This window comes from Somniosus microcephalus, chromosome 1 (assembly GCF_052327205.1).
Source record: "Somniosus microcephalus isolate GS21.2 chromosome 1, FLI_Smic_1.0, whole genome shotgun sequence".
Lineage (NCBI taxonomy): Eukaryota > Metazoa > Chordata > Chondrichthyes > Squaliformes > Somniosidae > Somniosus > Somniosus microcephalus.
The window spans coordinates 456,121,172-456,409,529 of NC_140987.1; the positions used below are offsets into that span (position 1 = coordinate 456,121,172).

Consider the following 288,358-nt stretch of genomic DNA (forward strand, 5'->3'; position numbering starts at 1 on the left):
TATGTCACGTGGACAAATATGAACTGATCAGAGAGAGCCAGCATGGATTTGTAAAGGGTAAGTCTTGTCTAACTTACCGAGTTGAATTTTTTGGGAGCTGGCTAACGTGATAGGTCAGGGAGTCCCTATGGGTGTTATTTAGGCCATTAAGTACTGAACTAGGCCATTCAGGGGTGATGTCAGGAAGCACTTCTTCACACAAAGGGTAGTGGAAATCTGGAACTCACTCCCCCAAAAAGCTGTTGAGGTTGGGGAGGTCAATTGAAAATTTCAAAACTGAGATTGAGAGATTTTTGCCAGGCAAGGTTATTAAGGGCTACTGAACCAAGGCGGTAGATGGAGTTCAGATACAGATCAGCCATGATCTCAATGAATGGCGGAACAGGCTTGAGGGGCTGAATGGCCTCCTCCTGTACTTAAGTAACAATCCTGACCAACTGGGCTGTGGGAAGTTGGAGCCTTGGTGCTTCCCTGAGGGATTTGGAAAGGGGCAGTTGGGTAGTGTTCCAGGGTCCTACCATCTTTCTTTCACCAGCGGCTCTGTCAGTTTTGAATCTGCCTCAATTTCCCTTCACATTCAATATTCATTTGAATCCATCAGCCATGGCTCAGTGGGCAGCACTCTTGCCTCTGACTCAGAAGGTTGTGGATTCATAGTCCCACTCCAAAAGACTTAGAGCACAGAAGCCAGGCTGACACTCCCAGTAATCCTTGATTAACCCGAGTTCCAATCACCTTTTAATGCACAAAACACAAAGCCAGATCACACAATACATCTTTCAGCTCTTCAACTTCCAGCCTCTCTCAACCTTTAACTTCCCCTGAACCATAAAACACGGTGTAATGGCAGGTGTGTTTCACTTGATGTCATTTTTACGAAGGCAGATGTTTCTTACTTTTATGTGCTTCTTTACGAAGTGTAAATTAGAACACCTTGTACAGGGTGAACCATTGTCTTGTTCCCAAAGGTCAGCCTTTCGGGAGCCTTTAACCTTCTGTTTCAATAAGGTTATTGATTCAGTGTCAACAACTATCTTATCTCTATAGCCAAAATGCTTTCACAGCTTTTTTCATAGTTAGGTTTCTATGGGGGAAAAATTCAGTTGTTTGCGCCTCCTGTTAGCGCCTTAAGAGGGCACTAATGGGACGCAAAGCAACTAGCGCCCGGGCACGGCGATGTTTGCGCCGCTCGCGAAATTAACTAGACATTTTGCGGCGGCGCTAAACACTACCACCACGATCTCCTGCGCCGGCAGATCGTGATGTCAGTCAGTGCGCAACGTCCCGGTATCGCCCCGGACCAGATATTGAGTGGCGCCCCCTGCCTTACCGCCTGCCGCTTGCAACGACAGGTTGAGGGGAGCGTTATGCTGTCAGAAAGGGACTGGGGGAGTGCTATTTAAAGGCGACCACTTCCTGCCTTTTTTTGGTCGGTGACGTTTTTGCACCACGCATTCTGAGAGAGAGAGACTTCTGGAGAGATTCAATGCTGTGTGAAGGAGTTTTGGGGACTGAGCAGCACTTTGCAGGTTCATTTTGATTTGCCCTTCCTTGCTTCGCCAGCGCTCTGAGGTAGCGCCTCACTCCTCGGCCTTTGCACCTTAAGACAGGTGTGAAGTGCCTGATTTAGCGCTCCAATCACCTTCAGGGTCAATAAAAGCCAAGTTTGCCATCGGAGGCGATAATTAGCGCAAGGCGCTAAACTTTGCGCCCAGCCGATAATGGCACCAAACGGGGCGAGACTGAATTTTTCCCCCTAGGTTTCCAGACCCAGTTTGTCATGTTTTAATAAGACCAGAATTCTTTCATAGACTGGTGTATTTTTCTGAATCGGTTAGAGGCGTATTCCTTCACAGGTGCAGCCAGCAGGTATGTGGTCTACATCTTCTAACTGGCCAAGGTGGCAAAGTGCGGGGGTAGTAATGTAGGCCCCACATCTGATCAATGAGACAGGTCTGATAGAGAGGGAAGATAGGGAAGATGCGGAGAGACTATTTCCTCTGGTGAGGGGAGTCCGGAACAAGGGGGCAGAACCTTAAAATTAGAGCCAGGCCGTTCAGGGGTGATGTCAGGAAGCACTTCTTCACACAAAGGGTGGGGGAAATCGGGAACTCTCTTCCCCAAAAAGCTGTTGAGGCTGGGGGTCAATTGAAAATTTCAAAACTGAGAGTGTTAGATTTTTGTTGGGGAAGGGTATCAAGTGTTACGGAACCAAGGCGGGTAGATGGAGTTATGATACAAATAAGCCATGATGTAATTGAATGGCAGGACAGTCTCGAGGGCTAATTGGCCTATGTTCCCAGGTCTGCAGTTGACACGGGGAAAGTATCTTTACTTTTCAGGGTGTGACTCAGGTTGAACTTTCTAATGACTTTGTAGTTCTGAGAGCAGCATTATGACCGAGGATGCCGATTCATAATTGCTGTGCTGGGTAGCCAGCCAACAACCCATCCATTGAAACACATTATCGCAATAGAGCCTTTCCAGTAGAACAGTTTTCAACAAATGGTGAAATTTTCTCTCAATGACAATGTATTTTAATTTTTCCAATCGTTCCTGGGTTTTAAAGCAATCCATCACTCCATAATGTTCTCCTTTAAGATGCTCAGTGAAAGAACTAATACACTTTAGCACTGAATGAATTGTAGCTCCGCAGCAGTAAAGGTTTTGCACAATAGAGGATTAACAGGTGTCACGGAGCTTGCTATGCTGTGGAAGCAATGAGTAGGGTAAACACTTGGGAATGAATTAGGTTTCACAGAATGATGCAGCACAGAAATTGGCCATTCAGCCCATCGTGCCTATGCCGGCTCTTTGAAAGCTCTCCAATTAGTCCCACTCCCCCTGCTCTTTCCCCACAGCCCTGCAAATTTTTCCTTTTCAAGTATTTATCCAATTCCCTTTTGAAAGTTACTATTGAATCTGCTTCCACCGCCCTTTCAGGCAGCGCATTCCAGATCACAAAAACTCGCTGCGCAAAAAATTCTTCTTATGTCGCCTCTGGTTCTTTTGCCATTTACCTTAAATCTGTGTCCTCTGGTTACCGACCCTTCTGCCAGTGGAAACAGTTTCTCCTTATTTACTCTAACAAAACCCTTGATGATTTTGAACACCTCCATTAAATCTCCCCTTAACCTTCTCTGCTCTAAGGAGAAAAATCCCAGCTTCTTCAATCTCTCCACGAACTGTTATAATTCTACTGAATCTCCTCTGCACCCTCTCCAAGGCCTTGACATCCTTCCTAAAGTGTGGTGTCCAGAATTGAACACAATACTCCAGCTGGGGCCTAACTAGTGATTTCTAAATGTTTAGCAGAACTTCTTTGCTTTTGTACTCTATGCCACTGTTTACGACACAAAGCTGGGTGGGCGCGTGTGCTGTGAGGAGGGTGCCGAGAAACTCCAGGATGATTTGGACAGGTTGGGTGATTGGGCAGAAGCATGGCAGATGAAATATAACGTGGATAAATGCAAGGTTATCCACTTTGGTGTCAAAAACAGGAAGGCAGATTATTATCTGAATGGCAATAGATTGGGAGAAGGGGAAGTGCAATGAGACCTGGGTGTCCTTGTGCACCAGTCGCTGAAGGTAAGCATGCAGGTGCAGCAGGTGGTTAAGAAGGCAAATGGTATGTTGGCCTTCGTAGCGAGAGGGTTTGAGTACAGGAACAAGGATGTCTTGCTGCAGTTGTGCAGGGCCTTGATGAGACCACATCTTGAGTATTGTGTGCAGTTTATTGTAAGGGGGATAGGCGTTTCTGTGGCCGCAAACGAGACTCCAGGATGGTGTGTTGCCTCCCTGGTGCAAGGGTCAAGGATGTCTCTGAGCCGCTGCAGAACATCTTGGAAGGGGAGGGTGAACAGCCAGTTGTCGTGGTGCATATAGGCACCAACAATATAGGTAAAAAGCGGGATGAGGTCCTAAAAGCGGAATATAGGGAGTTAGGAGATAAATTAAAAAACAGGACCTCAAAGGTAGTAATCTCAGGATTGCTACCAGTGCCACGTGTTAGTCAGAGTAGAAATAGAAGGATACTTCAGATGAATACGTGGCTAGAGGAATGGTGCCGGGGGAGGGATTCAAGTTCCTGGGACATTGGAGCCGGTTCTGGGGGAGGTGGGACCAGTTCAAACCGGACGGTCTGCATCTGGGCAGGCCTGGAACCGATGTCCTAGGGGTAGTGTTTGCTGGTGCTGTGGGGGAGGGTTTAAACTAAAATGGCAGGGGGTTGGGAACCTGATCAGGGAGACAGAGGAAAGGGAAACAAGGATAAAAGCAAAAGATAGGAAGGAGAAAAACAAAAGTGGCAGTCAGAGAAATCAACGGTTTAAATCAAACATGGCCACAGTAAATAATAATTCTAATGGGTCTAAGAGCGTTAAAAAAATAAGCCTGAAGGCTTTGCGTCTTAATGCGAGGAGCATTTGTAATAAGGTGGATGAATTGGCTGCGCAAATAGAGGTAAACGAATATGATTTGGTTGGGATTACAGAAACGTGGCTCAAGGATAGCCAAGACTGGGAACTCAACATCCAGGGGTATTTGATAGTCAGGAAAGATAGGCAAAAAGGAAAGGGAGGTGGGATAGCATTACTGGTTAAAGAAGGGATTAACACAATTGTAATGAAGGATATTAGCTCTGATGATGTGGAATCTGTATGGGTAGAATTGAGAAATACTAAGGGGAAAAAAACATTAGTGGGAGTGGTATATAGACCTCCAAACAGTAAGGCGGAGGTTGGGGATGGCATTAAAAGGGAAATTAAAGAAGCGTGCAATAAGGGCACAGCAGTCATCATGGGTGACTTTAATCTACATATAGATTGGGCCAACCAAATTAGTAACAATACTGTGGAGGAGGAATTCCTGGAGTGTTTACGGGATGGTTTCCTGGACCAATATGTTGAGGAACCAACCAGAGATCAGGCCATCTTAGACTGGGTATTATGTAATGAGAAAGGATTAATTAGTAATCTTGTTGTACGAGGCCCCTTGGGTTGGAGCGATCATAATACGATCGAATTCTTCATTAAGATGGAGAATGAAGTAGTTGACTCAGAGACTAGGGTCCTCAATTTAAATAAAGGAAACTACGATGGTCTGAGGAGCGAGTTGGGTAGGTTTGATTGGGGAATGGCACTCAAAGGGTTGATGGTGGATAGGCAATGGCAAACATTCAAAGACCGAATGGATGAGCTACAGAATTTGTTCATCCCAGTTTGGCATAAAAATAAAACAAAAAAGGTGACTCAACCGTGGCTAACAAGGGAACTTAGGGATAGCATAAGATCCAAGGAGAGGACATATAAATTGGCCAGAAAAAGCAATAATCCTGAGGATTGGGAGCAGTTTAGGATTCAACAAAGGAGGACAAAGGGATTAATTAAGAAAGGGAAAATAGAATATGAGAGTAAGCTTTCAGGGAACATAAAAACTGACTGTAAAAGCTTTTATAGATATGTGAAGAGAAAAAGATTGGTGAAGTCAAGCGTAGGTCCCTTGCAGTCAGAATCAGGGGAATTTATAATGGGGAACAAAAAAATGGCAGACCAACTAAATACATATTTTGGTTCTGTCTTCACAAAGGATGACACAAATAACCTCCCAGAGATGCCGGGGAACATAGGATCTGATGAAAGGGTGGAACTGAAAGAAATCAGTATTTGTAGGGAAATGGTGTTTGGAAAATTGATGGGACTGAAGGCCGATAAATCCCCAGGGCCTGATAATCTACATCCCAGGGTACTTAAGGAAGTGGCCCTAGAAATAGTAGATGCATTGCTGGTCATCTTCCAGAACTCGATAGACTCTGGAACAGTACCCATGGATTGGAGGGTAGCTAATGTTACCCCACTATTCAAAAAGGGTGGCAGAGAAAAAGCGGGGAATTATAGACCAGTAAGCCTGACATCGGTAGTGGGGAAAATGCTAGAGTCCATTATAAAAGATGTAATGACAGGGCACTTGGAAAGCAGTGACAGGATCGGACAAAGTCAACATGGATTTACAAAAGGTAAATCATGCTTGACTAATCTACTGGAATTTTTTTTGAGGATGTAACTAGTAAAATAGATAAGGGACAACCAGTGGATGTGGTGTATTTGGACTTTCAGAAGGCTTTCGATAAGGTCCCGGCATAAGAGATTAGCATGCAAAATTAAGGCACATGGGATTGGGGGCAAGGTATTGACTTGGATAGAGAACTGGTTGGCGGACAGAAAGCAAAGAGTTGGAATAAACGGGTCGTTTTCCGGGTGGCAGGCGGTGACTAGTGGGGTACCGCAAGGATCGGTCCTAGGACCCCAGCTGTTCACAATATATATTAATGTTCTGGATGAGGGAATTAGATGTAATATCTCCAAATTTGCAGACTACACAAAGCTGGGTGGGAGGGTATGCTGTGAGGAGGATGTCGTGAAACTCCAGTACAATTTAGACAGGTTGGGCGATTGGGCAGAAACATGGCAAATGCACTATAATGTGGATAAATGTGAGGTTATCCACTTTGGTGTCAAAAACAGGAAGGCAGATTATTATTTGAATGGCAATAGATTGGGAGAAGGGGAAGTGCAGAGAGACCTGGGTGTTCTTGTGCACCAGTCGCTGAAGGTAAGCATGCAGGTGCAGCAGGCGGTTAAGGCGGCAAATGGAATCTTGGCCTTTGTAGCAAGAGGGTTCGAGTGCAGGAACAAGGATGTCTTGCTACAGTTGTACAGGGCCTTGGTGAGACCGCACCTTGAATATTGTGTGCAGTTTTGGTCGCCTTACCTGAGGAAGGACGTTCTTGCCATGGAAGGAGTGCAGCGAAGATTCACCAGGCTGATAGCTGGGATGGCAGGAATGACGTATGAGGAGAGATTGTGTCGATTGGGCTTATACTCACTGGAGTTTAGGTGGTTGAGAGGGGATCTCATCGAAACCTATAAAATTCTGTCAGGCCTGGACAGACTAGATGAAGGAAGGATGTTTCTGATGGCCGGGGAGTCCCGAAGCAGGGGTCATAGTCAAAGGATAGTGGGTAAGCCATTTAGGACTGAAATGAGGAGGAATTTCTTCACCCAGAGAGTGGTGAACCTGTGGAATTCTCTGCCACAGAGGGCGGTGGAGGCCAGTTCATTAAATATATTCAAGAAAGAGTTGGATATATTTCTTAAGGCTAAAGGGATCAAGGGATATGGGGAGAAGGCAGGGACAGGGCACTGAATTTGGATGATCAGCCATGATCTCATTGAATGGCGGGGTAGGCTCGAAGGGCCGAATGGCCTACTCCTGCTCCTATCTTCTATGTTTTGGTCGCCTTATCTGAGGAAGGATGTTCTTGCCATGGAAGGAGTTCAGCGAAGATTCACCAGGCTGATACGTGGGATGGCAGGAATGACGTCTGAGGAGAGATTGGGTCGATTGGGCTTGTACTCACTGGAGTTTAGATGAATGAGAGGGGATCTCATTGAAACTTATAAAATTCTGACAGGACTGGACAGACTAGATGCAGGAAGGATGTTCCCGATGGTAGGGGAGTCCAGAACCAGGGGTCACAATCTAAGGATAAGGGGTAGGCTATTTAGGACAGAAATGAGGAGGAATTTCTTCACCCAGAGAGTGGTGAACCTGTGAAATTCTCTACCACAGAAGGCAGTAGAGGCCAATTCATTAAATATATTCAAGAAGGAGTTGGAAATATTTCTTAAGGCTAAAAGGATCAAGGGGTATGGGGAGAAAGCAGGGACCAGGTACTGAATTTGGATGATCAGCCATGATCACATTGAATGGCGGAGCAGGCTCGAAGGGCCGAATGGCCTACTCCTGCTCCTATCTTCTATGTTTCTACAACCAAGTATTCTGTGTGCTTTTTAACAGCTTTACCACCGTGACCGGCCACCTTCAAAGATTTGTGTATGGTTTGATCCAAGCTGTGAATTCTGAAATATTAACACTGCAGGACCAGCTCCAAATTAAAGAAAAATAAAATTGGATTTAAATTAAAACCTGCAGGATTATGGATACTTTGCTCGATCTCAATGGAACGCTGAATTCACTGGTGTGGGATGGGCTTGGCTATCCTGATGTCAAGCCAGCTGAGCTTCACACTGAAAGTTCGATAGGTTTAGAAGCTTCAGTTAGGCCATAATCTCATGACAGCACCCAGGGCTAGAGTGGGAGTGGGAGGGGAGGGGGGACGGGGGAGTGAGGAAGGGGAGAGCAAGAGATGCGGGGGGTCAACATTGTGGCAGATGAAATGTAACACAGAAGTGCGAAGTGATACATTTTGGCAGGAAGAGGAGAGGCAATATTAATTAAATGGTACAATTTAAAACAGGGGATACAGGAACAGAGAAACCTGGGGGTGTATGTACACAAGTCTTTGAAGGTGACAGGACAAGTTGAGAAGGCTATTAAAAAGGCATATGGGATCCATGGCTTTATTAATAGAGGAATAGAGTACAAAAGCAAGGAAATTATGCTAAACCTGCATAAATCACTGGTTAGTCCTCAGCTGGAGTATTGTGTCTAATTCTGGCCACCACACTTTAGGAAGGATGTTCAGGCCTTAGCGAGGGTGCAGAGGAGATTTACTAGCATGGTACCAGGGATGAGGGACTTCAGTTACATGGAGACTGGAGAAACTTAGGTTGTTCTCTTTTAAGCAGAGAAGATTAAGGGGAGATTTGATAGAGGTATTCAAAATCATGAGCGGTTTTGATACGAGTAAATAAGGAGAAACTGTTAGTAACAGGAGGGTCGGTAACCAGAGGACACAGATTTAAGGTAATTGGCAAAAGATTCAGAGGCAACATGAGGAAGATTTTTTACGCAGCGAGTTATTGTGATCTGGAATGCGCTGCCTGAAAGGGCGGTGGAAGCAGATTCAATAATAACTTTCAAAAGGGAACTGGGTAAATACTTGAAAAGGGGAACATTGCAGGGCTCTGGGGAAAGAGCAGGGGGAGTGGGACTAATTGGAGAGCTCTTTCACAGAGCCGGCACAGGCACGATGGGCCGAATGGCCTCCTGCTGTGCTGTATCATTCTATGATCTGGTATCCTGCAAATATGCTGGGAGGATGTTTCCCCTGGCTGGGGGGTCTAGAACCAGGGGTCACAGTCTCAGAATAAGGGGTTGGCCATTTAGGACTGAGATGAGGAGAAATTTTTTCACAGAGGGTGGAGAATCTTTGGAATTCTTGACCCCACAGGGCTGTGGAAGCTCAGTCATTGAGTATATTCAAGACAGAGAGCGATAGATTTTTGGACTCTAGGGGAATCAAGGGATATGGGGACAGTGCGGGAAAGTGGAGTTGAGGTAGAAGATCAGCCGTGATCTTATTGAATGGCGGAGCAGAATCACGAGGTCGCATGAAAGACTTGCATTTCTACAGCACCTTTCACGACCACCGGACATCCCAAAGCCCTTTACAGCTAATTAAGTACTTTTGAAGTGGAGTCACTGTTGTAATGTGGGAAACGCGGCAGCCAATTTGTGCACAGCAAGCTCCCACAAACAGCAATGTGAAAATAACCAGATCATCTGTTTTTGTTATGTTGGTTGAGGGAGAAATATTGGCCCCAGGACACCAGGGAGAACTCCCCTGCTCTTTTTCGAAATAGCACCATGGGATCTTTTACATCCACCTGAGAGAGCAGACGGGGCCTCGGTTTAACGTCTCATCTGAAAGATGGCCTACTTCTGCTCCTAATTCTTACATTCTTAAATGTTTTTACAGATCATCATCAGTTACATACATTCTTTTGTCCAACAGTTGATGATTTATTTGTTTTGAATATTTTTTTATATCACCTTTGCTCAGACAGTGTACATGAAGCAGCGATCTTTCCTTACAATGTCACGAGGTCGAGACATTTCCTCCACCGACAGGAACTGAAAACTGCCGACCGTTAACCGGAAATACCGATCCTTAATTGCTGAACACTGATACGCATCTACTAAAGGCCACTCCATATCAGAAGGCACAAAGGTGATTACTCTTTATTCCATAATGCCACTGCAGTATTATAAAGAATATATTTGTCTTATCCTGAAATAATGGTCACATAGAATGCAAAAAAAAAATTAAAAATCGCAGGCCCAGACATAAAAACAGCATTTAAATACACAACAGCTGAAATGATTTTCACATTAAAACCTGTATTCCATAACAATGACAACTTATAAAATATTTATCCAATTCCCTTGCAGGACTGCTGTTTAGATTCCAGCTTCGCTGACTCATGGGTGGGCTCTTGGGGTCAGTTGGCTGCTCGGTCTCGAGTCCTGTTTGATCTCGATTGGGCTGCTTCCGTTGGTGCCCGAGGGAGAGTTGACGCGTTCGAAAATCCCGGACTCCTCCAGCTCGAAGGAAGGTGGATGAGAGGGGACCTTGCAGGCAAGGCACGAGGTTGACCAGGAAAGGTTAATCCCGAGCGTTACTTCGAGCTGAAGCGTGGCCACAGCACAAGGAGGCACGGGAACATTCTGATCAGGACTGATGTCAGGAAGCACTCCTTCACACAATTAAACAGCTATTTTTTTTTTTGGTCTTGATTCTGTGGATGTTGGCGTTGTTGGCAAGGCCAGCATTTACTGCCCGAGAAGTTGGTGATACAAATGAGGGGCTTGCTGGGCACATCAAAGGGCTGTTAGGAGTCAACCATGTTGGTGTGGGACTGGAATCACATATAGGCCCAGACTGAGTAAGGCTTCCTTCCCTAAAGGGACATTCGTGAACCAGTTGGGTTTTTACACCAATCCGACAGCTTCCCTTGGCTGGGGAGTCTAGAACCAGGGGCCACAGCCTCAAGATAAAGGGTAGGCCATTTAGGACTGAGATGAGGAGAAATTTCTTCACACAGAGGGTGGTGAATCGTTGGAATTCTCTACCCCAGAGGGCTGTGGAGGCTCAGTCATTGGGTATATTCAAAACAGAAGTCGATAGATTTCTGACTAGTAAGGGCATCAAGGGATATGGCGATAGGGCCGGTGAATGGAGTTGAGGCAGAAGATCAGCCATGATCTCATTGAATGGTGGAGCAGGCTCGAGGGCCGAATGGCCGACTCCTGCTCCTATTTCTTATGTTATGTTCATGGTCACTTTTACGAAGACCAGAGTCTTATTTTGAGATTTTTTTAAACTGCCTGCGGTGGGATTTGAACTCACGTTCTACTGGATCACTAGTCCAAGCCTCTGGAACACTGGTCCAGTAACGTAACCGCTACACTATCGTAGCCCCTTGCAGCCAGCAGCTTTGGGGTCTAAATCTTCTAGGTTGGGGGTGAGGAGGGGGAAGTCACGAAGGCCCCACATCTGATCAATGAGATAAGGCAGATAGAGAGAAACTATTTCCTCTGGTGGGGGGAGTCCAGAACAAGGGGGCAGAACCTTAAAATTAGAGCCAGGCCGTTCAGGGGTGATGTCAGGAAGCACTTCTTCACACAAAGGGTGGTGGAAACCTGGAACTCTCTCCCCCAAAAAGCTGTTGAGGCTGGGGGGGTCAATTGTAAATCTCAAAGCTGAGATTGATATTTTGTTGGGTAAGGGTATTAAGGGTTACGGTACCAAGGCGGGTAGATGGAGTTAAGTTACAGATGGGCCATGATCTCATTGAATGGCGGAACAGGCTCGAGGGGCTGAACAGCCTCCACCTGCCCCTATGCTCCTTCCTACATCTCACCCCTGGTCTGCTGTCACCTTTCCTGCAGCTCCTCTTCTCTCTGGCACCAAGGTGAGAGCCGAGTCGCAGCACTTTATGGCAGAGAAGCGCCCCAGCGTAAGGGGACACGAGGCTGGTTGCTGTGTTGGAAGGATCGTATCTTTGGACAAATTAAAATGGGGCGGTGTGACACACAGAAGAGTCCGCTGCCTTCAACTCAGCTGGAAGGAGAAGCAATGCTGGGAGAAATCTATGGAGCTTGAAGGTAGAATCCCATGGGAGGGTCGTGAGATTCTATGGGAAGGATGAATTAGGCGGGCCACAAGGAGTGCCTCATTTTTGTCAGGAACAGAATGCAAAACACACAGCTCAGGCTGAGGCTGTGATGCTGCATGGGAATGCACAAGAACTGGAAAAAGAAACCCGAAGACCTTAATAATAAAGCAGATCTGAAAAGTTGTATTTCTGTCGGATCCCTCAGCAATCTTGCCAATGTTTATAAAACAAAAGACAAGCAAGAGTGGACCAAACACAAAGCCCAACGCATTGTTACACTGATAAGAGTTAGATGAGGAAAGACGGGAGGAGGCTCGAGTGGAGCATAAACACCGGCATGGACTGGTTGGGCCGAATGGCCTGTTTCTGTGCCGTATATCCTCTGTAATCATCAGGAAGGCCCTTCCTGTATCAATCCCGATTAAACATGCACACATATATATTCTTTATTCTATTGGCAAAAGTTAGAATGGGACGTGATCTGGGGGATACATCACTGGGAGGGAGTTCTCGTAGAAAGAGGCACAGTGCTTCCACCCAAGGGACTTCATCAACTGTAAAAGAAAAAGAGATCATCACGGTTAACAACAATATCTCGCAATTCAGCACCAACATTTCTAATAAAGCCGTAATCAACAAATAAAAAAACTAAATACTAAAGCCTTTAAACTGGCATCATAAAAAATATAAATGTTTTCGGAAATCTGACAGTATTGTCTCGAGTGAAATCGCAGCCTGTCATCACTTGAGCCCATGTACTGAGGGCTAGAAATTCTGAACAAAGATGAAAGCAAATAAAGATGTGCGTCTGTACAGCACCTCCTCACATCTCAGAAACGTCGCACCGTGTTTCACAGGCCGTGAAATTACTGCGAAGGGCAGCCACGGTCATTAGTTCAGCAAATGCAGCAGCTGATCAGCACACACCGAATGTGATGGAGAGACAGTAAGTCACCTCACCCTGCGCCCCAGGCACCCTCCCCTCCTCCCGCCCGGCCCCACACATCTCTACCCTTCTCCCACACTGCTCTCCTCACACCCACACTGCTCTTCCCCAACACCCCCTCCCCCACACCCCTCCCCTCACACCCCCTCCCCTCTCCCCCCACACCCATCCCCTCTCCCCCCACACCCCCTCCCCTCCCCACACCCTCCCCTCACACCCCCTCCCCCACCCCCCTCACACCCCCTCCCCTCCTCCCCCCCCACACACCCCCTCCCCCCCCTCCCCCCCCCCTCTCCCCCACACCCCTCTCCCCCCACACCCCCTCCCCCCCACACCCCCTCCCCTCTCCCCCTCCCCACACCCCTCCCCCCCACACCCCTCTCCCCCCACACCCCCCTCCCCCCACACCCCCCTCCCCCACCACACCCCCTCCCCTCCCCCCCCCCACCACACCCCCTCCCCTCCCCCCCACACCCCTCCCACACCCCCTCCCCCCACACCCCCTCCCCCCCACACCCCCCCCTCCCCCCACACCCCCTCCCCTCCCACACCCCCCCCTCCCCTCCCACACCCCCTCCCCCCTCCCCTCCCACACCCCCTCCCCCCCTCCCCTCCCACACCCCCTCCCCCCCCACACCCCCTCCCCTCCCACACCCCCTCCCCCCCCACACCCCCTCCCCCCCCACACCCCCTCCCCTCTCACACACCCCCTCCCCTCTCACACACCCCCTCTCCCCACACCCCCTCCCCCCTCCTCTCTCCCCCCACACCCCTCTCCCCCCACTCCTCTCCCCCCACACTCCTCTCCCCCCACACCCCTCTCCCCCCACCCCTCCCCTCCCCCCCCCACCCCTCTCCCCCCCTACCCCTCTCCCCCCCACCCCTCTCTCCCAGACTGCTCTCACCCCACACCCTCTCACCCCACATTCCCTCCCTTCCCCTCCCATTCCCCCCCCTCCCCTCCCATTACCCCACCACCCAAGAGTGGGGTGGGAGGGGGAAAACACCTTTAAAATGTGGCAATCGCAGTTGGGTCAAGTTAGGGCGGCCTGGCCTGGATCTCATTGTCTTTGTTCGTGTGTGAGAAAGGGAAGTTTCCACCAACCTGAATACAGTTGTTCCAGTTTTCTTGACTCTGCTTATTATCGACAATTTTTGTAGCAAACTTCAAAGCACGTCCAAAATGTTGCTGGGCCAAGGCATGCTTGTATGCGAAGGTCAACGCCTAATGACAGCAAGAGACACACACGCACAAAGTGAGTACCGGAAAAACAGCAACACTATTTCACAAAGCTCACATAACTGGGATGTCCTCCCCATTAAAATATCAGATTGTAAGAGCTTCTACAAGTATGTAAAAAGGAAGAGAGTAGCAAAAGTAAGCGTTGGTCCCTTAGCGGCTGAGACAGGTGAAATTATATTGGGGGAAATAAGGAAATGGCAGAGACTTTAAACAAATATTTTGTATCTGTCTTCAAAATAGAAGACACAAAAAGCATCCCAAAAATAGTGGGGAACCAAGGGGCTAATAAGAGTGAGGAAGAAAAGTAATTAATATCAGTAGAGAAAAAGTACTTGAGAAACTAATGGGACTAAAAGCCAACAAATCCTCTGGACCTGACGGCCTATATCCTAGGGTTTTAAAACAGGTGGCTGCAGAGATAGTGGATGCCTTGGTTGTGATCTTCCAGAATTCCCTAGATTCTAGAATGGTCCCAGCGGATTGGAAGGCAGCAAATGTAACCCTGCTATTCAAGAAAGCAGGGAGAGAGAAAACAGGGAACTACAGACCAGTTAGCCTGACATCAGTCGTCAGGAAAATGCTGGAATCCATTATTGAGGAAGTGGAAACAGGGCACTTAGAAAATCATAATATGATTAGGCAGAGTCAACATGGTTTTATGAAAGGGAAATCATGTTCGACAAATTTATTAGAGTTTTTTGAGGATGTAACTAGCAGGGTAGATAAAGGGGAACCAGTGGATGTAGTATATTTGGATTTCCAAAAGGCATTCGAAAAGGTGCCACATAAAAGGTTGCTACGCAAGATAAGGGCTCATACGGAACTTGAGGGTAATATATTAGCATAAATAAAGGACTGGTTAACGGACAGAAAACAGAGAGTAGGGATAAACGGGTCTTTTTCCGATTGGACGGCTATACATAAGAATATAAGAAATAGGAGCAGGAATAGGCCACTTGGCCCCTCGAGCCTTCTCCGCCATTCAATAAGATCATGGCTGATCTTGGGCTCAAAGCCACTTCCCCGCCCGCTCCCCATAACCCTTCACTCCCTTATCTTGCAAAAATCTGTCTATCTGCACCTTAAATGTATTTAATGACCCAGCCTCCACAGCTCTCTGGGGCAGAGAATTCCACAGATTTACGACCCTCTGAGAGAAGAAATTCCTCCTCATCTCAGTTCTAAAAGGGCGACCCTTTATTCTAAAACTGTGCCCCCGCATTCTAGATTTCCCCACGAGGGGAAACATCCTCTCTGCATCTACCTTGTCGAGCCCCCTCAGTATCTTATATGTTTCAATAAGATCCCCTCTCATTCTTCTAAATTCCAATGAGTATAGGCCCAGCCTGCTCAACCTTTCCTCATACGTCAACCCCCTCATCTTTGGAATTAACCTAGTGAATCATCTCTGAGCTGCCTTCAATGCAAGTATATCCTTTCTTAAATAAGGAGATCAAAACTGTACACAGTACTCAAGGTGTGGTCTCACCAACACCCTGTACAGTTGTAGCAGGACTTCCCTGTTTTTATACTCCAACCCCTTTGAAATAAAGGCCAACATTCCATTTGCCTTTTTGATTACTTGCTGTACCTGCATGCTAACTTTTTGTGTTTCATGCACAAGGACCCCCAGGTCCCTCTGAACTGTAGCATTTTGTAATCTCTCTCCATTTAAATAATAATTTGCTTTTCTATTTTTCCTGCCAAAGTGTATAACCTTGCACTTTCCCATATTATACCCCATCTGCCAAATGTTTGCCCACTCACTTAGCCTGTCCATATCCCTTTGCGTCTTTGAGTCCTCTGCACAACTTGCTTTCCCATCCACCTTTGTATCATCTGCAAACTTGGCTACATTACACTTCATCCAAGTTATTAATGTAGATTGTAAATAGTTGAGGCCCGAGCACCGATCCCTGTGGCACCCCACTAGTTACCGTTTGCCAACTGGAAAATGACCCATTTATCCCGACTCTCTGCTTTCTGCTAGTTAGCCAATTCTCTATCCATGCTAATATATTACCCCCAACTCCGTGAGCTCTTATCTTATGCAGTAACCTTTTATGTGGCACCTTATCGAATGCCTTCTGGAAATCCAAATACACCACATCTGCTGGTTCACCTTTGTCCACTCTGCTCATTACATCCTCAAAGAACTCCAGCAAATTTGTTAAATATGATTTCCCTTCCATAAAACTATGCTGACTTGGTTTGGCTGCAGTATGATTTTCCAAATGCCGTGCTATTGCTTCCTTAATGAAGGACTCCAGCATTTTCCCAATGACAGATGTTAGGCTAACTGGTCTATAGTTTCCTGCTTTCTGTCTCCCTCCTTTCTTAAATAGGGGTGTTAATTTGCAGTTTTCCAATCCGCTGGGACCTCTCCAGAGTCCAGGGAATTTTGGTATATTGCAACTAATGCATCCACTATCTCTGCAGCCACTTCTTTTAAGACCCTGGGATGCAGGCCATCTGGTCCAGGGGACTTGTCATCTTTTAGTCCCATTATTTTACCGAGTACTATTTCCTTAGTGATAGTGATTGTCTTTAGTTCCCCACTCCCTGTGGCCCCTTGATTAACCATTATTGGGATGTTGTTAGTGTCTTCTACAGTGAAGACAGATACAAAATATTTGTTCAGAGTATCTGCCATTTCCCCGCTCCCCATTATTAATTCCCCAGTCTCATCCTCTAAGGGACCAACGTTTACTTTAACGACCCTCTTCCTTTTTATATACCTGTAGAAGCTCTTACTATCTGTTTTAATGTTTCTTGCCAGTTTGCTCTCATAATTCATCTTCTCTCTCTTTATTTTTTTTTTATCATCCTGTGCAGGTTTTTAAAAATTTCCCAATCCTCTGACCTCCTACCAATCTTGGCAATATTGTATGCCTTCGTTTTCAATTTGATACCATCCTTTACTTCCTTAGTTAGCCACGGATGGTGCTCCCTTCTCTTAAAACCTTTCTTTCTTACTGGAATATATTTTTGTTGAGAGTTATGAAATATCTCCTTAAATTTCCGCCATTGCGTTTCAACTGTCTTACATGTTAATTTATTTATCCAGTCCACTTTAGCCAGTTCTGCCCGCATGCCATTGTAATTGCCTTTGTTTAAGATCAGGACACTAGTTTGAGATACAGCTTTCTCACCCTCCAACTGAATTTGAAATTCAACCATGCTATGATCACTCTTTCCTAGAGGATCCTTTACTAGAGATCATTTATTAACTCTGTCTCATTATACAGTACCAGATCCAAGATAGCCTGCTCCCTGGTTGGTTCCATTACATACTGTTCTAGGAAAACATCCCGGATGCACTCTATGAACTCCTCCTCAAGACTACATGGCCAATTTGATTTGTCCAATTAATATGGAGATTAAAATCATCCATGATTATAACCGTACCTTTTTTATAGGCCTCCATTATTTGTTGATTTATACTCTGTCCAACAGCATTGCTACTGTTCGGGGGCCTGTAGACTACGCCCACCAGAGACTTTTTCCCTTTATTATTTTTTATCTCCACCCAAACCGATTCTACTAGTGGGGGGCTGCTTGGGCTCAGCTGTTTACAATCGATATTAATGACTCAGATGAAGGGACCGAGTGCAATGTATCCAAGCTTGCTGGCGATACAAAGCTAGGTGGGAAAGTAAGCTGTGAGGAGGACACAAAGAGCCTGCAAAGGGATGTCAACAGGTTAAGTGAGTGGGCAATAAGGTGGCAGATGGAGTATATTGTGGGGAAACGTGAGGTTATTCACTTTGGAAGGAAGAATAGATAAAACAGAATATTTTTTAAATGGTGAAAAACGATTAAATGCCCAAGTTTTCATCAGTTTCCATGAGTTGACAGATTACACCGCTTGCCGACTGTGGGTGGGGGGAGGGGAGAGCACAACACAACCAGTGTCGAAGCAGTGAATGACTGACCGCAACTTCAGGATTTCTACGTTAGGATGCGCATGCGCTAAATCCTGAAGGTCCGGTCAGTTTCAAAAGTGTTCGTTGTGATTACCCACCTCAAATTCGGGCCTAAGATACTTAAAGAGGAAACTCCACCCTGCATAAAATAGAAAGCTGCATTCATAAAAGCACCACATCAGAAACATCCCAAAGTGCTTCACATACAATGGGTTGGTTACATTGAAATGGAGTGCGAGTGGCTACATAGGTAAATGCAGCAGCCATTTTGTAGGGCTACGGGGAAAGGGCAGGGGAAGTGGGGCTGGCTGAAGTGCTCTTGCAGAGAGCCGGCATGGGCTCGATGGGCCGAATGGCCTCCTGTGTAGATTCTATGTAACTTCCATGTAATAAGTGTGAGATGATGCATTTTGGTAGGAAGAATAAGGAGGCCACATACTGCTTGGATAATAAGATTCTAAATGGGCTAGAGAAGCAAAGGGTACACATTCACAAGTCATTACAAGTAACAACACAGGATAATAAGGCCATAAAAAAAGCAAACCAAGCATTGGGGTACATTTCTAGAGACAGAATTGAAAAGCAGAGACGTTGGGCTGGATTTTGCTACGGGGGCAGGTTGGGGTCGTGTTCCCCACACGAATCCGGAACGATGTGGGAAATTGATGCAATTTTGATTTTATAGCCCAATTGATTCCCCACGTGTGGGAACCCCTAGCCAGTGAGCTTTTCAGGTGGGAAGCTCGCCTCCGATGACATCATCACTGCTGCTTCATTTAAGGGCTTCCACAAGCCTTGCTCACTTCAGCAGACTGCCAAGCTTCTGGCCCTGGCAGCTGCTGCTACCATCATCAATCATGGCGACACATCGGAGTAAGGCATCCCCCAGATTTGACGAGGCAGCCCTCCAGGCATTGGTGGAGGGAGCGACAGAGAGCAGGGAGGTGCTCTTCCCCTCCTCGGGGAGGAAGAAGCCACCCCAGCAAACCAAGGCTGTGTGGCTGAGGGTGGCAGAGCAGGTGAACGCCAGCTCAAATACCAGCAGAACATGGATCCAGTGTCAGAAACGCTTCCATGACCTTCTGCGCACTGGAAAAGTGAGTATGATGTTCCCATCACTCTTAATCTGCTCCCCATTGCCTTTCCTCACCAGCTCTCAGCTTTACCAATCTCTTCCTCCACATCCCACTTGACACTGACATCCATGCACCCTTTCCCACTCCCTCTCTCTCTATGGTCACATTCACCTAACTAATGGACTATGCAGCCCTCACACTCCCTATCACTGTCATGCTATGAAAACAACTTACATCGCATAGGGAGGGCCCTTGGTCTTGCCATCTCACTCCATCTTTCTCTCCTTCTAAGCATCTATGCCATCAATTCTCTACACTCACTCCTTCATTCTCGCTCAAACTCCACTTGTCTCCCCCATTGCAGGAAAAGAGAGCTCACAACCAAAGAGAGCGAGCCAGGACAGGGGGAGGGGCAGCCTCCTTAGCCCAGCTGACCCCATGGGAGGAGGCGATCCTGGAGATCGTCGGCATCCAGGACGACACACAAGTGGGGGACGGAGAGACCGGCGCAGCAGAGCAAGCTGGTGACAGAAGAGTTTTCCAACTCTCTCAATTGCATTGCATGACTCGCTGATAATGACTTGGAAGCTCTAGCAGATGGACCTCTGATCATCTGCAATAAGCACTGTGCAGGTAACCCTGGCCTCTCATTTCTGACACTTTCCTTTACTCCCCCACAGGACCATCGCAAGCTCCCGTCTCCAGGACGCAGGAGGAGGTTCAGCCTCAGCATCCAGACTCCTCAGAGGAAGCTGCAACCTCTGAGGGCGCAGCGTCAGCAGAAGGCAACGCACCCAGCACCAGCGCAGACACTCACACCTCGGTGGGACCTTCGGGACATAGAGTAGTGTTGTCACCTGGTGTATCACAGCTCACAAGTGAGTCTCAGCAGATGGTGGAGACAGGGACAGCAGTGGAGAGTCCTAGTCGGAGGGCGCAGCACTCTCCCAGCTCGGCTCAGCTGCATGTCGACCCTCTGCCTCTGGGTCCATCCACAGTATCAGCGGTGATGGCACTCCAGGAAAATATGCAGGAGTCTCTGGCAGGTTTTGTCTCCAGGGTTGCTGCGAGTGTGGAGCGAATGGAGGAGTCCGTCGCTAACATGAGCAGAGCCTTCGTGGAGTCATTGGCGCATCAACGCATTACCACGGAAAGGATGGCAACCTCCGTGGAAAGGCTGGCTACGGCCATGGAGGAGATAAGTCACGCGAGTGTTGAAAACATGGTGAGTGTTCAGACTAGACTGACATCTCTGGAGGAGCGATGGGCAGCTATTGAACAGAGAAACCAGACCTTCATGGCAGTCCCTCTGAGAAGGACTGCCAGTCCCGACACGGGTCCCCATGGCTCCCCTGATGTGCAGCAAGGTGCTCTCTCGCCACTTGCAAGCGCTGAGGGGGACCTGACCCATGAGAGGGATGATGGTGGCAGAGAACAAGGAGGTGGGGGCTCCTCTCCAAGCGCTCAGTGAAGGTGGCGAGAGGGGTTTCCCAGGAGGTCACACTGGAGATGGTTGTCAGGCTGCAAACTTCCAGAGCTGTGGGTATGCCTTCTGAAAGATCCCCCAGACCTGAGAGAGCAAAGTTATGCCACCTGCAATTAAAGCCTGTTCAAATCTGCCATTTAATGGTTGAGCTGCAGCTGCTACTCCGCAAGCCAGTTGTGCTCCCGCCACGTTTCAGATGTGTGTTTCCCACCAGGCGTGTTTCACGTGGGAAAACGAGTAAACTTGCAAGTGGTTAGGAAAATGGGATTATAGAGCCAATTGAGGGCTTGTTAAGGGCCTTAAGGGCCTATCCTGCCTCCTGGAGGCGGGACGGAGTCGGGACCAGCAGACACGAATTTAGGAAAATTGCGTGGAGGCGGGTTTGGGCCTGCACGCCAGTTTTGCGATTTTTATCCCCCATACACCTCCAATCCCGCCTCCCCGGCCCGAGCAAAATCCAGCCCATTATGTTAAACCTTGGTTTTCTGGTCTCCATATTATAAAAAAAGATGCAGTGGTATTGGAGAAGATGCAAAAAAGATTTGCAAAGATGATACTAGAACTGTGAGGTTATCACTACCAGGAAAGATTGAACAGGCTGAGGCACTTTTCTCTAGAAAAGAGAAGGCTGAGGGGTGGCCTGATGGAGGTCTTTAAGGTAATGAAAGTGTTTGATAGGGTAAATGTAGAGAAAATGTTTCCACTTGTGGGGGAGTCCAAAACTAGAGGCCATAAATATCACAGTCACTAATAAATCCAATAGGGAATTCAGGAGAAACTTCTTTACCCATCGCTGGGTCAAAATCCTGGAACTCCCTCCCTAACAGCACTGTGGGAGCACCTTCACCACACGGACTGCAGCGGGTCAAGGCGGCGGCTCACCACCACCTTCTCCAGGGCAACTAGGGATCGGCAATAAATGCCGGCCTTGCCAGCAACGCCCACATCCCATAAACAAATTTAAAAAAAAACCCAGAGAGTGGTTAGAATGTGGACCTCACTACCACAGGGAGTAGGTGAGGTGAATAGCATAGATGCATTTAAGAGGAAGCGAGATAAACACGAGGGGGAAAGGAATCGAAGGGTATGCTGGGCCGAATGGCCTGTTTCTGTGCTGTAGACGCGATGTTTTCAGCACATAGAAACATAGAAGATAGGAGCAGGAGTAGGCCATTCGGCCCCTTGAGCCTGCTCCGCCATTCAATGAGATCATGGCTGATCATCCAAACTCAGTACCCGGTCCCTGCTTTCTCCCCATACCCCTTGATCCCTTTAGCCTTAAGAAATATATCCAACTCCTTCTTGAATATATTTAATGAATTGGCCTCAACTGCCTTCTGTGGCAGAGAATTCCACAGGTTCACCACTCTCTGGGTGAAGAAATTCCTCCTCATCTCTGTCCTAAATGGCTTACCACTTATCTTTAGACTGTGACCCCTGGTTCTGGACTCCCCCGCCATCGGGAACATCCTTCCTGCATCTAGTCTGTCTAGTCCTGTTAGAATTTTACAAGTTTCAATGAGATCCCCTCTCATTCTTCTAAACTCCAGTGAGTATAAGCCCAATCGACCCAATCTTTCCTCATACGTCATTCCTGCCGTCCCAGGTATCAGCCTGGTATGATACATCAATCATTAGCTGTGTCTGCAAAATAAGTGAGCAACACTGACGCTACAGGAGACACGTATTACTGCACTCGGGGCAGACTGATGTACGAGGACCTGTATAACAGGAAGCTACATGAACACTTAACTGAGATCAGCAGCATTAAATTGCCTCAGGATTATAAACCAAAATGCAGTCAGAGCCTGTGCTCCTCATCCTGAGCAGTTATCCCAATTCCACATCGTCCCATCAGATGTGCGCGGAAATGATCCCAATAAACTGCTTGTGATGTAGTGCCGACACAAAACGTTCCTGGCATCCAAAACGGCAATGTGTTGCTAGGGTAACCCAGTGCATGCATACACACAAAAATAATCAGCAGGGTGTTGCTATGGTAACCCAGAATACGCTTGCAGATGAAGAAATGGCCCAACAGTACCTCGGCAACATTCAAAGTGCCAATGTTCCTTCACCGCTTCCTCACTGAATGTGAGCAGGCTGCAGGATAGTGGAAATCTGAAACTCCCTCCCCCAGAAAAGGCTGCGGATGTTGGGTGTCAATTGAAATTTAAGACTGAGATTGATTTGTTGGGTGAGATTACTGAGGGATATGGAGCAAAGACGGGTGAATGGTGTTGGGACACAGATCAGCCATGATCTGAGAGAATGGCAGAAGAGGTTCGATGGGCTGAATGGTCTACTCCTGTTCCGAATGTTCAATTCGAAATTGCCATTTTAAACTCTTAGGGGGAAAAATTTGATTGCTTTGCGCCTCCCATTAGGGTGCAAACGGGGCGCAAAGCACCTAGTGCCCGGGCGCGGCGCTGCTAACACCTCCCGCGAAATTCAGGAGGTTAGCGGCACCGGTAGCCTCCCGCGGTGCTGCGCCTCGGGCGATGACGCCATCGCCGTGCGTGGCGCCCCGCTCGTGCCCCCTGACCTACCACCGGACGCCATGTCCGACAGGGTCAGGGTGGCGTTTTTGTGGGCGGGTCGGCGTAAATTGAAGGGCAGATGCCAGCCGGCCATTTGTTTTAGGGCCGCCTGCCAGCACCTGCCACCTTTTGCCTCCCCCTGCAGGGTGCCGGCCGCGATCGGTCAGCCCGGCACTCCTCTCGAGTGCCGGGCTCTTTTGCCGGCACCCTGCTCCCCGGTGGTCCAGCAGGGCCCCGGTGCGCGCTGCGCTAGGCCCCTCCCTTTAATCAGAGGAGGGAGGCCTGGAATACTGCGGTGCTGTGTGCTGGCCCGCGTAGCGCTGCTGCACGTAGCGCCGCGATATTGAACAGGAGCGCCCCAAGAGGGAGGGGGAGCGCTTCCAGTAGCCCCGCCTCTTGCTTGGGGCGCTACCATTCAATTCCGGACGCAGGGGCGCTAACTATTTCAGGGCGCAAGCGCCCCAAAGGGGGTGCACCCCAATTTTTCCCCCTTAAAGCCCTACCAGTATTAAATCAGGCATTATGAGAAAGATAGATTTCACCAGTGGTTTGAAATACACACGTCTTTGCACAATATTTGTAATTTACCTTGCTGTCCGTGAGATCGATCCACTTCTGGACATCATAGAAAGTATCTGTCAGGCTCTTGTAGATGTCGTCGGACTCACCCTCATCCTGACTGACTGGTTTGCTTGATGCTACTTCATCTTGTGACTGGGGCTGGAGAAGTTTATCAGCCAGTGCACATCCCTTCTGACAGAGGGCGTCGATCAGGGCAGACTTCTGCTTTTCCATCTCGCTGAAAATGGGAGAATCGGTATAAACTGAGTCGCAGAGCTGTTTATCAGAGTGAATAGTTTCAAGAGGAACTTGACTATTAACCAGGATGGACAGTGTTTTTTTTTTTGCCGTCACGTTTTTGTGTCCAAAACTCTGCTGCCCGTAGCCTAACTCGCCCCGTTCACCCATCACCCCCTGTGCTCACTGACTGCCTTGGCTCCCGGTCTGGCAACACCTTGGGGGAGAAATTGAGTATAGTCCCGTTTGGGGTGCCAGCCTCGCCAGGGCGCTAAAAGTAGCGCCCCGGAAACATTCGCGCCCCTGCACCGAAAACTGAGTGGTTGCGCCCCAAAGGGGAGCGCGGCGCTACTGGAGGCGCCCTGCATCCCTCTTGGGGCGCTGCGAGTGAATATCGTGGCGCAACGTGCCACAGCGCCACACACTGCGGCACGTCGCGCTGCGGCATTGCAGGCCTTCCTCCCCTTCTTAAAGGGGAGGGGCCTTGTGCAGCGCGATTTGGGGCCCAGCTGGGCCCCCGAGGATCGGGAGTGCAGGCAAAAGAGCCCGGCACCGAGAAGTGCTGGGCTCTTGGAGCGCAGCCGGCACTCCGCGGGGGGGGGGGGGGGGGGTCAGGAGGCCGGGGATGGGAGCGCAGGCAGGTGGCCAACAACAAAAATGGCCGCCCAGCACCTCGCCTTCAATTTGCGCCTCCCCGGCCGCAGGTACGCCACTCTGACCCTGTCGGACATAGCGTCTGGCGGTAAATCAGGGGGCGCTCCCGAATATCACGGCCGGGCGTGAGCGGGGCGCTGCGCACACCGATGACGTCATCGGCAGCGGTGCAGCGCTAACGGTTAGCGCTACCACTAACGTCCCGCGGAATTTAGCGGGAGGCGTGGGCAGTGCCGCGCCCGGGCGCGAGTTGGCTTGCGACCCACTTAGTGCCCTCTTAAGGCGCAACCAACTGAATTTCTCCCCCCTTGACTTTAACATTCTCATCCTTGTTTTACAGAGAAACATAGAAGATAGGAGCAGGAGTAGGCCATTCGGCCCCACGAGCCTGCTCCGCCATTTAATGAGATCATGGCTGATCATCCAAATTCAGTACACTGTCCCTGCTTTCTCCCCATATCCCTTGATCCCTTTAGCCTTAAGAAATATATCTAACTCCTTCTTGAATATATTTAATGAATTGACCTCAACTGCCTTCTGTGGTAGAGAATTGCACAGGTTCACCACTCTCTGGGTGAAGAAATTCCACCTCATCTCAGTCCTAAATGGCTTACCCCTTATCCTTGGACTGTGACCTCTGGTTCTGGACTCCCCCGCCATCAGGAACATCCTTCCTGCATCTAGTCTGTCTAGTCCTGTTAGAATTTTACAAGTTTCAATGAGATCCCCTCTCATTCTTCTAGACTCTAGCGAGTATAAGCCTAATCGACCCAATCTCTATCCATACGTCATTCCTGCCATCCCAGGTATCAGTCTGGTGAATCTTCGCTGCACTCCCTCCATGACAAGAACATCCTTCCTCAGATAAGGCGACCAAAACTGCACACAATACTCAAGGTATGGTCTCACCAAGGCCCTGTACAACTGCAGCGAGACATCCTTGCTCCTGTACTCGAATCCTCTCGCTATGAAGGCCAACATACCATTTACCTTCTTAACCGCCTGCTGCACCTGCATGCTTACCTTCAGCGACTGGTGCACAAGTACACCTAGGTCTCGTTGCACTTCCCCTTTTCCCAATCTATTGCCGTTCAGATAATAATCTGTCTTCCTGTTTTTGCCACCAAAGTGGATAACCTCGCATTTATCCACATTATACTGCATCTGCCATGCATCTGCCCAATCACCCAACCTGTCCAAATCATACTGGAGTTTCTCTGCATCCTCCTCACAGCACACACGCCCACCCAGCTTTGTGTCGTCTGCAAACTTGGAGATATTACATCTAGTTCCCTCATCTAGATCATCATTAATATATATTGTGAATAGCTGGGGTCCTAGCACCGATCCCTGCGGTACCCCGCTAGTCACTGCCTGCCACTCGGAAAAAGACCCGTTTATTCAAATCTCTCAATGGCCTCGCCCCTCCCTATCTTTGTAACCTCGTCCAGCCCTACAACTAAGGGAATCAAGGAATATGGTGATAGCACAGGAAGGTAGAGTTGAGGTAGAAGTTCAGCCATGATCTTACTGAACCCTACTTACCGAATAGCCTACTCCTGCTCCTATTTCTCATGTAACTCTCCGAGATCTCTGTGCTCCTCCAATTCTGGCCTCTTGCACATCCCCCATTTTAATTGCTCCACCATTGGCGGCTGTGCCTAAGCTCTGGAATTCCCTCCCTAAACCTCTCCGACGCCTCCTTTAAGAAGTTCCTTAAAACCTACCTCTTTGACCACCTGTCTGAATATCTCCTTATGTGGCTCGGTGTCAAATTCTGTGCGATAATTGCTCCGGTGAAGTACCTTGGGACGTTTTACTACGTTAAAGATGCTATATAAATGCAATTAATAATTGTTGTTGTAAGAGGTTACTCCTGTCACAAGCTGTGATCAGAACACTAGGTGGGCAGCACCTACACTGACTGCTTTGGACATCTGCAAAGGACACTTGCAACAGTGTCAATCACCGGGAAGGCAATATCCTCCACAATTCCACAAGTTGAAGCGACAGACTGACTGGATTGAAAAGGCTAAGAAATATCTACATCGGCAGGCTTTAGTGAATTTACTACCGGAGACTAGAAGTGCTAAAAAAAAAAGTATATACACTGGAAGTTACAAAGGGACATAGACAAATTGAGTGGGGAAAAACTGTGGCAAATGGAGTACAATGGAAGAAGTGTGGGGTCATCTACTCTGGATCCAAGAAAGACAAATCAAAATATTTTCTTAATGGTGAGAGACTAGGAGCTGTGGAGGAGCGAAGGAATTTGGGTGTCTGTGTACGGAAATCACTAAAGGCTAGTGCACATGTACAAAATGTAATCAGAAAGGCTAATGGAATGTTGGCCTTTATGTCGAGGGGGCTGGACTACAAAGGGGAGGAGGTTATGCTTCAACTGTACAGAGCCTCGGTCAGGGCAAATCTGGAGTCACTGCGTTCAGTTCTGGGCCCCGCACCTCAGGACGGATATATTGGCCTTGGAGGGGGTGCAGCGCAGATTCACCAGAATGATAACGGGGCTAAAAGGATTAAATTATGAGGACTGGTTGCATAAGCATGGCTTTGAGTTTAGAAGGTTGAGGGGTGATGTGTGTGTGTCTGTCTGTGTGTCTGTCTGTGTGTGCATACACATGCATACGGATGGATGTCAGCGGCAACATTACTCGCAGGGGCTGCACTACAAGTGCGGCACAGTAATGCTTAGCCTGTGTAAAAATAACAAGGAGTTGTTCTGTTAAAGGTAATAAATACAGAAGAGACAGAGGAAGACTCCACATTGGAGACCCTCAACGAGACAAGAGTGCGACTCCTGATAATGGCATGTCTGAGATCCGCTATATAAAAAATTCCATTTGATGCAGGATATGTAATACATTTACGAGACAAATATATGCGATTGTGAACAAGGCAAATACTTTAAAAGTCAAGGGCTGGTAAAAGATTTATGAAAGTATTTCTTGCCTGCAGCAATTCCCTGCAGATGTCACTGTTGCAATAATAACTGGAGCACATCTGTTTGCTCAGACACAAGAAGTTAATGGCTTCTAACATTATGTGGAGTTTTAAGCGCTGTAGTTGTCAGATAGGCTTAAAGGGCTGGGTCTATTTACTCTAGAGCAGTATAGACTTAGGGAGCGACATGATAGGGGCTTATAAAAAATAATGAAAGGGCTGGAGAGCGTGTCTATTGATAGATTATTCCAATTTGACAGATTGGAGAGGGCGAGGGAACACGAGTTTAAACAACTCTTTACCTGTCCTATTACCATCTCGTCTCGCCTTGAATATCTTAATGTCTCCTTACCTCTCACAGAACTTCCCCTTTGTTCTTTCATCCCCTCCCCCATTTCCCAGCCCCCAAACTTGCTTTGTAATCTGTTTCATTTCCTGCTTTTTTCTCAGTTCTGAAGAAGGGTTTCGACCTGAAACATTGGCCCAGAAATTCGGGTCGGGGGCTTCCCGCGGGTGCAAGCCCCCGACCTGCCCTTAGCTAGCGCGCCGGCCGTTGAGCTGTGGGCCCGCGTGGGATTCCGATCCTGGGCCTCCTCCAACTGCCGGCGCGCAGTGCTTGTGTATCCCAGGGGCGCAGTTAGTTCGATGCGTCCCCTGGGATCACGTGGGCCATGGAGAGCCAATGGTAGCAGGGAATGCTTCATTCATAAGTTTGACAGGAAGAGCTGTCAAACCTATAAATACTATAAGCCCCAAAACATCACTAAAACTTCAAATAAATTTCTTTTTAAAAATCACATTTTTAAAATAACTATAAATTACATGAAATAACTATTTTAAACAATAATTTAAATTTTTGAAAAAATTAATTACATTTTCTAATGGGGCTAAAAATAAACTTACCTTTCTTTAAAGTATTTAAAAATAATAAACCTGTGGAAAAAATGTTTTAATTTTAATTAATTCACCACTTACCTTGTTAAAAGCAGGCCTTGCGACTGCTGTTTAAAAGTGTAACTCCTGGAGACTTACGTTTTTTTGCAAGGTTCTCCGGGAGGGTAAGTTCGATGCGCACGCGCTGCCGCTCCGGCGCACGCGTTCCACCTCTCAACCCCTTCTTTCAGGGGAACGGAAGTACCGGTTTCCCACGCATGCGCAGTGCATGCACGAAACCGGCAGTTTCGTTGGGCCTACGCGTGACTACCCCGTGCGTACTCACCCGTTGGGACCCGAATTTCTGGGCCATGAACTCGGTTTCTCTCTCCACGGATGTTGCCTGGCCTGCTGAGTTTTTCCAGCGTTTTCTGTTGTTAGTTCGGATTTCCAGCATCCGCAGTATTTTGCTATCGTACAAGTTTAAACAATGTGAGAGTAGGAATAGACTGGATGTTGGGCGGTTCTTCTTCTCCCAGAGAGCAGCGAGCCTCTGGAATGTGTTGCCGGGCTGGTGCGGTGGGTGCTGACTCTCGGCCTTCAAGAGGGAGCTGGACCGGTTCCTGACTGAGGGCCAAGATCGCATCATAGAGAAGGTCAGTGTCTTCATAGAGAACACTGGGTGATCCCCTGGACTGGTTTCCATCGCCTGAGGGGGTCGGAGAGGAATTTTCCTGGGGTTTTTCCCCACTTATTGGCCCTGGGTATTTCTCGGTTTGTTTGCCTCTCCCAGGAGATGACAAGGGGGGAGGGCAGGACGTGTCTAGTCACAATGCTCCGGCCATCATGGGGCGTGGGGCAGGCTTGATGGACCAGCTGGTCTTTATCGGCCAGCCATTTTCGTATATTTATGCTCTATTTTCCCTGACTGGGGTTAGTGCACACGCACAGGTGCAGCCGCTTACCTTTTGACAGCTGCAGCATCTGGTCTTGGGTCAGTCTTCATGGCCAAGTAGGTCACCAGGGCACTTTGATCGATGTGCGAGATAACTACATCGGCTGCTCGAACAATTTCATCCAGTCTCTTCATCCTTTCCTGGGAAAGGAAAGCAAAACGTTAACAGTGCGAGTTCAAAACCCACTGTGGCAGCTGGAGAACTTGAATGCAGTTTAAAAATATCTGGAATTTAAAACAAAAACTAGCACCAGTAAAGCCTTAACTGGTTCACTGGTGTCCCTTTAGGAAAGGGAGCCTGCCGGCCTTACCCGGTCTGGGCCTATATGTGACTCCAGTCCCACACCAACCCTGCCCTCTGAAGTGGCCTAGCAAGCCACTCAGTTGTGTTCAACCATTTCAAGGCGGCGGCCCACCACCACCTTCTCTGGGCAACAAATACCGGCCTTGCCAGCGACGCACACATTCCAACAATGAATCATACAGCACAGGAGGCCATTCGGCCCATCATGTCTGTGCTGGCTCTTTGAACGAGCTCTCCAATTGGTCCCACTCCCCTGCTTTTTCCCCATAGCCCTCCAAATTTTTCCTCGTCAAGTATTTATCCAATTCCCTTTTGAAAATTACTATTGAATCTGCTTCCACCGCCCTTTCAGTTAATGCAGTCCAGACCAGTCAGTAATCCAGGTTAACAACAGAGAATGCTGGAAAAACTCAGCAGGTCAGGCAACATCCGTGGAGAGAAATTTGAGTTGACGTTTCGGGTCGAACCCTTCTTCAAAACTGGAAAGAAAAGAAAATAGGTCGAAGGCAGGGCTGCGATCGGACAAAAGAAGTGAAAGAAACAAAAGAAGTAAAAGAGACAATAAAAGGTATTAAAAGCTAGACGAGATAAACGTCAACTCAAATTTCTCTCCACGGATGTTGCCTGACCTGCTGAGTTTTTCCAGCATTTTCTGTTGTTATTTTGGATTTCCAACATCTGCAGTATTTTGCTATCGTACCAGTAATCCAGGTTACTGGCCCTTATGCCACTGGAAACAGTTTCTCCTTATATACTCTATCAAAACTCTTCATAATTCTGAACACCTCTATTAAATCTCCCCTTAATCATCTCTGCTCTAAGGAGAACAATCCCAGTTTCTCCAGTATCTCCACATAACTGAAGTCCCTCATCCCTGATACTGCTCTGGTAAATCTCTTCTGCACCCTCGCCAAGGCCTTGACATCCTTCCTAAAGTGGGGTGCCCAGAATTGGCCACAATACTCCAGCTGAGGCCTAACCAGTGATTTATAAAGGGTTAGCATAATTGAAAAAAATTAACAAATGCACAACGTTAAATGGATACAGTAACCTCTGGGTTATAGCACTGGGGGTAGCAACCCAGAGTTCAAATCCCACAACAGCACACTGTGAAACTGAAGGCAATAAAACGGTAAAAGAAAATGACGGATCAGCGTAAAAACCCAACAGCTTCACTAATGTCCTTCAGGGAAAAGAACTTGTCACCTGTACCTGGCCTCGCCTACACATAACTCCAGTCACAAACTATGTGGTTGATTCTTAGCAAGCCAATCAGTTGTAAATAAATAAATGGGTGCAGCTTTGCCAGTGTTGTGCTAAATATCACACAACCCATTACTTCCGCAAAGAAACATTTGCAAGTATGGCCTCTTAAATTCCCGTTGAAAGATTTTCTCCTGAAGGAATATCCTCCCTTCACCCAGGCCCCTGCCAGTGGCAATGCTGATACTACTTTGAACCATATGGTTGGACAACAGTCGAGAGACAACGCTGCCTCCAATGGTCTCTCTGCTCAGCATCCTCCAACCGCAGTGTGACTGAGATTGGTGCCTCAGTTGAACATGGAGTCTGGTTTGAACCACTGCCTCACGCTGGTCTCTCAACATAGAAAAATAGGAGCAGGAGTCGGCCGTTCGGCCCTTCGAGCCTGCTCCACCATTCAATATGATCATGGCTGATCCTCAATCTCAATGCCATATCCCCGCTCTCTCCCCATACCCCTCAATCCACTCTACGACCAACATCAACAACACTCGGTTTTCCAAATAGCATAAGAACATAAGAAGCAGGAGCAGGACATACGGCCCCTCGGGCCTGCTCCGCCATTCAATAGGATCATGGCTGATCCGAACCTAGACTCACGCCCACTTCCCTGCCCGCTCCCCGTAACCCCTAATTCCCTTATCAGCTAGGAAACTGTCTATCTCCGTTTTAAATTTATTTAATGTCGCAGCTTCCACAGCTCTCTGAGGTAGCAAATTCCATAGATTTACTACCCTCTGAGTGAAGAAGTTTCTCCTCATCTCAGTTTTGAAAGGGCAGCCCCTTATTCTAAGACTATGCCCCCTAGTTCTAGTCTCACCCATCAGTGGAAACATCTTCACCGCATCCACCCGATCAAGCCCCCTCACAATCTTATATGTTTCGATAAGATCGCCTCTCATTCTTCTGAACTCCAATGAGTAGAGGCCCAGCCTACTCAACCTTTCCTCATAAGTCAACCCCCTCATCTCCGGAATCAACCGAGTGAACCTTCTCTGAACTGCCTCGACAGCAAGTATATCTTCTCTTAAATATGGAAACCAAAACTGTACGCAGTATTCCAGGGGTGGCCTCACCAGTACCCTGTATAACTGAAGCAAGACTTCCCTGCTTTTATACTCCATCCCCCTTGCAATAAAAGCCAAGATTCCATTGGCCTTCCTGATCACCTGCTGTACCTGCATACTAACCTTCTGTGTTTCATGCACCAGGACTCCCAGATCCCTTTGTACTGTAGCACTTTCTCTCCATTTAGATAATAAATTGCTCTTTGATTTTTTCTGCCAAAGTGCATAACCTCACACTTTCCAACATTATATTCCATCTGCAAAATTTCTGCCCACTCACTTAGCCTGTCTATGTCCTTTTGCAGGTTTTTTATGTCCTCCTCACTCACTGCTTTCCCTCCCATCTTTGCATTGTCGGCAAACTTGGATACGTTGCACTCGGTCCCTTCCTCCAAATCATTAATATAGATTGTAAAGAGTTGGGGTCCCAGCACTGACCCCTGCGGAACACCACTAGTTACTGATTGCCAACCCAAGAATGAACCATTTATCCCAACTCTCTGTTTTCTGTTAGATAGCCAATCTTCCACCTATGCCAGTATATTACCCCCAATCCCGTGATTTTTTTATCTTGTGCAGTAATCTTTTGTGTGGCACCTTGTCAAATGCCTTTTGGAAGTCCAAATACACCACATCCACTGGTTCCCCTTTATCCACCCTGTTTGTTACGTCCTCAAAGAATTCGAGCAAATTTGTCAAACATGACTTCCCCTTCATAAAACCATGCTGACTCTGTCCGATTAAATTATGTTTATCCAAATGTCCTGTTATTGCTTCTTTAATAATGGACTCCAACATTTTACCAACCACAGATGTTAGGCTAACTGGTCTATAGTTTCCAGCCTTGTCTCTACTTCCCTTTTTATATAAGGGCGTTACATTAGCAGTTTTCCAATCTGCTGGGACCTTTCCTGAATCCAGGGAGTTTTGGAAAATTACCACCAATGCATCCACAATCCCTACCGCTACTTCTCTCAAGACCCTAGGATGTAAGCCATCAGGTCCAGGGGATTTATCCGCCTTAAGTCCCATTATCTTACCGAGTACCATCTCCTTAGTGATTTTAATCGTGTTTAGCTCCTCCCCCCCCATAGCCCCGTTTGTCCAGTGTTGGGATATTTTTAGTGTCCTCTACTGTAAAGACTGATACAAAATATTTGTTCAGCGTTTTTGCCATCTCCATGTTCCCCACCACTAATTTCCCGGTCTCGTCCTCTAAGGGACCAACATTCACTTTAGCCACCCTTTTTCTTTTTATATAACTGTAGAAACTCTTGCTATCTGTTTTTATATTTTTTATACTTTGAATGATCATTCCCAGAGACATGGGAACAATTGCCTCGGTAAGAGTTAGTCTTGTAACAGAGCAGCAGCACCCGGTCTCATTGACAACACAAACTTCGCCCTTTTGCTGCTGATAATACAGGAGCAGGAGAAGATTCCTCATCGGGCCAGCTCCACTAATAAGAAGTGCTTAATAATTACATTATGGAAAATACGTTATGATATACATCACAAGAGTCAATCTCAGGGGGATCAGTAGAACAGGCTAGCATCGAAGGTGGAACGACAACTCTTGGTAGATACAGTGGAAAAATAAGCCAGGCAGGGTCATTAAAAAACGAATCATTCTTAGGATGTGGGCGTCGCAGGCAAGGCCCGGCATTTATCGCCCATCCCTAATGCCCGTGAGAAGGTGGTGGTGAGCCGCCTTCTTGAACCGCTGCAGTCCGTGTGGTGAAGGTGCTCCCACAGTGCTGTTAGGGAGTGCCAGGATTTTGACTCAGCGACAATGAAGGAACGGCCGATATAGGTCGAGATGGTGTATGACTGGGAGGGGGAACGTGGAGGTGGAGGAGTTCTCGTGCGCCTGCTGCCCTTGTCCTTCTCGGTGGTGGAGGTCGCGGGTTTGGGAGGCCGTTTCATTTGTTACATCATCTTAATTATATCCGGGACTACAACTGCTCGAAGTGAACAGGACAGGGTATGGGGCATGTAGGAATTAAGAAAACCTTTGGGACCATTACTGCTAGTACAGCCGGAGAGCAATATTAAGTACGAAGCACAACACACCTTCTCTGAATCGAGGCTGGTCAGATAAGCGATATGTACAGGCAAGTGTTCAGGGTACATCGATACCAATTCCTCGTGCAGATCCAATCTGTAAGAGAATAAAGTATTCACAGTTAATCTGGACACACATGAATCTGTTTGAAAACACAGCTAACCCAGGCTAGGCTGGACTAAGCTTTGGGTTCAATGGAAATGATGGAATGCGTGTGGAATCATTACCTAAGGAAGGATATACTTGCCATAGAGGGAGTGCAACGAAGGCTCACAAGATTGATTCCTGGGATGGCGGGACTGTCGTATGAGAAGAGATTGAGTAAACTAGGCCTGTATTCTCTTGAATTCAGAAGAATGAGAGGGGATCTCACTGAAGCATACAAAATTATTACAGGGCTTGATAGGGTGGATGCTGAGAGAATGTTTCCCTTGGCTGGGGAGTCTAGAACCAGGGGCCACAGCCTCAGGATAAAGGGAAGACCATTCAGGACTGAGATGAGAAGAAATTTCTTCACACAGAGGGTGGTGAATCTTTGGAATTCTCTACCCCAGAGGGCTGTGGAGGCTCAGTCATTGGGTATATTCAAAACAGAAGTCGATAGATTTCTGACTAGTAAGGGCATCAAGGGGTATGGCGATAGGGCCGGTGAATGGAGTTGAGGCAGATGATCAGCCATGATCTCATTGAATGGCGGAGCAGGCTCGAAGGGCCGAATGGCCGACTCCTGCTCCTATTTCTTATGTTCTTATTAAGGGGAGCCCTGAAGGAAAGGTGAAAATGTGGGAAGGAAAGGGAGTGTCAGGAGGGTTACTTAAATTTGAATATCAATTTTCAGAGGTTTGAAGACCAAATAAAACTGGAAAGAGAGAAAGTAATGGAGGATGAAAGTAAACCTTTAACTAAACTTCACCCCAAATGTTGTGTACGGATTAAACCACAGGTCCATGGAGTGGCCGGGACTATGAAAAAATACACCGGAGCACTTCTACCTTAGTGCAGGAGTTAAGAATGGTTAAGGCCGTATTTACACTGCAGCGACTGGTCTCAAAAAGGGTATGGGGAAAAGGGCAGCGGAATGGGACAAAGTGGATAGCTCTTTCAGAGAGCTGGCACAGGCGTGAGGGGCCGAACGGCCTCCTTCTATGCTCCAGTGTCAGATCTATCCCTACAACAACTCGCATTTCTATAACCCCTTTCGCGACCTCAGGACTAAAGCGCTTTACAGCCAATGAAATACTTTTTGAAATGTAGTCACTGTTGTAATGTAGGAAACGTGGCAGCCAATTTGTGCACAGCAAGCTCCCACAAACAGCAATGTGATAATGACCAGATAATCTGTTATTTTTAATGTGATGCTTGTTGAAGGATAAATATTGGCCAGGACACCGGGGATAACTCCCCTGCTCTTCTTCAAAGTAGTGTCATAGGATCTTTCACATCCACCTGAGAGAGCAGACGGGGCCTCGGTTTAACATCTCATCCAAAAGACGGCACCTCAGACAGTGCGGCACTCCCTCACTAATGCCCCTCCGACAGTGCAGCAATCCCTCAGTACTGCCCCTCCGACAGTGCAGCGCTCCCTCAGTACTGCCCCTCCGACAGTGCAGCGCTCCCTCACTAATGCCCCTCCGACAGTGCAGCACTCCCTCAGTACTGCCTCTCCGAGAGCGCGGCGCTCCCTCAGTACAGCCCCTCCGACAGTGCAGCGCTCCCTCACTAATGCCCCTCCGACAGTGCGGCACTCCCTCAGTACTGCCGCTTCGACAGTGCAGCGCTCCCTCAGTACTGCCCCTCCGAGAGCACGGTGCTCCCTCAGTACTGCCCCTCCGACAGTGCAGCACTCCCTCAGCACTGCCCCTCCGACAGTGCGGCGCTCCCTCAGTACTGCCCCTCCGACAGTGCGGCACTCCCTCAGTACTGCCCCTCCGACAGTGCAGCGCTCCCTCAGTACTGCCCCTCCGACAGTGCGGCGCTCCCTCAGTACTGCCCCCCCGAGAGCGCGACGCTCCCTCAGTACTGCCCCTCCGAGAGCGCAGCGCTCCCTCAGTACTGCCCCTCCGACAGTGCGGCGCTCCCTCAGTACTGCCCCTCCGACAGTGCAGCGCTCCCTCAGTACTGCCCCTCCGACAGTGCGGTGTTCCCTCAGTACTGCCCCTCCGAGAGCGTGGCGCTCCCTCAGTACTGCCCCTCCGACAGTGCAGCACTCCCTCAGTACTGCCCCTCCGAGAGCGCAGCACTCCCTCAGTACTGCCCCTCCGAGAGCGCAGCGCTCCCTCAGTACTGCCCCTCCGAGAGCGCAGCGCTCCCTCAGTACTGCCCCTCCGAGAGCGCGGCGCTCCCTCAGTACTGCCCCTCCGAGAGCGCGGCGCTCCCTCAGTACTGCCCCTCCGAGAGCGCGGCGCTCCCTCAGTACTGCCCCTCCGAGAGCGCAGCGCTCCCTCAGTACTGCCCCTCCGAGAGCGCGGCGCTCCCTCAGTACTGCCCCTCCGAGAGCGCGGCGCTCCCTCAGTACTGCCCCTCCGAGAGCGCGGCGCTCCCTCAGTACTGCCCCTCTGACAGTGCGGCACTTCCTCAGTACTGCCCCTCCGAGAGCGCAGCGCTCCCTCAGTACTGCCCCTCCGACAGTGCAGCGCTCCCTCAGTACTGCACTGGGAGTGTCAGCCTGGATTTTGTGCTCACATCTCCGGAGCAGGGCTTGAACTCACGACCTCTGACTCAGAGGCGTGAGAATGCTACCCACTGAGCCACAGCTGACAAGGAAGAAAACTGCTTTGGACGAGTTTGCAAAAGTTATGAATTCACTCTTCGATGTTTATGATGTTCTTGTAGGGAAATAAAAGCCCAGCTCTGGTCTTTAACGAGCGGGAATGCTGATTTTCAATGAGGTACAAGAATGTGATCCAATTCTAGATCGTTGCAATGGCTCTGTGCTGCAACACCAGAGGGCTGGTTTGGCGAGTTTGCATTGCTGGCGGGATACCTAACCTGCCAACAACACGCATCGACAAACCACGGGCAGCATCTCCGCGAGGATTATCGGCAGCAACGCGAACTTGGAACACTGCGCCTCCCCTACCCCGCCCCCAGACCTACAACTGCAACAGAAGTCACCAGCGCCGTCCTGCGGGAGGATTACTGCAGCAGTGAGCTAGCGTTCCAGCTCCCGTCTTCGTTATCTTAGCTATCAATCTGTGGTTAATGGATTTGTTTGGATTGGCTGGATTTGTGTTACATACTTGGGCAGCCACTGTATCTTGAGGTCTCTCAAAGCCTCCTCAAACGCCTCTCTTGAGTCCTTCTCTTTGTCTTTGCTTGGCTTTTCTTTGCTTCCGTTCTTGGTCTTGTTTGGAGGTGATATCAGATGGTAGCACACAGTGTGCACATCCTGAAAACAATGACACAAGAGTTACTCACGGGCTTGGTAGGTAATCAGTCACCTTTGCTGTGGCAAATCTGCTAATAATGTTTAGGTGTCAGCCATGGCTCAGTGGGTCGCATTCCCGCCTCGGAGTCAGGACGTGGGTTCAAGCCGCTGTCCGGAGACATGAAGCAGCCCACCCGACGAGGAGTTTCCACTGAACTCCACAAATAAACTCTAAAGCCTGCACATCTGCCAATGCACTTTATTATGGTTATGTTTATGTTAATGTATTACAAGCCGAATGTATGTTGAATGTTTAAATGTCTTAATCTAAATGTACACTCTCGGGAGCTGCAAGCCTACATTTCGTTGTACTGCACTTGTGCACTAACAATGACAATAAAAGTTGATTTGATTTGACGTCAAGAATTCGAGCGCAGAGGTTAGCTGAGCCCGAATGGATTCCCGGCGACCCCCCGCACTTGAATTTCTGATGCGTGCTCCCGCCACGTGGAGCTCTGCGCTGGGAGCGCACATTCACGAAATTCACCTCGACATCCGCTTAACTCTGGGACACGAGGTTTAGGGGCAGCAAGGACTGAATGTCTAATACCCTCTTACAGCTAAAATCAAAGGTTTTCAAACGAGGGTGGTAGGGGGCTCACGAGGGGATCAGAAGGGGCCGGGGTCTGTTTATCAGGGTGCTTTCCTATATTTGTTTATTTACCAACGCATTAGTACTGTTGCTCAACACCAATAAAAAACGGTTTGTCTAGTGGTAATATGGGTTTCCTTTGGGTATCTTTGAAATTTAGGATGGTAAGGGGTGCCAGGAGGTTGGGGGGTGGGGAATTGAGGTCCCATGCAGCATGTTGCTCTACTTTAAGAGGACACCCGGAAGCCCAGCAAGCCAAGTGACCCAGCTCCCTGTCAAGATGCACAGAGCCTGTAATCCGGCACGAAGAACAATCGCGTAAGGACGGATCATTGATAGCTGGGGTTCCACATTACAACGGGCCTTTGCACTGCACGCCTGGGAATGCGCTGTGCTCCACCATTGGCGGCCGTGCCTTCAGCTGCCTGGGCCCTAAGCGCAGGAATTCCCTCCATAAACCACTCCGCCCCTCTCTCCTCCTTTAAGACGTCCCTTAAAACCACCTTTCCCCTGTCCTAATGGCCAGTAATTTCCAATAGGAGGCTTCCTGCGTGCGGAGGCCTCCTATTGGGAAAAGTCTACGCTCTTACCCGAGGGCTCCCGAGGTCCGAACACTTCCGATGCTGGGCCTCTCCACAGTCGAAATGCGCAGGGCCCACGAATCCCGGGGGGGCGCAGGCGGTTCACAAACGTCCCTGGGATCACGTGGGCCAGGCCAGCCAATAGAAGGTTAATCCCCCTTCACACACTTGACAGATAGGCCTGTCAAATATATGAACGGAGATCACCCCAAAAACACATCAAAACATTAAATAATTTTTTTTTTTTTTAAATCACATTTTTAAAATGAGTTTAAATTAAATTAAATATTTTGAACAAAAATTAAATTTTTTGAAAAAATAATTAAAGTTTTTTACAGGGCTAAAAATAAACTTACCTTTCTTAAAAGTATTTTTAAATAATAAATGAGTGAAATTTTTTTTATTACTTATTTATACTCTTATGCTGGTAAAAGCAGGCCTTACCAGGCATAAGATTTCTAAGGGTTTTCCACAAGCGGAGGTTCTGCAGAAAGCGGAACTCTCCCCCCGCAGAGGCCCTTCTCCAGGGCAGGCGTCCGATCTGTCAAGAGAATTGTTGTCAGATCAGAAATGCCAGTTTTCAGCACATGTGCTTGGCATTCCTGAAACCGACATTTCCGATGTCCCTATGGGTGTGTACACAGCGCGTACTCACCCGTAGGCATCAGAAAATACGGGCCAATATCTCTTTATGTGGCTCAGTGTCAAATTTCTGTTTGACAACACGCCTGTGAAGCGCCTTGGGACGTTTTGCTATGCTAAAGGAGCTATATAAATACAAGTTGTCGTTATGTCATGTCAAAAAGAGGAAAAATGCTCCTGTTTCTCAGTAAAGTATTCCTTCACCTCAGCGAGGTATAAAAATGAGCAAAAAACTGAGGCATGTTTCCAGGTGCAGACAGTACGGTTGATTTATCCACTCTGTGAACAGAACCATGAAGTCTGTCTCCGAATGGAGCAATCACCTGCAGCCATGAAAGCTCTAACCAGCCAGAATTAATCATAAACACAAACAGAATGCAATCTGAACTCAACATCTGTGCCTACAAAACAATTTGCACAGTTTAGTTTGTCGAATGATTCAGCTGCTCTGGGGAGGTTCCATTATGACACAAATATCACTTCAGCCCTCTTAAAAGGCCACTCGCCGCTCCGTTCCGCCAACAGGACAGCCCGCTACCCGGGTCGCAAGCAGCACGGTGATGTCTAGTCTTAAAGTGGACGCGTTACTGACAGCAGCCAGCAGTGGCTGGTTAACAGCAAGGAGCCCGGTTTGCAGTATTCACAGAAAAATGAACAGAACCACAGAATGCTAGCCCCAAAAGAATGAACAAACTTGCATTTCTATAGCGCCTTTCACGAACTTGGGACGTCTCAAAGTGCTTTACAGCCAATGAAGAACTTTTTTTTGAAGTGTAGTCACTATCGTAATGTAGGAAATGCGGCAGCCAATCTGCGAACAGCCAATAATGGCCAGATAATGTTTTTTAGTGATATTGGCTGAGGGATAAATATTGGCCAGGACACCAGGGTAACTCCCCTGCTCTTCTTCGAAATAGTGGCCTTGGGATCTTTTTTGTCCACCTGAGCGAGCAGACGGGGCCTCGGTTTAACATCTCAGCCGAAAGACGGCACCGCTGACAGTGCAGCACTCCCTCAGCACTGTTCTGGAGTGTCAGCCTAGCTTTATGTGCTCAAGTCTCTGGAGTGGGACTTGAACCCACAACCTTCTGACTCACAGGCGAGGGTGCTACCCACTGAGCCACAGCTGACACTGCAAATTGTGAGACACTGAGGGGGCCGTTTTCTTGGGCTCGGCACCAATTTAGTTTGATCAGGCCTCTGTAAAGGACCTTGGGGCGTTTTTGTACATTAAAGGCGGTATACAAATGCAAGTTGTCGGTGTGTGTACGTGTAGGAGTGGAGTGTTGGGTGAGGACAAGGCTGGGCGTTGACTGCAGTTCACACTCCACAATCAAATAGTCCATTGACACTCACTTGAAAATATGATACAAGGTTATACATGAAAAATGTCCCCTCTGGCCAGGTTCTGTAAGCCTGCATCATGTTTGGAATTGTACCCCACCCTCACCTCCTCTGGGGAAGGGAGGGGAACCATAGATAAACCAAATATATAATCAATGGCAATGACACTCTTTAATTGGCTGTGGCAAAACTAGAGGCCATCAATATGAGATAGTCACCACAAAATCCAATAGGGAATTCAGAAGAAACGTCTTTACCCAGAGAGTGGTGAGAATGTGGAACTCGCTACCGCAGGGAGTGGTTGAGGCAAATAGCACAGATACATTTAAGGGAAAGCTAGATAAATCTACATGAGGGAGAAGGGAATAGAGGGTTATGCTGATAGATTTAGATGAGGAAAGACGGGAGGAGGCTCGAGTGGAGCATAAACGCTGGCATGGACTGGTTGGGCCGCATGGCCTGTTTCTGTGCTGTACATTCTACGTAACTCAATGAACGTTATTTCTAAATGCAACTGCAAGCAGCTTTCGACATTGACAAGTACAAGTTGAGGAGAGCATAGAACCAATGTGATTTGTGGTATTGTATCCTATGTGGAGCCAGCCTTTGGTTCAGTGGGAGCACTCCCGCCTCGGAGTCAGAAGGCGCAGGGTTAGAACCCCACTCCAGATAGTCCCAGCGAGTGGAGACCGGGGCTCTGGATCGGAATTCCAGATTGACATCCAGCAGGATTCTCGCGCCCGGTGGGTGTAGGTGACCCCCCCTCCCCCCCATTGTATGGGTTGTGAGAGCCCATAAAACTCCCCTCCCCCCACTGCCTATTGGACTGACCGCACCGCCCCCCCTCCCCCCACTCCCCCTCTCGACGGGGAGAAATTTGGTTACAGGCCATGGAAGGAGCGTTCATGTCGCAGCCTGTCATCAGCCCGTGAATCCTCCCACTGCTTCACGCAAAACAATATAGCCTGCACCGAGTCGAGAGTAGAAGCGACTGAAGAATTCCTGAGCTGCACTGGCACAGTAAGGCAGGCAGCAGCTCTCAGTCTACACAGTTACGGCTTGTCACTGCATTATTTCCCCCGGTAGAGGGAAATCGGGCGGGGAAGATGATGGGCAGGAAGGATATATATCGGCCTTGGAAGAGGTACAGCGCAGATTCACCAGAATGATAGCGGGGGTTAAAGGATTGAATTATGAGGACAGGGTGCATAACCTGGGCTTGAGTTTAGAAGGTTGAGGGGTGATCTGACCGAGGTGTTTAAGATTATAAAGGGATTTGACAGAATATTTCCTCTGGTGAGGGAGTCCAGAACAAGGGACAAAGTTAGAGCTAGGTCAGTTAGGAGTGAAATCAGGAATCATTTCTTCACACAAAGGGTAATGGAAATCTGGAACTCTCTCCCTCAAAAGGCTGTGGATGCTGGGGGCCAATTGAAAATTGAGAGAGATAGATTTTTGTTGGGTAAGGGTATAGAGCGATATGGAACAAAGGTGAATAAATGATCTAATAGAATGACGGAACAGGCTGGAGGGGCTGAATGTCCTACCCCGATGCTCTTATACATTCGCAGCAGGACACAGCTAAACCTGCCAGCAGTCTGTGTGAATGCGTAACAGATGTCAACTCTTATTAAGGAACAGTCACGATCAGCAGGTCGAAGGAGGGTAGGTTGGGCAGTGCCCGTGCGACTGGAATGAATAACAAGACTTACAGCTTTTTTGCCCATTTCCGTTTTCGAAAGCGTGAGCGTTCCCATAAGCTGGCAGCCAATTTCAATTCCTTTGGGAACTCTGGGGGAGAAAACAGCAAATTAATTCCACCAGTCTAATGCAGCATTCTCAGACAGAGACACTGTTGGAAACAGAAAACGCTGGGAATACACAGGTCAGTCAGCCTCTGTAGAGACAAGAGTCAGGAACATAAGAAATAGGAGCAGGAGTAGACCATTCGGCCCCTCGAGCCTGCTCTGCCAGTCAATAAGATCATGGCTGATCTTTGAGCTCAACTCCACTTTCCCGCCTGATCCCCATATCCCTTGGTTCCGTTAGTGCCCCCAAAAAATGAACCAAAAGCCAAGCCAGCTCCTCAGAAAGGTTGGGGAGAAAGGAGGAATGGAAGAATCACAGAGGCTCCAATTACAGGGTGCAGACTAAATCATAGAAATTTACGGCACAGGAGGAGGCCATTCGGCCCATCGTGTCCGTGCCGGCCGACAAAGAGCTCTCCAGCCTAATCCCACTTTCCAGCTCTTGGTCCGTAGCCCTGTAGGTTACGGCACTTCAAGTGTACATCCAAGTATTTTTTAAATGTGATGAGGGTTTCTGCCTCTACCATCCTTTCAGGCAGTGAGTTCCAGACCCCCACCACCCTCTGGGTGAAAAAAGTTCTCCTCAACTCCCCTCTAATCCTTCTACCAAATACTTTAAATCTATGCCCCCTGGTTATTGCTAAGGGAAATAGGTCCTTCCTATCCACTCCATCTAGGCCCCTCATAATTTTATACACCTCAATTAGGTCTCCCCTCAGCCTCCTCTGTTCCAAAGAAAACAACCCCAGCCTATCCAGTCTTTCCTCATAGCTAAAATTCTCCAGTCCCGGCAACATCCTGGTAAATCTCCTCTGTACCCTCTCTAGTGCGATCACATCCTTCCTGTAATGTGGTGACCAGAACTGCACGCAGTACTCTAGCTGTGTTTTATACAATTTAAGCATAACCTCACTGCTCTTATATTCTATGCTTCGGCTAATAAAGGAAAGTATTCCATATCCCTTCTTAACCGCCTTATCTACCTGCCCTGCTACCTTCAGGGATATGTGGACATGCACTCCAAGGTGTCTCTGTTCCTCTACACTTCTCAGTATCCTACCATTTATTGTATATTCCCTTGCCTTGTTAGCCCTCCCCAAATGTATTACCTCACACTTCTTGGGATTGAATTCCATTTGCCACTTTTCTGTCCACCTGACTCGTCCGTTGATATCTTCCTGCAGTCTACAGCTTTCTTCCTCATTATCAACCGCACGACCAATTTTTGTATCATCTGCAAACTTGATAATCATGCCCCCTACACTGAAGTCTAAATCACTGATATATACCACAGAAAGCAAGGGACCTAGTACGGAGCCCTGCGGAACCCCACTGGAAACAGCCTTCCGGTCACAAAAACACCGTTGACCATTACCTTTTGCTTCCTGCCAATGAGCCACTTTTGGATCCAACTTGACACTTTCCCTTGATGTTACTTGCCAATATTTTATCATGCCCTCCTCTCTTTGCTTGCCGAATTTCCTTTTCAATTTCACCCCTGCACTTTCCAAACTCCTCTAGGCTTTTTGCAGTATTTAGCTCTCGGTATCTGATATAAGCTTCCCTCTTTTATACCTCATCTTACCCTATATGCCTCTTGACATCCAGGGGGCTCTAGATTTGGGAGACCCACCATTTTTTCTTTGTGGGAACATATTTGCTCTGAACCCTCACTATCTCCTCCTTGAATGCCTCCCACTGCTCCAACACTGGTTTACCTTCAAGTAGCTGTTTCCAGTCCACTTTTGCTGAATCACATCCTGTGCCTTGTGGGAAGCCCAGGATGTTTCCCGAGTCCTGGACAACCACATGTGCAGGAAGTGTCGTCAGCTGGAGGAGCTTGAGCTCCGCTTTTCAGAGCTCAGGCAGCAGCTGGCATCCGCGTCCCCGCGGTGCATCCGCGAGGCTGAGAGATACATGGATAGCACGTTTCAGGAGGTGGTCACCCCGCAGCTTAATAAATTTGCAGGCAGAGCGACAAGGAGGGCCAGGCAAGTTAGTGCAGGAGTCCCCAGAGTGCATCTTGCTCTCTAACCGGTATTCAGTTCAGCACAGAAGGGGGCCATTCGACCCATCGTGCCTGTGCCGGCTCTTTGAACGAGCTCTCCAATTAGTCCCACTCTCCTGCTCTTTCCCCACAGCCCTGCAAATTTCTCCCCTTCAAGTATTTATCCAATTCCCTTTTGAAAGTTACTATTGAATCTGCTTCCACCGCCCTTTCAGGCAGCGCATTCCAGATCACAACAACTCGCTGCGTAAAAAACTATTTTCCTCATCTCCCATGACAATGGTTGGCAATTATTTTAAAACTGTGTCCTCTGGTTACTGATCCTACTGCCAATGGAAACAGTTTCTCCTTATTTACTCTATCAACACCCTGCTAATTAAGCTGCCTTTTCTCTTTGTACATGCTGATGGACCCGTTGTGTTATTTCCAGCGTTTTTTATTTCAGAATTACAGGGCTGTGGGGAAAGAGCGGGGGAGTGGGACTAATTGGAGAGCTCGACCAAAGAGCCGGCACAGGCACGATGGGCCGAATGGCCTTCTTCAGTGCTGTAAGATTCTACGATTTCCAGGTTTTTTTTCCGCACAGCGTGTTTTTAAACTGGTTAAACTTGACAGTCCCAAAGACATCCCTCGCCGACACCATCAAGAGCAGATTAACTGATCACTCAATCTCATTTGCTACCCGTGGCAGCTTGCTGTGGACTAATTGGCTGCTGCATCTGGCTACATGACAGCGACGACATTTCAAAAGCAATTCACTGGTGCGAAGTACTTTAAGAGGTGGCGAGGGCACGATGAAGTAAATGCAAGTTCTTTCTTTCTGTATCATGTGCAGGTAAAGGTTCTAGTATGCATTAATGCAATTTCAAAATATGAGGAATGAACAAAATCTAACAATAGAACCAATATGGAGTGAAATTCCACTGAGAAATGGTTATTACTGTAAATTATGCAGCATTTCATGTTTAATGCATGCGTATGATGGCATGCCAGCACTATTAAATTATTAAACATGCCGATTACATAAACCTTTTCTTCACTGCGTACGGATATGAAGTCAGCAGTTAACAGCAAACGATGTTAACAATCTGTAAGGTTTTTTTTTATAATTGAAACTTGGAATATAATCAAAAAACATGATCGAAAATTAAGCGTGCTCCAAAAATACGTACAACTACATCGCTGAAGCCGCCAGGTTTTTTTCTCCCAGAATGGGGGACTCGCCCAACGGGAGCACACATCGGAGAATCAGGAGCAGAGGTCAGCATGCCGGATTCCATCGAATCTTACAGCACAGGAGGCGGCCATTCGGCCCATCGTGCCTGTGCCGACTCTTTGAAAGAGCTCTCCAATTAGTCCCACTCCCCCTGCTCTTTCCCCACAGCCCTGCAAATTCTTCCCCTTCCAACTATTTATCCAATTCTCTTTTGAAAGTTACTATTGAATCTGCTTCCACCGCCCTTTCAGGCAGCGCATTCCAGATCACAACAACTCACTGCGTTAAAAAAATTCTCCTCATCTCCCCTCTGGTTCTTTTGCCAACCACCTTTAAACTGTGTCCTCTGGTTACCGACCCTCCCGCCAATGGAAACAGTTTCTCCTTATTTATTCTATCAAAATCCCTCATGATTTTGAACACCTGTTAAATCTCCCCTTAAATTTCTCTAAGAGAACAACCCCAGCTTCTCCAGTAACTTCACCTAACTGAAGTCCCTCATCCCTGTACCATTCTAGTAAATCTCCCCTGCACCCTCTCAAGGTATTTTTTTACTAAAAGAGATTTCTCCCTTGCAGCAACTTGCGTAGTGTAAATCTGGATTTAAGGCCAGAGTTGAATCCTGAGAGATGTGGATTGAGATTCCCTCTGCTAGGGAATCTTCTGGTGTCAATCTGAGCCCTGACTCTGGACTCAGTCCTTATTCACACTGTTACTGCAGTGTTGATGCAAAGCAAAGTCAGCTCTCACTGACGCTGCAGCTGTACTGTAAATGCAACCTGGAAACAACAGAAAAGTGCAACGTGGATTCATTATGATGATAGCTGGGTTGAGAGGATATAGTTCGGAGAAAACTGAAAAACTAGGGCTATATTCATTACAGTAGGGAAGATTAAGGGGGAATCAAAGAAAGAAAGACAGACAAGATAGAAACTTTTACGACCTCAGGACGTCCCAAAGCATTTCACAGCCAATTAAATACTTTCACTGTCACTGTAGTAATGTAGAGAAATGAGGCAGCCAATTTGCGCACAGCGAAGACCCACAAAGGGTAATGAGATAATGACCAGATAATCTATTTTTTTAAGTGATGCTTTCGTAAGGATAAATATTGGCCAGAACTCCCCTGCTCTTCTTCGAATAGTGGCCGTGGGATCTTTTACGCCCACCTGAGAGAGCAGACAGGGTCTCAGTTCAGCGTCTCATCCGAAAGACGGCACCTCTGACAGTGCAGCACTCCACTGGGAGTGCCAGCTTGCATTCTGTGCTCAAGTCCCTGGAGTGGGACTTGAACCCACAACCTTCTGACTCAGAAGCAAGAGTGCGACCCACTGAGTCACAGAACGAGGGCACAACTCTACCATCAGCAAGACATCGTACACCTACTTTCCCAACCTTCAGCTGGTCTGATTCTGTAAAGTCCACTTTGTACTAATCACTTACTTGTCATCTGGCAATGAAGTGATGTGGAATGGAATGGTATATTTTGGAGGCAGCGTAAGGGAGCCAAACTTGTTCCTGTGGAGTATGGCGTTGACGTGGGTCCGGTAGATGTCCAGGTTCAGCATGGTCGGGAGCTTGCGAATGATCTGGAACGGCAAGTCCTTTAAGTGCTCCAACTCGCTCAGCATCTCGTGGCGAATCTGCAGGCGTATCACATAGTCCCCTTCATCCAGTTCCAGTGAATACTGTGAAGAAATGAAAAAGCATTTAGCAAATGGGTCATTTTGACAAAGAGACACACCTTCCGTACACTTCAAAATGAGTGCTTAGAATTGGGCTCAGCTTCACATCAGGACGTCCCAAAGCACTTTACACCCAATGATGTACTTTTGAAGTGTAGTCACTGTTGCAATGTAGGAAACACGGCAGCCAATTTGCACACAGCAAACTCCCACAAACAGCAATGTGATAGTGACCAGATAATGTTTTTTAGTGAAATTGGTTGAGGGATAAATATTGGCCAGGATACCAGGGAGAACTGTTCCCTGTTCTTCTTCAAAATAGTGCCATGGGATCTTTTACTGGCAGACGGGGCCTCGGTTTAACGTCTCACCCGAAAGACGGCACCTCCGACAGTGCAAAGCTCCCTCAGCACAGCATTGGACTGTCAGCCTAGATTTTGTGCTCAAGTCTCTGGAATGGGACTCACAACTCCAACACAAACCTACAACCTTCTGACTCAGAGACAAGAGTGCTACCCACTGAGCCATGGCCGACAAAGGAAAGATGTATGGTGGAAGGTCTAGCACAAGGGAAGATGGTTGTGGAGGTTGAAGGTCAATCATCACAGCCCCAGGACATCGCTGCAGGAGTTCCTCGGGGCAGTATCCTAGGCACAACCATCTTCAGCTGCTTCATTAAATGACCTTCCCTTCAACATCAGGTCAGAAATGGGGATGTTCGCCGATGACTGCACAGTGTTCATTGCCATTCACAACTCCTCAGATAATGAAGCAGTCCATGCCCGCATGCAGCAAGACCTGGATGATGTTCAGACTTGGGCTGGTAAGTGGCAGGTAACATTCGCGCCACACAAGTGCCAGGCAATGACTATCTTCAACAATTGAGCATTTTGCACACAGCAAGATCCAGGTAATGACTATCTCCAACAAGTGTGAGTCTAACCACCGCCCCTTGACATTCAACGGCATTACCATCACCGAATCCCCCACCAGCAACAGCCTGGGGGGGTCACCATTGACCAGAAACTTAACTGGACTAGCCACATAAATACTGTGGCAACAAGAGCAGGTCAGAGGCTAGGTATTCTGAGGTGAGTGTCTCGCCTCCTGACTCTCCAAAGCCTTTCTACCATCTACAAGGCACAAGTAAGGAGTGTGACGGAATACTCTCCACTTGCCTGGATGAGTGCAGCTCCAACAACACTCAAGAAGCTCGACACTATCCAGGACATAGCAGCCCGCTTGATTGGCACCCCATCCACCACCTTAAACATTCACTCCCTCCACCACCGGCGCACCGTGGCTGCAGTGTGTACCATCTACAAGATGCCCTGCAGCAACTCGCCAAGGCTTCTTTGGCAGCACCTACCAAACCCGCGACCTCTACCACCTAGGACAGGGGCAGCAGGCGCATGGGAACACCACCACCTCCAAGTTCCCCTCCAAGTCACACACCATCCTGACTTGGAAAGATATCACCGATCCTTCATCGTCGCTGGGTCAAAATCCTGGAACTCCCTCCCTAACAGCACTGTGGGAGCACCTTCACCACACGGACTGCAGTGGTTCAAGAAGGTGGCTCATCACCCACCTTCTCAAGGGGTAATTAGGGATGGGCAATAAATGCTGGTCTTGCCAGCGACGCCCACATTCCATAAACGAATAAAAAGAGTCCCACAGAGAGTTGAGGACCCTCATCTGGAGTCCGGAGGAGCTTAACAACTTCTGCGCTCGCTTTGACAGGGACAACAGGGAGCCGGCTACCAAAGCCTTGCCACCCCCAGACCAGGTGCTCACTCTGTCGACCTCCGACGTAAGGGGTGTTCTACGTGGAGTGAACACACGTAAGGCTGCTGGACCTGATAGCATCCCTGGACGGGTACTCAAGGAATGTGCTGATCAGCTGGCTGATGTCTTCACCGCCATCTTCAATCTGTCATTGGCCCAGGCAGTAGTCCCTACATGCTTCAAGACCGCCACCATCATTCCTGTGCCTAAACAAGCGGCTGTGACGTGTCTGAACGACTATCGACCTGTCGCACTCACACCCATCATAATGAAGTGTTTCGAGAGACTGGTCCTGGCTCACATCAAAGCCAGTGTTCCCGCCTCTCTTGACCAACACCAGTTTGCCTATCGTGCAAACAGATCAACGGAGGATGCAATCACAACTGCTCTACATTCTGCATTGAAACACTTAAGACGGTAAAGAGACCTACATCAGAATGCTGTTCATAGACTACAGCTCAGCATTCAACACTATCGTCCCCAACAAGCTGGCCACAAACTCCACACTCTTGGCCTGAACACTTCCCTTTGCAACTGGACCCTGGACTTCCAAACTAACAGACCCCAGTCTGTCAAATTAGGTAACCACACCTCCCCCCTCCCCCCCCCCTGACCTTGAACACGGGGGCCCCACAAGGATGTGTGCTGAGCCCCCTCCTCTACTCCCTCTTCACCCACGACTGTGTGGCTGTTCATGGTTCCAACACCATCATCAAGTTTGCGGATGATACCACGGTGGTAGGCCAGATCACCAACAACGATGAGTCAGCCTACAGGGAGGAGGTCCAGCACCTCGTGAAGTGGTGCGCCGATAACAACCTGGCCCTTAACATCAAGAAAACCAAGGAAATCATTGTGGACTTCAGGAAGTCTAAAGGCGGAAGACACACCCCCATCCACATCCATGGGGCTGTGGTGGAAAGGGTGGACAGCTTTAAGTTCCTCGGAGTCCACATCACGGAAGACCTCTCCTGGTCCCTCAATACCTCCTCTTTGGTGAAGAAGGCCCAGCAGCGCCTATATTTCCTAAGGAGGCTGAAGGGATGTAACCTGTCACCCCTGATCCTCTCTAGCTTTTACCGCTGCACAATAGAGAGCATCCTGACGAACTGTATCACAGTATGGTATGGCAGCTGTAGCTCCTATGACCGGAAAGCCCTGCAGTGGGTAGTCAAAACTGCCCAACGCATTACCGGCACCCAGCTACCGACCATTGAGAACATCTACCAGAAACGCTGTTTATGGAGGTCACTGACCATCATCAAAGACCCTACCCACCCCAGCCACAGTTTGTTTGCCCCCCTGCCATCTGGGAGACGCTACAGATGCATTCGCACCCAAACGACCAGATTTAGGAACAGCTTCTTTCCCAGGGCTGTCATCCTACTGAACTCTGCAAATAAACTCTAAGCCTGCACATCTGCCAATGCACTTTATTATGTTTATGTTTATGTTACAAGCCAAATGTATGTTAAATGTCTAATCAAAATGTACACTCTCGGGAGCCGCAAGCTTACATTTCGTTGTACTGCACTTGTGCACTAACAATGACAATAAAGTTGATTATTATTATTATTATGATGGGATATTTTGGTATCAGGTGCAAGTGATAGTTCAGCTTAAATCCTTATTTTGTACAAGTGCAATTGGAATGGGGTTAAGATCGTGTCCTAGTTCTGTTAGAGGACTTGTAATCCAGTGGCCTGGACTAATAATCCAGAGAAGACGAGTTCAAATCCCATCATGGCAGTTTGAGAATTTGTATTCAGTTTAAAAAAATTCTGGAAATAAAAATCTGGTCTCAGTATTGGCATAAAAACCCAACGGGTTCACTGATGTCCCTTTAGGGAAGGGAACCTGCCGTCCTTACCCGGTCTGGGCCTATAGGTGACTCCAGTCCCACACCAACGTGGTTGACTCTTAACTCCCCTCTGAAGTGGCCCAGCGAGGCACTCAGTTGTATCAAACCGCTACCCGAGGTTCAAGGCGGTGGCTCTCACCACCACTTAATCAGGGCGTCGAAGGATATACAATAAATGCTGGCCTTGCCAGCGACGCCCACATCCTCGAGAATGAATTTTTAAAAAATCAGTTATCATGGTGGGTTCCATTTTCTCCAATTTATGCATCATCCGCCTACAGTGAACACCCCTTTCTGGAAATCCAGCAACCAAAATCACTCAACCTGGGCTCATGCACAACAACAACAATTTGCATTTATATAGCGCCTTTAACGTAGTAAAACGTCCCGAGCTTTGTGAAAGCACTGCGTTCCGCCATTGCGGGCGAGTGGCCTTGGCTCACATTTTCTTGGACATCTGCCGTTTCTTTCAGTTTGGGGCGAGTGACTGAAAGTGGCACCTCACATCCTCGCCGAACTGGAAGGGGTTCGCTTCCATTCCAACTTGACCGGCAGTACTGTGAAATCCTGAATCCGTGACACTCTAGGAACGGAAGATCGGCGTACGGAGGTGGTGAATAAAGCAGCATTTCTGCAAGGGACTCGGCGGGGTAAAGTGCTCTTTTAATAATCCATTTATGCAGCACCTTTCACATCCTCAAGACGTCCCAGTGCACTTCACAGCCAAACAAAATACTTTAGAAGTGGAGTCCCTGGTCTTTTGTAGACAAACGCGGGAGCTGATTTACGCACAGCAAGGTCCCACAAAAGAGCAAATAAGATAACTAACAAATGAATCTGCTTTGGTGCTGTTGGTTGAGGGATGAATGCTGGTCAGAACACCGGGAATACTCCGCTGCTCTTCTTCCAAAAGTGCCTTGGGATCTTTTAACATCCACCCGAGAGGGAGGACAGGTTTAATGTCTCATCCAAAAGACAATTTTAAGTCTTGCAGTACTGCACGGAAGTGCTAGCCTGGATTATGAATAGGTGTCTAAGTATAGGGAATGCAGACCAGAAAATTGGGATGCGAATGTTGTAGCCTTAATTCCCACCCATGCTCCCTTTGAGCACAGCTTCTCCACTGAGAGCGTGGAACTGCTGAATTAGCTCGTAGGTGCGAGTGCGGCTCAGTGATTGCACTCTTGTCTCTGAGTTAGGAGGTTGTAGGTTCAATGCCCACTATGTATTAACCACACAGTCTACTTCGGTGCAGTACTAAGGGAGTGCTGCATTGTCAGAGGTGCCGCCCATTGGATGAGGAGTTACGCCAAGGCTCTGCCTACCTGCTGGTTCAAGAGGATGCTAAAGGTCCCATGGCACTATTTGAAGACAGGCAAGGAGCAACGTTCCCTCTAATTTTTTTTGGGGCCGCGCAGGCCCCCTTTAACAGGCTGCGCGGCCCATTCAAATTCCACGCCTTTTTTTCCAGTTTAATAGCCGTTTCACCATCTGCACGGGAATCCTGGAGCGCTGCACGGCCGCACAGCCTAAAGGGAACATTGGCAGGGAGTTCTCCCAGTGTCCTGGACAATATTCACCCCACAACACACACCCGGAAAAAAAACAGATTAACTGGTCAAGTCCCATTCCAGAGACTTGAGCACAAAAACCTAGACTGACACTCCCAGTGCAGTGCTGAGGGAGCGGAGGGGCCGTCTTTCGGATCAGACATTAAACTGAGGCCCCGTCTGCTCTCTCAGGTAGACATAAAAGATCCCACGCCACTATTTCGAAGAAGAGCAGGGGAGTTATCTCCGGAGTCCTGGCCAATATTTAGCCCTCAATCAACATCACTAAAACAGATTATCTGGTAATTATCACATTGCTGTTTGTGGGAGCTTGCTGTGCGCAAATTGACTGCCGCGTTTCCTACATTACAATAGTGACTACACTTCAAAAGTACTTCGTTGGTTGTAAAGCGCTTTGGATTGTCCGGTGGTCGTGAAAGGCACTATAGAAATGCAAGTCTTTCTTTTTTCATTCTTACTGAGGGAGTGCTGCATTGTCCGAGGTGCCGCCCATTGGATGAGGAGTTACACCAAGGCTCTAGCTACCTGCTGGTTCAAGTGGATGTTAAAGATCCCATGGCACTATTTGAAGAAGGACAGGGAGTTCTCCCAGTATGCTGGACAATATTCACCCCACATTTAAGACCCGGAAAATAAATACAGATCAACTGGTCAGTCACACGATGGCTATTTGTGGGTTTAAAAAAAAATGTTTTATTCGTTCATGAGATGTGAACGTCGCTGGCAAGGCCAGCATTTATTGCCCATCCTTAATTGCTCGAGAAGGTGGTGGTGAGCCGCCTTCTTGAACCGCTGCAGTCCGTGTGGTGAAGGTATTCCCACAGTGCTGTTAGGGAGGGAGTTCCAGGATTTTGACGATATACTTCCAAGTCAGGATAGTGTGTGACTTGGAGGGGAACTTGGAGGTGGTGGTGTTCCAATGCGCCTGCTGCCCTTGTCCTTCTAGGTGGAAGAGGTCGTGTGGTTGGGAGGTGCTGCCAAAGAAGCCTTGGTGAGTTGCTGCAGTGTATCTTGTAGATGGTACACACTGCAGCCACGGTACGCCGGCGGTGGAGGGAGTGAATGTTTAAGGTGGTGGATGGGGTGCCAATCAAGTGGGCGGCTTTGTCCTGGATGGTGTGGAGCTTCTTGAGTGTTGTTGGAGCTGCACTCATCCAGGCAAGTGGAGAGTATTCCATCACACTCCTGACTTGTGCCTTGTAGATGGTGGAAAGGCTTTGGGGAGTCAGGAGGTGAGACACTTGCCACAGAATACCCAGCCTCTGACCTGCTCTTGTTGCCACAGTATTTATGTGGCTGGTCCAGTTAAGTTTCTGGTCAATGGTGACCCCCCAGGATGTTGATGGTGGGGGATTCGGCAATGGTAATGCCGTTGAATGTCAAGGGGCAGTGGTTAGACTCTCGCTTGTTGGAGATCGTCATTGCCTGGATTTTGCTGTGTGCAAAATGCTCCAATTCCTACATAACAGGAGCCTCAGACATTTAAGACACATGAGGAGGCACTCTAGCCTTTCCCAACGACAATACATTTCAGTGGATTGTGTCAGGATCCTGAATCTATTGATGACAGTATTAGCACTAAATAAAAACTTACACATCTCTTTCAGAGAATCTGGGCTCTAACTGAGCCTCCAGGCTTCCAGTTTTCTGTAATTCTACTTTACAGTCCGTGGAAGCTCACACACCTACAGAATTGCTCTTCTCTTTTCAGTTTCCCCCCCACCCCTATCTGTTCCCCTGGTGCTACAAAACACTCCCTGCTGAGAGGGCAGTGGATCCTCTCCGTCAGTGTGTGAAATGCAGACTGATGGTATGACTGACTTTCCCTCCTTTCCTGCAGTGGAGCGCTCCCCTTTCCGAGATCAGAACCACTTGCGTCTGCCTTCAATAGTGCATTCGTTAACAAGCGTCTTCTGCGGCAATGGCCAAGGTGTCACTTCACTATCATTTTGCATTTTTGCGGTCGGATTCTTTCCGTCAGCTGAATGCACGAGACTGCATTATTCCATCCTTAACCTCCGCTCTTACCCTGTCAGGATAAGCGTCACCCGATCCCACCAGCTTCTTGTTCAGATCGTAGAGCATCCAAAGCTGACTGTCGTACTCCGATTCGTACAGCAAGTCAGACAGTAAGGGGCAGCTGGGGGTCACCTCACCACTCTTCGCCTGCAGCAACACATTAAAAAAAACAATTAACACTGAACAAAAGGTACAAGTTGTAAAGGAAGAACGTTCGACTGGACTCAATACACATCCCTTTTACTGCCAGCGCACTGTGATCTCATTAAATGGCAGAACAGGCTCGACGGGCCAAAAGGCCTACTCCTGCTCCTATCTTCTATGTTTCTATAAAGTACAATCTTCAGGAGGCACTGCAGCAACTCACCAAGACTTCAATGGCAACTCCCTCCTGTGTGACCTCTAGAAACATGGAAAAATAGGAGCAGGAGTAGGCCATTCGGCCCTTCGAGCCTGCTCCGCCATTCAATATGATCATGGCTGACCCTCTATCTCAATACCATATTCCCGCTCTCTCCCCATACCCCTTGACGCCTTTTGTTTCTAGAAATCTATCTATCTCCTTCTTAAATATATTAATTGACTTGGCCTCCACAGCTTTCTGTGGTAGAGAATTCCACAGGTTCACCACCCTCTGAGTGAAGAAATTTCTTCTGCTCTCAGTCCTAAATATCCTACCCCGTATCCTTAGACTGTGACCCCTGGTTCTAGACCCCCCCACCAGGGGAAACATCCTCCCTGCATCCAGTCTGTCTAGCCCTGTCAGAATTTTATACGTTTCAATGAGATCCCCTCTCATTCTTCTAAACTCTAGTGAATTCAGGCCTAGTCAACCCAATCTCTCCTCATAAGACAGTCCTGCCATCCCAGGAATCAGTCTGGTGAACCTTCGCTGCACTCCCGCTATGGCAAGTATATTCTTTCTTAGGTAAGGAGACCAAAACAGCACACAGTACTCCAGGTGTGGTCTCACCAAGACCCTGTATAACTGTAGTAAGACATCCTTGCTCCTGTACTCAAATCCTCTTGCAATGAAGACCAACATACCATTTGCCTTCCTAACTGCTTGCTGCATCTGCATGTTTGCTTTCAGTGACTGGTGTACAAGGACACCCAGGTCCCTTTGTACATCAACATTTCCCAATCTAGCACCATTTAAATAATACTTTGCCTTTCTGTTTTTTCTACCGAAGTGGATAACTTCACATTTATCCACGTTATACTGCATCTGCCATGTATTTTCCCACTCACTCAACGGGCCAGATTTTCACTGTGCCGTGAGGCGGGCTTTCAGGCGTGCGGAGGGCAAAAATCCCGAATTCGGGGGTCCCGACACCATCCCCCCCCAAAACCCGCCTCCACGTAAGTTTCAAGGGAGGCGGGCCCCGCACTGGGACCCGCCAACCCGAGGCGGGAAGGGATTAGTGCCAATTAACTAACTGCCTGTTAACAGGCAGTTTTTAGCCTAATCCCTATTTTGAGGGGTGTCGTGTGGGATTCCCGACGGCTCCAAACCACGCCAGGTTAGAGCAGGCGGGCCGTCGGGTTGAAGAAATTGGAGGGGTCGCGATGTCGGTGTTCAGGTGAGTGATGGGTGCATGAGTGCAAAGGTAAGTGTGTTTGGTGTGTCTAAAGTGTGTAAAGTATTACTTACCTGTACTTACCTTAACAGCCTTCCTTCCTCTAGGCGTCAGGAGTCCATCACTCAGCCGGAACTGAAAGTTGAACGGCTGCGATCTGTGAAAAGTGACAGCGTTCAGCGCCGGTGACAGTTCTAACTGAGTCTGCGTAGAAGGACTCAGGTTAGAAGTCATACTGTCAGTGTTTGACAGCTTCAAACAGCTGTGAAGCACTGATATTTCATCTGTCAAAAACCCTTGACAGATGAAATTGCAGTCTGTGACGTCACCTGTTGCCGGGTGGCCTTTAATTGATAGAATTCTTCATTAAGATGGAGAATGAAGTAGTTGACTCAGAGACTAGGGTCCTGAATTTAAATAAAGGAAACTATGATGGTCTGAGGCGCGAGTTGGGTAGGATTGATTGGGGAATGTCACTCAAAGGGTTGACGGTGGATAGGCACTGGCAAGCATTCAAAGACCGCATGGATGAACTACAGAATTTGTTCATCCCAGTATGGCATAAAAATAAAACAAAAAAGGTGACTCAACCGTGGCTAACAAGGGAAATTAGGGATAGCATAAGATCCAAGGAGAGGATATATAAATTGGCCAGAAAAAGCAGCAAACCTGAGGATTGGGAGCAGTTTAGGATTCAACAAAGGAGGACAAAGGGATTAATTAAGAAGGGGAAAATAGAATATGAGAGTAAGCTTGCAGGGAGCATAAAAACTGACTGTAAAAGCTTTTATAGATATGTGAAGAGAAAAAGATTGGTGAAGTCAAACGTAGGTCCCTTGCAGTCAGAATCAGGGGAATTTATAATGGGTAACAAAGAAATGGCAGACCAATTAAATACATATTTTGGTTCTGTCTTCACAAAGGAGGATACAAATAACCTCCCAGAGATGTCAGGGAACATAGGGTCTGATGAAGGGGAGGAACTGAAAGAAATCAGTATTTGTAAGGAAATGGTGTTAAGGAAATTGATGGGACTGAAGGCCGATAAATCCCCAGGGCCTGGTAATCTACATCCTAGGGTACTCAAGGAAGTGGCATTGCTGATCATCTTCCAACATTTGATGGAATCTGGAACAGTACCCATGGATTGGAGGGTAGCTAATGTTTCCCCACTATTCAAAAAAGGTGGTAGGGAGAAAACGGGGAATTACAGACCGGTAAGCCTGACATCGGTAGTGGGGAAAAAGCTAGAGTCCATTATAAAGGATGTAATAGCTGAGCACTTGGAAAACAGTGACAGGATCGGACAAAGTCAACATGGATTTACAAAAGGTAAATCGTGCTTGACTAACCTACTGGAATTTTTTGAGGATGTAACTGGTAAAATAGATAAGGGAGAACCAGTGGATGTGGTATATTTGGACTTTCAGAAGGCTTTCGATAAGGTCCCGCATAAGAGGTTAGCGTGTAAAGTTAAGGCACATGGGATTGGGGGCAAGGTATTGACTTGGATAGAAAACTGGTTAGCAGACAGAAAGCAAAGAGTTGGAATAAACGGGTCTTTTTCAGAGTGGCAGGCAGTGACTGGTGGGGTATCGCAGGGATCGGTCCTTGGACCCCAGCTATTCACAATATATATTAATGATCTAGACGAGGGAACTAGATGTAATATCTCCAAATTTGCAGACAACACAAAGCTAGGTGGGCGTGTGTGCTGTGAGGAGGATGCTGAGAAACTCCAGGACGATTTGGACAGGTTGGGTGATTGGGCAGAAGCATGGCAGATGCAATATAACGTGGATAAATGTGAGGTTATCCACTTTGGTGGCAAAAACAGGAAGGCAGATTATTATCTGAATGGCAATAGATTGGGTGAAGGGGAAGTGCAACGAGACCTGGGTGTCCTTGTGCACCAGTCGCTGAAGGTAAGCATGCAGGTGCAGCAGGCGGTTAAGAAAGCAAATGGTATGTTGGCCTTCGTAGCAAGAGGCTTTGAGTACAGGAACAAGGATGTCTTGCTGCAGTTGTACAGGGCCTTGGTGAGACCACACCTTGAGTATTGTGTGCCGTTTTGGTCGCCTTATTTGAGGAAGGATGTTCTTGCCATGGAAGGAGTTCAGCGAAGATTCACCAGGCTGATACCTGGGATGGCAGGAATAACGTATGAGGAGAGGTTGGGTCCAATGGGCTTGTACTCGCTGGAGTTTAGAAGAATGAGAGGGGATCTCATTGAAACTTATAAAATTCTGGCAGGACGGGACAGACTAGATGCAGGAAGGATGCTCCCGATGGTCAGGGAGTCCAGAACCAGGGGTCACAGTCTGATAAAGGGTATGCCATTTAGGACAGAAATGAGGAGGAATTTCTTCACCCAGAGAGTGGTGAACCTGTGGAATTCTCTACCACAGAAGGCAGTAGAGGCCAATTAATTAAATATATTCAAGAAGGAGTTGGATATATTTCTTAAGGCTAAAGGGATCAAGGGGTATGGGGAGAAAGCAGGGACCGGGTACTGAATTTGGATGATCAGCCATGATCACATTGAATGGCGGAGCAGGCTCGAGGGGCCGAATGGCCTACTCCTGTTCCTATCTTCTATGTTTCTATGTTAGGTACATCTCCAGCTACAGAACATTTCTGGTTTTATCACAACACAGGGTAGATTTTAGGGTTACGGTGCGTGGCGCTCCGCTCATTGAGCGCGCAGTCAGGAACGCCAGTGTGGAGATCAGCATGCTCGCTCTATTCAAATTGGAGACTGTGCTTCAGGAAGCAATTCACGTGAAGCATCCTGAGGCGTTTCCGAGAAAGGAGACAAGGTGCTGTAGAAACACAAGCCTTCCCTTTTATTTTCAGAAGCAGTATTTCCTGCAGATGCTTAAATCGAGTTGCCAGTATTGTAAGAAAACTGGCGGATGGACAGTGCTGAAAACAAAGAGCTCTGCCAGGACTTTATCACAAAGAGAACAACAACTTGAATTTATATAGCACCTTTCATAAGGAGATATTAGGACAGGAGACCCAAAGTGTGGTCAAAGACAAAGGCCACGATTGTGCTGACCTCGGCGAGTGGCATCGGTGGTGGGTCCCGACCCCGCTGCGGTCTCCATCCCGGCCTCTGAAATGACTTTCCGCTGACAGCGCATTTGCTGGCCAATTAGAGGAAGCGGGTCTGATGACATCACTTGATGACGTGTCATCCGCCGGTTTCCTTAAAGGGACCATGCCCAAATTTAGTCTGACATTTGTGCTGTCAGTGTTCTACAGCGTTGAGGTGTTCCAAACACGGACAATCACTGCATAGAGGTGCACGGCTGCACCCAGGCTCTCCCATGACTCCCTCCATATGCTTATGGAGGGAGTCACAGCACACAGGGAGGTCCCTCTTCCCTTCCTATGGGCAGAAGAGACTTCCCCAGGAGATCAACACAGCTTTGGTTGCACATTGCAGAGGACACAAGCAGGGATGTGGTCAGGAGGACCTGGGTGCAGTGCCGCAAACGTTTCAATTATCTCAGTAGATCACGAAACCTGAGTGCACTCAACCTCATCCTGCTGTGCCTCTCATCACATCCACATCACTCTGCCTTCCCTACCCTACTCCTGCACATCCTTACTCACACTAACTTAACTTGGACCTTCACCCATCCCTCCCTATCTACATTATCACATCCCAATCTCACTAGCCACCCCTCACACTCACCCTCATCCTAGTGCAATCATACCAACTAACAACACACAAGGGTAGGCACTTGGGTGTTTTATCCAATGTTCATGTAAAGTTTCTGTTAATGTGGTGTCAAACATTGACACTTTTATTTTCAACACCTTGGACAGATTTGTGTGCACCTTTGGAAGTGGCTTAGTGAGTTGCAGTGAATGGTGAGACATAGTGGAAGCCCCCCGCAATGGTTAGGCATTGTAGGGATGCTTTATGGTGTTGGAGTGGGGTCGTGCCAATCTGGCGCATCATGTGGCAGCCAGGGTGTACAGCGTCAAGTGAAGTAACTCTGGCCATGGTGAGGCCATCCCTGGCAGCAATGTGGTCAGGTGCTGATGCCCTGTGCAGCATCAGTTGATTGCAGAGAAGGTTGGTAGTGTTGTTGTTGGTGCTGCTGCTGATCGTAGTGGGATTCTGACGACCATGGTGAGAGTTTCAAGGGCACCCATGGCGATGGAATAGATGGCAGGTGAAGTAGAGATGACAGAAGTGATCTGTCAATGGTGGGAGAGGTAATGAGGTCAGACTGCATGGAGACTTGTGTAAAGACTTGCAGCATCCTGAATCTGTAGTGGAAATGCAGTTTAGAGAAGCTAGGGGGAGAAATTGGGTATGTAGTGCCACCTGTTCGCGCCTAAAGAGGGCAGTCAGTGGCTGTAGCGCCACTGGCTGCGCCTCCCGCGATATTCAGCAGGGGCGCTAATGGTGGCGTTAGCCTGTTGCGCTGCGCCGCCACCGATGACGTCATCGGTGTGCGCAGCACCCCATTAGCACCCCGATCGCGATATTTGGTAGCGAACGGCGCTGTAGCGTCGTTCGCTACCCGCGCCCGGTTCACGGGGCCTTGCTGTGCTGGCAGTGGCGCAAGTTAAGGTGGAGGTGCGAGGCGGCCGCTTTTTTCGGCAGCCACCTGCCAGCACTCCGTCCCCGGCCTCCTGATCCCCCCCCCCCGCGGCATTGCCGGCTGTTTCCCGAGAGCCCGGCACTTCTCCTCGGGGCCGGGCTCTTTTGCCGGCACTCGCGATCGGGGATCGCACTGTTGCAGGCCCCTCCCCCTTAACAATGGGAGGAAGGCCTGCAGTACCGCAGCGTGCCGTGCCGCAGCGTGTGGCGCTGCGGCATGTTGCGCTGTGATATTCAGTTTCAACGCCCTAAGAGGGACGCAGAGCGCCTCGAGCCTCGCCCCATCTTCCTCTAGGGGCGCTGAAACTGAATTTCTGGCGATCGGTATTACTCCGAACTCTGCGCAAAAATCAGCGCCCAGGCGAACTTGGTGCCACTTTGTCGCCTCAACCGAATTTCTAGGCCCTAGTGTTTAAGGGAACATTTCTCAATCAGCTGGGAGCTTTGATTTGACATCTGAAGCTGTCAACTCATCAGCTGATTCAATGGCCACTGACCTCCCGCCTCAGCTTCACAGATGAGGTCTAGGCACAGCGGGAAACAAGTGGGCGACCTGTCAAATCCAAAAAGCTGGGAAAAAAACATTGATATGCGGTTGTAAACAAGCCACTAATGATTTTAATTGCCTCCCCCGCCGCTGCGTGTCGGGTCTGATCAGCGCTGACAGACCCGACGTTTGGTATAGGCGCGTGGCGGCGGGTTCCCGACCCGCTGGGGGAAATAAAACAATTTCCCACCCGAACCCCCACAAAATCCAGCCTGTAGGTTTTAAGGAGCGTCTTGAAGGGGGAAGAGGTAGAGAGGTTTAGGGAGGCAATTCCAGAGTTTCGAGCCTAGATAGCTGAAGGCACGGCTGCCACTGGTGGAGCAATTAAAATCGGGGATGCGCAAGAGGCCAGAATTGGGGAGCGCAGAGATCTGGGAGGGTTGTGGGGCTGGAGGAGGTTATCACAGCGCGATTTGAAAAGAAGGATGAGGATTTTAAAATTGAGCCATTGTCAGACCGGGTGGCAGTGCAGGTCAGCAACCACAGGGGCAATGGGTGAACGGGACTTGGTGCGAGTTAAGATACGGGCAGCAGAGTTTTGGATGAGCACAAGTTTATGCGGGGTGGAAGATGGGAGGCCGACCAGGAGAGCATAAAGAGAATTTGCGAAGTACAGATGAGGGGAGGGCCAGCTAGCTCATCCTTCCTGAGAAACGTACAGCACATTCACAGTATGTCTTGGATCACTCCAGAGCTATTCCCTTCACTCCACTATGCAGGGACCATGTTCGGTATTAGCTGCTCTAAAGAAGCCTGACGTAAGAAAACTACTAGGCACTTGGTCTAAGCGTTAAACAAAGCTTTAATCAACTGTTTTACAACATGGAGATTTAGTTGTGTCCTTCACTAGTTCCTGTTAAAGAATGTCCTGAGCAAGCTGGGCCCATGCCCGAGTATTTATACTCTCCCTGGGCAGCGCCACCAGCAGGCCGCCCAGTATCATTTCAGAAGTCATTTCCACATGAATGACAAGATTCATGTCATTGCCCTTCCTCACATCAGTCCTCAACTTGCTCATTATCAGTTCATACGCATGTCCCTTAGTTGCGATTTAATTGAAAAGTACTCAAGATTAACTTTGCTCTATTCCACTTAGCATTTATATATCTCTGTAATGTCCTCCCTAGGGATCAACACTATTATAAGGAAGGATATTAGCTCTGATGATGTGGAATCTGTATGGGTAGAACTGAGAAATACCATGGGGCAGAAAACATTATTGGGAGTGGTATATAGACCTCCAAACAGTAATGCGGAGGTTGGGGATGGCATTAAAAGGGAAATTAGAGAAGCGTGCAATAAGGGCACAGCAGTCATCATGGGTGACTTTAATCTACATATAGATTGGGCTAACCAAATTAGTAACAATACTGTGGAGGAGGAATTCCTGGAGTGTTTACGGGATGGTTTCCTGGACCAATATGTCGAGGAGCCAACCAGAGGTCAGGTCATCTTAGACTGGGTACTATGTAACGAGAAAGGATTAATTAGCAATCTTGTTGTACGAGGCCCCTTGGGTCGGAGCGATCATAATATGATCGAATTCTTAATTAAGATGGAGAATGAAGCAGTTAACTCAGAGACTAGGGTCCTGAATTTAAATAAAGGAAACTATGATGGTCTGAGGTGCGAGTTGGGTAGGATTGATTGGGGAATGTCACTCAAAGGGTTGACGGTGGATAAGCAATGGCAAGCATTCAAAGACCGAATGGATGAACTACAGAATTTGTTCATCCCAGTTTGGCATAAAAATAAAACAAAAAAGGTGACTCAACCGTAGCTAACAAGGGAAATTAGGGATAGCATAAGATCCAAGGAGAGGACATATAAATTGGCCAGAAAAAGCAGTAAACCAGAGGATTGGGAGCAGTTTAGGATTCAACAAAGGAGGACAAAGGAATTAATTAAGAAAGGGAAAATAGAATATGAGAGTAAGCTTGCAGGGAACATAAAAACTGACTGTAAAAGCTTTTATAGATATGTGAAGAGAAAAAGATTGGTGAAGTCAAGCGTAGGTCCCTTGCAGTCAGAATCAGGGGAAATTAAAATGGGGAACAAAGAAATGGCAGACCAATTAAATACATATTTTGGTTCTGTCTTCACAAAGGAGGACACAAATAACCTCCCAGAGATGTCGGGGAACATAGGGTCTGATGAAAGGGAGGAACTGAAAGAAATCAGTATTTGTAGGGAAATGGTGTTAGGGAAATTGATGGGATTGAAGGCCGATAAATCCCCAGGGCCTGATAATCTACATCCTAGGGTACTTAAGGAAGTGGCCCTAGAAATAGTAGATGCATTGCTGATCATTTTCCAACATTCGATGGAATCGGGAACAGTACCCATGGATTGGAGGGTAGCTAATGTTACCCCACTATTCAAAAAAGGTGGTAGAGAGAAAACGGGGAATTACAGACCGGTAAGCCTGACATCGGTAGTGGGGAAAATGCTCGCGTCCATTATAAAAGATGTAATAGCAGAGCACTTGGAAAACAGTGACAGGATCGGACAAAGTCAACATGGATTTACAAAAGGTAAATTGTGCTCGACTAATCTGGAATTTTTTGAGGATGTAACTGGTAGAATAGATAAGGGACAACCAGTGGATGTGGTGTATTTGGACTTTCAGAAGGCTTTCGATAAGGTCCCGCATAAGAGATTAGCGTGTAAAGTTAAGGCACATGGGATTGGGGGCAAGGTGTTGACTTGGATAGAGAACTGGTTGGCAGACAGAAGGCAAAGAGTTGGAATAAACGGGCCTTTTTCCGAGTGGCAGGCAGAGACTAGTGGGGTACCGCAGGGATCGGTCCTTGGACCCCAGCTATTCACAATATATATTAATGATCTAGACGAGGGAACTAGATGTAATATCTCCAAATTTGCAGACGACACAAAGCTGGGTGGGCGTGTGTGCTGTGAGGAGGATGCCGAGAAACTCCAGGATGATTTGGACAGGTTGGGTGATTGGGCAGAAGCATGGCAGATGCAATATAACGTGGATAAATGCGAGGTTATCCACTTTGATGACAAAAACAGGAAGGTAGATTATTATCTGAATGGCAATAGATTGGGAGAAGGGGAAATGCAACGAGACCTGGGTGTCCTTGTGCACCAGTTGCTGAAGGTAAGCATGCAGGTGCAGCAGGCGGTTAAGAAGGCAAATGGTATGTTGGCCTTTGTAGCGAGAGGGTTTGAGTACAGGAACAAGGGTGTCTTGCTGCAGTTATACAGGGCCCTGGTGAGACCACATCTTGAGTATTGTGTGCAGTTTTGGTCACCTTATCTGAGGAAGGATGTTCTTGCCATGGAAGGAGTTCAGTGAAGATTCACCAGGCTGATACCTGGGATGGCAGGAATGATGTATGAGGAGAGATTGGGTCGATTGGGCTTGTACTCGCTGGAGTTTAGAAGAATGAGAGGGGATCGCATTGAAACTTATAAAATTCTGACAGGACTGGACAGACTAGATGCAGGAAGGATGTTCCCGATGGTCGGGGAGTCCAGAACCAGGGGTCACAGTCTAAGGATAAGAGGTAGGCCATTTAGGACAGAAATGAGGAGGGATTTCTTCACATAGAGAGTGGTGAACCTGTGGAATTCTCTACCACAGAAGGCAGTTGAGGCCAATTCATTAAATATATTCAAGAAGGAGTTGGATATATTTCTTAAGGCTAAAGGGATCAAGGGATATGGAGAGAAAGCAGGGACAGGATACTGAATTTGGATGATCAGCCATGATCTCATTGAATGGCGGAGCAGGCTCGAGGGGCCGAATGGCCTACTCCTGCTCCTATCTTCTATGTTTCTATGTTTCCCTCACTCGCCTCCTTTCAAAGTTGGAGACCGAGGGGGTATAAATTCCACTTGGACGGTGGCGCAAAATGGGCGACCGCGACACGGCAGCCCCATTTCACACCCACCGCCTGATTTCCTTCCCCACTGAAGTCAATGTATGCAAATGCAGGTTGCTGTTGTTGCAGCAGATTTCAAAGAGTAGATCCTTCCTTAAAGGAGAACACCAAATGCAACTGGGGCCAGTCCATATCAAAGTTGGTAAACTTAATCTTCATAAACAACTTCTGAGGAGGCACGTTCAACTAGGACTGCACTGTGATTAGTTACCTGGCTGAAATTGTAGGTTAGAACAAGTTCGTAAAGTTGTCTGTTACTGGGTAGGACATCACGCGAGCCTAAGGGTCTTGTTTTGGCATCCACAGGCCTGCAGAAAGAGGTAGACCCTTTTATTTTTGGTCAAAAGTTTTAAATAATCACACCCGCGCACTGAAATACAGAGGCATTCGTCCTTAAGTATCACTGAAAAGCACGAATGGGTTCATCTCTGCGTTAAATCAAGTCAACTCCGACTTTGATTTGGAAAAGGAATGTCTTATTTCTCAGAAATGGATTTCATTCATCAGATATAAAACATTGCCAGAACAGCTTAGAAGATAAGCTGATCTGTCTTACATATTGATGCATGTGCTACTGACTGGACACCTGACGACATTTTTTAAAAATTCGTTCATGGGATCTGAGTGTCGCTGGCAAGGCCAGCATTTATTGCCCATCCCTAATTGCCCGCGAGAAATTCATTACATACATAGAACTACCGAGATTAAAAATAAAGAAAACGTTGCATTTATATAACGCTTTTCACCACCTCAGGACGTCCTAAAGTGCTTTACGGCCAATGTAGTACTTCTGAAGTGCAGTCACCGTTGTCATGTGGGAAATGCGGCAGACAATTTGTGCACAGCAAGCTCCCACAAACAGCTATGAGATAATGACCAGATAATCTGTTCTGGTGAGGTTTGTTGAGGGGTAAATATTAGCCGGGAGAACTCCCTTATTCTTCTTCAAAATAGTGCCGTGGGATCTTTTACATCCACTTGAGGGGGCAGACAGGGTGCCTCGGTTTAATGTCTCATCCGAAAGACGGCACCTCCGACCGTGCAGCACTCCCTCAGTATTGCACTGGAGTGTCGGCCTGGATTTTGTGCTAAAGTCTCTGGAGTGGGACTTGAACCCACAACCTTCTGACTCAGAGATGAGAGCGCTACCCACTGAGCTACAGCTGAAAAAAATAAGTTGTGCTGGATAAAGCCCTCGGGTAGTGTTGCATCATGCAACATGCCGTGTAACAATAACTAATTAGACTAATGTACCATTAAGGTGCAGCTGGCTTGTGGCATTTTCACACAGGTATCTATATTGAATAAAAGGTTTACATTACCGAAGGGTCTGGACCCAGGTTTTCAGGGTCAGGACAGGAGAGATCTCCTCGTATTTCAGTGAAGTTGTGGTATCGAACCGTACAACACCTTCCGACGCGTGCTAGAAGGAAACAATTGCACATGCGGTTAACACTTCTGCTTCTCCGACAAGGCAACTCAGCGCCTGTTAACTTTACAGCCTATTTACGTCACAGTTAGGTTTCCTGTGGAACAGCAATCATTACTCATCACCACTTCCATTTATAATCACCTTCAATACCTCAGAGTGCAAACCTCGGCCTCTACACACTCATTTAGAAATTAAATTCACTCTCGGGGTGTGGGCGTCGCTGGCAAGGCCGGCATTTATTACCTATCCCTAGTTACCCTGAGAAAGTAGTGGTGGGCTTTCATCTTGAATGCACTGCCTCTTTCTGAAGCTCCTCTGCTGATGATAGCCGTGACGTTCACAAGCAAGACAAGCCAAACACTGGAGGGCACTCTTTCAGCCCCTCCCTTCTGGGAATCCCTTTGCCTTACCTCCTCCTTCCGTCCTTTCATAGGCTACTGAAGTTTTTTCTTTTCAACCGCTCTTTGAACTCTGCCCTGTAATCCCTTTCTACTCAGTACTTTCCCTCCTTCATTTTGTTCTCTGCTCTGTAAGGTGCCCTGGGACGTCTGTCCAACAGGAGGAACGTTAGGAAGGAAAAAATCTTACATTTCCACAGCGCCTTTCACGGCCTCAGGATGTCCCAAAGGGCTTTACAGCCACTGAAGTATTTTTGAAGTGTAGCCAGTGCTGTAATGTAGGAAACACGGCAGCCAATTTGCGCACAGCAAGATCCCACATACAGCAAGGTGATAATGCCAGGCAATCTGTTTTAGTGATGCTGGTTGAGGGATAAATCTTTACTAGGACAACGGGGAGAACTCCCCTGCTCTTCTTCAAAATAGTCCCATGCAATGTTCCCTGTTATTTCTTTTGGTGCGCGGTCCCTTTCGGCGGCTGCGCGGCCCATTCAAATTTTCACGCATGCGCAGTTGAGCGGCCTGTGCGGGACCTCCAGACCACTATGCGGCCACGCAGCTTAGCGGGAACGTTGGTGCCATGAGATCTTTACGTCCACCTGAGAGGGCAGCCAGGGCCTCAGTCTAACGTCTCATCCGAAAGACGGCACCTCTGACAGTGCAGCCCTTGGTGTGTCGGCCTGGATTTTATGCTCGAGTCTCTGGAGTGGGACTTGAACTCATAAGCTTCTGACTCAGAGGCGAGAGAGCGCTGCCCACTGAGCGTTACATAGGTGCAGGATGCTGTTGGTTGGTTTGTGTTACGAGTAGGGATGCGTAGTAACCAGGAATTAAAGATTAATCTCCTGGACACTGAGCAATTTAAGAGACAAATCATAGGGGTATTAAAAAAGTGTTCATTAGCTATAAAAATATTGGCGGTGGCTGTTTGACCAGGTGGGGCGGTGGGAGGCAAGAGGTCAGGTGACAAAACCTCCAGGGATACATCCAACCAGAGTTGGGAACCCTAATTACAAGGGAACACATTAAGGGGTTCAGATAGAGAAGCTTGAGCCATTTATCAATAGCACCTCGGCCTGGAAATGTGTTCTGTCCTGAAGATTGTGCGAGTCGCCACAATATATCGGTGTGGAGATTGCGTGGGCGGGTTTCATCCGTTCTGTATCTGTCGGGGAGGCGATACAACTGCTGCCGACGGATGACATGCTCCCACACGCATCGGCTGAAGGGCCATTCGACTGTCTTGTGAAGTGATAGAGTTGGATTTCACAGCACAACATACATGTATGGATTACAGATCGTGTCACACTCGAGGGGCTGGATTTTCATTTGGAAGTCGGGAAGGAGGCGGGACTACAACTTTCGGGTTGTAGTCCCGCCTCCACTGAGATGCGGCCAAGCCACGCGATTTTCCCACCCAGTGGGCTCAGCAGGCCAATTAAGGGCCACCCGGCAACAGGTGACGTCACAGACTGAAATTTCATGTCAAGACGTCTTGACAAATGAAATATCAGTGTTTCACAGCTGTTTGAAGCTGTCAAACACGGACAGTCTTACTTCTAACCTGAGTCCTTCTACGCAGACTCAGTTAGAAATCTCGCCGGCACTGAAAGCTGCAGGCTGTCACTTTTGACAGATCGCAGCCATTCTGCTTTCTGTGCCGGCTAAATGATGGACTCCCGAAACCTAGAGGAAGAAAGGCTGTAAAGGTAAGTACAGGTAATTTAAACTTCTTTACACAGACACACCAAACACACTTACCTTTGCACTCATGCACCCATCACACACCTGAACACCGACAACTCGACCCCTCCAAGTTCTTCAACCCGACGGCCCGACTCCTCTAACCTGGCGTGGTTTGGAGCCGTCGGGAATCCCACACGACACCCTTCAAAATAGGGATTAGGCTAAAAACTGCCTGTTAACTACCTGTTAACAGGCAGTTAATTGGCACTAATCCCTTCCCGCCTCGGGTTGGCAGGTCCCAGTGCGGGGCGGGTACCCGCCTCCTTTGAAACTTACATGGAGGTGGGTTTTGGGCGGGATGGTGTCGGGACCCCCGAATTCTGGATTTTAGCCCCCCGCACGCCTAAAAGCCCGCCTCACTGAAAATTGACCCCGAGGAGTTCATCTGACACCATAAACAAACACTCTGTTTCCCATCCACTTAAACCCAAGTGTCTAACAGCCTCCAGGTCGCTTTCCACAGCCGTCGGCAAGCTGTTACTTTCAAAGTGTGGCGTCCTGCTGCAAGTCTGTTCTTAAATGAAATATCAAATCTATCGTATGTCAACTTCACGGACTGGCATTTTATATTGTTTTTCTCATATAAAGGAGATAGAAATATGGAATTAATTTGATATTATTAGGTAGATGTAAAAGATCCCATGGCACTGTTGTGAAGAAGAGCAGGGGAGTTCACCCCGGTGTTCTGGATAATATTTATCCCTCAACCAACACCACTAAAAAACAGATTATCTGGTCATTCAACTTAATGATAACATTTAGGAAGGACAGACAAAAAGGAAAAGGAGGTGGTGTAGCGCTGTTAATAAGGGATAAGATCGGTACGGTAGAGATAAAAGATCTTGGCTCGGCAGATCGTGATGGAGAACTGTAATCAGTTTGGGTGGAGCTAAGAAACAGCAAAGGGCGGAAAACATTGGTGGGAGTTGTGTATAGGCCACCAAACAGTACTGGTAATGTAGGGCACAGTATCAATCAAGAAATTAGAAGTGCATGTAACAAGGGCAATACGGTAATCATGGGGGACTTTAATCTACATATTGACTGGGCAAATCAAATTACCACTAATGGTGTGGAGCATGAATTCTTGGAATGCATGCGAGATGATTTCCTGGATCAGTATGTGGAGGAACCAACCAGGGAACAGGCTATTTTGGATCTGGTACTGTGTAATGAGAAAGGGCTAATCAATAATCTTGTGATAAAGGGGCCTTTAGAGACAAGTGACCATAATATGATTGAATTTTACATTAAGTTTGAGAGTGATGTGGTCTTCAATCTGAAACTAAGGTCTTCAATCTAAACAGAGGAAACTACAAGGGTATGAGGGACAAGTTGGCCATGGTAGATTGGGAGACTACACTAAAAGGTATGAAGGTGGACATACAATGGCTAACATTCAAGGAACGAATGCATAATTTGCAACAAACATATATTCCCCTAGGGCATAAAAACCCAAAAGGAAAAGTGATCCAACCATGGCTAATAAAAGAAATTAAAGCTAGTATTAAGTCAAAGGAGGAAGCTTATGAAGTTGCCAGAAAAAGCAGTCAGCCTGAGGATTGGGATCTTTTTAGAAATCAGCAAAGGGGGACCAAGAAATTGATAAAGAAAGGGAAAATGGAATGTGAGCACAAACTCGCAAAAAATATAAAAACGGATTGTAAAAGCTTCTGTAGGTATGTGAAAAGGAAAAGACTGGCGAAGGTAAATGTAGGTCCTTTACAGTCAGAGACGGGAGAATTTATAATGGGGAATGAGGGAATGGCAGGGAAATTAAATAAATACTTTGGGCAGGATTTTCATTGGGCTGTGGAGGCGGGATTGGAGGTGTGTGGGGGGTTAAAATCCCAAAATCGGGGGGCACAAACCCATCCCGCCCCCAACCTGCCTCCATGCCAGTTTCAACCCGACCTGCACTGGGACCGGCCTCCCCGAGGCGGGGAGGGGATTAGTGCCAATGAACTGCCTGTTAACAGGTAGTTAACAGGCAGTTTTTAGCCTAATCCCTATTTTCATTGGTGAAATGTGGGATTCCCGACGGCTCCAAACTACGCCAAGTTAGCGAGGCGGACCGTCGGGATGAAGGGCTTGGAGGGGTCGAGATGTCCGGTGTTCAGGTGAGTGATGGGTGCATGAGTGCAAAGGTAAGTGTGTTTGGTCTGTGTAAAGTGTTTAAAGAAGTTTTACTTACATGTACTTACCTTTACAGCCTTCCTTCCTTCAGGTCTCGGGAGTCCCTCATCTCACTGGCACAGAATGGCCGCGAGCTGTCAAAAGTTTCAGCATTCAGCTTTCTGTTCCAGGGAGATCTCAATCATCCGGAGAGGAAGGAATTAACCTGGAGTACAGATTGTCAGTGTTGTGAAACGCTGATATTTCATCTCTGACGTCACCTGTTGCCGGGTGGCCCTTAATTGCCCTGCTGAGCCCGCTGGGTGGGCTCAACAAGGTCAATCAAGTCAAAATCGCGTGGGTTGGCTAGAACTCGATAGAAGCGGGACTACAACCCCGAAAGTTGTAGTCCCGCCTCCTACCCGCCTCGTCAATGAAAATCCAGCCCTTTGTTTCTGTCTGCACGGAGGAAGACACAAAAAACCTCCCAGAAATATGAGAAAACCAAGGGTGTGGCGAGAATGAGGAACTTAAAGAAATTATTAGTAAAAAAAGCATTGTACTAGCAAAATTAATGGGACTAAAAGTCGATAAATCCCAAGGACCGGATGACCTACATCCTAGGGTTTTGAAAGAGGTGGCCATTGGGATAGTGGACGCTTTGGTTGTCATCTTCCAAAATTCTATAGATTCTGGAACGGTTCCTGCAGATTGGAGGATAGCAAATGTAACCCCGCTATTTAAGAAAGGAGGGAGAGAGAAAACAGGGAACTACAGACCTGTTAGCCTCACATCAGTAGTTGGGAAAATGCTGGAATCTATTATAAAGGATGCAATAACTGGGCACTTAGAAACTAATAGTGAGATTGGGCAGAGTCAACATGGATTTATGAAAGGGAAGTCCTGTTTAACAAACCTATTGGAGTTCTTTGAGGATGTAACTGGTGGAGTAGACAAAGGGGAACCGGTAGACGTGATGTATTTGGATTTTCAGAAGGCCTTCGATAAGGTCCCACACAAGAGGTTGGTGAACAAAATTAGGGCACATGGAATTGGGGTAATATACTAGCAAGGATTGAGAATTGGTTAACAGACAGAAAACAAAGAGTAGGGATAAACGGGTCTTTTTCAGGATGGCAGGCTGTGAGTAGTGGGGTACCGCAAGGATCGGTGCTTGGGCCCCAGCTATTCACAATCTATATCAATGATTTGGTTGAGGGGACTAAATGCAACATTTCCAAATTTGCTGATGATACAAAGCTAGGTGGCAGTGTCAGTTGTGAAGAGGATGTGAAGAGGCTTCAAGGGGATCTCGACAGGCTCAGTGAGTGGGCGAGAACATGGCAGATGGAATATAATGTGGAGAAATGTGAAGTTATCCACTTTGGTAGAAAAAGCAGAAAGGCAGAGTATTTCCTAAATGGTGAAAGATTGGGGAATGCAGATGCTCAAAGGGACTTGGGTGTCCTTGTACATGAGTCACTGAAAGTGAATGTGCAGGTGCAGCAAGCCATTAGGAAGGCAAATGGTATGCTGGCCTTCATTACAAGAGGATTTGAGTACAGGAGTAAAGAAGTCTTACTCCAATTATATAGGGCCTTGGTGAGACCACACCTGGAGTACTGTGTACAATTTTGGTCTCCTAAGGAAGGATATACTTGCCATAGATGGAGTGCAATGAAAGTTCACGAGATTGATTCCTGGGATGGCGGGACTGTCATATGAGAAGCGATTGAGTAAACTGGCCCTGTATTCTCTTGAATTCAGAAGAATGAGAGGGGATCTCATTGAAGCATACAAAATTATTACAGGGCTTGATAGGGTGGATGCTGGGAGAATGTTTCCCTTGGCTGGGGAGTTTAGAACCAGGGGCCACAGCCTCAGGATAAAGGGTAGGCCATTCAGGACTGAGATGAGAAGAAATCTCTTCACACAGAGGGTGGTGAATCTTTGGAATTCTCTACCCCAGAGGGCTGTGGAGACTCAGTCATTGGGTATATTCAAAACAGAAGGCGATAGATTTCTGACTAGTAAGGGCATCAAGGGATATGGCGATAGGGCCGGTGAATGGAGTTGAGGCAGATGATCAGCCTTGATCTCATTGAATGGCGGAGCAGGCTCGAAGGGCCGAATGGCCGACTCCTGCTCCTATTTCTTACGTTATGTAATGATGTTTGTGGGAGCTTGCTGTGCGCAGACTGGCTGCTGCATTTCGTACAATACAACAGAGACTACACTTCAAAAGTACTTCATTGGCGGTAAAATGCTTTCGGATGTCCCGAGGTTGCGAAAGGCGCTATTTCAATGCAAGTTCTTTCATCCTTTCTTTAATTGATTACTACAGCAGGCAGTAGGTCACAGGATCACACCAAGTCTAGATTCTACACTCCACAGAACCAGACGTTTACAGCTCAGGAGGCCGTTTAACTCTCGTATCTGCGCTGGCTCTTTCCCAGAGCATTCCAAAACAAATCCCGCTATCTCACGCTCTTTCTCCCATAGCCTTGTACGTATCTTCCTCTGCTTCAAATATTTACCCAATTTTCCCTTAAAAGATGCAAAGATCTCCACCTCAACCACTCCCTGTGACAAAGCATTCCGTGCTCCAAGTCTCCGAGCAGAGAGAATTCCACACTGCCCTTACGAAATGTACAAGAGACAGTTTAAGATTCAATAAAGGGATTTTAAATAGACAATGAACTAGATGGCTCTCTTTTCTTGGATTTTTGAACTTTTGCTTTGCCTGTCAAGCAGTGACTAGAACATAAACTCACGATGCTGCAGGCTAAATGCTCTTTAACAATCACACTTGTTGTCTAGTGACGGACATACGCTAAAAGTGACTGGTTTCCATCTTGTGTCAGCTGTGGCTCAGTGGGTAGCAGACTCGTCTTCAAGTCAGAAGGTTGTGGGGGTTCCACTCCAGAGATTTTGAGCACAAAATCCAGGCCGACTCATTCCAGTGCACTGCTGAGGGAGCGCTGCACTGTCGGAGGTGCTGTCTTTTGGATGGAATTTTAAACCAGGTATTCGTTCAGGTGGACGTAAACAATTCCATGGCACTATTTTGAAGAGCAGGGGAGTTTTCCCCGGTACCCTGGTCATATTTAGTCCTCTACCAACATAAAAAAAAAACAGATTATCTGCCCATTATCTCATTGTTATTTGTGGGAGCTTGCTGTGCGCAAATTGGCTGCTGCATTTCCCACATTACAACAGTGACTACACTTCAAAAGTACTTCATTGGCTGTAAAGTGCTTTGGGACGTCCTGAGGTCGTGAAAGGTGCTATAGAAATGCAAGTCTGTCTCTCTTTTTTATCAAAACTCAGCTTTTGTTCAGATTTTCCATTAACTCAAATCTTTCTCAAACAGTTACTCAACACAATCCACATCGAGCACAATGCTGATTGTTAACAAGGTAAATAAAATGTGCAAAGGGGACAATACTCACAATGTGTAACGTGTCACTGTTACACTTCAGCCCATGGAAAGTAACGATGTAGTCGATGTCAGTATGTCCCAGGCTAGACCACCAGTGTGCAATGCAAATCTCAATGGTGTTTTCTTCCTACAAAGAATGAACAGGTTATAGAAATACTCGGCAGTGACTCCAACCAAGGCACATGCCCTTTGCTCAATAACTGAATGCAGTGAGGTGAGAATCAGACAGAGGCTTCCAACAAATCCCACTGTTCCACATTCTCACCACTCTCTGAGTAAAGAAGTTTCTCCTGAATTCCCTATTGGATTTATTAGTGACGATCTTATATTGATGGCCCCTAGTTTTGATCTCCCCCACAAGTGGAAGCATTATTTCCACGTCTACCCTATCAAACCCTTTCATTATCATAAAGACCTCTATCCTCAGCCTTCTCTTTTCTACAGAGCCCCTACCTGTTCAGTCTTTCCTGATAAGTATACCCTCTCAGTTCTGGTATCATTCTTGTGAATTTTTTTAGCACCTTCTCCAGTGCCTCTATATCCTTTTGGTAATATGGAGACCAGAACTGTTCACAGTGCTCCAGGTGTGGTCTCACCAAGGTTTGATACAAGTTCAATGTAACTTCTCTGCTTTTCAATTCTATTTCCTTCCTGGAATTCGCTCTCCCTCCAGTTCTGGCAATCGGTTGTCCACCAACAGAATCATGTTGCAACACAGAAAGGGGCTTTTAGACCCATCGGCCTAGATTTTCAGTGTGCCGTGAGGCGGGCTAAAATCCCGAATTCGGGGGGTCCCGACACCATCCCGCCCCCATCCCGCCTCCACATAAGTTTCAAAGGAGGCAGGTACCCGCCCCGCACTGGGACCCGCCGACCCGAGGCGGGAAGGGATTAGTGCCAATTAACTGCCTGTTAACAGGTAGTTAACAGGCAGTTTTTAGCCTAATCCCTATTTTGAGGGGTGTCGTGTGGGATTCCCGACGGCGCCAGGTTAGAGCAGGCGGGCCGTCGGGTTGAAGGACTTGGCGGGGTCGCGATGTCGGTGTTCAGGTGAGTGATGGGTGCATGAGTGCAAAGGTAAGTGTGTTTGGTGTGTCTAAAGTGTGTAAAGAAGTTTAAATTACCTGTACTTACCTTAACAGCCTTTCTTCCTCGAGGTCGAGGCGTCGGGAGTCCATCACTCAGCCGGCACTGAAAGCAGAGTGGCTGCGATCTGTAAAAAGTGACAGCCTGCAGCTTTCAGTGCCGGTGAGAGTTCTAACTGAGTCTGTGTAGAAGGACTCAGGTTAGAAGTCAGATTGTCAGTGTTTGACAACTTCAAACAGCTGTGAAACACTGATATTTCATCTGTCAACACCTCTTGACAGATGAAATTTCAGTCTGTGACGTCACCTGTTGCCGGGTGGCCCTTAATTGGCCTGCTGAGCCCGCTGGGTGGGCTTAACAAGGTCAATCAAGGGAAAATCGCGTGGATTGGCCGGACGTCGATGGAGGCGGGACTAAAACCCGAAAGTTGTAGGCCCGCCTCCTTCCCGACTGCTGAATGAAAATCCAGCCCATCAAGTCCGTGCCGGTAGTTTCCCCCCCACCTCCAGCCCCCCGCCCCAAGAGTTTCCTCCTCTAATCCCACTCTCCGGCTCACTTCCTATAACTTTCAATATTCCTTTTTAAAGCAACTATCTCATGTCCTTTCAAAAGAATTTACAGACTCTGTTTCAAAATCACTTTGTTGCAGGGAATTTTACATCCTGACCACCCTCTCTGTAAAGACATTTTTTTGTAACATCTCTCCTTTAATGTTTTTTGTGATTATCTTAAATTTGTCCTCTCTTGCAGACCAGTGGAACCAATCCTATCATAACCCTTCAGAATCTGGAAGACCTCTATCAGGCTACCCTTAACTTTCTCAGTTCTTGTGAGGAACAGGGGAACATACGTAATACTAAAATTAGAGCTAGGCTGTTCAGGGGTGATGTCAGGAAGCACTTTTTCCACACAAAGGGTAGCAGAAATCTGGAACTCGCTCCCGCAAAAAGGTTGTGGATTCTGGGGTTCAATAGAAATTTCCAAGACTGAGATCGATAAGAGTTTTGTTGGGTAAGGGTCTGAAGGGATTTGGATCAAAGGCGGGTAAATGGAGTTGAGGTACAGACCAGCCAAAATCTGGTGGAACAGGCTCAAGGGGCTGAATGGCCTGCTCCTGTTCTTATGTTCCTAAAAAAAAGCCCGAATTTCCCAAGTCTCTGTCCATAATTGTAACCCATTCATCCCTGGTAAATACTGAAGGGTATGGGGAATGAGGGGAGTGGGATCAGGCTAGATGGTTCATATGGAGAAAAACACGACACAAAGCCGACGGGCTGATCAGCCAGGATTATTGGGTGATTGGGCAGAAGCATGGCAGATGCAATATAACGTGGATAAATGCGAGGTTATCCACTATGGTGGCAAAAACAGGAAGGCAGATTATTATCTGAATGGCAATAGATTGGGAGAAGGGGAAGTGCAACGAGACCTGGGTGTCCTTGTGCACCAGTCGCTGAAGGTAAGCATGCAGGTGCAGCAGGCGGTTAAGAAGGCAAATGGTATGTTGGCCTTTGTAGCGAGAGGGTTTGAGTACAGGAACAAGGATGTCTTGCTGCAGTTGTACAGGGCCTTGGTGAGACCACATCTTGAGTATTGTGTGCAGTTTTGGTCGCCTTGTCTGAGGAAGGATGTTCTTGCCATGGAGGGAGTGCAGCGAAGATTCACCAGGCTGATACCTGAGGAGAGATTGGGTCGATTGGGCTTGTACTCGCTGGAGTTTAGAAGAATGAGAGGGGATCTCATTGAAACTTATAAAATTCTGACAGGACTGGACAGACTAAATGCAGGAAGAATGTTCCCGATGGCGGGGGAGTCCAGAACCAGGGGTCACAGTCTAAGGATAAGGGGTAGGCCATTTAGGACAGAAATGAGGAGGAATTTCTTCACCCAGAGAGTGGTGAACCTGTGGAATTCTCTACCACAGAAGGCAGTAGAGGCCAATTCATTAAATATATTCAAGAAGGAGTTGGATATATTTCTCAAGGCTAAAGGGATCAAGGGGTATGGGGAGAAAGCAGGGACCGGGTACTGAATTTGGATGATCAGCCATGATCGCATTGAATGGCGGATCAGGCCCGAGGGGCCGAATGGCCTACTCCTGCTCCTATCTTCTATGTTTCTATTATACGGTTCAGAGTCCTTGTGCGAGCTTTGCTGCCCGATTTTCCCGGTTAGTCGCAGGTGGAGCAGTACTCACGTGGACTGGGAAAGCATCGACCGCAGATGCCTTTTCTGACAGGTATAGGTGCCGGTAGAACTCGTGTACCCGGAAGGCCTTTTGTTTCTGCAGCTGCACAGCATGCACCACAAACTCAGATGTTGTATCTTCCGATCTCGAAGTCAGGCTTATCTCTGGAATAAAGTAAGTCCCCAGTGAGGCTCGACAAGTTAACTCTTACTCTGCTATGTTGAGTAGGGTAATCCGGGGCCGGTTACACTGTCGAAACGTTACGCTGCTTTCATCCTTACACGGAGTGCAGCCTCACTCTCTTTGGCAGAGGGTTTCTAACTGGGAAACCCCCTGAAAATATTTATGCACGTCCAGGGGTACCTTACCCCCCAATACGGATACATTCCCAGGAGCAACCCTCAAATACTGACACACTACCCGGGGATCCACTGTAAATAATGAGGAACTCACAAGGACCCCCTGTAAATATTGACACAGTCCCGGGGACCCCCTGTAAATATTGACACACTCCCGGGGACACCGTGTAAATATTGACACACTCCCGGGGACCCCCTGTAAGTATTGACACACTCCCGGGGACCCCGTGTAAATATTGACACACTCCCGGGGACCCCCTGTAAATACTGACACACTCCCGGGGACCCCCTGTAAATACTGACACACTCACGGGGATCCCCTGTAAACACTGAGGCACTCCCAGGGACCCCCTGTAAATACTGACACACTCCCAGGGGCACTCTGTAAATACTGACACACTCCCAGGGACCCTCTGTAAATACTGACACACTCCCAGAGACCCCGTGTAAATACGGACACACTCCCGGGCCCCCACCTCCCACGCAAATACTGACAAACCCCTGGGGGCCCATATATATAGTGACAAATTCCCAGAGATCCCTCCCATAAGTGGAAACATTGGGCTAGATTTTTGGGGAGCCGTCAGGCGGGGTTTCAGGCGTGTTGGGGGGGGGGAAATCCTGACTTTGGGGGTCCCGACACCATCCCGCCCAAAACCCCACCCCACGTAAGTTTCAGGGGTGGCGGTTACCCGCCCCGCACTGGGACCCGCCGAAACCAGGCACGAAGGGATTAGTGCCAATTAACTGCCTGTTAACAGGTAGTTAACAGGCAGTTTTTAGCCTAATCCCCATTTTGAGGGGTTTCGTGTGGGTTTCCCGACGGCTCCAAACCACGCCAGGTTAGCGAGGCGGGCCGTCGGGTTGAAGGAGTTGGAGGGGTCGCGATGTCGGCGCTCAGGTGAGTGATGGGTGCATGAGTGTAAAGGTAAGTGTGTTTGGTGTGTCTAAAGTGTGTAAAGAACTTTTACTTACCTGTACTTACCTTAACAGCCTTTCTTCCTGTAGCCGTCGGGAGCGCATCACTCAGCCGGAACTGAAAGCTGAACGGCTGCGATCTGTCAAAAGTGACAGCCTTCAGCTTTTAGTGCTGCTGAGATTTCTAAATGAGTCTGCGCAGAAGGACTCATCTTAGAAATCAGACTGTCAGTGTTTCACAGCTTCAAACAACTGTGAGACACTGATATTTCTTCTGTCAAGAAATCTTGACAGATGAAATTTCAGTCTGTGACGTCACCTGTTGCCGGGTGGCCCTCAATTGGCCTGCTGAGCCCGCTGGGCGGGCTCAACAAGGTCAATCAAGGGAAAATCGCACGGATTGGCCGGACGTCGAAGTAGGCGGGTCAAAAACCCGAAAGGGGAAGTCCCACCTTCTTCCCGACAGGTTCGACAAAATCGACCGCATTTTCTCTACATTTACTCTTTCAAACACTTTCATTATCTTAAAGACCTCTATGAGTTCACCCCTCAGCCTTCACTCTTTTAGAGGCTTGATAACGTAATCAAGGCCTACACTCCCAGTGCAGTGGTGACGGAGCGCTGGATTGCGGAGGATGTCGTCTTTCAGTGGAGCTTGTTTGCCTGAAAAGGTGGGCGTAAAAGATTCCATGGCACTATTTAAAGAAATGCAAGGGAGTTCTTCCAGTGTCTTGCCCAGTATTCATTCTTCATCCCATACCACCAAACTGGGCATATCTTATCGCGGTTTGTGGGACCTTGCTGTGCGCAAATTGACTGCCGCGTTTCCCTATAAAACAACAGTGACCACACTTGGGTGTAAAGCGCTTTGGGGCATTGAGGCTGTGCTATACGAACGGGAGTTCTTTCTTTGAAGAAACATTGTTGGTTCTTCACGGGAGCACGGTGGCATAGTGGTTAGCACTGTTGCCTCACAGCGCCAGGGACCCGGGTTCGAATCCGGCCTCGGGCGACTGTCTGTGTGGAGTTTGCACATTCTCCCCGTGTTTGCGTGGGTTTCCTCCGGGTGCTCCGGTTTCCTCCCACAGTCCAAAGATCTGCAGGTTAGGTTGATTGGCTATGATAAATTGACCCTTAGTGTTAGGGGGATTAAATACATGGGGTTACAGGATAGGGTGGGATATGTGTTGGTGTAGGGGTTACGGGGATCGGGTGGGATATGTGTCGGTGCAGGCTCGATGGGCCGAAATGGCCTCTATCTGCACTGTGGGGTTTCTGTGATTCTGAGTGCAGAATAGACCAACAGTTGCTGCAAAGGCTAAGTTAAAAGACATTTACCGACTGTCTTCGTAGCCGCACCAACAGTAGTGCCACAGTATTCCTTCTGCAAGTATGCCAAGCACAGGCCCAGAGTGGACGGGCATAAACACTTGCTGCCTGGAGTGACAGGGCTCCCCTTCACATCACCACTCATCCGAGGACAGAATGTTCTTTCCCATGTTCATTAATTCTAATCTTGTGTCTACCCTACAGCTTCAAAACAATTCTCTCCAACTTCAAATCATTTCACATTTTGTGAGCAAGCCTGGATGTGAATGGTAAGAAAGATTACAAACATTTGTTCATCTTTCTTCTTCTTGTCTTTTCCTGCCTTTATGTCCCAACTTTCACCCATGCAATCATGGGAGGACGGGACAGGATGGTTATTCTGGGCCAGTAAACCATAGAGTCATGGAATGATGCAGCACAGGAGGAGGCCATTCGGCCCTCCGAGCTTGTGCCGGCTCTTTGAACGAGCTCTCCAATTAGTCCCACTCTCCTGCTCTTTCCCCAGAGCCCTGCAAATTTCTCCTTTTCAAGTATTTATCCAATTCCCTTTTGAAAGTTACTATTGAATCTGCTCCCAGTGCCCTTTCAGGCAGCGCGTTCCAGATCACAACAACTGGAATGAGTAGGTCCGCTTGTCTAACCACCAGTAATTATTTTTTTGTTACATATAAACATTTTTAAGCTTGCTGAAGCATACAGGAAAAGCCAAGTTACGTTACCAATCAGTTTAGGTATTAAAGTGCACATTCACATCCTTCCAAGGCAGAGCTCGCCCAATCAGCGTTGCCGCAAAACAAGCATTTTCCTTCCCCTCGCTGCCCTTTACATGTAACAAAATCAGGCACAACGACACAGACGCTGCGAAAGCACTGCGGGAGCACCTTCATCACGCGGACTGCAGCGGTTCAAGGCGACAGCTCACCACTGCCTTCTCAAGGGCAAATAGGGATGGGCAATAAATGCTGGCCTTGCCAGTGACACCCACACCCCAGCAATGAATTAAAAACACATGCATCAATATGTTCCTAAGTTTTTAATCTATCTGTTGCTCTTTTATTTGTCGATATATGTTCGTTATCGAGTTCATTATTAATACAAAATCTCAAAATTCCCAGAAATGCGAAACCTACCGGCCCATGTAGCTCCTCGGGGCACTTCAATGAAGTGTCTTCTGATCTCTCCAGGCTTGAAGTACACATTTTTTTGTTCAAGTTTGTAGTCACAAGCTGCATTTACACTTCATCCAGACACAAAAAAAAATTAGTACAGTTCCATTATTTACAACTGCAAAACTGCAGCGAGCACAGGCTGACCAACACATCACTAAACTTCCTTTCTTGGGGAATTCTGATAGCTGTGCTCCCCCCATGACCTTAGTTATAATAATTAATATTAACCATGACATTCTGACTGAATAAAGGCTAAACACAGTGGGGGAAAAAATTCAGTATCGCCCCGTTTGGGCGCCATTATCGGCCGTGCGCAAAGTTTAGCGCCTGGCGCTAATTATCGCCTCCGATGGCAAACTTGGCTTTTATCGCCCCTGGAGGTGATTGCAGCGCTAACTCAGGCGCTTCACACCTGTCTTAAGGCGCAAAGGCCGAGGAGCGAGGCGCTACCTCAGAGCGCTGGCGAAGCAAGGAAGGGGAAATCAAAATGAACCTGCAAAGTGCTGCTCAGTACTCAAAACTCCTTCAACACAGCATTGAATCTCTCCAGAAGTCTCTCTCTCTCTCTCTCAGAATGCATGGTGCAAAAATGGCACCGACAAAAAAAGGCAGGAAGCGCTCCCCCGTCCCTTTCTGACAGCAAAACGCTCCCCTCAACCTGTCGTTGCTAGCGGCAGGCAGTAAGGCAGGGGGCGCCACTCAATATCCGGTCCGGGGCACTAACGGGATGTTGCGCACTCGACTGACGTCACGATCTGCCGGCACAGGAGATTGTGGCGGTAGTGTTTAGCGCCGCCGCAAAATGTCTAGTTAATTTTGCGAGCGGCGCAAACATCGCCGCGCCCGGGCGCTGGTTGCTATGCGCCCCAATTAGCGCCCTCTTAAGGCGCTAACGGGAGGCGCAAACAACTGAATTTTTCCCCCAGTTTCTACAGTCCAGATAGCTATGCATTCTTTTTTAGAAAATAACATTTTGGGACACAGTATCTGAGTAATTTGAGACATGATGTGTGGTGAGTGATCGGGAGGAACAGGAGACTTTGGACCTGTGGTTCCCAAAGCTCTCCCCCACTGGGGGTTCTCCTCACCTCATGTCAGGGTCTGTTGTAGACTCATTGATAGAGATTGATCGCTGTGATTAGGCAAAAACTCCATTATCATTGGATCATGCGACTACCAGGATGGTAGAAGGCGAACTAAGATATTGTAAATGAAAATAAGGAAATGTCGGACATGTTGAATAATTACTTTGCATTAGTATTTACAGTAGGGGAAGAGGATAGCATGCTGGACATCCCAAAGAAACTAATACTGAATCAGGGATGGGGATTCACTAAAATTAACGTAAGTAAATTAACAGTAAGGAAGAAAATAATGCCACTAAATAGTGACAAATCCCCAGGACCAGATGGTTTTCATCCCAGGGTTTTAAAGGAAGTGGGTGAGCACATTGCAGATGCCCTAACTATAATCTTCCAAAGTTCTCTCGATTCAGGAACCATTCCTTTAGATTGGAAAATTGCACGTCACTCTGCTCTTTCAGAATGGTGGGAGCGGGAAACCAGGAAATTATAGACCAGTTAGCTTAACATCTGTTTTTGGGAAATTACTAGAGTCTATTATTAAGGATAGGGCGACTGAACACCTTGAAAATTTTCAACTGATCAGAGAGACATGGATTTGTAAAGTGTAGGTCATGCCTGACGAACCTGATTGAATTTTTTGAAGAGGTGACTTAAGTAATGGACAGGGGAATGTCTATGGATGTTATATTTATGGACTTCCAGAAGGCATTCGATAAATTCCCTCATAACAGACCGCGAGCTAAAGTTGAAGCCCATGGAATTGAGGGTAAATTATTGGCCTGGTTAGGAGATTGGCTGAGCGGCAGGAGACAGAGAGTAGGGATAATGGGCAGGTACTCTATTTGGCAGAATGTGACTAGTGGTGTCCTACAGGAATCTGTGCTGAGGCCTCAACTATTCAACGTATTTATTAACGACTTAGATGATGGGATAGAGAGCCACATATCCAATTTTGCCGATGACACAAAGATAGGCGGCATTGTAAGCAGTGTAGATGGATGCATAAAATTACAAAGAGATTATTAATAGATTAAATGAATGAGTAAAACATAGAAGATAGGAGCAGGAGTCGGCCATTCGGCCCCTTGAGCCTGCTCCGCCATTCAATGCGATCATGGCTGATCATCCAAATTCAGTACCCTGTTGATCCCCTTAGTCTTAAGAAATATATCTAACTCCTTCTTGAATATATTTAATGAATTGGCCTCAACTGTCTTCTGTGGTAGAGAATTCCACAGGTTCACCACTCTCTGGGTGAAGAAATTCCTCATCTCAGTCCTAAATGGCTTACCCCTTATCCTTAGACTGTGACCCCTGGTTCTGGACTCCCCCGCCATCGGGAACATCCTTCCTGCATCTAGTCTGTCTAGTCCTGTTAGAATTTTATACGTTTCAATGAGATCCCCTCTCCACAAAACTGTGGCAAATGGATTTTAATGTAGGCAAATGTGAGGCCATCCACTTTTGACCTAAAAAGGATAGAACAGGTTACGTTCTATATGGTGAAAAGCTAAAAACAATGGAGGTCCAAAGAGACTTAGAGGGTCCATGTACATAGATCATTAAAATGTCATGGACAGGTACAGAAAATAATCAAAAAGGCTAATGGAATGCTGGCCTTCAACATTCCCACTAAGTTGCATAGCCGTGCAGTGGTCTGGAGGTCCCGCGCAAGGCGCTCACCAGCTTTTATATGGGGAAAAGCCGTGCATGCGTGAACATTTGAATGGGGTGCGCAACCAGTTAAAGGGGACACACACACACACACAAAAAAAAATAAGAGGCAACATTGCTGGCCTTTATATTTGGAGGACTAGAGTACAAAGGGGCAGAAGTTATGCTGCAGCTGTACAAAGCCCTGGTTAGACCACACCTGGAGCACTGGGAGCAGTTCTGGGCACCGCACCTTAGGAAGGATATATTGGCCTTGGAGGGAGTGCAGCGTAGGTTTACCAGAATGATACCTGGATGCCAAGGGTAAACTTACGAGGAGAGATTACACAAACTGGAGTTGTATTCTCTAGAATTTAGAAGGTTAAGGGGCGATTTGATCAAAGTTGTCAAGATATTAAAGGGAACAGATAGGGTAGATAGAGAGAAACTATTCCTGCTGGTTAGGAGTCTAGGACTAGGGGGCATAGTCTAAAAATTAGAGCCAGTTAGGAAACACTTCTACACACAAAGGGTGGCAGAAGTTTGGAACTCTCTTCTGCAAACGGCAATTGATGCTCGGTCAATTGTTAATTTTAAATCTGAGATTCATAGATTTTTGTTAACCCAAGATATTAAGGGATATGGGGCAAAGGTGGGTATATGGAGTTAGGTTACAGATAGCCATGACCTAATTGAATGACAGAACAGGCTCCAGGGGCTGAATGGCCTCCTCCTGTTCCTATGTTCCTCAGATAGACCATGGTCTTTTTTCGGCCAGCAATTCCCATGTTCCTGTTTGGATCTATTGTTAGTCACTTCTGGAACCTTTCCAAATCTCTGACTCTTTGATCTTTAAAAGGGGGTGTTGACAGCAAGGCTTTCTCTCATTAACCACCGACACTTACAGCACTAAAAGTATTTCAAAACTGGTCCTTAATGAATGCCAAGTTCAGGAACTCCGTCCTAAGCCAACACATTTTACGTGTCCTTGTGCACAAGAGCAATTGAGTGACTGAATTCAGCAACTATTGCTGGGTTTTCCCATCTGGGTGACTGACCTCTGACTCTCCCTTCGGAGGCTTTTCAGTTTATGATTGGATGCTGCAGGCCTATCGTTTGGCACACATCTACAAAATCTTCTGGGAGTTGGGGAGGGGAATGGGGGCGCTCTAAGGGACTACAAGATCTCCTGGGAGATGAGATGGAAACCATTATCAGGGACCAAATAAACTTTCATTTGGAAGGGCATGGGTTAATCAAGGAGCGCCAGCATGGATTTGTTAAGGGCAAATCGCGTCTGACCAACTTGATTGAACTCTTTGGTGATAGATGGACTTTCGGAAGACAGCCAACAAAATACTAAACAGGAGGCTTGTTAAGAAGGTGGAAGCCCATGGAATTAAGGGGCAAGTTGCAGTATGGATACGGAATTGGCTCAGTGACAGGAGGCAGAGGGTGGTGGTGGATGGATGTTTTTTAGACTGGGAGGTGGTTTGCAGTGGTGTTCCCCAAGGGCCAGTTTTGGGTCCATTACTCTTTAATTTTTATAAACGACCTAGACTCGGGTGTAGGGAGCAGTATTATAAAGATTGAAGATGATACGAAACTTGGCAAAGTAGATGATCATGATAAGGATAGTTATAGTCTTCAGAATGACATAGACAGGGTGGTGAAATGGGCAGAAGCATGGCAGATGGAGTTCAATACGGAGAAGTGTGAAGTGATGCACTTTGGAAAAACTATGGAAAGTCAGTATACAGGAAACTCTCGATTTACCGGCACCTAAATAACCGGAAATCTCGGTTAACCGGCAAAATTCAGGAGTAGGTTCAGGTAAGTTTTACTTCATATTACTTGCCTTCCTTGATCTGTTGCTGTGTAATCGGGTGTGGCTGCAGCTGTTGCTAAGCTACAGAGATGCTTGGAACTTGTGGCCATTGTTCTGCACCTGTTGCTAAGCAACAGGGTTTGTTGCTAAGCAACAGGGTTTGTTGCTTTATACGGAGCTCTCAGCTCTCCGTATCTTTTACTATAGCTCTCGGTTATCCGGGATTTTTGATGAACCGACACCACCTCGGTCCCGTTGGTGCCGGATAAAAAAGAGTTTCCTGTACTATAAATGGCACGATTTTGAGAAGTGTAGATGAGCAGAGACCTTGGAGTCCATATACACAGATCCTTAAAGGTGGACGGCAAGTTGGTTAAAAAAACATATGGGTTACTTGGGTTTATAGAGGCATAGAATATAAAAGCAAAGAGATCATGCTAAAACTTTATAAATCACTGGTTAGGCTTCAGCTGGAGTATTTTTGACAATTCTGGGCCCAACACTTCAGGAAAATTGTAAAGGTCTTAGAAAGGGTACAGAGGAGTTTTACCAGGGATGAGGGACTTCAGTTATGAGGAGAGGTTGAAAAAGTTTGGACTGCTCCCCTTGGAACAGAGAAGGTTAAGAGGTGACCGAATAGAGGTTTTCAATATGATGAGAGGTATTGATCGAGCAGAGAGAGAAAAGCTATTCTCTCTGGCGGTGGTTCAGTAATCAGAGGTCATAGATTCAAAATAAGTGGAAAATGATCTAGAGGGGAGATGAGGTGACATTTTTTCACTCAGAGTTGTCGGGATCCGAAACGCTCGACCTGAAGAGGTGGTGGAAGCTGATTCCATCAATGATTTTTAAAAGGGAGTTGGACGGCTTCTCGAGGATGAGGAGCTGACAGGGTTGCGGACAAGAAGCGAGGGGTGCGGGATTGAGCACGACTGCTCTTTCAAAGAGCCGGCACGGGCACGACGGGCCGAATGGCCTCTTTCTGTGCGGCAAGTTTCTAGGATTCTAAGCTCTCCTGGGAGATGTGGAGGGGAATGGGAGCACTCTAGAGGACAATTTTATTCTAGTCACTCGGCTATGAAACAGCATTAACTGCCCCTTGTAATCAGCGTAACCGCAGGATGTCTGCAAAAGGAAGCAAAACAACCCATGAGTCCTGCTGTTCCTGTTCTGCAGGGGGGGGGGTCCCAAACGTCAGATGAGAGGCTTGCAGGTAATTAGTTTTCTAACAATCCTTAAAGTGCTGGTGCCCTGTTCTCCCCAGCGTTCCAGCTGACGGAATGGTAGAGCAAAAATGTAAAATTATACTTCCGTTTCCTATCTGATGGTGCAAAATTTACAGCACTTTGCGTTATCTCTACTGCAGTCAGTGGCACAGGAACAGAATGTGGCCATTCAGCCCCTCGAGCCTGTTACACAGGAACAGGGGGAGACCATTCAGCCCCTCAAGCTTGCTACACAGGAACAGGAGGAGGCCATTCAGCCCCTCGAGCCTGCTACACAGGAACAGGAGGAAGCCATTCAGCCCCTCGAGCCTGTTACACAGGAACAGGAGGAGGAGGCCATTCAGCCCCTCAAGCCTGTTACACAGGTACAGGGGGAGGAGGCCATTCAGCCCCTCGAGCCTGCTACACAGGAACAGGAGGAGGAGGCCATTCAGCCCCTCGAGCCTGTTACACAGGAACAGGAGTAGGCCATTCAGCCCCTCGAGCCGGTTACATAGGAACAGGAGGCCATTCAGCCCCCTCGAGCCTGTTACACAGGAACAGGAGGCCATTCAGCCCCTCGAGCCTGTTCCACCATTCAATGAGATCATGGCTGATCCATTAACTCCATTTACCTGCTTTGGTTCCATAACCCTTAATACCCTTACCCAACAAAAATCTATCAATCTCAGTTTTGAAATTTTCAATTGACCCCCCTCAACAGCATTTTTTTTTGGGGGGGGCGGGAGGGGGAGGGAGAGGGTTCCAGATTTCCACCACCTTTTGTGTGAAGAAATGCTTCCCAACGTCACCATTAAACAGCATCAAAGAATGTAGGGAAAAAAATGATAATGCGCTTGGCTGTGATTTTTTTTAAATCACAACAAATGTAAGCTTGGTACCAGATCGCAGAAGACTCGTTTTCACAAACCTTGAGGGAATAATGACTGTGACAGGAATTCGGAACAATGGACCAGCCTCCGGGGCTGTTGTATCATAACCAAGGACCTGGAGCAAGGAGGAGAAAAAGTTTAGAATGTTTAAAAAAAAAAAAAAAAACCACAGCTCTCACTTCAATCATTACCGGCCAATTTAAAGTTATTCCCTGCCAAGGCACAGAGATGTTCCCCTCCCAGCCACAGCATATATTGGGCATTTGGGCCCCATTCTACCCACCACATTCCATGGGGACACTCTTGGCTAATGCCCCAGGTGTCAGCCCTGGCTCAGTGGGCAGCGCTCTCGCCGCCGAGTCAGAACGTCATGGGTTCAATACCCACTCCAGAGACTTGAGCGCATGCACACTACCAGTGCAGGACTGAGAGAGTGCTGCACTGTCGGAGGTGCTGGCTTTCCCGGTGAAGCGTTAAACCGAGACCCCGTCTGCCCTCTCGGGTGGTTGTAAAAGAGCCCACGGCCACCGTCTCGAAGAAGAGCTGGGGAGTTCTCCCCGGTGTCCTGGGGCCAATATTTATCCCTCAACCAACATCACTAAAACAGATGATCGGATGCCTGTAATCACACACCAACCCAGATCAGAACACCGGTTCCGATAGAACAAAAAATACCGTTAAACATCGTGCCATTGAGCATAAAGTGCCAACTGATCACACGCACAGGACAATGCATCCAACTAACCTCGGTGTAGTGCGGCCCTTCCTTGAGTCCTCGAGCGTCCACCCTGACTGTCACCTGCCGCGATTGGTTCATCAGCTCCAGGTGGGAGGGGATATGCACCCACGATGCATTGCAGGTCAAAGCCAGGTGTATCTGGAGAGCTATTTTCTCACTATTCTCTGCGTATTTAAAATAAAACAACGGGAAGATTTGTACACCTCACATCACCAATGAGCTGCCTTTAGTGAAATGGCTGGTTGACCTGAACAGTGAGTTGAATGTGCGCCAAATGCCCCTGATAAGCTCTGATCAATGCTGCATCCAACTTTTAGTTCAGTAAAACTCTCTCGCAGGTAGAAACTGCAGCTATCGTCATTATCCCAGCCCTTGCTTTTTCTGTATATGCTTTAGATGTGTAATGTCTGCAGCTGTGTAAAAGATAATGGGGCTGAGTCCCCTCGGCTCTGATACTGGACGGGTGACGTGCTCCTTTAGTGTGCCTGTCCAGGGCTGGAGTGCTAGTATTTGTTTGCCTGGGACATTGAAATGGCCAGAGGCCCCTGGCACAGACCCAGAGTTGACAAGAAGTGTGGATATTCAAGTGTAGCTGCAGCCTCATAGAGGTTAGGATGGAGGGGGGTCAGGGCACGTTTGAAGAGAAAGGGTTCGAGGAGGATTTTGAAGGCGGGGTGAGGACAGCGACTGCACACATTTACCATTTGGACAGCGATAAATAATTGGCACAAAAAGTAAAACTGTAAGTTTAATAGCAAACAGCCTTGCAATTACAAAGAGCCTTCTCGCAGTCTCAGCATGCCTCAGAGCATTTCACAGACAATGCATTTAAGGGGAGGCTGGACAAGCACATGAGGGAGAAGGGAATAGAGGGTTACGCTGATAGAGTTAGATGAGGAAAGACGGGAGGAGGTTCGAGTGGAGCATAAACACCGGCATGGACTGGTTGGGTCAAATGCCCTGCTTCTGTGCCGTATATCCTATGTAATCCTATGTAATGTATGTAATTAATGACTTGCTGAGGTGTAGTCACTGCCCCACCCCTCTGACCAAGCCTTTGGTCACCCCTCGATAGCTCCTTCTTTGTCTGGCTGCATCTCTGTGAAGGATATCTTTCTACTAAAGGTGCTATATAAACACAAGTTGTTGTTGTTGTTATGGCAGCATTATGCCATGTCTCTCAAAAGGTGTGCCCTCCTATTCAGTCCACTGCGTCGCCCTAACCACTGCAAATTACCACTAGCCTGGTCAAACCGCCCAAACCATGCATCGGAAAACCTCAGGTGCCTCTTGCATTGAAGTTTGTTTTTTTCCCATACCTGCGTTTTCAAGAAACACTGGCTCCACAGAAACAGAGAAGTCGATTGGCACCGACAGGTACGCGGGCTCCCTGAGGTAGATTCCACGCAGGTGGCTTACTTTGACGTTGAAGCCCAGTTGACTGCTTTTTACTGAGACGTTTTGGCTGAGGTAGTCATAGGCCTTTTCAATCTGTTTGGGAAAAATTAAACACATTGTTAAAATGGAAACATGGGGGAGGGGGGGGTGTGGGCGAGAGAAGTCAGCTGTGTTGGGTAAAAGTTCTCACCATCACTGGCAAACCAGCGCTGTGCCTGACCTGAGACTGCTAAACCGTGCTGCGGGTCATTGCAAGTGGCACAGGCCATCCTTCACTTATTAATGTGCACAGGCCATCCTTCACTTATTAATGTGCACAGGCCATCCTTCACTTATTAATGTGCACAGGCCATCCTTCACTTATTAATGTGCACAGGCCATCCTTCACTTATTAATGTGCACAGGCCATCCTTCACTTATTAATGTGCACAGGCCATCCTTCACTTATTAATGTGCACAGGCCATCCTTCACTTATTAATGTGCACAGGCCATCCTTCACTTATTAATGTGCACAGGCCATCCTTCACTTATTAATGTGCACAGGCCATCCTTCACTTATTAATGTGCACATCATCATCAAATACTGCCCCGGCTAGACAGCACTCGCCAGACAGACACAGAGACATTGGTTAGGCCTCAGCTAGGGTATTGTGTACGATTCTGGCCACCACACTTTAGGAAGGATGTCAAGGCCTTAGAGAGGGTGCAGAGGAGATTTGCCAGAATGGTACCAGGGGATGAGGGACTTCAGTTACGTGTGGAGAGAGACTGGAGAAGCCGGGATTGTTCTCCTTGAAGCAGAGAAGGTTAAGGGGAGATTTGATAGAGGTGCTCAAAATCATGAGGGGTTTTGATAAGAGTAGAGAGAGAGAAGCTGTTTCCACTGGCAGGAGGGTCGGTAACCAGAGGACACAAATTTAAGATTATTGGCAAAAGAACCAGAGGGGAGATGAGGAGAATTTTTTTTTTCTAACTCAGCGAGTTGTTATGTCTGAAAGGGAGGTGGAAGCAGATTCAATAATAACTTTCAAAAGAGAATTGGATATAGGGCTGACAGACACTCGCAGTAATTAGATAGAGGGAGCACAGACTAACATGATGAAAGGAGTGAGGGAGGGTGGGTTTTATTCCTTTGCCTGGGTTGAATTCTAAGCCAGGTCTTTCAGATCAAAAGGTGGAGTCTTCGCTACTCCCGTCAACTAATCACCACCTTGTGTTTAAAAAAAAAATAATCCTGAATCAATTCCTGAACCAGGAAGTGACGGGAGCTGCTGGGTAAACGCCTCAACAAACGAGGCAGGGCGCATCCCGAAGGATTGGTAACTCGGCACCTTTACCTGAATGATCCCGTGGCCTTGCGCGAATACTTCAACGTCCTCCACTTTCAGCGCCGTGTTTTCCAGGGCGCGACGCACTGAGTGCACGGTGTAGTCAATACCATTTGCTTTCAACCCTAAAGTATTTATGGAAACAATAGCAAGGTTGGCACTGGAAGTGTTCGCATTAAAAAAACACTCGAGGAAGAACACAACGCAGTACAGGCACGAATCATTTTATAGTGAGTGTAAATATCAGACAGTCACCAATAAACCCAATAAGGAATTCAGGAGAGACTGCTTTATCCAGAGAGTGGTGAGAATGTGGAACTCGGGAATAGTTGAGGTGAATAGCATCGATGCATTTAAGAGGAAGTTAGATAAACACATGAAGGAGAAAGGAATCGAAGGATGCGCTGATGAAGTTAGATGAAGTAGGGTGGGAGGAGGCTGGTGTGGAGCAGAAACACCGGCACAGACCAGTGGGGCCCAATGGCCTGTTTCTGTGCTGTAATTCTAGGTAAGTTACAAACCTAGGACCGCTAGTACGTAAAGGTTATTCAAGCTTGTCTCAAAGTCATTCATATTGCAGTCCCAACGAGGTAAACCTTTACAAAGTGGGTATCGTTAAGATTTTAAACACGCCCATGCCTTAAATGTTATCAGCTGTGACCATCAAGAATAAAATAGGGGGAGTAAATCACTCTACAAACCTCTAACCAACCAGAGTCAACCAATAGTCAAAGAGTCAATAATTCAGGACAAATCACTGACTTGAGGGAGATGATTTGGTTGCAGGGACAGTTCTGTTCCGCTCTGGGTGTCTACCAATGACAATCAGTCTGAAATTTCAATCTCGATTCATTCCCCAGCGCCCATACCAGACGAAGGTGAACGCGTAGATCGCGTAACATCCACGCACCTACTATTAGAAGACTTGGATATAAATGCCAAATATTCATTTGCACCTTGGGAAACATTCTCACTGCAGCAGCGAGCTCCAGTGTGAATTCCAGCCTCGACCCATTTCCACATAAGCTGCTGAACATGGCACCGGAGCACGTGATTACTGCTCAGGAAATCGCCCTTGCACGTGTGCTGTGGTCAGACTCCGGGGCGATTCTGTGCTGTAAATCCTACGTAATTCTATGTGATAGGAATGAGTGTATTAGGCGCTTTTATGTAAATGTTGATGGTTTTACAGTCTTGAGCACATAGCACTAAAATGTTAGAGAGATTTAAATCTAACATGTTGAGTATAAGCAGTATAACAGGTATAAGCAGATTTAAATCTACTGATAGTCTGGCTATCCTGAGTCTGATTTGGTCCCTTTAAGCGCTGTCTGTAGCTCCCGCGTAGCCGACTCACTGGCTTTTGAATGCAAAAACCGAGCATGCGCAGATTTTTGAATTTAAGGGGCTGCACCCCCACCCCCCCCAATAAATTAGAGGGAATATTGGCGCAAATGTCTCAATTCTAAGAATCAATTTTATTTGTTTATCTCCAAAACTGGACTCACTAACTCTGGTGCAACCAGAACCTTGCGATGGTGATCTCGGCTTAATGTCAGTGCACGCTCCCTACAACACTGCCAAGTGTGTTACTGGAACGAACCCAGCCAATGCAGACGAGTACAAGTGAATGCACACGGAAGGGCTATTCCACAATGGGATGTTGTCAGCTGGGAGCGGCACGGCAAGGAGCAAATCAGGGGCTTCAAATTCGCTGGGATCACCCGATCGGGGAGTGAAGGCCTTGAACTCGCTAAAGCCACATGGGGATGCGGGGAGATAGAGACTGAAGAACAACAGCAGCTAGCATTTACATATAGAAATACATAAAAATTTACAGCACAGAAACAGGCCATTCGGCCCAAATTCCTTTTTTATTCATTCACGGGATGTGGGCCTCGCTGGCAAGGCCAGCATTTATTGCCCATCCCCCAGTTGCCCTCGAGAAGGTGGTGGTGAGCCACCTTCTTGAACCGCTGCAGCCCATGTTGGTGTTTATGCTCCACACGAGCCTCCTCCCACCCCTCTTCATCTCACCCTAACAGCATATCCTTCTATTCCTTTCTCCCTCATGTGTTTATCGAGCTTCCTCTTAAAGGTATCTGTGCTACTCACCTCAACCACTCCCTGTGGTAGTGAGTTCCACATTCTAACCACTCTCTGGGTAAAGAAGTTTCTCCTGAATTCCCTATTGGATTTATTAGTGACTATCTTCTATTTATGGCCCCCTAGTTCTGGTCTCCCCCACAAGTGAAAGCGTCTTCTCTACGTCTACCCTATGAAACCCTTTCATAATTTTAAAGACCTCCATCAGGTCACCCCTCAGCCTTCTCTTTTCCAGAGAGAGAGAGACCCAGCCTTTAGTATTGAGCCAAAATAGTGAGGTAATCCTGTCACTTTATAAATTATTGGTGCAACAGCACTTAGAATGCTGTGTATAGTTCTGGTTGCCACAGTATAAAAATGATACTGCAGCTACTGAAAGGATACAGAAGACAGCAAACAGAATGATATAGTGCCTTTAATGTTAACAAGACAAAGTGCAGGGAAGGTCTGGTACATAGAATCATAGAATGGTTTCAGCACAGGAGGCCATTCGGCCCGTGCCGGCTCTCTGCAAGAGCACTTCAGCTAGTCCCACTCCCCCGCCCTTTCCCCGTAGCCCTGCAAATTTCTTTCCTTCAGATACTTATCCAATTCCCTTTTGAAAGCCACGATTGAATCTGCCTCCGCCACCCTCTCAGGCAGTGCTTTCCAGATCCTAACCACTCGCTGCGTAAAAAAGTTTTTCCTCATGTCGCCTTTGGTTCTTCTGCCAATCACCTTAAATCTGTGTCCTCTGGTTCTCGACCCTTCCACCAATGGGAACAGTTTCTCTCTATCTACTCTGTCTAGACTCATGATTTTGAACACCTCTATCAAATCTCCTCTCAACCTTCTCTGCTCTAAGGAGAACATCCCCAGCTTCTCCAGTCTATCCACGTAACTGAAGTCCCTCATCCCTGGAATCATTCTTGTAAATCTTCTCTGCACCCTCTCTAAGGCCTTCACATCCTTCCTAAAGTGCGGTGCCCAGAATTGGACACAATACTCCAGTTGAGGCCAAACCAGTGTTTTATAAAGGTTCATCATAACTTCCTTGCTTTTGTACTCTATGCCTCTATTTATAAAACCCAGGATCCCGTAAGCTTTTTTAACCGCTTTCTCAACCTGCCCCAGCCACCTGCAATGATTTGTGCACATATACCCCCAGGTCTCTCTGTTCATGCACCCCCTCTAGTATTGTACCCTTTAGTTTATATTGCCTCTCCTCGTTCTTCCTACCAAAATGTATCACTTCGCACTTTTCTGCGTTAAATTTCAGCTGCCACGTGTCCGCCCATTCCACCAGCCTGTCTATGTCCTCTTGAAGTCTATCACTATCCTCCTCACTGTTCACTATACTTCCAAGTTTTGTGTCATCGGCAAATTTTGAAATTGTGCCCTGTACACACAAGTCCAAGTCATTATTATATATCAAGAAAAGCAGTGGCGCTAGTACCAACTGGTCAGGTTGGCAGAACAGTGGCAAATGGAATTCAATCTGGAGAAGTGTGAGGTAATGCATTTGGGGAGAGCTAACAAGGCAAGGGAATACACATTAAATGGTAGGACACTGAGAAGTGTAGAGGAACAAAGGGACCTTGGAGTGCAGGTCCACAGATCCCTGAAGGTAGCAGGACAGGTAGATAAGGTGGTTAAGAAGGCATACGGAATACTTGCCTTTATTAGCCGAGGCATAGAATATAAGAGCAGGGGAGGTTATGCTTCAACTGTATAAAACACTAGTTAGGCCACAGCTAGAATACTGCGTGCAGTTCTGGTCACCACATTACAGGAAAGATGTGATTGCACTAGAGAGGGTACAGAGGAGATTTACGAGGATATTGCCTGGGCTGGGGGATTTTAGCGATGAGGAAAGATTGGAGAGGCTGGGTTTGTTTTCTTTGGAACAGAGGAGGCCGAGGGGAGACTTGATTGAGGTGTATAAAATTATGAGGGGCCCAGATGGAGTGGATAGAAAGGACCTATTTCCCTTAGCAGAGGGGTCAATAACCAGGGGACATAGATTTAAACTAATTGGTCGGAAGTTTAGAGGGGATTTGAGGGGAAATTTCTTCACCCAGAGGGTGGTGGGGGTCTGGAACTCACTGCCTGAAAGGGTGGTTGAGGCAGAAACCCTCATCACATTTAAAAAGTGCTTGGATGTACACCTGAAGTGCCGTAACCCACAGGGCTACGGACCAAGAGCTGGAAAGTGGGATTAGGCTGGATAGCTCTGTCAGCCGGCACGGAGACGATGGGCCGAATGGCCTCCTTCTGTGTTGTAGGTTTCTATGATTCTATGGTGACCCCTGGCGAACACCACTGTGTACCTTCCTCCAGCCTGATAAACAACTGTTCACCACTACTCTCTGTTTTCTGTCACTTAGCCAATTTCATATCTATGCTGCCACTGTCCCTTTTATTCCATGGGCTTCAACTTTGCTGGTAAGCCTATTATGTGCCACTTTATCAAACACCTTTTGGAAGTGAGGTGGGTGTTTGGTTCAAACTTAAATACAGGTGTGCGCAGAACTGGTTCAAATATGTGTCAGCTATGGCTCAGCTGGTAGCACCCTCGCCTCGGAGTCAGAAGGTTGTGGGTTCAAGTCTCACTTCAGGGACAAATATCTAGGCTGACACTCCAGTGCGGTACCGAGGGAGTGCTGCACTGTCGGAGGTGCCGTCTTTCAGATGAGACGTTAAACCGAGGCCCTCTCAGGTGGACGTAAAAGATCCTATGGCACTATTTCGAAGAGGAGCAGGGGGCTTATCCCCGGTGTCCTGGCCAATATTTATCCCTCAGCATCACTCAGAACAGTTTATCTGGTCATTAGCACATTGCTGTTTGTGGGAACTTGCTGTGCACAAATGATCTGCCGTGTTCCCTACATTACAACAGAAAGTACTTTGTTGGCTGTAAAGCGCTTTGGGACATCTGGTGGTCGTGAAAGGCGCTATAGAAATGCAAGTCTTTCTTTTTCTTTCAATTAAAGTGACACACACTTCTGATACAGAAGGGCAATGACATTGCAAACTGTGTGCAGGTTCCCCTCCATTTTACTGTCGATCTTCCAGAGTTTTCAGTGGCGTGTCTTAGCATACCTGAGATCAACAGAGCGATTCCGCCACAAGCATTAGGAGAGGACATTGAGGTTCCATTCATCAGTTCTGTGCCACGTAGAGTCCAGTTGGGGACAGATGCTATGGCTCCCCCTGGAGCAGTGATGCATACTCCCAGCGCTCCATCAACACTAAATGAATCAAAAAGAACATAAGAACATAAGAAATAGGAGCAGGAGTAGGCCAATCGGCCCCTCGAGCCTGCTCCACCATTCAATAAGATCATGGCTGATCTGATCCTAACCTCAAATCTTCTATCACTCTACATCCCTCCCGAACCCATGTGATCTCCCGGGAGAGGCGAAAAACCAGATAAAAAACCCAATGGCCAATTTGAGAGAAAAAAATCTGGGAAATTCCTCTCCGACCCATCTAGGCGATCGAAACTCGTCCAGGAGATCACTCTGTCCCTATATTTTCTACAGTACTTACCTTCTGTAAAGGTGATCTCCACCCCAGCCAGGAACAGGAATAAAACCATCTCCTGAAATCTAATACAGAATTGGAACACAAGAAGTAGGAGCAGAACCAGGCTACACGGCCCCTGGGCCCGCTCCACTACCCACAGGGCCATGATCGTTCCGAACCTAGACTCATGTCCAATTTCCTGCCCGCTCCCCGTAACCCTTAATTCCCTTTACTTCTAGGAAACTGTCTATTTCTGTTTTAAATTTGTTGTTAACTCAATATTGGCCTTGGAGGAGGTAGAGCGCAGATTCACCGGACTGATTTCAGGGCTTAACGGTTTAAATTATGAAGACATGTTGCCTAAACTTGGGAGGGTGGAGGGCAGGAGGCGCTAATGAGATTGTATAGGTCCAGAGGAGGTGTAAATGGTCACAGCGGAATAGCTGAGGGGGAGGGAAGTACAGAAAACCTGGCAAAGAGAAGGCGCCCGTGGCCCGGGAATGTGGCGGAGAAAGGCAGGTAGACCCCGGGGGAGGGGGGGGGGGGCGGATCACCCCGCCGGCCGTGTACCGGTAGGGAATCCCTGCCTCCAGCACCAGCCCATAAAATGGGTTTAATTGTCACCAACATACAGGAGTTGGCATTATATTGGGCATGGCACCAGTGGCAGAGACCATCATTAATGAAATAGAGTTGGGACCACCCAGACTGTACTATTTCAGCCTCTGCCCCCTACTATACACCAGTGACGTTCAAACTTTTAAATACTGATGCAATTATTAAACACGCTACCATGACTACCGTCAAATTTTGACACAATCCTGCAGACCCCCTGCAAATACGCCCAGGGGTCCTGTAAATACTGACACACTCCCAGGAACCCCGTGTAAATACTGACACACTCCCAGGGACCCCCTGTCAATACTGACACACTCCCAGGGACCCCCTCTAAATACTGACACACTCCCGGGACCCCCCTGTAAATACTAACACACTCCCCGTAGACACCCTGTAAATACTGACACACTCCCGGGGACCCCCTGCAAATACTGACACACTCCCGGGGACCCCCTGCAAATACCGACACACTACCAGGGACCCCTTGTAAATACTGACACACTCCCGGGGACCCCCTGTAAATACTGACACACTCCCGGGGACCCCCTGCAAATACCGACACACTACCAGGGACCCCTTGTAAATACTGACACACTCCCGGGGACTCCCTGCAAATACTGACACACTCCCGGGGACCGCCTGTAAATACTGACACACTCCCGGGGACCCCCTGTAAATACTGACACACTCCCGGGGACCCCCTGTAAATACTGACACACTCCTGGGGACCCCCTGTAAATACTGACACACTCCCGGGAACCCCCTGTAAATACTGACACACTCCCGGGGACCGCCTGTAAATACTGACACAATCCCGGGGACCCCCTGTAAATACTGACACAATCCCGGGGACCCCCTGTAAATACTGACACACTCCCGGGGACCCCCTGCAAATACTGACACACTCCCAGGGACACCCTGCAAATACTGACACACTCCCAGGGACACCCTGCAAATACTGACGCACTCCCAGGGACACCCTGCAAATACTGACACACTCCCGGGCAATGTCCCACGGAAGCTGCACTGCCTCCTGCGTGGCCCGCCTCGGCCAATGCGCGCGGTCCAGTCACATTTTTCCGCGTGCGCGGTATCTACAATGTAAAAGCCGGTGAGCGGCCTGCGCGGGGCCTTGCAGATGACTCGCGGCCACACAGCTTAATGGGAACACAGCTCCCAGGGACCCCCTGTAAATACTGACACGTGCCTGGGAGCGCCCTTGTGTTAGCTTCCACAAGTCAGTGCCAGCTACCTGAGGAAAAGTACTAGCATTGCAGAAATATTTCTATTAATGTACAGCAGCAGAAACCACAGGTTTGGATGATAGCAAAATACTGCGGATGCTGGAAATCCGAAATAACAACAGAAAATGCTGGAAAAGCTCAGCAGGCCAGGCAGCATCCGTGGAGAGAGAAATAGAGTCAACGTTTCAGGTCGAGGACCCTTTGTCAAGACTGAAGAAGCACAGGAATTGAAACAGATTAAAAGGCCAGTTTGGGGGCTGGGAAAGAACAAGAGAGAAGTGAAGAGACATTAAGTATTCAAAACCAGACGAGATGGTGATCGGACTAGTGGAGACAAAAGACGGCTCTAGATGAGGTGTGAAATGTGCTGGCAGAATGGGAGACAGCTGCCATGTGGGAGAGGAAAAAAGTGGGGGGGGGGGGGGGGGGGAAGGGCCAAAACAAAGGTGTGGATAAAAAATATAAATAAAAATGTAATAGGGGCCGAGGTTATGATCTGAAGTTGTTGAACTCGATATTGAGTCCGGAAGGCTGTAAAGTGCCTAATCGGAAGATGAGGTGCTGTTCCTCGAGTTTACGTTGAGCTTCCGTGGAACAATACAAGAGCCCGAGTACAGTGAGGTCTGAGTGGGAATGGGGCGGTGAATTAAAATGATAGGCGACCGGAAGCTCAGGGTCACCCTTACGGACTGAACGGAGGTGTTCTGCAAAGCGGTCACCCAATCTGCGTTTGGTCTCCCCAATGTAGAGGGGACCACATCGTGAGCAGTGAATACAGTATACTAGATTGCAAGAAGTACAAGTAAATTGCTGTTTCACCTGGAAGGGCTGTTTGGGGCCCTGGACAGTGGGAAGGGGGGAGGTATAAGGGCAGGTGTTGCATCTCCTGCGCTTGCACGGGAAGGTGCCGGGCGAAAGGGAAGGGGTGCTGGGGGTGATAGAGGAGTGGACTGGGGTGTCTCGGAGGGAGCGGGCCCTACGGAATGCTAAAAGGGGAGGGAAAGATGCGTTTGGTGGTGGGATCACGTTGGAGGTGGCGGAAATGGCGGAGGATGATCCATTGAATGTGGAGGCTGGTGGGGTGAAAGGTGAGGACAAGGGGAACCCTATCGTGGTTCCGGGAGGGAGGGGCAGGGGTGAGGGCAGAAGTGCGGGAGATAGAACGGACACGGTCGAGGGCCGTGTCAACCACAGTAGAGGGGAATCCTCGGTTGAGGAAAAAGGAAGACATGTCGGAAGCACTGGTGTGGAAGGTGGCATCGTCGGTGCAGATGCGGCGAAGACAGAGAAACTGGGAGAATGTTAGTAGGTCAACCCATATAGGAAAATACACAGACAGAAACCCTAGGTTCCTTGTGGACTCCCTGAAAACTTCTCACAGACCACTGAGGGTCCAATTTGAACACCTATGTGGTACAGCAAGCAGCAACGAAAAGCACCACAACAAACTGGAGAGACTGAGTATTTACATTGCAGCAAAACGCGATGCAAACAGCAGCTGGCCTCTGATGAGCACTCAAGCATCTCCTCTCATCCTGGGTCACGCTCAGAGCCTCTCAACTGCTACAATCCTGCGGTCCTGCAGTCAGTCACATTACAATCACATCTTTGCTTCCCTCAGAACAAGTGCGCAGTGATGTGTTCACGTGCATTAATCTGTGATGAGCAGAGACGGCGCTGAACACCAGTTCTGCCTGAGGAATCTGCACCTTCCACGAATAAACCAAACTGCCAAGGGCAACAAGTGTCAGCCGTGGCTCACACTCTCACCTCTGAGTCAGAAGGTCATGGGTTCGAGCCCCACTCCAGAGACTTGAGCACTAAATCCAGGCCGACGCTCCAGTGCAGTGCTGAGGGAGGTGCCGTGTTTCAAATGAGATGTTAAACCGAGGCTCCATCTGCCCTCTCAGGTGGACATAAAAGATTCCAGGGCAGTATTTCAAAGAAGAACAGGGGCGTTTTGCAGGAAGCTCCATGGCCTCGCCCCTCCCTATCTCTGTGAACTCCTCCAGCTCTACAACCCTCCAAGATATCTGCATTCCTTCTGGCCTCTTGCACATCTCCCGATTTCAATCGCTCCACCATTGGCGGCCGTGCCTTCTGTTGCCTAGGCCCTAAGCTCTGGAATTCCCTCCCTAAACCTCTCCACCTCTCTTTCCTCCTTTAAGACGCTCCTTAAAACCTACCTCTTTGACCAAACTTTTGGTCACCTGTCCTAATATGGGCTGTCAGCAGGAACGGCAGAGCACGTGGGGCATGGGAACATGGACAGGCCATTCAGCCCCTCGAGCCTGTTCCGCCATTCAATTAGATCATGGCTTATCTGTATCTTAACCCCATCTACCCACCTTGGTTACCTTGGCCCAACAAAAAGTTATCCATCTCAGTTTTGAAATTTTTAATTGACCCCCAGCCTCAACAGCTTTTTGAGGGAGAAAGCCCGCGTAATTTAAACAGCTGAGAGATTGTATAGTTTCAGGCTGCACTGTGTTTCCCACTGAACAAGAGTCTGCTGAAATGAAAGTCATTACACGGGAGCAGCAGGTATCTGCGCGTCAAATCCAATGTTAAATATCAAACACTCTGCCCTTTGTAAATGGGAATTCCATTTGATTCATAGTCATTTTCCTGCGAAAGTTTCCCCTCATCTCCTGACTTATCACTGCCATGGAGCGATCAGATCACCAGGGGAGTCAATTATTGTTTTTTCCAGTTTTGCACTTCAAATAGCTTTAATGCACAATATCTGGAAGATTTACCATGATCGACGCCACAGGAGATCGGTTCGTATTTAATAAAAGCACGGGCACCAAGTGCTCCAAGGGCGCTGTTGGAAATACATCCAAATGCAAAGAAAGGTGGGCACCAGGGAAATGATGTTGAAACAAAAACTCTACAATCGTGGCTTGCCCGAGTGAGATCCTCACGAGGCTGTTTTCGATTCGGAGTAGTCGGCCGGCACGGGATGAAGCCCTGTACGTGCTCTAGGAGTTTCTGCGTGCGTGTCAGCTTGGCTCATTTTGGGAGCACAGTCACCTTCCGGAGCCAGCAGGATGTGGGTTCACCTCCCCCCCACCCCCCTCACTGCAGGACTGTTGTGTTTTATGAGATTTTTATTTCCGCGCAGTACTGAGGGAGTGCTCTGCTGTTGGAGGTGCTGTCGATCGTATGAAACGCAGCAGCAACCTCTTCGGTGTCCTGGCCAATGCTCATCCCTCAACCAACTGCACCAACAAACAATTTACGTGGTCAACCATATAGGTGCTGTTTGTGGGACCTTGCTGTGCGCAAACTGGCTGTTACAACTGACGACACTTCAAAAGTATCATAGAATCATACAGCACAGGAGGCGGCCATTCGGCCCATCGTGCCTGTGCCGGCTCTGTGAAAGAGCTCTCGTTAATCCCAGTCCCCTGCTCTTTCCCATGGTCCTGCAAAATTTTTCCCTTTCAAATATTTATCCAATTCCATATTGATCCATGTTGAACACCACTTGGAAGAAGCACTGAGAGCAGCAAGGGCACAGAATGTACTCTGGGTGGGGACTTCAATGTCCATCACCAAGAGCGGCTCGGTAGCACCACTACTGACCGAGCTAGCCGAGTCCTGAAGGATATAGCTGCCAGTCTGGGCCTGCGACAGGTGATGAGAGAACCAGCACGAGGGGAAAAACCTACTTGACCTCGTACTCATCAATCTACCTGTCGCAGATGCATCTGTCCATGACAGCATTGGTAGCAGTGACCACCGCACAGTCATTGTGGAGACAAAGTCCCGTCTTTACACTGAGGACACCTTCCATCGTGTTGTGTGGCACTACCACCGTGCTAAATGGGATACATTCAGAACAGATCTAGCAGTTCAAAACTGGGCATCCATGAGGTGCTGTGGGCCATCAGCAACAGCAGAATTGTATTCCACCACAATCTGTAACCTCATGGCCCAGCATGTCCCTCACTCTACCATTACCATCAAGCCAGGGCACCAACCCTGGTTCAATAAGGAGTGTAGAAGAGCATGCCAGGAGCAGCACCAGGCGTACCTAAAAAATGAGGTGCCAACCTGGGGAAGTTGCAACACAGGACTACATGCATGCTAAAAAGCGGAAGCAACATGCTATAGACAAGGCTAAGCGATCCCACAATCAACAGATCAGATCAAAGCTCTGCAGTCCTGCTACATCCAGTCGTGAATGGTGGTGGACCATTAAACAACTAACGGGAGGAGGAGGCTCCATGAATATCCCCATCCTCAATGATGGTGGAGCCCAGCACGTGAGTGCAAAAGACAGGGCTGAAGTGTTTGCAACCATCTTCAGCCAGAACTGGATGATCTATATCGGCCTCCTCCTAAAGTCCCTATCATCATAGGAGCCAGTCTTCAGCCAATTCGATTCACTTCACGTGATATCAAGAAATGGCTGAGTGCACTGGATACAGCAAAGGCTATGGGCCCCGACAACATCCCGGCTGTCGTGCTGAAGACTTGTGCTCCAGAACTAGCCGCGCCTCTAGCCAAGCTATTCCAGTGCAGCTACAACACTGACATCTATCTGACAATGTGGAAAACTGCCCAGGTATGTCCTGTCCACAAAAGCAGGACAAATCCAATCAGGTAATTACTGCCCCATCGGTCTACTCTCAATCATCAGCAAAGTGATGGAAGGTGTCATCGACAGTGCTATCGAGCGGCAATTACTCACCAACAACCTGCTCACTGATGCCTAGTTTGAGTTCCGCCAAGACCACTCGGCTCCAAACCTCATTATAGCCTTGGTCCAAACATGAAAAAAGGAGCTGAATTCCAGAGCTGAGGTGAGAGTGACTGCCCTTGACATCAAGGCAGCATTTGATCGAGTGTGGCATGAAGGAGCCCCAGTAAAACTGAAGTCAATGGGAATCGGGGGGAAAATTCTCCACTGGCTGGAGTCATACCTAGCACAAAGGAAGATGGTTGTGGTGGTTGGCGGTCAATCATCACAGCCCCAGGACATCGCTGCAGGAGTTCCTCAAGGCAGTGTCCTAGGCCCAACCATCTTCAGCTGCTTCATCGGTCACCTTCCTTCCAACAGAAGGTCAGAAATGGGGATGTTCGCCAATGACTGCACAGTGTTCAGCGCCATTCACAACTCCTGAGATAATGAAGCAGTTCATGCCCGCATGCAACAAGACCTCAACGACATTCAGGCTTGGGCTGATAAGTGGCAGGTAACATTCACGCCACAGAAGTGCCAGGCAATGACTATCTCCAACAAGCGAGAGTCTAACCACCGCCCCTTGACATTCAACGGCATTACCATTTCCGAATCCACCACCATCAACATCCTGGGGGGGGTCACCATTGACCAGAAACTTAACTGGACCAGCCACATAAATACTGTGTCAACAAGAGCAGGTCAGAGGCTGGGTATTCTGTGGCGAGTGTCTCACCTCCTGACTCCACAAAGCCTTTCCACCATCTACAAGGCACAAGTAAGGAGTGTGATGGAATACTCTCCACTTGCCTGGATGAGTGCAGCTCCAACAACACTCAAGAAGCTCGACACTATCCAGGACAAAGCAGCCCGCTTGATTGGCAACCCAGCCACCACCTTAAACATTCACTCCCTCCACCACCGGCGTACTGTGGCTGCAGTGTGTACCATCTACAAGATGCACTGCAGCAACTCGCCAAGGCTTCTTCGGCAGCACCTCCCAAACCCGCGACCTCTACCGCCTAGAAGGACAAGGGCAGCAGGCGCATGGGGACACCACCACCTCCAAGTTCCCTCCAAGTCACACACCATCCTGACTTGGAAGTATATCGGCCGATCCTTCATCGTCGCTGGGTCAAAATCCTGGAACACCCTCCCTGACAGCACTGTGGGAGCACCTTCACCACACGGACTGCAGCGGTTCAAGAAGTCGGCTCACCACCACTTTCTCAAGGGAAATGAGCGATGGCCACATCCCAAAAACACATTTTTAAAAAGTTCAGCGCTGAAATACCAACTGAAACCAAACAGAATCAGGCTAGTAATCAGAAGTGCACAAGAATGTGGTTATTCGCTCCACGATTTTCCTTCACTGTTGTTGCAGTTTGATATATCCGCCAAGGCTGAAACAAAACCAGGATCTTGTCAGGTGGGGAAATTAACGCTGCCAGTGTATGCTCTGCCCCTTGACTATGTGCGCTATCAATACAGAGTGAACACAGCCGAGCTAGGAAGACTACACTGCTATAAACTGCCTAATTGCTCTCTTATACAGGTACTTATCTCGTCACTGCCAGTCATGTTTAAACAATCAATGAATTTACAACACAGAAGGCGGCAGGCATTCAGCAAGAGCTGGCCGTCTAATCTCATTTCCCTACCCCTTCTCCATATCCATTTATAGTCTTCCTTTTCAAATACTTATCCAATTCCAATAAGAGTATATAGAAGATTAAGGGGTGATTTAAAATTTAATTTTTTTAAAAATTCTTTCAGGGATGTGGGCATCGCTGGCAAGGCCAGCATTAATGTCCCATCCCTAGTTTCCCTTGAGATGGTGGCGGTGAGCTTTCTTCTTGAACCGCTACAGTCTGTGTGTTGAAGGTACTCGCACAATGACTAATTGAGGTATGTAAGATGATTAAAGGAGTTGATAGGGTAGGTAGAGAGAAACTGTTTCCTCTAGTGGGGTAGCCAGAGTCTGTGGCTGCAGTGTGTACCATCTACAAGATGCACTGCAGCAACTCGCCAAGGCTTCTTCGACAACACCTCCCAAACCCGCGACCTCTTCCACCTCGAAGGACAAGGGCAGCAGGCGCATGGGAACACCACCACCTCCAAGTTCCCCTCCAAGTCGCACACCATCCAGACTTGGAAGTATATCACCGTTCCTTCATCGTCGCTGGGTCAGAATCCTGGAGCTCCCTCCCTAACAGCACTGTGGGAGCACCTTCACCACACGGACTGCAGCGGTTCAAGAAGGCGGCTCACCGCCACCTTCTCAAGGGCAACTAGGAATAGGCAATAAATGCTGGCCTTGCCAGCGATGTCCATATCCCATGAATGAATTAATAAAATATAAAGGGGCATAACCTTAAAATTAGTGCTGGGCCGCTCAGCAGTAATGTCAGGAAGCACTTCTTCACACAGAAACACAGAAGATAGGAGCAGGAGTAGGCCATTCGGCCCCTCGAGCCTGCTCCGCCATTCAATGCGATCATGGCTGATCATCCAAGTTCAGTACCCTGTCCCCGCCTTCTCCCCATATCCCTTGATCCCTTTAGCCTTAAGAAATATATCCAACTCCTTCTTGAATATATCTAATGAATTGGCCTCTACTGCCTTCTGTGGTAGAGAATTCCACAGGTTCACCACTCTCTGGGTGAAGATATTCCTCCTCATTTCTGTCCAAAATGGCTTACCCCTTATCCTTAGACTGTAACCCCTGGTTCTGGATTCCCCGACCATCGGGAACATCCTCCCTGCATCTAGTCTGTCCAGTCCTGCCAGAATTTTATAAGTTTCAATGAGATCCCCTCTCATTCTTCTAAACTCCAGCGAGTACAAGCCCAATCGACCCAATCTCTCCTCATACGTCATTCCTGCCATCCGAGGTTATCAGCCTGGTGAATCTTCTCTGAACTCCTTCCATGGCAAGAATATCCTTCCTCAGATAAGGCGATCAAAACTGCACACAATACTCAAGATGTCGTCTCACCAAGGCCCTGTACAACTGCAGCAAAACATCCTTGTTCCTGTACTCAAACCCTCTCGCTATGAAGGCCAACATACCATTTGCCTTCTTAACCGCCTGCTGCACCTGCCTGCTTACCTTCAGCGACTGGTGCACAAGGACACCCAGGTCTCGTTGCACTTCCCCTTCTCCCAATCTATTGCCATTCAGATAATAATCTGCCTTCCTGTTTTTGACACCAAAGTGGATAACCTCACATTTATCCACGTTATATTGCATCTGCCATGCTTCTGCCCAATCACCCAACCTGTCCAAATCATCCTGTAGTTTCTCGGTATCCTCCTCACAGCACACACGCCCACCCAGCTTTGTGTCGTCTGCAAATTTGGAGATATTACATCTAGTTCCCTTGTCTAGATCATTAATATATATTGTGAATAGCTGGGGTCCAAGGACCGATCCCTGCGGTACCCCACTAGTCCCTGCCTGCCACTCGGAAAAAGACCCGTTTATTCCAACTCTTTGCTTTCTATCTGCCAACCAGTTCTCTATCCAAGTCAATACCTTGCCCCCAATCACGTGTGCCTTAACTTTACACGCTAATCTCTTATGTGGGACCTTATCGAAAGCCTTCTGAAAGTCCAAATACACCACATCCACTGGTTCTCCCTTACCTATTTTACTAGTTACATCCTCAAAAAATTCAGTAGATTAGTCAAGCACGATTTACCTTTTGTAAATCCATGTTGACTTTGTCCGATCCTGTCAGTTTTCCAAGTGCTCTCCTATTACATCTTTTATAATGGACTCTAGCATTTTCCCCACTACCGATGTCAGGCTTACCGGTCTGTAATTCCCCGTTTTCGCTCTACCACCTTTTTTGAATAGTGGGGTAACATTAGCTACCCTCCAATCCATGGGTACTGTTCCAGATTCCATCGAATGTTGGAAGATGATCAGCAATGCATCTACTATTTCTAGGGCCACTTCCTTAAGTACCCTAGGATGTAGATTATCAGGCCCTGGGGATTTATCGACCTTCAATCCCATCAATTTCCCCAACACCATTTCCCTACAAATACTGATTTCTTTCAGTTCCTCCCTTTCATCAGACCCTATGTTCCCCGACATTTCTGGGAGGTTATTTGTGTCCTCCTTTGTGAAGACAGAACCAAAATATGTATTTAATTGGTTGCCATTTCTTTGTTCCCCATTATAAATTCCCCTGATTCTGACTGCAAGGGACCTACGCTTGGCTTCACCAATCTTTTTCTCTTCACATATCTATAAAAGCTTTTACAGTCAGTTTTTATGTTTCCTGCAAGCTTACTCTCATATTCTATTTTCCCTTTCTCAAGTAATCCCTTTGTCCTCCTTTGTTGAATCCTAAACTGCTCCCAATCCTCTGGATTACTGCTTTTTCTGGCCAATTTATATGTCCTCTCCTTGGATCTTATGCTATCCCTAATTTCCCTCATTAGCCACAGTTGAGTCACCTTTTTTGTTTTATTTTTATGCCAAACTGGGATGAACAAATTCTGTAGTTCATCCATGCGGTCTTTGAATGTTTGCCATTGCCTATCCACCGTTAACGCTTTGAGTGACATTCCCCAGTCAATCCTACCCAATTCACGCCTCAGACCATCGTAGTTTCCTTTATTTAAATTCAGGACAATAGTCTCTGAGTCAACTACTTCATTCTCCATCTTAGTGAAGAATTCGATCATATTATGATCGCTCCGACCCAAGGGGCCTCGTACAACAAGATTGCTAATTAATCTTGGGTCGTGGAAAACTGGAACTCCCTGCCCCAAAAAGCTGTTGAGGCTGGGAGTCAATTGAAAATTTCAAAACTGAGAGTGATAGATTTTTGTTAGGTAAGGGTAGTAAGGGCTACGGAACCAAGGCATGGAGTTACGATACAGATCAGCCATGATCTCATTGAATAGCGGAACGGGCTCGAGGGGCTGAAAGGTCTCCTCCTGTTCCTGTGTTCTCTGTTATACACTCGGCTCTGGGTAAAGCATTCCATGTTGCAATAACACGGTGAAAATATTTCTTCTAACTTTCCCTTCATTCTCCTGCTGGTGACCCTCGCTCTAGGCCCTTGTTATAGTCTCTGTTTAACACAATACAACAAGCGAGCAAGGAAAAAAGGCTCTTACCAAGGTCCTCTCGATGACCAGGTGTACTGATTAGCTGGCAGCTTCTCCCGCATGGAGTATTCCGCAACCATCATCTCGGGACTGACATACGCACCAACACCTAATAAAGCAACAAGTTACGGTCATTGGCGCTTGTGATAATCTTAACACTGTAGAACAGCAGAGATTCGACAAGCTAGTAACCCGTACTTGGATATATGCCACGATTTTAAAATTCTCGTCCTCGTGTTCAAATCCCTCCATGGCCTCGCCCCCTCCCTATCTCTGTAATCTCCTCCAGCCCTGCAACCCTCTGAGATTTCTGCGCTCTTCCAATTCTGACCTCTTAAGCATCCCCGATTTTCATCGCTCCACCATTGGCGGCCATGCCTTCAGCTGCCTGGGCCCTGGAATTTATACAGCTCCTTTAATGTAGGGAAACATCCCAAGGTGCTTAGCAGGAGCATTATCAGACAAAGATTGACAGCGAGTCACATAAGGTGATATTAGGACAGGTGGTCAAAGTGGTGGGTTTTAAGGAGCGTTTTAAAGGAGAGGTGGAGAGGCGGAGAGGTTTAGGGAGGGAATTCCAGTGTTTGGGGCCGAGACAGCTGAAGGCGCGGCCGCCAATGGTGGAGCGATTAAAATCGGAGATGCAGTGGAGGAACGCAGAGTTCTTTGAGGGTTGTAGGGCTGAAGGAGGTAACAGAGCTAGGGAGGGGCGAGGCCATGGAGGGATTTTGAACACAAATTCCTCCATGGATCTGGGTAGGGGGGTTGTTAATGGCAGGAGTGAGACAGCTGAATTAACAACTGCTGATGGCGAAGTTGGAAGGAGCAGGGGACGAGGAGAATCCAGATGTTAGAGGAATGCGTGGAGCTTGCAGGAGGAGTTCAGTAACTATTCAAAAAAAATACAAGACAGAAATTCATGGCAGCAACACCGCTTTAAAAGTAGAGGCCTCTCAGCATTGCGACCTTAACTAGTTAAGTAGTGCTTTAAGTCAAGTTTATTAATTTAGCGGCAGGGTGTGTTTTCTCACCGCTTCAGTCGCGCACACTTACCAATGATATTAGTGGAAGTACCTCCTGGAGCGCCGACAGTGGAGAGACAGGGCCCATTGTTGCCAGCACTGGACACAAAGATAATATTGTGCTTCAAAACTGCTTCGTCAATCACCTTGCATATACGCCTGGATGGAAGAGCAGAAGAGAAGTGTCATAGAATGAGCGCGCAGAAGGAAGCCACTCGGCCCAACGTGCCTGTGCTAGCTCTTCGAAAGAGCTCTCCAATTAGTCCCATTCCCCTGCTTTTTTTTTTTTATTCGTTCATGGGATGTGGGCATCGCTGGCAAGGCCAACATTTATTGCCCATCCGTAGTTGCCCTCGAGATGGTCCCACTCCCCTGCTCTTTCCCTATAGCCCTGAAAATGTTTCCTTTTCAAGTGTTTATCCAATTCCCTTTTGCATTTATCCAAAGCCCTTTCAGGCAGTGCATTCTAGATCATAACAACTTGCCGTGTAAAAAACAAATTCTCACCTCCCCTTTGAAAGATCATTCCAAAGGAATTAATAAAGCAAGCATCTGCCAGTCCCGTAACCAGCTGGTAATCTCAGCCACCGCAGTAAATGCCATCTATTTGCGCAAGGCTGCTTAGGACTCATTTCTTGACATAAGGGGTGAGAATCTGTTTTTACAGGGCAGCCTGGACCTCGGGGCAGTGACCCACCTATGCTGCTCCCCTGTCCACCAGTCAATGGTGCAGTCGGTCTGCCAGTTAACGAGTTGTACTGTGCGGCTTGTTCAATCCCCAGATGACATTCTTTAGAGTCCTGGTTGGAGCCCAGCCTGTGCCATTCTCCAGCCTCGGTAATATTGGGGGTGTCTAATTCTGGTCCAACGTCTCACCTTGGGAGGCAGTGGAACAGGACCATGGCAGGATGAGTTCAAGAGTGGCTCATGAACAAAACGACACTGCGGCTGGCAAACGCAGCGTTTACTGGCCGGTGGCAGTGGGGAAGAGCCAATTAAAAAAAAAACTGGTCTTCTGGGCCGTCAGTGTTTTTAAAAAAAAATACAATCCGTTAAGTTTGTCTTGATGCTGCTGGCGCGTGGTTGCGATTGCATGGGACATGCACTACGGGAGCCAGCTCGAGCAGGATGTCACTGCAGTTTAAGTAACGGCTGAAGATCTAGCATCTAAGCCAATGAAAAGTCGGCATTGCAGCTCTGTTCCACTTCTCCGACCTCAATTTCTTTCCTTCCTTCTCACGAAGGCACCAAACCCACTCAACACCCAGACAACTGGGGAAAAACGGGGGCTGTTTGCATTAGAACAGAGGCATTTACAGGGTGAAGTATTTAAAATTATAAAGGGATGGGACGGAGTAAATATGAACAGACCGTTTCCAGTGATTGAAGGGTTTAGAATGAAGCGAAATAGACATAAGATTAAATATAAGAGATTTAGGACAGAGAGCAGCAGAAACTTTTTTTTACACAGAGGGTTGTGAAATTCACTACCGGAGTTAGTGATTGAAGCAAAGACCAGGTCAACATTTAGCAATAGATCGGGTAGGTGGTTGAAGGAAGGGGGAAGAGAGGGATCTGGAAACGTGTGGAGGATAAACACTAAACTGACCTGCTTCCGTGTTGTAACTTCGATGTAATTCTACAAGCAGACTGTCAAGCAGGGTGACGGGACAATGACTGGGCATGGGAAACCTGTCTGATTTTATTCACTCCGCAGTACAAAGACACTGAGACCAAATCAGAGAACGTTCCAGCACGGAAATAGGCCATTTGACCTGACCCATCAAGTGTGTGCCGACGTTTTTCTCCACAAGCTATCTCATCTAATCCCACTCTCCTCTTCACTCCACGTACCCTTTAATATCCCACCCACTCTAATCCCACTCTCCCCCTCCCCTTTAATATCCCACCCAGTCTAATCCCACTCACTCCCCGTACCCTTTAATATCCCACCCAGTCTAATCCCACTCTCCCCCTCACTCCCCGTACCCTTTAATATCCCACCCAGTCTAATCCCACTCTCCCCCCTCACTCCCCACACCCTTTAATATCCCACCCAGTCTAATCCCACTCTCCCCCTCACTCCCCACACCCTTTAATATCCCACCCAGTCTAATCCCACTCTCCCCCTCACTCCCCATACCCTTTAATATCCCACCCAGTCTAATCCCACTCTCCCCCTCACTCCCCGAACCCTTCAATATCCCACCCAGTCTAACCCCACTCTCCCCCTCACTCCCCATACCCTTTAATATCCCACCCAGTCTAATCCCACTCTCCCCCCTCACTCCCCACACCCTTTAATATCCCACCCAGTCTAATCCCACTCTCCCCCCTCACTCCCCACACCCTTTAATATCCCACCCAGTCTAATCCCACTCTCCCCTTCACTCCCCGAACCCTTTAATATCCCACCCAGTCTAACCCCACTCTCCCCCTCACTCCCCGTACCCTTTAATATCCCATCCAGTCTAATCCCACTCTCCCCCCTCACTCCCCGTACCCTTTAATATCCCACCCAGTCTAATCCCACTCTCCCCCTCACTCCCCGAACCCTTTAATATCCCACCCAGTCTAATCCCACTCTCCCCCCTCACTCCCCACACCCTTTAATATCCCACCCAGTCTAATCCCACTCTCCCCCCTCACTCCCCACACCCTTTAATATCCCACCCAGTCTAATCCCACTCTCCCCCCTCACTCCCCATACCCTTTAATATCCCACCCAGTCTAATCCCACTCTCCCCCTCACTCCCCACACCCTTTAATATCCCACCCAGTCTAATCCCACTCCCTATACCCATTAATATCCCACCCAGTCTAATCCCACTCCCTATACCCATTAATATCCCACCCAGTCTAATCCCACTCCCTATACCCATTAATATCCCACCCAGTCTAATCCCACTCCCTATACCCATTAATATCCCACCCAGTCTAATCCCACTCCCTATACCCATTAATATCCCACCCAGTCTAATCCCACTCCCTATACCCATTAATATCCCACCCAGTCTAATCCCACTCCCTATACCCATTAATATCCCACCCAGTCTAATCCCACTCCCCATACCCATTAATATCCCACCCAGTCTAATCCCACTCCCCATACCCATTAATATCCCACCCAGTCTAATCCCACTCCCCATACCCATTAATATCCCACCCAGTCTAATCCCACTCCCTATACCCATTAATATCCCACCCAGTCTAATCCCACTCCCTATACCCATTAATATCCCACCCAGTCTAATCCCACTCCCTGTACCCATTAATATCCCACCCAGTCTAATCCCACTCCCTATACCCATTAATATCCCACTCAGTCTAATCCCACTCCCCATACCCATTAATATCCCACCCAGTCTAATCCCACTCCCTATACCCATTAATATCCCACCCAGTCTAATCCCACTCCCTATACCCATTAATATCCCACTCAGTCTAATCCCACTCTCCCCTTCACTCCCCATATCCTTTAATATCCCACCCAGTCTAATCCCACTCCCCATACCATTCCATATTCCACTCTTTCAAGCAACAATGTAATTCCCTTTTAAAGAATTTAAGGACTCTGCTTCAAAAATGATTTGTGTAAAGACATTTTTCTAATCTCCCCTTTAATTATTTTGGTTATTATTTTAAACTTGAGCCCTCTCATTATTGTCTCACCAACTAGGGGAAACAATCTCTCACTATTTACCTCAGCATAACCCTTGATAATGTTGAAGACCTCAATCAGATTCACCCGTTAACTTTCTCCGCTCTGCTGTGTCTCTCATAACATAGGAATTAGTAGCAGGAGTCGGCCACACGGCCCCTCGAGCCTGCTCCGCCACACGGCCCCTCGAGCCTGCTCCGCCGCACGGCCCCTCGAGCCTGCTCCGCCGCACGGCCCCTCGAGCCTGCTCCGCCGCACGGCCCCTCGAGCCTGCTCCGCCGCACGGCCCCTCGAGCCTGCTCCGCCGCACGGCCCCTCGAGCCTGCTCCGCCGCGCGGCCCCTCGAGCCCGCTCCGCCATTCAATAAGATCATGGCTGATCTTCGACCTCAACTCCATCTTCCCGGCCGATCCCCATATCCCTCGATTTCCCTAGTGTCTAAAAATCTATCGATCTCAATATAAAAATCTGATATAATTTTAACCCCTTATTCCTGGTAACACTGAAACATTGAATCCATGCTGAACTGCACAATACTCTAATGGCGGGTTAACTAAGGTCGTTTACAAGTTCAATATGACCTATTTGGTTTTTATTCTTTGCTTCTAGCTGCATAATAAGGGTACCGCTTGCTTTTTTATCTTGGGACGTATCAACTTTTAATGACCATCTTATCTGCACAGCAAGCGCCCTCTGCTTCTGCACTCCATTTGACATCTTCCCATTTAAGGTGTAGTTCCTTTCCTTACTCTTGTTTCAAAATATTTTAAAGCGAACAGATTAATGACTCCATTAAAACAGAATGACTCAGTAGTGTGTTGACGCTCATCCGAGGTAGATTTCTAGTTAATTGTGATCCTGCATGGTCCCTGGAGCCCTTGCTTCAGTTATTAGTCAAAGTCTCAACCAGCTGCCAAGTTGCCTATTTGCTTTTAATTAATTTATCCTTTGGATTCCCTGTCTCCCAATGCACTGAATTCAAAATCTACCTCGCCCATGACAGATTCTGGGTGTTATACGTATATGGGCCGCAAAGAAGATAGGAAGTGGTGCTGAAATTCTACAAGACGTTGGTTAGACTAGGAAAATCTCGCACCCCTTGATGGGGGGGGAAACTGGGCAGAAAGACTTGCGTTTCTATAGCACCTTTCTTGACCTCAGGACGGCCCAAAGCGTTTTACAGCCAATTAAGTACTTTAAAAGTGTAGTCACTGTTGTAATGTAGGAAACGTGGCAGCCAATTTGCACACAGCAAGATCCCACAAACAGCAATGTGATAATGACCAGATCATCTGTTTTTTAGTGATGTTGGTTGAGGGATAAATATTGGCCCCAGGACACCGGGGATGACTCCCCCTGCTCTTCTTTGAATAGTGCCACGGGGATCTTTTACATCCATCCAAGAGCGCAGACAGGGCGGGGCCTCGGTTTAACGTCTCATCCGAAAATTAGGGCCATGGAGCGGGTACAGTGAAGACTCGCTACAACAATAACAGGAACGGGAGATTATAGTTACATCAAGGCATGAAAAAAATGGAGCTTTTTCCACTGGAACGGAGGAGGTTAAGGAGTGTTCCAACAGCGGTTTCCAGCATTGTGAAAGTTTTTGCGAGGGTAACTGAGAATTGTTTGGCGAATTGGCAATAAGGGGAATAAACTCAACATTCTCACTAACAGAATGAAGGTGGAAGTCACAAGAATGCTTTTTCGTCCTACAGAGGGTTATTAGAATGCTATTGGAATGCCTTAGCACAAGGGGCTATCGAGGCAGAGATGATTACATCAGTTAAAAGAGAATTGGATAAATACTTAAATTGGAAACATAAACAGTACAGCCATTCGGCCCATCGAATCTGTGCCGGCTCGTTCAAAGACCAATCCAGTTAGCCCCACTCCCCCACCATATCCCTGCAATTTGTTTCTCCCTCACGTATTTATCCAATTCCCTATTGAATCTGTATCCACCGCCCTGTCAGGCAGCGCATTCCCAATCCCAACCACTCGCTGCGTAAAAGAGTTTCTCCTCATGTCGCCTCTGGTTCTTTTGCCAATCACCTTAAATCTGTGCCCTCTGGTTACCGACCCTTCAGCCACTGGAAACAGTTTCTCTTTATTTACTCTATCTAAACACTTCATGAAATTTTAAACACTATCAAATCTCCTCTTAGCCTTCTTTGCTCTAGAGACCAACCCCAGCTTCTCCAGTCTCCCCACATAACTGTAATCCCTCATCCCCGGAAGGGTAATAAAAAATTTAAAGAGAGATTGGGAAAGGGGATTAGAGTAGATAACAACAACTTGCATTTATATAGTGCCTTTAACGTCGTAAAATATCGCAAGGCGCTTCACAGGAACGTTATCAAACAAGATTTGACACCAAGGCACATAAGGAGATATTAGTGCAGAAAGAAGTAGGCTTTAAGGAGCGTCTCAAAGGAGGAAAGAGAGGTGGAGAGGTTTAGGGAGGGAATTCCAGAGCTTAGGGCCTTGGCAGCTGAAGGCACGGCCACCAATGGTGGAGCGATTGAAATCGGAGATGTTCAAGAGGCCAGAATTAGAGGAGTGCAGATATCTCGGAGGGTTGTAGGATTAGAGGGGGTTACAGAGATAGGGAAGGACGTGGAGGGATTTGACCAGAAGGATGAGAACTTTAATATCAATGCATTGCTGGACTGTGAGCCAATGTAGGTTAGCGAGCACAGAGGTGATGGGTGAACGGAGCACGGGCAGCCGAGTTTTGGATGACCTCAAGTTTACAGAGGGTAGAATGTGGGAGGCCGGCCAGGAGTGCATTGGAATAGTCAAGTCCAGAGGTAACAAAGGCATGGATGAGGGTTTCAGCAGCAGATGAGCTGAGGCAGGGGCAGAGTCAGGCGATGTTCCGGAGGTGGAAATAGGAGATAGCTAGCACAGACTCAATGGGACGAATGGCCTTCTTTTGCACTGTCGTTTCTATGATGCTATGTCAGTGAAATGGCTGGAGCTCAGTTTAGTCCTGACAGTCAGACAGATTGCACGCTTGTTGAAAGGAATAGTAAATCAGATGGCAAGTCTGGTGAAATGGATAGGGCTAGACAGAGATTCTCACAGTAAAGAGCAAGTCTCCAAGGAAATAAGTAAGACTCGACAGGTCTGGCTTCTTCCCAAAAACATTATCAAAAAGTTAATTTCATTCACATTTCTTTTTAGTCTGCCCTTTCTGCGTAGAGACCTGCCAGAGTTGGCAGAGAGAAGAAGGGTTTGTTCTTCTCACATTCATTAATTTGTCAGTCTGCTGAAAAGCTGCTATCAATAAACTGGGAGATTCAGCTCCCCATTTGCAATCAGAATTTTAGTAAGCTTCATTCAAACAATGTCAGTATAAACAAACGCTTTGCTCCTTTCTATTCTTTCGCCACTTTTGCGACCACGGCCCTGGCTTCCTCTTGTGTTAAATTTAATATACAAGGACAGTGACAAATTGAACTTTGTCTATCTAGGGGGTCATAAATATAAGATAGTCACTAAAAATTCCAAGAGGGAATTCAAGAGAAACATCTTTACCCAGAGAGTGGTTAAAATGTGGAACTTGCTACCACAGGGAGTGGTTGAAGCAAATAGCATAGATCCATTTAAGGGGAAGCTCGATAAACATGAGGGAGAAAGGAATAGCAGGATATGCTGATAGGGTGTGATGAAGAGGGGTGGGAGGAGGCTGGTGTGGGAGGAGGCTGGTGTGGGAGGAGGCTGGTGTGGAGCACAAACACCGGCACGGACCCGTTGGGCTGAATGGCCTGTTTCTATGCTGGAAATACAATGTACTGTAATACTATATATTTGGTAGATGGGGTACACCTCTAGCTACAGAACATTTCTGGTTTTATCACCATAACACAGGGTAGATTTTAGGGTTACAGTGCGTGGCGCTCCGCTCAGAGTCGGGAACGCCAGTGTGGAGATCAGCAGGTCTCGCTCTATTCAAATTGGAGACTGCTTCAGGAAGCAATTCACGTGAAGCATCCTGAGGTGTTTTCCGAGAAAGAAGACAAGGTGCTGTAGAAACACAAGCCTTCCCTCTTATTTTCAGAAGCAGTATTTCCAGGAGAAAGGAATAGCAGGATATGCTGAAAGGGTGAGATGAAGAGGGGTAGGAAGAGGCTCGTGTGGAGCATAAACACCAGCACGGAACTGTTGGACCGAATGGCCTGTTTCTGTGCTGTAATTTCTATGTATGTGCGACCACACTGTACAATGTCACAAATATATGAGGATTATGCTGACAGGGTGACTTCATACTTTGTTCGGTACAGATGACAGTATAGTTTACGAGTGAACAAGCTTTATGTAGCCGTGGCCACCTTTATCAATAAGGCTGTTTGTAAAATGAGCTCGGCGTTTGTCCAGATTACACCATTGGAACACACGATGGATTTCTACCTACCCTGAGTTAGCCCAGTGAGCTGCTTCGCCGTAGCTGTAATTTACAAGGTCACACTTGTAATTGATCACCTCAATCATCTGGAAAGTTGAAGATAAAATGCTTGTGATTATTTGCAACTGACGAAAAGGTGAGACTTTATTTCTTCTGACATGCCGTCTTACATTAAACGATTATAAACTATCCCAGGTTACATTATAGCCTAGGAATTACCGATGATGAACATTTAACACTTTCTTACATCAATCCTCTACTTTAGCGCAGGAGTTAACCTGTTTAAAATAAACTGGCTAAGATAACAGATCTCCATTAAGGTAGTGGACAAAGGAAGTTAGGAATATCGGAATTGCTTGATGGAAAAAGACCACGGTCCATCTACTTCACCTTCTACCATTCCGGTAGTCGCACGGTACAACTGTAATGGAATTGTTAACGGGAGCGTAATCAGACAAGAACCGCTATCGAACCAAGGGGACCGGTGGCCTAATGCTCGGTCAAAGAGGTAGGCTTTAAAGGAGCATCTTCACGGAGGAGAGAGAGGTAGAGAGGCGAAGACGTTTGTTTGTGCAGGGAATTCCAGAGCTTGGGGCCTAGGTGGCTGAAGGCATGGCCGCCTATGGTGGGGCAAAGAAAGCGGGGAGGTGCACGAGAGGCCAGAATTGGAGGAGCGCAGAGTTCTCGGAGGGTTGTTGGGCTGGAGGAGGTCACAGAGAGGGGGAGGAGTTGGAGGGAATCGAACGAGGATGAGAATAATAAAATTGAGGCGTTGGTGGACTGGGAGCCAATGTAGGTCAGCGAGCACAGGTGTGATGGGTGAACGGGACTTCATGCGGGATAGGACACGGGCAGCAGAGTTTTGGATGAGCTCCAGATTATGGAAGGTAGAAGATGGGAAGCTGGCCAGGAGAGCATTGGGGGGAAAAAAAAAGTTAAAGCGGGGACTTTATTCATATAGTGCAGCCAGGGTATCAGAAATCAGCTTTTGCTGAAGTGGCTCAAAAGCAACATGACGCTGTTTATGAAAGTGATTCATTCCACTTCAACACAGAGACACTGGAAATCTCCAACCCGCCAACAAGAGCGACAAAGACACTGCACACAAAGCTTGATGCATCGACTCAACCCACTGACAAAACTCAACATTCTACAGAGCAGATCTGGGTACACCAGCACATATATACCGGAAGCAATTCTTTGCTACGACAGAACAAAAAAAATCCATGAACAGAATGCCACTTACCGCGCGGATTAAGCTGGTTCCGGTTTCCATGGTGTTTAACCTGGAGTCGGCCACCTTGATGACCAGTAACTGGGCCCCGGGAGCTATACCGTTCCTTTCCGGGTCGTCTGGGAAGTGTCCGGCTGCGATTGCAGCAACGTGCGTCCCGTGAGACCCTGTGTACATAAAGAGGACACATTTCTCATAGAATCATACAGCAGAGGAGGACATTCGGCCCATCGGGCCTGTGCCGGCTCTTTGAAAGAGCTAGCCGATTAATCCCACTCCCCCCTGCTCTTTCCCCATAGCCCTGCAAATGTTTTTCCTTTTCAACTATTTATCCAATTCCATTTCGAAAGTTACCACTGAATCTACTTTCGAGCAACGCATTTCACATCGTTGTGTATGAAAAAAAGTGTGTCCTCATCTCCCCTTTGGTTTTTCTTAAACTTGCATCCCAGGTTGCTAAGGGAATTGGGGGAGGAGATAGTGGAAGGGCTTGCCATAATTTTCCAATCTTCACTAGATGCAGGAGAGGTGCCTGAGGATTGGAAAGTGGCAAATGTGACACCATTGTTCAAGAAAGGGTGTAAGGACAATCCTAGTAACTACAGGCCGGTCAGTTTAACATCAGTGGTGGGTAAAGTTTTAGAAACAATAATCAAGGAAAAAATTAACGGGCACTTGGAGAGGTTTAAGCTAATTAAGGAGAACCAACACGGATTGTAAAAGGCAGATCGTGGTTGACTAATTTAATTGAATTTTTTGATGAAGTAACAGGGAGGATTGATGAAGGGAATGCAATGGATGTTGTCTACATGGATTTTAGGAAGGCTTTTGACAAAGTTAACAAAATTGAGGCTCATGGAATAGGTGGGTCAGTGGCAGCTTGGGTAAGGAATTGGCTTAAGGATAGAAAACAGCGAGTTGTGGTAAATGGCTGTTTTTCAGACTGGAGGATGGTAGACAGTGGTGTTCCCCAAGGGTCAGTGCTGGGCTACTGCTATTTTTGATTATATAAATGACCTGGATTTTGGAATACAGAGTAGAATTTCTAAATTTGCCGATGACACCAAACTTGGGTGTGTGGCAAACAGTGAGGATGATACCAATCGACTGCAACAGGACATAGAAAGGCTAGCAGAATGTGCAGACAAGTGGCAGATGGAATTTAACACAGAGAAGTGTGAGGTGATGCATTTTGGCAGAAGGAACAGGGAGAGGCAATATACACTTAATGGCACAGTTTTAAAGAGTGTGCAGGGACAGAGGGACCTGGGAGTTAATGTGCATAGGTCCCTGAAGGTGGCAGGACATAGTGAGAGAGTGGTTAACAAAGCATACGGGATCTTGGGCTTCATAAATAGAGGAATTGAGTACAAAAGTAGAGAAGTTATGCTGAACCTTTATAAAGCGCTGGTTAGGCCACAACTGGAGTATTGCGTCCAGTTCTGGTCACCACACTTTAGGAAGGATGTGAAGGCCCTTGAGAGGGTGCAGAGGAGATTTACCAGAATGGTTCCGGGGATGGGGGATCTTAGCTACAAGGACAGGTTGGAGAAGCTGGATTTGTTTTCATTAGAGCGAAGGAGGTTGAGGGGTGATTTGATAGAGGTGTACAAGATTATGACGGGTTTGGATAGGCTAAATGGGGAAAGGCTGTTCCCACTAGTTGATGGTACAAGGACTAGGGGACACAGATTTAAGGTTTTGGGCAACAGATACAGGGGGGATGTGAGGGAAAACTTTTTTACGCAGTGAGTGGTGAGGACCTGGAACTCGCTGCCGACGGAAGTGGTGGAAACGGAGACACTCAGGCCTAGAAATTCAGTAGCGCCCCGTTTGGGGCGCCAGAAGTAGCGCCCCGGAAGTAGTCGCGGCTGCCCGCCGGAAATTCACTTTGCGCACCCCAGAGGGAAGCGCGGCGCTACTCGAGGCACCCCGCATCCCTCTTGGGGCGCTGCAACTGAAGATCGCGGCGCAACGTGCCGCAGCGCCACACGCTGCGGCACGGCGCGTTACTGCAGGCCTTCCTCCCCTTCTTAAAGGGGAGGGGCCTGTTGCAGCGCGATCAAAGATCGCGAGTGCCGGCAAAAGAGCCCAGCACCGAGGAGAAGTGCTGGGCTCTTGGAACGCAGTCGGCACTCCGCCGGGGGGGGGGGGTGGACTCAGGAGGCCGGGGACGGCAGCGCGGAGAGGTGTTGGCAGGCAGCCAGCAAAAGAAATGGCCGCCCCACACCTCTCCTTTAATTAGCGCCTCTACCGCCGCAGGTAGGCCCCCCTGAACCGGTCGCAAATAGCGTCCGGCGTTAAAGCAGGGGGCGCAACTAAATTTTGCGATCGGGGCGGTAGCGGGGTGCTGCGCACACCGATGACGTCATCGGTAGCGGCGCAGCACTAACGGCTAGCGCCGCCATTAGCGTTCCGCTAAATTTAGCGGGAGGCGTGGCCAGTGGCTTCCGACCCACTCAGCGCCCTCTTAAGGCGCTAACCGGCTAACCGGTGGCGCAGCCCACTGAATTTCTAGGCCTCAATGTTTTCAAGGGTAGACTGGATAGGCACTTGTGGGAAATAAACTTGCAGGGCTACGGGGACAGGCCGGGGGAATGGGACTGACTGGATTGCTCTAGAGAGCCAGCACGGACTTGATGGGCTGAATGGCCCCCTTCTGTGCCGTTACGACTCTAACTCAGGATGTTTGTGGTTTGCTTTCTCTAGGTTGGAAACACAGCTTCGGTTTATTTCTGGGCTTTTAGTTTTAAAGGTGGCAAACAGCCGTTGAGCGTATTCCTTCCAGTCACACACTCACCTGCGTTGGTGACGATGCTGAGAGTGTTCCCATTGTCATACACGTTGATGGAGTAATTCAGCATTTCAGACTTGCCCAGCTGTGCGTATTCATGGCCTTCTCTGTAGCTCCTCAGTACTCTGCAGCTGCTCAGATCCCCACATTCGCTGGTGTCAATACACGCTCTGGAAAGGCACAGAGAAAACAAAACTGAATGGCGCATAAAGGATGAATTTCAAGCAGATAGGTTCAGGGGGGTCGCCCAAAGAGTCAAAGACTGATTTCACGTTGTAGCTGTAGCATTTTCATTGGGTGATTAAGTTTTGTCACTGATGCTGTCGTTATAGTGTAAAGGCAGCCTGAATCCGGGGCCAGGGTCTGAACTGATACTGGAGTGAAACTCTGCTCCTAGGAATCTCACGCAGCAGATACCCTTCGGAGTCAGTGCACAGGATCATACAGCACAGAAGGCGGCCATTCAGCCCATCGTGCCTGTGCTGGCTCTTTGAAAGAGCTCTCCAATTTTCGCACAGCGAAGTCCCACGAACAGCAATGTGATAATGACCCAATAATCTGTTTTAGTGATGTTAACTGAGGGATAAATATTGGCCAGGACACCGGGGATAACTCCCCTGCTCTTCTTCAAAATAATGCCATGGGATCTTTTACATCCACCTGAGCGAGCAGACGGGGCCTCGGTTTAACGTCTCATCCAAAAGACAGCACCTCTGACAGTGCAGCACTCCCTCAGCACTGCACTGGAGTGTCAGCCTGGATTTTTGTGCTCACGTCTCTGGAGTGGGACTTGAACCCACAACCTTCTGACTCAGGGGTGAGGGTGCTACCAACTGAGCCACTCTACAGAACTAAGTAGAACAATCCCAGCTCCCCACATATCTGAAGTTCCGCATCCCTGATATCATTCTGGTAAATCTCCGCAGGTCCCTCTCAGGATTCGCATTAACAAATTTAGGTTTTTAGCAAAGCCATTTTGACTTAGCACCAGTGCTGAACTTGTGGAGCTTGAATGCACTGTGATGGTGTGTTTACATTATTCTGGGACCTCTCTTGTTTAATATCTTTATAAATCATCTGGAGCTAAGAGACACAAGCACAGTGGCAACATTTGCAATGATACAAAACTGCAAATGAAGTTGGTAGACTCCAAAGCTGAACAAGATAAGCTACAGGAGGATTTGAATATACTTGGGAATTGGGCAGACAGGTGGCAGATGAAATTCAATGCAAGGTGCTTCACATGGGGACAAAAAAATCCAGGAAGGGACTATTACTTAAATGGAAAGAAAATAATGTGCATGGAAAAATGTTGGAATCTATTCAAAGGTCAATACTGAGCTGGAATATTGAGGTTTATAAATCATTGGTGTGACACTTCAAATACTGTGTACGGTTCTGGTCGCCACAGTACAGAAAGGATATTGCAGTTACTGAAAAGATACAGAACGGAGCAGCCAGAACTAAAAGGGTTAAGTTATGAGGACTTGTATTCCCTCGAGTATAGAAGATTACGGGGTGATCCAACTGAGGTGTTTAAGATGATTAAAGGAGTTGATCGGATCGATGGAGAGAGAAACAGAGTTAACCTTTCAGCTCGATGATCTTTCGTCAGAACTGGTCATCGAGCTGAAACGTTAACTCTGTTTCTCTCGTCACAGATGCTGCCTGACCTGCTGAGTATTTCCAGCATTTTCTGTTTTTTTTTCAGATTTCAAGCATCCGCTGTATTTTGCTTTTGTATCACGTTACAAGTAAATATGGGGTGTAGTTTACATTCAAAAAAACTCAAGGATATGGTTCGGATATATGGACGGGAGGAGTCCTTTAACAATTCAGTCACAAAATTCTCACAAAGCTTTGATCTCCCTTTCAGAACTGCAGCACTACTTCTGGGCCAACCAAAAATTACAATTATTGCAATAATATGAACGAGCTTGCTTTGTTTCCAAACAAATGTCTCTACTTCTTTGCAATCATCATCAGATACACGTTGCATTTGGCTTTTATTGTGTATTTTATAGGTCAAGAAAGAATCCGTCCCTCTGTGCCATTACTTAAGATAAATATTTCATCGACGCAATTTCAATTAAGATGCAGATTCATTCCTGGAAAATGTCAATTGGTATTAAGAATTTTATTGCACCTGTCAGAAATGATCTCAAGTAAAACTCACTGTGCAGTATATAAAAGTCTGAAGAACTGACACTAGAAGTGATTTTAAATGAATTCACCTCCAACTCTCTCCGTCCTGCCAAACCAAGCAGTCATATACAGGTCCAAGGTCAGAGTACTTCTTCTCCAGCACATCCAACTGATCAACTTGGCACTGAAGGTCTTCCAGGACCAGCTTTTCTTCCTGTTGGAAAGTCCAATTGCAAGACTACATGTTAACACGTTAAAGACTGATAGAATTTCTTTCCCCCCCCCCCCGCCGTAGAATGGTAGGGATGAGAGACTTCAGTTAGGTGGAGAACATAGGAACACAGGAACAAGAGGAGGCCATTCAGCTCCTCGAGTCTGTTGTGTCATTCGATGAGATCACGGCTGATCTGCGACCTAACTCCATATACCCACCTTTGGCCCATATCCCTTAATACCATTGGTTAACAAAAAGCTATCAATCTCCGATTTAAAATTAATTGATTTAGCATCAATTGCCATTTGTGGAAGAGAGTTCCAAACTTCTACCACCTTTTGCGTTTCCTAATTTCACTCCTGAAAGGTCTGGCTCTAATTTTTAGACTCTGCCCCCCAGTCCTAGAATCTCCAACCAGCGGAAATAGTTTCTCTCTGTCTACCCTATCTGTTCCCCTATCTTGAAAACTTCGATCAGATCACCCCTTTTTTTTTTTTTATTCGTTCATGGGATGTGGGCGTCGCTGGCAAGGCCTGCATTTATTGCCCATCCCTAATCGCCCTCGAGAAGGTGGTGGCGAGCCGCCTTCTTGAACCGCTGCAGTCCGTGTGGTAACTACCAAAGAGCTGTTAGGGAGGGAGTTCCAGGATTTTGACCCAGCGACGATGAAGGATCGGTGATATATTTCCAAGTCAGAATGGTGTGTGACTTGGAGGGGAACTTGGAGGTGGTGATGTTCCCATGCGCCTGCTGCCCTTGTCCCTCTAGGTGGAAGAGGTCGTGGGTTTGGGAGGTGCTGCCGAAGAAGCCTTGGCGAGTTGCTGGAGTGCATCTTGTAGATGGTACACACTGCAGCCACGGTACGCCGGTGGTGGAGGGAGTGAATGTTTAAGGTGGTGGATGGGGTGCCAATCAAGCGGGCTGCTTTGTCCTGGATGGTGTCGAGCTTCTTGAGTGTTGTTGGAGCTGCACTCATCCAGGCAAGTGGAGAGTTTTCCATCACACTCCTGACTTGTGCCTTGTAGATGGTGGAAAGGCTTTGGGACACTTGCCACAGAATACCCAGCCTCTGACCTGCTCTTGTTGCCACAGTATTTACGTGGCTGGTCCAGTTACGTTTCTGGCACCAGTAACAAAATTGTGTGCGTGCACGTTAGTGTGCGCACAAGCACACTTCCAAGCAAAGTGAGCCACATTTAACGCGTGCTTTAGTTTCATCCAAAATTCAGAGAGCCCCTCCACATGCACGGATATAGACGTCTGAGCATGCTCGGTGACCCTCGCAGCTTACCGTGTAAAAGAGGCTGACTGTGAGCTAAAGCACTGCTGTTTAAATGCTGCTTATTTCACAAGGTGACGGCCCCGTTAGATCGCTCTTGCAAATGATGAAGCTTAAAAGTACAAGGAGTCTCTGCAGGGAGCAAGAAACAGCCCTTGTCTTTTAAATCTCTGACACGTAAACACCCTTGATTCTGGTGTGCAGTATATCTGTAGTTTGTGCATATAAATAGCAGCAACTGTTTCCCATCTATGTTATCTCTTCAATACACCACAATAGCTCCGGAAAATATTTTACATGGAGGCGGGATCCCCCATAGGGTCCAACAAGGAGACAACAATGGGCAATAAATATCATTTAATTACAAACCGTTCCACTGTCATTCCCGGCCATATCTCTACACTGCTGCATGACTCACCACGAAGAGGGTTGGGGAAATAAAAGATTTTTTCTTTTTTTGCACCTGATCATGGTATTAAACACTCAAATTGTCAGAATATAGTGAGCCAGAGCACCCCGCCACCTCAACCCAAACTTGGAAAAATCCTCTCCGCACCAAGAATTGTAGAATCTTAGAGCACAGAATGAAGCCATTCAGCCTATCGTGCCTCTGAATCATAGAAATTTACAGTACAGGAGGAGGCCATTCGGCCCATCTTGTCCATGCTAGCTGACAAAGAGCTATCCAGCCTAATCCCACTTTCCAGCTCTTGGTCCGTAGCCCTGTAAGTTACGACACTTCAAGTGAACATCCAAGAACTTTTTAAATGTGATGAGGGTTTCTGCCTCTACCACCCGTTCAGGCAGTGAGTTCCAGACCCCCACCACCCTCTGGGTGAAGAAATTTCTCCTCAAATCCCCTCTAAGCCTTCGACCAATTACTTTAAATCTATGCCCCCTGGTTATCGACCCCTCTGCTAAGGGAAATAGGTCCTTCCTATCCACTCTATCTTGGCCCCTCATAATTTTATACACTTCAATTAGGTCTCGCCTCAGCCTCCTCTGCGCCAAAGAAAACAAACCCAGCCTATCCAGTCTTTCCTCATCGCTAAAATTCCCCAGCCCAGGCAAATCTTCATAAATCTCCTCTGTACCCTCTCTAGAGCAATCACATCCTTCCTGTAATGTGGTGACCAGAACTGCACGCAGTACTCTAGCTGAGGCCGAACTAGTGTTTTATACAGTTCAAGCATAACCTCCCTGCTCTTATATTCCATGCCTCGGCTAATAAAGGCAAGCATCCCATATGCCACCTTATCTACCTGTCCTGCTACCTTCAGGGATCTGTGGACAAGCACCACAAGGTCCCTCTTATCCTCTGCACTTCTCAGTGTCCTACCATTTAATGTGTATTCCCTTGCCTTGTTAGCCCTCCACAAATGCATTACCTCACACTTCTCCGGATTGAATTCCATTTGCCACTGTTCTGCCCACCTGACCAGCCCATTGATATCTTCCTGCAGTCTACAGCTTTCTTCTTCATTATCAACCACACAGCCAATTTTTGTATCATCTGCAAACTTATTAATCATACTTCCTACATTCAAGTCCAAATCATTGATATAGACCACAAAAAGCAAAGGACCCAGTACCGAGCCCTGCGGAACCCCACTGGAAACAGCCTTCGTTACAAAAACACCCTTCGACCATTACCCTTTGTTTCCTGCCTCTGAACCAATTTCGGATCCAACTCGCCACTTTGCCTTAGATCCCATGGGCTTTTACTTACGTGACCAGTCTGCTATGCGGGACCTCATCAAAAGCCTTGTTAAAATCTATATAGACTACATCAAACGCATCACCCTCATCAACCCTCCTTGTTACCTCCTCAAAAAATTCAATCAAGTTAGTCGGCTCTTTGAAAGAGCTCTCCAATTAGTCCCACTCCCCCCTGCTCTTTCCACAGAGCCCTGAAAATTTCTCTTTTTCAAGTATTTATCCAATTCCCTTTTGAAAGTTACTATTGAATCTGCTTCCGCCGCCCTTTCAGGCAGCGCATTCCAGATCACAACAACTCGCTGCGTGAACAATTTCTCCTCATCTCCCCTCTGTTTTTTTTGCCAATTACCTTAAAAATATTCTACAGTACTACTTATTTTACTTCCTACAGGTCCCCAACTCTATTCCAAACTGTAGGAGCGAAGGGTGAATGAGCTGGGTTGTACATCGTTCCTTTTAACACTAAATTCCAATGATCTGCCCCAATTGAGCTCGCACCAGTGTGGTTCCACCCCCTTTCTCTCCACACTCGGACTCGGTACCTGAGATTGGTTTGTGCTGCTTTTGTTGAAGTCGTTCAGTCTTCGGTGAGCTTCTGCCACAGCGACGCGATGTGCAGGGTCCCACTGCTTCTCCCGTCTCTCCTGCTGTTTATAAAGATGCACAAACACACAAAATTAGGGCCGGGGGGGGGAAGAGGGAAAAAAAAGGGTCATGAGGAAATTCAAGAATGAGAACCAGCACAACAGATGAATGGCCTCCTTCTGTGCTGTAAACTTCTACAGTTCTATGGATCCAAAATTCAATGTTGGTTCATAGAAACATAGAAGATAGGAGCAGGAGTAGGCCATTCGGCCTCTCGAGCCTGCTCTGCCATTCAATGCGATCATGGCTGATCATCCAAATTCAGTACCCTGTCCCTGCTTTCTCCCCATATCCCTTGATCCCTTTAGCCTTGAAAAATATATCCAACTCCTTCTTGAATATATTTAATGAATTGGCCTCAACTGCCTTCTGTGGTAGAGAATTCCACAGGTTCACCACTCTCTGGGTGAAGAAATTCCTCATCTCTGTCCAAAATGGCCTACCCCTTATCCTTAGACTGTGACCCCTGGTTCTGGACTCCCCGACCATCAGGAACACCCTTCCTGCATCTAGTCTGTCAAGTCCTGTCAGAATTTTATAAGTTTCAATGAAATCCCCTCTCATTCTTCTAAACTCCAGCGAGTACAAGCCCAATCGACCCAATCTCTCCTCATACGTCATTCCTGCCATCCCAGGTATCAGCCTGGTGAATCTTCGCTGAACTCCTTCCATGGCAAGAACATCCTTCCTCAGATAAGGCGACCAAAACTGCACACAATACTCAAGATGTGGTCTCACCAAGGCCCTGTACAACTGCAGCAAGACATCCTTGTTCCTGTACTCAAACCCTCTCGCTATGAAGGCCAACATACCATTTGCCTTCTTAACCGCCTGCTGCACCTACATGCTTTCCTTCAGCGACTGGTGCAGAAGGACACCCAGGTCTCGTTGCACTTCCCCTTCTCCCAATGATAGGAAAGATACCATCCCAAATAATGCTATACCAAGATTTTTTTTTAATTGTCACCATTTAATAGGAATGCTTGTAATATCATTCAGCAGTGCAAATCCTACACTGGCCAAATGCATAAGGCTAGAAAATGTGAAATGATTAAAATTCATTAACAGTCTTAATGAAGTAGTCTGATGCGTATCTCCATAGAAAGCAGCATCCTCCCAGCGGGGAGGCCCCAAACAACCAGGCACAAAGAAATTATATCACAGAAAAGTGTGTGTGCATGTTGGAGTTGAAAACTTTCCTCCAATTACTCCGCTCCCTAGCCACCAACTCCATCCCTCTCCCTTTCCACTGTCTGAGGCTGAACCAGACCATTCGCAATCTCGGCGACCTATCCGACCTCATACCCTCTCACCAAGACCGCCGACTTCCACCGCCGTAACATCGCTCATCTCCGCCCCTGCCTCAGCCCATCTGCTGCTGAAAACCCTCATCCACGCCTTTGTCCCCTCCGGACTCGACTATCCCTACACTCTCCGGGCCAGCCTCCCATCTTCCATAAACCAAAGCTCATCCAAAACTCAGCTGCCCAGTGTCCTAACTCACACCCAGTCCCGTTCACCCATCACCCCCTGTGCTCACTGCCCCGTGTCCTAACTCACACCCAGTCCCGTTCACCCATCACCCCTGTGCTCACTGCCCCGTGTCCTAACTCACACCCAGTCCCGTTCACCCATCACCCCTGTGCTCACTGCCCCGTGTCCTAACTCACACCCAGTCCCGTTCAGCCATCACCCACTGTGCTCACCGCCCCATGTCCTAACTCACACCCAGTCCCGTTCACCCATCATGCGCTGTGCTCACTGCCCCGTGTCCTAACTCACACCCAGTCCCGTTCACCCATCACCCCCTGTGCTCACTGCCCCATGTCCTAAATCACACCCAGTCCCGTTCACCCATCATGCACTGTGCTCACTGCCCCGTGTCCTAACTCACACCCAGTCCCGTTCACCCATCACCCGCTGTGCTCACTGCCCCGTGTCCTAACTCACACCCAGTCCCGTTCACCCATCACCCCCCGTGCTCACTGCCCCGTGTCCTAACTCACACCCAGCCCCGTTCACCCATCACCCCCTGTGCTCACTGCCCCGTGTCCTAACTCACACCCAGTCCCGTTCACCCATCACCCCTGTGCTCACTGCCCCATGTCCTAAATCACACCCAGTCCCGTTCACCCATCACCCCCTGTGCTCACTGCCCCGTGTCCTAACTCACACCCAGTCCCGTTCACCCATCACCCGCTGTGCTCACTGCCCCGTGTCCTAACTCACACCCAGTCCCGTTCACCCATCACCCCCTGCGCTCACTGCCCCGTGTCCTAACTCGCACCAAGCCCCGTTTACCCATCAACCCGTGCTCACTGCCCCGTGTCCTAACTCACACCTTGTCCCGTTCACCCATCACCCCCTGTGCTCACTGCCGCGTGTCCTAACTCGCACCCAGTCCCGTTCACCCATCACCCCCTGTGCTCACTGCCCCGTGTCCTAACTCACACCCAGTCCCGTTCACCCATCACCCCCGGTGCTCACTGCCCCGTGTCCTAACTCACACCCAGCCCCGTTCACCCATCACCCCCTGTGCTCACTGCCCCGTGTCCTAATTCACACCCAGTCCCGTTCACCCATCACCCCGTGCTCACTGCCCCGTGTTCTAACTCACACCCAGTCCCGCTCACCCATCACCCCCTGTGCTCACTGCCCCGTGTCCTAACTCGCACCCAGTCCCGTTCACCCATCACCCCCTGTGCTCACTGCCCCGTGTCCTAACTCACACCCAGTCCCGTTCACCCATCACCCCGTGCTCACTGCCCCGTGTCCTAACTCACACCCAGTCCCTCTCACCCATCACCCCCTGTGCTCACTGCCCTGTGTCCTAACTCACACGGAGCCCCGTTCACCCATCACCCCGTGCTCACTGCCCCGTGTCCTAACTCACACCCAGTCCCGTTCACCCATCACCCCGTGCTCACCGCCCCGTGTCCTAACTCACACCCAGTCCCGTTCACCCATCACCCCGTGCTCACCGCCCCGTGTCCTAACTCACACCCAGTCCCGTTCACCCATCACCCCGTGCTCACTGCCCCGTGTCCTAACTCACACCCAGTCCCGTTCACCCATCACCCCGTGCTCACTGCCCCGTGTCATAACTCGCACTGAGTCCCGTTCACCCATCACCCCCTGTGCTCACTGCCCCGTGTCGTTACTCACACCCAGTCCCGTTCACCCATCACCCCCTGTGCTCACTGCCCCGTGTCCTAACTCACACCCAGTCCCGTTCACCCATCACCCCCTGTGCTCACTGCCGTGTGTCCTAACTCACACCCAGTCCCGTTCACCCATCACCCCCTGTGCTCACTGCCCCGTGTCCTAACTCGCTCCCAGTCCCGTTCACCCATCACCCCGTGCTCACTGCCCCGTGTCCTAACTCGCACCCAGTCCCGTTCACCCATCACCCCCTGTGCTCGCTGACCCGTGTCCTGACTCGCACCCAGTCCCGTTCACCCATCACCCCCTGTGCTCACTGCCCCGTGTCCTAACTCACACCCAGTCCCGTTCACCCATCACCCCCTGTGCTCGCTAACCCGTGTCCTAACTCACACCCAGTCCCATTCACCCATCAACCCCTGTGCTCACTGCCCCGTGTCCTAACTCACACGGAGCCCCGTTCACCCATCACCCCCTGTGCTCACTGCCCCGTGTCCTAACTCACACCCAGTCCCGTTCACCCATCACCCCCTGTGCTCACCGCCCCGTGTCCTAACTCACACCCAGCCCGGTTCACCCATCACCCACTGTGCTCACTGACCCGTGTCCTAATTCACACCCAGTCCCGTTCACCCATCACCCCGTGCTCACTGCCCCGTGTCCTAACACTCACCCAGTCCCGCTCACCCATCACCCCCTGTGCTCACTGCCCCGTGTCCTAACTCGCACCCCGTCCCGTTCACCCATCACCCCCTGTGCTCACTGCCCCGTGTCCTAACTCACACCCAGTCCCGTTCACCCGTCACCCCCATGCTCGCTTTTGGCCACCTGTCCTAGTATCTCTTTATGTGGCTCGGTGCAAAATTTTGTTTGATAACCGCTCCTGTGAAGCGCCTGGGGATGTTTTACTACGTTAAAGGCGCGATATAAATGCAAGTTGTTGTTGTTCCAAATCCAAAAACAGGGGAGCAGTACATTCCGAAGGCTCTCCTTCCCACTTCGGTCCCTTCCAGGCCCAAGTGAACTACTTCTGCATCTGAAACCTGATGTTAGTACAGTCCCAGGTATTGACACTTCTGGTCTTGCGTGGAAAGACTCTCTAGCGCTATGTGGTACGGTGCTGTCCTACACACACACACAGTTGGAGAATTGGTCTTCTCCACTATCAGGGCCTTACCTGAATTCTCTCCTTGAGGGGTGCGGGGTAGAGTTCAAAGGCATTTTTTATACCAATGTGGTATCTCGCAGAAGGGTTAATCCAATCTGGTGATATCTAAATCAAAACATAAACAGTACACAGTACAGAGGGTATACAGCACACAGCATTCTCTGAGCTTGTGCCTTCAGCAGGCTGTACTCGAAAATCCGCATCACACCGGGTAAACTGCACGACATCTCCCTACTTCCATTTTTATTGAAATCGAGGATAGCAGCCCACTCACTCCGTCGACAACCTGCCCAGTCACGCGCCAAGCACAGGTTGGGAAGCGACCAGCAATTCTGCTTAATGTCGCGTGTTTTGTCCAGCCCTTCTAGTGCCAAATACGGAACTTCAGTCTTCTGTCCTGTTACACGTGCAGGGACAGCAAACGCACCAGTCATGCACCAACGCACAAGACGTAAAAATATGAAACGAGCAAAATTCATCTGCAGCATTAATGAAGCATTCCAAAAAAAAAAAATTAAGCATTCATTTCATTTCTGCCAAAGATTCCCATGGCAACTTTGACGTTTACAGGGCTTTTGAATCCCAAACTGCGAGACATCAAATTCTGACATCAGAAATTTCTATTTGTGAAAACTATCTTCAAACAGCATGGATGGGACTTGCGCCAATGCATAGCATTAATGGTGATGTTTGAAATGCAGCCGGCTCTTTTTTAATGTGAGCTGGATTATACAGAATATCACAGTAGTCAAATTAAACATCACATATGTACAAAATGAGACATAAACCTAAATCCCAAGCCACGTTTCCTACAGAACGCTGCCAAGACAAATGGGATCAAAGTCAGTTGAACAGTTTGCACACGGGTTAAACTAACGACAGAACAGAAAACATTAGCAATCTCATGCCCACACTCCCCGCATAGTCCAAGTGGTAAGGGTTGGTTACCCTCTGATTCTAAGACAAGGTGGTTTAATGATGCCGGTGTAGATAAACCTCGTGCCTAAGTCACAACTATATGTGAACATATTTTCCTGTTGCGACGAGCTACAGTTAAATCATCAGCTCTTACAATTAATCATTTTAACTCACGCATCGTAACCTATTTTTTTAAAGAAAATTATTTCCAAGTACAAAATACAAACGAGAAGACTGAGGGGTGACCCGACAGAGGTCTTCAAGGTTATGATCGGGTTTTATCGGGTAGATGTAGAGAAGATGTTTCCACTTGTGGGCAAGACCAAAACTAGGGGCCATCAATATAAAATAGTCAATAATATATCCGTAGGGAATTCAGGAGAAACTTCTCATACTCAGAATAAGGGGTCGGCCATTTAGGACTGAGATGAGGAGAAATCTCTTCACTCAGAGGGTGGTGAATCTTTGGAATTCTCTACCCCAGAGGGCTGTGGAGGCTCAGTCATTGGGTATATTCAAGACAGAGAGCGATAGATTTTTGAATATTAAGGGAATCAGGGGATATGGGGATAGTGCAAGAAAGTGGAGTTGAGGTCGAAGATCAGCCATGATCTTATTGAATGGCGGAGCAGGCTCGAGGGGCCGAATGGCCGACTCCTGCTCCTATTTCTTACGTTCTTACCCAGAGAGTGGTTAGAATGTGGAACTCGCTACGGCGAATAGTATCGATGCATTTAATGGGAACCTAGGTAAACACATGAGGGAGAAAACAATAGCAGGATATGTTGATAGGATGAGATGAAGTAGGGTTGGGAGGATGCTCGTGTGCAGCATAAACATCAGCATGGACCTGTTGGGCGGAATGGCCTATTTCTGTGCTGTATACTCTATGTAATACTATGCAAAATACTTGCGGTATTGTATTAACGTTTTGTTGTCAAGTGCATTCTCAGTGCCGAAACAAGAGGAAGTGTTTGAACAATTTTTGTGCGTAAGTTCCAGTACAGAAGTGGGTCTGGATGTTTTGCTGTTAATACCTTCAGCGTTCTTCCTGACAGGCCCACCAGAATGCCATCCTTAGCCTCCAGCACAGTGGACGTGTTCACATCCCCGCTTCCCGAGGCGTCAATGAAATCAACAATCTTTGGTTTTCCATCTGTTGTTATCTGAACAGGACACAAGAGGTAGTCAGTAAATCAGACAGTTCATTCACGTTCTGTCCTCTAAACAGCTGGGAGGCCAGATGTGAGTATTCTCATTACTAGTAGCCATACACACTGTAGGAGCAGAATTGTTGTGAACGCTGCGATAATAATATCCTTTACAACCCACAAAATACACTGCCTACCAATGTGAATCTGAACTTGTTTTATTCAAATGAACCGATCACTGATTTTTGTAGCTTTAAACTCCCACCTTGGATGTGTTACTTATGTTATATGATTCACTTTTTTTTTTAAAGCAGTGTCGTGGCTCAGTGGGTAGCACTCTTGCCTCTGAGTCAGATGGTTGTGTGTTGAATGCCCAGAGACTTGAGCACAAAAATCTAGGCTGACACTCCAGCGCAGTGCTGAGGGAGTGCTGCACTGTCGGAGGTGCCGTTAAACCGAGGCCCCGTCTGCCTTCTCAGGTGAACGTCAAAGATCCTATGGCACTATTTCAAAGAAGTGCCTGAGGATTGAAAAGTGGCAAATGTGACACCATTGTTCAAGAAAGGGTGTAAGGACAATCCTAGTAACTACAGGCCGCTCAGTTTAACATCAGTGGTGGGTAAAGCTTTAGAAACAATAATCAAGGAAAAAATTAAAGGGCACTTGGAGAGGTTTAAGCTAATTAAGGAGAGCCAACATGGATTTGTAAAAGGCAGATCGTGTTTGACTAATCTAATTGAGTTTTTTGATGAAGTAACAGGGAGGATTGATGAAGGGAATGCAATGGATGTTGTCTACATGGATTTTAGGAAGGCGTTTGACAAAGTACCACATAGAAGGCTGGTTAACAAAATTGAGGCTCATGGAATAGGTGGGTCAGTGGCAGCTTGGATAAGGAATTGGCTTAAGGACAGAAAACAGCGAGTTGTGGTAAATGGCTGTTTTTCAGATTGGAGGCTGGTAGACAGTGGTGTTCCCCAAGGGTCAGTGCTGGGGCCACTACTTTTTTTTTATATTGACCTGGATTTTGGAATACAGAGTAGAATTTCTAAATTTGCCAATGACACCAAACTTGGGTGTTTGGCAAACAGTGAGGATGATACCAATCAACTGCAACAGGACATAGAAAGGCTAGCAGAATGTGCAGACAAGTGGCAGATGGAATTTAATACAGAGAAGTGCGAGGTGATGCATTTTGGCAGAAGGAACGGGGAGAGGCAATATACACTTAATGGCACAGTTTTACAGAGTGTGCAGGGACAGAGGGACCTGGGAGTTAATGTGCATAGGTCCCTGAAGGTGGCAGGACATATTGAGAGAGTGGTTAGCAAAGCATATGGGATCTTGGGCTTCATAAATAGAGGTATTGAGTACAAAAATGGAGAAGTTATGCTGAACCTTTATAAAGTGCTGGTTAGGCCACAACTGGAGTATTGCGTCCAGTTCTGGTCACCACACTTTAGGAAGGATGTGAAGGCCCTTGAGAGGGTGCAGAGGAGATTTACCAGAATGGTTCCGGGGATGGGGGATCTTAGCTACAAGGACAAGTTGGAGAAGCTGGATTTGTTTTCATTAGAGCAAAGGAGGTTGAGGGGTGATTTGATCGAGGTGTACAAGATTATGACGGGTTTGGATAGGCTAGACGGGGAAAGGCTGTTCCCACTAGTTGATGGTACAAGGACTAGGGGACACAGATTTAAGGCTTTGGGCAAGAGATACAGGGGGGATGTGAGGAAAAACTTTTTTATGCAGCGAGATTTGAGGGCCTGGAATTCGCTGCTGGCGGAAGTGGTGGAAATGGACACTCAATGTTTTCAAGGGGAGACTGGATAGGCACATGAGGGAAATAAACTTGCAGGGCTACGGGGATAGAGCGGGGGAATGGGACTGACTGGATTGCTCTACAGAGAGCCGGCACGGACTCGGTGGGCCGAATGGCCTCTTTCTGACTCTAAGAGCAGGGGAGTTCTCCCCGGTGTCCTGGGGCCAATATTCATCCCTCAATCAACATCACTGAAACAGATTATCTGCTCATTATCACATTGCTGTTTGTGGGAGCTTGCTGTGCGCAAATTGGCTGCCGCGTTTCCTACATTACAACAGTGACTACACTTCAGAAAGTACTTCATTGGCTGTAAAGCGCTTTAGGACGCCCGGTGGTCGTGAAAGGCGCTGTAGAAATACAAGTTCTTCCTTTCTTTCTAACGCACAATAAATGATTGTAATTAGATTCTGTATAAATAAGAGCTGATCCCCCGTGATGTCATTCACAATGAGCCGGAGCTTATGCTGTTTTATAATAATAATAACGGTGTTACAGGAAGCGAGCATGACACTTGTAGGAAGTACATGCTCGACACAAGACTTTGACGAGGTTATAAACGTGAAAAGCCAAAAAGTATTCCGTATAAAGCTGTAATCTTCGAGATTTGAAAAGAATAACAGAATCTTAGAAACCTGAGTCATTCTATTATTTTGCTGCAGGAATGTTGCTTCATTCTTTGATCATTAATGATCCTGCTCCCCGAGTACATGATGATTAACTGCTATGGATTCTAACAAACAGAACCATAGCTTCCTAATGAACTGTAACTGAAGTAAATTGAAGTCGAACGCACTAGATATAACATCAATAAGGAGACAATATCGGAGTTAAATCTGGCACAAATCCTAAATGGATTTTTGCAGACATTCAAGAGAGTGGTGGCACTTGACAATTTTGGAGGGGACATCCTTCAAATTATTATTGTAAGAGATTATAAGAAAACAATGTATCTTCCAGCGGACCATATCGAATCCAATTCATCCTGGACATGACCCAACCCATTAACTCCCAAGGGAAGAAAGGATCGAGCGTTTATGCAGCACATCTCACAGAAACACTCCAAAAGGTTGCACGTACAAGTTGTTTTTGGAAAGGGCCAGCTGGCAGGCTGTAACTAGCAGGGTGCCGCAAGGATCAGAGCTTGGGCCTCAGCTATTTACAATCTATACTAATGACTTAGATGAAGGGACCAAGTGCAATGTATCCAGGTTTGCTGATGATACAAAGTTAGGTGGGAAAGTAAGCTGTGAGGAGAACACAAAGAGCCTGCAAAGGGGTCTTCTTCTTCTTAGGCAGTCCCTGGGAACCGAGGATGACTTGCTTCCACATTAAAAATGAGTTCTCAGGTGACTGATGAGTCTAATGCGGGACCTACAGTCTCTGTCACAGGTGGGGCAGACGGTGGTTGAAGGGGCGGGTGGGTGGGGTGCTTGGGTTGACGTGCGCTCCTTGCGCTTGGCTTCCGCTTGCTCCCGGCGAAGAGACCCGAGGTGTTCGGCGCCTTCCCGGATGCTTCTCCTCCACTTTGTGTGGTCTTGGGCCAGGGATTCCCAGGTGTCGGTGGGGATGTTAGCCCCCTCGAAAAAGTGTATGAGGGTGTCCTTGAAGCGTTTCCTCTGCCCACCTGGGGCTCTCTTGCCGTGCCGGAGCTCCAAGTAGAGCGCTTGCTTTGGGAGTCTCGTATCGGGCATGCGGACAATGTGACCCATCCATCACAGCTGATTGAGCGTGGCCAAAGCTTCGATGCTGGGGATGTTGGCCTGAGCAAGAACACTGACGTTGGTGCGCCTATCCTGCCAATGGATTTGCAGGATCTTGCGGAGGCAGCGTTGGTGGTACCTCTCCAGTGCTTTGAGGTGCCTGTTGTACATGGTCCATGTCTCTGAGGCATACAGCAGGGCGGGTATCACTGCTGCTCTGTAGACCATGAGCTTAGTGCCGGGTTTGAGGTCCTGGTCTTCAAACACTCTCTTCCTCAGGCGACCGAAGGCTGCACTGGCACACTGAAGGCGGTGTTGGACTTCGTCGTCGACACCTGCCCTTGTTGACAGTAGGCTCCCGAGGTATGGAAAGTGTCCAAGGCCTTGTCGTGGATTTTGATAATCGGGGGGCAGTACTGTGTGGCGGGGGCAGGTTGGTAGAGGACCTTTGTCTTACGAATGTTTAGTGTAAGGCCCATGCTCTCGTACGCTTCGGTGAAGGTGTTGACGATGGTTTAGTGTTCGACCTCCGAGTGAGCGCAGACGCAAGCGTCGTCTGCATACTGTAATCCGATGACAGAGGATGGGACGACCTTGGAGTAAAGACAGGTTAAGGGAGTGGGCAATAAGGTGGCGGATGGAGTATATTGTGGGGAAATGTGAGGTTATTCACTGTGGTAAGAAGAATAGAAAAACAGAATTTTTTTTTAAATAGTGAGAAACTATTAAACGTTGGTGTTCAGAGAGATGTAGGTGTCCTCGTACAGGAAACACAGAGAGTTAGCGTGCAGGTACAGCAAGTAATTAGGAAGGCAAATGGCATGTTGGCCTTGACTGCAAGAGGGTTGGAGTACAATAAGGAAGTCTTATTACAATTGCACAGGGCTTTGGTGAGACCACACCTGGAGTACGGTGCACAGTTTTGGTCTCCTTATCTGAGGAAGGATACACTTGCCTTTGAGGCGGTGCAACGAAGGTTCACTAGATTGATTCCTGGGATGAGAGGGCTGTCCTATGAGGAGAGATTGTGAAGAATGGGCCGATACTCTCTGGAGTTTCGAAGAATGAGAGGTGATCTCCTTGAAACATATAAGATTCTGAGGGGGATTGGCAGGGTCGATGCTGAGGGGTTGTTTCCCCCCTGGCTGGAGAGTCTAGAACTAGGGGGCATACTCTCAGAACAAGGGGTCAACAACAACTTGTATTCATATAGCGCCTTTAACACAGTAAAACGTCACACAGTGCTTCACAGGAGTATTATAAGACACGGATCGGTGTCAAATCTTTTTATAAGGAGAAATTAGGACAGGTGACCAAAAGCTTGGTCAAAGAGGTAGGTTTTACGGAGCGTCTTAAAGGAGGAGAGAGAGGTAGAGAGGCGGAGAGGGAATTTCAGAGCTTAGGGCCTAAGCAGCAGAAGGCACGGCCGCCAATGGTGGAGCAATTATAATCAGGGATGCTCAAGGGGGCAGAATTAGAGGAGCACAGAGATCTCGGGGGTTGTGGGGCTGAAGGAGATTACAGAGATAGGGAGGGGCGAGGCCATGGAGGGATTTGAAAACAAGGATGAGTATTTTGAAATCGAGGCGTTGCTTAACCAGGAGCCAATGGAGGTCAGCGAGCACAGGGGTGATGGGTGAACGGGTCTTGGTGCAACCGAGTTTTGGATGACCTCAAGTTTACATAGGGTAGAACATGGGAGGCCAGCCAGGAGTGCGTTGGAATAGTCAAGTCTAGAGGTAACAAAGGCATGGATGAGGGTTTCAGCAGTGGATGAGCTGAGGCAGGGGCGGAGACAGGCGATGTTACAGAAGTGGATATGTGATCGGAGGCTCATTTCAGGGTCAAATATGACACCAAAGTTGCAAACAGTGTGGTTCAGCCTCAGACAGATGTTAGGGAGAGGGATGGAGTCAGTGGCTAGGGAACGGAGTTTGTGGCGGGGACTGAAAACAATGGCTTCAGTCTTCCCAATATTTAATTGGTCAGCCATTTAAGACTGAGGAGGAATTTCTTCACTCAGAGGGTTGAGAGTCCTTGGAAATGTCTACCCCAAAGGGCTGTAGATGCTGAATCGTCGAGTATATTTAAAGCTGAGATCGATAGGTTTTTGGATATTAAGGGAATCAAGGGATATGGGGATAGGCCGGGAAAGTGGAGTTGAGGTCGAAGGTCAGCCCTGATCTTACTGAATGGCGGAGCAGGCTCGAGAGGACGTATGGCCGACTCCTGCTCCTAATTCTTATGTTCTTATCTTATCACATGTGAAGGGCAGCATCTCTGGCACTGGAGTATCTGTCTAGGTGATGTATTCCAGTCCTATAGTGGGGCTTCGACTCACCACCTTCTGACTCGGACAAAAGAGCGCCAACAAATGAACAAGAAACACTTTTGCGAAGTTTCCACGTCTACAATCTCTACTCTCCCTCCAGAAAATAGACCGTAAACCGATCACACTCCAGAATATTTCTCTAACCTCAACGGTGACAGAAGCAGAGCTCCATCTTGCTTCAAATCAAAAAAAGTTACGTGAATGGGACAAAATATCGGGAATTGAAAGAGAAACTTTGTTAGATGCACTTGGAAAACAATTCCTGTGCGTGTGTGCGTGTGCGGTGGGGGACGAAGTACTGTACAACAAATACTGTCTGGAGCTGGTTTGTAGTTTCATGGTGCGGCGGCCTGACTTTGTGAATGGAACTGCTGGTAAGCAGAAACTAAACAACTTTGTTTCATTATTACCTCGGGTTGTTGAAATGATAATGAATATCGGCTTGTCGCTAGGGTAATAGTCTGGACCCATCAACCGTTGCCGTAACTGTTAACAGTGTGTCACAGAACCATTCGGCACAGAAGGAGGCCATTCAGCCCATCGTTCCTGTGCCGGCTCTTTGAAAGAGTTAACCAATTAGTCCCACTCCCCCCCCCCCTGCTCTTTACCCATAGCCCTGCAAATAGTTTCTTTTAAGGTATATATCCAATTCCCTTGTGTCATGCCATACAAACAATCCAGTATACTTTGTTTCAGGCCCAGCCTGGTGAAAATCTTCCCCGACAGCAAAGAGTCTGCTGTTGACACCCCATCCACGGAAGGGATGGAAATAATTATAATTACTGGCCTGCACGCCCTTCGGGATGTTTCTGAGAACTGCGATAAAACTCGTACAAAGGCTAGGAAATCATCGCTTATCCAAGACTGGGTGTCGGATGAGCATTCTGACAGCGCAGGAACAGGGGAGGGGTTGAGAGTTGGTAGAGATGTAGTGCTGGGTGTCATCGTCATGCAAGTGGAAGCTGACCCCCACGTAAACATGAGGTCATCCAAAACGCGGCTGCCCGTGTCCTAACTCGCACCAAGTCCCGTTCACCCATCACCCCTGTGCTCGCTGACCTACATTGGCTCCCGGTTAAACAACACCTTGATTTTAAAATTCTCATCCTTGTTTTCAAATACCACCCCCTCCCTATCTCTGTAATCTCCTCCAGCCCTCCGAGATCTCTGCGCTCCTCCAATTCTGGCCTCTTGAGCATCCCTGATTTTAATCGCTCCACCATTGGTGGCCGTGCCTTCAGCTGCCTGGGCCCTAAGCTCTGGAATTCCCTCCCTAAACCTCTCCACCTCTCTGCCTCTCCTTCCTCCTTTAAGTTGCTCCTTAAAACCTACCTCTTTGACCACGCTTTTGGTCACCTGTTGTAATATCTCCTTCTGTGGCTCGGTGTCAAATTTTGTTTGATAATCACTCCTGTGAAGCACCTTGGGACGTTTTACTATGTTAAAGGCGCTATATAAATACAAGCTGGTGGTGTTGTGGAGAATGTCGCCATGGGACAGCGTGTAGACTAAAGCGATTAATGCAAGTTGGCAAGTTGTCTGCTGTTTAGCTTGGGACCTGCTCTGTGCCTCCACAGGTGAAAAAATGCCTCTTCATTCTCCTCTTGTCCAAGTCTTAGTAATTACATATTTCTGTCCTCTCAAGTCCACGCTTACAGACCCAAATAAATAATCTGATCGCCCCTACATATCCGCTCTTCTCAGCATTTTGAAGACTTGGATAATGTTTCCTCTGAACTTGAATTGAAGAGGGTTCAGATTTGTAATGTATATACCTTTAAGGGGGGAACTATCTTTTACAGCTCATGTATACTGCAGTACCGGCAGTGACCACACCTGTATATAGCACTGAGTAGTAATCTGTACAGATCAGTTCCAGTGTGAGCCACGTTGAGTAAACACCTGTTGTACCGTTCTCCTGCAGTCTGTGTCTTATTATACACAGACACAACATTGGCGACAAGGCAAGTTCGAACCTACCTGCAACTCTGCATCACCTCCCGGGGATTCGTTCCTGGAGATCAGTGGACTGGAGGTGAAGGCCAGAGACTCGGGCGTCGACCACGGGCAACCGCCCAGTCATCCAGCAGAGACTCGAGAACTGCGGGGGAGGCTGTCGCGAGCCAGGCTTGGCTTTCCAGTCGAGGTGGTCCAGCGAAACGGGCTGGCAACAGGTAGTGCGCAGACCATTCCCGGACAGCGGCGGGCTAGAGCCCGACCGAGCGGCACAGCAAAGGGCCGAGCAGCGTCGACGGGGGAGAGAGAGAGGGCAGAGCGCACAGGGCGCAGCCGGTGTTCAGGGGCCGAGCAGCGTCGAAGAGAGGGAGAGACGCGCAGAAACCCGCGAGACGCTGCCATCGCCACGAGGACCGCCGAGAGCGGCGTTGGCAGCAGCGCAGGAGAAGCGCGCGAAACCTACAGGGCGCCGCCATTGCCACGAGAACCACCGGGAGCGGCGTTGGCAGCAGCGGGGGAGGAAGGAAAGCGCGGGAGACGCCATTTTAAACCACACCCAAAATGCCGAAGAGTGGCAGTATCACCGCGTTTGACAATGAAGTCGAAGATTGGACTACATATGTCGAACGAATAGAGGTATACCGCAAGGCAAATGAGGTGTCAGATGACAAGAAAGCGTCGGTATTGTTAAATTTAATGGGTGCAAAGACGTATGGTTTATTACGAAATCTAGTAACCCCAACGAAGCCAATGGAAAAGAGTTTTGAAGACATAGTAACGATACTACAGGAACATTTAAACCCCACACCGCTGCTGATAGCAGAAAGATTCAAGTTTCACAAACGGAACCAGCATAAGGATGAAAGCAACGATGATTATTTAACAGAACTGCGCAAACTATTGAAACACTGCCAGTTTGGAGCGGGACTGGCAGATACCTTAAGGGACAAGTTTGTGTGTGGGCTTCAAAGTGAAGGAACCCAGAAACGGCTTTTATCTGAAAAGGACCTTACGCTGGAAAAGGCTTTCAGCATTGCGGTATCATATGAAGCAGCAGCACAGGGCGCTGCAGAGATACAACAGAGACCGGAAGAATATGGCACAAACGAAATGTCATATGGAACAGAGAAGTGCTGTCGCTGCGGCAGAACAACACACGACCAGAATGATTGCTGGTTCAAAGACAAAGTGTGCAGACAGTGTGGAAAAGTAGGACACATAGCACGAGTCTGCAGGTCGGGAAAGAAAACCAGCAATAAGAAACCTACCAAAGAAAAGTACAAGAAGGTACATAAGATGACGGAGAATAGTTCAGACGAACAAAAGAGTGATAACGACTCTGAAAGCAGGGAACTGAGTTGTCTGAAACTACATAATGTGATCACAACGGAGGATCACCGAACCATTTGGGTCACTCTCAAGATAGCAGGAGTCCAGGTAAAGATGGAATTGGACACAGGATCAGCCCTAACAGTCATAAACCGACGGGACTACGAGCGGCTATTCTCACACATACCCTTGAGAGACACAAAAATTATTTTGAAAACGTACACGGGGCAAAAAGTCTACCCCAAAGGAAAAATAAGGGTGACCGTTATATATAACGGTAAGGAAACACCAAAACTAGACCTGTATGTATTGTAAGATGGAGGACCACCATTACTGGGACGTGAATGGATCTGGAAAATACAACTGGATTGGCATTCCATACAGGTACTGACTGTGGCTGACAAAAAGGATGACGACGTCACACCTGGGCGACTGTCAAAGATCCTAACTGACGCGAAAGAAGTGCTCCAGCAAGGACTCGGAACACTAAAAGGCATGACAGCGACGATTAAAATTGAAGAAAACGCAAGCCCAAAATTTTTTAAGGCCAGACCGGTACCTTATGCGATCCGCTCAGCCGTCGAAGCAGAGCTGGAGAGTCTGGAATGTTCAGGTGTACTGTCCAAGGTAGACTGGAGCGAGTGAGCTACACCCATCGTCCCCGTGATGAAAAAGTCATTGAGCAGCACGTCTGGGGAACCAAGGTAGGTTCGCATCTGTGGGGACTTTAAGGTAACAGTGAACCCGGTCCTTCACACCGTACAATATCCACTTCCGCGGATTGAAGATATTTTCGCCTCGCTATCTGGAGGGAAACGCTTCACTAAGATTGATCTGGCCCAGGCGTATCTGCAAATGGAGGTAGAAGAAGCATCAAAAAAATACCTCACAATCAACACCCATAAAGGTCTCTACCAATACAACCGGCTGGTATTCGGGGTAGCATCAGCTCCGGCTATTTGGCAGAGGGCAATGGAACAAGTCCTGCAAGGGGTCCCAGGGACCCAGTGTTATTTGGACGACATCCTGGTCACGGGCGAAAATGACAGTGATCACCTTGCCAACCTGGAGCAGGTGCTCACTAGGTTGCAGGAATATGGGCTCCGAGCTAACCGCCCCAAATGCGAGTTTTTTAGAAAACAGATCTCGTATTGTGGCCACGTTATCGATAAAGAGGGGTTACATAAGTCCCCAGAGAAGATTGAGGCAGTAGTCAAGGCTCCAGCACCGGAAAATGTGTCACAACTGAGGTCGTTCCTCGGGCTGGTGAACTACTACCATAAGTTCTTGCCAAATTTGTCTACAATACTACACCCACTGAACACCCTACTGCAAACTGGGGTGCCATGGAAGTGGAGTGACGAATGTAGACGAGCTTTCCAGAAGAGCAAAACACTAATCACATCGAAAGAGGTATTGGCCCATTACAACCCAGCATTACCAATTCGGTTGTCATGTGATGCGTCACCCTACGGCATTGGAGCGGTGCTGTCGCACAAATTCTCGGACGGCTCAGAGAGGCCAATAGCCTTTGCGTCACGATCACTAACCTCAGCCGAGCGTAACTACGCCCAGATTGACAGGGAGGCCCTCAGCCTAGTGTGGGGAGTGAAAAAGTTCAATCACTATCTGCACGGGCAGAAATTCACCTTGCTGACTGATCACCAGCCTCTTGTCTCCATTTTTAATCCGAAGAAGGGCGTTCCGGTGATGACTGCGCAACGACTACAAAGATGGTCACTTTTTTTAGGGACGCACCACTATGAGATTGAATATAAGGGCACGAAACAGCATGGAAATGCTGATGGGCTATCACGCCTGCCACTGCCTACTGCGGAGGAAGCACCAGCAGTGGATCCTGTCGAAATATTCCATTCGACTATAGTTGAATACCTACCAGTAACTAACGCTTGTATCGAAAAGGAAACCCGAAATGACCCGACACTGTCTCAGGTATATGATTTGACGGTGAAGAGATGGCCAGCACATGGCGACTCACTGTTGCCAGCATTCTCGACAAGGAGAGAACAGCTGTCAGTGTGCCGGGGGACCTTGATGTGTGGATCCCGAGTGGTAATTCCACCCAAGTTAAGGGATAGAGTGCTCAATGAGCTTCATGAGGGTCATCTGGGAGGGGTAAAAATGAAAAGTCTAGCCAGGGCTTATGTGTGGTGGCCAGGAATCGATAAACAAATCGAGGACCTGACCAAGAGTTGCTCAGGATGCCAGAAAGTCCAAAATGCACCACCACAGGCCCCTCTACACCCATGGAAGTGGCCCTCATCTCCATGGCAACGGGTGCATATTGATTTTGCTGGTCCATTCATGGACTCAATGTTTTTAATAGCCGTGGATGCGCACTCGAAATGGCCTGAGGTCATCAAAATGTCTTCCACCACCACGGAGAAAGCTATTGCAGTCCTACGGACCATTTTTGCCAGGAATGGCTTGCCAGAACAGATTTGCTGCGACAACGGACCACAGTTTGTGTCCGAAGAGTTCCGGAGGTTCTTGAAAAAGAATGGGGTAAGGCATTACACATCCGCCCCGTATCATCTAGCCACAAATGGATTGGCTGAGAGGTTCGTACAAACCTTTAAGAAGGCAATAAAGGCTGTGTACAATGACAACATTCCGCTGCAGCACAAGGTGGACAATTTCCTGTTCGCCTACCGGAATGCGACACATGCAGTCACCAACCAGGCCCCAGCCATGATGTTCTTTAACCGAAGGTTAAGATCTCGCCTGGATTTGCTCAGACCAAACGTACGAAGAGATGTTGAGAGTAAGCAATTCCAGCACATCCATGAGAAGCCAACAAGGAGCTTCAATGTAGGGCAACCAGTCTTGGCCCGCGACTACCGAACAGAAAAATGGCAGCCAGGAACGATATGCACACGGCAGGGCCCACTAATGTACACAGTGGACATTGGGGAGAGCATCGTGAGACGCCATGCTGACCAGATCCTAGAGTCACAGGAACAAGTCAACCCCATGCCTCGCCCATACGTACCTGGTGATGAACCCGACGTACAGGTCGCATCTACCCCAGAAACAGTAGCATCGGAAGCTGATGAACCAACCGACGACAGGGGGCCAGAATCGCCTCCGCAACAAGAACAAGACACTCGGGAAAGGCGCTATCCAGAAAGGATCAGGAAGCCTCCCCAAAGACTGAATACATAAATAGACTATTTTCAGCTAATGTTGCATGTTAAAAGTGTTAATTGTAATTAGTTTGATATTTAATTGTTAAATGAGTGTTATGGTACTGTTAATCTAAAAGGGGAGGAATTGTAATGTATATTCCTTTAAGTGGGGAACTATCTTTTACAGCTCATGCATACTGCAGTACCGGCAGTGACCACACCTGTATATAGCACGGAGTAGTAATCTGTACAGATCAGTTCCAGTGTGAGCCACGTTGAGTAAACACCTGTTGTACCGTTCTCCTGCAGTCTGTGTCTTATTATACACAGACACAACAAGATTTGTGATTCTCTCTTTACATTTTGGCTGCTAGCCAGCCTTTCTAAACCTTCCCCGAAACATTGATATCCTTCTCAAGACAGTCTGCTCAAAATTGTACACATTATTACACGTGATTTGAATAACTTCTCGTGCATCACAGTACATAATCAGCCCTGCTCGTAACAACCTCACACTGCCTGCATATTCACACACTCAAATCCTTCTCCACGTTTGCTGGGCATCCTTCCTTGTGTTACCCTTTGTGTTTCCCACTGCAACATGCATCGACCATTTTCCGTATTAAAATCTATCTGCCAACCTGCAAATGTGAACATTAGGAGCGGGAGTAGAACATTCAGCCCCTTGAGCCTGCTCCGCCATTCAATCAGATCATGGCTGATCTGCACCTCAACTCCATTTACCCGCTTAACATAAGAACATAAGAAGTAGGAGCAGGAGTAGGCCATACAGCCCCTCAGGCCTGCTCCGCCATTCAACAGGATCATGGCTGATCCGAACCTAGACTCACGTCCACTTCCCTGCCCGCTCCCCGTAACCCCTAATTCCCTTATCAGCTAGGAAACTGTCTATCTCCGTTTTAAATTTATTTAATGTCGCAGCTTCCACAGCTCTCTGGGGTAGCAAATTCCATAGATTTACTACCCTCTGAGTGAAGAAGTTTCTCCTCATCTCAGTTTTGAAACGGCAGCCCCTTATTCTAAGATTATGCCCCCTAGTTCTAGTCTCACCCATCAGCGGAAACATCCTCACCGCATCCACCCGATCAAGCCCCCTCACAATCTTATGTTTCGATAAGATCGCCTCTCATTCTTCTGAATTCCAATGAGTAGAGGCCCAACCTACTCAACCTTTCCTCATAAGTCAACCCCCTCAGCTCCGGAATCAACCGAGTGAACCTTCTCTGAACCGCCTCGAGAGCAAGTACATCTTTTCTTAAATATGGAAACCAAAACTGTACGCAGTATTCCAGGTGTGGCCTCACCAGTACCCTGTATAACTGAAGCAAGACTTCCCTGCTTTTATACTCCATCCCCCTTGCAATAAAAGCCAAGATTGCATTGGCCTTCCTGATCACCTGCTGTACCTGCATACTAACCTTCTGTGTTTCATGCACCAGGACCCCCAGATCCCTTTGTACTGTAGCACTTTGCAGTTTCTTTCCATTTAGATAATAACTTGCTCTTTGATTTTTTTCTGTCAAAGTGCATAACCTCACACTTTCCAACATTATATTCCATCTGCCAAATTTCTGCCCACTCACTTAGCCTGTCTATGTCCTTTTGCAGGTTTTTTATGTCCTCCTCACTCACTGCTTTCCCTCCCATCTTTGTATCCTCGGCAAACTTGGATACGTTGCACTTGGTCCCCTCCTCCAAATCGTTAATATAGATTGTAAAGAGTTGGGGTCCCAGCACTGACCCCTGCGGAACACCACTAGTTACTAATTGCCAACCCGAGAATGAACCATTTATCCCAACTCTCTGTTTTCTGTTAGATAGCCAATCTTCCACCCATGCCAGTATATTACCCCCAATCCTGTGATTTTTTATCTTGTGCAGTAATCTTTTGTGTGGCACCTTGTCAAATGCCTTTTGGAAGTCAAAATACACCACATCCACTGGTTCCCCTTTATCCACCCTGTTTGTTACGTCCTCAAAGAATTTGAGCAAATTTGTCAAACATGACTTCCCCTTCATAAAACCATGCTGACTCTGTCCGATTAAATTATGCTTATCCAAATGTCCTGTTACTGCTTGACGTAAGAAAACTACTAGGCACTTGGTCTAAGCGTTAAACAAAGCTTTAATCAACTGTTTTACAACATGGAGGTCCAGTTGTGTCCTTCACTAGTTCCCGTTAAGAATGTCCTGCGCAAGCTGGGCCCTTGCCCGAGTAGTTATACTCTCCCTGGACAGCGCCACCCGCAGGCCGCTCAGTATTATTTCATAAGTCTTTCATGAATGACTGATTCATGTCACCCGCCTTTGCTCCAAATACCTTACTCAACAAAAATCGATCCATCTCAGTGTAGAAAGCTCCAATTGACCCCCCAGCCACCACAGCATTTTGAAGGAGAGTGTTCCAGATTTCCACTATCCTACGTGTGAAAAAATGCTTCCTGATTTCCCTCCTGAACAGCCTAACTCTAATTTTAAGATTACGTCGCCTTGTTCTGGATTCTCCCACCAGAGGAAATAGTTTCTCTATCTACCCTAATGGAATCCTTTTAACACTTTAAACACCTCAATTAGATCACCCCTCACTCTCCTACACTCAAGGGAATACAAGCCATGTTGATTCCTGCTGGAAGCACTCAGCAGGCCAGGCAGCATCCGTGAAGAGAGAAACAGAGTTAACGCTTCAGGTCTGGGACCTTGCATCAGAACTGGAAAAAGCTGGAGATGTAACAGATACTAAGCAGGTGCAGAGACAGGGGGGGGGTTTAAGGAGGGGAGGAAGAAATTGAAAGAATATACTGTGCTTATGTAAGAGGCAGGAAAGATAAAATGCTGCAAATGGGAATGGCAAAATCATACAGCATGCAAAAATGGGGGCAGGGGTTATTGTCTGAAATTGTTGAACTCAATGTTGAGTCCGGCAGGCTGTAAAGTGCCTAATCGAAAGATGAGGTGCTGTTCCTCGAGCTTACGTTAAGCTTCATTGGAACAATGTAATAGCCTGAGGACAGAGAGATCAGAGTGGGAGTGAAGCGGAGAATTAAAGTGACAGGTGACCGGAAGCTCAGGGTCACCCGTACGGACTGAACGGAGGTGTTCCGCAAAGCAGTCGCCCAATCTGCGTTTGGTCTCCCCAATGTAGAGGAGGCCGCACCGTGAGCAGCGAATACAGTATACTAGATTGCAAGAAATACAAGTAAATCGCTGTTTCACCTGGAAGGGGTGTTTGGGGCCCTGGACAGTGGGAAGGGAGGAGGTAAAAGGGCAGGTGTTGCATCTCCTGCGCTTGCACGGGAAGGTGCCGGGCGACGGAGCAGGGCTGTTGGGGGTGATTGAGGAGTGGACCAGGGTGTCGCTGAGGGAGCGGTCCCTTTGGAATGCTGAAAGGGGAGTTGAGGGGAAGATGTGTTTGGTGGTGGGATCACGCTGGAGGTGGCGGAAATGGCGGAGGATGATCCGTTGAATGTGGAGGCTGGTGGGGTGAAAGGTGAGGACAAGGGGAACCCTATCGTGGTTCTGGGAGGGGAAGGGGTGAGAGCAGAAGTGCAGGAAATGGAACAGACACGGTCAAGGGCTGTGTCAACCACGGTAGAGGGGAATCCTCGGCGGAGGAAAAAGGAAGACATGTCGGAAGCACTGGTATGGAAGGTGGCATCATCAGAACAGACGCGGCGGAGACGGAGAAACTGGGAGAAAGGAATAGAGTCCTTACAGGAAGCAGGGTCGTCCAATCCCTCTACACCTCCATCCCCCACCAGGACGGCCTGAGGGCGCTCTGTCCTACTCAGGTCCCCTCCCTCAGCTCTTTTTCCGGTACATTGATGACTGTATCGGTGCCGTTTCCTGCTCTCGCCCTGAACTAGATAAGTTCATTCATTTTACTCCCAATTTCCACCATTCCCTTACCTTCACATGGTCCATCTCCGACTCTTCCCTTCCCTTCCTTGACTTCTCCATCTCATTTCTGGCGATCGGCTTTCGACAAACATCCACTACAAGCCCACTGACTCCCACAGCTACCTGGACTGCACTTCCTCCCACCCCGCTTCCTGTAAGGACTCTATTCCATTCTCCGTCTCCGCCGCGTTTGTTCTGACGATGCCACCTTCCATACCAATGATTCCGACATGCTTAATACCTGTTACATCTCCAGCTTTTTCCAGTTCTGATGAAGGGTCGCAGACCTGAAACATTAACTCGGTTTCTCTCCACGGATGCTGCCTGGCCTGCTGAGTATTTCCAGCATTTTCTGTTGTTATTTCAGATTTCCAGCATCCGCAGTATTTTGCTATTTTATTCTTGAATGGCCTGGCTCTGGTACAATTTTTAACTATTACACCTCGGCAGAACAGTATAAAATATACACGCAAGAGGTTATTAAACAAAATTAGGGCTCATGGGATTGGGGGTAATATACTAGCATGGATTGAGGATTGGTTAACGGACAGAAAACAGAGAGTAGGAATAATAGGGTCATTTTCGGGTTGGCAGGCTGTAACTAGTGGGGTACCGCAAGGATCAGTGTTTGGGCCTCAGCTATTCAGAATCTATATCCATGATTTGGATGAGGGGACCAAATGTAATATATCCAAGTTTGCTGATGATACAAAGCTGGGTGGGAATGTAAGTTGTGAGGAGGATGCAAAGAGGCTTCAAGGGGATATAGACAGGCTAAGTGAGTGGGCAAGAACATGGCAAATGGAATATAAGGTGGAGAAATGTGAAGTTATCCACTTTGGTAGGAAAAATAGAAAAGCAGAGTATTTTTTAAATGGTGAGAGATTGGGAAATGTTGGTGTTCAGAGGGACCTGGGTGTCCTTGTACATGAATCACTGAAAGTTAACATGCAGGTAACAGCAAGCAATTAGGAAAGCAAATGGTATGTTGGTCTTTATTACAAGAGGATTTGAGTACAAGAGTAAAGACATCTTACTGCAATTATATAGGGCCCTGGTGAGACCACACCTGGAGTATTGTGTACAGTTTTGGTTTCCTTACCTAAGGAAGGATAAACTTGCCATAGAGGGAGTGCAACAAAGGTTCACCAGACTGGTTCCTGGGATGGGGGGATTGTCCTATGAGGGGAGATTGAGTAGACTAGGCCTATATTCTCTAGAGTTTAGAAGAATGAGAGGGGATTTCATTGAAACATACAAAATTCTTACAGGCCTTGACAGGGTAGATGCAGGGAGGATGTTTCCCCTGGCTGGGGAGTCTAGAACCAGGGGTCAGAATAAGGAGTCGGCCATTTAGGACTGAGATGAGGAGAAATTTCTTCACTCAGAGGGTGGTGAATCTTTGGAATTCTCTACCCCAGAGGGCTGTGGAGACTCAGTCGTTGAGTATATTCAAGACAGAGATCGATAGACTTTTGGATATTAAGGGAATCAAGGGATATGGGGATAGTGCAGGAAAGTGGAGATGAGGTAGAAGATCAGCCATGATCTTATTGAATGGCGGAACAGGCTCGAAGGGCCGAATGGCCGACTCCTGCTCCTATTTCTTATGTTCTTAAAACCAGTGAAGAAAACAACAAAGAAAGGATTTGCATTTTTCAGCGTCTTTTACAACCCCATGACGTCCCAAAGTGCTTTACTGCCAATTAAGTACTTTTGACGTGTAGTCACAGTTGTAATGTGGGAAACCCGGCAGCCAATTTGCGCACAGCAAGGTCCTTAAAACAGCAATGTGATAGTGACCAGATAATCTGATTGTGAGATATTAATTGAGGGATAAATATTGGCTAGGTCACCGAGGAGAACTCCCCTGCTCTTCTTCAAAATAGTGCCAAGGGATCGTTTACGTCCACCTGAGAGAGCAGAAGGGGCTTCGATTTAACGTCTCATCTGACAGACGGCACCTCCGACAGTGCAGCACTCCCTCAGTACTGGCACTGGGAGTGTCAGCCTGGATTATGGGTTGAAGTCTCTGGGGTGGGACTGTGAACCTACGACCTACTGGCTCAGAGGTGAGTGTCCGACCCACTGAACCACGGCTGAGCAGTAGAATGCAACTAAAATGGGTCCATTGAACCTAATAAATCTCAGCAACTTTGTCACTGGCCCGGCAGCCGTGCTCATCATCAGATGACCTAGCTTTGTTTCCGAAATTAACCCAAGTGTTTCACATCCAGTGACTGCGGAAGAGGTGCGAGTGTTTCCAACTGAGCCAAGCTGGCACCTTGTACCCAGACTGAAAACACCCATGTGCTCCTTTCACAGGGTTTTTTTTTTACACACTCTTGAGTTTACTTGTCCTAAACCACTGTTAGAACATAATGAGTCCCTGCTATTAATATTCCATTAAACATAGAAACATAGAGATAGGAACAGGAGTAGGCCATTCGGCCCTTCGAGCCTGTTCCGCCATTCAATGAGATCATGGCTGATCTTCGTCTGAGATCATAGCTGATCTTACCAGTTCAGTACCCCGTCCCCGCCTTTTCTCCGTAACCCTTAATCCCCTTAGCCTTCAGAAATATATCCAATTCTCTCTTGAAAATATTTATTGAATTAGCCTTCACAGCCCTCTGTGGCAGGGAATTCCACAGGCTCACCACTCTTTGAGTGAAGAAATTCTTCCTCATCTCTGTTTTAAATGATTTGCCCGCTATTTTTAGACTGTGGCCCCTGGTTCTGTGCTCCCCGGCCATTGGAAACATTCTCTCTGAATTCAGCCTGTCCAGGCCTGCCATAATTTTATATGTTTCGATGAGATCCCCTCTCAATCTTCTAAACTCCAGTGAGTACAAGCCCAAACTATTTAATCTCTCTTCGTAGGTCATTCCCGCCATTCCAGGTATCAGCCTGGTGAATCGCCGTTGCACTCTTTCCATGGCAAGAACATCCTTCCGCAGATGGGGCGACCAAAACTGTACACAATACTCCAGATGCGGTCTCACCAGCACCTTGTACAGCTGTAGTAAGGTATCCCTATTCCTATACTCGAACCCCCTTGATATGAAGGCCAACATACCATTTGCCTTCTTAATCGCCTGTTGCACCTGCATGCTCTCCTTCAGTGACTGGTGCACAAGAACACCCAGGTCCCTCTGCACTTCCCCATCTCCCAATCTATTGCCATTTAGATAATAATCTACCCTCCTGTTTTTACCCCCAAAGTGGATAACCTCGCATTTATCCACATTATAGTGCATCTGCCACGTATCCGCCCATTCCCCCAACCTGTCCAAATCGCACTGTAGCCTCCTGACATCCTCATCAGAGCCCACCCCTCCTCCTAGTTTAGTGTCGTCAGCGAATTTGGAAATATTGCATCCAATTCCCTGATCCAGATCATTTATATATATTGTGAACAGCTGGGGTCCCAGGACAGATCCTTGTGGCACCCCGCTGGTCACTGCCTGCCACTCCGAAAACGAGCCGTTTATTCCAACTCTCTGTTTTCTATCCGCCAGCCAGTTCTCTATCCACGTTAATACTTTGCCCCCAATCCCATGAGCCTTAATTTTGCATGATAATCTTTTGTGTGGAACCTTATCGAAGGCTTTCTGGAAGTCAAGGTACACCACATCCACTGGCTCTCCCCCATCTATTTTACCAGTTACTTCCTCAAAAAATTCCAGCAGATTAGTCAAACACGATTTACCCTTTGTAAATCCATGTTGACTCTGTCCGATCCTTTCCCCATTTGTCAAGTGCTCCGCTATTTTATCCTTAATAATGGACTCTAGCATTTTGCCCACAACCGATGTAAGGCTTACTGGTCTATAATTCCCTGCTTTCTCTCTACCCCCCTTTTTAAATATTGGGGTAACATTAGCTACCCTCCAATCCACGGGTACTGTTCCCGAGTCAATGGAGTTCCGGAAGATGATCCTTAGAGCATCTGCTATCTCCAGGGCCACCTCCTTAAGTACCCTAGGATGTAGTTTATCAGGCCCCGGGGATTTGTCGGCCTTCAGTCCCCTCAACTTACCCAACACCATATCCCTAGAGATACTAATTTCTGTCAGCTCCTCCCTCTCATTAGTCCCTATGTTTGTCGATATTCCTGGGAGGTTATTTGTGTCCTCCTTTGTGAATACAGAACCAAAGTATGAGTTTAATTGGTCTGCCATTTCCTTATTCTCCATTATATATTCTCCCGAATCGGACTGCAAGGGACCGACTTGGGATTTTACCAGTCTTTTCCTCCTGATATACCGATAAAAGCTTTTGCAGTCTGTCTTTATGTTTGCTGCAAGTTTACTTTCGTATTCTATTTTCCCCTTCCTGATTAATCCCTTTGTCCTCTTTTGCTGTATCCTGTACTGCCCCCAATCTTCCGGTCTGGTGCTTTTTTTTGCCAGTTGATATGCCCTTTTTTTTGATTTTATGCTGTCCCTAATTTCCCTCGTTATCCACGGTTGAGTCACCTTTTTAGGTTTATTTTTATGCCAAACCGGTATAAACATGTTCTGGAATTCTTCCATTCTATCTTTGAATGCTTGCCATTGTCTATCCACTGTCAATCCCCCCAGAAACACCACCCAATCAATCTTACCCAATTCCCGTCTCATACCCTCGTAATTCCCTTTATTTAAGTTCTGGACCTTAGTCTCTGATTCAATTTCCTCACTCTCCATCTCGACTGAGAGCTCGATCATATTATGATCGCTCTGACCCAAGGGGCCTCGTACAAGAAGATTGCTGATAAGTCCCTTCTCATTGCACAATACCCAGTCTAAAATGGCCTGATCTCGAGTCGGCTCCTCGACATATTGGTCCAGATAACCGTCCCGAAAACATTCCAGGAATTCCTCCTCCTCAGAATTTTTACTAATTTGGGTAGTCCAATCAATATGTAAATTAAAGTCACCCATGATGACAGCTGTGCTCTTATCGCACGCTTCTCTAATTTCCCTTTTTATGCCTTCCCTCACCTCCATATTACTATTTGGAGGCCTATTAAGGGGAGTAGATAGGGAGAAACTGTTTCCACTGGCAGGAGGGTCCATAACCAGGGGACACAGATTTAAGGCAACTGGCAAAAGAACCAGAGGGGGAGATGAGAGGAATTTTTTTTACGCAGCGAGTTGTTGTGATCTGGAACGCGCTGTCTGAAAGGGCGGTGGGAGCAGATTCAATAGTAACTTTCAAAAGGGAATTGGATAAATACTTGAAAGGGAAAATTGGCAGAGCTCTGGGGAAAGAGCAGGGGAAGTGGGAATATTGGATAGATCTTTCAAAGAGCCGGCACAGGCACAGGCACGTTGGGCCGAATGGCCTCTACCCGCCTTGGTTCCGTAACCCTCAACACACAACAGCCCAACAAAAATCTATCAATCTCAGTTTTCAAATTTTCAATTGATTTCCAAAAGGCTGTTGAGGCTGGGAGAGTGAGTTTGAGATTTCCACTACCCTTTGGGTGAAGAAGTGCTTCCCGACATCACCGCTGAACGGCCTGGCTATAATTTTAAGGGTATGCCTCCTTGTTCTGGACTTCCCCCCCACAAGAAGAAATAGTTTCTCTCTATCTATCCTCTCAACCCTTTTAATTATCTTGAACACCTCGATTAGATCACCCCTTAATATTCTAAACTCGCGGAAATACAAGCCCAGTCTATGAGTCAAAGAGTCATACAGCACAGAAAGAGGCCCTTCGGCCCATCGTGCCCGCGCCGGCCATCAAGCCCTGTCTATTCTAATCCCATTTTCTAGCACTTGGTCCGTAGCCTTGTATGCTATGGCATTTCAAGTGCTCATCTAAATGCTTCTTGAATGTTGTGAGGGTTCCTGCCTCTACCACCCTTTCAGGCAGTGAGTTCCAGATTCCAACCACCCTCTGGGTGAAAACGTTTTTCCTCAAATCCCCTCTAAACCTCCTGCCCCTTACCTTGAAACTATGCCCCCTGGTTATTGACCCCTCTACTAAGGGGAATAGTTCCTTTCTATCTACCCTATCTATGCTCCTCATAATTTTGTGCACCTCAATCAGGTCCCCCCTCAGCCTTCTCTGCTCTAAGGAAAACAACCCCAGCCTGTCCAGTCGCTCTTCATAGCTGAAGCGCTCCAGCCCAGGTAACATCCTGGTGAATCCCCTCTGCACCCTCTCTAATGCAATCACATCCTTCCTATAGTGTGGCGACCAGAACTGTACACAGTATTCCAGCTGTGGCCTAACTAGCGTTTTCTACAGCTCCACCATAACCTCCCTGCTCTTATATTCTATGCCTCGGCTAATGAAGGCATGTATCCCATATGCCTTTTTAACCACCTTATCTACCTGTCCTGCTGCCTTCAGAGATCTATATACATGCACACCAAGGTCCCTCTGATCCTATGTCCTTCCTCGGATCCTACCATTCATTGTGTATTCCCTTGCCTTGTTAGTCCTCCCAACATGCATCACCTTACACTTTTCAGGGTTAAATTCCATTTGCCACTGTTCTGCCCATCTAACCATCCCATCTATATCGTCCTGCTGCCTGAGGCTTCCCTCCTCGCTATTTACCACTCCACCAATTTTCGTGTCATCTGCGAACTTACTGATCATACCTCCTACATTCATATCTAAATCATTAATGTACACTACAAACAGCAAAGGACCCAGCACCGATCCCTGCGGTACACCACTGGACACAGGCTTCCAGTCACAAAAATAACCTTTGACCATCACCCTCTGCCTCCTTCCACTAAGCCAATTTTGGATCCAATGTGCCAAATTGCCCTGGATCCCATGGGCTCTTACCTCCTTGACCAGTCTCCCATGCAGGACTTTGTCAAAAACCTTACTGAAGTCCATGTAGACTACATCAACTGCACGACCCTCATCCACACACCTAGTCACCCCCTCGAAAAATTCAATCAAATTGGTTAGGCATGATCTCCCCCTGATGAAGCCATGCTGACTATCCTTGATTAATCCTTGCCTCTCCAAGTGGAGACTAATTCTGCCCCTCAGAATTTTTTCCAATAATTTCCCTGCCACTGATGTTAGGCTCACTGGCCTGTATTTCCCGGGTTTATCCCAAGTACCCTTCTTGAATGTGCAATCGGTCCTCATAATTTAACCCTTTTAGCCCCGGTATAAAAGCTGTCAATGGAGTAACACCATGTTTTACTGGGTACTGACCGTACCTCCATCAGTGTGCTCATCACACACAAACAGTAACCGGCACCACCTTGGCAGTCCTTCCAAGTATTTGTAAGTATTACAGTAAAATGGGGCGAGCATAACGGCAGACAAATCATCCACAAGGCTTGGGGAGTTGCCAGTTAGCCTCGCATTTTTTGGTGTAAGATTCTGTTTGCGTGCTTTCACAGCTTGTCAGAGATTGGAAATCAGGCACAGCGAGGCAAGGAAAATAAATGGACCGAATCATTTTCTGTCAACCCACCGACTCCGGGTCAGTACCAGGACTCTCTCTCTCTCCAGATCACAAGCACAGCTGCCGTTATCTCTTCCTCTGTGATACCTGAGCTACCTTGTACATGAAGTAATGTCGCTAAGCAATCAGCCCAGCACGTTTACGTTTAACTTTTAAAAGTGCTGCTGACTGCACAAACCCTTCTACAAACCTGTGGTCGAACTCTGCGTTCAAATTCACTTGTACAGGGTATTGGCAAATATGTAGGAACAGGAGGAGGCCATTCAGACCCCTCGATACCGTTACATAGGAGCAGGAGGAGGCCACTGAGCCCCTCGATACCGTTACACAGGAGCAGGAGGAGGCCATTGAGCCCCTCGATACCGTTACACAGGAGCAGGAGGAGGCCACTGAGCCCCTCGATACCGTTACACAGGAGCAGGAGGAGGCCACTGAGCCCCTCGATACCGTTACACAGGAGCAGGAGGAGGCCATTGAGCCCCTCGATACCGTTACATAGGAGCAGGAGGAGGCCACTGAGCCCCTCGATACCGTTACATAGGAGCAGGAGGAGGCCATTGAGCCCCTCGATACCGTTACACAGGAGCAGGAGGAGGCCATTGAGCCCCTCGATACCGTTACACAGGAGCAGGAGGAGGCCATTGAGCCCCTCGATACCGTTACACAGGAGCAGGAGGAGGCCATTGAGCCCCTCGATACCGTTACACAGGAACAGGAGGAGGCCATTGAGCCCCTCGATACCGTTACATAGGAGCAGGAGGAGGCCATTGAGCCCCTCGATACCGTTACATAGGAGCAGGAGGAGGCCATTCAGCGACTCGATACCGTTACATAGGAGCAGGAGGAGGCCATTGAGCCCCTCGACAACGTTACATAGGAGCAGGAGGAGGCCATTCAGCCCCTCAATACCATTAAATAGGAACAGGAGGAGGCCATTCAGCCCCTCGATACCGTTACACACGAACAGGAGGAGGCCATTCAGCCCCTCGATACCGTTACACACGAACAGGAGGAGGCCATTCAGCCCCCTCGATACCGTTACATAGGAACAGGAGGAGGCCCATTCAGCCCCTCGAGCCTGTTACACGGGAACAGTAGGTCATTCAGTCCCTCGAGCCTGTTACACGGGAAAAGGAGGAGGCCATTCAGCCCCTCGAGCCTGTTACACAGGAACAGGAGGCCATTCAGCCCCTCGAGCCTGTTACACAGGAACAGGAGGAGGCCATTCAGCCCCTCGAGCCTGTCACATTGGAACAGGAGGAGGCCATTCAGCCCCTCGAGCCTGTTACACAGGAACAGGAGGAGGCCCATTCAGCCCCTCAAGCCTGTCACATAGGAACAGGAGGAGGCCATTCAGCCCCTCGAGCCTGTTACACAGGAACAGGAGGAGGCCCATTCAGCCCCTCGAGCCTGTTACACAGGAACAGGAGGAGGCCCATTCAGCCCCTCGAGCCTGTTACACAGGAACAGGAGGAGGCCCATTCAGCCCCTCGAGCCTGTTACACAGGAGCAGGAGGAGGCCATTCAGCCCCTCGAGCCTGCTCCGCCATTCAATGTGATCATGGCTGATCTGTACCTCAACATCCATTTAGCCACCTTTGCTCCACATCCCTCGATACCCTTACCCAACAAAAATCGATCCATCTCAGATTTCCACTACCTTTTGTGTTAAAATAATCCTTCCCGACATCATCCCTGAACGGCCTGGCTCTAATTTGAAGGTTCTGCCACCTTGTTCTGGACTCCCCCCACTAGAGGGAATAGTTTCTCTGCATCTACCCTATCGAATCCTTTCAACATTTTAAACACCTCGATCAGATCACCCCTCACTCTCCTACACTCAAGGGAGCACAAGCTGATGCCTTTTGATACCTGATTATTTAATGCTCTATGAAAATCAGAAGAGACTAAAATTTAAAATATTATTTAGTTGCCCCTTTGGGGAAAAAAAATTCTGTATTTCTACAAACATTGAGTATTTTTTTTCCAAGCTCTTGAAGACCAAGTGCTGTAGGCGTATTCACCCAGACATTTCCTTAAATCAATGTGTGACCAACACTGTTCAAACATCCATGGTAACAGCACCCCATCACAACTTCTACCTGTCCTTCTATTTCGATCACTGCAATGGTCAGACAAGAGCAGCCACGAGCACAGCAGAATCTTCCAGAACATAGAAACATAGAAGATAGGAGCAGGAGTAGGCCATTCGGCCCCTCGAGCCTGCTCCGCCATTTAATGAGATCGTGGCTGATCATCCAAATTCAGTACCCTGTCTCTGCTTTCTCCCCATGTCCCTTGATCCTTTTAGCCTTAAGAAATATATCCAACTCCTTCTTGAATATATTTAATGAATTGGCCTGTACTGCCTTCTGTGGCAGAGAATTCCACAGGTTCACCACTCTCTGGGTGAAGAAATTCCTCCTCATCTCTGTCCTAAATGGCTTACCCCTTATCCTTAGACTATGACCCCTGGTTCTGGACTCCCTCGCCATCGGGAACATCCTTCCTGCATCTAGTCTGTGTAGCCCTGTTAGAATTTTATAAGTTTCAATGAGATCCCCTCTCATTCTTCTAAACTCCTGCGAGTATAAACCCAATCGACCCAATCTCTCCTCATACGTCATTCCTGCCATCCCAGGTATCAGTCTGGTGAATCTTCACTGCACTCTCTCCATGGCAAGAACATCCTTCCCCAGATAAGGCGACCAAAACAGCACACAATACTCAACCTAGATAACGGAATATAACATACTGGGAGTATTCTTGTGGTATGCAGAGAAATAAGTACCAGCATTACTGAAGTTCAAATTACCTGGGAAAGCATCATTGTTAACTTGTGAAGACAATAATTAGTCCATTCCCTGAATTCCCCCTATGCATCAGCATTGGCCTCCTTCTGTGCTGTATCATTTTATGATTCTACAGAATAATCATGTCGTTAACACTGGGGTGTGCTGATGATCACCCTTGTGCCATATGCAGCCCATGAACCCTGCTAATCTGGCCCGTGAAGCCAAAACAACTAAGCTGTCGATTTGCCGTTATATTTCAGTGGTGAGAACAAAATGACAAATGCGTACCTCTCTCGGGTGTCAGCCATGGCTCAGTGGGCAGCTCTCTCGCCTGAGAGTCAGAAGGTTGTGGGTTGAAGTCCCACTCCAGAGACTTGAGCACAAAAATCTAGGCAGACATTCCCAGTGCAGTGCTGAGGGAGCGCTGCACTGTTGGAGGTGCCCTCTTTCGGACAAAATGTCAAACCAAGGCCCCGTCTGCTCTCTCGGGTAGACGTAAAAGATCCCATGGCACTATTTGAAGAATAACACGGGTGTTCTCCCTGGTGTCCTGGCCAATACTTATCCCCAACCACCAAAAAACAGATTATCTGGTCATTATCACATTGCTGTTTGTGGGAGCTTGCTGTGCACAAATTGGCTGCTGTGTTTCCTACATTACAACAGTGACTACACTTCAAAAGTGCGTCATTGGCTGTAAAAGGCTTTGGGACATCCTGAGATCATGAAAGGTGCTATAGCAATGCAAGACCTTTCTTTCCTTAATATACAGTACAGGCTGCCGATCTGCTAATGCACATTTTATGCCCCTGCTGAAGTTGAATTTCACCCCAAAGAATTTAGACACCTGATGTAACAGAAAACAAGAACATTATTAGAGTCTCTGACAATACTTTACAGGGGGATCGGGGGGGGTTGAAGTGATTCAGGGGGGAGTTTAGCAGATTTGGAGGGAGTTTACGGCAAGTTCAGGGTTTGGGGTCAGAGTTTGGGCTTTGGGGGTTTAGGGTGAGGTCGGGGGTTGGGATCAGGGTTTACGGCGGGTTTGGGGGGTCAGGGTTTACGGCGGGTTTGGGGGGTCAGGGTTTACGGCGGGTTTGGGGGGTCAGGGTTTACGGCGGGTTTGGGGGGTCAGGGTTTACGGCGGGTTTGGGGGGTCAGGGTTTACGGCGGGTTTGGGGGGTCAGGGTTTACGGCGGGTTTGGGGGGTCAGGGTTTACGGCGGGTTTGGGGGGTCAGGGTTTACGGCGGGTTTGGGGGGTCAGGGTTTACGGCGGGTTTGGGGGGTCAGGGTTTACGGCGGGTTTGGGGGGTCAGGGTTTACGGCGGGTTTGGGGGTCAGGGTTTACGGCGGGTTTGGGGGTCAGGGTTTACGGCGGGTTTGGGGGTCAGGGTTTACGGCGGGTTTGGGGGTCAGGGTTTACGGCGGGTTTGGGGGTCAGGGTTTACGGCGGGTTTGGGGTCAGCGCTTTGGTGTGGGGATTGGGGTTTAGGGTGGGTTGGGGTCAGGGTATTGTGGGGTCGGGGTTGCGGTTTAGGGCAGAGGGTTGGGGTATGTTTTAGGGGGTATTGGGGAGAGGGGAGGTTTGGGGTATTTGGGGGGGGGGGTATGTTTTAGGGGGTGTTTGGGGTATTGGGGGAGAGGGTTGGGGGTATTTTTGGGGTATCTGGGGGTCGAGCGGCCGTACCTGCAGTCCCGGGACCCCCGGGTCCACCCCCGAGTCCAGCACCGCCACCAGGGTCCCGCGCCCGTCGCTCTCGGGCCGCCGGCTGACGAAGCCCAGCGCGCCGCTCTCCGCCTTGGGCAGCAGCCCGCCGAAAGGGAAACCCGAGCCCGAGGCCGCGGCCGCCATTCTCCGCCCGCCGATTCCAACACCGGCTCCGCCCGCCTGACGCCACTTCCTGGCAACCGGCGGGGGAGGGATGGTAACCAGGGGGGGCATAGTAACCAAGGGGGGGGGCATGGTAACCGGGGGGGGGGCTTGGTAAACGGGGGGGCATGGTAACCAAGGGGGGGGCTTGGTAAACGGGGGGGGGCATGGTAACCGGGGGGGGGGCTTGGTAAACGGGGGGGCATGGTAACCAGTGGGGGCATGGTAACCAAGGGGGGGGCATGGTAACCGGGGGGGGGGGGCATGGTAACCAAGGGGGGGGCATGGTAAACAGGGGGACATGGTAACCGGGGGGGGGTCATGGTAACCAGGGGGGGCATGTTAACCAAGGGTGGGGCATGGTAACCAGGGGGGGGCATGGTCACCAAGGGGGGGGCATGGTAACCGGGATGGGCCATGGTAACCGGGGGGGGGGGGGGGTGGCATGGTAACCGGGGGGGGCATGGTAACCGGGGGGGAACATGGTAACCAAGGGGGGGGGGCTTGGTAAACGGGGGGGGGCATGGTAACTGGGGGGGGGCATGGTAACCAGGGGGGGCATGGTAACCGGGAGGGGCCATGGTAACCGGGGGGGGGGGGGGTGGCATGGTAACCAGGGGGGCATGGTAACCAGGGGGGGGCATGGTAACCAGGGGGGCATGGTAACCGGGGGGGGCATTGTAAGCGGGGGGGGCATGATAAGCGTGGGGGGGCATGGTAAGCGGGGGGGGGCATGGTAACCAAAGGGGGGCATGGTAAACAGGGGGACATGGTAACCGGGGGGGGGGCATGGTAACCAAGGGTGGGGCATGGTAACCAGGGGGGGCATGGTAACCAAGGGGGGGCATGGTAACCGGGAGGGGCATGGTAACCGGGGGGGGGCATGGTAGCCAAGGGGGGGGCATGGTAGCCAAGGGGGGGGCATGGTAGCCAAGGGGGGAGCATGGTAACCGGGGGGGGCATGGTAACCAAGGGTGGGCATGGTGACCAAGAGGGGACATGGTAACCAAGGGGGGGGGCATGGTAACCAGGGGAGGCATGGTAACCAGGGGTGGGGCATGGTAACCAGGGGTAGGGCATGGGAAAGAGGGGGGGTGCATGGTAATCAAGGGGGGGCATGGTAACCTCGGGGGGTCATGGTAACCAAGGGGTGGTCATGGTAACCAAGGGGGGGGGCATGGTAACCAAGCGGGGGCATGGTAACCGGGGGGGGCATGGTAACCAGTGGGGGCATGGTAAACAAGGGAGGGCATGGTAACCAAGGGGGGCATGGTAACCAAGGGGGGGCCATGGTAACCAAGGGGGGGCGCATGGTAACCAAGGGAGGGGCATGGTAAGCAAGGGGGGGCATGGTAACCAAGGTGGGGCATGATAACCAAGGGGTGGGCATGGTAACTGTAGGGGGTTTCTCTTGCTCTTTCTGGTCTCCTGCCAGGCTTCGTGCAATAATTACCCTTGAGTGGTTCGACCCACTCCCCCCTACGGTTCTAGACCTTGGACTTAGGTGCAGAGAACAGTAGTGCAGAGAAAGAACTCAATAGACCAGGTTGAATAGCACGAAATGGATGCTTTTATTTTTAAACAGTTTGAAGCATTACAAAATACATATCATAGGCACAGATTAAAGTTACTACAATCATGCACAAATTTATGAACTTGACTCTATGGAAATGGGGAACACACGGCACATCGAAAAAGGGGAAACACATTACGATTTCCCTTAACTCCCTCCCCTATACCTAAACTAAGTTTCGACCTGGGGAACTTGGGATCAAGCTCACCACTCTCGAAATCGCGAGAAAGGGGGGTTCGCAGCCTTTTTGGCACCGCTTTCCGTCGTCACGTGGATTTGGAAACTTCTGGCGCAGTCGATATTCTCTCCTCCCTCGAGGCGGTGGGGTAGACCCAGCCTCGATGAGCGCTCGTTAAGGTTGAGATCCACCAAGTCAATTTGGGTTCATGGAGCAGACCCAGATGCAGGCTATGCACTTGGGAGAATCTTGTGGCATCGATCGCCGGTTCTCCAGAGGGTTTCTTCTCCGTCGGCCTGGGTCGTCGATGATCTCCCGACCCCAGTACCCGGGCCACCCTCGTCGTCTTCTCGTCGTGGCCGAGCCTTGTTTGGCTGAACACCGACCACGTTGTCCTTTTACCGAAACCGTCCGTCTTTAAAAAGACGAAAACGTTTTCATCGATCTGCCGAAGTGGAAGAGGCGCCGATCCGGGCACCGTCCGCCCTTCGTTCGTTCCTCGTAGAAGAAAGTTCTTGAAGAAAATGGAAGCCTGAAGTCGCCCAACAAGAAAGCCGTGGCAGTGAAGAAGAAGTTGTTCAAGTAACCCGGAGTCCGAAGTTTTTTTTTAGATGGACTTTCAATCCATAGTTATACTCTTTTGGGACAGTCTTATCTCCCGCCAAATCATAGTCCTGTCTTTGTATTAATTTTGGCGGGCAGAAATCTCTGCAGGGGCGCTTTGTCTTGTAACGGAGCCGGTGATAACTTAAACTGGCCTTCCTGGCCGATAATGTCTTTCAATGTCTTTTGCATTGTCACCGTGGCTCGGTTCGCATATTGATCGGTCCGGACATTTTCCTTGATGGCTGCTAAACGGTTTTTCCTTTGTACGATAAATGGGTATAAGTGTTTTTACATTGTCCGCCCATATCTTGATGGGCCCCATCCTGTACTTATAATCCATTGAATATGTATGCTGTTGCTCTGAGTTTCGGTTCCCAGAGATTGGCTTTCGTGGGCTCACTGTCTTCAATCCACAAGCCTGTCTGGCTTGCAGTAACAGAAATAAAATGGTTCATAAACTGATCACGGGGCCTGGCGGCCATTTTGTATGCCCTTTTATCAAAGGTTTTTCTGTGCAAGCTTACTTTGGTCAATAAACAGTCTTAATTTTATCCAGTTTTCTTGCGTGATTATAAACAGTCTTAATTTTATCCAGTTTTCTTGCGTGATTTTTTGCTGAAAATTGCGAATCTTACAGGCCCCCCTGTGATACTGATAGCTTGCTTAAAGTATCAATAATCCTTGATGAGCAAATTTTCCCTGATTCCCCACATCCAAACATTCCTGGCACTTAACTATCTATGCCCCTCACGACACATGCAGTTCCCATTTCCGGAGAAAAATGAAAATTACCTCATGCACATTTGGAATCATAGACAGCAAATCTTAAACTATAACACCTTCACCTGTCAGATGGGCAGGGGTTGATACCCTTTTGCGCCATCTGCATGCATCTTTTATTAATCCAAAAAAACTTAAGAACAACTAATAACATGACAATACTTATTTCCTTATAACCCAAAACAATCAAAAAAAAAAAAAATTTTTTTTTTAAATGGAGGGACGCTTAATCTTATACTAGCAGCTTAGAGTGGGGTATCTGCTTCCCCCATCTGCACATAGCGTTCTCTCCATTCTCCTGTGTTCTCGTGCCTCTGGAGGCGTTTGCCTCTTTTGCAATGCACGAAGAGCAAAAATATCACAATCAAAACCTGACATACTACTAGGATATGGGATGCTATTCTAATCCAGGCGGGGACCTCTATGTTGGTGAACAAGTCCCACCATGGTGGGATGGTTATATCCAATATGTCTTTTCCTATCTCTAAAGTCTTCTGCTCCAGTGTATAGAAATGTTTCTGCGAAACTATAACGGCTTTTAAAACCTTGGTGAGGTGTTCGGGAAGAGGGGGAATGACATAACCAAAATGCGCGACAAATCGTTGTAAGTCTGTGAAATTCTCTTTGATAGTGATGTGTACAGTGGAGGGCGCAGGAATGGGAACAATTCGTTGTTGTGCCACTTGAACCTCGGCCCTGGGTTTGAAACAGAAACTGCTATCACCGACCGAACACCACTCGTGTTGTCCATATCGGTACTGAGGCGCTGCAGTGGTGACGCAGTATGTCCCACCCCCGATATATGCTACCTGTGGGGGCACATGGTCCTCTGCCATTGCCTCCATGGTGCAATTCACCGGCTTCGCGCTAGCGGTTCTGAACCCGCACTGTGGTTTCAAAAAGGCATTCAAGTGCTGGGGACACAGGATGATGTGTGCTCCCCGGCTCCGACATCCCGAGAGGTCGGTGCCTGTCATCGTACGCTCCCATCTGATGACGTAAGGCGGGACCACTGCGTAACGAATGTGTGCGCCCCCCTGAATGACTCCAATGTTCTCTACTCTGTATACCGGGGCGGGCTTTGCTGCGGGACCCAACACCGGCATTCTTACTACTATTCCCATAATAGTGTGATTCGAATGTCCGCAGTCCACTGGAACTGGGTATGCTTCTGCGGCTAGTCTGAGCTGGCACGGGCTTAATGCATTCTCAAAAGGGTGGAGCGCTTGCAAGTGCTTGTTGCTGATCCAGGACGGGACCAAACCCTGTTTTAAATCCTCAAGATTACTGCGGCCCTCGCCCAATAACCACGCCCCGTACAGCACACAGGCCTCGTTTTGCGCAGCTTGATCGGACGCATTCCGATCCTCCTTAATGAGTGCATTTACCGTTCTCGCGTGTTTCTCCAGCTCAGCAATTATGTCCTTAAAGTGTAGTGTCATGGCCTGGTCCTCATGCAACTCAGAACCCACGACCTTGTTTTCGTCTGTCAATATGTTCCTTAACTGGGCTTTTAAACCGTTGATCTGTGTCTGCAGTTCCACGTTATCTAGAGCGTTGACAACAGATGTCCCGGTATTAAAAGCAGTGAATATGTCATTTACAGTACCCCTTCTTTGCCTCCCGACTCGATCCAAAACTTCTGGCGGTGTGGTGTATAATTTGTCTCTGTCGATGTCGGCAAAATCAAATTCGTAAAATTGTCTAAACATACTGGTTAACAGGACCTGGTATAATTGTTCCGTTTCTTTGGGACACCACTCCGGCAATCTTACCTCAGTGAGATTTAAAATCACTGAGGCCACCGCGTAGTGTACCCCTTGGTACAGCACCTGACCGGTGGGTACCAATACTAAACCGTTCCCGGGTCCCCTGGTGGTGGTTGGGCACCCTCCTTTCTGGGCTAGTGCTACCGGAAGCGTGGGCAGGGGCTTGCGTGGGCGGGTGATGAGTTCAGTGGCGTTCACCGGAATAGGGGAGTATGGGGCTCCGCACGCTCGAGTGCTAACATCCCATCTCATCCCCTTCCCTTCATCCTGCCACTGCCTCTGGAAGAAGATGGACACGCCCTTGGGGCAGACGCGTCTCGAACCCCACATACAGACATATATTCCCTCATCCGGTTCCCACCATTTGTCCCAACACACACGTAATTGTCCGTGAGTTCCCGTAATAGTCCGATGGGTATTATTACCCAGTCGCTCCCACTCGACCGTAGAGTTTCTCATGTCCTTTCCCAGCTTTCGTAGCCACCACCATCGCCTTGGTGGTACGTTCCCATTGCACACCAGACAAATCCTCTTTCCCACGGTGACGCTGACTCTGGGCGCTAGGATCCTCACTCGAGGGCACGTTAATGAAGTCTCTTGGTAGGCAAAACCGAAATTGCTGGAATATTCCGTAGAATTCGTTCCCAGCCAACCTGGCCATCTCCCTTGGTGGAAGTAGGTGGCGGTTTCCTCTACCTCTCGCTCCCCCGTCCCATCCGTTGCGATGGGGGCCGTGTCCCCGGAGCACCCGAAAATGATGACGTCCTTGGTGCGGCCTCGGTAGGCCCACCCGCACCCGATCGCCATGAACGCGACGACAATCCTTTCCATCGTATCCCAGGTTTCTGTAACCAACAAAATGATGTAGCCGGGCTCCCGATAGGTGCTGGCCTAAATTAATTGGACGCGCGGGTTCCTGGACCCCGCTCCCTAACAAACACACATACCGGGCAGACTTCAAAATTGTACTCTTAACACCATATACTTTACATTCCTTAAACTATGACCATAATTACCTATCTTAACTTATGTACAGCGCCGCCCTCCGTGGGGCGGCTTTCCGAATCCCTGTGAGGTCTGTCGTGTGCCACACCCTGCGGTGGGGCTGCATTGATCTTTGGCCTTGATCCCCCGCAGCCTGTCGCTGCTGAACGGGGATCATGTCTTCCTGGGGCTGCTTTAAACCGTGGTTGGGGAGGATGGGGAGAATCTGGCCAAAATTTTCTGGGCTGGGGCGCTCGAGCTGACCTACGAGGGGCTGCTTTGGGTTGGGCTCCCGGGGCCGATGGACCTGGGGTCGTGACTGTTACCGTCACAGCCTGTGGTTCCTCCACAGCTGCCGGCTCCAGCTCCCCTTCCTCAGGCTCCGCCCCCCCGGGGTCGGGATCTGTGGCTTCCGACTCCACCTCACCTGTCCCTACAGGTAACGAGTCTTCACCCCCACTCCCTACCTCCCCCAAGCTTGAGTCGAGGGCGGGACTGCCGTCCTCTGACTCTTCCTCCTCCGTGATTGGGTCTAAAGCGAGATTGAGCTGTTCGGGCTCTCCCCTGCCTAAATCCCATTCAAAAGATGAGACCTCCCACTCCAATGGGATGGCCTCTCCCTTCACGCAGGCTACTGCTCCAGCCTGTGTGGTCTGTGACTCTGTTACAGGCTGAGGATCTTTGTTCTCAGACCTGGTCCCCTTTGGTGGCCCTGGTGTACCCGGTTTAAACAGTTTACACTGGTTGATGTGAAACCATTTGGTACGTCGGGGCGTCTTCACTGCATAAACCATGGGGCTGGCTTTGTCTACAATGCTGTATGGCCCCATGTACAGTGGTTCAAAACTCCCTACCCTGGCGTAGTTTCGGACCATGACCTGGTCCCCGACTACCCACTCTTGTTGTTTCCGAGGTTCCAACAACAGTTTATTTCCCTGGTGCTGTCTTCCCATGTTCCCAGCCGCCTGCCCATAAATCTGTCTCAGGCGCTCCAAGAGGGTTTGGGCGAATTTGTCCCGTTTCACCTCTCGGAGCTGGCCCTCAGTGAGCACCGGGGCTAGCACATGGGTGGGTGTTCGCATGATCCTTCCAGTCATTAACTCGTGCGGGGAATACCCCGTGCTTTTGGACTGGCTGGCTCGGATCCCCATGAGGACTAAAGGCAGGACCTCCGCCCATTTCTGGGGCGAGCCCATTGTCTCTTTCCTCAGCTTTTCCTTGAGGGTCCGATTCATACGCTCAACAATCCCGGATGACTGGGGATTGTATGCTACGTGCCACTTTCCCTCAATGCCCAAGAGCCTGAGGGCGTTCTGCATTACTTGACCGGTGAACTGACTCCCTTGGTCGGACTCTACAAAACGGGGGAGTCCCCACCGTGAGAACACTTCCCGAATCAAGATCTTAGCAGTACCCAGTGCCGTAGCTGTTCTGCACGGGAAGGCTTCTACCCATTTGGTGAACACATCTACCAGGACAAGGCAGTACTTATAGCCTCCCTGGGCGGCGGGCAGGGGCCCTATGTAGTCGACCTGAATCGACTGCCATGGTCCCTCTACCCTCCTGATGTGCCCCATGGGCACCTTCCTTTTGTGGGGGTCTGGGTTGTTAGCAGCACACACAAGACAGCTTGCGCAGAACTCGCGGACATCGTCCCGAAGTCCCGGCCACCATCCCGCCTGTTCCACCCGTTGCCAGGTGACCTCAGGTCCGGGGTGTCCCGCTCCTGGACCCTCGTGGGCCAATTGCAGGAATTCCCTTCGGTGCTGCTGCGGCACAACCCACTGCTCCTTTCGGAACAGCATACCTTCCTTGACTGTGAGGGCTGCCGTACTGTACGGACCTTCTACCTGTTTGCCCTCTGTGATGGCTTTTAGGACTGCTTTTAGGGCGGGATCCAGGGTTTGGACGGTCTTTAGGTCTGGGGGCGGTGTCACCCCTGTGTTCCCGGGAATTCCCTCCCTGCCTTGGATCGCCGCCACGGGTCCGGGTTCGTATGGGTCCCAGAGAATGCCGCTGCGGGCACCCTCGCTGGCTAGCGCATCCGCCTGCTGGTTGCCCTGACTGCGGGGTTCTGTAATGGAGTGAGCCTTCACCTTATGGATGAACACCTCTCCTTTCTCCCCCACAGCTGCTAGGATCTTCTCCAGCAAGGGCTTAACTGTTAAAGGCCGCCCGTCCGTGGAGGTGTACCCGCGTCGGGACCAGATGGCGAGGTACTCCGTACACGAATTGCACGTGAACATGCTGTCTGAGCAAATCGTGTATGGGGTTGGGAAAATCTCGGGGTGGGTAACCACGTACGCCACCGCGGACAGTTCAGCCTGCTGCGCGCTCATAGTGCTGGGGAGCTTAATTGCCAGGGCAATGTTTGCCGCAGGGTCATAAACTCCACACCCTGTGAGTCGCTTGCCGTCAGCTACAGTGCTAGAACCGTCTACGTAGATCTCGCGGCCCGTGGGATGTATCCCGGCCCGTAAACCTATGTTAACTTCCCATACCCCTTCTACGGAACATTGATGGGCTGTCCCGGGATATGCCATATTGGCTGCGAGCCTTGGCGCGCAGAGGCCTTTAACTTTGAGATCCATCTGGGAAAGGAGGAGGGTCCAGCGCGCAATCCGAGCGCTGCTTACGGTCCCATCCTTAATCCTCCCGTCCAGAAGCATCTTCGTGGGGGTGTGATGGGTGAGGAGCGTAATGGGAGAGGTCCCTGTGAAGATCACTGATCTGTTCACAGCCCAATGCGTGGCCAGGAGATGCCGTTCGCAATTGGAGAAACTCCTCTCCACATCCGTGAGCACCCTGGAGGAATAAACTACTGGTCTTAGCTTGCCGTGCCGCTCTTGGAGCAGTACTGCGCTCAGGCTGTCCCCACTAGCGGCTACCTCCAGAAAGAACTCCTCTCCCCCATCTATGGCCCCTAGGGCTGGCGCGGTCTGCAGATCTCTTTTCAACTTCTCGAATGCTGCCTGGCACCCCTCGTCCCAAGACCACTCGACTCCCTTGTGTAAGAGTCGAAGTAGCGGGGCCGCTGTGGCAGCATAGTCCTCGATGAAATCTCTGCAGTACCCGGTCAATCCCAAAAAGGACCTTACACCCGTTACTGTGTTGGGAATCGGCAGATCTTGTATAGATTCCCGTCTGGCCTTATCTATGGCTCTTTCCCCAGCGCGGATGGCCAGACCCAGGAATTTAACTTCCTGCTGGCCGATCTGGGCTTTCTTTGGGTTTACTTTGAAACCCTTCCTTTCTAACAGTTCCAACAATTCGGCTAACAGTGGGCCGTGCTGCTCCCTTGTATCTGTGAACAGGAGTAAGTCGTCCACATACTGCACTATCTGGTTGGGCTGGCTGAACTCTTTCAAACTCCCCGCCATACACTGATGGAAAATGCTGGGGCTGTTGTGAAAACCCTGTGGTAAGCAGTTCCAGGTGTACTGTTGCCCTTTGAAAGTAAAGGCAAACTTGTACTGGTCCTCCCGCCGCAGCGGAATGGACCAAAAACCGTTCGAGATGTCCAGCACCGTGAATGTGGTCGCCGATGCTGGAATACTCCCTATTAAGTCTGCAACTGCTGCTACCGTGGGCGCGCAGGCTGGGATATTACTATTGAGGACTCTATAGTCCACCGTGGCTCTCCACGAATTGTCCGGTTTCTTTACCGGCCATAATGGGGAGTTCACGTGGGTGGCTATCGTCCTCAATACGCCCTGCTGTACCAATGAAGATATTGCTGTCTCCATGTCGGGTTCTGCCTCCTTGGGGAAATTATACTGCTTTTGGGGTCGGATCATGGGGTCCCCGTCTACGCTGACTTCGAACCCAGTGACTCTCCCGCAGTCGTGCTTGTGGGTGGCGAACGCGGTCAGATTTTCTGACACACGCGCCTGCAAGTCCGTTGGGACGTTTGTTATCATGAGCTCGAGATCGTAACCTCCTGATGGCTTCATAGTGCACAGGGCCCCCTTTTCTTCCTTCCCCGGGATTACGACTACCTTACCTAAACCGCCCTCGGCTCCCCAGAGACAGTGATTTCTCAGGTCCACGAGGATCCCGTGTTCCACCAAGAAATCAGCCCCGAGGATGCCTTTCCCCCCCCCCTCTTTCCACTTCAATAGGATGCACGTCCATGTGGTGTGGAGCGCTCCCAACTGAATGGAGAGCGGGAGGGAGTGCGCGCCAGCCCAAACTAAGGGGGCTGCATGGTAACATGGGGGGGCATGGTAACCGGGGGGGGCATGGTAACCAAGGGGGGGGCATGGTAACCAAGGGGGGCATGGTAACCAAAGGGAGGCATGGTAACCAGGGGAGGGGCATGGTAACCAGGGGGGGCATGGTAACCAGGGGGGGCATGGTAACCAAGGGGGGCATGGTAACCAGGGGGGGGGCATGGTAACCAAGGGGGTGGCATGGTAACCAAGGAAGGGGCATGGTAACCAGGGGGGGCATGGTAACCAAGGTGGGGGCATGGTAACCAGGGGGGGCATGGTAACCAAGGGGGGGGCATGATAATCAAGGGGGTGGGGCTTGGTAACCGGGGGGGGGGGGCATGGTAACCAAGGGGGGGCATGGTAACCGGGCGGGGCATGGTAACCAAGGGGGGGATGGTAACCAGGGGGGGCATGGTAACCAAGGGGAGGCATGGTGACCAAGGGGGGGCATGGTAACCAAGGGGGGGGACATAGTAACTGGGCGGGACATAGTAACTGGGCGGGGCATGGTAACCAAGCGGGGGGCATGGTAACCGGGGGGGGGGCATGGTAACCAGGGGGGGCATGGTAACCAAGGGGGGCACGGTAACCAAGGGGGGGCATGGTAACCAGGGGGTGGCATGGTAACCGGGGGTAGGGGCATGGTAACCAGGGGAGGGGCATGGTAACCAAGGGGGTGGGGCATGGTAACCAAGGGGGGGGCATGGTAACCAAGGGGGGGGCATGGTAACCAGGGGGGGGCATGGTAACCAAGGGGGGGCGCATGGTAACCAGGGGGGTGCATGATAACCAAGGGGGGGGGCATGATAATCAAGGGGGTGGGGCTTGGTAACCAGGGGGGGGCATGGTAACCAAGGGGGGGCATGGTAACCGGGCGGGGCATGGTAACCAAGGGGGGCGATGGTAACCAGGGGGGGCATGGCAACCAAGGGGAGGCATGGTAACCGGTAGGGGCATGGTAACCGGGAAGGGGGGGCATGGTAACCAGAGGGCATGGTAACCAGGGGGGCATGGTAACCGGGGGGGCATGGTAACCAGGGGGGGCATGGTTACCAAGGGGGGTGGGCATGGTAACCAAGGGGGGGGCATGGTAACCAAGGTGGGGGCATGGTAATCAAGGGGGGGGGCATGATAATCAAGGGGGTGGGGCTTGGTTACCGGGGGGGGGGGCATGGTAACCAAGGGGGGGGCATGGTAACCGGGCGGGGCATGGTAACCAAGGGGGGGCATGGTAACCAAGGGGGGGGCATGGTAACCAAGGGAGGGCATGGTAAACAGGGCGGGCATGGTAACCGGGGGGGGGCATGGTAACCGGGAGGGGCATGGTAACCAAGGGGGGGCCATGGTAACCGAGAGGGGCATGATAACTGGGAAGGGGGTGCATGGTAACCAGAGGGCATGGTAACCGGTAGGGGCATGGTAACCGGGAAGGGGGGGCATGGTAACCAGAGGGCATGGTAACCATGGGGCATGGTAACCGGGGGGGGGGGGCATGGTAAGCGGGGATAGGGCAACAGAGGGTGGGGGAAAGGAGAGTCCTGGCAATAGCGGGGGCCCTGGTCTCCCTGGTGATGGAGCACGGTGTCCGCCGGTATGCTTAAGGTCTTCCGCGACCGGTGGGCACCGGAGAGACTGGAATGCGTAGTCGACACCAGGAACAACATTCTGCTTTAATTTGATAAGATTCCTTTTGTTTTCTTGTAATTTGGAGGTTATTGCTTGCGCCCCTATAAAATGGGGGCACTTTTGTTAATTTGATTTCTATTGACGACACCTGTACCAACCTAATTGGCATTTTACAAGAGTTGGGGCAGGGTGCAGGGAGTGGGCGGGGGCAGCCTGCCAACAGTGAGAGGGACTGGCATTAGGTAGATTTTTTCCGCTGGTTGGTGAGACGGTAATAAATGGAGGCAAATTTAAAACAATCCCAGGAAAATTAAGGGGTTGGTGAGCAAAAGCTCTTTAGAATGCGGAGTTCTCTTTCATAACCCGTCGTTGAAACAGAGTCCATAATTTCTCTTGAAAGGGAATTAGATAGTTGCTTGAAGAGGAGAATATTAAAGAAAGAAAAACATACAATTCTACAGCGTCTTTCACAACCAATGAAGTACTTTTTGAAGTGTTGTCACTGTTGTAGGAAGCGTGGCAGCTAATTTGTACACAGCAAGCTCCCACAAACAGCAATGTGATAATGACCAGATAATCTGTTTTTGTTATGTTGATTGAGGGATAAATATTGGCCCTGGGGCACCGGGGATAACTCCCCTGCTCTTCTTCGAAATAGTGACCATGGGATCTTTTACGTCCACCTGAGAGAGCAGACGGGGCCTCGGTTTAACATCTCATCTGAAAGACGGCACCTCCGACAGTGCGGCGCTCCCTCAGCACTGCACAGGAGTGTCAGCCTGGATTTTTTGGAGCGCTACTATGAACCCACAACCTTCTGACTCAGAGGCGAGAGAGAGAGTGCTGCTCACTGAGTCATGGCTGACACTGCTATTAAAAGTGGGATTGGACTGCACGGGCTCATCTAAGCGAAACCCCGAGCACAGACTTGATGGGCTGAGTGGCCCGTTCCTGTGCTGTAATGTTTGTCCAGGCCATTCGGCCCATCTAGCCTCTGTCGGTGTTCATCCCCACAGGAATCTGCTCACCAATGCCAACAGTGCGGCAACTGTAAAATTAGAGGTTGCTTCTCTGCTGGTCCCGGGGCATCTCCCATGTTGTCTGCAAACACAGAATTGCACAGATGCCTTCTGCAGCAGATCACCAGACAGAGGTTTATGTCATCAAATGTCCACTGGTACCTTAATACCAATCATTGCCCCGTCTTATAATCAACTCATAGCATCATAGATTAGAAACATAGAAATTTACAGCACGGAAGGAGGCCATTCGGTCCATCGTGTCTGCGTTGGCCGACAAAGAGCTATCCAGCCTAATCCCACCTTCCAGCTCTTGGTCCGTAGCGCTGCAGGTTACGGCACTTCAAGTACACATCCAAGCATTTTTTAAATGTGATGAGGGTTTCTGCCTCTACCACCCTTTCAGGCAGTGAGTTCCAGACCCCCACCACCCTCTGGGTGACGAAATTTCTCCTCAAATCCCCTCTAAACTTCCGACCAATTACTTTAAATCTATGCCCCCCTGGTTATTGACCTCTCTGCTAAGGGAAATAGGCCCTTCCTATCCACTCTATCGTAATTCTATACACCTCAATTAAATCTCCCCTTAGCCTCCTCTGTTCCAAAGAAAACAACCCCAGCCGATCCAATCTTTCCTCATAGCTAAAATTCTCCAGTCCAGACAACATCCTCGTAAATCTCCTCTGTACCCTCTCTCGTGCAATCACACCCTTCCTGTAATGTGGTGACCAGAACTGCACGCAGTATTCTAGCTGAGGCCTAACTAGTGTTTTATACAGTTCAAGCATAACCTCCCTGCTCTTATATTCTATGCCTCGGCTAATAAAGGCAAGTATCCCATATGCCTTCTTAACCACCTTATTTATCTACCTGTCCTGCTACCTTCAGGGATCTGTGGACATGTCCTCCAACTGAACTTTACACCAGTTAACTGTAGTGTAATTAGTGGGATTGATTGATTGAATTTAAATTCAATTAATTAAAGGTTAAGTCATGGCAGGACAGCCGGGCCCCGTGATCTGCTCCTCCTGCGATATGTGGGAAATCAGGGACACTTCCTGTGTCCCTGACAACTACATGTGCAGGAAGTGCATCCAGCTGCAGCTACTGACAGACCGCATTGCGGCGCTGGAGCTGCGATTGGACACATACTGGAGCGTTCACGATGCTCAGGACATCGTGAATAGCACATTTACGGAGTTGGACACACCACAGGTAGAGGTTGGACAGGAAGAAAGGGAACAGGCAGAGTACTAGGCGCAGGCAGGTAGTGCAGGGGTCCCCTGTGGCCATCCCCCTCTCCAACAGATACACCACTTTGAGTACTGTTGGGGGGGATGGCTTATCAGAGGAAGGCAGCAGCAGCCAACTTCCTGGCACCAGGGGTGGCTCTGCTGCACAGAATGGGAGGAAAAAGAGGGGTAGAGCTATAGTAATGGGGATTCAATTGTAAGGGGAATAGATAGGCGTTTCTGCGGCCGCAAACGAGACTCCAGGATGGTGTGTTGCCTCCCTGGTGCAAGGGTCAAGGATGTCTCCGAACGACTCCAGAACATCTTGGAAGAGGAGGGTGAACAGCCAGTTGTCGTGGTGCATATAGGCACCAACGATATAGGTAAAAAGCGGGATGAGGTCCTAAAAGCGGAGTATAGGGAGTTAGGAGATAAATTAAAAAACAGGACCTCAAAGGTAGTAATCTCAGGATTGCTACCAGTGCCACGTGCTAGTCAGAGTACAAATAGAAGGATACTTCAGATGAATACGTGGCTAGAGGAATGGTGCCAGGGGGAGGGATTCAAGTTCCTGGGACATTGGAACAGGTTCTGGGGGAGGTGGGACCAGTTCAAGCCGGACGGTTTGCACCTGGGCAGGGCTGGAACCAATGTCCATGGGGGAGTGTTTGCTAGTGCTGTGGGGGAGGGTTTAAACTAAAATGGCAGGGGGTTGGGAACCTGAGCAGGGAGACAGAGGAAAGGGAAACAAGGATAAAAGCAAAAGATAGGAAGGAGAAAAACAAAAGTGGCAGTCAGAGAAATCAACGGTTTAAATCAAACATGGCCACAGTAAATAATAATTCTAATAGGTCTAAGAGCGTTAAAAAAACAAGCCTGAAGGCTTTGTGTCTTAATGCGAGGAGCATTTGTAATAAGGTGGATGAATTGGCTGCGCAAATAGAAGTAAACAAATACGATTTGGTTGGGATTACGGAAACATGGCTCAAGGAAGGCCAGGACTGGGAACTCAACATCCAGGGGTATTCGATATTCAGGAAATTTAGGCAAAAAGGAAAGGGAGGTGGGGTAGCATTACTGGTTAAAGAAGGGATTAACACAATTGTAATTAAGGATATTAGCTCTGATGAGGTGGAATCTGTATGGGTAGAATTGAGAAATACTAAGGGGAAAAAAACGTTAGTGGGAGTGGTTTATAGACCTCCAAACAGTAAGGCGGAGGATGGGGATGGCATTAAAAGAGAAATTAAAGAAGCGTGCAATAAGGACACAGCAGTCATCATGGGTGACTTTAATCTACATATAGATTGGGCCAACCAAATGAGTAACAATACTGTGGAGGAGGAATTCCTGGAGTGTTTACGGGATGGTTTCCTGGACCAATATGTCGAGGAACCAACCAGAGATCAGGCCATCTTAGACTGGGTATTATGTAACGAGAAAGGATTAATTAGCAATCTTGTTGTAAGAGGCCCCTTGGGTCGGAGCGATCATAATATGATCGAATTCTTTATTAAGATGGAGAATGAAGTAGTTGACTCGGAGACTAGGGTCCTCAATTTAAATAAAGGAAACTATGATGGTCTGAGGAGCGAGTTGGGTAGGATTGATTGGGGAATGGCACTCAAAGGGTTGACGGTGGATAGGCAATGGTAAACATTCAAAGACCGAATGGATGAACGACAGAATTTGTTCATCCCAGTTTGGCATAAAAATAAAACAAAAAAGGTGACCCAACCGTGGCTAACAAGGGAAATTAGGGATAGCATAAGGTCCAAGGAGAGGGCATATAAATTGGCCAGAAAAAGCAATAATCCTGAGGATTGGGAGTAGTTTAGGATTCAACAAAGGAGGACAAAGGGATTAATTAAGAAAGGGAAAATAGAATATGAGAGTAAGCTTGCAGAGAACATAACAACTGACTGTAAAAGCTTTTATAGATATGTGAAGAGAAAAAGATTGGTGAAGTCAAGCATAGGTCCCTTGCAGTCAGAATCGGGGGAATTTATAATGGGGAACAAAGAAATGGCAGACCAACTAAATACATATTTTGGTTCTGTCTTCACAAAGGAGGACACAAATAACCTCCCAGAGATGCCGGGGAACATAGGGTCTGATGAAAGGGTGGAACTGAAAGAAATCAGTATTTGTAGGGAAATGGTGTTAGGAAAATTGATGGGACTGAAGGCCGATAAATCCCCAGGTCCTGATAATCTACATCCCAGGGTACTTAAGGAAGTGGCCCTAGAAATAGTAAATGCATTGCTGGTCATCTTCCAGAACTCGATAGACTCTGGAACGGTACCCATGGATTGGCGGATAGCTAATGTTACCCCACTATTCAAAAAAGGTGGTAGAGAAAAGGCGGGGAATTATAGACCGGTAAGCTTGACATCGGTAGTGGGGAAAATGCTAGAGTCCATTATAAAAGATGTAATAGCAGAGCACTTGGAAAGCAGTGACTGGATCGGACAAAGTCAACATGGATTTACAAAAGGTAAATCATGCTTGACTAATCTACTGGAATTTTTTGAGGATGTAACTGGTAAAATAGATAAGGGAGCACCAGTGGATGTGGTGTATTTGGACTTTCAGAAGGCTTTCGATAAGGTCCCGCATAAGAGATTAGCGTGCAAAATTAAGGCACATGGGATTGGGGGCAAGGTATTGACTTGGATAGAGAACTGGTTGGCGGACAGAAAGCAAAGAGTTGGAATAAACGGGTCGTTATCCGAGTGGCAGGCAGTGACTAGTGGGGTACCGCAAGGATCGGTCCTAGGACCCCAGCTGTTCACAATATATATTAATGATCTGGACGAGGGAATTGGATGTAATTTCTCCAAATTTGCAGACGACACAAAGCTGGGTGGGAGGGTATGCTGTGAGGAGGATGTTGTGAAACTGCAGCACGATTTGGACAGGTTGGGTGATTGGGCAGAAACATGGCAAATGCACTATAATGTGGATAAATGTGAGGTTATCCACTTTGGTGGCAAAAACAGGAAGGCAGATTATTATTTGAATGGTAATAGATTGGGAGAAGGGGAAGTGCAAAGAGACCTGGGTGTTCTTGTACACCAGTCGCTGAAGGTAAGCATGCAGGTGCAGCAGGCGGTTAAGAAGGCAAATGGTATGTTGGCTTTCGTAGCAAGAGGGTTCGAGTACAAGAACAAGGATGTCTTGCTGCAGTTGTACAGGGCCTTGGTGAGACCACACCTTGAGTATTGTGTGCAGTTTTGGTCGCCTTACCTGAGGAAGGACGTTCTTGCCATGGAAGGAGTGCAGCGAAAATTCGCCAGGCTGATACCTGGGATGGCAGGAATGACGTATGAGGAGAGATTGTGTCGATTGGGCTTATACTCACTGACGTTTAGAAGATTGAGAGGGGATCTCATCGAAACCTATAAAATTCTGTCAGGCCTGGACAGACTAGATGCAGGAAGGATGTTTCTGATGGCTGGGGAGTCCAGAACCAGGGGTCATAGTCTAAGGATAAGGGGTAAGCCATTTAGGACTGTAATGAGGAGGAATTTCTTCACCCAGAGAGTGGTGAACCTGTGGAATTCTCTGCCACAGAGGGCGGTGGAGGCCAGTTCATTAAGTATATTCAAGAAAGAGTTGGATATATTTCTTAAGGCTAAAGGGATCAAGGGATATGGGGAGAAGGCAGGGACCGGGTACTGAATTTGGATGATCAGCCATGATCTCATTGAATGGCGGAGCAGGCTCGAGGGGCCGAATGGCCTACTCCTGCTCCTATCTTCTATGTTTCTATGTTAACATCATAATAAAGTTGAATGAAAAATTTAAAGTCAATGTGAAATCAGTTTCTGACAGTCACTTCGGTTAAGCTGTTATGGACTTGTTTGTCTTATTTTCAAAGGAACAGGAGTAGGTCATTCAGCCCCTCGAGCCTGTTCCACCATTTAATGAGATCATGGCTGATCTGTACCTCGACTTCATTTACCGTCCTTTGCTCCATACCCTTGATACTCTAGCCTCACAAAAATCTATGAATCTCGGTCTCGAAAGCTCCAGTTGTCCCCCAGCATTCACAACCTTTTGCGGGAGAGAGTTCTATCAAAATCGATTTTAGTGCCACGTTTTATTAGTCATTGCGGGCAAAAAGCACACACATTTTGAAAAACAGCATTATGTCACATGTGTTTATCTTCTGTTATTATTTCCCATTGCTTTCTCTGTTCAGAATTAATCAAAGTAATTTGAATCAATTCAAAGGAGATTTTGTTGAAGGTGGGTGATAGAGACAGTCTTTTAAAAATAACGTTTACTTGAACATCCAACAGTTTCACAACAGGTTGGCAACCTAACAGTTAAGATCACAGGATCAAGTCCTGGTTGTGACTGACAGACTCACTGTCCATCGCATGCAGCTAATCTGCAATTTCTGAGAGCATCGCTTCGACGTTTAAGGAAAACTAACAATTTGTCCACCTTATCCGTGAATAAGTAAACATCTGATATGCTTTGTCATGGAGTGATACTTGGGTCAAAATGGGGTCGTTAATCACCCACTTCACCAATGCCCCTTCCCCATGCCCAGCATAGAATGAATTAACGCTACAGTGAATTAAATACAGAGAAAGAATGATAAACTGCATAATCAATAGAGAGAAACTCTGTTGGGAATTACAAGCGCTATATTCAATTAGGCCATGACCACTCTGTCTCCTCGGCTGCTTGAGTCTTGTAATTGGTCACGAAAATTAGAGAGCTTGGAAGAGACGAGGGGCCTCAAATTCAACATTTGGAATGATGGATTACGCTGACTCATCAGGTTAACTGAAAGACCGACTGCACACGTGGCTGGCAATTTGACAGTTCTTGTCCCTACAATTATATTGTGATCTGAAAGGAGCGTTTCCACCCACTGTTTGCTGACAAGAGCAGCCGGCATTGGCAGGGACAACCAACGTCACCCAACCTCCTCCAGCGGCTATTCTTCAGCTCCTCGATCCACGCAAAGTCTTCAGCTACATTCTGAAACATTGCACACTCCTAGGGTTGTCCTGGATTCTCCAGGAATTGAAGATTAATCTCCAGGATATTGCTGGGAGCAATGAAACCTCCAGGAATACATCTGGCCAGAGTTGGCAACACTGTGGATTCCCCCCAACCCCCACTGAAATAGTTGGTGCACGGCCTTAATCGTTGTGCTCAAGCGAGCTCTTTTGAGTCAATCATTGACAAGTGGATGCATTGATGAGGAGTATAGCGAAGAGCTCTTCCCTGTAACAGTTGCGTCAGAGATTCCTGGATGGATAAATTTGACACTAAACACGTAAAATATTCGAAAGAAAGAAAGACTTGCATTTCTACAGCGCCTTTCACAACTACCAGATGTCCCAAAGCGCTTTACAGCCAATGAAGTACTTTTGAAGTCACTGTTGTAATGTAGGAAACACAGTAGCCAATTTGCACACAGCAAGATCCCATGTATATCCCCATATACAAACAACAATCTGTTTTGGTTATGTTGATGGAGGGATAAATATTGGGCCAGAGCACAGGGATAACTCCCCTGCCCTTCTTCGGAATCGTGCCATGGGATCTTTTACGTCCACCTGAGAGAGCAGACAGAGCCTGAGTTTAACGTCTCATCTGAAAGACAGCACCTCTGACAGTGCAGCACTCCCTCAGTACTGCACCAGAGTGTCAGCCTAGATTTTTGTGCTCACGTGGCTGGAGTGGGACTGTGAACCCACAACCTTCTGCCTCAGAGACAAGCGTGCTACCCACTGAGCTGACACTGTGACTTAACTTGAAAACAACATCTTCCAATGGCTAATCTTCGAAAGTTAAAGGTGTTACTGCCTTTTGTCACCACTGCAAGATAACGGGCAGAACAGAATTTTTATCATCATTATTATACACAAGTCACGCAATGTTATATGAATTAAATGCCATTAAAAAATGCGCTAGAGGGATTTTTTAAAAATTATTTATGAATAAAAGCCAGCATTTATTGCCCATCCCTAATTGCCCTTGAGAAGGTGGTGGTGAGCCGCTTTCTTGAACCGCTGCAGTCCGTGTGGTGAAGGGACTCCCACAGCGCTGTTAGGGAGGGAGTTCCAGAATTTTGACCCAGCGACGATGAAGGATCGGCGATATACTTCCAAGTCGGGGTGGTGTGTGACTTGGAGGGGATCTTGGAGGTGGTGGTGTTCCCATGCGCCTGCTGCCCTTGTCCTTCTAGGTGGTAGAGGTCGCGGGTTTGGGAGGTGCTGCTGAAGCCTTGGCGAGTTGCTGCAGTGCATCTTGTAGATGGTACACACTGCAGCCACGGTACGCTGGTGGTGGAGGGAGTGAATGTTTAAGGTGGTGGATGGGGTGCCAATCAAGCGGGCTGCTTTGTCCTGGATGGTGTCGAGCTTCTTGTGTGCTGTTGGAGCTGCACTCATCCAGGCAAGTGGAGAGTGGTACAAGTGTGTTAAAAATTCATACGGGAAGAGTGCCAGTGAGAAAATGACTGCCCTTGATGCATCATGTAGTTGCTTTGTGTGTCAAACACTGAAAAAGATTTTGCCAAAAACTTTGTGCTGACCTGACTGTGACAACCCGACCCAAGTGTGAATAATCCTATAACTGTGTAGGACCTCTCAGTGTGTGTAGCTGTGTGTGTTTGGCTCAGTCAGCAATAGCCTTGCCTCGCAGTTAGACAATTGTGCAGTCCGCATCTTTACGACACAATCTGGGCTTGATATTTCGGTGCAGTGCTGAGGAAGCGCTTTCCGCTAAGGCCTTAAGCTGAGGCCTGTCTCTCTATTCAGGTGGATGTAAAAGATCCCACAGCACTATTCGAAGAAGAGAAGGTAGTGCCAATATTCCTCTTTCAACTAATTCCTTTAAAAAAGCAATTCACCGGTCATGCATCTCATTTTTTGTTTGTCAAATCTTATTACGTTTCAAAATAATCATTGGCGGTGAAGTGCTTTGCGACATCTTGAAGATGTGAACCGGTGCTATATAAATACTTGTTTCTTTCTCTCCTTTTTTTCAAAGCAGCATGTACTGCTATTATATATTCTATATTCTGCAATGAACGGTAGACCTTATGATCAGCACTGTCTTCGTGCAAACACACTCAGCAAATTTCTGCCTACATAACATTTTCACAGGCATTAACTCTACATGTTAGAATAGGGCGGAGGGATTTGCTACGAGCACATTAAGCATTTGAGAACAGCATGATTTCTATCCCAATGTGATGCAAGATTTCTTTGAAACCGACTCTTAAAATGCAGCATATGCTCAGTTTAACTGCAGGAAACCCCAGAGTAAACATCTAGCTGTCTGGTTATATAGCGAGGCAAAATAATGAAAAACTATTTACAACTAATATTAAACCTGCAACTCAAAGAATTACTGTGATGATGACAGGGTGTACAGTCTCCCCCGGTATGCGATTTTTGGACTAAAACATCAAATACTCAGATAATTTGATTTCTTTTTTTAAAGGAATTAGTTGAAAGTGGAAAGTGGTTGATAATGAAGAAGAAAGCTACAGATTGCAGGAAGATAAAACTGAACTGGTCAGGTGGGCAGAAAAGTGGCAAATGGAATTCAATCTGGCACGGTGGCATAGTGGTTAGCACTGCTGCCTCACAGCGCCAGGGACCCGGGTTCGAATCCGGCCTCGGGTGACTGTCTGTGTGGAGTTTGCACATTCTCCCCGTGTTTGCGTGGGTTTCCTCCGGGTGCTCCGGTTTCCTCCCACAGTCCAAAAATGTGCGGGTTAGGATGATTGGCTATGATAAATTGACCCTTAGTGTTAGGGGGATTAAATACGTGGGGTTAGGGGGATAGGGTGGGATATGTGTTGGTGTAGGGGTTATGGGGATCGGGTGGGATATGTGTCGGTGCAGGCTCGATGGGCTGAAATGGCCTCTATCTGCACTGTGGGGTTTCTGTGATTCTGTGAAGTGTGAGGTAATACATTTAGGGAGGGCAAACAAGGCAAGGGAATATACAATAAATGGTAAGATACTGAGAAGTTTAGAGGATCAGAGGGACCTTGGAGTACAGGTCCACAGATCCCTGAGTGTAGCAGGCCAAGTAGATAAGATGGTTAAGAAGGCATACGGAATACTTGCCTTTATTAGCTGAGGCATAGAATATAAGAGCAGGGAGGTTATGCTTGAACTGTATAAAACACTAGTTAGGCCACAGCTAGAATACTGCGTGCAGTTCTGGTCACCACATTACAGGAAAGATGTGATTGCACTAGAGAGGGTGCAGAGGAGATTTACAAGGATGTTGCCTGGGCTGGGGAATTTTAGCTATGAGGAAAGATTGGAGAGGCTGGGTTTGTTTTCTTTGGAATGGAGGAGGCTGAGGGGAGACCTTATTGAGGTGTATAAAATTATGAGGGGCCTAGATAGAGTGGATAGGAAGGACCTATTTCCCTTAGCAGAGAGGTCAATAACCAGGGGGCATAGATTTAAAGTAATTGGTCGGAGGTTTAGAGGGGATTTGAGGGGAACTTTCTTCACCCAGAGGGTGGTGGGGGTCTGGAACTCACTGCCTGAAAGGGTGGTAGAGGCAGAAACCCTCATCACATTTAAAAAGTACTTGGATATGCACTTGAAGTGTCGTAACCTACAGGGCTACGGACCAAGAGCTGGAAGGTGGGATTAGGCTGGATAGCTCGTTGTCGGCCGGCGTGGACACGATGGGCCGAATGGCCTTCTTCTGTGCTGTAAATTTCTATAATTCTATGATTCTGTGATTAAATATTGGAAAAACTGAAGCTATTGTCTTCGGTCCCCGCCACCAAACTCTGTTCCCAAGATACCAATTCAAGTCCTCTCTCTGGCCAATGTCTGAGGCTGAACTAGACTGTTCGCAATCTTACCGTCCTATTTGATCCTGACTTGAGCTTCTGACCCCCACATCCTCTCCTTCACCAAGACCACCTACTCCCTCTTCTGTAACATCGCCTGTCTCCGCCCTTGCCTCAGCCCATCTGCTGCTGAAACACTCAGCCATGCCTTTGTTACCTCCAGACTCGACTATTCCAACACACTCCTGGGCGGCCTCCCAGCTTACACCTGCTGTAAACTTGAGCACTAAGTCCCGTTCACCCATCATCCCTGACATGAATCTTGTCATTCATGTGGAAATGACTTATGAAATGATACTGGGCAGCCTGCTGATGGCGCTGTCCAGGGAGAGTATAAATACTCGGGCATGGGCCCAGCTTGCTCAGGACATTCTTTAACAGGAACTGGTGAAGGACACAACTAGATCTCCATGTTGAAAAACAGTTGATGAAAGCCTTGTTTAATACTTAGACAAGGTGCCTAGTAGTTTTCTTACGTCAATCCCTGTGTTCACTGACCTACATTGGCTCCCGGTTCAGGAACACCTTGGTTCAAAAATTAGCACCCTCGTTTTCAAATCCCTCCATTGTCTTGACGCTAATCCGAGGCCCCGTCTGCTTTCTCAGGTGGATGTAAAAGATCCCATGGCACTTTTTTGAAGAAGAGCAGAGGGATTTCTCCCGGTGTCCTGGCCAGCACTTTTTCCTCAACCAGATTATCTGGTCACTTATCTCATTGTTGCTTGTGGGACCTAGCTGTGCGCCAATTAGCTGCAGCATTTCCTACCTTACAACAGCGACAACACTTCCAGAAAAATGTCTTGGCTGGGATGTGCTTTGGGAAGTCCTGCATTTGTGAAGGGTGCTATATAAATGCAGGTACTTTATTTCTTTGACTTTTATTGACCTAACAAACAGCGGAAATATTTTTTCCCAATTTAGCTCATGAAAACCCTTCTTGTACACCGTCAGAAGAATGTTGCACAAGGTATTAATTGCTGGTCTATTGATATAAACGACACTACCTTTCCAGCCTTGTGTCAGTGAGAATCACAATGAATCTCTGAAGAAACAAGAGAGAAAAACTGCTTCCGTTCTTGGAAGAGTAATGGAGCAGAGAAATGGAGTGATGCTTAATGGGAGCCTTATTGAGGACATTAAGGCCTCAAAAACAAATCTGTTTCGAAAAATGAAACAAAGGCTTGATGATAGCACAGATCCCAGGGAAAGAGCTGATGAAGTGCAAGAATGAGTTTCTGTAAATTAAGATAAAATAGTAAAGTCGGAGCAACGTGACTTCCAAAAAAGGCACTGCAATAAATCAAAGAAGACAACACAGTAAATTCACCCAAGAAAGAATAATGGAGCAGCAACAAATGAGCTATACATTGCATCAAAAATCCAGGAGGCCGCATGCACTGCTTGCTCAGTGGGTATCACTCTGTCTCGCTTTTGAGTCAGAAGGTCGTGGGTTCAAGTCTCACTCCATAAACATGAGCACAAAATCTAGGCTGACACTCCTAGTGCAGTACTGAGGGAGCGCTGCGCTGTCGGAAGTGCTGTCTTTCGGATGAGACGTTAAACTGAGGCCCCGTCTGCCCTCTCAGGTAGACGTGAAAGATCCCACAGCACTATTTCGAAGAAGAGCAGGGGGAGTTCTCCCCGGTGTCCTGGGCCAATACTTATCCCTCAACCAACATCATAAAAAAAAACAGATTATTTGGTCATTATCACATTGCTGTTTGTGGGACTTTGTGGTGCGCAAATTGGCTGCCGTGTTTCTGATGACTATACTTCAGAAGTACTGTGTTGACTCTAAAGTGTTTTGGGACATCCTGAGGTTGTGTAAGTCGCTATATCAATGCAAGTCTTTCTCCCTGAACCTCAGCAGCTGATTGCTCATTTTAGACACAGTGCAAATTTCCATAACTAGTTTCCCCGCAGTCTTTCTTGTTTTTGCATGGAATGTGCAAGAGCTTCATTGCATCGTGATGGAGGTCTTCCTTTCCCATGTTTCCTGCACAATTCCTGTCCATTTTAAAGAACATTAAATGCCAACCTGCTGTGAAGGAAGCTTTAGAAATTTTTCTATTGCAAGATATAGTTGATTTTTTAAAATTAATTCATTCTCAGAATGTGGGGATCGTTGGCAAGGCCAGCATTTATCACCCATCCTTAGTTGGCCTGAGAAGATAATTCAATGGCTTCCTAGGTGGTTTATGGAGGTCGATGGGGTGCCGATCAAGCGGGCTGCTTTATCCTGAATGGTGTCGAGCTTCTTGAGTGATGTTGGAGCTGCACTCATCCAGGAAAGTGGAGAGTATTCCATCACACTCCTGACTTGTGCCTTGTAGATGGTGGAAAGGCTTTGGGGAGTCAGGAGGTGAGACACTCGCTGCAGAATTCACTAGAATGATACAAAATGCAAGGGGTTATAGTTGTGAAGAAATGCTTAAAAAAAGGGGCATTTTTCCCTGGAACAGACAAGGTTAAGGGACGATCTAGAGTCATAGGGAAGGATTTTCATTGGGCCGTGGAGGCGGGATTGGAGGCGTGTGGGGGGTTAAAATCCCGAAATCGGGGCGGCACGAACCCATCCCGCCCCCAACTCCCTCCATGCCAGTTTCAAAGGAGGCGGGTACCCGCCCGCACTGGAACCCGCCTCCCCGAGGCGGGAAGGGGATTAGTGCCAATTAACTGCCTGTTAACAGGTAGTTAACAGGCAGTTTTTAGCCTAATCCCTATTTTCATTGTGAAATGTGGGATTCCCGATGGCTCCAAACCACGCCAAGTTAGCGAGGTGGGCCATCGGGCTGAAGGGCTTGGAGGGGTCGAGATGTCCGGTGTTCAGGTGAGTGATGGGTGCATGAGTGCAGAGGTAAGTGTGTTTGGTGTGTGTAAAGTGTTTAAAGAAGTTTTACTTACCTTTACAGCCTTCCTTCCTTCAGGTCTCGGGAGTCCCTCATCTCACCGGCACAGAAAGCAGAATGGCCGCGAGCTGTCAAAAGTTCCAGTATTCAGTTTTCTGTTCCGAGAGATCTCTAAATGAGCCTGAGAGGAAGGAATTAACCTGGAGTACAGATTGTCAGTGTTTGACAGCTTCAAACAGCTGTCAAACGCTGATATTTCATCTGTCAAAAGGTCTTGACAGATGAAATATCAATCTGTGACGTCACCTGTTACCGGGTGGCCCTTAATTGGCCTGCTGAGCCCACTGAGCGGGCTCAACAAGGTCAATCAAGTCAAAATCGCGTGGGTTGGCTAGAACTCGATGGAGGCGGGACTACAACCCCAAAAGTTGTAGTCCCACCTCCTCAGTGAAAATCCAGCCTATAGAGTCATAACAGCACAGAATGAGGCCATTCGGCCCATCGAGTCCATGCCGGCTCTCTGTGGAGCAATCCAGTCAGTCCCATTCCCCCGCTCTATCCCCGTAGCCCTGCAAGTTTATTTCCCTGAAGTGCCTATCCAGTCTCCCCTTGAAAACATTGAGGCCTAGAAATTCACTAGCCTTAGCGCCGCTTTTGAGGCGCTAGAGGGACTAGCGCCAGAGTTATGGCCAGTTGAAAAATTCCCTGGGGCCCTAAAGCGGCGTTGCACCGGTAGCGCTGCGCCGGCACCAATGACGTCATCGGTGTGCGCAGCGTCCCGGTTGCCATGCCGACGGGCCCCAGCGCCAAAATTCAGTTGCGGCCGCCTCGCCCGTGGCAGCCGCAACTAAGACTCTGGCAACAGAGTCCAACATGTGTTTGCGCCGGCGCATTAAAGGCCCCGCGGCGGCCGGCCGCTTTCCCGCCGGCCGCCTGCCCGCAGCTCCCTCCCCGGACTTCTCCCCCCCCCGGAACAGATGCAAGCCCGGCACTTGTCCGAGGTGCCGGGCTCATTTTTAAACAGATTTGCGCGGGCCGCGGCCGGGTGCAGGCAGCTCCTCCTTAATGGAAGGAGGAGGCCTGCACTTCCCCAGCCTGCCGCACCGCATCGGGTGCCGCAGCGCCGGAATTGCGGCGCTAAACGGCAGTTAGCGCCCTTTTCCAGGCGCTAATACCCTTCAGTAGCGCCGGCAGCCGTTTGGGCGCGGCGCTACTGAATTTTTGGCGCGCGCAGGGGGACTTAGCGCCGGCACTAACTTCCGGCGCTAAAGCCCTGGCTAAGCCAAAACCCAATTTCTAGGCCTGAGTGTCTCCACTTCCACCACTTCCTTCGGCAGTGAGTTCCAGGTCCTCACCACTCGCTGCGTCAAAAAGTTTTTTCTTAAATCCCCCCTGTATCTCTGGCCCAAAACCTTAAATCTGTGTCCTCTAGTCCTTGTACCATCAACTAGTGGGAACAGCCTTTCCCCTAATAGAGGTTTTCAAAATTATCAAAGGTTTTGCGAGGGTAAAGAGTGAGAAATTGTTTCCACTGGTTGTTGAATTGGTAACAAGGGAACATGAACTCAGCGAGGAAGTAGGGGGAAGTTGAAAGGACTTTTATTTTCACACAGAGGATTATTAGAAGATGGAATGTATCATCGCGAGCGGCAGAGATTATTACAACATTTAAACAGTAGCCGGATTAAATATTTGAAAAGGGAAGAATGTAAAAGTATACGGGGATAGGGCAGGGAAATGGGATTACAGTAGATAGCTCCTTCCGAGTAGATAGTGTCCCAGCCACCAGCTCCCGGACGGATAAGTAACTGTCACATGCCTGGTTTCCATTGGGTGGATGGGGTTAAAATCGCCCCCAAAGTCTTGGTTGCTCTCGTGAAAGGTAAACAGTAGCAATTAAATCAAATTCTTTTTAAAATGTATTCATTCTCAGGATGTGAGCATTGCTGGCAAGGCCGGCAATTATTGCCCATCCTCAGAGATACAACGGAGTGACTTGCTCAATCCAACAGCTTCAGGATCATTATTTATTTCCAGATTTTTTAAAAAACTGAATTCATATTCTTAAACCGCCAAGGTGGGACTATGAATCCACATTTGACTGGATTGCTAGTCCAGTAACATAAGCACTACACTACCACTACCCAGTATTCTCAGCACTCCTCTATCACAGAGGTTCATGCAAGAGGATGAGAATCGAAGAAGATCAAGGGTGGCATGCCAGAGAGATCAGGTGGCACAAGTACCCATCACTACACCAGCAATAATACAATATAAGGAATTCAGGAGGTACTTCTTTATCCAGAGAGTGGTGCGAATGTTGGAACTCACTGCCACAGGGAGTGGTTGAGGCGAATAGCGTAGATTCATTAAAGGAGAAGCTAGATAAACACACGAGGGAGAAAGGATTAGAAGGATATGTTGACGGGGTGAGATGAAGAGGGGCGGGAGGAGGCTCGTGTGGAGCATAAACACCGGCACGGACCAGTTGGGCCGAATGGCCTGTTTCTGTGCTGTACATTCCATGTAATTCTATGTAACCATAACAACAAGATCAGGCACAGCTACTTGGCAATGACTGAGAGGTGCTGCCGCCACCGATATTGTGAGGCAGCTGAGAGGCAGGGGTAGTGTTTTGCCATCCACTGCAAGGAGATTTGCTACCAACCGCCACCATAGGGATGGCATTACCAGTAGCCACCTCTCTCCTGACTTTACTGCCCCTTCCTGCTTCCAGGCTAGCACAGGGCCATGTATTAGTCAATATACTGCCCATCAAGCAAGTGACTGACGCAGTGTCAGGGCTTTCATCTCCTTTCCTACTGCCATCACCAATCGCTTCTCCTCACCTTTGCACTGTGGCTCAAGCCAGCGCTACCTCCTGAAGATCATTAACTGCATCCACTTGGAGATATGTGACTGCGCTGATGCTTGCAAATGGTTGAGAGTGATGCAGGGGTGCTGTGGAATATCCTTCTGCTGAGCACCACTGGCACTGTTGACATCCTGCTCCTCCAGGCTATGAGTTCAAATCCCATCGTGGTAAAATGTGAAATTAACTTCAATAAATCTGCGCGGATACCAGAAAACAAATGACCGTAAATTATGTCAGATAAGGAGCATAGGGACAGGAGGAGGCCATTCAGCCCCTCGAGACTGTTCTGCCATTCAATGAGCTCTGTATCTTAACTCCATCCATATCCTTTTATACCCTTGTCTAGCAATAATCTATCAATCGCAGATTTAAAATTATTAATTGAGCTCGCATCTGCTGCTGTTTGGGGGAGAGAGTTCCACACTTCTACCACCCTTTGTGTGAAGAAGTATTTCCTAACTTCTCTCCTGAATGGCCCGGCTCTGATTTTAAGTTAATGACCCCTTGTCCTAGACTCACCCACCAGCGGAAGATGTTTCTCTGTCTACCCTATCAATTCCTATCAAAATCCTAAAAAGCTCAATCAATTCACCTTCCAGGGAATACAAGCCTAGTTTATGTAATGTCTCCTCATAACCTAACCCTTGGAGCCCTGGTAACATTCTGCACTCCTTCCAGCTTGTTGGAAAATCCCAACTGTCTCCCCTACCAGGTCAGGCCTACACGTGACTCCAGTTGGCTGTGTCAGCTGTGGCTCAGTGGGTAGCAAGCACACTTGCCTCTGGATCAGAAGGTTGTGGGTTCAAATCCCGTTCCAAGGGACTTGCGCACATAAAGCTAGGCTAACACACCAGTGCAGTGCTGAGGGAGTACAGTGCTGTTTTTCGGATGAGATATTAAACCGAGGCCCTGTCTGCTCTCTCAGGTGGATGTAAAAGATCCCATAGCACTATTTCGAAGAAGAGCAGGGGAGTTATCCCTGATGTCCTGGCCAATATTTCCTTTCTCAACCAACATAAAAAAAACAGATTATCTGGTCATTATCACACGAGATGCACTGCAGCAACTCGCCAAGGCTTCTTCAGCAGCACCTCCCAAACCCGTGACCTCCACAACCTTGAAGGACAAGGGCAGCAGGTGCATGGGAACACCACCACCTACAAGTAACCCTCTAAGTCACACACCATCCTGACTTGGAAATATATCGCCGATCCTTCATCGTCGCTGGATCAAAATCCTGGAACTCCCTCCCTAACAGCACTGTGGGAGCACTTTCACCACACGGACTGCAGAGGTTCAAGAAGGTGGCTCACCACCACCTTCTCAAGGGCAACTAGGGATGGGCAATAAATGCTGGTCTTGCCAGGGACGCCCACATCCCATGAACGAATAAAAAATAGAAATATAAATGCAAGTTGTTATTGTTAAATGGGAGATTTTGGTTGGAGTAGAATGCACTGGGACAAGAATATTGGTGCACTGCCATCCACCTGAACCTCTGTGTCTGGGCATGTATAAATATGTACGGTGAGCTCCCACCTATGCAGCATGGTGCCCGCGGGAGGCCACAGAATGATAACATTAAATCGCTGCTCCAGGTGTTTAAAGGGTTGCAGCAGCGAAACAAAAGATATTTTTACTGGCAGATTTATTTTTCTTCTTGGGGTGTGGACCTCACTGGCAAGGTAGTATTTCTTGCCCATCCTGAGGGCAGTAAGAGTCATCTGCATAGTGTGGAACAGAAAGCTTTGCATTTATATAGCGCCTTTCATGACCACCAGACGTCGCAAAGCGCTTTATAGCAAATGATATGATGACCTTTATTACAAGAGGTTTTGAGTATAAGAGTAAGATGTCTTACTGCAATTATATAGGGCCCTGGTGAAATTGCACCTGGAGTATTGTGAACAGTTTTGGTCTGCTTACCTAAGGAAGGATATACTTAACATAGAGGGAGTGCAACAAAGACTCACCAGACTGGTTCCTGGGGTGGGGGGATTGTCCTATGAGGGGAGATTGAGTAGACTAGGCCTAGATTCTCTGGAGTTTAGAAGAATGAGAGGTGATCTCATTGAAACATACCAAATTCTTACAGGACTTGACTGGGTAAATGCAGGGAGCATGTTTCCCCTGGCTGGGGAGTCTCAGAATAAGGGGTCGGCCATTTAGGACTGAGATGAGGAGAAACTTCTTCACTCAGAGGGTGGTGAATCTTTGGAATTCTCTACCCCAGAGGGCTGTGGAGGCTCAGTCGTTGAGTATATTCAATGCAGAGATCGATAGATTTTTGGATATTAAGGGAATCAAGGGATATGGGAATAGTGCAGGAAAGTGGAGTTGAGGTAGAAGATCAGCCATAATCTTATTGTATGGCGGAGCAGGCTTGAAGGGCCGAATGGCCTACTCCTGCTCCTATTTCTTATGTTCTTATGTTCTTATAACCATCTTCCTTTGTGCTAGGTATGACTCCAGCCAATGGAGAGTTTTCCCTCTGATTCCCTTTGACTTCAGTTTTACTAGGGCTCCTTGATGCCACACTTGGTCAAATGCTGCCTTGATGTCAAGGGCAGTCACTCTCACCTCACCTCTGGAATTCAGCTCTTTTGTCCATGTTTGGACCAAGGCTGTAATGAGGTCGGGAACCGAGTGGTCCTGGCGGAACCCAGACTGGGCATCAGTGAGTTGGTTATTGGTGAGTAAGTGCCACTTGATAGCACTGTCGACGATACCTTCCATCACTTTGCTGATGATTGAGAGTAGACTGATGGGGTGGTAATTGGTCGGTTTGGATTTGTCCTGCTTTTTGTGCACAGGACATACCTGGGCAATTTTCCACATTGTCAGATAGATGCCAGTGTGGTAGCTGTACTGGAACAGCTTGACTAGAGGCACGGGTAGTTCTGTAACACAAGTCTTCAGCACGATAGCCGGGATGTTGTTGGGGCCCACAGCCTTTACTGTATCTAGTGCGCTCAGCTGTTTCTTGATATCACGTGGAGTGAATCAAATTGGCTGAAGACTGGCTTCTGTGATGGTGGGGACCTCAGGAGTAGGCCGATATGGATCATCCAGTCGGCACTTCTGGCTGAAGATGGATGCAAACACTACAGCCTTGTTTTTTGAACTCACGTGCTGAGCTCCACCATCATTGAGGATGGGGATATTCATGGAACCTCCTCCTCCCGTTAGTTGTTTAATGGTCCATCACCATTCATGACTGGATGTGGCAGGATTGCAGAGCTTTGATCTGATCCGTTGATCATGGCACCACGCCTGGTGGGCTCGTGTGGGCTATCGGAGGCCCTGCAGAGTGCGCAGAGGCCCTCCCCTTTAACTGACGGGGAGGGGCATTGAGACGCAGAGCCTCCGCAGATCACGCCCCGACATTGCCTCGGTTACCGCCCCTCCCGATATTGCACTCCACTTCCTGTGCGGGGCGGTAAGCCGAATTTAGTGGCCGGGACAGTACTTCCGCGCCGGCCGCTAAATGTCTGGCCTTAACTTGGTTCCTGCCCCCAACCAGGGCGTAACCGAATTTTGTGCCCCTTTGTGTTCGTGAAACAGATTTGTGTGGACCTTTGGAAGTGGTTTAGTGAGTAGCAGTGAATGGTGAGACATAAGGGTATCTCCTCACAGTGGTGATGAGTGTGAAAGGAATGGCTTGGGCATTGTAGGGATGCTTTATGGTGTTGGTGTGGGGTGGTGCCAACCTGGCGCATCATGTGGCAACCAGGGTGTACAGCGTCAAGTGAAGTAAATCTAGCCATGGTGACGCCATCCCTGGCCTCCCAGGCAGCAGTGTGGTCGGCTGCTGATGCCCTGTGTCCTGTGCAGCATCAGTTGATTGCCGAGAAGGTTGGTAGTGTTGTTGTTGGTGCTGCTGATTGTGGTGGGATTCTGAGGACCAAGGTAAGAGTTTCAAGGGCACCCATGCTGATGGAATAGATGGCAGGTGAAGTAGAGATGACAGAAGCGATCTGTCAATGGTGGGACAGGTAATGAAGTCAGACTGGATGGAGACTTGTGTAAAGACTTGCAGCATCCTGAATCTGTAGTGGAAATGCAGTTTAGAGAAGCTAGTGTTTAAGGGAACATTTCTGAATCAGCTGGGAGCTTTGACTTGACATTTGAAGCTGTCAACTCATCAGCTGATTCAATGGCCACTGACCTCCCACCTCAGCTTCACAGACGAGGAGAAGGTTGGTGTTGTTGTTGGTGCTGCTGGTATGTCCGGTGATGCTGGTGTTGGGGCTGATCGTGGTGGGAATCTGAGGCCCAAGGTGAGATTTTTGCAAAGGCACCGATGCTGATGTTATAGATGGCAGGTGAGGCTGAGATGAGATTGCTCCAAGGAGGTAACACTGGATAGAGATTTTACTCCAAACACTTGCAAGCTGCATAAAGCTCAATCTGTCTTCCAAATGCAGTAAGTTACAGATTCTAACCTTGGAAAGTGAACAGCGATGAAATGGGAGCTTTTACAGACCATTTGCAGCTGTCAAGTTAGTAAATCATCCCATGCTGACACAACACCCGACCTCCTTACCTGACGTGATCCCCGAGCAGCGGGGATGCCTTGGCAAACTCGAAAAATCTAAAGGTGAGCTTAAAATAATACTTAATTGCCTCTTAACTATCTATCTAATGATCTACAGTGCCTCCCCCGTCACTTGGTGTCGGCTCTGTTCAGTGCTGACAAACCCGACACTTGGGAGACCCGCGTGGAGGCGGGTTGACAGCATAAACACCGGCATGGACCTGTTGGGTCGATTGGCCTGTTTCTGTGCTGTAAATACTGTCATTCTATGCAGCACAATGTGGGGTAATTTTGACTCTTGTGTGTAAGTGTAAACTGGATGATAGTGAGTCTGCTTTACATCTTTCCCCACTGAAGTCAATGGAAATAAAAATTTGGAGAGATGTTTTACACTATCGCACAAAGTCAAGATCTGCCCCCAGAGACTTTGGGCTGGATTTTGCCAGGCCCGAGGAGGCGGGAATGGAGGCGTGTGGGGGGTTAAAATTGCAAAAAGTGGCGGGCGGGCCCGACCCTGCCTCCATCCCACCTCCAAGCAATTTTCCCAAATGTGTGGTTTCTGATCCCGTCTCCGTCCCGCCTCCAAGAGGCGGGATAGGCCCTTAAGGCCCTTAACAACCACTAAATTGCCTCTATAATCCCATTTTGAGAGGCCTTTCTGATTTGAACACGTTTCCCACGTGATTCACGTCTCCTCTGAAACACGATGGTGAAACCTGGCGGGAGCACAATTGGATTGCTGACTATCATAGGAGATTTGATCAGTCATCATTTGCAGGTGGCAGGACTTTGTTGTCTCAGGTCTGGGGGAACTTTTAGAAGGCATAACCACAGCTGTGGAAGTTTGGAGCCTGACACACATCTCCAGTGTGACCTCCTGGAAACCCCTCTCGCCACCTTGACTGAGCGCTTCCTCAACTGAGGCATATACCAGAAGCATGGGTACCATTTATTTCCTTTCCTCCTGGACATCAGATGAGGATGAAGACCAGCCGCGGCAGCAGCAGAACCCTGAACAACAGCAGCACCAACAGCAGCGGCAACAACAGGAGCGCCAAGCTGTTGCTCACCCACCTGAAGCTGCACAGGCCAGAAGGCGCCAGCCCATAGAAGGCCATCGGTGCAGGAGATACCCCCAAACCGGGTCTACAGACAGAGGATCAGCTACCTCAACATGAGTGAGCAGCAGTGCCAAAGGTGGCTCCGACTTTCGCGAGAGGTAGTGGGTGACATCTGCGCAATGCTGCAGCAAGACCTGGAGCCCAGAGGAGCAGGTGAACACTCCTTACCAGTGGCTGTCAAAGTCACCACCGCACTCAGCTTTTTTGCTTCAGGCTCATCCCAGGGATCAGCAGCAGCCATCAGTGGCATCTCCCAGGTGGGGGCACACACTTGCATCACGCAGGTAACCGATGCCCTCTTTGCCATTGCGCACAATCACATCCATTTCTCTAAGGATCAAGCAAGTGTCACGGCGCGTGCGGTTGGATTAGCTGATCTGGCAGGTTTTCCAAGGGTGCAGGGCGTCGTTGACTGCACACATGTGGCCCTTAAGGCACCCCATCGTAATCCAGGTATTTTTGTCAACCGCAAGGGCTTCCACTCCCTCAACGTGCAGCTGGTGTGTGACCACAAGAAGGAAATTTTGCATGTTTGTGCCAAGTACCCTGGCAGTTGCTATGACTCCTTTATACTGCGCCAGTCTAGTGTGCCTCCGCTCTTCAGTCCACCAGACCAACTTAACGGATGGCTACTTGGAGACAAGGGCTATCCCCTGAAGACATGGCTAATGATGCCGTTGAAGAGACAATCCAACGAAGCTGAGGAGAGCTACAACTCCAGCCACATGTCCACCAGAGCCATAATCGAGCAAACCATCGGCATGCTGAAGATGCGCTTCAGATGCCTGGATAGATCAGGTGGAGCCCTGCAGTACTCAGCAGCCAGGGTCTCCAGAATCGTCGCGGTTTGCTGTGCACTTCACAACATGGCACAGCATCGTGGCTTGCAGATTCCTGAGGACCAAGTGGCTCCTCACATATCCTCCTCAGATGATGATGATGAGGAGGAGGAGGAGAGCGAAAACGAACATCTTGCAGAGGTCCATCAACCAGCGGCAGCAGTACCCGAGAACACCGCTGCCCGGGATGCAAGAAACGCACTCATCTTGGCCAGATTTGTTTAGCCCAGCCAATCATGCACTTTTGCCTCACAGCTTCTTACCAGAGCTTTGACAATGGCCAAGAACCAACGGATTCCTAGCACTCTGACCACCATACTGACAATTGCAAGTAATCCTAAGCCCTCAATGTGGAAGTCCCATTAGCGAAATGACACACGCCACAACTGCAACAGTTGCCATCAACATTTTTATTTACAATAACCAACTGATGGCATTTTAAAAATAAACACAACATTTCACCCAAGTGACTACCCTTGTGACAATTTGTGCAGTATCTTTCTCTTACACGTGCTCCTACGTGGTGCTTCCCCTGTGGCTTCAGCAGATGTGAAGGCTCCTTGCTCACTTCCTTGCTGCTCCTGTCTCGACACCTTTGGCGGGCATCCTCTGGGGTTGCGAACCTGTGAGGGCTTGGCAAGAGTCTGCAGCTCCTGCGGTTGTGCAGGGGTTGAGATGCCGATCTCAGTTGGGTGGGGACTCTGGTGGGGCACTGACCGAGGACTTGGCAGTGGCATGGAAGTGTGAGCGCTTGGAGAGGAGCCCCCACTTCCTTGTTCTCTGCCACCAACATCCCTCTCATGGGTCAGGTCCACCTCAGTGCTTGCAAGTGGCTTGAGAGCACCTTGCTGCACATCAGGGGGGCCATGGGGACCCGTATCTGCACTGGCAGTCCAACTCAGAAGGACTTCCATGAAGGTCTGGTTTCTCTGTTCAATAGCTGACCATTGCTCCTCCAGAGATGTCAGTCTATTCTGAACACTCACCATGTTTTCTACACTCTGGTGACTTAGCTCCTCCATGGCCATAGCCATCCTCTCGTCTACTGTAGCCATCCTTTCCACGGAGGTTGCCATCCTTTCCGTGGTGCTGCGTTCATGCGCCAATGACTCCACAAAGGCTCTGCTCATGTTCGCGATGGACTCCTCCATTCGCTCCACACTCGCAGCGACCCTGGAGACTAAACATGCCAGAGACTCCTGCACCTGTTCCTGGAGTTCCAGCACCGCTGTTCTTCTGGATGGGCCCAGAGGCAGAGGGTCAACATGCAGCTGAGCCGAGCTGAGAGAGTCCTGTGCCCTCCGACTAGGACTCTCCACTGCTATCCCTGTCTCCACAATCTGCTGATGCTCACTTGTGAGCTGTGATACACCAGGTGACAACAGTACTCTATCTCGCGATGGTCCCACCGAGGTGTGAGTGTCTGCGCTGGTGCTGGGTGCGCTTAATTCTGCTGACGCCGCACCCTCAGAGGTTGCAGCTTCCTCTGAGGAGTCTGGAGGCTCAGGCTGTTCCTCCTGGATAGCGGGGACGGGTGCTTGCGATGGTCCTGTGGGGGAGTAAAGGAAAGAGTCAGAGATGTGAGGCCAAGGTTACATGCACATTGCATATTGCAGATGATCATAAGACCATCTGTTACAGCTTCAGAATCATTATCAGCGACTCATGCAATGTCAATGAGAGAGATGGAAAACTATCCTGTCACCAGCTTTCTCTGATGCACCCTGACATGAATCAGTCATTCATGAAAGAAAGACTTATGAAATAGTACTGAGCAACCTGCGGGTGGCGCTGCCCAGGGAGAGTATAAATACTCGGGCACGGGCCCAGCTTGCGCAGGACATTCTTAACAGGAACTAGTGAAGGACACAATTAGACCTCCATGTTGTAAAACAGTTGATTAAAGCTTTGTTTAACGCTTAGACCAAGTGCTTAGTAGTTTTCTTACATCACCACCCATCTGTCTGTCCCCCACTTGCGCATCGTCCTCGAGTCCCACGATCTCCAGGACCGCCTCCTCCCAAGGGGTGAGGTGGGCTGCTGAGGGTGGCCCTCCTCCTGTCCTCGCTCTTTCCCTCTTATTGTGAGCTCTCTTTTCCTGCAATGAGGGAGACAAGTGGAGTTTGAGTGAGAATGAAGGAGTGAGTGTAGAGAATCCATAGCATAGATGCTTAGAAGGAGACAAAGATGGAGTGAGGCGGCAAGACCAAGGACCCTCCCTGTGTTTTGTAAGTTGTTTTCATAGCATCACAATGATAGGGAGTGTGAGGGCTGCATAGTCGAGGGAATGGGTAAGGATGCAGGGATGTCAGTGTCAAGTGGGATGTGGAGGAAAAGGTTGCTAAAGCTGAGTGCTGGTGAGGAGAGGCAATGGGGAGCAGATTGAGGGTGATGGCAAAGTCATACTCACTTTTCCAGTGCGCAGAAGGTCATGAAACCTCTTCCTGTACTGAAGCCAGGTTCTGCGGATCATCGACAACGAGGTGACCTCCTGGGCCACCTGGACCCACACAGCCTTGGTCTCCTGGGGAGGCTTCTTCCTCCCTGAAGAAGGGAAGAGCACCTCCTTGCTAGCTCTTGCTCCCTCCACCACAGCATGCAGGGCAACATCATCAAATCTGGGAGCAGACTTAAGTCTCCTGCTGCTCATTCTGCCTCCAGGTCCCTCTCACTGCAAAGGCCAAAAGGTTGGCAGTCTGCAGAAGAAGCAAGGCTTCTTGCAGACCTTAAATGCAGCAGCAATTATGACGTCATCGGAGGCGAGTTTCAGACTGAAAAAAACTAATTGGGCCATGGGTTCCCACACGCTGGAACTCAATTGCCCAATTATTTGAAAATCGAATCAACCTCCCACATCTATTTGGAATCGGGTGAAAAACACGAAAAGCGGATGACTCGACCCCAGTCCGCCCAATGACAAAATCCAGCCCTTTCTTACCGATGCTATTTGGGCCCCACCACAGTTTAATTGGGCAATTGTGGCCTATGATGAAGAGTTTCGGTTAGCACAGCCCTTTCTGCTGTTTCACAAAACAGAACTCGGGAACGCGAGATGCAGAGAGGCAGACACTAGGATTTGCTGGGTAATTAACATGTGTAAAAGTCAGAAAGATGCATGAATAATGAAGAGATATAGTCTGGCAAAAGGGCTTTGTGTCCACCGGGGAAATAGTAAATGTGCTGTTAATGAGGCCCTTAAAATGAGGAAACCATGCCAGGATAAAGAAGGAATATATGCTAATCTTCTTCAGATGATTCACGGGTGATGGTACAAATCTACGGCCGACCAGAATTTACATGTTTCTGAGTGGTGCAGAAACGTGAGACACTTTTGTATCTTTACGGTTATAATACTTCTGGTTTCAGGAGGGTGATGACTGTGTCTGGCTTTTCCATTCATAGGAACGTAGGAACTAGAGCGAAAAACGGGCGCTGTACAGGCGAACTTATAGGCCCTGCTGTCTTGTGGAATTAAATACCTGCACAGATTTGATGGGCTGAATGGACTCGTTCTGGGCTGGATCATTCTATTAAAGGTTCATTCATTGTTACTTCCTTCTTCTACATGATATTTTTAGGCAGATATTGGCCCATTTTTAAGAGGAACATAGGCACGTACAGGATTCAACCCATCTGGCCAGCCCCAGAATTCAGATATAGAATATACCGTTCACTGCCTCCGTCCCTCAATTGGCTTCCCTGCTCCGTGCTTTTTCAACTCCCTCTTCAAATGACTGACATTATCAGCCTTGATTGCCTCCCTCGGCGGAACATTGTGTCGATTGGGTTTATACTCACTGGAGTTTAGAAGATTGAGAGGGGATCTCATCGAAACCTATAAAATTCTGTCAGGCCTGGACAGACTAGATGCAGGAAGGATGTTTCTGATGGCCGGGGAGTCCAGAACCAGGGGTCATAGTCTAAGGATAAGGGGTAAGCCATTTAGGACTGAAATGAGGAGGAATTTCTTCACCCAGAGAGTGGTGTACCTGTGGAATTCTCTGCCACAGAGGGCGGTGGAGGCCAGTTCATTAAGCATATTCAAGAAAGAGTTGGATATATTTCTTAAGGCTAAAGGGATCAAGGGATATGGGGAGAAGGCAGGGACCGGGTACTGAATTTGGATGATCAGCCATGATCTCATTGAATGGCGGAGCAGGCTCGAAGGGCCGAATGGCCTACTCCTGCTCCTATAGAGTCATAGTCATAGAGTCATAGAGTTATACAGCACGGATAGAGGCCCTTCGGCCCATCGTGTCCGCGCCGGCCATCACGCCCTGTCTAATCTAATCCCATATTCCAGCATTTGGTCCGTAGCCTTGTATGCTATGGCATTTCAAGTGCTCATCCAAATGCTTCTTGAATGTTGTGAGGGTTCCAGTCTCCACAACCCTTTCGGGCAGTGAGTTCCAGACTCCAACCACCCTCTGGGAGAAAAAGTTCTTTCTCAAATCCCCTCTAAACCTCCCGCCCTTTACCTTGAATCTGTGCCCCCTAGTTATTGACCCTTCTACTAAGGGAAAAAGCTCCATAGTATCAATCCTATCTATGCCCCTCATAATTTTGTACACCTCAATCATGTCCCCCCTCAGCCTCCTCTGCTCCAAGGAAAACAAACCCAATCTGCCCAGTCTTTCTTCATAGCTGAAGCGTTCCAGCCCTGGTAGCATCCTGGTGAATCTCCTCTGCACCCTCTCCAAAGCGATCACATCCTTCCTGTAGTGTGGCGACCAGAACTGCACACAGTATTCCAGCTGTGGCCTAACCAGTGTTTTATACAGCTCCATCATAACCTCCTTGCTCTTATATTCTATGCCTCGGCTAATGAAGGCAAGTATCCCATATGCCTTTTTTACCACCTTATCCACCTATTCCGCCGCCTTCAGGGATCTGTGTACTTGCACACCCAGATCCCTCTGCACCTCCGTCTTGCCTAGGGTCTTACCATTCATTGTGTATTCCCTTGCCTTGTTAGTCCCCCCAAAGTGCATCACCTCGCACTTTTCCGGGTTAAATTCCATTTGCCACTGTTCCGCCCATCTGACCAACCCATCGATATCGTCCTGCAGACTGAGACTACCCTCCTCGCTATTTACCACCCTACCAATTTTTGTATCATCCGCGAACTTACTGATCATACCTTTTACATTCATATCCAAGTCATTAATATAGACCACAAACAGCAAGGGACCCAGCACCGATCCCTGTGGTACCCCACTGGCCACAGGCTTCCAGTCACAAAAACAACCTTCGACCATCACCCTCTGCCTTCTGCCACTAAGCCAGTTTTTTATCCAACGTGCCAAGGCACCCTGGATTCCATGGGCTCTTACCTTCTTGACCAGTCTCCTGTGCGGGACTTTATCGAAGGCCTTACTGAAATCCATGTATACCACATCCACTGCGTTGCCCTCATCCACACACCTAGTCACCCCCTCAAAAAATTCAATCAAATTAGTCAGACATGATCTTCCCTTGACAAAGCCATGTTGACTATCCCTGATTAATCCTTGCCTCTCCAAGTGGAGACTGATTTTGTCCCTCAGAATTTTTTCCAATAATTTTCCCACCACTGATGTTAGGCTCACTGGCCTGTAGTTCCCCGGTTTTTCCCTACTCCCCTTCTTGAATAACAGAACTACATTAGCGGTTCTCCAGTCCTCTGGCACATCCCCTGTGGCCAGAGAGGTTCTGAATATGTGTGTTAGAGCCCCCGCAATCTCTTCCTTTGCCTCACACAGCAGCCTGGGATACATTTCGTCTGGGCCTGGGGATTTATCCATTTTTAGGCCTGCTAAAACCGCCAATACCTCCTCCCTCTCGATGTTAATGTGTTCGAGCATATCACAGTCCCCCCGCCCTATTTCTATGTCTACATCGTCCCTCTCCATAGTGAAAACAGATGCAAAAAATTCATTTAGAACCCCTCCTACATCTTCCGGCTCCACACACAGATTGCCACTTTTGTCCCTAATGGGCCCTATTTTTTCCCTAGTTATCCTCTTACCCTTAATATACTTATAAAACATCTTAGGATTTTCCTTTATTTTGCTCGCCAGTGTTATTTCATGGCCCCTCCTTGATCTCCTAATTTCTTTTTTAAGTATCCCCCTGCACTTTTTGTACTCCTCTAGGGCTTCCTCCGTCTTTAGCCTTTTGTATCTGCCAAAAGCCCTCCTTTTTTTTCTAATCCATTCTCGTATATCCCCTGACATCCAAGGTTCCCTGTGGTTTTTGGAACCGCCCTTGACCTTTACGGGAACATGTTGCCGTTGTATGATCTCAATCTCCCTTCTGAAAGCCTCCCATTGCTCCGATGCGGATTTTCCTACAAGTAGCTGATCCCAGTCCATTTTGGCCAGATCCTGCCTTATCCTATTAAAATCGGCCTTCCCCCAATTTAGAACCTTTATTTCCGGCCCATCCCTGTCCTTTTCCATGACCACCTTAAATCTCACCATATTATGGTCACTGTCACCAAAGTGCTCACCTACTAGCACTTCTTCCACTTGGCCGGCCACATTCCCTAGAATTAGATCCAGTACCGCCCCCTCTCTTGTAGGACCTTCTACATGCTGGCTCAAAAAGCTCTCCTGGATGCACTTTAAGAATTCTACACCCTCTGTGCCTTTCACACTCTGACTATCCCAGTTAATATTGGGGAAGTTGAAATCCCCCATTATTATTACCCTATTATTTGCACATTTCTCTGAGATTTGCCTACATATCTGTTCCTCTATCTCCCCCTGACTGTTTGGAGACCTATAGTACACTCCCAGCAAAGTGCTTGCCCCCTTCTTGTTTTTAAGCTCCACCCATATGGCCTCATTAGAGGAACCTGCTAATATGTCATCCCTCCTTACTGCAGTAATTGACTCCTTAATTAATATTGCGACACCCCCTCCTCTTATACCCCCCCCCTCTGTCTCGCCTGAAGATTCTGTACCCCGGAATATTGAGCTGCCAGTCTTGCCCCTTCCTCAACCATGTCTCCATGATAACAACAATATCATACTCCCATGTGTTTATCAACACCTTCAGTTCATCCACCTTATTTGCAAGACTCCTTGCATTAAAATAGATGCCATCCAGCCTTGCCCTTGTATATTTGCCCTGTCTACCAAGCTGACTTGTTTTTTTCTCTATAATTGGCAGCACATCACCCCCTATTTCAGCTCCCCTCTGTATCCCATCCCCCTGCCAAGTTAGTTTAAACCCCTCCCAACAGTGCTCGCAAACCTCCCCGCAAGGATATTTGTCCCGCTCTGGTTCAGGTGCAACCCGTCCGACTTGTACAAGTCCCACCTTCCCCAGAAGCAGGCCCAGTGATCCAGGAAAGTAAAACCCTCCCCCCTACACCAACTCTTTAGCCACGCATTCATCTGCTCTATCCTCCTATTCCTATACTCACTAGCACGTGGCATCTTCTATGTTTCTATGTTTCTATTCCAATCATTCCTACTCTCTAGCGCTATCCATTCCATCCATTCAGCTTCCCTCTTTTGACCTTCGTCCTGTACCATCTCATTATTTTCTTGGTAAACAGCTCAACTTGGACGTGACCCTTAAGGATCTTGAAACCTGTAAGATTCGCGAAATTTTCATTAAATAATCACGCAGGAAATCAGGGTTAATAAGACAGCTTTATTGACCGAAAAGAAGCTTGTACAGAGAAACCTTTGATAAAAGGGCGCACAAAATGGCCGCCAGACCTCGTGACCAGCTTCTGGGACCATTTGAATTTCTGTTACTGCAAGCCAGACAGGCTTGTGGATTAAGGACATTAAGCCCGCGAAAAACCAGTTTCGGGAAGCCGAAACTCATGGAACTGAGTATACATATTGATTAGTTTATAAGTACAGGACAGATTTGGGTGGCAGGATGAGGCCCATCAAGAAATGGGCGGACAATTGAACGAACATTTTAACCCATTTACTGTACAAAGAAAAGCCGTTTAACAGCCATCAAGGGCAATCTCCAGACCGATCAATATACAAACCGAGTTACGGTGACAAAACAAAGACATCATCGGCCCAGGAAGGCCAGTTAAGCTATCACCGACTCCCGTTATGAAGACAAAACACCCCTGCAGAGAGTTCTGCCTGCCAAAATTATTACAAAGACAGGACTATGATTTGGCGGGAGATAAGAATGTTCCAAAAGGGTATAACTGTGGATTGAAAAGGCCCATCAGTACGCTCAACGCTTGGGAGTAGCTTCGGAACTTCTACAGTACTTGTTCGAGTTCTCCATCGGTACGCTTCGGGACAGGCTCCATCGGAACCAAGCAGCATTTCGGTTCGGAACGTGTTCGGTGTTCGGGCAGGCAAGGCCCGGCCACGACGAGAAGACGACGAGGGTGGCCCGGGTACTTTTGTTGGGAGATCATCGACGACCCAGGCCGAAGAAGAAGACACCCTGTACTCCAGCTCTTCCTCCAAATCAGAAGGACATTATGACTGTATAAAGAAAGCAATTTGGGACCAGCGTCCCACCCCAAGGAAGACCATCGGGAGATCGACGACCCAGGCCGGAGAAGAAGACACTCAGGGCCCGGCACTCCAGTGTCTCAACATCACATCGGTAATGGATTCACCCATGTGCATCCAGTTCTTAAAACCACGTCGGTAACGGATTCATCCGTGGCGAGCGCTCACCAAGGCTGTATCGGCTGCTTCATTGCAGAAGAACCAAGAGAAAAACAAGCTGCGCCAGAAGCTTCCAAACCCACGTGACAACGGCAAGCGGTGTCGAAAGGCTGTGAACCCCTTTTCGCAATTCTTAAAGTGGTGAGCATGATCCCGAGTTCCTCAAATTGAAACTTAGTTAGGTCTAGGGGAGGGGGTTAAGGGTAGTTGTAATGTGTTACCCCTTTTACGATGTGCCGTGTGTTCCCCATTTCCATAGAGTTAAGTTTATAGGTGTGTGCATGCTTGTAGTTGCTTTAATCTGTGCATATGACATGTATTTTATAATGATGCAAACTGTTCAATAAAGGCATCCATTTCGTGCTATTCGACCTGGTCTGTTGAGTTTTTCTCTGCACTACAGCTCCCTGCACCTAAGTCCAAGGTCGAGAACCGTAGGGGCGAGTGGGTCGAACCACTCACGGGTAATTATTGCAAGAAGCCTGGCAGGAGACCAGAGCAAGCAAGAGAAACCCCCTACAAACCCCTCAACGTGTTCCGCTCTCAACCTTCTCTTCTGTAGTATAAACTTATCCCGCTCCTGTAGTCTCTTCCTGTAGCTCAGGTAACTGGACGCTGCTCATTTCCTTGGCCGTGATGTCCTTCCTGTAATATGGGGATTGGAACTGCATACAGTTCATGGGGCTGAACCAATGCCCTGTATAGGCGCAGTACCACGCCCACTTATTTTTTGTTCCATTGCATATGGTATACAACCAAAGCTTCTGTTTGCCTTACTTACTGTTACCACACACTGTGCAGTTGGTTTCAATGATGCATTCCCCAATATCCACGAGTCATTTTTCTGTGCTGTATCATGTGGATAACACCATTGTTTGTAGTTCCCATGTTTATTCTCCTTCCTTAGTCTCATCGCTGCACACTTTTACCACTTCTCTGTCCAATTTCTTAATCTGCCTAGATGCCTCTGCCTCTGATCAGCCTGACCATGACTGTTTGCAGCTCTCCCTACCTCACTTTGGGGGTCAATGGTAAATTTTGACAGATTTTATTTTCTCTATCTCCACTTTCAAGTCAATGTGAACAGCAAATGCCCCAGCCCTGATCCTTGGGCTCCCCCACTAGTCACTAATTGACGTAAGAAAACTACTAGGCACTTGGTCTAAGCGTTAAAGCTTTAATCAACTGTTTTACAACATGGCGGTCTAGTTGTGTCCTTCACTAGTTCCTGTTAAGAATGTCCTGCGCAAGCTGGGCCCGTGCCCGAGTATTTATACTCTCCCTGGACAGCGCCACCCGCAGGCTGCTCAGTATTATTTCATAAGTCTTTCTTTCATGAATGACTGATTCATGTCACTAACCATACATGAACACCATCTTCATTGATGCAGCACTCACCCTGGTGTACTCTACAGCGGAGTATTGCTCTCTAGCATGGCTCTCCAGCCCGCATGCCAAATCCATTGCTGTCCAGCTGAATTCTACTATGAGAATTATCATCAGTACGCTTTTATCGACACCAACACCTTGGCTGCCTGTGTTTGCAAACATCGCCCCATCACACCTACGCCGCGAATATGCAGTCTCCAGAGATTACAACTGCTACACCAGCAAAGACACAATCCAGGCCAACTTGACCAACTTACCACTGACCCATCTCAAATCGAGAAGGCCATTTTGGACCGTCACTGAAGCCCTTCAGCGATCTCCCCTCAGCCTTGATGACCGATGGCGAAATGCTTGGAAGAACTGTGACATACGGAAAGGATTCCTTATAGAGGACCCCACAATACAACCTGAAGGATAAAACCTTCCTCGCAAACAGTGGACAACCATCAACTGCCTCAGAACTGGTCATGGTCAATGCTGCCACCTTTTCCATTGATGGAAGATTAAAGCATCCCCATCGTGTGACTGTGGAGCTCCTGATCAGACCCTGGAGCACATCATTGAGCACTGCCCTCAGAGGAAATTGACAGGCAGCCGACAAGATATCCACGCTGTTACACCGGGAGCTTTGGCCTGGATATCTGACTTAGATATTGACATTTGATTTGCTTTGTTACTACCATACGAAAGAAGACGATTGATGCAACCATTCGCCAATCTCCATCAATAACCGCCCGCCAATTCCATTGCACTTTGACTTATAGACCAACCTCCTTTGTGGCACTATATCAAAAGCCTTGCTGAAGTCTAGACATAAGAACATAAGAAATAGAATCAGGAATAGGCCATTCGGCCCTTCGAGCCTGCTCCGCCATTCAATAAGATCATGGCAGATCAACAATGGCAACACAGATCCCTTTATCCACAAGCTCCTCATGAATTCTAACAGCATGATTTTTACCCTATAACGCCACCCTGACTGACCCTGATAACTTAATACATCTCTAGGTTTCAAAATACCCTTCTTCAGAACAGCTTGTAACATTTTACCCGCAACAGATGGTAGGCTCCAAGGTCTGTGATTTCCAGGATAACCATTTAGCCCTTTTTTTAAAGGTAGGCATTCTGTGCTATTCTCCCCAATCCTTGATTCCAAGGTTGCCTACTTCCACCTCTCTAACATCGCCCGTCTCTGGCCCTGCCTCAGCCCAGCTGCTGCTGAAACCCTCACCCATGCCTTTGTCACCTCCAGACTCAACTATTCCAACGCACTCCAGGCCGGCCTCCAAACAATCCACCCTCCATAAACTTCAGCTCATCCGAAACTCTGCTGCCCCGTGTCCTAACTCACACCCAGTCCCGTTCACCCATCATCCTCTGTGCTCACTGCCCCGTGTCCTAACTCGCACCAAGTCCCGTTCACCCATCACCCCTTGTGCTCACTGCCCCGTGTCCTAACTCACACCCAGTCCCGTTCACCCATCACCCCCTGTGCTCACTGCCCCATGTCCTAACTCACACCCAGTCCCGTTCACCCATCACCCCCTGTGCTCGCTGCCCCGTGTCCTAACTCACACCCTGTCCCGTTCACCCATCACCCCCTGTGCTCACTGCCCCGTGTCCTAACTCACACCCAGTCCCGTTCACCCATCACCCCCTGTGCTCACTGCCCCGTGTCCTAACTTGCACCAAGTCCCGTTCACCCATCACCCCCTGTGCTTACTGCCCCGTGTCCTAACTCACACCCAGTCCCGTTCACCTATCACCTCCCGTGCTCACTGCCCCGTGTCCTAACTCACACCCAGTCCCGTTCACCCATCACCCCCTGTGCTCACTGCCCCGTGTCCTAAATCGCACCAAGACCTGTTCATCCATCACCCTCTGTGCTCGCAGATCTACATTGGCTCCCAGTCTGGCAACGCCTTGATTTAAAAATTTTCATCCTCAATTCAAAGCCCTCCATGGCCTCCCCCATCCTCTCTGTAACCTCCTCCAGCCCCACAACCCCTGAGATCTATGCGCTCCTCTAATTCTGGCCTCTTGTGAATTCCCAATTTCCTTCATCTCACCATAGGCCGTGCCTTCAGCTGACTCGGCCTTAAGTTCTGGAATTCCCTCCCTAAACCCCTCCATCTCTCCGCCTCTCTACCTCTCTCTCCTCCTTTAAGACGCTTCTTGAAACCTACCCCTTTGACCAAGCTTTTGGTCACCTGCCCTAATATCTCCTTATCTGGCTCGGTGTCAAATTTTGTTTGATAATCGCTCCTGTCAAGCGCCTTGGGACGTTTTACTACTTTAAAAGGCGCTATATAAATGTAAGTTGTTGTTGGCTCTAATCATTCCTTAAAAGTCCGTCAGAATGTGATCAATTTCATTGGCTACTTCCTTAAGTGCCCATCCTCTTAATATAAGAACATAAGAACATAAGAAATAGGATTTTCATTCTAATTTTCCCCCAACCTCAACAACAACAACAACTTGCATTTATATAAAGCATTAAAATCATAAAACGTCCCAAGGCGCTTCACAGGAGCGATTATCAAACACAATTTGGCAGCGAGCCACATAAAGAGATATTAGGACAGGTGACCAAAAGCTTGGTCAAAGTGGTAGGTTTTAAGCAGCGTCTTAAAGGAGGAAAGAGAGAGGTAGAGAACCTTACCATTTAACTTACATAGGGAATCTGCATCACAGAAACAGGCCATTCCTCCCAAATGATCTTTTGCTTGTTTTTGTTTTTTTTGTTTAGCTCTTTGGATTTTCATTGGTGTTGTCCCTTTAAGGGGAGACACTTGCTGTATTCTCGAGTTTGTGTTTAGCACAGGCCCATCAGATTATCTAAAATAGATTCCTTCAATGTGGACACATATTCCAGTGCATGTAATCTGAGATTTAACCACATTAACTTAACTGGATCAGAAACTTAACTGGACCAGCCACATAAATACTGTGGCAACAAGAGCAGGCCAGAGGCTGGGTATTCTGCAGTGAGTGTCTCACCTCCTGACTCCCCAAAGCCTTTCCACCATCTACAAGGCACAAGTCAGGAGTGTGATGGAATACGCTCCACTTGCCTGGATGAGTGCAGCTCCAACAACACTCAAGAAGCTCAACACCATCCAGGACAAAGCAGCCCACTTGATTGGCACCCCATCCACCACCTTAAACATTCACTCCCTCCACCACCGGCGCACCGTGGCTGCAGTGTGTACCATCTACAAGATGCACTGCAGCAACTCGCCAAGGCTTCTTCGGCAGCTCCTCCCAAACCCGCAACCTCTTCCACCTAGAAGGACAAGGGCAGCAAGCGCATGGGAACACCACCACCTCCAAGTTCCCCTCCAAGTCACACACCATCCTGACTTGGAAGTATATTGCCGTTCCTTCACCGTCGCTGGGTCAAAATCCTGGAACTCCCTCCCTAACAGCACTGTGGGAGCACCTTCACCACACAGACTGCAGCGGTTCAAGAAGGCGGCTCACCACCACCTTCTCAAGGGCAACTAGGGATGGGCAATAAATGCTGGCCTTGCCAGCGACGCCCACATCCCGAGAATGAATTTAAAAAAAAATCCCATCTGCAGTATCTTAGTGCATCTATTTAAATTGCATCAAACCCTCTTTGAATGTTATCAATCTTGTTGATGAATTACTAGATATTGCCAATTAAACAGTGAATTAATTATCATCTGCCTGATGCAATGTATGACTTAGTGAACCAGTTATTTAAATATCAAACTAGCCCACGGGAAATTCACTCCACAGAATGAATTTCATGCAAACTCGCTCATTGTAAAACGCTGGCAGAGTGGGAAATTGTAGTCAGAGACCAAACATGGTCCATTGATCATGCGACCGTCTCCTTATAAAACAGGCCTAGAGGTACTTTATAAATCCAATCAGGTCTCTTTTATAAATCTGTATGATGAGCGTCATTGAGCCAAATAAGCTTTACAGCCGTGTTGCAGACTTTAAGCACAAGGGGTCGTACTTACAAATTAAGGACAACAAAAGAAAATAGGAAATGCAGCACACCTTTTTACTAAAAAGGGTGATGAGTTTGTGGAACAGATTACAGACAGAGGCGTTGGAAAAAAGAAACCTTAATGAGTTTCAAAAAGGAATTAGACAAGTTCTGGTCAACAAATGGGATTCAGGATTATTAGGAATGCACCGTGGGAACATTGGGGTTCGGCGGGCTCGATGGACCGAAGGTCTTCTCTGGCCTGAAACTGTTGCTACGTCACCCTAACATCGCCCCATTGCTTTATCCAATTGTTTCTTAAATAATTTCACCTTTTTTTGTGTCCACCACCTGAGGTTCAAAAGTCCAAATGGGTCATTTCAAATTCCAGTGGGTGTAAGCAGTTGGATCGGAAGATTAAACAACCCATAAAACACCCCATTAAACCTCATTAAACCCCATAAAGCATCCCATTAAACCCAATTAAACGTCATAAAACCCCATAAAACACCCCATTAAACCCCCCATTAAACCCCATAAAACCCCCCCATTAAACCTCATTAAACCCCATAAGACGCCCCATAAAGCCCCATAAAACCCCATAAAACACTCCATTAACCCCTATAAATCCCATAAAACACCCCATTAAACCCCTCCCTTAAACCCCATAAAACACCCCATTATCCCCCATAAAACATTCCATTAAACCCCATTAAACACCCCATTTTGTGCCCCATTGTACACCCGCCCAATTATCTTTTCCATTAAATCAACTGAAAGGTGTGACAGGCATTTGGTTTGTTCCCGCCCATTTGTTTTCCATCGCCCAAAGTTAAAATTAGCCCTGGAGTTTCTCCGGACCTCGCTCTGACCTCTGCCCCCTGATACTGGGGATTATTTTACACAGTATTAAAATGAGTCCAATGGGTCTATAATTGCTCACAGAAGCGTAACCTCTGTCTATCATTGTAACAGAGGCATTAGCCTGTTCATTTTAAAGGGATTCACACCTCTGTTAAAACGAACGGCAGCTTCCCACAGGTGGGCTTCACGTGTCTACACTGATGTTGGCACAGAATAATTTCAAAGCCTATGGGACGATTTTCCACAGGCACAGGTACGGTAGTGTAGGGGGTTCTGTTACTGGACTAGTAATCCACAGTGTATGGGCTGGATTTTAATTCAGGGGCGAACTGGGGTTGTGTAATCCGCATTTCGTGTTATCCACCCGAATCTAAATCGATGTGGGAGACTGATGCGATTTTAACTTAATTGGCCAATTGAGTTCCAGCGTGTGGGAACCCATGGCCAATGAGTTTTTCCAGTCTGAAAGTCGCCTCCGATGATGTCATCATTGATGCTGCATTTAAGGTCTGCAACAAGCCTTGCTTCTTCTGCAGACAGCCAACCTTTTGGCCTTTCATGCTACAGGGACCTGGAGGCAGAATGACCAGCCAGAGACCTAGGTCTGCTCCCAGGTTTGATGACGTTGCCCTGCAGGCTTTATTTGAGGGAGCAAGATCACATAAAGAGGTGCTCTTCCCTTCTTCAGGGAGGAAGAAGCCTCCCCAGCAGACCAAGGCTGTGTGGATCCAGGTGGCAGAGGAGGTCAACTCGTTATCAGTAACCCGCAGAACCTGAATTCAATGCAGAAAGAGATTTCATAACCTTCAGCGCACTGGAAAAGTGAGTATGAATTTCCCATCACCCTCAATCTGATCCCCATTGCCTTTCCGCACCAGCACTCAGCTTTAGCAATCTCCTCCTCCACATCCCACTTGACACTGACACCCATGCACCCTTACCCATTCCCTCTCTCTCTATGGTCACATTCACCTAACTATTCGACTATGCAGCCCTCACACTCCCTATCACTGTGATGCTATGAAAACAACTGACAACACACAGGGAGGGCCCTTGGTCTTGCCACCTCACTCCATCTTTGTCTCCTTCTAAGTATCTATGCTATGGAATCTCTACACTCACTCCTTCATTCTCACTCAACCTCCACTTGTCTCCCTCATTGCAGGAAAAGAGAGCTCACAATAAGCGAGATAGAGTGAGGACAGGAGGATGGCCACCCTCAGTAGCCCACCTCACCCCCTGGGAGGATGCGGTCCTGGAGATCGTAGGAGTGGAGGAAGATGTGCAAGTGGGGGGCGGACAGAGGGGTGCATCACAGCAAGCTGGTGACAGAATAGTTTTCCATCTCTCTCATTGACATTGCATGAGTTGCTGATAATGATTCTGAAGCTCTAACAGATGGACCTATGATCATCTGCAATATGCAATGTGCATGTAACCTTGGCATCACATCTCTGACTCTTTCCTTTACTCCCCCACAGGACCATCGCAAGTACCCGTCCCCACTAGCCAGGAGGAACAGCATGAGCCTCAAGACTCCTCAGAGGAAGCTGCAACCTCTGAGGGCGCAGCGTCAGCAGAATTCAGCACACCCAGCACCAGTTCAGACACTCACACCTGGTGGGACCTTCGGGACATAGAGTAGTGTAGTCACCTGGTGGCATAGTGGTTAGCACTGTTGCCTCACAGCGCCAGGGACCCGGGTTCGAATCCGGCCTCGGGTGACTGTCTGTGTGGAGTTTGCACATTCTCCCCGTGTTTGCGTGGGTTTTCTCCGGGTGCTCCGGTTTCCTCCCACAGTCCAAAGATGTGCGGGTTAGGATGATTGGCTATGATAAATTGACCCTTAGTGTTTGGGGGATTAAATACGTGGGGTTACAGGGATAGGGTGGGATATGTGTTGGTGTAGGGGTTACGGGGATCGGGTGGGATATGTGTCAGTGCAGGCTCGATGGGCCGAAATGGCCTCTATCTGCACTGTGGGGTTTCTGTGATTCTGTGATTCTGTGATCACAGCTCACAAGTGAGCATCAGCAGATTGTGGAGACAGGGACAGCAGTGGAGAGTCCTCGTCGGAGGGCGCAGGACTCTGCCAACTTAGCTCAGCTGCATGTCGACCCTCTGCCTCTGGACCATCCATAAGATCAGCGGTACTGGAACTCCAGGCACAGATGCAGGAGTCTCTGGCAGGTTTTGTCTCCAGGGTCGCTGTGAGTGTGGAGCGAATGGAGGAGTCCATAGCGAACATGAGCAGAGCCTTTGTGGAGTCATTGGCACATGAATACATCACCATGGAAAGGATGGCAACCTCCATGGAGGTGATAAGTCGCCAGAGTGCAGAAAACATGGTGGGTGTCAGAATAGAATGACATCTCTGGAGGAGCGATGGTCATCTATTGAACAGAGACACCAGACCTTCATGGAAGTCCTTCTGAGTAGGACTGCCAGTGCAGATATGGGTCCCCATGGCCCCCCTGATGTGCAGCAAGGTGCTCTCAAGCCACTTGCAAACGCTGAGGTGGACCTGACCCATGCCACTGCAGAGCCCTCGGTCAGAGCCCCACCAGAGTCCACACCCATCTGAGATCGGCGTCTCAACCCCTGCACAGCCACAGGAGCAGCAGACTGTTGCTGAGCCCTCACAGGTTCACAACCCCAGAGGACGCCCGCCAAAGGTGTCAAGACAGGAGCAGCAGGAAAGTGAGCAAGGGGCCTCCACATCTGCTGAAGCCACAGGGGAAGCACCACATAGGAGCACGCGTAAGAGAAAGATACTGCATAAATAGTCACAAGTGTAGTCACTTGGGTGAAATTTGATGTTTTCAGTGAAAAAGCCATCAGATGAATAATGTAAATAAAAAATCTGATGGCTACTGCTGTAGTTGTGGCGTGTGTCATTTCGCGAATGGGACTTTCACGTTGAGGGCTTAGGATTACTTGCAATTATCAGTATGGTGGTCAAATTGCTAGGAATCCGCTGGTCCTTGGCCATTGTTGATGCTCAGTTAAGAAGCTGTGAGGCAAAAGTGCTTGATTGGCTAGGCTAAGCAAATCTGGCCAAGATGGGTGCGTGCCTTGCATCCCGGGCAGCAATGTTCTCACGTACTGCTGCCGCTGTTTGATGGGCCTCTGCAAGATGTTCATTTTCGCCCTCCTCCTCCTCCTCCTCCTCCTCCTTCTCCTCCTTCTCCTCCTTCATCTGAGGAGGATATGTGACAAGCCACTTGGTCCTCAGGAATCTGCAAGCCATGACACTGTGCCGTGTTGTGAAGTGCACAGCAAACCACGACGATTCTGGAGACCCTGGCTGCTGAGTACTGCAGGGCTCCACCTGATCTATCCAGGCATCTGAAGCGCATCTTCAGCAAACCGATGGTTTGCGCTATTATGGCTCTGGTGGAAATGTGGCTGGAGTTGTAGCGCTCCTCAGCTTCGTTGGATTGTCTCAACGACGTCATTAGCCATGTCTTCAGGGGATAGCCCATGTCTCCAAGTAGCCATCCATTAAGTTGGTCTGGCGGACACAACAGCTGAATGTTAAGGGAGTGGAAGCCCTTGCGGTTGACAAAAATACCTGGATTGCGATGGGGTGCCTTAAGGGCCACATGTGTGCAGTCAACGACGCCCTGCACCCTTGGAAAGCCTGCCAGATTAGCTAATCCAACCGCATGCGCCGTGACACTTGCTTGATCCTTGGAGAAATGTGATGGGCCTCTGCGATTATGCGCGATGGCAAAGAGGGCATCGGTTACCTGCCTGATGCAAGTGTGTGCGGCCGCCTGGGAGATGCCGCTGATGTCTGCTGCTGATCCCTGGAATGAGCCTGAGGCAAAAAAGTTGAGTGCGGTGGTGACTTTTGTTGTGTATGTCCCTTTAAGGGAATAACTGGTCTCAGACTGCAGTACCGGCAGTGACCACCCCTGTATAAAAGGCCCTGGCAGGCTCCTGTAGTTTCAGTTTCCACGTTGTCTCCATTCAGTAAAGACTTGTTAAACCAACTCCTGCATTCCGTGTCTCCATTAACACACGGACATAATACTGGCGACGAGTAAGAAACAAACTTACCTGCAACTCGGCAGCACCTCAGATGACGTTATTGAAGGTCGAAGCCAGAAGAAAGAAAAAAAAAATAATCCAAAGAAACTCGAGAAATGGGGGTTCGACCGTGGGCAACCGCCCTCCAAATCATCGGATTGAAAACTTGCAGGAGAGACTGTCAAGAGCCAGGCTTGGTTCTCCAGTCTGTGGTTTCCCAGCTAATCGGGCTGGTGGCAGGTAGTGCACTGATCCTTCCTGGGCTGCGGCGGGCTAGAGCTCGATCGGGTGGCTCTGCAACGGGGCCGGGCAGCGAGTCGGGAAGCAAAGAGAGAGAGAGAGGGTGGAGCACACAGGGCGCGGCCGGTGCTTCGCAGCCGGGCAGCGTTCGGACCTAAGAAGAGGGAGGGAAGTGTCCCAGAGGGTCCGCTCCATGACGGGAACGGTTAAAAATAAAAATACCGCGGAGAGCGGCGTTGACAGCAGCGGCGGGAAAGAGCGGGAGGCGCCATCTTAACTCAGCGGGGAAGAAGGAAAAGCGCGGGAGGCGCCATTTTGATCCATCGGGGACGAAGGCAAAGCGCGGGAGGTGCCATCTTAGATTTTCAAGATGCCAAAGACTGGCGATATCACTGCCTTCGATAATGAAATAGAAAACTGGACCACGTATGTGGAAAGAGTCGAGGTATATTGCAAGGCAAACGAAATAGCCAATGAGAAAAAGGCATCGGTATTGCTAAATTTAATGGGCGCAAGAACGTACGGCCGATTGCGGGACCTGATTACTCCAGCCAAACCGAAGGCGAAGAGTTTTAACGAAATTGTTGCTATCCTACAGGAACACCTAAATCCTACACCGCTGCTGATAGCAGAAAGATTTAAATTCCACAGGAGAAATCAGCATAAAAATGAGAGCAATGCTGATTACCTTACGGAACTATGCAAGCTATCAAAACACTGCCAGTTCGGAGCAGGACTGGCAGATACCTTACGGGACAAATTTGTCTGTGGACTCCTGAGTGAAGGAACCCAGAAGACGTTACTCTCAGAGAAAGAGCTGACGCTGGATAAGGCTTTCAGCGTGGCAGTATCGTACGAAGCAGCAGCAAGGGGAGCTGCGGAAATACAACAAAAGCCACAGGAATACGGCACCCACGAAATGACACGGGGATTTGCAAAATGTTATCGCTGCGGCAGAACAAACCATGACCAGAAGGACTGCTGGTCCAAGGACAAAATATGCAGGCAATGCGGAAAGATGGGACACATTGCACGAGTTTGCAGGTCTGGGAAGAAGACCAACGACAACAAAAAGGCTACTAAGGAACCGTACAGGAAAGTACAAAAGATGACGGACAGTAGTTCCGAAGACCAGATGAGCGATAGTGAATCCGGGAACAAGAGACTAAGCTGTCTCAAACTTCACAACGTAATCACAAAAGAGGATCACCGAACCATTTGGGTCACCCTCACCATAGCAGGGTCCCAAGTCAAAATGGAATTGGATACAGGATCAACTCTAACCATCATGAATCGACGAGACTACGAGCAGCTATTCTCACACATACCCTTGAGAGAGACATCCATTGTCTTGAGGACGTATACGGGGCAAAAAGTATACCCCAGAGCAAAAATAAGGGTGCCTGTCGAATACAACGGCAAGAAAATACAGAAATTGTATCTCTACATTCTGCAAGATGGTGGACCACCGTTATTGGGACGTGAATGGATCAGAAAGATAAGTTTAGACTGGCACTCCTTTCAGGCACTGACGGTGGCTGGTAAAAAGGATGACGACGTCACTCCTGGACGATTGTCAACAATCTTAGCTGACGCCAAAGAGGTATTTCAACAAGAACTGGGCACTCTTAAAGGCGTAACCGCCTCGATAAAAATAGAGGAGAATGCAATTCCCAAGTTTTTCAAAGCAAGACCGGTACCATATGCAATTTGCCCAGCCGTCGAGGCAGAGCTGGAGAATCTGGAGAATGCAGGCGTGTTATCTAAGGTAGACTGGAGCGAGTGGGCGACACCCATCGTTCCTGTCATGAAGAAAACGTTAAACAATAAGTCTGAGGAGCCAAGGAAGGTTCGCATCTGTGGGGACTTCAAGGTGACAGTGAACCCAGTCCTTCACACAGCACAATATCCTCTTCCAAGGATAGAAGATATCTTTGCCTCACTATCTGGAGGGAAGCGTTTTACAAAAATTGACCTAGCACAAGCATATTTGCAGATGGAGGTTGAAGAATCCTCTAGGAAGTATCTCACGATAAACACTCACAAAGGTCTTTACCAGTATAATCGGCTGGTGTTCGGAGTAGCATCAGCTCCGGCGATATGGCAAAGAGCGATGGAACAAGTCCTGCAAGGGATTCCGGGGACTCAGTGTTACTTGGACGACATCCTAGTGACAGGTAAAGATGACAGTGAACACCTTGCCAACCTAGAGCAGGTGCTCACTAGACTAAGAGAACATGGGCTACGAGCCAATCGCCCCAAGTGCGAGTTTTTTAAGAAACGGATATCGTATTGTGGCCACGTGATTAATGAAGAGGGGTTGCATAAGTCCCCTGACAAAATTGAAGCGGTGGTTAAGGCTCCAGCGCCTGAAAATGTGTCGCAACTGAGGTCATTCCTCGGATTGGTGAATTACTACCATAAGTTTTTGCCGAATTTGTCCACAATTCTGTATCCACTGCGCCCTACTACGAACGGGAGTAGCATGGAAATGGAGCGATGAATGTAAGCGGGCCTTTCAGAAGAGTAAGGACCTAATCACTTCAAGAGAAGTATTGGCTCACTCCAACCCATCACTACCGATAAGACTGGCGTGTGATGCGTCTCCCTATGGCATTGGGGCGGTACTGTCACGTAAATTCCTTGATGGTTCAGAGAGGCCGATAGCTTTTGCATCACGCTCGTTAACTTCAGCCGAGCGTAACTACGCCCAGATTGACAGAGAGGCCCTCAGCCTGGTGTGGGGGGTGAAGAAGTTCAAACACTACCTGCACGGTCAGAAATTTACTCTACTAACTGAACATCAACCTCTCGTCTCCATTTTCAACCCTCAGAAGGGCGTACCGATAATGACGGCACAACGGCTACAGAGGTGGTCCCTTTTCCTAGGGGCTCACCAATATGACATCGAGTACAAAGGAACTAAACAGCATGGGAATGCTGATGGATTGTCACGCCTACCATTGCCGACGGTGGAAGAAGAACTGGCAGTGGATCCAGTGGAGTTATTCCACTCGACTGTAGTCGAATGTCTCCCTGTGATGAATGCAAACATAGAAAAGGAAACACGAAATGAACCGATGCTCTCCTGGGTCTATGATTTAACGGTGAAGGGATGGCCAGCACATGGCGAACCACTGCTGCCAGCATTCTCGCCGAGATGAGAACAGCTGTCAGTGTGCAGAGGAACCTTGATGTGTGGATCCAGAGTAGTAATTCCACCCAAATTGAAGGATAGAGTGCTCAATGAGCTTCATGAGGGTCATCTGGGAGGGGTAAAAATGAAGAACTTAGCCAGAGCGTTTGTGTGGTGGCCAGGAATCGATAGAGAAATCGAAGAGATGACCAAGAGCTGTACAGGATGCCAGAAGGTCCAAAACGCCCCACCACAAGCCCCTCTACATCCATGGGAGTGGCCCTCATCTCCATGGCAAAGGGTGCACATTGATTTTGCTGGTCCCTTTATGGACTCGATGTTTTTAATTGCGGTGGATGCACATTCAAAGTGGCCAAAGGTAATAAAAATGTCCTCAACCACCACAGAAAAAACTATCACAGTCTTACGAACCATATTCGCCAGGAATGGGCTGCCTGAACAGATTTGCTCTGATAATGGACCACCGTTTGTGTCTGAAGAGTTCCGGAGGTTCTTAAAGAACAATGGTGTTAAGTATTACACATCCGCCCCATATCATCCAGCCACTAATGGATTGGCTGAGAGGTTTGTTCAAACATTCAAGAAGGCTATCAAGGCAATGTGTAATGAAGATATACCCCTACAACACAAGGTGGATAACTTCTTGTACGATAGCAAAATACTGCAGATGTTGGAAATCCGAAATAACAACAGAAAATGCTGGAAAAACTCAGCAGGTCAGGCAACATCCGTGGAGAGAAATTTGAGTTGACGTTTCGGGTCGAACCCTTCTTCAAAACTGGAACGAAAAGAAACTGGATCGGAGGCAGGGCTGCGATCGGACAAAAGAATAAAAGAAACAAAAGAAGTAAAAGAGATTAGAAGCTAGACGAGATGGTAATAGGCTGAGATTAGGTGTAAAGTGTACTGGCAGGGCAAAAGATAGCTGCCAGGTGTGAGAGAGAAACAAAAGGAAAGGGTGGCGGGGGGGAAAAGGAGTGGAAAAATTACAAGAAAAAATGAAATGGGGGCCGAGCTTATGATCTGAAATTGTTGAACTCGATATTGAGTCCGGAAGGCTGCAGAGTGCCTAATCGGAAGATGAGGTGCTGTTCCTCGAGTTTACGTTGAGCTTCCGTGGAACAATACAAGAGGCCAAGGACGGTGAGGTCCAAGTGGGAATGGAGCGGTGAATTAAAATGACAGGCGACCGGAAGCTCGGGGTCACCCTTACGGACTGAACGGAGGTGTTCCGCAAAGCGGTCACCCAATCTGCGTTTGGTCTCCCCAATGTAGAGGAGACCGCATCGTGAGCAGTGAATACAGTATACTAGATTGCGAGAAGTACAAGTAAATCACTGTTTCACCTGGAAGGGGTGTTTGGGGCCCTGGACAGTGGGAAGGGGGGAGGTATAGGGGCAGGTGTTACATCTCCTCCGCTTGCATGGGAAGGTGCCAGGCGAAGGGGAAGGGCTGTTTGGGGTGATAGAGGAGTGGACTAGGGTGTCTCGGAGGGAGCGGTCCCTGCGGAATGCTGAAAGGGGAGGGGAGGGGAAGATGTGTTTGGTGGTGGGATCACTTTGGAGGTAGCGGAAATGCCGGAGGATGATCCGTTGAATGTGGAGGCTGGTGGGGTGAAAGGTGAGGACAAGGGGAACCCTATCGTGGTTCCGGGAGGGAGGGGCAGGGGTGAGGGCAGAAGTGCGGGAGATAGAACTGACACGGTCGAGGGCAGTGTCAACCACGGTAGAGGGGAATCCTCGGTTGCGGAAAAAGGAAGACATGTCTGAAGCACTGGTGTGGAAGGTGGCATCGTCGGAGCAGATACGGCGGAGACGGAGAAACTGGGAGAATGGAATAGAGTCCTTACAGGAAGCGGGGTGGGAGGAAGTGTAGTCCAGGTAGCTGTGGGAGTCAGTGGGCTTGTAGTGAATATTGGTCGATAACCTATCCCCAGAGATGGAGACGGAGAAGCCGAGGAAGGGAAGGGAAGAGTCAGAGATGGACCATGTGAAGGTGAGGGAAGGGTGGAAATTGGAGGCAAAGTGAATGAAATTGTCAAGTTCGGGGTGAGAGCAGGAAACGGCACCGATACAGTCATCAATGTATCGGAAAAAGAGGTGAGGGAGGGGACCCGAGTAGGACTGGAACAAAGATTGTTCCACATAGCCCACGAAAAGGCAGGCATAGCTAGGACCCATGCAACACCTTTGATTTGGAGGAAATGAGTGGAGTTAAAGGAGAAGTTGTTCAATGTGAGAACAAGTTCAGCCAGGCGGAGGAGGGTGGTGGTGGATGGGGACTGGTCGGGCCTCTGTTCAAGGAAGAAGCGGAGCACCCTCAGGCCATCCGGGTGGGGGATGAAGGTGTAGAGGGATTGTACGTCCATGGTGAAAAGGAAGCGGTTGGGGCCAGGAAACTGGAAACTGTTAAAGTGGCAGAGGGCGTCCGAAGAGTCGCGGATGTAGGTGGGAAGAGACTGGACAAGGGGAGAAAAGATAGAGTCAAGATAGGAAGAGATAAGTTCCGTGGGGCAAGAACAGGCTGAAATGATGGGTCTACCAGGGCAGTCCTGTTTGTGGATCTTGGGAAGGAGGTAGAAGCGGGCTGTGCGGGGTTGGGGAACTATGAGGTTGGTGGCAGTGGGGGGAAGATCTCCAGAGGAGATGAGGTCAGTGACAGTCTTGGAAACGGTGGTTTGATGTTCGGTAGTGGGGTCATGGTCCAGGTGGAGGTAGGAGGAGGTGTCGGAGAGTTGGCGTTCAGCTTCCGCTAGGTAGAGGTCAGTACGCCAAACAACAACAGCACCACCCTTGTCAGCGGGTTTAATGACAATGTCAGGGTTGGACCTGGCAGCTATCTTTTGCCCTGCCAGTACACTTTACACCTAATCTCAGCCTATTACCATCTCGTCTAGCTTCTAATCTCTTTTACTTCTTTTGTTTCTTTTATTCTTTTGTCCGATCGCAGCCCTGCCTCCGATCCAGTTTCTTTTCGTTCCAGTTTTGAAGAAGGGTTCGACCCGAAACGTCAACTCAAATTTCTCTCCACGGATGTTGCCTGACCTGCTGAGTTTTTCCAGCATTTTCTGTTGTTATTGTGGATAACTTCTTGTTTGCCTACCGGAATGCGACACATGCGGTTACCAACCAAACTCCAGCCATGATGTTCTTCAATCGAAGACTACGATGCCGCTTGGATTTGGTTAAGCCAAACGTCAGAAGAGATGTGGAGAACAGGCAGTTTCAGAATATGAATGAAAGGCCGACCAGGAGTTTTAAGATAGGTCAACCAGTTTTGGCCCGGGACTACCGCACTGAGAAATGGCAGCCAGGAACGATCTGTACACGGCAAGGACCTCTAATGTATACCGTGGACGTTGGAGAGAGCATTGTAAGACGCCATGCTGACCAGATTCTAGAGTCACTGGAAAACGTCAACTCCACACCACGATCTGATACACCTGCCGATGAAACCGAAGTACCAATTGCATCTATCGCAGAATCGGTGATATTGGAAGCAGACGAACCAAACAACGACATTGATCCTGACTCAACCTTGCCAGAAGAACCTGATACCCCAAAGAGGTGTTATCCAGACAGAATCAGGAAGCCTCCTCAAAGACTGAACTTATAATTGCTTAACTTCAACCAATGTATCTAGCAACCGTAGTTGTAATTGTAATTAGTTATTATTTAGTTGTTAAATGAATGTTATGTACTGTTTATCTAAAAGGGGAGGAATTGTTGTGTATGCCCCTTTAAGGGAATAACTGGTCTCAGACTGCAGTACCGGCAGTGACCACCCCTGTATAAAAGGCCATAGCAGGCTCCTGTAGTTTCAGTTTCCAGGTTGTCTCCATTCAGTAAAGACTTGTTGAACCAACTCCTGCATTCCGTGTCTCCATTAACACACGGATTTAATAACTTTGATGGCCACTGGTAAGGGTTATCCACCTGGTCCTCTGGCCTGTAGGTCTTGTTGCAGCATTGCGCAGATGTCACCCAACACCTCTCGCGAAAGTTGGAGCCGCCTTTGGCACTGCTGCTCAGACATGTTGAGGTAGCTGACCCTGTGTCTTTAGACCCTGTTTGGGGGGTATCTCCTGCGCTGACGGGCTTCCATGCGCTGGCCCCCTTCTGGCCTGTGCAGCGTCAGGTGGATGAGCAGCAGCTTGGCGCTCCTGTTGTTGGTGCTGCTGTTGTTCCTGGTTCTGCTGTTGCTGCGGCTGGTCTTTGTCCTCATCTAATGTCCAGAAGGAAAGGAAATAAATGGCTCCCATGCTTCTGGTATATGCCTCAGTTGAGGAAGCGCTCAGTGAAGGTGGCGAGAGGGGTTTCCCAGGAGGTCACACTGGAGATGGATGTCAGGCTCCAAACTTCCACAGCTGTGGTTATGCCTTCTAAAAGTTCCCCCAGACCTGAGACAACAAAGTCCTGCCACCTGCAAATGATGGCTGATCAAATCTCCTCTTTAATGGTTGAGCTGCAGCTGATAGTCAGCAATCCAATTGTGTTCCCGCCAGGTTTCCCCGTCGTGTTTCAGAACAGGCGTGTTTCACGTGGGAAAAGGGTTAAAATCGTAAAGGCTGCTCAAAATGGCATTATGGAGGCAATTTAATGCTTGTTCAGGGCCTTAATGGCCTATCCTGCCTCTTGGAGGCGGGACCATTAGACACGAATTAATGAAAATTGCTTGGTGGCGGGATGGAGGCGGGGTTGGGCCTGCACGCCAGTTTTTGCAATTTTAACCCCCCACATGCCTCCAATCCCGCCTCCACGGCCCAATGAAAATCCTGCCCAAAGAGTTCAGATCCCACCATGAGAATTTGTATTTGGATATGCTGAGGTCGTGAAAGCTTTCAGCTTCACCCGACTGCAGTTCATCATCAACAGATAAAGAGTAACAGCGGGGAGCAACTAATGTTTAGAAAGGTGTAAAAGAGAAAACCACAGATAAAGATGCTGGGAAATCACAGCAGGGCCAACAACATCGGTAAGGCTAAAAGACAGGTTAACTTTTTTGGATAAAGAAACAAAGACAGACTTGCATTTCTATAGCGCCTTTCACGACCTCAGGACGTCCCAAAGCGCTTTACAGCCAATGAAGTACTTTTTGAAGCGTAGCCACTGTTGTAATGTAGGAAACGCAGCAGCCAATTTGCGCACAGCAAGCTCGCACAAACAGCAATGAGGTAATGACCAGATAATTAGTGATGTTTTAGTGATGTTGGTTGAGGGATAAATATTGGCCCCAGAACACCGGGGAGAACTCCCCCCTGCTCTTCTTCCAAATAGTGGCCGCGGGATCTTTTACGTCCACCTGAGAGAGCAGACGGGACCTCGGTTTAACGTCTTATCTGAAAGACGATAAGACCCTTTGATAGAACTTCCTGAAAGGAGAAAGGATAGGTTAATGTTTCAGGCGCCGCCTCTTCCAGTTCTCCTTTAATGTACGTAATTATTTCCATTCATGTTTAGTATCCAATGGCGGGGGGCAGGACAGGGAAGGGGAGGGTTGGGGGGGGTGGTTTACTATGTGCAAGACTTCTAAAGTGACACATTAGATCTAAGGTTCTAAGCTTTGCTGGATATTGGGCACTGCATTTTAATACAATTGCAGTAAGCACCGTGTGAACATTATCAGGCAAATATATTACCCGTTTCTAGTGCTTTGTATGTGATTAAAGGCAACAATTAATGTAATTAAATGACACTTTCAGGCAGAAATGCTTGACAGAGCTGATAGCGATTACGAAATGGAGAGAAACTGTCGCTTAACTTCACAGGAGAGTGCGCAACATTAAGGATCATTTGCCAGCGCTATGAAGATGTAGCTTTGCATCCTTACTATTAAGTTGGATAGGAGGTACTTTGAATATCTGTTTACCGAATCTAATAGAGTGAGTGGTTTCAAATCCCGTGATAGAATTAAAGAAACCAGTCAGAAATCTTATACAAGCGATCTGGACTTGGGCGCAGGGAGTACAAAAGCAGGAGTTTTGCCAAACATTGAAGAGGAGAGTAAAATAATTCAAGAGGGCAGAAACAGATCAACAAAATGGGAAGGCAGGTGGCAAACGCTGTTTAATTTGGAGACGCGCACTGTGGGCAGAAAATGAAAGTAGCAAACCCTCAGTGGAATGGCGTGGAGATAAAGAGAAGTTTGACAGTGCAAATTCATCAGGGCCTAAATTCCTTAGCTCCACAGAACTGGGCGCGATTCTGACAGCGTGCAGAGATGCCAAAGCAAATTGACCCCCGAGTTTCAATGGAATAAATCAGGTGAGCCAATAACAACAACTTGCATTTATACAGCGCCTTTAACATAGTAAAATGTCCCAAGGCGCTTCACAGGAGCGTATTCAGTCATGGCCTTCTTTGATCTCACAAAGACCTTCGACACTGTCAACCGTGAGGGATTATGGAGTGTCCTCCTCAAATTCGGCTGCCCTCAAAAGTTTGTCACCATCCTCCACCTGCTTCACGACAACATGCAAGCCGTGATCCTGACCAACGGTTCCACCACAGACCCAATTCACGTACGAACTGGGGTCAAGCAAGGCTGTGTCATTGCACCAACGCTCTTCTTGATCTTCCTTGCTGCAATGCTCCATCTCACCCTCAGTAAGCTCCCCGCCGGAGTGGAGCTAATTTACAGAACAAACGGGAAACTGTTCAATCTCCGTCGCCTCCAGTTCAGATCCAAGGTTGTCCCATCCTCTGTCGTCGAATTACAGTAGGCAGACGACGCTTGCATCTGCGCTCACTCGGAAGTCGAACTCCAAACCATCGTCAACACCTTCACCGAAGCGTACGAGAGCATGGGCCTTACACTAAACATCCGTAAGACAAAGGTCCTCTACCAACCTGCCCCCGCCACACAGTACTGCCCCCCGATTATCAAAATCCATGACAAGGCCTTGGACAACGTGGACCACTTTCCATACCTCGGGAGCCTACTGTCAACAAGGGCAGACGTCGACGATGAAATCCAACACCGCCTTCAGTGTGTCAGTGCAGCCTTCGGTCGCTTGAGGAAGAGAGTGTTTGAAGACCAGGACCTCAAACCCGGCACTAAGCTCGTGGTCTACAGAGCAGCAGTGATACCCGCCCTGCTGTATGCCTCAGAGACATGGACCATGTACGGCAGGCACCTCAAAGCACTGGAGAGGTACCACCAACGCTGCCTCCGCAAGATCCTGCAAATCCATTGGCAGGATAGGCGCACCAACGTCAGTGTTCTTGCTCAGGCCAACATCCCCGGCATTGAAGCTTTGACCACGCTCAATCAGCTCCGATGGACGGGTCACATCGTCCGCATGCCCGATACGAGACTCCCAAAACAAGCGCTCTACTCGGAGCTCCGGCACGGCAAGAGAGCCCCAGGTGGGCAGAGGAAACGCTTCAAGGACACCCTCAAAGCCTCCTTGAAAAACTGTAACATCCCCTCCGACACCTGGGAATCCCTGGCCCAAGACCGCACAAAGTGGAGGAGAAGCATCCGGGAAGGCGCCGAACACCTCGAGTCTCTTCACCGGGAGCAAGTGGAAGCCAAGCGTAGGCAGCACAAGGAGCGCACGTCAACCCAAGCGCCCCACCCACCCACCCCTTCAACCACCGTCTGCCCCACCTGTGACAGAGACAGTCGGTCCTGCATTGGACTCATCAGTCACCTGAGAACTCATTTTTAGTGTGGAAGCAAGTCATCATAAGAACATAAGAACATAAGAAATAGGAGCAGGAGTAGGCCAATCGGCCCCTCGAGCCTGCTCCACCATTCAATAAGATCATGGCTGATCTGATCCTAACCTCAAATCTTCTATCACTGTGCATCCACCCGAACCCATGTGATCTCCCGGGAGGGGCGAAAAACCAGATAAAAAACCCAATGGCCAATTTGGGAGAAAAAAATCTGGGAAATTCCTCTCCGACCCATCTAGGCGATCGAAATTCTTCCAGGAGATCACGCTGTCCCTATATTTTCTACAGTACTTACCTTCTGTAAAGGTGATCTCCACCCCAGCCAGGAACAGGAATAAAACCATCTCCTGAAATCTAACACAGAATTAGAACACAGTAGGAGCAGAACCAGGCTACACGGCCCCTGGGCCCGCTCCACTACCCACAGGGCCATGACCATTCCGAACCTAGACTCATGTCCAATTTCCTGTCCGCTCCCCGTAACCCTTAATTCCCTTTACTTCTAGGAAACTATCTATTTCTGTTTTAAATTTATTTAATGATGTAGCTTCCACAGCTTTCTGGGTTCCCAGGGACTGCCTAAGAAGAAGAAGAGGATTCAGGCACAATTCAACACCGAGCCACATAAGGAGAAATTAGGGCAGATGACCAAACGCTCGGTCAAAGAGGTAGATTTTAAGAAGTGGTCTTATTGGAGGAGAGAGAGGCGTTGAGGTTTCGGGAGAGAGCCTCAGAGCTCAGACAGCTGAAGGCACGGCCGCCGATGGCGGAGCGATTAAAATCGGGGATGGGCAAGAGAGCAGAATTGGAGGAGATCAGAGATCTCGGAAGGGTTGTAGGGCTGGAGGAGGTTACAGAGATAGGGAGGGGGAGAGGCAGAGGGCAGTCCTCCAGAACCCCTGTTTTGCTCAAATATGGCAGGTTTTTAAAAACATTTTTGACAGTCATTTAAATCTGCTTGGTCCCCGTCGCATTTTTAGTGGCATTTATCACCCTGTCTTGTTCAAATCAGCGAGTCTGTCTACAGCTTTCCAAGAAAGAGACAGGCCAGATAGCCTCTCTACATGGCGAGAGAAGGATAGGAAATTACTTATAATATGATTTAGCATAGCCGGTGCAAACGATTTATGACTGTCTGCTGCACAGGAAGCCACCTAAGGTTAATTGCTGATATAAAAATATACGCTGCGTTCCTGCAGCTACTTACTTGCTCTTTTAATGCTCAATAAATTTGTTGGACAGTTAAAGGATGATTGCATGGGATCACGGGATAAATGCTCACCGATCTTCATGCCCCGATTAAAGGTACGTCCACCAATCAGGCAGCAGTGCTCAGAGATGGCTGTCCCTTTCCAAACCACCCCAAGGCCCACAGACTTCGAACTGAACCAATCAACGAATAAGAAAAACAACCACAAATAAATCTAAATTGCTGAGACCCATTTTGAGGGCCAGATTTTTTAGGGGTGATGGGTTGCCTGGGGCCCCAAGGTTGGAGGTTGGACATCATTGTGATAGAATATAGAAGAAGAGAAGGAGAAGAAGAAGAATATAAAGCGATCATATGCCAAGATCTTGAATTTGCAGATTTCGCTGGTCTGATGATGCACAGTGCCTGTGTGCTGCTCTTTCAAACCAGCCAGCTTTATACTTAGATCTTAAATTGAAAAGATATGTGGAGCAGATCTAGGCATCTGACAGTGCCATACTCTTTGAGGTCAGGGCTATGCCAGGCGCTGATGGACCAAGACAGTTCATTAGTCTGTGCCAATAGTAACGCTTCAGAGGAGGCTTTTTAAACCTGTTGTGATTGCAAGGAAACTTATATAGTGCTCATTAGCCAGTGACACGCAGTGCAAGTTCATCGCTATTAGTCTGTCAGCTACCCCGAGCCCCGAAACAGAGCTACAAGGGAGGTCTGTTGTCTGGATGACAACCCTTCTCAAATTACCGTTGGTAAACTGGTCCAAGATAAAAGCTGTAAGGCGGCACATTACATGGGCACTTGTCAACACCACGAGCAGACAACCCGATTTATCCCCGGCACAACCGGGACATGGTGAGGTTACGGCAATGTTCCGACATGATCTGCCGGGGGGGCAGGGCACAGATCGGAAATTTGGGTGCGTGCAGCAAACAATTTTCCTGAGCATTCATATCAACGTGCAGTGCAAAGCCAAATTTCCAATGGGCGAGTCTTCTGACTGGGAGCACAACATCAGATCATTACACAGAATTACAGCGAGTCTGCAGCTCAGGAACAGGCCAGTCGGCCCAACCAGTCCATGCCGGTGTTTATGCTCCACACCAGCCTCCTCCCACCCCCCTCTTCATTTCACCCCATCAGCATAACCTTTTGGGGGCAAAATTCGGTTACGCCCTGACGTAATAAAACTCACTACGCACTTGGTTCAAGTATAAAGCAAGGCTTTATTCAACTTGTTTCAAAACATGGAGGTCTAGTTATCTTTCACTAGTTCCTGTTTACAAAATGTCCTGGGCAAGCTGGGCCCACACCCAAGTATTTATACTCCTTGGACGGCGCCACCAGTTGGCCGTCCAGTGTTATTTCATGAGTCTTCCTTCATGGATCATAAGATTCATAACACGCCCCGTTTGGGGGTGGTAACCGAATTAGCGCCTCACATTTAGCGCCCGGGGTGGGAGTACCGCCCCAGCCGCTAAATTGGGCTTACCGCTCCAGCGAGGAGGCGGCGCGTTATCTCGGGACGGTGTGTGGGGCACAGAGCACGGTAGCGCCGGAGCGCCCCTCCCCTTCGGTTAAAGGGGAGGGCCGCTGCGCACTCTACAGACCGTTTGACGGCCTCCGCTAGCCCACCAGGGCGGCGTGATACCATGGCTGCAGCCCGGAACCGAATTGCGGTGCCGGACGGCACGATGGTGGCCACAGACCACTCCAAGTGCCGCCAAGTGGGGCCGACCTGAAGGTCGGACAAAATAAAAAATGTCGGTGCTGGGCGCAGCCGGAGCGCCCCTTTAATTAGCGCCCCGCCAGCGGTGTGCGGCCCGGCTCGTGACCCGCGGGTTGCTATGGTGTCGCGTCGCTCGGTGATGATGCTCCCCCGCCCGGCCGATAAGCCCTTTGCGTCCCGTTAGTGCCCCCTGGAGGTGCTAACGGCAAGTGCAAACAAGGTGAATTTCGCCCCTTCTATTCCTTTCTCCCTCATGTGTTTATCTAGCTTCATCTTAAATGTATCGATACTATTCGCCTCAACCACTCCCTGTGGTAGCGAGTTCCACATTCTCACCACACTCTGAGTAAAGAAATTTATCCTGAATTCCCTATTGGATTTATTAGTGACTATCTTATGGCCCCTAGTTCTGGACTCCGCCACAAGTGGAAATATCTTCTCTACGTCTACCCTATCGAACCCTCTTAAAATTTTAAAGACCTCGATCAGGTCACCCCTCAACATTCTCTTTTCTAGAGAAAAGAGCCCCGGCCTGTTCTGCCTTTCCTGAGAGTTATAACCTCTCAGTTCTGGTATCATGCTTGTAAATCTTTTTTTGCACCTTCTCCAGTGCCTCTTATGTCCATTTTGTACATTGGAGACCAGAACTCTGACGAAAGGTCATCGGCCTGAAACGTTAACTCTGTTTCTCTCTCTCCACAGATGCTGCCTGACCTGCCGGGTATTTCCGCAGTGTTTTGCTTTTGTGCTGATAGATTAATATTGAGTAAAGGTATTAAGGGTTACGGAACCAGGGCGGGTAGACGTAGTTCAGATACAGATCATCCACAAGCTAATAGAATGGCGGAACAGGCTCGAGGGGCTGAATGGCCTCCTCCTGTTCCTATGTTCCTAAATGTCACATGAATGGTTTTGGCGCAAAACCGTGGGAACTAAAGGCACCAATTCTCATCTATACCAGTCCCCAAGTCTGACCTTGTTATACTGAATTCGTCTCAGTGCTTTTCTATATCAAGTTGGATTTACTTGATTAACGCCAGCATTATTTCTTCACATTGTTCTTTGTATATGATCTAATCCTAATTCTAACAGTGTTCAACACTCATCCTAGTCCTCCCTAACACTTAGTCAATTTAATTACATTGAAAGAGTTTGCTACCTTTTAGAGGTCCTTGTTCTGTTTCATCTCACTCTCCCTGTCAACTAAGTTTAACTAATCCTTCATGCTTCATTGCACCGACACACTTTGTTCCTTCACATTACAGGCTAGCTATCCCATCCTGATCTATGCTTATGCCAGACCATTTATCCTGTCATTACATAGAATTACATAGAATTTTACAGCACAGAAACAGGCCATTGGGCCCTAGAGGTCCATGCCGGTGTTGCTGCTCCACACGGGCTTCCTCCCACTTTACCTCACCTCATAAGAACATAAAAATTAGGAGCAGGAGTCGGCCATTCAGCCCCCCGAGCCTGCTCCGCCATTCAATAAGACAGTGGCTGATCTTTCACCTCATCTCCACTTTCCCGCCCAATCCCCACATCCCTCCATGATTGTCCAGGGGCTGGATTTTCTCAATGGGAAGCTTTTGGAGGCGGGTCTGCTGCTTGCCGGCTTTCAATCCCGCCTCCATCAGCTTCTGGCCAACCAGCGGGATTTTCCCCTGATTGACCTTGTTAAGCCCGGGGGAGCTCACTCAGCAGGCCAATTAGGGGGAAGTCAGTGACAGAGCACGTCAACGTCTGACGTGTCATCTGTCAAGAATTTTTGAAAGAAGAAATGTCAGCATTTGAGAGCTCTGAGAAGCTGTCAAACACTGACATTCTGTGTAGTTTGATGAGCCCTTGTGTTCAGGATTCATCAAACCTTTCAACTTTGCAGAAATCAGCTGGATGTTGGATTGGTGGATCCAACAGCCAGTCTGTGAAATCTACAATGGAGATGTCGGGGACTCCGGTTCCTCAGCGGCTGAAGGCTATAGGTGGAAACAAAGGTAAGTTAACATTTTCTAACACTTTACACTCACCTCACATAATTACCACTCTACACTTGCACCCATCACTCACCTCTACATCGCACTTTCAGACCCCTTCGAACCCCGCAGATCTCCTACTCGTCTCCTACACCCTGGCGGGGCTCCCCCAAGTCGGGAAGCCCGCACTTCAGTGCGAAAAATGGGGATGATCCTATTTTCTGCCTGTTAACAGGCAGTTAATAGGCTTTAATCCCTTCCGACCGCCAAGGACACGGCACCCGGGGCAGGACGGCTTCCCGCCTCCTGGCAAGAGGGCACGGAGGCGGGTTGGGGGCGGGTTTGCCACCCGCACCCAAATTCTGCAACTTTCCCGGCAGTCCCGCCTCCATACCCGCCTCCTCGGGGCTGAGAAAATCCAGCCCTAGTGTCCAAAAATCTATCGATCTCATTCTTGAATATACTCAATGACTAAGCATCCTTTGCCCTCTGGGGTAGAGAATTCCAAAGATTCACCAACCTCTGTGTGAAGAAATTTCTCCTCAGTCCTAAGTAGCCGAAGACTTATCCTGAGACTGTGGCCCCTAGTTCTGGACTCAAAATCATGAGGGGTCTGGACAGTGTAGATAGAGGGAAACTGTTCCCATTGGCGGAAGGGTCGAGAACCAGAGGACACAGATTTAAGGTGATTGGCAGAAGAACCAAAGGCGACGCAAGAAAAAGCTTCTTTACGCAGCGAGTGGTTAGGATCTGGAATTCACTGCCTGAGAGGGTGGTGGAGGCAGATTCAATCACGACTTTCAAAAGGGAGTTGGATAAGTATCTGAATGAAAGAAATTTGCAGGGCTACGGGGAAAGGGCGGGGGGCGGGACTAGATGAAGTGCTTTTGCAGAGAGCCGGCACGGGCTTGATGGGCCGAATGTCCTCCTTCTGTGCTGTAACCATTCTATGATTCTATGATTCTAGATACACCAGCCACTGGAAACAGCCTCTCAGCATCTACCCTGTCAAGCCCTGTAAGAATTTTATATTTCACCCTATCAACATATCCTTCTTTTCTTTTCTCCCTCATGTGTTTATCTTGCTTCTCCTTAAATGCGTTTATGTTATTCGCCTCAACCACTCCCTGCGGTAGGAAGCTCCACAATCTCACCACTCCCTGTCAGAGTTCATAATCCAACAATAACGGCAGCATTAGTGAGTCAACCACCAAAGGTCAGCGGAATTGATAAGTAAAGTTCAACATAACGTCGGGAACCAAATGGAAAAGGGCAGGTGCAGCATGGGGAGCTGGGGGTGAAGTCAATGGCAAAGAAAATCGAGGTGGTGGGGGCTGGGGGGGCGGTGGTGGGGGGTTGGGGGCTGGGGGGTGGGGGGCGGAGGGTGTAAAATGGGCTTCCGATTAGCTACCAGCCCAAATCCGCGCAACTGGTGCAGACCAAATTCAGCCCCAGCATGCCCCAATCCTGCTCCTCCGATGTTTCCCCCAGGTTGACAGCTGCAGGGAGTGGGACATGTTCAGAAACATAGGCCGCGACTTCCTGAACATCGGCGGGTCCGTGACGGGCGATGTCGGTGGCGGGTCACGATCCCGCTGCTGCCTCCAGCCCATTCTGTAGCATGAATTTCCCGATAGGGCTTGCTAAGCCCCGCCCAGCATGTTTCCTGACCAATTAGAGGAAGCGGGTCTGGTGACGTCATTTGATGACTTGGCACCAGTTGATTTCCTTAAAGGGACCATGCGAAAATTTATTTTGACATTTGTGCTGTCAGAGTTCTACAGCATTGAGGTGCTGCAAACATAAAGGCACAGGGCTGCACCCATGCTCTCCCATGACTCCCTCCATATGCTTATGGAGGGAGACACAGCACACAGGGAGGTCCTCTTCCCTTCCCATGGGTGGAAGAGTCACCCCCAGGACACCAAGACAGCCTGGTTGCACATTGCAGAGGAGGGCACAAGCAGGGATGTGGTCAGGAGGACCAGGCTGCAGTGGCGCAAACCTTTCAATGATCTCAGTAGATCACGAAACGTTAGTACAAAGCCACACTCAACCTCATCCTGCTGTGCCACTCATCACATCCCCATCACTCTGCCTTCCCTACCCTATTCCTGCACATCCTTACTCACACCAACTTACCTTGCACCTCCACCCATCCCTCTCTATCTACATTATCACGTCCCCATCTCACTAGCCACCCCTCACACTCACCCTCATCCTAGTGCAATCATACCAACTAACAACACACAAGGGTAGGCACTTGGGTGTTTTATGCAATGTTCATGTAAAGTTTCTGTTAATGTGGTGTCAAACACTGAAACCTTTATTTTCAACACATTGCATTCTTGGACAGATTTGTGTGCACCTTTAGAAGTGGCTTAGTGAGTTGCAGTGAATGGTGAAATAAATGGCTTGGGCATTGTAGGGATGCTTTATGGTGTTGGTGTGGGGTGGTGCCAACCTGGCACATCATGTGACAGCCAGGGTGTACAGCGTCAAGTGAAGTAAATCTGGCCCTGGTGAGGCCATCGTTGGCCTCCCAGGCAGCAATGTGGTCGGGTGCTGATGCCCTGTCCTGTGCAGCATCAGTTGATTGCGGAGAAGGTTAGTGTTGTTGGTGCTGCTGGTGTTGGGGCTGATTGTGGTAGGATTCTGAGGACCTAGTGAGAGAGTTTCAGGGGCACCCATGCTGATGGAATAGATGGCAGGTGAAGTAGAGATGACAGAAGTGATCTGTCAATGGTGGGAGAGGTAATGAGGTCAGACTGGATGGAGACTTGTGTAAAGACATAGCATTCCGAATCTGTAGTGGAAATGCAGTTTAGAGAAGCTAGTGTTTAAGGGAACATTTCTCAATCAGTTGGGAGCTTTGACTTGACATTTGAAGCTGTCAACTCATCAGCTGATTCAATGGCCACTGACCTCCCACCTCAGCTTCACAGACGAGGTCGAGGCACAGCGGGAAACCGGTGGGCGACCTGTCAAATTCAAAACACTGGGAAAAAAACCATTGTTAAGTGGCTGTAAACAAGCCATTAATGATTTTAATTGCCTCCCCAACCTCTGCCTGTTGGTTCTGCTCAGCACTGGCAGACCCGACATCGGGAAAGTCCAGTGTACGCGTTTCTACCATGGGTTCCCGACCCGTTGTCAATCATTTTAAATTTAACAGCTGACCCGCCACCCATCCCATCCGCTGAGCGCCGGCAAAATTCCGGCCCTGTGGTTGACTTGAGTCTTCAGAGAGCTAGATCCATGTTGGCTAGTCCCGGAATGTGGAGTTTGGACTATGTTTTGGGCAAGTGTGCCAGGGTCAGGCAAAATAGAGAGGCTGGTGGGAATGAGTTCAGTTAGGTTCAGTTAATGTTAACAAAATGAGAAAAGACAAGTCCTCTGAGGTTGTTTCTTTCATATTTTTGGCATTTCTCCACTGTGGCTCAGTGGTAAGGTAGCAAAACATTAGACCCTGTTTTAGGTTTAAACTAATAAACAGGTTTATTTAAATAAAAGTGAAGAAGCGAATACTCACACTTACATGCACACACACATATACAGACATATACAGAAGTGAAGTGTGAGGTAATGCATTTGGGGAGGGCTAACAAGGCAAGGGAATACACAATAAATGGTAGGACACTGAGAAGCGCAGAGGATCAGAGGGACCTTGGAGTGCATGTCCACAGATCCCTGAAGGTAGCAGGACAGGTAAATAAGGTGGTTAAGAAGGCATACGGGATATTTGGATTTATTAGCTGAGGCATGGAATATAAGAGCAGGGAGGTTATGCTTTAACTGTATAAAACACTAGTTAGGCCGTAGCTAGAATACTGTGTGCAGTTCTGGTCACCACATTACAGGAAGGATCTGGACTGGAGGCGATGGAGGTTGAACAGTTTCCCGTTTGTTCTGTAGATTAGCTCCACTCCAGTGGGGAGCTTACTGAGGGTGAGATGGAGCATTGCAGCCAGGAAGATCGAGAAGAGCGTTGGTGCGATGACACAGCCTTGCTTGACCCCAGTCTGTAATTGGGTCGGTGGTGGATAGGTTGGTCAGGATCACGGCTTGCATGCTGTTGTGAAGCAGGCGGAGGATGGTGACAAACTTTCCAGGGCAGCCGAATTTGAGGAGGACACTCCATAATTCCTCATGGTTGACAGTGTCGAAGGCCTTTGTGAGATCAAAGAAGGCCATGTACAGCGGTTGGTGCTGTTCCCTGCATTTCTCTTGTAGTTGATGTGCGGTGAAGATCATGTCCATTGTGCCCCATAGTGGGCGGAATCTGCATTGTGACTTTGGGAGGAGCTTTTCAGCCACTGGGAGAAGGCGACTGAGGAGGACTCTTGCTGTGACTTTCCCTGTGGCAGACAGCAGGGAGACTCCTCTGTAATTACCGTAATCAGACTTGTCACCTTTCTTGAAGATGGTCACAATTACGGCATCTCTGAGATCCCCTGGCATGCTCTCCTCCTTCCAAATGAGAGAAATGAGTTCATGAATTCGAGCCAATAGTGCTTCTCCGCCATGTTTTAGTGCCTCGGTGAGGATTCCATCTGCTCCTGAGACCTTGTTGTTCTTCAGTTGTTGGATGGCCTTTTCAACCTAATGCTGGGCTGGGGTTGTGCTGACGTGGTGGCGGGTAGCATGCTGCGAGATGGAATTGAGGACACTCGCGTCGAAGACAGAGTCTCGGTTAAGGAGATCTTCGAAGTGCTCCTTCCAGCGGGCACTGACTGCCTCTCTGTCCTTGATGAGTATATCTCTGTTCTTGGCCCGCAGTGGGGTAGGATCTTGGGTGCTTGGGTCGTAGGTGGTCTTGACTGCGCTAAAGAATCCACACACGTCATGGCTGTCGGCTAGCTGCTGGATCTCCTGCGCTTTCTCCACCCACCATCTGTTCTTTAGGTCACGAGTTTTTTGTTGGACCTCGGCCTTCAGGCGTCTGTAGAGCTGCTTTCTTGCTCTCGAGTTGTGTTGCTGTTTCCAGATCAGGAATGCCTTGCGCTTGCGGCTTATTAGCTCTGGATCTCCTGGTCATTCTCGTTGAACCAGTCCAGATCCTCTGTCATCGAATTACAGTATGCAGACGATGCTTACGTCTGCGCACACTCGGAGGTCAAACTCCAAACCATCGTCAACACCTTCACCGAAGCATACGAGAGCATGGGCCTTACACTAAACATCCGTAAGACAAAGGTCCTCTACCAACCTGCCCCCACCACACAGTACTGCTCCCCGATTATCAAAATGCACGACGAGGTCTTGGACAATGTGGACCACTTTCCATACCTCGGGAGCCTACTGTCAACAAGGGCAGATGTCGATGACGAAGTCCAACACCACCTTCAGTGTGCCAGTGCAGCCTTCGGTCGCCTGAGGAAGAGAGTGTTTGAAGACCAGGACCTCAAACCCAGCACAAAGCTTATGGTCTACAGAGCAGTCGTGACACCCGCCCTGCTGTATGCTTCAGAGACAAGGACCATGTACAGCAGGCAAATCAAAGGACTGGAGAGGTACCACCAATGCTGCCTCCGCACGATCCTGCAAATCCATTGGCAGGATAGGCGCACCAACGTCAGTGTTCTCGCTCAGGCCAACATCCCCAGCATCGAAGCTTTGACCACGCTCGAACTGCTCCGATGGACGGGTCGCATCATCCACATGCCCGATACGAGACTCCCAAAACAAGCGCTCTACTCGGAGCTCCGTCACGGCAAGAGAGCCCCAGGAGGGCAGAGGAAATGCTTCAAGGACACCCTCAAAGCCTCCTTGAAAAAATGCAACATCCCCACCGACACCTGGGAATCCCTGGCCCAAGACCGCACAAAGTGGAGGAGAAGCATCCGGGAAGGCGTCGAACACCTCGAGTTTCTTCGCCGGGAGCAAGCGGGAGCCAAGCGCAGGCAGCGCAAGGAGCGCACGTCAACCCAAGCACCCCACCCACCCGCCCCTTCAACCACTGTCTGCCCCACCTGTGACAGAGACTGTAGGTCCCGCATTGGACTCATCAGTCACCTGAGAACTCATTTTTAATGTGGAAGCAAGTCATCCTCGGTTCCGAGGGACTGCCTAAGAAGAAGAAGAAGACAGGAAGGATGTGATTGCACTAGAGAGGGTTCAGAGGAGATTTACGAGAATGTTGCCTGGGCTGGGGGATTTTAGCGATGAGGAAAGATTGGAGAGGCTGGGGTTATTTTCTTTGGAACAGGGGAGGCTGAAGGGAGGCCTAATTGAGGTGTATAAAATTACGAGGGGCCTAGATAGAGTGGATAGGAAGGACCTATTTCCCTTAGCAGAAGGGTCAATAACCAGGGGGCATATTTAAAGTAATTGGACGGATGGTTTAAAGGGGATTTGAGGAGAAATGTTATCACCCAGAGGGTGGTGGGGGTCTGGACCTCGCTGCCTGAAATGGTGGTAGAGACAGAAACCCTCATCACATTTAAAAAGTACTTGGATATGCGCTTGAAGTGCCGTAACCCACAGGGCTACGGACCAAGACCTGGAAAGTGGGATTAGGCTGGATCGCTCTTTGTCGGCCGGCACGGAGACGATGGGCTGAATGGCCTCTTTCCGCGCTTTAAATTTCTATGATTCTATGGCCTAGAAATTGGCCTGAGGTGCCCAAGCGGCGCAAAGTTCACCTGGGCGCTGGAATTTGCGCCGCGATCGCGGCCGCAAATTCAGTTGAAGTGCCACTAGAGGGAGACGGGGCGCGGCTCGAGGCGCTCCGTGTCCCTCTTAGGGCGCTGAAAGTGAATTTCACAGCGCTATGTGCCGCAGCGCCACACACTGTTGCACGGCACGCTGCGGTACTGCAGGCCTTCCTCCCACTGTTAAGGGGGAGGGGCCTGCAGCAGCGCGAGCCCCGATCGCGAGTGCCGGCAAAAGAGCCCGGCACCGAGGAGAAGTGCCGGGCTCTTGGGAAACAGCCGGCAATGCCGCGGGGGGGGGGGGACCAGGAGGCCGGGAACGGAGGTGCTGGCAGGTGCCGAAAAAGCGGCCGCCCCGCACCTCCACCTTAACTTGCACCTCTGCCGGCGCAGCAAGGCCCCGTGAACTGGGCGCGGGTAGCAAACGGCGCTACAGCGGCATTTGCTACCAAATATCGCGATCGGGGTGCGAATGGGGCGCTGCGCACACCGATGGCGTCATCGGTGGCGGCGCAGCGCAAAAGGCTAACGCCACCATTAGCGCCCCCGCTGAATATCACGGGAGGCGCAGCCAGTGGCGCTACAGCCACTGACTCTCTCTTTAGGCGCTAACAGGTGGCGCTACTCACCCAATTTTTCCCCCTATGAGACACACAGGCGTAGACACACGTACACAGACATATACACATGTACTGGGCATTCTGTTCTTACAGTATCCAACCGGCGGTGGCCCTGTAGCGCCTCAGTTCTGTGACTCCCAGTTCCTCGGGCTGTATGGCTGTGAAACCGCTTCGCTCCGACCAGCTCTACTCCTCTGCTTCCCACATTTCCCTAAGTTTTTGCTATTCAATTTTAAATGATATTAAATCAAAGGAGGAGAAAATCGGTATTGCCCCGTTTGGGGCACTAACTTTTAAAAGTTGTAAAAATTAGCGCCAGGCGCTATTGTTTTCCAACTATTAAAAACTGCGGTTTTGCGCTGCAGGGAGGAAGTGAAGCGCTAAATCAAACGCTCCACTTCCTTCCTGGAGTGCAGCAGGCGGGGCGGTGGATGTGCGGCGCTGTACAATGGGCCGTGCAGCGCTGCCGCGTTGGAAGGCTCCTTCCCTCCCTTAAAGGGAAGGGCCATCGCTGCAGGCTGTGCAAGGGCAAAACTTACCTGGTCCCCCCCGGCAGCCGCGATCCGGCCCGATCAGCCCGATGCGCTGCAGCAGAGCGCCAGTCCGATCGAGTGCTGGTGGCGTAATTTGAAAAAAAACCCCAGAAAGAGCATTTGAGAATTTTTTCCACTTACCTCGGCCACCTCGCCTTTTAAGTGTTGCCCGGCCTCCTGATGAATGCCTCCGGCAGCTGCCGGTGTTTTCGCCCGGCGACGCTGCAGGGGACGGAACCGAGGTTCGGGTCCGGGGCGCTTCTGGGGCGACGACGTCGCGATCTCTGGGCGAGGGAGATCGGGGCACAACGCCATACCGCTGCCGCCGGCAACCTCCCACCGAATATAGCCGGAGTCGATCTTCTCGCCGCATCCGGTTGGTAAGTGATTAGCGCCCCGTTAGCACCCCCCCTGGAGGCAATGACGGGAGGCGCTAAGGTGCCCAATTTCTATCCCAAAGTATTACAAGGAAGCATGGAATTAATTATATCTGCACAAACTGTTACAATTATCCCTGACCTCTCTCTAGCCCCACTTCACTTGGGTTTGATTCCCCATTTTTAAAAATATTAATTCACAGGATGTGGGCATCGCTGGCAAGGCCAGTATTTATTGCCCATCCCTAGTTGCCCTCGAGAAGGTGGTGGTGTTCCCATGCGCCTGCCATGGTTTATTGCCATGGGAGACCGATTAGTGTACATATATGTGTAGAAATCCTTCTACCTAGCTGCTCTAAGGTAAACAATGATCACAATCTAAATACTAAGCTATTATTTGTGAATGACTTTCCTTGTATTTCTTACCATCGCAGGAGCTCTGCTCGCCTGACCTTTACCTCTTGGAAATTCCAAAGTGGCTTCTTGTTCTGGACGATTTGCCGTTAGCCTCGGGAAAACAGTCGCTCACCCTCAACCTCCCCGTCAGTTTCAAGAAATTGTTGCATTTGCGGTGTAAATACGAATTAAACTCGCCGAAGAAAGCTAGGGCTGGTACTTAACAACGTAAGGACACTTTTAATGACAAGATTTAAGGCACTCATCCTCTCCGGCCCAGAAAGGGAACAATTGAAACTGTGGAGTCTCATTCCTACAGCTAGTAAATTGTTCTTCGATATTTTAAAATTAAAAATTTCAAATTGTTTACTTTTTTTCCTTTCTGTCTCTTTTTTATCTCTCTCTTAATCCAATCTTTCTTTCCCTCTCTTTATTTCGTTTCCAGTACCTGATCTGACTCTAATTCATCTGATTACCTTTCTCTGTCATTCCCTGTTTCTTTCTCAATCCTTAAATCTCATTGATTAAGGAGGTAGACTGTTGGTCCCGTCATCACCCAGGGTACCAGATACCCCTGCGCCCTGGACCGGCCGTATTCAGCTCGCACTTCCAGCACAAATTTCTTTTTGAGCTGAAGGCAATATTCCCTCTGAGCTGCGTGTGTGCGCGGCCCCACAGCAATTGGGAAGGTACCGCGTAGGCCGCTCACAAGCTGTGCCCTTTAAGATGCCGTGTGTGTGTGTGGCCACCTGTGGTACCACGTGCCCAAAAAAAATTCACAGGGAACATTGCCTGAAGGTGAGGGAAAAAGTCTAAATAACGTGTGATGCCGCGCTCTGGCCAAATCTGGGCCATTACATAAGAACATAAGAAATCGGAGCAGGAGTCGGTCATTTGGCCCCTCGAGCCTGCTCCGTCATTCAATAACATCATGGCTGATCTGATTTTGGCCTCAACTCCACTTTCCCGCCGCTCCCCATAACCCTTGATTCCCCTGTAGCTCAAATATCTGTCTATCTCCACCTTAAATATATTCAATGACCCAGCCTCCACAGCTCTCTGAGGAAGAGAATTCCAAAGATTCACGACCCTCTGAGAGAAGAAATTCCTCCTCATTTTCATTTTAAATGGGCGACCCCTTATTCTGAAATTATGCCCCCTAGTTATAGATCCCCCAGGAGGGGAAACATCCTCTCTGCATCTACCCTGTCGAGCCCCCTCAGAATCTTATATGTTTCAATAAGATCACCTCTCATTCTTCTAAACTCTAATGAGTATAGGCCCAACCTGCTCAACCTTTCCTCATAAGACAACCCCTTCATCTCTGGAATCAACCCCGTGAACCTTCTCTGAACTGCCTCCAATGCAAGTATTTGTACTTAACTGCACCTTAAAATGAATTACTTTTCAATGGACACTTTAAAAACTATGGCTGCAGAATTCGGTTTGTTTGCGCCTCCTGTTAGCGCCAGGCGGGTGCGCTAAGGGGTTAGCGGCCGGGTGCGGCGAATGCAGCGACGCCCGCGAACTTCCGTGCCGGTTTAGCGCTGGCGCGAACTCTTACCACCTGGGCCTCTAGCGCCTCGTAGATCGTGACATCATCGAGTGTGCGAGCTGATAACGGGGCACCGGGGCATCTGGTACCCTGGGTGATGACGGGGCCAACAGTCTGTCTCCTTAATCAATGAGATTTAAGGATTGAGAAAGAAACAGGGAATGACAGAGAAGGAAATCGGGTGAATTAGAGTCAGATCAGGTACTGGAAACGAAACAAAGAGAGGGAAAGAAAGATTGGATTAAAGAGAGAGAAAAAAAGAGACAGGAATTAACGTAAGGACAAAAGTAAACAATTTGAAATTTTTTATTAATCCCTTAGCGCCCAGGATGTGAAATTGACCCTTGCCCCCTGCAGTACTGCCTTGCGCCGACAATGCTAGCAAGAGGAGGCGTTCTGAAGTCGGATGGCCGCTTCGGGAGCGGTGATTAAAGGGAATGCTTTCCGGGTCGCTGAACCGTTATTATTTGCACCTGTTTGGTGCTTGCGCAAAAGCTATCACTCTTTCATTGTTGCAGGATGTCCAAGCCCTCCACTTGGTGACAGTGTTTGAGGCTGTATTGCCAGTCGCCTTGCAAGTCTGCCGCGCCGACAAATAGCTTCTGCTGCTGTATTGGCCCTTCCCTTTAAGCGAGGGAAGCAGCCTCTGTGATTGAAGGGTGCCAGTTACAATGCGCTGCAAATTGTCTCTCGCTCTGCCACTACCGCCCCGCTCTCCGACTTTAGCGCCCTAAGAGGAGTGGTTAGCGCTTGATTTAGTGCTCCGCTTCCCTCTTGGAGCGCTACAACTGCATTTCGCGGGAGCCTCTCGTCATTATTGCCTGGCGATAATTTTTTTCAGCTTTCAAAGTTTTAGAGCCCCAAATGGGGCTATAATGAACTTCTCCCCCTATTTATCTGGTCGTCTCCAGACACTGGAAGCATTTATCTAGCTCGCAGTACCTGTTTGAAGCTGTAATGACAGAAAAGTATCTTCATCATCGGGATTAGAAGGAAAAAATAAAGAACTTGAATTTCTACAGTGTCTTACATGACCTCAGGACGTCCCAAAGCGCTTTACAGACAACGGGCTCGATTTTCCAAGCCCCGAGGAGGTGGGTTTGGAGGCGGGAGTGGTGGGAAAATTGCAGAATCAGGGGGCAGGAGCCCAACCGCCCCCAACCCGCCTCCGTGCCAATGTTCCAGGAGGCGGGTATCCGACCTGTGCTGGGAGCCGCCTCCCCGAGGCGGGAAGGGGATTAGTGCCAATTAATTGCCTGTTAACAGGCAGTTTTTTGCCTAATTCCTATTTTTAGCCCTGAAGTGTGGGCTTCCCGACGGCTCCGAACCACGCCAAGTTAGCGAGGCAGACCGTCGGTCTGCAGAGGTTGGAGGGGTTGAGATGTCCGTTGTGCAGGTGAGTGATGGGTGCATGTGTGCAGAGGTAAGTGTAAAGTGTTTTAATGGCCCAGAAATTCGGGTCGGGGGCTTCCCGTGGGTGTAAGCCCCCGACCTGCACTTACCTTGCGCGCTGGCAGTTGAGCTGTAGGGCCCCGTGGAATTCCGTTCCGGGGCCTGGCCCAGCTGCCGGCGCGCTGTGCTTGCGTGTCCCAGGGGCGTAGTTAGTGCGATGCGTCCCCTGGGATCACGTGAGCCATGGGCAGCCAATCGGAGGAGGGAAAAGCCCATTCATAAGATTGACAGGAAGACCTGTCAAAACTTATAAATACTACGGCCCCAAAATAGCAGTAAACCTTCAAATACATTTTTTTAAAATCACACTTTTTAAATAAACTATAAATTACATTAAATAACTGTTTCAAACAATAATTTAAATTTTTGAAAGAAATAATTTTATATTCTAACAGGGCTAAAAATAAACTTACCTTGCTTTAAAGTATTTAAAAATAATAAACCTGTGGAAAAAATGTTTTAATTTTAATTAATTGACGACTTACCTTGTAAAAATCAGGCCTTACGCCTGCTTTTTAAATGTATAAATCCTGCAGGCTTAACCTCGCGTGAAAACCTGCAAAAAAAAACCTAAGTTCAAAGCGCACGCGCAGCCTCCCCTGCGCGCGCGTTCGACCTCTGAACCCCTTCGTTCAGAGGACTGGAAGTGTCGGTTTCCTGCGCATGCGCAGTGCATGCAGGAAACCGACACTTCCATTCGGCCTACGGGTGAGTACCCCGTGCGTACTCACCCGTGGAGAGCCGAATTTCTGGGCCAATATGTTTTGCTTATGTTTACTTTCTCCTGCAGGCTTCCTCCCTTCAGTTCTCGGGAGTTCCTGAGCTCACCGGCACAGAAAGCAGAATGACTGCTGAACTGTCAAAATCTGCAGCCTCTGCTTTCTGGTCTGGAGAGCCCTCTAACTGAGTCTGAGTAGAAGGACTCAAGTTAGAAGACAGATTGTCAGTGTTTGACAGCTTCTCAGAGCTGTCAAATGCTGATTTTTCATCTGTCAAAAGCTCTTGACAGATGAAATGTCAATCGCTGATGTCACCAGTAACCAGGTGTCCCTTAATTGGCCTGCTGAGCCCGCTGGGCGGGCTTAACAAGGTCAATCAAGGGAAAATAGTGTGGGTTGGCCACAAGTCGATGGAGGCGGGACTACAACCCAACAAGTGGGAGTCCCGCCTCCATCATGTCCCCATTGACAAAATCGAGCCCGTAGTCACTGTTGTGAAGTAGGAATGGGATAACCATGGCTTAATCAAGAAAATAGCACCAATACACAGAATCCTGAAACTACAAGTCCTTAAACGTTCTTTCAGGAAGAACTACCAGCTGAAAGATTACTGTTGTTGATATTTAGTGGACAAGCACTTCATGTATTCACATCACATTCCTCCACTTCCTGGTTTAATGCAGGCATTAACCCGTTTGAACTAAAACAAACAAGGGTAGAGTCGCTGCTCAGAAACACGTCATTGGGTGCCCGTCTGGAAATAACACCAACAGACATTTCTACATTGTTTATTCCTGAACCCTAATTGAATTGCAAACACACTCATTTAGGATCCTATTTGTGATGTTGTAAAACAATTGGATGAAGGCGAGGGTTCTGAAGTTCAGCATTAACGCTCACTATTGCTGAGCGAGACTCACTTGTGAAAAGCACCAGTTGACAAATGTCTCATGTTATTGAAAAACTGCTTGAGTTTCCCTCTGAGGCAAGAAATTGAAACAAGTTATTCCCCTTTTTCACTGTCAGTCCTCAGCTTTTGGCAGATACTTCCACATCTTTGGGGAAATAATGAAAGCCCATGTAATTTAAACAGCCGAGAGATTGTATAGTTTCAGGCTGCACTGTGTTTCCCACTGAACAAGAGTCTGCTGAAATGAAAGTCATTACACGGGAGCAGCAGGTATCTGTTGTGTATGTAACCTGTTCCACCTTAAGAGAGCTTAAGCCTGTTCCACCTTAAGAGATGTACTACTTTCTCAGGCTGCTGTAGACGTAATACCGGGGGTGAACACACCGGTATATAAGCACTGTGCAGTAATCTTGTATTCAGTATAGTCCCTACCTCCAACCAGTAAAGACCTGTTTTTATTGTTACTCATTAGTCTGTGTTTTAATTAACTAAATAATTCACAGACTTAACACTGGCGACGAGTCAGGTTCTTACCCTGCGGCAGTTATTCCACGGCGGTTGAAGAGAGGTTTCAAACCTCACCACTCACCACCCCACTGGAAGCGACAGGCATTAGGACCCTGAAGCCTCCATCAGCTTGTGAACCGGAGTAGAAGACAGGACTGGGGAAGAGAGAGGTACAGGGCAATAGCGATCGGCAGATAAGGGCCGCACTCGGGGGCTGAAGGGAGACGGCGTCGGGGGACGGGTGAAGACCGCCAAGCGCGGGAAAACCGCCATTTTGTGGGCGGAGGACGACGGCAAGAGCGGGAAGCCGCCATCTTTGATAACAAGTAAAGAAAATAAAATCTGAGAAATTGCAAATCTACAATGCCTAAACACGGGAATATTAGCACCTTTGATAGTGACCTCGAAGATTGGGCCATATATGTTGAAAGAGTAAAAAATTATTGTAAGGCCAATAAAATTCGTGACCAAGATAAAGCTCTAACATTATTAAATTTAATGGGTGCGAAGACATACGGGCAATTGAAACACCTGTTATCACCAGATGAACCGGCGGATAAGACGTTCGATGAGATTGTTACTGTCCTGAAAGATCATCTAAACCCCACGCCGCTGATGCTAGCGGAACGATTTAAATTTTACGACAGAAGGCAGCTACAGCATGAAAGCAATGCTGAATATTTGCTGGAATTGCGTAAATTAGCGAAATATTGTCAGTTTGGAACGGGACTGACAGATGCACTACGAGACAAATTTGTGTGTGGTTTATTTAAACAAGATACACAAAAGCGACTGCTCGAGGAGAATGAGCTGACGCTTGAGAAGGCGGTCACTATGGCAGCAGCACACGAAGCCGCAGCGAGAGGCACGGCAGTAATGCAGCTACGGTCACCGGAGCTCAGTGCACACAAATTGGGTGTGAGTTCTGGCAAATGTTATCGTTGTGGAAAGACAACGCATGATCAGAACCAGTGTTGGTTTAAAAACCAAGAATGTAGAACTTGTGGTAGGCTTGGACATATAGCTAGAATATGCAGGTCAGCGAAGAAGACCAGCAACAAGAAGTCACCGCAAGGGAAATACGCAAAGGTACACAAGGTGGCCGAACAGGAGTCCGATTCAGACGCAAGCAGTATTGAACTGGCTAGCTTAAGGGTACTCAACGTTGGTAAGGGTGCAGACCTCCAGACAATTTGGGTTACTCTTCAGATAGAAGGAGTCCAAGTAAAAATGGAATTGGACACTGGATCGGCATTGTCGGTCATGAATAAGAAAGATTACAGAAGGTTATTCCAACATATTCCCCTACAGGATACGGAGATTATATTGACAACCTACACGGGGCAGAGAGTGTACCCCATCGGGACAATAAAGGTTGCAGTGGCCAACAAGGGCGAAGGAAGTCAAATAATGGACTTATATGTGCTACCGGAGGGAGGTCCACCACTACTAGGCCGGGAGTGGTTTAGAAACATAAATATGGACTGGCATTCGCTAAAAGCCATAAAGAGTGAGAACTCGGTGCAGATAATCAGCCCAGACTCTAGAACTGATGATGGTAAGACCAACCCATGTGCAAAAGACAAAGTTTCAGCACAGAATTCCACTGAGCAACAACAACATAGTTTAACAGAGAATTCTGAGTCTGTCAAGTCTACTGATATGCACATTTTTGAGGGACACTGGGCTCGAACTCAACTCCATTTCAAACTACAACAGCAATTAGAACAAATGATTCGCCGTTTTGAGCAAGAGATGAATGAAATAAAAAAGTTCTTTGTTACAGAGTGGGAGAATCTGGAAAGTCAACAGAAGCAACTGATGGAGAAAATGGAGCAGGAGCACACCAACCATCTGCGCGAGGAGGCCGAACGAATCAAAGCTGATTCAGGTTCTGAAGGTGCGTGCCATAATCTGGTGTCAGAAGAGTTAACGGTCAGCCAACTCCTTCATATGCTGAGGGACAAGACTCTGAAATGGGAAAAACTTGAACACGAGCTGCGATCTTCAAAGGAAAAGGGTTCGGAGCTCTCAAAAGTCATTGAGATGGCTGATGTGACGACACAGACTGAAACGACTGCAACAGAGCAGCCATTGGATGCCAAAAGTATGCTTGAACCCACAACCTTTGGAATACAGAGGCGAGAGTGCTGCCCACTGAGCCTCGGCTAACAGCAATACACAAAATGGCTCAAAACACAATACTGGTCCTGGGGGTCATTGAAGTATCAGGTTCTGAAAACCTGACCTCTCCCACCACCCAGGGGCAGCCCATTAAGTCCATGTGAAATGTAGTCACTGTTGTACTGTCGGAAACGCGGCAGCCAATCTGCGCACAGCAAGATCCCTCAAACAGCAATGTGATAACGATGATGAATATTAGCCAGGATGCCAGAGCGAACTGGAGAATTCTGACCTACTTGAGCAAACTTCTTTTAAACATCTAACTATCAGTTGAGACTTTCTCAGCATGTCCCACGTGCCTTACTCCTCCTGCTTCCCCCCGTACAGTGTGTTCAAGACCCACGCCGGACACCTGAGCACGGAAACGAGGCTGACGCTCCGATGTTGTATTGACGCAGCGCTGCACTGTCGGAGGGCAGTACTGATGGAGCGCCGCACTGTCGGAGGGGCAGTACTGAGGGAGTGCTGCACTGTTGGAGGGGTAGTACTGAGGGAGTGCTGCACTGTCGGAGGGGTAGTACTGAGGGAGCGCTGCACTGTCGGAGGGGTAGTACTGAGGTAGTGCTGCACTGTCGGAAGGGCAGTACTGTGGGAGCGCTGCACTGTCGGAGGGGTAGTACTGAGGGAGCACTGCACTGTCGGAGGGGTAGTACTGAGGGAGTGCTGCACTGTCGGAGGGGCAGTGCTGAGGGAGCGCTGCTCTGTTGGAGGGGTAGTACTGAGGGAGTGCTGCACTGTCGGAGGGGCAGTACTGTGGGAGCGCCGCACTGTCGGAGAGGCAGTACTGAGGGAGCAACGCATTGTCGCAGGGGCAGTACTGAGGGAGCGCCACTCGCTGCCCTATATATTTCAGGATGCACCAATTGTCAGCTGCGATTAATTTTTCCGGCAACTAAATTTTCCTGGTTTCCCCTGGAGTCTGGTGCAAGATCGCTCTAACAGGTCCTGTTCACTGACGGGAGCCCTGTTCTCCTTCCTGATAGCTCACTGTGTCTCCCTTTACCCATCATTTTACAATTTCATTGAGTACTGTGCGGTAAGCTTGAGGCTGGCTGTTTTTAGCTCTGCATGGTTTATTCAACCACGTTATAATTTAATTTGCAACTTTTTAAAATAGAAAGGCATACGGGATCCTTGACTTTACAAACAGAGGCATAGGGGGTGATTTTAACTCAGGTGCAGGATGGTGTCGTGTTATCCGAATTTCGTGTTTCCCACACGAATCTAAATGGATGTGGGAGATTGATGCAATTTTAACTTAATTGGCCAATTGATTTCCAACGTGTGGGAAGCCTTTGCAATTGGGTTTTTCATGACTGAAAGTCCCCTGAGATGACATCATCATTGCTGCTGCATTTAAGGTCTACAGCAAGCCTTGCTTCTTCTGCAGACTGCCAAGCTTCTTGATTGTGCAGTGTGAGGGAGCTGCAGCAAATATGACAAGCGGGAGGGCAAGAGCAGCTCCTCGCTTTGACGAGGTAGCACTGCAGGCATTAGTGGATGGGGCTAGGGCCAACAGGGAGGTGCTGTTCCCTTCATCAGGGAGGAAGAGGCCTCCCACTCAGACCAAGGCAGTGTGGATGCAGGTGGCTGAGGATGTCAACTCCTTGGGAGTCACCCGCAGAACCTGGATACAGTGCAGGAAAAGATTTCATGACCTTCAGCGCACTGGAAAAGTGAGTATGAATTTCCCATCACCCTCAATCTGATCCCCATTGTCTTTCCTCACCAGCACCCAGCTTTAGCAATCTCTTCCTCCACATCCCACTTGACACTGACATCCATGCACCCTTACCCATTCCCTCGCTCTCTCTATGCTCACATTCACATAACTATTCTACCATGCAGCCCTCACACTCCCTATCACTGTGATGCTATGAACACAACGGACAACACACAGGGAGGGCCCTTGGTCTTGCCACCTCACTCCATCTTTGTCTCCTTCTAAGTATCTATGCTATGCAATCTCTACACTCACTCCTTCATTCTCACTCAACCTCCACTTGTCTCCCTCATTGCAGGAAAAGAGAGCTCACAACAAAAGAGAGTGAGCCAGGGCAGGAGGAGGGACAGCCTCAATAGCCCACCTGACTCCCTGGGAGGAGGCCGTCCTGGAAATTATGGGAATAGAGGATGATTCGCACGTGGGGGACGGACAGATGGGTGTAACACAGCAAGCTGGTGACAGAAAAGTTTCCCATCTCTCTCTTTGACATTTCATGAGTCGCTGATAATGATTGTGAAGCTCTAACAGATGGACTTATGAGCATCTGCTAAAAGCAATGTGCATGTAGCCTTGGCATCACATCTCTGACTCTTTCCTTTACTCCCCCACAGGACCATCACAAGCATCCGTCCCCCCTAGCCAGGAAGAAGAGGCTAAGCAGCCAGACTCCTCAGAGGAAGCTGCAACCTCTGAGGGCGCAGCGTCACCAGAAATCTGTGCACCCAGCACCAGCACAGACACTCACACCTCGGTGGGACCTTCGGGATATAGAGTAGTGTTGTCACCTGGTGTATCACAGCTCACAAGTGAGCATCAGCAGATTGTGGAGACAGGGACAGCAGTGGCGAGTCCTCGTCGGAGGGTGCAGGACTCTGCCAGCTCGGCTCAGCAGCATGTCGACCCTCTGCCTCTGGGTCCATCCATGAGATCAGCGGTGATGGAACTCCAGGAACAGATGCAGGAGTCTCTGGCAGGTTTTGTCTCTAGGGTCGCTGCGAGTGTGGAGCGAATGGAGGAGTCTATAACGACCATGACCAGAGCCTTTGTGGAGTCATTGGCGCATGAACGCATCACCACGGAAAGGATGGCAACTTCCGTGGAAAGGATGGCTACCGTAGAGGAGAGGATGGCTACGGTAGAGGAGAGGATGGCTACGGCCATGGAGGAGCTTAGTCGCCAGGTTATGGAAAACATGGTCATTGTTCAGAATAGAATGACTTCTCTTGAGGAGCGATGGGCATCTATTGAACAGAGAAACCAGACCTTCATGGAAGTCCTTCTGAGTAGGACTGCCATTGCAGATATGGGTCCCCATGGCCCCCCTGATGTGCAGCAAGGTGCTCTCCAGCCACTTGCAGGCGCTGAGGGGGACCTGACCCATGAGAGGGAGGTTGGTGGCAGACCTCAAGGAAATGGGGGCTCCTCTCCAAGCGCTCACACTTCCATGCCACTGCAGAGCCCTCTGTCAGTGCCCCACCGGAGTCCACACTCAAGTGAGATAGGCGTCTCAACCTCTGCACAGCCGCAGGAGCAGCAGACTGTTGACGAGCCCTCACAGGCTCGCCACCCCAGAGGACGCCCGCCAAAGGTGTCGAGACAGGAGCAGCAGCAAAGTGAGCAAGGGGCCTCCACATCTGCTGAAGCCACAGGGGAGGCACCAAGTAGGAGCACGCGTAAGAGGAAAATTCCGCACAAATAGTCACAAGGGTAGTCACTTGGGTGCAATTTTGTGTTTACTGCAAAAAAGCCATCACTTCGGTAATGTACATAAAATTTCTGATGACAAATGGTGCAGTTGTGTCGTCTGTCATTTCACTAGTGAGACTTCCACATTGAGGGCTTAGGCATACTTGCAACTGTCAGTATGGTGGTCAGAGTGCTAGGAATCCTCTGGTTCTTGGCCATTGGCAATGCTCTGGTAAGAAGCTGCGAGGCAAAAGTGTTTGTTTGACTAGGCTAAGCAAATCTGGCCAGGATGAGTGCGTCCCTTGCATCCCGGGCAGCAATGTTGTTGAGCCCTGGCGCCTTCTGGCCTGTGCAGCTTCAGGTGGGTGAGCAGCAGCTTGGCGCTCCTGTTGATGCTCCTGCTGTTGGTGCCGCTGTTGTTCATGGTTCTGCTGCTGCCGCGGCTGGTCTTCGTCCGAATCTGATGTCCAGGAGGAAAGGAAATAAATGGTCGCCATGCTTCTGGAATATGCATCAGTTGAAGAAGCGCTTAGTCAAAGTGGGGAGAGGGGTTTCCCAGGAGGTTGCACTGGAGATGGCTGTGAGGCTCCAACCTTCCACAGGTGTGGTTAAGCCTTCTAAAAGTTGCCCCAGACCTGAGACCACTAAGTCCTGCCACCTGCAAATCATAGCTGATCAAATCTCCTCTTTAATGTTTGACCTGCAGTTGATAGTCTGCAATCCAATAGTGCTCCCGCCAGGTTTCACATTCGTGTTTCCCACCAGGCGTGTTTCATGTGGGAAAAAGGTTAAATTCGGAATGGCCTTTCAAAGTAGGATTATAGAGACCATTTAGTGGTTGTTAAGGGCCTTAATGACCAGTCCCGCCTGTTGGATGTGGGACGGAGTCGGGACCATCAGACACGATTGAGTTAAAATTGCTCGGAATCGGGAACCAGGCGGGGGGGGGGGGTCCCGCCTGCCAGTTTTTGCGATTTTTACCCCTCGCACGCCTCCAAGCCCGACTCCACGGCTCAATGAAAACCGAGTCCTATGACTCTATAGAAACCCACAGAATAAATCGGAAAGCTAGCCAGTACTCCTAGGATCCGAAGATTGCTTTTCTGTGTCATAGTCGCCTGATGTTTTTGTCATTGGCTTGCAGTCTCTTTGGATTTGCACGTTTTAAGTTGAATACTTAGGATTATTTCTGACACATGATCGCGTAAAGGGGTAACCTGAAATTCCAACCCCGCTATTTTGGTACAAACAAGCGCTCTACTCGGGGCTCCGGCACGGCAAGAGAGCCCCAGGTGGGCAGAGGAAACGCTTCAAGGACACCCTCAAAGCCTCCTTGAAAAAGTGTAACATCCCCACCGACACCTGGGAATCCCTGGCCCAAGACCACACAAAGTGGAGGAGAAGCATCCAGGAAGGCGCTGAACACCTCGAGTCTCTTCGCCGGGAGCAAGCAGAAGCCAAGCGCAGGCAGTGCAAGGAGCGCACGTCAACCCAAGCACCCCACCCACCCGCCCCTTCAACCACCGTCTGCCCCACCTGTGACAGAGACTGTAGGTCCCACATTGGACTCATCAGTCACCTGAGAACTCATTTTTAATGTGGAAGCAAGTCATCCTCAGTTCCGAGGGACTGCCTAAGAAGAAGAAGATTTTGGTACAGATGTTAACGCATACAATTTAAACCGCTTTCAACTTCTCTGTGAACAGGCAGAGAGGGAGAGGTTTCCGTGGAGCTCTTGACACATTGGCGTCCCACGGAGTAAACTCACTCTCGTGTGAAAAATTCTAGCACCTACTGATTGCTGCTCAACCTCTCTCTCCTGGGATTCCCCCCTTTAGTAAAGGATAAATACAAACATATGAAAACGTTGGACAGGAAACGAACCAGTGGTCCATCCAGCCTGCCTTGTGTATCGCAATCCCGACACCCCTCACCCCGCCATGTGACCTCCTTGGAGAGGCAAGAAACAGGCAAAATCTCAGGCCAATTCGAAGAAAAGAGAAACCAGGAAATTTCCTCCCCGACCCCCTCGTAAGGAGATCGAAACTAGCCCAGGAGATCCGTTTGGACCTAAATATTACATATTTATAAATATTATTAATAGGTAATGGCCCAGAAATTCGGGTCGGAGGCTTCCCACGGGTGCAAGCCCCCGACCTGCCCTTAGCTAGCGCGCCGGCCGTTGAGCTGTGGGCCCGCGTGGGATTCCGATCCTGGGCCTGCTCCAACTGCCGGCGCGCAGTGCTTGTGTATCCCAGGGGCGCAGTTAGTTCGATGCGTCCCCTGGGATCACGTGGGCCATGGAGAGCCAGTGGTAGCAGGGAATCTCTATTCATAGATTTGACAGGAAGAGCTGTCAAAACTATAAATACAATTCAGCCCCAAAACATAACTAAAACTTCAAATAAATTTTAAAAAACATCACATTTTTAAAATAACTATAAATAACATAAAATAACTATTTTAAACAATAATTTAAATTTTTGAAAAAATTAATTACAGTTTCTAATGGGGCTAAAAATAAACTTACCTTTCTTTAAAGTATTTAAAAATAATAAACCTGTGGAAAAAATGTTTTAATTTTACTTAATTCACCACTTACCTTGTTAAAAGCAGGCCTTGCACCTGCTTTTTAAAAGTGTAACTCCTGGAGACTTACCCTCTCGGAGAAACCATCAAAAAAAACCTGAAGTTCCAGGCGTACGCGCTGCCTCTCCGGCGCACGCGTTCGACCTCTGAACCCCTTCCTTTAAGGGAACGGAAGTTCCGGTTTCCAGCGCATGCGCAGTGCATGCACGAAACCGGCACTTTCGTTGGGCCTACGCGTGAGTACCCAACGCGTACTCACCTGCGGGGACCCGAATTTCTGGCCCATTAATGTCTCTTACATTAAGATTTCCATGCAGTTACTCTAACCAGTTAAATGATTCTCGTATTGTGTTCCTTCATGTGCACTCTATTAAGCTCCATTTACAAATTCTGAATGAAAAGATTCTAGATTTTCCAATCCACCTACAGAAAGAAATAAGTAAAGAAAGACTTGCATTTCTATAGCGCCTTTCACAACCACCGGACGCCCACAAAGCGCTTTGCAACCAATGAAGGACTTTTTGAAGTGTCTTCTTCTTCTTCTGTATTCACATAATCCAGGCTGGCACTTCAGTGCAGTACTGTGGGACTGTTGCACTGTCGGAGGTGCCGTCTTTCGGATGAGACGTTTTACCGAGGCCCCGTCTAGCCTCTCAGGTAATCACTGTTGTAATGTAGGAAACGCGGCAGCCAATTTGCGCACAGCAAGCTCCCATGAACAGCAATGTGATAATGACCAGATAATTTGTTTTAGTGATGTTGGTTGAGGGATAAATATTGCTCTTCTTCGAAATAGTGGCCATGGGATCTTTTACATCCACCTGAGAGGGCAGACGGGGCCTCGGTTTAACGTCTCATGTGAAAGACGGCACCTCCGACAGTGCAGCAGTCCCACAGTACTGCACTGAATTGTCAGCCTGGATTTTGTGCTGCAAGTCTCTGGAGTGGGATTTAGAACCCGCAACCTTCTGGATTCAAAGGTGAGAGTGCTACCCACTGAGCCACAGCTGACACCTTTGTGCTCTGAACCTGTGCCACTGGTACTCTGCTCTCTGCAGCTATTCTTGAATCCTCTCTCCTTGTTTATGTCTGTTGCTATTTTTCAACATTTGTTTTTAACCATAGGTGTCAGCTTCAGTGGGCAGTGCTCTTGCTTCTTAGTCAATAGGTCATGAGTTGAAATCCCACTTCAGAGACTTGAGCGCAAAATCTAGGCTGACACACCTAATGTAGAACTGAGGGAGTGCTGCACTGTCGGAGGGGCAGTACTGAGGGAGTGCTGCACTGTCAGAGGGGCAGTACTGAGGGAGCGCTCCACTGTCAGAGGGGCAGTACTGAGGGAGCGCTGCACTGTCGGAGGGGCAGTACTGAGGCAGCGCTGCACTGTCGGAGGGGCAGCACTGAGGGAGCGTCGCACTGTCGGAGGGGCAGTGCTGAGGGAGCGCTGCACTGTCGGAGGGGCAGTACTGAGGGAGTGCTGCACTGTCGGAGGGGCAGTACTGAGGGAGTGCTGCATTGTTGGAGGGGCAGTACTGAGGGAGCGTCGCACTGTCGGAGGGGCAGTGCTGAGGGAGCGCTCCACTGTCGGAGGGGCAGTACTGAGGGAGCGCTCCACTGTCGGAGGGGCAGTACTGAGGGAGTGTTGCACTGTCAGAGGGGCAGTACTGAGGGAGCGTCGCACTGTCGGAGGGGCAGTGCTGAGGGAGCGCTCCACTGTCGGAGGGGCAGTACTGAGGGAGTGTTGCACTGTCGGAGGGGCAGTACTGAGGGAGTGCTGCACTGTCGGAGGGGCAGTGCTGAGGGAGCGCTCCACTGTCGGAGGGGCAGTACTGAGGGAGCGCTCCACTGTCGGAGGGGCAGTACTGAGGGAGTGTTGCACTGTCAGAGGGGCAGTACTGAGGGAGCGTCGCACTGTCGGAGGGACAGTGCTGAGGGAGCGCTCCACTGTCGGAGGGGCAGTACTGAGGGAGCGTCGCACTGTCGGAGGGGCAGTGCTGAGGGAGCGCTCCACTGTCGGAGGGGCAGTACTGAGGGAGTGTTGCACTGTCAGAGGGGCAGTACTGAGGGAGCGTCGCACTGTCGGAGGGGCAGTGCTGAGGGAGCGCCCCACTGTCGGAGGGGCAGTACTGAGGGAGTGTTGCACTGTTGGAGGGGCAGTACTGAGGGAGTGCTGCATTGTTGGAGGGGCAGTGCTGAGGGAGCGCCGCACTGTCGGAGGGGCAGTGCTGAGGCAGCGCTGCACTGTCGGAGGGGCAGTACTGAGGGAGCATCGCACTGTCGGAGGGGCAGTGCTGAGGGAGCGCTCCACTGTCGGAGGGGCAGTACTGAGGGAGCGCTCCACTGTCGGAGGGGCAGTACTGAGGGAGTGCTGCACTGTCGGAGGGGCAGTGCTGAGGGAGTGCTGCACTGTCGGAGGGGCAGTACTGAGGGAGCGCCGCACCGTCGGAGGGGCAGTACTGAGGGAGTGCTGCATTGTTGGAGGGGCCGCCTTTCAGATGAGACATTAAACCAAGGCTCCGCCTGCCCTCTCAAGTGTACAGAAAAGACCCCATGGCGCTATTTCAAAGAAGGGGAGTTATCCCCGGTTGCCTGGCAAATACATACCCTCGACCAACATCGCTAAAAAAACAGATTATCTGGTCATTGTCACTTTGCTGTTTGTGGGATCTTGCTGTGCACAACTTGGCTGAAGCATTTCCTAAATTACAACAATGACGACACTTCATAAAAAAAGGACCCCATTGGCTGTAAAGTGCTTTGGGATGTCCTGAGATTGTGAAAGGTGCTATATAAATGTAACTCTTTCTATATCTTTGGAGGAGCCCCATTCTTATACAAACTCTTTGCCTTCTTGTGCGTATCCCCTGATCCTGGACCCCCACTGTCAGCAGACAGCTTCTGATTGCCCACCCTCATCAGGACCCCAAAAACCCACAGCCGTTTTGCTGGACTTCTGCCATAATGTCGACGTGAGTCGGCTAGATCGGCCTGGACTCACTCACGAAGGGTTTTGCCTCCAAGCACCTCGGTTTGTAGGATAGCTTTGTTGTGGGGGTGGGGGTGGAGGGTGGTGCGGGGTTGAAGTCTCTGCCTTATATGGTCATTGATTCAAATGGGGGTGGGAGGTGGGACTGGGAGGGGACTGAAAGTTCTGGCGTTCCTGCACCCAGACCTTCATAGAGATCCAAGGTATCCTTGGGGAAAGCAGAAATATTGGCCACCTCCATGGTGGATCCTCCATGGCCTCGTCCCCCTCTCTATCTCTGTAACACCACCCGAGATCTCTGCGCTCCTCCAATTCTGGCCTCTTGCGCATCTGCGATGTCCTTTATCTCATCATTGGGGGCTATGGGTTGCCAACCCTCCTGGATTGCCCTGGAATCTCCAGGAATTGAAGTGCGATCTCCAGGACACTGCTGGGAGCAAGACACGGGAGAAAAATCAGAGAGGCAATAAAAAAATTGTGTTTTGTTCATTTTTCTTCGAACAATTTCAATTATTAGTTGTAAAAATATTGGAGATGGGGAATCAAGGCTGTAATTTTCCTCACCTGGGCAGGTCCGGTGTGGCTGACCCTGCTGTTGGCTCCATCCCACTGTACAGAATGAACGTACCTGAATGGGGCTTGTTAAGCCCCGCCCAGCACGCTATCATGCCCAATGAGATGGAGCGGGTCTGATGACGTCATTCATGATGCGTCTTGAGCTGGTTTCCTTAAAGGGATCCTGGCCACCTTACTTTTGACATTTGTGCTGTCAGTGTTCTACAGCACTGAGGTGCTACAAACACTGACAATGACTGCACAGAGGTGCAGGGCTGCACCCAGGTTCTCCCATGAGGGAGGTATTCTTCCCTTCCGATGGGTGGAAGAGACCTCCCCAGGAGACCAACACAGCCTGGTTGCACATTGCAGATGACGGCACAAGCAGGGATGTGTTCAGGAGGACCAGGCTGCAATGGCGAAAACCTTTCAATGATCTCATCAGATCAGGAAACACTCAACTGCATTCTGCTGTACCTCTCATCACATCCCCATCACTCTGCCTTCCCTACCCTACTCCTGCACATCCTTACTCACACCAACTTACCTTGTACCTCCACCCATCCCTCTCTATCTACATTATCACTTCCCATCTCACTAGCCACCCCTCACACTCACCCTCATCCTAGTGCAATCATACCAACTAACAACACACAAGGGTAGGTACTTGGGTGTTTTATGCAATGTTCATGTGAAGTTTCTGTTAATGTGGTGTCAAACATTGAAATCTTTATTTTCAACAATTCGCGTTCTTGGACAGATTTGTGTGCACCTTTGGAAGTGTCTTAGTGAGTTGCAGTGAATGGTGAGAGAGAACGGTACCCCCCGCAATGGTCATGAGTGTGAAAGGAATGGCTTGGGCATTGCAGTGATGCTTTATGGTGCTAGTGTGGGGTGGTGCCTGTAGTGTATGTGCTTTAAGTCAGAACTACTTTTTACAGCTCCTGTATACTGTAGTACCGGCAGTAACCACACCGGTATATAAACTATGCGCATGCCTCTGTACCCCAGTCTAGAGATGACCCTCCTCCAGTAAAGACCTGTTGTTTGTTTATATACAGCATCCGTGTAATTCTTTATCCACTGAACCACGGATCAAACAGTGGCGACGAGTGTTGATGCGAATCTACCTGCAACATTAAACAAAAAAAACAAAAAAAATAGTCAAGTCCAGGAATACGGGCGTCGACCGCGAGCAACTGCCCAGCAGTCAGGCAGAGATCCAACTTTGCTGGGGAGGCTGTGGAGAGCCGGGCTTGGTTCCCCAGCCACAACGAGCAGTAAGAGACCGACGACAGGTCCAGAGCAGGCCCTTCCCGAGCAGCGGCGGCTGGAGCCGACCGGCGGCAGAGAGAGAGAGCCGGGCAGCGTCGACGGGGTAAGAAAGAGGGTGAAGAGAGCAGGGCGCAGCCGGGGATTGATCACCGAGCGGCGTCGATGAAAAATACTGCAAACCGGAGAGAGAGGGTAAGAAACAGCCGGGTTCTAGACTGAGCGGCATCGACAAATATCAAGAGAGAATGCGCAGAGCACAGCCAGGGATCACGGGCTGATCAGGGTCCGCGGGGCGAAGCAAGGGGAGACGCCATTGAGCCACGGAGAAGCAGGGAGAGCGCGGGAGGCGCCATTGAGCCGCGGAGAATAAGGAAGAGCGCGGGAGACGCCATTTTGCGAAGCCGCAGTGGAGAAGACGGGCGAGCGCGGGAAGGAAGGAAAGCGTGGGAGATGCCATTTTGTGCCAGCGGAGAAGAAGGGGAAGCGCGGCAGGCGCCATTGGGGATAGTTAACGCACAACCAAGGATGCCGAAGAGTGGCAGTATCTCTACGGTCGACAATGAAGTCGAAGATTGGGCGACATATGTGGAACGTATTGAGGTGTACTGCAGGGCGAATGAAGTGCCAGATGCTAATAAAGCACTGGTTCTGTTAAATTCCATGGGTGCAAAAACTTATGGGTTACTGCGAAATCTAATAACCCCAGAGAAGCCGGTAAACAAGGATTTTGGAAGCATAGTAGAAATCCTACAGGACCACTTAAGCCCCACACCGCTGCTGATAGCAGAATGATTTAAGTTCCATAAAAGGAACCAACACAAAGACGAAAGCAGTGCTGAGTACCTAACGGAACTGCGCAAGCTATCGAAATACTGCCAGTTTGGAGAGGGACTAGCAGACACGTTAAGGGACAAGTTTGTGTGTGGGCTACAAAGTGAAGGAACCCAGAAACGGCTTCTATCAGAAAAGGACCTTACGCTGGACAAAGCTTTCAATATGGCAGTATCACACGAAGCAGCCGCAAGGGACACTGCAGAGATACAACGGAGACCGCAAGAATATGGCACCAACGAAATGACCTATGGAACAGGGAAGTGCTATCGCTGTGGCAGAACAACACATGACCAGAAAGATTGTTGGTTCAAGGACCAAGTGTGCAGACAGTGTGGGAAAGCAGGACACATAGCAAGAGTCTGCAGGTCTGGGAAGAAAACCAACAGTAAGAAATCTCCACAGGAGAAGTACAAAAAGGTACACCAGGTGATGGACAGTGGTTCAGACGAACAGAAAAGTGACACAGACTCCGGAAGCAAGGAGCTGGGTTGTCTGAAACTACATAATGTAACCGAAATAGAGGATCACCAGACTATCTGGGTTATGTTGTATCCGTGTATTAACGGAGACACGGAATGCAGGAGTTGGTTTAACAGGTGTTTACTGAACAAAGTCTGGAGGTGAACTAAAAGATACAAGACAGTATACAGGCTTATATACCCGAGTGGTCACTACCGGTATTACAGTACACAGGGGCTCTTAAAGGTACATACGCTACAATTCCTCCCCTTTTAGATAATTAGTACATAACATTTTAAGTAATCATTAATTAACATGTTTAAAGAACAATAATCTACACATTTGCTGCAGTTAATCAATTATAAGTCAGTCTCTCCGGAGGCTTCCTGACTCGGTCCGGATAACGCCTCGGTGGTGTAGTAGTTTTCGGTGGTGTAGTAGGTTATTTTGGCAAGGTCGATTCGGCTTGAATGCCAGTGTCGGGTTCATCTGGTTCCAGTATCACCGGATCGGAGGTAGATACTATGGGTATCTCTGCTTCATCATTAGGCGTATAGAGTTGTGGTGTAGGTTGTCCCTTTTCGGATGACTCTATGATCTGGTCAGCATGGCGCCTTATTATGCTTTCTCCAATGTCCACGGTATACATCAGAGGTCCTAGTCATGTGCAAATAGTTCCAGGCTGCCATTTCTCGGTACGGTAGTCCCGGGCCAAAACTTGTTGACCTATCTGGAAGGTTCTAGTTGGCCTTTCATTCATGCCTTGAAATTGCTGGTTCTCTACGTCCCTTCTGATGTTTGGCTTGATCAAATCCAGCCGGCATCTTAGTCTTCTATTGAAAAACATCATTGCGGGAGTTTGGTTTGTAACCACATGTGTTGCATTCCTGTATGCAAACAAGAAGTTATCTACCTTATGTTGTAGATTTATGTCTTCATTACCCATGGCCTTTATGGCCTTCTTGAAGGTCTGGACAAACCTTTCAGCTAATCCATTGGTGGCGGGATGGTATGGGGCGGACGTGTAGTTCTTAACCCCATTGTTTTTTAAGAACTTCCTGAATTCTTCGGATACAAATTGCGGTCCATTATCAGAACAGGTCTGTTCAGGCAGCCCATTCCTAGCAAATATGGTCCTTAATACTGTGATGGTTTTTTCCGTGGTGGTGGAGGACATCTTTATTACCTCCGGCCACTTGGAGTGTGCATCCACCGCGATTAAGAACATTGAGTCCATAAATGGACCAGCAAAGTCGATATGTACCCTTTGCCATGGAGATGAGGGCCACTCCCATGGATGTAAAGGGGCTTGTGGTGGGGCGTTTTGGACCTTCTGGCATCCTAGACAGCTCTTGGTCATTTCTTCGATGTCTCCATTGATACCTGGCCACCACACAAACGCTCTGGCTAGGTTCTTCATTTTCACTCCACCCAGATGCCCCTCGTGAAGCTCCTTTAGCACTTTATCCTGGAGTTTGGGTGGAATCACCACTCTGGATCCACACATCAAGGTTCCTCGGCACACTGATAGCTGTTCTCTTCTTTGTGAGAATGCTGGCAACAGTGGTTCGCCATGTGCTGGCCATCCCTTCACCATTAAATCATAGACTCGTGAGAGAGTCGGGTCATTTCTCGTTTCCTTTTCAATGGTAGAATTTGTTACTGGTAGACATTCCACTATGGTTGAGTAGAACATCTCCACTGGGTCCACTGTAGGTGCCTCTTCTACTGTTGGCAACGGTAGGCGCGAAAAACCGTCAGCATTCCCATGCTGTTTGGATCCTTTGTATTCTATGTCATATTGGTGTGCCCCTAGGAAAAGGGACCACCTCTGTAGCCTTTGCGCTGTCATAATGGGAACGCCCTTTTTAGGGTTGAATATGGAGACGAGGGGTTGATGGTCAGTCAACAAGGTAAATTTTTGTCCGTGTAGGTAATGGTTGAATTTCTTCACTCCCCACACCAGGCTGAGTGCTTCCCTGTCGATCTGGGCATAGTTACGCTCAGCTGAGTTCAATGAGCGTGACGCAAAAGCTATCGGCCGCTCCGAGCTATCAGGGAATCTATGCAATAATACCGCTCCTACGCCGTAAGGGGATGCATCGCACGCCAGTCTGATTGGCAGTGATGGGTTGTAATGAGCCAACACTTCCTTGGACGTGATCAAGCCTTTGCATTTATGGAAGGCACGTTTACAGTCTTCGCTCCATTTCCAAATTACTCCCGTTTGTAGCAGTGCGTTAAGAGGGTGCAGAACAGTTGACAAGTTCGGTAAAAATTTATGATAGTAATTTATTAATCCCAGGAACGACCTTAATTGTGAGGCATTTTCAGGTGCTGGGACTTTTATGACCGCTTCAATTTTTTCAGGTGATTTATGCAACCCTTCTTCGTTAATTATATGGCCACAATATATTTGTTTCTGGAAAAATTCGCACTTAGGGCGATTTGCTCGTAGGCCCTGTTCTCTCAGTCTAGTGAGCACCTGCTCCAAATTGGCAAGGTGCTCGTTGTCGTTTTCTCCTGTTACAAGGATGTCATCTAGGTAGCATTGAGTCCCCAGAATCCCTTGGAGGACTTGCTCCATAGCTTTTTGCCAGATAGCTGGAGCTGATGCTACTCCGAAAACCAGTCGATTGTACTGGTACAGGTCTTTGTGTGTGTTTATCGTGAGATACTTTTTAGAGGCCTCTTCAACCTCCATTTATAGATATGCCTGTGCCAAGTCAATTTTGGTGAAACGTTTCCCTCCGGATAGTGAGGCGAAAATGTCTTCTATCCTCAGAAGAGGACACTGTACTGTGTGAAGGACTGGGTATACAGTCACCTTGAAGTCCCCACAGATGCGAATTTTTCTCTGTTCTTCAGATTTATCATTATTCAACGTTTTCTTCATGACCGGGACGATGGGTGTTGCCCACTCGCTCCAATCTACCTTGGATAACACGCCTGCCTTTTCCAAATTCTCCAGCTCTGCCTCGACTGCTGGACGAATTGCGTATGGCACCGGCCTTGCCTTAAAAAACTTGGGAATTGCCGCATCTTCCACTTTTATTGAGGCGGTGACGCCTTTCAAGGTTCCTAGTTCCTGTTGAAACACTTCTTTGGCGTTGGCCAAGATGTCTTTTAATCGTTCAGGTATGACGTCATCATCATTTTTTTTCTTACTGGTCACCGTCAGTGCCTGAATGGAGTGCCAGTCTAAACGTATCTTCCTGATCCATTCACGTCCCAACAGCGGTGGACCACCATCTTGCAGAACGTATAAATACAACTTCTGTATTTCCTTGCCGTTGTATACAACAGGCACCCTTATTTTCCCTCTGGGGTATACTTTCTGCCCCGTATATGTCTTCAAGATAATGGATGTGTCTTTCAAAGGTATATGCGGAAATAGCCGCTCGTAATCCCATCGACTTATGACGGTCAGAGCTGATCCTGTATCTAGCTCCATTTTAACTGGGGACCCCGCTATCGTGAGGGTAACCCAAATGGTCTGGTAATCTGCTTTGGCAATTACATTATGTAATTTGAGACAGCTTAGTCTCATGTTTCCGGAGTCGCTATCGCTCTTCTGGTCTTCAGAGCTACTGTCCGTCATCATTTGTACCTTTCTGTACTTTTCCTTATTGATTTTTTTTCTGTCAGTGTATTTTTTGTTTCCAGATCGGCATACACGTGCAATGTCTCCCATCTTTCCGCATTGCCTGCATGCTTTGTCCTTGAACCAGCAGTCCCTCTGGTTATGGGTGGATCTGCCGCAGCGATAACATCTCTTGAAACCCCGTGTTATTTCATGGGTGCCGAAGTCCTGTGGCTTTTGCTGTATCTCTGCAGCTCCTCTTGCTGCTGCTTCGTATGATACAGCCACACTGAAAGCCTTGTCCAGTGTCAAATCTTTCTCAGAAAGTAGCCTTTTCTGTGTTCCTTCACTTAGGAGACCGCAGACGAATATGTCTCGTAGAGAATCTGCCAGTCCTGCCCCGAATTGGCAGTGCTTTGACAGCTTTCTTAATTCGGTGAGGTAATCAGCGTTACTTTCATTCTTGTGCTGATTCCTCCTGAAGAATTTGAATCATTCTGCTATGAGCAGCGGTGTTGGGTTTAAGTGCTCCTGTAGGGTATCAACAATCTCCTTAAAATTCTTGTCCATCGGTTTGGCTGGAGTGATTAAGTTTCGTAACAGCCTATATGTCCTTGCGCCCATCAGATTTAGAAGTACCGATGCCTTTGTATCAACCTCTACTTCATTCGCTGTGCAATATACCTCCACTCTTTCCACATATGTGGTCCAATCCTCTATATTACTATCGAAAGCAGTAATATTGCCAGTCTTAGGCATCCTGAAAATCAAAAATGGCGCCTCCCGCGCTTTCCTTTCTTCCCTGCCGAGAAAAAATGGCGCCTCCCGTGCTTTCCCGCCGCTGCCGCTGCTGACAACGCTGTTCTCCGCGGTTTTTATTTACATAGATATTTTTAATAGTTGGAGACTCGTTCCCGCCGGACTCTCTGGGATTTTTCCCTCCCTCCGCTTGGTCCGAACGCCGACCTGCTTTGCAGCGCCGGCCGTCTCCTGACTGCTCCACCCTCCGTCTCTGTTTGCCTCCGCCTTCTGACTCACTGCTTGGCCCCGCTGCAGAGCCACCCGATCGAGCCCCAGCCCTCCGCCCAGGAAGGATTAGTGCATTACCTGCCACCAGCCCGGCTAGCTGGTGAAACCAGAGTTTTTTTTTCTTCGACCTTCGTCTGAGGAATCGATCTCCTTGAGGTGCTGCCGAATTGCAGGTAAGTCCGTTTCCAATTCGTCGCCACTGTTGTATCCGTGTATTAATGGAGACACGGAATGCAGGAGTTGGTTTAACAGGTGTTTACTGAACCAAGTCTGGAGGTGAACGAAAAGATACAAGACACTATACAGGCTTATATACCCGAGTGGTCACTACCGGTATTACAGTACACAGGGGCTCTTAAAGGTACATACACTACAGGTTACACTCAAGATAGACGGAGTCCAAGTGGAAATGGAATTGGACACAGGGTCAGCTCTAACAGTCATAAATCAAAGAGACTACAAGCGGCTATTTTCACACATACCCTTGAAAGCTACAGAGATTGTCTTGAAGACATATACGGGGCAAAAAGTCTACCCCAAAGGAAAAATAAGGGTGAAAGTGACATATAAAGGTCAGGAAATACCTAAAATGAATATATATGTATTGCCAAATGGAGGACCACCACTGCTAGGACGTGAGTGGATCCGGAAGATACATTTAGATTGGCATTCCATACAGGCACTGAAGGTGGAGGCCAAAAAGGATGACGACGTCACACCTGGGCGACTGTCAAAAATGCTAACTGACGCAAAAGAAGTGTTCCAGGAGGGACTAGGAACACTAAAAGGAACAACAGCAACAATTAAAATAGAGGATAATGCAAGCCCAAAGTTTCTGAAGGCCAGACCAGTGCCTTATGCGATCAGACCAGCGGTTGAAGCAGAGCTGGAAGGGTTGGAACGTTCAGGAGTACTGTCCAAAGTGGACTGGAGCGAGTGGGCTACACCCATCGTCCCTGTAATGAAGAGGTCGTTGAGTAATACGCCTGGGGAACCAAAGAAGATCCGCATCTGTGGGGATTTTAAGGTGACAGTGAACCCAGTCCTTCACACGGTGCAATATCCGCTTCCACGAATTGAGGATATTTTCACCTCGCTATCTGGTGGTAAACGCTTCACCAAAATTGATCTAGCCCAGGCGTACTTGCAAATGGAGGTAGAAGAAGCTTCGAAACATTACCTTACGATCAACACCCATAAAGGTCTCTATCAATACAACCGGCTGGTGTTTGGAGTAGCCTCGGCTCCGGCTATCTGGCAAAGGGCGATGGATCAGGTCCTGCAAGGGATTCCAGGGACCCAGTGTTATTTGGACGACATATTGGTCACGGGCGAAAATGACGGTGATCACCTCGCTAACTTGGAGAAGGTGCTCGCCAGATTAAAGGAATATGGGCTACGAGCTAACCGCCACAAGTGCGAGTTTTTCCAGAAACAGATCTCGTATTGCGGCCACGTCATTGATGAAGAGGGGTTACATAAGTCCCCTGACAAGATTGAGGCAGTAGTCAAGGCTCCAGCACTGGAAAATGTGTCACAACTGAGGTCGTTCCTCGGGCTGGTAAACTATTACCACAAGTTCTTACCAAATTTGTCTACGGTACTACACCCGCTGAACACCCTACTGCAAACAGGGGTACCATGGAAGTGGGATGAAGAACGTAGACGAGCTTTCCAGAAGTGTAAAAAATTGATCACATCAAAAGAGGTGTTGGCCCATTTCAACCCAACACTACCAATTCGTTTGGCATGTGATGCATCACCCTACGGCATTGGAGTGGTGCTGTCGCACAAATTCCCAGATGGGTTGGAGAGGCCAGTGGCCTTTGCGTCTCGGTCACTTACCTCAGCCGAGCGCAACTACGCCCAGATTGACAGGGAGGCCCTCAGCCTAGTATGGGGAGTAAAAAAATTCAACCATTATCTGCATGGGCAGAATTTCACCTTGCTGACTGACCACCAACCACTTGTCTCCATCTTTAATCCTAAGAAGGGCGTGCCAGTAATGACTGCACAGCGGTTACAAAGATGGTCCCTGTTTCTAGGGGCGAATTAATATGAAATAGAATATAAAGGCATGAAACAGCATGGGAACGCTGATGGGCTATCGCGCCTGCCACTGCCTACGGTGGAGGAAGCACCAGCAGTGGACCCTATCGAGATATTTTATTCGTTGATAATTGAACGATTGCCAGTAACAAATGCGGATATAGAGAAGGAGACCCGCAATGATCCGACGCTGTCACGGGTATATGAATTGATGGCGAGGGGATGGCCAACACATGGCGACTCACTGTTGCCAGCATTCTCATCCAGAAGAGAACAGCTGTCAGTATGCCAGGGGACAGTGATGTGTGGATCCAGAGTGGTGATTGCACCCAAGTTAAGGGAGAGAGTGCTAAAGGAGCTACGTGAAGGTCATCTGGGGGGAGTGAAAATGAAAAGCCTTGCTAGGGCTTATGTGTGGTGGCCGGGAATCGATCAACAAATCGAAGACCTAACTAAGAGCTGCTTAGGATGCCAGAAGGTCCAAAATGCACCACCACATGCCCCTCTACACCCATGGTGTGGCCCTCCTCTCCATGGCAACGGGTGCACATTGATTTCGCTGGTCCATTCATGGACTCAATGTTCTTAATAGCAGTGGATGATCATTCAAAGTGGCCTGAGGTGATAAAAATGTCTTCAACCACTACAGAGAAAACGATTGCAGTCCTACGGACCATATTTGCCAGAAACGGTTTACCAGAGCAGATCTGCTCTGATAATGGACCACAGTTTGTGTCCGACGAGTTCCAAAAATTCATGAAAAGGAATGGGGTAAGGCATTACACATCCGCCCCGTATCATCCAGCCACCAATGGATTGGCTGAGAGGTTCGTACAAACCTTTAAGAAGGCGATAAATGCCATGTGCGACGAGGAAATTCCACTACAGCATAAGATGGACAATTTCTTATTAGCCTACTGAAACGCGACACATGCAGTTACCAACCAGACCCCGGCCATGATGTTCTTTAACCGAAGGTTGAGATCTCGTCTGGACTTGCTCAGACCAAATGTGCGAAGAAATGTTGAGGACAAACAATTCCAGCACATCAACGAGAAGCCAACAAGGAGCTTCAATGTAGGGCAACCAGTCTTGGCCCGTGACTATCGAACAGAGAAGTGGCAACCCGGAACGATATGTACAAGGCAGGGGCCATTAATGTGTACAGTGGATGTCGGGGAGAACATCGTGAGACGCCACGTCGATCAGATCTTAGCATCACAGGAAGGCGTCAACCCCATGTCTCGAGTACCTGGGGATGAACCCGACATACCGGTAGCATCTACTTCAGACCCAGTAGCAGTGGAACCCAATGAACTACCCGACGAAAAGGGGTCAGAATCGCCTCTGCACCAAGAACAAGAACCTCCGGAAAGGCGCTATCCCGAAAGGGTCAGGAAGCCGCCCCAAAGACTGAACCTATAAATGGACTTTTTGTTATTGAATGTACATGTAAAAATGTAATTGTTATTTGAATATTAAGGGGGTATTATTAATCTAAAAAGGGAGGAATTGTAGTGTATGTGCTTTAAGTCAGAACTACTTTTTACAGCTCCTGTATACTGTAGTACCGGCAGTAACCACACCGGTATATAAGCTGTGCGCATGCCTCTGTACCCCAGTCTAGAGATGACCCTCCTCCAGTAAAGACCTGTTGTTTGTTTATATACAGCATCCGTGTAATTCTTTATCCACTGAACCACGGATCTAACAGTGCCAACCTGGTGCATCTTGTGGCAGCCAGGGTGTACAGTGTCAAGTGAAGTAAATCTGGTCATGGTGAGGCCATCCCTGGCCTCCCAGGCAGCAATTTGGTCGGGTGCTGATGCCCTGTGTCCTGTGCAGCATCAGGTGATTGCAGAGAAGGTTGGTGGTGTTGTTGGTGCTGCTGGTGTGCCTGGTGCTACTGGTGTTGGGGCTGATCGTGGTCAGATTCTGAGGACCTAGTGAGAGAGTATAAACTGTACTGATGCTGATGGAATAGATGGCAGGTGAAGTTGAGATGACAGAAGCGATCTGTCAATGGTGAGAGAGGTTGTTCCAATGAGGTGACACTGGATAGAGAGTTTGCTCCAAACACTTGCAGCCTGCATAAAGTTCAATCTGTGTTACAAATGGAGTAAGCAACAGCTTCTGAGCTTGGGAAGTGAACAGCTGTGAGGTGGGAGCTTTTATAGTACATTTCAAGCTGATTCAATGGCCATTCAACTCCCGCCTCTGGTTAACAGACATGGTCCACGACCAGCATAGACCCCGTGGACAAGCAGTTAAAATGAAAAGCTAAGATTAAAACCATTATTATGGGTCTGTCAACAAGACAATAATTGCTTTAATTGGGTCACCCACCTCTGCGGGTCGGGTCCGATCCGAGATCACAGACGCACCATTGGGAAAGGCGTGTTCCCGACCCGCTGTCAAAAAAAATCTAATTTCCCACCCGACCCGCCACCGATCCCACCCATTGACCCTCTGGAAAATTCTGGCCTAAGAGTTTGTTCCCTTTCCAATTGGCCGTGGGAAGGCAGTGCGCCTGGAGGATGGACCAATGGCGGGAGTGTGGGGGTGGGGCGGTTCGAGACGGGACGTCATGTGATGAAACCTCCAGGGATGCACGCAACCAGAATTGGTGACCCTATTGGCCACCGTGCCTTCAGTCGCCTGGGACCGAAACTCTGGAATTCCCAACCTAAGCCTCTCCGCCTCTCTCTCCTCCCTAAAACCTACCTCCACCTGTCCTAATATCTCCTTTTCTTCTTCTTCTCCTTCTCTTAGGCAGTCCCTCGGAACCGAGGATGACTTGCTTCCACATTAAAAATGAGTTCTCAGGTGACTGATGAGTCCAATGCGAGACCTACAGTCTCTGCCACAGGTGGGGCAGATGGTGATTGAAGGGGTGGGTGGGTGGGGTGCTTAGGTTGACATGCACTCCTTGCGCTGCCTGCGCTTGGCTTCCGCTTGCTCCCAGCGAAGAGACTCGAGGTGTTCGGCGCCTTCTCTGATGCTTCTCCTCCACTTTGTGCAGTCTTGGGCCAGGGATTCCCAGGTGTCGGTGGGGATGTTATACTTTTTCAAGGAAGCTTTGAGGGTGTCCTTGAAGTGTTTCCTCTGCCCACCTGGGGCTCTCTTGCCGTGCCGGAGCTCCGAGTAGAGCACTTGTTTCAGGAGTTTCGTATCGGGCATGCGGACAATGTGACCTCTCCATCGGAGCTGATCGAGCGTGGTCAAAGCTTCGATGCTGGGGATGTTGGCCTGAGCAAGAACACTGACATTGGTGTGTCTATCCTGCCAATGGATTTGCAAGATCTTGCGGAGGCAGTGTTGGTGGTACCTCTCCAGTGCTTTAATTTCTATCTCCTTTAATGAGTATCTGAGGGGGCAGTGTGTCTGTAGGAGGATAAATTCAGAGCCAGGACATTCAGGAGAGAAGTTAGGAAACATTTCTTCACACAAATGGTGGTAGAAGTGTGGAACTCTCTCCCACAAAGAGCAGTCGATGCTGGGGCTCAATTAATCATTTAAAATCTGTGATCGTTAGATTTTTGCTATCCAAGTGTGTTAAGGGATATGGAGCCAAGGCAGGTGGATGGAGTTAAGGTACAGATCAGCCATGATCTCACTGAATGGCGGAACGGGCTCGAGGGGCTGAATGGCGGAACGGGCTCGAGGGGCTGAATGGCCTCCTCCTGGTCCGATGTTCCTATGATACCCTAAGGAATGATATACTTGCCTCAGAGGGGGTATAATGAATATTCACTAGATTGTTTCCCGGGATGAGAGTGCTGTGTTTTAAGGCATGATTGAGTAGAATGGGCCGATACTCTCTGGAGTTTAGAAGAATGAGAGGTGATCTCAGTGAAACATACAAGATTCTGAGGGGAATTGACAGGGTAGATGCTGAGAGGCTGTTTTCCCCTGGCTGGAGAGTCTAGAACCAGGGGGCACAATCTCAGGATACGTGGTCGGACCATTTAGGACTGAGATGAACAGAAATGTCTTCACTCAGAGGTTTGTGAATCTTTTGACATTCTCCACCCCAGAGGGCTGTGGATGCTGAGTCGATGAGTATATTCAAGACTGAGATCGATAGATTTTTGGGCTCTCAGGGGAATCAAGGGGATATGGAGATCAGGCGGGAAAGTGGAGTTGAGATAGAAGATCAGCCGTGATCTTATTGAATGGGGGAGCAGGCTTGAGGAGCCGAATGGCTTACTCCTGCTCCTATTTCTTGCGTTCTTATATTCTTATGATACATGAAATGGCATTAATATAGACAGATCCAATTGGGAAGTGCCAAACCTTCTATGATCCTATCAGCGATGAGTGCCTCACATACTCGTACAAAGATTGTTCCCCCGGTATTTAAGTGGAGATGTTACGCCTTTTAAAATAACAGGTTAATGCTCGTGTTAAAAAAGCAGACACTGGGAATGCATTAGGTGTTGATCAGATAACAGCAATTCGCTGGCCAATATGCTGAGGTACTTGGCGAGGCTGATAAGATGCAGACCTCCATCACTCACTAATTGAATTCCTGATTTAAGCAGCGACTGGGGCCATGTGCGGATGTGAGCTGCTGATTAGAGCTGGGTGTTTCACTCCCGCTGTTATGTTTGTGTGGTGACCTTTTCTTACATTGGCAGAAAAATAGGCACTGCGACTAGATCAATTTTAGTAAAAAGTTATTAAATTTTAAAACTGTGCATTTAGCATTTCTTTGCTGCATTCCATCTAATTATTCTTGTACACCGTTTCATACATATTTTGCAAATATTTAAGGGAATAAAATTAAGGATCAATAAAGGCTAGTGCTGTGGTTTCCACGGCAACCATCTTAATGTCATTTCTGAGAATTATGTACACAAGATTGCGTGCGTGAGTTGACAGGAAATGCCCCATCTACCAAATTGATCTTTCTGTTATCGCAATAAGATGAAAATTTGAAAATGGAAGGATACAGGAGAGGCGGCAGGAGATTGGGATTACAGGCCACAGCTCCAGTTGAAGGGCTAGCATTGGCACAATGGGCTGAATGGTCTTCTTCTACAAGACCTGAGGTCAACAGACTGTAAAATAGCTGTAATACCTTTGCAGAGTCAACCAGCAAAATTGGGAATAACAACAGAAAACGCTGGAAAAACTCAGCAGGCCAAGCAACATCCGTGGAGAGGGAAATAGAGTCAACGTTTCGGGTCGAAACCCTTTGTCAGGACTGAAGGCCAGGCTGGGAGAGAACAAAAGAGAAGTGAAGAGACATTAAGAGGTATTCAAAACGAGACGAGATGGTGATCGGACGAGTGGAGACAAAAGACGGCTCTAGATTAGGTGTGAAATGCGCTGGCAGAATGGGAGACAGCTGCCATGTGGGAGAGAGAAAAAAGGGGGGGGGGGAGGGCCAAAACAAAGGTGTGGATAAAAAATGAGTAAAAATGTAATGGGGGCTGAGGTTATGATCTGAAATTGTTGAACTCGATATTCAGCATTTTCTGTTGTTATTTCGGATTTCCAGCATCCGCAGTATTTTGCTGCAGTAAAATTGGGATTTGGTGAATCCCTTTTGAAGTCGTATTTTCATATACATGGACAGTTTAAAGGAGTTGATCAGGTGGATAGAGAGAAACTATTTCCTCTGGTGGGGGGGGGGGAGTCCAGAACAAAGGGGGCAGAACCTTAAAATTAGAGCCAGGCCGTTCAGGGGTGATGTCAGGAAGCACTTCTTCACACAAAGGGTGGTGGAAATCTGGAACTCGCTCCCCCAAAAAGCTCTTGAGGCTGGGGGGGTCAATTGAAAATTTCTAAACCGAGATCGATAGACTTTCGCTGGGTAGGGGTATTAAGGGTTAGGGAACCAAGGCAGAGTTAAGATACAGATCAGGCGCGACCTCATTGAATGGCGGAACAGGCTCGAGGGGTTGACTGGTTTCCTCCTGTTCCCTATGTGGAATTTTCATTGGGGGCTTAATCGGGAAGTTACACCCATTCGTGCGTCCATTTTTCCCCGATGTCAATTTACTCTTAAACTTCCTGCCCCCGTATATTAGCATATACGAGTGCTTTGTGCATTGAGTGCTGCTGGAGTTTTGCTAAGTGGGAGAAAAATCATTTAAGTGTATTTTGTGAATTTTAGTGTGTTAAGAAGTCAATTATTTGAAGCTTAGACAGCACTGCGGAGGCGGAGCAGCGAGACGAGTCAACCAAACAGGCCCCACAGACAGTATTCAAGGAGGAGGTTGGTGATCAGCTGGTTGGTTGGTTTTCTTCCTTCTCTTCTCTTTCATACCTTTAAGTTGGTAAGTCCTATTGAATAGTGGTGTGATATTATCATATATATCCGGGCAGGGTCTTCATAACTAATAATAAGAAATTTAATTAATTATATAGAATGGAGCAGGTGATGTGTTACTGTTGCGAGATGTGGGAGCCGGTGAACCCCATTGAGGCTAACGGTGATTACATCTGCGACAAGTGTTTGCTGCTAGAGGAACTCAAGTTCCATGTTATGGAGCTTGAGACCGAGCTTCGGACACTGCGACACATCAGGGAGGGGGAGAAGTTCCTGGACTCTATGTTTCAGGAGATGGTCACACCTATGAAGTTAATTACTGCAGATGTAGTCCGTGGTCAGGGACAGGACGGTGTGACTACGAGTGAGGAAGGTACAGGGATCCAGGATGTAGTGTTGAAGGAGACGCAGCCCTTGTTCTTGTCCAGCAGGATCGAGGTTCTTACTCCCTGTGAGGGCGGGAGCGGGGACTGCAGGGAGGATGAGCAACCTGGCCACAGCACCGTGGTACAGGGGGCCATTCAAGTGGAGGGAGTAAAAAGAAATGTTGTAGTGGTAGGGGATAGTATCATTAGGGGGATAGATAGGGTTCTCTGCAGTCAAGAGCGGGAGTCCCGAAGGCTGTGTTGCCTGCCTGGTGCCAGGGTTAAGGACATCTCTTCTGGGCTGGAAAGAAACTTGCAGTGGGAGGGGGAGGATCCAGTTGTCGTGGTCCATGTTGGTACAAACGACGTAGATAGGACAAGGAAGATGGTTCTGTTAAAGGAGTATGAGCAGCTAGGGGTCAAATTAAAAAACAGAACCTCAAGGGTAATAATCTCTGGGTTATTACCTGAGCCACGAGCGAATTTGGCTAGGCTAAATAAAATTAAAGAGTTAAATGCGTGGCTCAAAGACTGGTGTGGGAGAAATGGGTTTTGCTTCTTGGGACACTGGCACCAGTACTGGGACAGGAGGGAGCTGTTCTGTTGGGACGGACTCCACTTGGCCAGTGCTGGGACTAGAGTCCTGGCGAATCATATAACTAGGGCTGTAGAGAGGGCTTTAAACTAATTAGTGGGGGGGAGGTTTCTAGAGAGCAAATAATAGAAATGACAACAGAGAAGGTCATAGACTTAGGTAGCAGTGGGGGAATTAAAAAACAGAATGTGTCAGGAAGGGACAGAAGGTATGGAGTAAAAAGTAAAGTAATAAAAAGGGAAAAAACAGGAACTAAGTGTTACAAAACATATTTGAAAGTTCTTTATCTGAATGCACGTAGCATTCGTAACAAAATGAATGAGTTAACGGCACAAATAATGACATATGGGTATGATCTTGTGGCCATTACAGAAACATGGCTGCAGGGTGACCATGACTGGGAATTAAACATACCAGGTTATTTAACAATCAGGAAGGACAGGCAGGAAGGGAGAGGAGGTGGGGTGGCTATGTTAATAAAGGAAGGAATCACTATAATACAGAGAAATGATATTGGGTCAAAGGAGCAGGATAGTGAAACAGTTTGGGTGGAGGTAAGGAATAATAAGGGGAAAAAAACACTAGTGGGTGTAGTCTATAGGCCTCCGAACAGTTGCAACTCTGTTGGACGGAGTATTAATCAGGAAATAGTTCAGGCTTGTAATAAGGGAACAGCTATAATTATGGGGGATTTTAATTATCATATTAACTGGACAAATCAAATTGGGCAGAGCAGCCTTGAGGAAGAGTTCATTGAGTGTATTAGGGATGGGTTTCTTGAGCAGTATGTAACTGAACCGACCAGGGGGCAAGCAACCTTAGATCTGGTCCTGTGTAATGAGACGGGATTAATTAAAAATGTCCTAGTAAAGGATCCCCTTGGAATGAGTGACCATAACATGGTTGAATTCCATATTCAATTAGAGGGTGAGAAGGTTGGATCTCAAACAAGCGTGCTGAGCTTGAATAAAGGAGACTATGAAGGTATGAGAGCGGAATTAATTAGAGTGGACTGGGAAAATAGATTAAAGGGTAAGACGGTACATGACCAGTGGTGTACATTTAAGGAGTTATTTTACAACTTCCAAAAAAAATATATTCCACTGAGGAAAAAAGGGTGTAAAAGAAAAGATAGCCATCCGTGGCTAAGTAAAGTAATTAAGGATAGTATCCGACTAAAAACAAGGGCATATAAGGTAGCCAAATCTAGTGGGAGGATGGAAGATTGGGAAGTCTTTAAAAGACAGCAAAAAATAACAAAAAGATTGATTAAGAAAGGGAAGATAGATTATGAAAGTAAATTAGCAAAAAATATAAAAACAGACAGTAAAAGTTTCTATAGTTATATAAAAAGAAAAAGGGTGGCTAAAGTAAATGTTGGTCCCTTAGAGGATGAGACCGGGAAATTAATGGTGGGAAACATGGAGATGGCAAAAACACTGAACAATTATTTTGTATCAGTCTTTACAGTAGAGGACACTAAGAATATCCCAACACTGGACAAACAGGGGGCTCTAGGGGGGGAGGAACTAAATACAATTAAAATCACTAAGGAAGTGGTACTTGGTAAAATAATGGGACTCAAGGCGGATAAATCCCCTGGACCTGATGGCTTGCATCCTAGGGTCTTGAGGGAAGTAGCGGTAGGGATTGTGGATGCATTGGTAATAATTTTCCAAAACTCACTGGACTCAGCAAAGGTCCCGGCAGATTGGAAAACTGCTAATGTAACACCCTTATTTAAAAAGGGTAGTCGGCAGAAGGCTGGAAACTATAGACCTGTTAGCCTAACATCTGTGGTTGGTAAAATGTTAGAGTCCATTATTAAGGAGACAGTAACGGGACATTTGGATAAACACAATTTAATAGGGCAAACTCAGCATGGTTTCATGAAGGGGAAGTCATGTTTAACAAATTTGCTTGAGTTCTTTGAGGAAGTAACATACAGGGTGGATAAAGGGGAACCAGTGGACGTAGTGTATTTAGACTTCCAAAAGGCATTTGACAAGGTGCCACACAAAAGATTATTGCTCAAGATAAAAAATCACGGGATTGGGGGTAATATTCTGGCGTGGGTGGAGGATTGGCTCTCTAACAGAAAGCAGAGAGTTGGGATAAATGGTTCGTTCTCAGATTGGCAACCAGTAACTAGTGGTGTTCCGCAGGGGTCAGTGCTGGGTCCCCAACTCTTTACAATCTATATTAATGATTTGGAGGAGGGGACCGAGTGTAACATATCAAAGTTTGCAGATGATACAAAGATGGGACGGAAAGTAGTGAGTGAGGAGGACATAAAAAACCTGCAAAGGGACATAGACAGGCTAAGTAAGTGGGCAGAGATTTGGCAGATGGAATACAATACTGGAAAGTGTGAGGTTATGCACTTTGGCAGGAAAAATCATAGAGCAAGTTATTATCTTAATGGCAAGAAACTGGAAAGTACTGTAGTACAAAGGGATCTGGGGGTCCTGGTGCACGAAACTCAAAAAGTTAGTATGCAGGTGCAGCAAGTGATTAAGAAGGCCAATGGAATGTTGGCTTTTATTGCTAGGGGGTTGGAATATAAAAACAGGGAGGTATTGCTGCAGTTGTACAAGGTATTGGTGAGGCCGCACCTGGAATACTGCATACAGTTTTGGTGTCCATACTTAAGAAAAGACATACTTGCTCTCGAGTCAGTACAAAGAAGGTTCACTCGGTTAATCCCGGGGATGAGGGGGTGGTCATATGAGGAGAGGTTGAGTAGATTGGGACTCTACTCATTGGAGTTCAGAAGAATGAGAGGCGATCTTATTGAAACATATAAGATTGTGAAGGGGCTTGATCGGGTGGATGCGGTGAGGATGTTCCCAATGATGGGTGAAACTAGAACTAGGGGGCATAATCTTAAAATAAGGGGCTGCTCATTCAAAACTGAGATGAGGAGAAACTTCTTCACTCAGAGGGTGGTAGGTTTGTGGAATTTGCTGCCCCAGAAAGCTGTGGAAGCTACATCATTAAATAAATTTAAAACAGAAATAGATAGTTTCCTAGAAGTAAAGGGAATTAAGGGTTACGGGGAGCGGGCAGGAAATTGGACATGAGTCTAGGTTCGGAATGGTCATGGCCCTGTGGGTAGTGGAGTGGGCCCAGGGGCCGTGTAGCCTTGTTCTGCTCCTACTGTGTTCTAATTCTGTTAGATTTCAGGAGATGGTTTTATTCCTGTTCCTGGCTGGGGTGGAGATCGCCTTTACAGAAGGTAAGTACTGTAGAAAATATAGGGACAGAGTGATCTCCTGGAAGAATTTCGATCGCCTAGATGGGTCGGAGAGGAATTTCCCAGATTTTTTTCTCCCAAATTGGCCATTGGGTCTTTATCTGGTTTTTCGCCTCTCCCGGGAGATCACATGGGTTCGGGTGGATGCAGAGTGATAGAAGATTTGAGGTTAGGATCAGATCAGCCATGATCTTATTGAATGGTGGAGCAGGCTCGAGGGGCCGATTGGCCTACTCCTGCTCCTATTTCTTATGTTCTTATGTTCTTATGTTCTCATATAAGCCGGAACAGAAAATTTGGTCGAAACAAGTGCAAATCAGTGCACACAATCGAGGCCCATGGAAAGAGCTGAAAGACACATTCCTTAAGTATGAGAATTAAAGTTTCAAGAAATCTAACCACCCTCTTTGCGCTCAGGCACATGCTTAACAACAGCCTAGATTTTCCATGAGCTTTTCTTCAAATTGGTGATAAACCATTTTAAATAAATGGCTTGTTGAAGGCTTTAAAGAAGGCTGACTGGGGAATAAAGATTTTATTCTGGGAAAGGAAACAAACTAATTCATTCTAGAAATCAAAAAAGGAGTTTTTTTCTTTCCTTCGATGTTATCCACGGAAAGATTTGCATTTCTATAGCGCCTTTCACAACCTCAGGACGTCCCAATGAGCTTTACAGCCAATGAAGTACTTTTTTTGAAGTGTAGCCACTGTTGTAATGTAGGAAACATGGGAGCCAATTTGCACACAGCAAGCTCCCACAAACAGCAATGCGCTAAATGTCTAGATTTTTTCAGTGATGTTGGTTGAGAGATAAATATTGACCAGGACACTGGGGAGAACTCCCCTGCTCTTCTTCGAAATAGTGGCCGTGGGATCTGCTACGTCCACCTGAGAGAGCAGACGGGGCCTCGGTTTAACGTCTCATCTGAAAGACGGCTCCTCCAACAGTGCAGCACTCCCTCAGCACCGCACTGGGAGTGTCAGCCTGGATTATGCGCTCAAGTCTCTGCAGTGGTGCTTGAACCCCCGACCTTCTGACTTAAATGTGAGAGTGCTACCCAACGAGCCAAGCCTGCACATTACCACACAAAATTCTTCACAATAACTCAGCTGTCATCCAAGAATCAATTTTAATCCTCACTCTACTTCAAATGCATTTCTATCGTGTACCAATTTTCAGCAGGATAAAGATTAAGTGAGTAATTATTGAGCTCCCTTCTATCAGTTCTTTTTCAGATTACTCCGATATTCCATTAAATCCTCCCAGAGGCAATCAGCCCGAACCACGATTAAAATCGATGGATCAGAATTTGCTGGAGTGGGGCATCTCGTGACGGGCGCCATGAATTAGATTTTGTTCCTCACCCTTAAGCTCTAAAAATTTTCGCACCGTAACTTGCCGGAAGAGTGAGGGCACCGGGGGCATCTGGGACCCGAGTGAAGGACGAGACCAACAGCCTAGCTCCTTAACAAATAAGGATTGAGAAAGAAACCGAGGAACCACGGAGAAGGAAATCGAGTGAAAGAGATTCAAAACCAGGTACAGAAAGAGAAATAGAGGGAAAGAAAGATTGGATTAAGAGAGAGAGAGAAAAGAGAAAGAAAGGAAAAGTAAAAAGAAAAATATTTTTAAATTTTAAAAACCTCTGCCAACAAATTACTAGCTGCAGGAATTAGACTTCACAGTTTAGAAAGATAGAAATATAGAAAAATAGGAGCAGGAGTCGGCCATTCGGCCCTTCGAGCCTGCTCCGCCATTCAATATGATCATGGCTGATCCTCTATCTCAATACCATATTCCCGCTCTCTCCCCATACCCCTTGATGCCTTTTGTGTCTAGAAATCTATCTATCTCCTTCTTAAATATATTCAGTGACTCGGCCTCCACAGCCTTCTGAGGTAGAGAATTCCACAGGTTCACCACCCTCTGAGTGAAGAAATTTCTCCTCATCTCAGTCCTAAATGTCCTACCCCGTATCCTGAGACTGTGACCCCTCGTTCTAGACCCCCCGGCCAGGGGAAACATCCTCCCTGCATCCAGTCTGTCTAGCCCTGTCAGAATTTTATACGTTTCAATGAGATCCCCTCTCATTCTTCTAAACTCTAGTGAATACAGGCCTAGTCGACCCAATCGCTCTTCATACGACAATCCTGCCATCTCAGGAACCAGTCTGGTGAACCTTCGCTGCACTCCCTCTATGGCAAGTATATCCTTTCTTAGGTAAGGAGACCAAAACAGCACACAGTACTCCAGGTGTGGTCTCACCAAGACCCTGTATAACTGTAGTAAGACATCCTTGCTCCTGTACTCAAATCCTCTTGCAATGAAGGCCAACATACCATTTGCCTTCCTAACTGCTTGCTGCACCTGCATGTTTGCTTTCAGTGACTGGTGTATAAGGACACCCAGGTCCCTCTGTACATCAGCATTTCCCAATCTATCACCATTTAAATAATACTCTGCCTTTCTGTTTTTCCTACCGAAATGGATAACTTCACATTTATCCACATTTTACTGCATCTGCCATGTATTTGCCCATTCACTCAACTTGTCTAAATTGCCTTGAAGCAACTCCACAGATAATGAAGCAGTCCATGCCCGCATGCAACAAGACCTGGATGACGTTCAGGCTTGGGCTGATAAGTGGCAGGTAACATTCACGCCACAGAAGTGCCAGGAAATGACTATCTCCAATAAGCGAGAGTCTAACCCCCGCCCCTTGACATTCAATGGCATTACCATCACTGAATCCCCCACTATCAACATCCTGGGGGTCACCATTAACCAGAAACTTAACTGGATCAGCCACATAAATACTGTGGCAACAAGAGCAGCTCAGAGGCTAGGTATTCCGTGGTGATTGTCTCACCTCCTGACTCCCCAAAGCCTTTCCACCATCTACAAGGCACAAGTCGGGAATGTGATGGAATACTTTCCACTTGCCTGGATGAGTGCAGCTCCAACAACACTCAAGAAGCTCAACACCATCCAGGACAAAGCAGCCCACTTGATTGGCACCCTATCCACCACCTTAAACAAAGGAGGCCACAAATAACCTCCCAAAGATGTCGGGGAACGTGTGGTCTAATGAGAGGGAGGAACTGAATGAAATCAGTATTTGTACGAAATGGTGTTCGGAAAATTGATGGGATTGAAGGCCGATAAATCCCCAGGGCCTGATAATCTACATCTGAGGGTACTTAAGGAAGTAGCCCTAGAAATAGTAGTTGCATTGCTGGTCATCTTCCAAAATTCTATAGACTCTGGCACAGATCCCATGGATTGGAGGGTAGCTAATGTAACCCCACTATTTAAAAAAGGTGGTAGAGAGAAAACGGGGAATTATAGACCGGTAAGCCTGACATCGGTAGTGGGGAAAATGCTAGAGTCCATCATAAAAGATGTAATAGCAGAGCACTTGGAAAATAGTGACAGGATCGGACAAAGTCAACATGGATTTACAAAAGGTAAATCATGCTTGACTACTCTACTGGAATATTTTGAGGATGTAACTGGTGAAATAGAAAAGGGAGAACCAGTGGATGTGGTGTATTTGGACTTTCAGAAGGCTTTCGATAAGGTCCCGCATAAGAGATTAGCGTGTAAAGTTAAAGCACATGGGATTGGGGGTAAGGTACTGACTTGGATAGAGAACTGGTTGGCAGACAGGAAGTAAAGAGTTGGAATAAACGGGTCTTTTTCCGAGTGGCAGGCAGTGACTAGTGGGGTACCGCAGGGATCGTGCTAGGACCCCAGCTATTCACAATATATATTAATGATCTAGACGAGGGAACTAGATGTAATATCTCTAGGTTTGCAGATAACAGTGATGTGCCTCAATAAATCCAAGACTCAATGTTGGCGGAACAAAGCAAGGCTTTTATTAACTTAGAAGGTAACACAGTAGAGAAGTGTCTCCCCATCCAGATGTCTGCTGTACTGGATGCGAGACACGCTGGGCCTGCTTACATAGGGGCCAGGTATGGGCGGAGCCCTACACAATACAATACAAGTGAGGAAACGGAACTGAGGTGAGCGAAATGAAACTGAAACTAAACCACAGTCACAGGCACACAGAGAATACAGATGAGTGATGAATGGCATATTTCATCACATTCACCCCTTCTATAGATTTAGTCTGTTCGGGGGTTTGATAGTCCTCTGTGACCGACGTGGCTGTTGTGGTGCCGCGGGTGTCGGCTGGGTGTCCTCGGTGGCCTCCTGGGTCTCTGCCGGGGGTGCTGCCAGGGTTGTTGAAGGGGTAGTTGGTGGGGGTACTGTTGGTCGATGTTCTTCCGGGGGTGATGAAAGAGTAGTGGGTGGGTAAGAGTTGCTGTGATCGTTGTTGCTGCTGTTGTCGTGGTTGTTGTCGTTACTGGCTGGGGCGACGTCTTTTATGGACACGGTGTCCTCCCTTCCGTCGGCGTGCCGGACATACGCGTATTGGGGGTTGGCGTGGAGTAGGTGCACTGACTCCACGAGAGGGTCCGTCTTGTGGCCCCTCACATGCCTTTGTACCAATACCGGACCTGGGGTGGAAAGCCATGACGGCATGGATACGCCTGAGGTGGATTTCCGGGGAAAAACAAACATTCGTTCATGAGGCGTGGCATTAGTGGCAGTACACAATAGCGACCGTATCGAATGGAGCACATCTGGGAGGACTTCCTGCCAGCGGGAGATAGGGAGGCCTTTGGTCCTTAGAGCTAGAGTGACTGCTTTCCATACTGTCCCGTTCTCTCGCTCCACCTGGCCGTTATCCTGGGGGTTGTAGCTGGTGGTACGGCTCGTGGCGATCCCCCTGGACAGCATGTACTGGCGTAGCTCTTCGCTCATGAAGGACGCCCCCCTATCCGTGTGGATGTAGCTCGGCATACCGAACAGGCAGAACAGGCTGTTGAGGCATTTAATGGCCATGGCGCTGGTCATGTCTGGGCAGGGGAAGACGAATGGGAAACAGGAGTATTCGTCCACAATGTTCAGGAAGTAAACATTGCAGTCGACCGACGGGAGGGGGCCCTTGAAATCTAAGCTGAGCCGCTCGAAGGGCCGTGTAGCTTTGATTAAGTGGGCTCTATCTGGGCGGTAGAACCGAGGCTTGCACTCAGCGCAAGTGCGGCAGTTCCTGGTCAGAGACCGAACTTCCTCAATCGAGTAGGGTAAGTTGCGGGACTTTATGAAGTGGAACAGCCGTGTGACCCCTGGGTGGCAGAGGTCGTTGTGGAGGGTCTGTAGCCGATCCCCGGTGGCGCTGGCACACATCCCTCGTGAGAGGGCGTCGGGGGATTCGTTAAGGGCCCCTGGCCGGTAAATGATGTCATACTCGAAGGTGGAGAGCTCGATCCGCCACCTGAGAATCTTATCATTTTTGATCTTTCCCTTCTGTTTATTATTAAACATAAACGCTACCGACCGCTGGTCGGTAAGTAGGGTGAAGTGTTTGCCGGCTAGGTAGTGGCGCCAGTGGCGCACTGCCTCCACGATGGCTTGGGCCTCCTTTTCCACGGAGGAGTGTCTGATCTCGGGCCCTTGGAGGGTCCTCGAGAAGAAAGCTACGGGCCGCCCCGCCTGGTTGAGGGTGGCCGCCAAGGCAAAGTCAGACACATCACTTTCCACTTGAAAGGGAGTGTTCTCGTCCACTGCCTGTAGCGTGGCCCGCTCAATATCCCGCTTAATGCTTTTGAAGGCGGCGTGGGCCTCAGCAGAGAGCGGAAAAGAGGATGCTTTCAAGAGGGGGCGGGCTTTGTCGGAGTAGTTGGGGACCCATTGGGAATAATAAGAAAATAACCCCAGGCACCTTTTCAGGGCTTTGGGAGTGTTGGGCAGGGGCAGCTCCCGTAGGGGGCGCAATCGGTCGGGGTCTGGTCCGATTTCCCCATTCTCCACCACGCTGCCTAGTATGCAGAGGCGCGTGGTGTTGAAAACGCACTTGTCCTCGTTGTAAGTGAGGTTGAGTTTTTGTGCGGTTTTCAGGAACCTCTCGAGGTTCGAGTCGTGATCCTGCTGGTTGTGACCGCAGATGGTGACGTTGTCGAGGTAGGGGAAGGTTGCCTGCAAGTGGTGGTCATCAACCATGCGGTCCATCTCCCTCTGGAAGACCGAGACCCCATTCGTCACCCCAAAGGGGACTCTGAGGAATTGGTAGAGGCGTCCGTTCACCTCGAAGGCAGTGTACGGGCGGTCCTCTGGTCTGATAGGGAGCTGGTGGTACGCTGACTTGAGGTCGATGGTGGAGAACACCCGGTATTGGGCGATTTGGTTCACCATTTCTGATATGCGGGGTAGCGGGTAGGCGTCTAGTTGGGTGTACCTGTTGATCGTTTGGCTATAGTCGATCACCATCCGTTTCTTCTCGCTACCCCTTACCACTACCACTTGGGCGCGCCACGGGCTGTTGCTGCGTTCAATAATGCGCTCCTTCAGGAGCCTGTCTACCTCGGTCGCGATAAACCGCCTGTCCTCCCAGCTGTACCTCCTGCTTTTGGTCGCTATTGGCCGGCAGTTAGGGGTAAGGTTCGCGAATAGCGAAGGCGGCTTTACCTTCAGGGTAGCCAGACCGCACACTGTGAGGGGCGGCTGGGACCCACCGTAATTGAGCGCGATGCTTTGGTGGTGGCACTGGAAATCCAGGCCCAAGATCACGCTCGCACATAGATTCTTCATGATTAGTACTTTAAAATTATCGTATACAGTTCCGTTAACGGACAATTGTACCGTGCAGTAACCCATAATGGTCGATGTCTGTGTTTTATCAGCCATAGAGATGGTACCCCGAGTAGGGACCACCGTTAGGGAGAGTTGTTGTGCTAGTTCAGGGTGGATAAAACTCTCCATGCTTCCACTGTCAATTAAACATTTAACCCTGCACCCGTTTACCTCGATGTCCACCATTGATTTGGATAGCGGGTGCGGCCTGGTCTGGTCCACTGTGACCGATGCCACTGTAGGGCCCTGATCGAGACAAGATGGCGTCCACGCTGTCTGCTCACAAGATGGCGGACCCCACGAGGTCGGGCAAGATGGCGTCCAAGATGGCCGCTCCCACGGCGCACACGCGGCGGTGGCGGATTTTCCGGCGGGGTTCCCTCTGCACACCTTCCCGAAGTGCCCCTTCTTACCGCACTTAAAGCAGGTGGTGCCTTTCGCCGGGCACAGGTTTCTGGTGTGCTTCGGCTGCCCGCAGAAGTAGCAGTTGGGTCCCCGATGCGTCGCGGCTGTCGTAGGGCTTCTGGGGTGAGAGCGGGGCCCCGACGGTGTCGGGCTGCCGGGCGGGGAAGATGCCTTCCAAGATGGCGGCGCCCTTGGTGCACACGTGGCGGCGTGGGCGGCGCGGGCTGAAGAGTAGGCGTCCGAGTTTCTCTGGGCCACATCCAGGGATCGCGCTGTGTCCACAGCCTGTTTCAGGTCCAATCCCGTTTTTTCCAGCAGTCTCTGACGGATGTAAGTGGAGCTGAGGCCTGTGATAAAGGCATCGTGAACAAGCTCGTCAGTGTACACTGCGGCTTTTACATCTTGGCACTTGCAGTCTTTGCCCAGCGTTTTCAGGGTGACTAGGAACTCATCCAGCGATTCCCCAGGTCGCTGTGCGCGAGTAGCGAGCAGATGCCTAGCATACACCTCATTCGTAGGCTGCTGGTAATGCGCCTTTAAGATGTCGCAGGTGGCCGGGTACGTGTCGGCGTCTTGGATGAGGGGGTAAACCCGGTGGCTTACCCAATTCCGCAGGATTCCGAGTTTCATACTTTCAGCGTCCGTAGCGGCTGTGATGCCTGCGGAATTGTCCAGGAAGAATTCCATACACTTAAACCAGTGTCCGAAGCGTGCCGATGCGTCCGGAGCATGCTGGTCCAAATCCAAACGTTCGGGTTTCAAGAGTTGATCCATTGTGTTGAAAAATAAGTTAATAAAATTGATGTGCCTCAATAAATCCGAGACTCAATGTTGGCGGAACAAAGCAAGGCTTTTATTAACTTAGAAGGCAACACAGTAGAGAAGTGTCTCCCCATCCAGATGTCTGCTGTACTGGATGCGAGACACGCTGGGCCTGCTTACATAGGGGCCAGGTATGGGCGGAGCCCTACACAATACAATACAAGTGAGGAAACGGAACTGAGGTGAGGGAAATGAAACTGAAACTAAACCACAGTCACAGGCACACAGAGAATACAGATGAGTGATGAATGGCATATTTCATCACAAACAGAAAGCTGGGTGGGAGTGTGTGCTGTGAGGAGGATGCCGAGAAATTCCTGTATGATGTGGACAGGTTGGGTGATTGGGCAGATGCATGGCAGATGCAGTATAATGTGGATAAATGCGAGGTTATCCACTTTGGTGGCAAAAACAGGAAGGCAGATTATTATCTGAACGGCAATAGATTGGGAGAAGGGGAAGTGCAACGAGACCTGGGTGTCCTTGTGCACCAGTCGCTGAAGGTAAGCATGCAGGTGCAGCAGGCGGTTAAGAAGGCAAATGGTGTGTTGGCCTTCATAGCAAGAGGGTTCGAGTACAGGAGCAAGGATGACTTGCTGCTGTTGTACAGGGCCTTGGTGAGACCACACCTTGAGTATTGTGTGCAGTTTTGGTCACCTTATCTGAGGAAGGATGTTCTTGCCATGTGTTAAATCCGTGTATCTTGATGTTGTAGGTCCTTCAATAACTAGACAAGAGACTGCAGAGAACAATCAACAGGTGTTACTGGATGAGGGTTACTCTAAAATTAATTGTACAGATCCCTACTCAGGGTTATATACAGGTGTGGTCACTGCCGGTACTACAGTATACAGGAGCTGTAAAAAGTAGTTCTCCCCTTAAAGGTACATACACTACAGTTCCTCCCCTTTTAGATTAACAGTACCATAACACTCATTTAACAATTAAATATCAACTAATTACAATTAACACTTTTAACATGCAACAATAACTGAAAATAGTCTATTTATAAATTCAGTCTTTGGGGAGGCTTCCTGATCCTTTCTGGATAGCGCCTTTCCTGAATGTCTGCTCTTGGTGCGGAGGCGATTCTGGCCCCCTGTCGTCGGTTGGTTCATTAGCTTCCGATGCTACTGTTTCTGGGGTAGATGCTACCTGTATGTCGGGTTCATCACCAGGTACGCGAGACATGGGGTTGACTCGTTCCTGTGACTCTAGGATCTGGTCAACATGGCATCTCACAATGTTCTCCCCAACATCCACTGTGTACATTAGTGGCTGCTGCCGTGTGCATATCGTTCCTGGTTGCCATTTCTCTGTTCGGTAGTCGCGGGCCAAGACTGGTTGCCCTACATTGAAGCTCCTTGTCGGCTTCTCATTGATGTGCTGGAATTGCTTATTCTCAACATCTCTTCGTACATTTGGTCTGAGCAAATCCAGACGAGATCTCAACCTTTGGTTAAAGAACATCATGGCTGGGGTCTGGTTGGTGGCTGCATGTGTCGCATTTCTGTAGGCTAACAGGAAATTGTCCATCTTATTGGTGGCACTGGGGGTGCTCCTGCTGCCCAGGAAGGGAGGAAAAAGAGTCGGAGAGCAATAGTGGTAGGGGATTCTATAGTAAGGGGAACAGATAGGCGTTTCTGTGGCCGTAGACGTGAATCCAGGATGGTTTGTTGCCTCCCTGGTGCCAGGGTCAAGGATGTCACTGAGCGGCTGCAGGGCATTCTGGAGGGGGAGGGCGAACAGCCAGAGGTCGTGGTCCACATTGGTACCAACGACATAGGTAAAAAGAGGGATGAGGTCCTGCAGCAAGAATTTAGGGAGCTAGGTAGAAGATTAAAGAGCAGGACCACAAAGGTTGTAATCTCTGGATTACTCCCGGTGCCACGTGCCAGTGAGTATAGGAATAGGAAGATAGAACAGATGAATGCGTGGCTAAAGAGTTGGTGCAGGAGGGAGGGCTTTAGTTTCCTGGATCACTGGGTCTGCTTCTGGGAAAGGTGCGACTTGTACAAGTCGGACGGTTTACACCTGAACCAGAGGGGGACCAATATCCTTGTGGGGAGGTTTGCTAGCACTGTTGGGGGGGGTTTAAACTAACTTGGCAGGGGGATGGGATACAGAGTGGAGCTATAGTAGGGGGTGAATTACAGCCAAATACGGAGGAAAAAACAAGTCAGCTGGGAAGGCAGAGCAAATATGTGAAGGCAAAAGGGAATATGGCAAGGCTGGAAGGCATTTATTTTAATGCAAGGAGTCTTGCAAATAAGGTGGATGAACTAAAGTTGTTGTTGAACACATGGGAGTACGATATTGTTGCTATAACGGAGACATGGTTGAGGGAGGGTCAGGACTGGCAGCTCAATATTCCGGGGTATAGAATCTTCAGGCGAGACAGAGGGGGGTGTAAAAGGGGAGGGGGTGTTGCAATATTAATTAAGGAGTCAATTACTGCTGTAAGGAGGGATGATATATTAGCGGGTTCCTCTAATGAGGCCATATGGGTAGAACTTAAAAACAAAAAGGGGGCAAGCACTTTGCTGGGAGTGTACTATAGGCCCCCAAACAGTCAG

At 48.5% G+C, this 288,358-nt stretch overlaps 1 protein-coding gene across 2 annotated transcripts; it reads right to left on the reverse strand.

Moving 5' to 3' along the window:
* Window positions 1–9,961: 9,961 nt before the first annotated feature.
* On the reverse strand, window positions 9,962–162,743 carry LOC147125370 (tripeptidyl-peptidase 2-like). 2 transcript variants are annotated; one of them, XM_086002219.1, is made up of 29 exons: window positions 162,541–162,743; window positions 134,299–134,427; window positions 132,353–132,448; window positions 127,911–128,012; window positions 124,246–124,370; window positions 122,018–122,181; window positions 119,230–119,384; window positions 117,993–118,069; window positions 109,943–110,070; window positions 108,899–108,998; window positions 96,779–96,927; window positions 91,601–91,716; window positions 90,184–90,355; window positions 88,871–89,028; window positions 88,164–88,240; window positions 81,423–81,529; window positions 77,696–77,850; window positions 74,423–74,539; window positions 66,602–66,702; window positions 65,491–65,587; window positions 54,627–54,764; window positions 47,137–47,381; window positions 42,374–42,452; window positions 37,315–37,463; window positions 34,084–34,171; window positions 29,387–29,517; window positions 23,727–23,937; window positions 13,973–14,092; window positions 9,962–12,475 (listed from the first exon to the last, which is right to left on the reverse strand). In XM_086002219.1, exons 1-29 carry the CDS (start codon window positions 162,703–162,705, stop codon window positions 12,386–12,388), a joined length of 3,741 nt encoding a protein of 1,246 aa, XP_085858345.1. In that variant the 5' UTR covers window positions 162,706–162,743; the 3' UTR covers window positions 9,962–12,385. The 2 variants fall into 2 exon arrangements, with proteins under 2 accessions (XP_085858345.1, XP_085858342.1); XM_086002216.1 differs by having other exon boundaries at window positions 127,911–128,015; window positions 162,541–162,742.
* Between the last annotated feature and the right edge of the window lie 125,615 nt (window positions 162,744–288,358).

Excerpts from the sequence above, each read along its gene's own strand:
- LOC147125370 (XM_086002216.1), bottom strand. The coding sequence starts at position 162,705 with ATGGCGGCCGCGGCCTCGGGCTCGGGTTTCCCTTTCGGCGGGCTGCTG. Across the intron at positions 88,241-88,870 it reads AAGGGCCGCACTACACCGAG|GTCCTTGGTTATGATACAAC; the intron begins GTTAGTTGGATG and ends TCCTTGCTCCAG. Across the intron at positions 37,464-42,373 it reads CGGAAATGGGCAAAAAAGCT|GATGTGCACACTGTGTGCTA; the intron begins GTAAGTCTTGTT and ends CATTGTTTTCAG.